Source organism: Antechinus flavipes, chromosome 2, assembly GCF_016432865.1.
Source record: "Antechinus flavipes isolate AdamAnt ecotype Samford, QLD, Australia chromosome 2, AdamAnt_v2, whole genome shotgun sequence".
NCBI lineage: Eukaryota > Metazoa > Chordata > Mammalia > Dasyuromorphia > Dasyuridae > Antechinus > Antechinus flavipes.
Window position 1 is genome coordinate 361,557,466 of NC_067399.1, and position 288,358 is coordinate 361,845,823.

General features: G+C 33.9%; 4 protein-coding genes and 1 long non-coding RNA gene across 8 annotated transcripts; 1 reads left to right on the plus strand and 4 right to left on the minus strand.

Annotated features, from left to right (window-relative positions):
* Positions 1 to 19,235: 19,235 nt before the first annotated feature.
* On the minus strand, positions 19,236 to 75,912 carry DDX46 (DEAD-box helicase 46). The gene is given in 25 exon segments (XM_051978174.1): positions 19,236 to 21,159; positions 21,985 to 22,058; positions 24,756 to 24,900; positions 25,396 to 25,614; positions 26,492 to 26,665; positions 31,048 to 31,197; positions 31,553 to 31,690; positions 32,512 to 32,705; positions 35,568 to 35,730; positions 37,241 to 37,405; positions 41,608 to 41,690; positions 43,441 to 43,519; positions 44,929 to 45,050; positions 45,989 to 46,164; positions 46,591 to 46,711; positions 47,403 to 47,568; positions 49,531 to 49,644; positions 56,590 to 56,741; positions 59,059 to 59,224; positions 59,977 to 60,073; positions 61,390 to 61,530; positions 65,095 to 65,283; positions 75,500 to 75,563; positions 75,566 to 75,713; positions 75,715 to 75,912. Coding segments are annotated over 25 exon segments (3,486 nt in total). The 3' UTR covers positions 19,236 to 21,111.
* A 26,340-nt stretch (positions 75,913 to 102,252) lies between these two features.
* On the minus strand, positions 102,253 to 118,248 carry CAMLG (calcium modulating ligand). Its single transcript, XM_051978185.1, has 4 exons — positions 117,933 to 118,248; positions 115,189 to 115,646; positions 113,370 to 113,435; positions 102,253 to 102,867 (listed from the first exon to the last, which is right to left on the minus strand). Exons 1-4 carry the CDS (start codon positions 118,108 to 118,110, stop codon positions 102,676 to 102,678), a joined length of 894 nt encoding a protein of 297 aa, XP_051834145.1. The 5' UTR covers positions 118,111 to 118,248; the 3' UTR covers positions 102,253 to 102,675.
* Positions 118,249 to 120,400: 2,152 nt separating this feature from the next.
* Positions 120,401 to 213,134, minus strand: SEC24A (SEC24 homolog A, COPII coat complex component). Of its 4 annotated transcripts, XM_051978175.1 has the most exons (25): positions 212,925 to 213,126; positions 189,848 to 190,002; positions 188,521 to 189,160; positions 181,341 to 181,841; positions 167,932 to 168,096; positions 166,163 to 166,237; positions 161,833 to 161,993; positions 161,312 to 161,484; positions 159,002 to 159,104; positions 158,529 to 158,655; positions 157,183 to 157,292; positions 151,332 to 151,444; positions 149,397 to 149,515; positions 147,831 to 147,886; positions 146,006 to 146,212; positions 143,667 to 143,787; positions 142,601 to 142,759; positions 142,076 to 142,249; positions 138,190 to 138,300; positions 137,466 to 137,641; positions 136,067 to 136,204; positions 132,924 to 133,028; positions 132,690 to 132,782; positions 129,587 to 129,690; positions 126,264 to 128,972 (listed from the first exon to the last, which is right to left on the minus strand). In XM_051978175.1, exons 3-25 carry the CDS (start codon positions 188,600 to 188,602, stop codon positions 128,858 to 128,860), a joined length of 3,288 nt encoding a protein of 1,095 aa, XP_051834135.1. In that variant the 5' UTR covers positions 188,603 to 189,160; positions 189,848 to 190,002; positions 212,925 to 213,126; the 3' UTR covers positions 126,264 to 128,857. The 4 variants fall into 4 exon arrangements, with proteins under 4 accessions (XP_051834138.1, XP_051834135.1, XP_051834136.1 ...); XM_051978178.1 differs by lacking the exons at positions 126,264 to 128,972; positions 129,587 to 129,690 and adding an exon at positions 120,401 to 121,580 and having other exon boundaries at positions 212,925 to 213,134; XM_051978176.1 differs by lacking the exon at positions 166,163 to 166,237 and having other exon boundaries at positions 212,925 to 213,129.
* A 1,657-nt stretch (positions 213,135 to 214,791) lies between these two features.
* On the plus strand, positions 214,792 to 242,122 carry SAR1B (secretion associated Ras related GTPase 1B). The gene is made up of 7 exons (XM_051978186.1): positions 214,792 to 214,889; positions 230,433 to 230,508; positions 233,005 to 233,124; positions 235,553 to 235,618; positions 237,803 to 237,906; positions 238,917 to 239,048; positions 241,476 to 242,122. Exons 2-7 carry the CDS (start codon positions 230,451 to 230,453, stop codon positions 241,590 to 241,592), a joined length of 597 nt encoding a protein of 198 aa, XP_051834146.1. The 5' UTR covers positions 214,792 to 214,889; positions 230,433 to 230,450; the 3' UTR covers positions 241,593 to 242,122.
* Positions 242,123 to 264,048: 21,926 nt separating this feature from the next.
* Positions 264,049 to 267,506, minus strand: LOC127549820 (uncharacterized). Its single transcript, XR_007950726.1, has 3 exons — positions 267,379 to 267,506; positions 264,849 to 264,923; positions 264,049 to 264,295 (listed from the first exon to the last, which is right to left on the minus strand). It is a non-coding gene; the product is annotated as an uncharacterized LOC127549820 (long non-coding RNA).
* Between the last annotated feature and the right edge of the window lie 20,852 nt (positions 267,507 to 288,358).

Below are 288,358 nucleotides of genomic sequence, written 5' to 3' on the forward strand. Positions count from 1 at the left end.
TTTGCTCATATGCTATCAAGGGGTAATTATTCTGAGCCGAAGCATCTGCATACTGACCTTTACCTGCTAGTTGTCAAAGATGATTTGTATATTAACTCCAGCTTGCCTATTTCGTTGTGGTTGTATTCTACATAGTTCACTATACTCTGAAAGCCACAAGTTTTGTCCAGGTCCTAAATATGTCCTTGCTATATAGACTTCCAATCACTAGTGGTTAAAATTTCATAAGCCAAATTCTCTAATATCATTTTAACATAAGACGATGTAGCCCCATAGAAAGTGCAACCCTTTTTCAAATGCTTGATAATTTCCAGATCAAAAGGAGTGTATCTTCTCCTTTCTTGACCTGAAGAGTCAAACTCTTCAGTAACAGGATACGTATTTATTTTTAAATCAGATATATCCTGTTCTTTTTTAGCTTTAACTAGTGCTTTTTGTAATCTTGTCATAGGCTGCTTCATAGATGGTTCTGATTGTGTCACTGCCCCTCCCCCTCCTCCTTCTCCCTCCACTCATGAAAGGTTAATTGAGGAGGGAGGGTCATGAGGTAGGGAATGTCCTAAAGGCTCCGGCTGTGAAGCACCACACTCCTTAATTTCATCAGAATTGTACTTAACTCCATTCTTGTCTAATTCTTCATCCTTTTCACCTAGTTTTTCAGTATCTTCCCCCTCCTGCACTTTCTTCTTTTTCCTTATTCTAATACTTCTATATAATTTCTTAAAGCCAATTGTATTGTTATATGTATAGAGTGTTTCTTTAGGGATTGAATCAGGGCCATTATCATTGTAGTATTCACATAGTTGCTCTCCTACTAATTTCCACTCCTCTGGATCTAATTTTTTTTCTTTTGAGAACCAAGGAGATGTGTATTGTAATGTTTCTAAAAGTTCAATGATCTGCTCCCAAGTTACTATAAAACCTTGGTTTTTTCAGTTTAACTAAGCTTTCGATACATTTTCTTTGAAGTGGAAAAGGCTCCTTTCTAAACAGACAAATGTTTCTGAAACACTACTTTAGTCCTTAACAAAGTTTCCTTTTTGTCTGTTTTTGTACTCACCCTAATTTCTGGGTCACAGATGTAGGTCCTTAGTCCCACGTTCAGACGCCAAAATGTAATGTTCTTGTTCATTTTCTGGAAGTCTTGAGACCAGCCTTCTTTTCAATTCAATAATCACCACAAGAATACCCAAGTGTTAAAAGTCCAAATCCTTTATTATCTCCTTCATGTCTAGTTACCTTGTCTAAAATCCAGCTAGCTTTCTTAGAGGCCTTCTGGAGTCTTGGTTTCAGTGGAGAAGCTAAAGAGGAGAGCCTGGCCACAACAGTGGTGTGAAATGGGATAAATGACTCTCTCTGAGTCCAAGGGCTTGTTCTTCAGCCTCCAGCCACCACAAAGGTGGACAATGGAATGAATCTATCTCTCAATCCCTTGGTTCCCCAGGAGAAACACCAAGAGCCTGACTGAAGATGGAATGAATCTCCTCCAGTCCTTGATGGCTGTTATATACTCTATTATAATTACATTATCATAGGTGTAAATCTTGTGGAACTATATTGATTACTAAGTACATGTACTAAACTAGAGAACTATTAAGCCATGCTAAACTAAACAACCATTGTCTTTATCAATTCCACTGACTTAACACCTTGTAAGAATCCTTGTTTCAGAGTTCGGGGCCCATAGCAGGACTTACTCAGCATAGTAAGAAAGCTTGAAGCACTTGCCCTAAGACAGTCAGGGAGAAGTCCTGTCACCCTGCAGAATAAACTCAGGACAATCTCCTCTGTGCCCTAAAAGCAGACCTCAACCTTTACAAATGAGCAAAAAAAGCAAAAAGAGCTCTAAGCATACAGAACTACTATGAGACAGGGAAGACCAGAACACAAACCCAAAAAAAGACAGCAAATGCAAAATGCCTACAGATGAAGCCTCAAAGGAATATGAACTGGTCTTCAGTTCAAAAGACTCTCTCAGAAGAGTTTTAAAAGGATCTTAAAATATAGAAGAAAAATGAGAAAAGAAATAAGAACAATTTGGGAGAGTTATGAAAATTTTGAGGGAAAAGGCAACACCTTAGAAAAGAAAGCACGTAAATTGGCTGAAGTAAACAACTCCTTAAAGAATAAATTTGATGAAATGGAAAAAAAAAAAAAAACTGAAGAAAATAAATTCTTAAATAATAGAATCGATGAAATGGAAAAAAAATCCACTAAACAAAACAACTCCTTTAAAAGTACAATTGGCCAAATGCAAAAAAAGAGGTAAAAAAGCTAACTGAAGAAAATAATTCACTAAAAATTAGAATTAAATAAATGGAAGTGAATGACTCAATGAAAAATTCAAAATCACTCAAACAAAATTTTTTTAAATTAAAAAATAGATGAAAATGTAAAATGACTTATGGGAAAAACAATCAACCTGGAAAATAGATCCAGGAGAGAGAATCTAAGCATTATTGGATTAATAGAAAACCATGATGAAAAAAAGGAGCCTAAACATCATCTTTCAAGAAATCATCAAGGAAAACTGCCCTGATTTTTTAGAACCAGAAGATAAAATTATCATTGAAAGAATGCACTGATCATCTTCTGGGAAAAACCCCAAAAAGAAAACTCCAAAGAATATTGTAGCTGAATTCCAGAATTATCAGATCAAGAGAAAATACTGCAAGCAGCCAGAAAGAAACAATTCAAATATGGAGAAACCACAATCAGGATTACCCAAGACCTAGCAGCTTCCATATTAAAGAATAAAATATTATAAAATATTATATTTTGGAAGGCAAAAAGAGCTTGGATTACAAACAAGAATCATCTCTTCAGCAACATTAAGCATTATCTTTCAGGGGAAAAGATGGACATTCACTGAAATAGGAGATTTTCAAGATATTCAATCATTTTTGATGAAAAGACTAGACCTAAGCAGAAAATCTGATCTCCAATTACAATTACTTAAGAGAAGCATAATAAGGCTGATTTCAGAAAGGCCTGAAGAGACTTACATGAACTATTGCTAAGTGAAGTGATCAAACTGAGAAACCATTGTACACAGCAATAAGATTATGCGATGATTAACTATGATGGTCTTAGCTCTTTTCAACAATGATGTCATTAAAGATAATTTCACTAAATTTCTGATGGAAAGAGCCATCCACATACAGAGAGAGAACAATGGAGAACTGAATATGAATCAAAGCATAATATTTTGTTGTTGCTTTTCCTTGGTTGGTTGGGTTTTTTTCACCTTTTGGTCTGATATTTTCTTGTGCAGCATGACAAATATGGAAATATGTTTGGAAGAATTGCATATGTTTAATCAATAATCGACTGCTTGTCGTTTATGGGAAGGAGTGGCGGGGGAAGGAAAGAGGGAAAAAAATTTGGAACACAAGTTTTTGCAGGAGTGAATGCTGAAAACTATCTTTGCATATATTTGAAAAAAAAAAAAGCTAAAAAAAAACAAGAAAAAAGAAAAATAATTTAAACTGCTGGGAAAACTGGAAATAAGTCTGGCATTACTTAAGAATAGATATATGATCTTCATATGAAATATCATGCCATAAAAAGTCAGGAGACAAAAAGATTATGTCTCTCCCACAATCACGGAGAGGAAATATATTCTTTACCAAATAAAGGATAGAGGCAATTACAAAAGATAAAATAACTATTTTTGATTATGTGAAAATTAAAATATTCTATACAAATAAAATTTATATATAGAATAAGAAGGCAAGTAATAAGACAGAAAATATATTTGTATCAAATTTCTAAGACAAGGGTTTAATATTCAATTACCAACATCTTACACCTTATATCAAGATAAAGTCAAAACAGGTAGGTACATAAATAGTTATAAATTAGGAGAGCAAGTTTTACCTGTCAGATCTATGGAGAAGGGAAAAATTTATGACCAAATAGGAGACAGAACATTATAAAATGCAAGATGGATAATTTGATTACATTAACTTAAAAAGATTTTGTACTAATAAAGCCAATGCAATCAAGATAAAGAAAACAAAAACTTGGAAGACAATTTTTGCAGGGGTTCTGATAAAGACCTTATTTCTCAAATATATAGAGAACTAATTCAAATCTATAAGTAATTCCCCAATTGATAAAAGATCAAAGGATATGAACAATTTTCAAATGAAGAAATTAAAGCCACTTATAATCATATGAAAAACGTTCTACGAGAAACGCAAATTAAAACAATTCTGAGGTATCCCTTCACACCTCTCAGATAGGATGATCAGATGACAGGATGACAGCAAAAGATAATAATAAATGTAGGAGGGGATGTGGTGAAACAGGAATTAATGCATTGTTGGTGGAATTGTAAACTGATGCAGCCATTCTAGAGAACAATTTGGAACTATGCCCAAAAGGTTATCAAACTGTATATATCCTTTGATCCAACAGTGTCACTACTGAGTCTGTATCCCAGAGATTATAAAACAGAGAAAAGGACCCCATATGCAAAAATGTTGATAGTAGCCCTTTTTGTATTGGCAAGGAATTGAGCAGATAGATGCCCATCAATTGGGGAATGGATGAATAAATTGTGGTATATGATTGATAGAGCAACATACTGTTGTTCTCTAGGAAATGATGAACAGGCTGATTTCTGAAATGTCTGCAAAGATTTAAATGAACTGATACTAAATGAAGTGAACAGAACCAGAAAACATTGTACACAGTAACATCAAGATTATATGATTAACTACGCTAGACTTAACTCTTCTCAGAAATTAAATGATCCAAGACAATTTCAATAGACGTGGGATAGAAAATGCCATCTGTATCTAGAGAGAAAATTACAGAGACTGAATGTAAATCAAAGCATACTATTTTCATGCCCATTAATTGAGCATGGTATGTGAATAGAATAGTATTGTTCTGTGGGAAATGATGAGCAGAATACTCTCAGAAAAAAACCTGGAAAGTCCCCCAGGAACACAAAGTGAAATGTACTATATACAAAGTAATAGCAATGTTCTGGGATGATCTGCTGTAAATGACCAAATACATCAAAATATTCATAGCAGGATTTTTTGTAATAGCAAAGAAATGGAAACAAAGTAGATGACATTACTTGGGGAATGACCAAAAAAAATTGGTATATATATATAATAAAATATTATGTTTAAGAAATTCGAAAAACAATGAATACAGAGGAACATAGAAAGATTTACATAATTGCATGCAGAATAAAGTAAGCAGAGCGAAGAAAACAATTTAGCGTAGTTAATCATATAATCTTGATGTTACTGTGTACAATGTTTTCTGGTTCTGTTCACTTCATTTAGTATCAGTTCATTTAAATCTTTGCAGACATTTCAGAAATAGCAGTCATAATTTATACAATGATTCATGACTACTATGAATGACTTATGATGAAAAATGCTTTCCATACACAGAGAAGGAATGATTGTATCTGAATACAGATTGAAGCATTCTCTGTCTCTCTCCCTCCCTCCCTCCCTGTTCCTGTCCCTGTCCCCTTCTTTCTATCCCCCCTCTCTCTTTCTCTCTCTGTCTTTCAACTTCATTTTTCTTGAGGATTTTTTTTTAGGATGGAAGAGTTATATTTTCTTTCACAAACATGAATTATGGAATGTTTTGCATAACTTCACAAGTAGTTTCTTAATGGAGGCTGAGGGTGGGGATAAGGAAGAGAATCTGGAACTCAAAAGTTTTAAAAACAAATATTAAAATATTGTTTTAAATGTAGCTAGGGAAAATATTAAATAATTATTTTAAAAAGCATACTATTCTCACTTTTCTTTTTTGTTTGTTTTTTCTTTCTCATGGTTTTTCCTTTTTGTTCATATTTTTATTTCACAACATGACTAATATGGAAATGTTTAAAATGATTGTATACATATAACATATCAAATTGCTTGCCTTCGTAGTAGAAAAAAGGTGGGGACACGGAGAAAAAATATGGAAGCCAAAATTTTACAAAAATTAATATTGCAAACTATATTTACATGTAATTGGAAAAATAATTTTGAAAAGTAAAACCAAAAAAGAAAGGAAAATTGTATAACAACCATATGAAAGAATGCTTCATGTGAAATTTATTTGACCATTCTGGAAGTATATATGTTGAAAGGACTCTTAAACTATGCATACCTTTTGATCCAATAATAGCACTTTGGGTCTATACACCAAAGAGAGTAAAGAAAAGAATTACTTGTACAAAAATAATTATAGCAGCTATTTTTATGGTGGCAAAGAATTAGAAACTGAGAGGATGCCCAACAACTGGGGAATGACTGAACAAGTAGTATATTATTGTGATGGAATACTGTTGTACTATAAGAAATGACAAAAGGGAGACAGTTTCAGAAAAACCTGGGAAGAATTAGATGAACTAATAACACACACACTGTGTATTTTAATATAGCTCACTACCATATTTCTTTCTTTCTCAATGGGTGGATGAGGGGAAAAGGGAAAGAATTCTGAACTGAAAATAAAAATAATTTTAAAAGAATATTCCAAGTCATTAATAACAAGAAATGTAAATAACCCTATACTTTCATCTTATATATGCAAATTGGCAAATATGGTAATAGTGTTGTAGAGGCTCTAAGAAGAAAGGCATACTAGTGCACTGTTTAGCGATGCACTAAAATTTTGGTTGCTCCAAAATGGTTTAACTGTTTTTGAAAGGAATTCAGAATTATAAATACAATGTCCATTCTATTTGACACAGAAATTCTAGCATTAGGCTTATATCTCAAGAAAATCACTGACAAGAACCTGCCAAATACATCAAAATATTCATAGCAGGATTTTTTGTAATAGCAAAGAAATGGAAACAAAGTAGATGACATTACTTGGGGAATGACCAAAAAAAATTGGTATATATATATAATAAAATATTATGTTTAAGAAATTCGAAAAACAATGAATACAGAGGAACATAGAAAGATTTACATAATTGCATGCAGAATAAAGTAAGCAGAGCGAAGAAAACAATCCACATGCAAATGGAAAGAATCATAAAACATTCAAAAGTGAATGTTGAAAAAATACAAGGAGTAAAAACATAGTCCCAAAGGAGAAAAATAATAAATTAATCCCATTCCTACTCCAGTGGATTTGATATATATTTATTAAATAATTTGCATATATTTTCAGATCAACTATGCACAGATCCAATCATTCTGGAGAGCAATTTGGAACTATGTGCAAAACATTATCAAACTATGCATACTCTTTGACCCAGTAATGTTTCTATTAGGCCTATGTCCCAAAGAGATCTTAAAGGAAGGAAAGGGACCCACATGTGCAAAAATGTTTGTGGCAGCTCTTTTCGTAGTAGCAAGAAACAGGAAACTTGAGTGGATGCCCATCAGTTGGAGAATGGCTGAATAAGTTATGGTATATTAACATTATGGAATATTATTGTTCTATAAGAAATGATCAGGAGAATGATTTTAGAAAGACCTGTAGAGACTTACATGAACTGATGCTGAGTAAAATAAGCAGAACCAGGAAATCATTGTACATGACAACATCTATATTATACAACAATCAATTCTGATGAACGTGACTCTTTCCAACAATGAGATGATTGATGCCAGTTCCAATGATGTTGTGATGAAGAGAGTCATCTATAACCAGAGAGAGGACTGTGGGAACTGAATGTGGATCACAACAAAATATTCTCATTCTTTTTTGTTGTTGTTCACTTGCATTTTGTTTTCCTACTAATTTACTTTCTTTTTTTGATTTGATTTCTCTTGTGCAGTAAGAGAATTGCATAAATATATTTATACGTATTGGATTTAACATATATTTTAACATGTTTAACATATATTGAATTGTTTGCCATCTAGGGAAGAGGATGAAGGAGGAGAAAATCTGAAATACAAGGCTATGCAAGGGTCAATGTTGTCAAATTATCTGTGCATAATGTTTTGAAAATAAAAAGCTTAAAAAAACAATAATTTAAAAACTGAGATACCCTAAAGTTCAATTATTTGTCTAGGGTCTCACAAATTTTATCAGAGGTAGAATTGAATCCAAGTCTTCCTAAGTCCAAGTCAAAGCTTTTTCTGCACCTGAGGCTTAGAAGTCTATGGCATGTTTAAAAAACTTACATTTTCATGTTACTTATGCTGATTTTTTTGTGCGCAGCCATCCCATTGCTGGCCTGTTTCCCACAATCTTTCCCCATCTTTCTCCCTCCTCACTATCATTGTACCTGAATCCCTCCTCATGACATAGTCTACTTGACCTCCTTTTCCAGAACTGGTTGTATTTTCACTAATTTCTTCTGATTCACTGAGTGATATGGGCGAGGTCTGAAAACTTCTTGCTCTCATTGCCGTGCTCCGCTTCTTTTACTATCATTCAGTAACCTCTGTTCCTTTGAAGTCACTCAAGCCATATCTGGGCATCTACGTGGCAAAATGGAGGGTGCCAGGCTGGGAATCAGGAAAACTCAGGAAGATGTCCTCAGGCACTTACTATGTGACCCTGGTCAAGTCATTTAATCCTGTTTGCCTCAGTTTCTTCATCTTTAAAATGACTTGGGAGAAGGAAATGGCAAACCACTCCAGTATCTTTGTAAAGAAAACCCCAAATGGGGTCACAAGAAATCAATCAGGGTTGAACAATAATTCATATCTAGCACCGAATCAAATTTCTTGTAGCTTTTGTATGCCAATCTCCAGGACACTCTCCAATTTTTCCTCAATGAGTTCATTGCCTAGCTCAGTTGATTTTTTCTCCTCCCTATCTCTTGCCTTCAGATTAGGAGACTTGAATGACTCAAAATAGCCTAACTTCTCAGTTCCTCAGCTTACTCATTTCATTATCCACTCATTATTTCATATTTCATTAGCATTTCTCTGTCTCATTTCAGCTATAAAAATATATATGCCATCATTTACAAACTTCCATATTCATAATCTCTAAAGTTTCCTTATCTGATCATAATTTGTTGTCCTCATGCTTCTCCCTTTGCCTTTCAACATTACATCCTGTTCTTTGTTCTCACCATGACTGCCAATCTTTTGACAATTCTTCCCCTTTCTCTCCCAAATTCCTTCCCAGGCCATCATTCCTGCACTGATTAATCTTCTCCTTTTTCCATCTTGACCCATTTGTGAACCAGTTCAACTCTACAGTTTTCTTCTCTCAGCTTTCTTGTGTTCTCATTCTATTTGTAGTTTTGCCTTACCAAACATCAATCTTTGATTACACTCATTATCTATTGCCTTCACTTCTACTCATATGCTGCTGAAAAAAGCTGGAGAAAATCAGGAAACTGTGACTAGATATATTACAAATTTAAATTACACAATCTTAACTAGGCTTTCATTGCAGCAACAAACTCCTTTTATACCTCTTTAGATGACTATCTTAGTCACCCCAGTGACTTTGCCAAACCTTTTCATCCCTCTTCACATCTCCCATGGACTCTTCCTTCCCTCTGAGTTGGGAACTTTGCTTCATATTTTCCTGAATAAATAGAGGTCACTCAACAAGTGTTCCTTCTTCTCCGCTTCAATATCATTTAGATACCTTTTGCCCCCATCACCTCCTTCAACACTGTCTCAGGTAAAAAGGTGACCCTTCTTGCCAAAGTTAACCCCTCTGCCAATACGTGATCCCATTCCATCCTGTCTTCTCTTGGTATTTGTCCCTTCTATCATTCTCACTCTCATTTATCTTCAGCCTCTCCCAGTCTATTGAATACTTCCCTTCTGCTTATAAATATGTCCATGTTATATCTTTAAAAACACTCACTTGATCATTCACCCTCATTTGCTATCATCCCAAATTTTTCTTCCCTTTTGTGGCTAAACTCTTTGAGAAGTCTGTTTATAATCACTGCCTCTACTTTTCCTCAGTTCTCTTAATTTTCTACTATTTGGCTTTTTACCTAATTATTCAACTGCAAGTTTTTGTTTTTGTTTTGTTTTGTTTTTCAAAGTTATCAGACCTTAATTGCCAAATCTAATGGCCTTTTCGTTCTTTTTACTTAACCTTCTAAACTTTTCAGCAAACTATGGACCATATTGCACTGTGATTGACATCTCCAGACCAAATTAATCTTGCATAAGTTCGGGTCTGTTCATGTCACCCTTTATTCAATAAACTCCAAAGGCTATTAGCTCCAATCAAATATAAAATCTCATTTGACTTTTAACTCTTTATAACTTAGACCCCTCCTATGTTTCCAGTCTTCTTATATCTTACTCCCCCATCAGTATACTCTGATCTAGTGATACTGGCCTGCTCACTGCTCCTCACACACAAGACACTCTTACCTCCTAACTTTTTTTTGCATTTGCATTGATTCATCTTCCAAGCCTGGTTCTCCCCTCCTTCATCTAACTCCCTGAATTTTTGGGGGTCCCAACTAAAATTTCTTCTTCTATAAGTTTTTCTGAATACTCCTTAATGCTGGTGTCTTCCTGCTGTTGATTATCTCCAAATAATCCCACTTATCTTTTGCAAGTTACTTAAATGTTGTCTCCCCTATTAGACAATGACCTTCTTAAGAGCAGGCACTGTCTTTTACCTTTTTAAAATATTCTCAGTACTTAGCACAATGCCTGGAACATGGTAAGTACTTATTAATTTACTGTTTCATTGATATATTGATATAAATGTCAAAATTAATTGTTTGGGAATATTTTCTCTGCTTAACAATTCAAATTTTTAAGGTATTTTATGATTTAATCCTATATAAATTTGGAAATAATGAGGCATTATAAGCTGTCAGAATAAAATCAGGATTCCTATAACTTGTACAACATCAACCCTTCAACCTGCATGTCACTAAGGCTAGTGTCTTGAGCAAGAATCATGGCAAAATGAAGGTAATGTTGGGCACATAAGTAGCCTGTGGAAAGAGGTAGGAAAATTATTCTCCTGCAATCTTTCATGAGAAGGAACTTTAAAGAGGGTACTGATAACTTGTGCTGAGTTCAGAAGCACTAGTTCTCACACTGGTCCCAGATGGCTACAAAACATCCTTGGTATTTGAGCATCAAAATCACGCTTTCTCATAACAGCTAATATGGTCTGAAGATGCCAACTTCATATAATTTACCATACTCCAAAGAATAGTTTGGTTTTTGTTGTTTTTGCCAGGCCCCTTTAGAAGTATACAGATTCTGGCCCTAACATAAAGTCCAAAGCTAGAAATAAGCTATAATGAATAAGCCAAAAAAAAGAATTACAGTTTAAGAAATTATATTATAGTAATAGGAATGTTCAAGACACAAACATAGGAGTCTGATTGCAAATTACAAAACTGCAAAACAAAATAAAGCTTAGGCACAAATTCAATTAGAATTCCTGGAATAAAGCTAGAGTTGGGGGAAAAAAAGAAGGAATTAGAAATGTTTTTAATCAATAAAATTAAAGTGCTAGAGGAAAAAAATGGGAAAGAAATATTATGTCAAAAAAAAAAGTGGAAAATTAATTAACAGCTTGGTATGAGAGATATAAAATCTTGCCCAAGAAACCAACTTCCTGATAATTAGAATGGAACAAACAAAAGCCAAAGACTCCATGAAGACAAGAAATATTAAAGTTGAAAGATTGGAAAAAATGCAAAGTATAAAAACAATTAACAAAATTTTGGGGGGTTTTGCTTGGTTTGGTTTGGTTTTTGCAAGGAAATTTGGGTCAAGTGACTTGCCCAAGGTCACACAGTTAGTAAACTATAGATATCGAGGCCGCATTTGAACTCAGATCCTCTTTACTTCAGGGTGAGTGCTCTCACTGTGCCATTTAGCTGCCCCAACAATGTTAATTGTTAATTAATTTTTAAAAATGTGAAAACAACATTAACAATAAAAAACAGATCAAGAAGAAAAAAAATTAAGAACTGTATGGCTCTAAAAAACACGTCTCTCCCCAAAAAAGGACATTTTCAAAAAATCACAAAATAAATGGCTAGATCTCTGAAAATCAGAGGGTAAAGTGGCAACAGAAAGAATCCACTGATCAGCTCCTGAAGGAAATCTCAAAATGAAAACTCTTAGGAAAATGAGAGCCAAAATCCATACTTTCTAAATCAAAGAAAAAATACAGCAAGCAGTCAGAAAAAATTCAAGTACCAAGGAGTCAAAGTCAGGGTCATACACAATACAACAGCAGCTATTATGTTAAGAAGCAAAGAGCTCAGAACACATTATTCCAGCAGGCAAAGAATATAAACTTGTAACCACTTACCCAGAGAAACATTGAAAGGGAAAAAAAAAAACAATTTTTAATGAAAGAGAGAACTCCCAAGCATTCCTGATGAAAAGAGCAAAGCTTTATAACACTTTTAAACTTTGAACTTCAAATACAGAGAAATATAAAAAGGTAAGCACAATCATAAGTGACTAAATTAGGATAAATTGCTTACATTCTAATATGCGAAGATGTATGTGTTCTTTCTGAACCCTCTCATCATCAGGAGTCATAGAGGGGAGTCCAATTAGAGAAGGTCTGGAAGTGTTGTTACATCTTGATCTTAGAAAAAGAATGGAAAAACAAGATAGAAGAATACACAGAGGAAAGGAAGATTAAGGTTAAGAAAGATTATCTCAGATAATAAGGATGTTCAGGTTTTATATATTATATATAACATATTGTACATATTATATATAATTATATGTATATAACTATATGTCATATTATATATATATATATGTATAAATATACACATGAGGAAGGGTAGAGGAAGCACATGACATATAAACTTCATTCTCATCTGAACTATTCAAAGGAAGAAAGAATACCCACTATACTCACAGATTTGGCTACAGAAATACATTTTAGACGAATATTGGAAGGGGATATGGGAAAACTGGGATATTAATACATTGTTGGTGGAGTTGTGAACTGACTCAACCATTCTGGAAAGCAATTTGGAACTATGCCCAAAGGGCTATCAAACTGTGCATACTCTTTGATCCAATAGTCTACTGGGTTTATACCCCAAAGAGATCATAAAGGAGTGAAAGGGAACCATATGTGCAAAATATTTGTGGCAGCCCTTTTTGTAGTGGCAAGAAACTGTAAAGTGAATGGATGCCCATCAATTGGAGAATGGCTGAATAAGTTATGGTATATGAATGTTATAGAATATTATTGTTCTATAAGAAACAACCAGCAGGATGATTTCAGAGAGGCCTGGAGAGACTTACATGAATTGATGCTAAGTGAAATGAGCAGAACTAGGAGATCATTGTACACAGCAACAGCAAGATTATACAATGATCAATTTTTTTTTCTTCTTTTTTTTAATAACTTTTTATTGACAATACAATGATCAATTCTAACAGACATAGCTCTTGCCAACACTGAGGTGATTCAGATCAGTTCCAATGGACTTGTGATGAAGAGAACCATCTGTACTCAGAGAGAGGACAGTGGGAACTGAATTGGACCACAACATAGTATTTTCACTCTTTTTGTTGTGGTTTGCTTGCATTTTATTCTTTCTCTTTTTCTTCCTTTTTGATCGAATTCTTCCTTTGATCTAATATTCTTGTGTGGAAATTTGATTAAGTTTTCTTACGACATGATATTTGTCTAAATATGTAAAGAGGAATTGCACATGTTTTAACATAATGGATCACTTGCTGACTGGGGGAGAGAATGGGGAGAAGGGAGGGAAAAAATTAGAACACAGGGTTTTGTAGGGGTGAATGTCGAAAATTATTCATGTACATATTTTGAAAATAAAGAACTATAATTTTAAAAAATTAAATAAAAATAAAATTTAAAAAATAAATACTCAACAGTAAAGTAAAAGAGGAGATGGAAGAAAAGAGAATTAGAAGGGTATATTAAGGGAGAAATTAATCCTAAGGAAAACAAAACCCAACTAATATATACAAAAATATTTTTAGCTTTTTGAGAAAGCAAAGAATGAGAATTGAGAAAGGGCTGAATAAATTATGGTATGTAAATATGATGGGATTGTGCAGTAAGAAATGATGAAGAATGTGATTTCAGAGAAACTTGGGAGAAATGTGCATCAACTAATGAATAAAACCAGAAGAAAAATTTAGACAATGACCGTTGTAAAAACAAACAACCTTGAACAACTTAGAAATTCTGATCAGTATAATGACTAACCAAAAACATGAAGTACAGAATAAGAAATATGTGCTACTTACCCTATATCAGATTGCTTGCTGTCTTAGGAAGGGGGAAGGTAAGGAATAGATGGAAAACGATTTGGAACATTAAAGTCTCACAAAAATGAATGTTGACAATTATCTTGACAAGTACTTGGAAAAATAAAATACTATTGAGAAAAAATAATATATGTATATGATTATATGTGGATTACAAAGTATATATTCCATATTTATGTATTTTTTCTTTTAAATATAGCCAATCGTAGTTCTGAAAACCTACTTACAATGGGAATGGGTTCTATAGGCAACATTACATATATACCACGAAGGGTAAAGCATCCTCCAAATTTATATAGAAATTTAAGAGGGAAGGGATGGGTGGTTGGGAAAGCAAAAGGGGAGGGAAGAAGACAAGGGAGGAATCTTTGGGTGGGGGGGGGAGGTTAAGTAATAGTAAGGCAAATTAAAGAGCAGAATTTAATTAAAGAGGCAGCAGGGAAAGGAAAGATGTGTGTGTGTGTATGGGGGGTGGTATATGTGGGTGTGAGTATGTGTGTGTATATATATATATATACACACACACACACACATAAAAATACCCTTTGTAGCTTGCTCAGGCATGGGGTGGGGAAGAATAAAGAAGGGGAAAAAAGAATTAAATAAGGTGTGCAGCAGAAAATCAAAGAACAATTTTCAAGGAAGTAAAGAAAAAATGGACACTCATGAATATAATTTCTTCTATTAATATACAAACTTTCTCGATCTGGTAATTTATGTATTTTGAATCTTTCCTGATGTTCTGCTGGGCATGTGACAATGTTCTCTTTTGTTTTGCTTCTTTTTATTTGTTAGTTTTTCTTTTTTTCCTTATTATTTTTTAAATAAAATAAAAAGTTAAAAAAAAACAGACATGACCAAAGCAGAAATCTGTTTTGCTTCATTATACATTTTTGTAAAAGGAATTTTTTCTTTCATTCTCAGTTGGATGAGATAGACTACAGGAAAAGAATTTCCATTTTTACTAAATTGAAAACAAAAAAAAGATGTCAATAAAAAATTTTTTAATTTAAAAAAAGTAGCTTTTACATGTGAATGCCTTCCTTTAAAATCTATAAAAACTGAAAAATTACAATAATTTTAAATTGTCAAGTTATCATTTTCACATACATTTTCAATGTTTAATTATGGGAAGAGGACAGGAAATACATAAAGGTTAATTAGTATTAGGGACAATTAATAAAATTTTTCATGACTATCAATTTATGTGAAAACTATTAAGGGCACAAACATGATGTGGCAATAATAACTGTAAGGACTTCCAGGCAAATGGCCAAACATTTCATTTTTGTCTAATATTTGTAAAGAAGATTCCTTGCTTAATATATATATATATATATATATATATATATATATATATATATATATATATATATATTTTTTTTTTTTGGCTGAGGCCAAGGTCACACAGCTAGGAAGTGTTAAAGTGTCTGAGGCCAGATTTGTACTCAGGTCTTCCTGATTTCAGGGCTGGTGCTGCGCCACCTAGCTGGCACCCCCTCCCTTTTTTTAAGGTAACAGAATTAAATCAGGTTTTTTCAGATGCTTAACTTTGAGAACAATTAACTACTTTAAGCCGATACCGTATCTGGAAACAATCCAGCTCAAAAAAAAATGATAAATAATCAAAAATAAATTCCTGTAGAGTAGCTAGTCCATTTGCTTTTAGCATATTTTCACAAACATATTTCAATTAAAATTTCAGAGACAAAAGAATAAACCAGAAAAGAAACATTTGGGACATTCTAATAGGTGAATTTGTGTTTGTATTCCTTTCTAAGATAAGTTTTTAGTCTCTAGCGGTACAATGGACAATATGTTGGACCTACTCAGTGCAGCAAATGAAAGAAGAAATGACTGAGGAAATAGATTTGAGTTTCTGGGCACATTGATTTATTAAGGCCAGGGGTTCTCAAAGTGTGGTGCAGTGAATCCTGGAGGGTCTCTGAAATCCTTTCAGAGAGTCTATAAATTCAAAATTAGTTTTTTTTTTCTATTTATGATAAATATCTATTATGTAACCCATATAAGCAAAACCTCTTTGGACATATTCTCAATAGTTGTTAATACCGTAAAGATACTGAGAAGTAGAGTTTGCGAACTAAGAGTTAGTAAGCAATCTATGTCAATTGCCTAATTATTTGGGACTGGACTCCCCTCAACTTTGGCACTGGACTCCACAGATTTTTATGTATTTAAAAACATAATTGAGATATATAATTCTGAAAAATTGCATCAATCTTCAGATCTGACCAGGTCTCTGCTCAGCACAATCTAGATCCTTAGTTAAGGCTCTCCAAGCAACAAGTAGAGGTGGCCCAGCTTTCCAGTCATGCAGGGCTAAGTTCAAACAATACAAGTTTTTCCCACAATTCCCACAATTGAATAGTTTTCTTACAAGACAGAAATTGAACTAAACCTATATTTGAATAAAAAGAGAACTGAATTAACTCCAGAACTGAGTCACAAGATGGAGTCAAGGTAAATTCACTCAATTGTACTACATCTTGCTGTTCTAATTCCCTCATCAGGAAGACCAGAGTTCAAATGCAGTTAGAGGCTCTAGCTGTATAACTCTTGGTAAATCATTTAACCTGTCTGCCTCAGTTTTCTCACCAGCAAAATAAGGATACTAAGAGCACCCTTCTCACAAGTCATAAAGTTATGTCATAAGTTTCTGTCATAAAGAAAATGAAACATTTGTAAAGTGCTTTATAAACTATCACAATATAAATGCTAACTAATATTATAAGAAACAGTTTTAATAGATTCTTAGGGACTTGTAAAAAGGGAAGATACTAAATCACAATTTAGAACATTATATCCAAGGTTTCATTAGGGCAAAAAAATTTTTTTAATTAAAAATAAAAAATTTAAAAAATCTCTCTTATAATGTTCTATATTCATCCCTGATAATATAGTACTGACATTATTTTTATAAATGTAAGCAAAGATTTCAGTCACTAATATTAAATGTTACACGCACTAGAAAAAGTAGATCTGAATTCTTAAACAAAATTTAAAAACCAAGCATTAAAATTTTTATCTTAGTCAGCAGTGACACTAAGATTCAGCATTTGAAGAAGTAGAATATTGACCTTAGAATGGCTATTGTTGAATTATGTTCTTTAGGAGTGCACTAAGAGATAGACATTTTATTATACAGCTTTTACTCAAGTCTCCATCACAAATTACTAACTTAAAACATCCAGATTTAAAGGGTCTACTCATAGTTTTGGCTCATGTTAAGCATTCGTTTAAGGTAGAACATTTGAGTGCTTAATATCTATCTCTCCTGGAAAAATATCACCAATATAATAAATTAAATTCTTTTGGTTATATATCTAAGAACTTATAAAACTAATGATCTATCAACATTTCCCCACAACATGGCTGTTTTTCTTCCCTATTGTGTTTTAAATTAGTTTTCCCTAAAAGGGGACAAAAATGGGGCCAGACTTCACTGGCCTCTGCTTTCCTGACCTACAAAGTGGGATAGGCTGTTGTTGCTTCTTCCCTCCTGTGACATGTATTAAATTTTTCCTTTAAAAGGAGACAAAGCTGTCCAACCTAGTTTCCTTGGTACCAAAAGACATACAAATTCCTAGTCACATGAGAAGGGGTCCTTCTGACTACATGAATTTCTGAAGACCTCACAAGTCACCATGTCCTTCACCACATACTATCTGGATAACCAAATATGTGGGAGAGAGGGGTCTTGGTGAACTTCACTAGAGTATCAAAGGGATCCTTGATGCAAAGAAAGGACTACATTAAATTCTCTGAAATGAGCTTGGTAACTTCTGCATTATACTGCATATTTCAAATCTGATACTGAAGGCTTTCTAGAAGATTAAGGAAATTTAAACCTAAAAATTACTATGCATATCACCTTACATAGACCTGTGATATGCCAGGAGTCAAGACACAAACCCTAAGGGTTATCAATTGAGGGCTAGCTGTTCCCTATTCTATTTTTCCTTCTATGTAAGAGCACTTTAACACAAAAAATGAACTGTATCATATCAGACATATTATATCGGTACTTTTTTACTATCTTCCAAAGACTGGTTGCAACACACCTTGATATCACTGACATGAAGCTACTGAATATAAAAAGGATTTTGGTAAATAATCTGCCTATGTCCAATAAAACAGAATGACCTCATTATGTAGGAATAAAATCTTTTATAGCATTTTTCTGTGTTCAGACTCAATCAGAGGATCTCCTAGCTAAAAGGGATCTGAGATCATTAGTTCCAAGCTATACCTAAAAAAGTATACCCTCTACAATATTCTTAATAAATAGTCAAGCAGATTTGGTTGGAAAATTATCAATAAGGTCCAGGAACCCTATCCCCTTCAAAGGTAGTCCATTCCATTTTGATTATCTTATTGTTAGTATGATTTTCTACCATTAAACCTATTCCTGGCAACTTCCATTAGTTCTCTGGGGCCAAATCTCTGCTTTATTTAACAGCCCTCCAAATACTCAAAGATCTTGTCTCCTTCCCCAACCCACCCAAGCTGATTATACTCAATTTCTTAACCACTTTCTATATGATATGAACTCAAAGTTTTTGACCAACTTGGCAATCCTCTTCTTAATGCCCTTCCAATTTATCCAAGTCCTTCTTAATTGGAACAGAATGCTCCAGATGTGATCTAACCAGGAAGAGGAAGGAGAATGGGAAATACCAATACCCTAGTCTTAGTATGACTAAATTAATGTAGTCTAAATTCTATTAGCTCATTATTTTGGCTGCCATATACTGCTGTCTCATATTGAGCTTGAAATATACTAAACCTCTTCCCTCTCTCTTCCCTCCAATTCTTTTTCAGTGTATTTTCTTCATCTCTTACTTGTAAAGGTGGATTTTTGAACTGCCTGGTTAAATTCCAAGAGGCCTAAGATACCCATGAAGATGAAGGGACATACTGTACTTCAGGTGACATTTTGCTGGAAAGTTTTTCCAAAAGACAGGATTACTTTTCTCATTTGTCTAAATGAATAAAAGTTATGAAAGCAAAATATGATGGAAAATTTATGAACAAAGACAATTTAAAGAAAAATGCACATTTATTTTATTATTTTATTTTTGGAGGAATTTAGAAAACATTTGAACAAATATTGATATAGCACATAAAAAAAAGTTAAAGTCTGTACATCATCCAAATCTTAAAAATCCAACCATGCCAGTGTGACACTAGGAACAATGGGCTAACATAGTTTGCTTTCTGAAGAAAATAATATTTCTAGCATGGCTTCTCTTGATAAGTAGCATGACACACCTGACCAGAGTTCTTAAAATGATTTTATTTTTAAAAAAAAGTCTCAACCCCAAAGTGGACTGACTGATGCTGGTTGAAAGCAGCACCAATTGTCAAGTGTGTAGGATGGAAATATACTGTCAAAAGGAAGCATAAACCATCACAGATTGAAAAAAGTAAGTAAATAAATAATCTTAAGAGAAAGAATTTAAAAGATGGCTGAAATTAGAAATTATCTGTTTTGCCTGTGTATTGTTGTACAAATAAATATGGTACTTTAATCTGCCACCAGGAAAACAATGGACAAGGTGGAATCAGAAACATATTCATTTCTAGGTGACAACTTTTCAGATAAAAATGCTACGCTGAAATAGTAATGGTTTGATATCCTCTGACACTTAAAGCTATTTAACATACTGTTAAGAAACTGAGTTTATACTATTTACAGTATATTATTTTGTAAACTGTCCTTCACTCAAGTAAAGAGGATTTCTTGTCTCTTAATTAATAAAAATCTTCTACCAAAGCATTCAAATCCTGGAAATCTCTCTCCATTCAGACAGTGTCTTAATTTGAAAGACTTGTACTAAGTACAGATAGGCCCCTGGGTGATCAAATTTCACAGCCTAAACCAGAAGAACACCATGGAAGCTCCAGATCCAGGAATTTATGTCATCTGAGGGCTAAAAAACAAATAAATTTATGACTAACCCAAGAATAAGTAATTTGTTTCTCCGAAGAGAGGCCAAGCTTTAAGATGAATGCTAGGACATAATTTTGCTCCATAATTTTAAAGAAAAACAGTATATATTTTAATAAGGGCAATCTAATACTGGGGTGCTGGAATATATCAAATGTAGAGATATATAATCAAACTATTAAAGAGTTAGAAAAAATCTTACTCTTTACAGATTTGGTTATAAATATCAATTGTCTATAGGGATTAAAAATTTTTAATTCAGAAATTAAAGGGCAATCTAAAATCAAACATTAAAATCCTGTCACACACAGAGGAAAAAACTATTAGACTACACATTTTTAATTTGTACAAAAAACACAAAGTAGTTCAAACTATTATCCATTTACTATGATAAAAGTTAAGATAAAGACTCTGAACACATACTCTAAATATTTGAGGATAACAACCTCATTTCTAGTTCATATTCTTTGATGTATGGCAATTAGACTCATGCCAAGAAAAGCAAAAACAAGCCAATAAAAGAGAATGTTACCCTTTGTTTTGGAAATAAATCAATATTTCATTGTAAATTAGCATGTGAATTGCTCCAAAAAACAAAGTTAAAAGTATATTTTACTAATTTCCAATGAAATGTTCAAATCTTTTCTTATGTACTAAAAGTTGGAGTCTGTCAGGATTAAAGTCTACTTAATCCATATTTCCATACTTATAAGTACATAAATATTATTCTAAAGGAAATCATACTCTGAAAACAAGTTTGTTTTAGGTCCAAACATCTTAGGAGAGTGGACAAAGTTTTTTGGGGTTTTTTTTTTTAAGCAAATACTGGTTTTTCTTGTATAAAAAAATCAGCAAGACAAAATTTTTTTAAAAATCTTAATTTACAATATACTGTAAACTTCAAAGACAACAGAAGCCACAAAGTTTCACACACCAGCAACGGGTAAAGATGTTTTCTCCAGATCTTTATAAAACTTTATATCTTCCTTTATTTGTTGGTTGATATGAATTTTGCTGTAATTAAAAGAATTGTCAAGGTCAGAGATAGCAAAAAATACACCCAAACTGAATACCTTCCTCTATATAAATTTAACATCAAAAATGTACAATATAAACTTCCAATCAATTAGATTAAATTAATTTTTTCATCTTTACCATTTGATATTTCTTCTAAATAATTTAACTATGAGTGGATATTAGCAATCTTCCAAAAGCCTGTCATTTATCTGTATGTCACTCAACTAATTTATTCATTCACTAGTGATTTCTACATATATAATTAATAGACATGCTAAAATGTTGATATAAATTTAAAATAAGACAAGGAAGCGATCTGGATCTCTAATTTTTCATTGGTAAATAGAATTTCCAGATGAAGAAATTTCATACAGGTCAGCATCTTCTCTGAAACTTAACAGTCTTAGAGAATTGCCTAAAACACTAAGAAATTAAGTGACTTATCTAAGCTTATACAGTTTAGAGGTAGGATTTGAACCCAGGAACTCTGGCTATTCATTATGGCGAAATACTGCTTTGTTCTCTTAAGAAGAGGATTTTTTTTATTGCCAGATGCTGAAAAATCTAACTTAAGATCTTATGTTAAGATCATTTCCTCCTGTAACATTTTGTATACTTTCTTCCATTAACTTTGTGTAAGTGAATAGCACTTTTTTCTGTCCCACAGAATGTTATATAAGAGATACTTAAATTGAAAAGTCCAAAAACACATTTTTTTTTTTAAAAAAGCAAATCAATTTTTCAAAACAATGTCGATCATACTGTTGCACTGCTTTTTCTAAAACCAATTTAATACAAAACACCCAAAATACTTTTACTTACCAGTCTGATTAATTCTTCTTTTATAAGCCTAGTAATTTCTGCCTTTGCTTTCTGCACAGCCAATTCATTGGCACCTAGGAAGATAAGTGGCTCACTTATTAGTAGACTCACACATAATTTTTATAAATACATACTGTCAATTTCAGGTACTGTACATTAAGTATCAAGGAAATTTTTAATATTTGCCTAAAAAACTTTTTAAAAGTTTTAAATTATGCCTTTAAAATATTATTGCTGAGATGACATTTTGTAACAAATTAAAGCTGTTTTGGATTTCACTAAATGCAAGGAGAACAACAAAGAATGACAATGCAGGACAAAAGGAACAATCTACAGTTGTGAAGACTCCAATTGTAGGATACTTTTCTATCTTTTACACAGACATTTCATCAAGACAATAAAGTCATACTCAATGAAAATGACTGCATACAAGCAAAATATTAGCCATCTTTCAACAGCATATTATTTATCTGTATGTCACTTAAGTACTCAGTGCTCAGCAGTTTTTTAGATTATGTAATTTGCAGACATGTATAGATGTTAATGTACAATTTTCCTGTAGAAAGGAAAACCAGGCCAACCCCTAGTAAATAAGCCTAAAGTCTATGAGATCAGAAAAAGAGGCCACATTACAAAAAAACATTAGTGAAGACTTGAGAATAACATTAAGATTATAAACCTATGAGAGTAAAAGAAATAAAGTACTTTTGACAGAAATAAGGAAGTTTCGACAAGGAATAAGACTCCATGAGACAACAAGAGACATTTGGACAAAGCAAGAGACTGAAAGAATGTAAAAAAACCGATGCACCTATTTAATTTTTGGAAAACAGATCAAAAAGAGATAACTGAAGAATCAGTGAACTCCCTGAAAATCATGATCAAAGAAAAATCTTAAATAATCTTCTTCAAGAAATTCTATCCAAATCTATTAAAATCAGAAGGCAATGTAAAAGTAGAAATTACATATTGATCACCTTCTGATCACCTAAGAAACCCAAATTGAAAACAGCAATATTACAGCCAAAATCCAGCATTGCTAATCAAAAAGAAACTATTGTAATTATCCAAAAAGAAAGTGGTTTAAGTATCCTTCAAGATCATATAAAACTATAGTACAGCTACAGTAAAGAAAAAAAGTCCCGAATACCATATTCTATTAAAAAAAAAATAAATGTTTACAATTAAGAATAACTTGCCCTGCAAGATTGAGTAAAATTCTATAGGAGAAATAATGGACAGAAACTTTGAAAGAACACACAGGTTTTTGGCTGGCACCATCATTTTCAGTGTCTTGACAAAAAGACTAATACAAAAGGAAAGAGGAGAGGTATAGAGACTTTATGTTCTCCACGTCCTTTTGCAATCATGGTGTGGTTCCTTAGGGAAGAGAGGAAATGAACAAGCATTTATTAAGTATCTACTGTGCACCAGTCATTGTCCTAGCTGTTAAGAAATATTTTATTTTATCTGTACAACAAGCCAATATGGTATCCCCATTTTTATAACTGAAAAAACTGAGACAGAAAACACCAGGATCACAAAGATATTAAGTGTCTGAGGATGGATCTGAACTCAAATCTTCTTAACCCAGTGCTCTATCCATTGTGCCTTCTATCTATACATATATACTAAACTACAAAGGGTAATACTGTAGATATCAAGGGAAGGGACAAGTTCAGCAATTAATAGCACATTAATGTTACCATGGCAAAATTTGAAGGGTCAATGTTATTAAGCACACTATAAGCATTGTTGCAAACAAAAAAGAGCAAGATTTTAGACAAGAGAATCAATGTGTGTACTAAACATATTAAGTACTCACAGAGCTGATTTGTGAAGTGTAAAAAAAAAAAAAGGGAAGAAAGCCAAATGAAAAGGTATTTCAGTTCAACTGAAGCATCAATCTACTCTACACAAAGAAGCACATTTTGTGAGAATTAATGATTGTAGGAACTAGTTAGTGGCTTTAGTTCTATATAATGTTTATCAATTTTTTGTTCCTTAATTCCCCTATAGATAGAAAACTGCCTCAGTCACAGATAATACAGCATATGTATTGTGAAAAACATTTTAATCTATTAGGTCCACATTTTAATTTGACAGTACTGTAGTACCACTGGAAAAGCCACAGTTCTTTTTGTAGCTAGCAAAATCTAGATTCAGTGAAATTGACATTTGTCTACATGACAACAACCTGCTTCTATGAAAAAAATGATTAAATATAGATAATGGAGATAATTGTTCTAAAAGGAACTTCTACAAATAAAATTCAAGATATAAAAACAAAATTAACTTTTTAGAAAGAAATTCATATTTTAATTTTCAGATTTTTTTTCTCCCTAATATGTCAAATTAGTAGAATACTCACAAGAAAACATATTCCCCAAATGTATTAGATTCTATATCCCTAGAGAAAACTGGCTGCCCCATTTGAACTATCAATTGTTTAGCTCTGTGAACTGTTTCTCAATTGGAAGAACAATACTGATCTGTTTTTATGGTTGTATTTTGTCAGTATTAGAAATAAGGGTCTTAAAGACAGATCCTACTATTTGGTACTTTCAATAGCTTTTAAACAAAAGATTTAAATCCTTCAAATATACCCAAGTTTCTCATTTTCAGATGAAGGAGAAAAAAAGATTTCTTATGGCAAAGAGAAAAAAGGACCCCATGATTCCCTAATTTCCAAATCTTCAGTGTATCTGCTATCAACAATTTTACTTGAATGATCAAACTCAAGATAGTTTAATAATTTCTCAAGTACATACTTTCAATTGCCAAGTAAATTTTTCGCTCTCCTTCCTTGGGTTCTTTGCCAGGAGGAAAATATGTTCCTCTTATTGTAATAGCAGCTTCAGAATATTCACTGATCCTTTGCAGAGCTTCCTTAGAGGTAACTTTCCACCTTGCAGTCTATGGAAAAAAATGGGATAATAGATATTTTATACTAGGAAAAAAGATCAGGAACATGATAAGCAACTATCAAATAACATAAAAGACTAGTTTGTTATAGCACATATGAGAGTCAAAATTAAATAGATTATGTTCACGAGCACTACAGTCTACATACATAAAGCATGTTCATTATAACATTTCTATTATTCTCACTTTCTAATTTTTTAGAAATTATCAGAAAGGGAATTTGAAAATATACAATTTTACTAAAGGTGTTTTTTTTCCTGAATAACAAGCATCAGAAGGATAAATATACATAGTCACCTGAAATGTTCAACTGGCAGTAATTTTAACTGCTAGATCCAATAGTTTTTACTACTATCAAGACAGTTGTGAAAATAAAGATTCAACAAACTTTTTTACTGGAGAAATCTTGACAATTGGACTAAGAAGGACTCAGGTAAAAGACACTCATGACATTCACTAAGTTGGGATAAAAAATATACTGCTTACCTGTGGGAAGTCATTGATCTCTAATTCTTCCTCATATCTCTTAAAAGATTCATTTTGTCCACCATCCTGTCTCTCTTCCTCTTGTTTCTCTATAGGCACATAATTAAGCTTGGCATTGATCTTTTCCGCAAGTTGTTCAGCAATGGTTTTTGCAGATACAGTAGGGGCCAAAATAGTCCCCCCTCTTAGGATTGCATTGGTAGCCTGTTGCATTACATCCTGTAATTAAAGAAGGGCTACAATCAAATCACGGACTAATGTAGGAATTGGACCGCGGATTGACCTCATCAAAATTTCTTTTTTGATGACCTAATGAATTTGTTCAAAGCCCCAAATGTTTCCTCCCCTACCAAACTAAGTACACATCCTAAGTACAAGTGAGCATGCTATAAATGTGACAACTACAGAGAAACACACATTTTGTTTCAAATCACCTCAGAGAAATTCAAAACCAAAATACCACTGAGGCTTCTAAATAGAAATATTACTGATACAAGTGATTTTTAACTTCCTTATCTGCCATGTTAGATTGTTTGCCCTGACCCTTCCTAAATTATTTATATATGGAGTAGATTCTATTTACTGGTGCTCAGAATTTCATTTAAGTTAGAATATTTGTACCACCACAACCCCTGACCAACCAACCCAATCAATAATAATTTTACAGTAACTGACTTGACTTACCTGTAGTCTTCAGAATATTGGAGAAACTAACAAATCACTCTTTGGGAATGCTACTAAAGTTCACATACTTAATGAAAAAATTATTAACATAATAAAGACTATTAAACATTATTATAAAGTCACCCATGAAAAACATGCCATATGCAATGTTATTCAGAAACATTTCTCTGGATGTTTGTGTTACCAATCAGTATATTCCTTACATAAGCCATAATCCATTACAGATATGACAAGTTAGGCACTCCAGTTTAAATATTATTATATAAGTAATTTCATTGGAAAAAAAAGTCAAACTCCCTACAAATTAAGTAACAGTTATAATAACTAGTTATTAAAATATAGCATATAATTAAGCATTTTTTAAATAGTTTAGAAAGTAAGAAGCTGAGGCACTGAACAAACCACTTAATACCTGAGCCTCGGCTCCTAAATTCTTCTGGGCATTGATTCTCAGAGCCAACCTCTTTGCAATTTCTAGTTTTTCTGCATTTCCAGCAGTTGGAGCAGGAATGCTGGAAGTTCCAGGAGCTGCCATGTCTTTAACTCTTTTCTTTGAATTAAACATGCTTTCAATCTGTTCATCAATCTAAAGCAAAAAGAAAGCAAAATTATGAAATCACTTCATCTAATAATAACTGGGATTTATTTGGGTCTTTAAGATTTTCAATTGTATACATTATTTCATTTGAGGCTCAAGTGAAGTAAAACATAATTATCTCCATTTTTCGTAATGGGAAACAGGGGCCGAGAGATGTTAAATGACTTATCTATGGTCACGTAGATTAAAAACGCTAGAATATACTTCTTTTTCCTTTCAGTTTTGTTTCTTTATTAATTTGACAATTAATAATAACTACATATGACATCATGATTCTTATTCTCTTTCTTTAAATCCTCTCTTTTAGCATTTTTTTTTACACCAAGAGTACTGACTCTTCAGGTGAAGTAATTGTTTGTTTGGTTTTTCAAATTCAAAATTAAATGAAATGCTAAATTTCAGTTAGAGGTTAGTGAAAATAAATATGTAATTAGTTCTTCTTTGCAGAGTGAGAGTGTCTATAGACCCAAGGTTAAGAATCCTTAATATAACATTTTCTTTCCCAAAAGGGAAAATAATGAAAGTTATTTAACAAAAAAGATCTAACTTATTTTAGTTATTTTATTACCTTTATAATGTTTATTTATATGTTACTAAAACCTAGCAGATAACAAAATATGAGCCTAATCAAAGTATTTATGTGCTATGACTATTTGCCATATTTGATTTTTAAAGAATCAGTCCCCTCTAATAGGTAAGAATAGAGGGCAAAAGAGTTGCTTACTTCACATGAACAATTTAAGGAAATGCTTCTTAGAATTTCAGATTAAATACCTATGGCTCATCATGCTACCAAGACATAGGGAAAACAAAGCAGCCTGATATTCTTACTGAAGAATTCAATAATTTGTGGTACACAGGAAGAATTGAGTACACACATAAACAGTAAAGAAAATTAAGTTTATCTGAAGACATACATTACAATATTTGTCTACCTTATCCCTTATACCATAGACTTAATAAGTGAACATTCAGTTTTTGTATGAAGGTGCCCACTGAGTGTAAATCTATCACTTTCTGAGGCATTATGTCTAATATGTGCACTTCTAGTCATCAGAATTTTTTTTTAGTTAGACAAGCCCTGAATTTATTTCTTTAAAACTTGTAACTATTACTATGGGCTTTGCCTTATGGATTCAAGTTGAAATCCACTTTCAGATGACAGACTTCTAATACTTGAAAACAACTCTTTTAATAATATAATCCCTCTTCTCAAAAAGTTTACAATTTAATAGGGATATTAAGAGCCATACAAAACAATATAAAATGCTAATTATATAGAAAGTGATTGAATTCATGAGTGTAACATGAGCTCAGAAAAGATGAGGAACTAATCACTTCCAAGGAGTGAAATCACAATAGGTTCCATTAAGGAGGTGTGGCATTGAAGCTTTACTTTTGAAAATGAGAAAAATGTATATATGTACATATATGTAAATTTTTAATGCTTCCATTATTATAAATAATTTATTTAGATCTTCTTTTCTCTCAATATTTGGTGAATATTATATTAAAATACACAAATATAATGTGCTAAATTGTCTGATGCTAAATTGAATTACTATAATCAAATACAATAAAAATTGTTGGCTTTTTAATGTCTGTAAAAAAAAAAAAGAAAAAAAAAAGAAAATTAAGTTGAGAGAAAATAGAAAGAATGATAGAGAATCAAATGCAAAAGGAAAGTTAAGAGCAGAGCTGCTTACTGTCAATATCTACCTCCAAATAAAGCCTGTAAACTCTTAAAATCCTGGATTATCAAGAATATCCAATAAATATATAAATACCAATAAATATATAGTGAAAGTTTTCTTAAGCCAAACTCTTTTTCACATAAAAGATACATTATATTTTAAATATAATTAACAATTAATAATAATAGCTAAGATTTACAAAGCCCCATATAAAAATTCTCATTTTCACAATCCACCTGACAAGTGAAACTGAGGCCCAGAAGTTGTGCTGCAGCTAGTATCAAAGCCAGAATTTGAGATCAGACCTTCCCAACTCCAACTCCAGTATGCCAATTAGCTGCCTCTTGACTGAAGAAAGTTAAGGGAATAAGGAAAAAAACAAAAACTGGTTTTCCATTCAATCTACCATGTATGCTAAAAGTCTTGGGTCCTACTGAATATCCATCATCTCTATATCACTCTCACCTTTCCCAAAATCTGCTTGTCTGGCATAATCTCTTTACTTAAAAAAAAAAAAAAGATATGTAATGATTTCAAGGCTATTATAATTTACTTTTATAAAATAACCTCTTTCTTTTAAAGAACATACATATATTTGATTTGGGGGAGGTGGAAGAAATGCTACACTAAGGAATCTCAAGAGCTATCCAAATAATATTTAATGAATGAATCCTCTTTTTACACCCCAAAATTTTCTAGATGTGGCAAAGGGAAAATATTTTCTATCTATTAAGATCCATATATTAAAAAAACTTTGATTCAAGATTTTAAAAATGAATGAGGTTAATTTTAAAAAACATGTATTTAATAAATCAGTTCCAAATCAAGTTAGTTCACAGGAAAACTTCAGAGAGTAAGGGACTTCAAGAGATCATCTAATTCAACTGCTCCATTTCACAAATAAGGAAATAGATTCCAGAAAGGTTTAAGTGGACTGCTGAAGATAGAAGAGAACTCAGCTCCACCAAAAAAAGAAGAGGTTTTGTTTTTGCCTTTGTGTCCCAGCCTTGTTTAACACACAATGGTAAGTTCATTTTTCAAAATTTCCATTGGTTTTAAGATGTTTTTTAACAATATTGTATTTGACATGAGTACAGTCTAGTGGCAACTATTAGATTGACAATTAGAAGATTTTAGGTAAATCATTTTCTCTTTGAGATTATGTCATCATCTGTAAAAGGGGGTGGTGCAGAAAATACCTCTCATTGAAGAGTTAGTCCTACAACTTGTAAATGAGATGGTTTCTTCGGAAGAACCTAAACTAGAAAATCTAGAAATTTTTCTTTGCATCCCAGAGCTAGTGGAAAAACTAAAAGACTATATACATATATTTCAGCTTTTAAAGATAAACAAAAAGAAAAGAAGTAATATGTTGTCACAAACTAGAAAATCTAGAAATTTTTCTTTGCATCCCAGAGCTAGTGGAAAAACTAAAAGACTATATACATATATTTCAGCTTTTAAAGATAAACAAAAAGAAAAGAAGTAATATGTTGTCACAAGACATTGAGGGTATACAAAAAAAATCTCAAAGGATCATCTGAAGAAATTTAAAAAGTAGGTATGTATGCCTTTCCAGGGTTAATTCTTAGAGCTATATTGAAGTGTTAAAGGTGGGGCAGAATAGGAATGAGACATAGAAGGTATAGGTTTCTGAGTTTGGAATCAAGAAGATCTAAGTTCAAATCTAGCCTAAGACACTTTGAAGTGTGTGACTCTGTTTGCCTCAAATAAAATGAGGATACCTCCCAGAATTGTTATGAGGATCAAATGAAATAATACCTTAACAGTTTTAGCATACTGCCTGGCACATTTGTATAGTAGGCACTTCTTTTGCCCCCTCTTGCTCATTATGTCTGTTACTCATTTCTTATCCTATTTATGTGTTCATAAATAACAGAACATAAACCTGAGTAACCACCAGATGGATCCCCAGCTTTAGAAATGGAGTATAGCTGCTTCTATGACTCGTGTCTTCAAGGTAGTGTAAGAACAAAATACAAATGCTTCTAAGTGCTAAGACTAAAGTATGTATCTTTTTATAACTATAAACAAAATACTGCCTTTCACAATTGTTAAATATCAATTGTCAAATATGTGAGATTTGTTGGGATCTGCTTTTTAATTTGATTATATCCCAGAAAAGACCATGTCCCTGATTGTTGTTTGTTGTTGTTTTTTATTCTTCTATTCCTGAAGAGGACTAATGACATCACAAGAGTTACATCTTGACTTAGATATGAGTTAGGCAGAGGGGCTCAAGGTTGTCAGCTTCACTACCTCTGCCAGTGTCATAAAAGTTGAGCGATAAGACAAAGTCAAGAAAACTGAAGCTGGAACTATTTGCCTTTTGTCCTTCATAGTTTTCATTTTTTATTCTTGAAATATAGCTCTGAAGACAGGCTTTTAAAAAAAGTTGTGTTTTAAATGGAGCTATTTGATTTTACTTTTAAATCCAAATCATACTGGTTTTCATGGTATTTACATTAATAACCCAAACCCAAGCCTCTGCAGCTTATTGTTTAGGCTTTGACATCCCTAACAAGAATGGGACAAGACATCAATAAGCCTAAAGATGTACTCCTACAGTAATTAAGTATCAAATAATATGAAGAAATAGCCTTTGGTAAAGTTTAACTTTTTGATGAAAACGAAGTTAAGAATGAAAACGCTTACATCAACTGCAGTATCTTCATCATCTGAATCTTGTAGACCGAGTGCTGCTTTTTGTAATTTCTTCCTCTCATTGGCCAAAGCCTGTTCTGTTTCATCAAATTTGAAGCCTTTACCAGAAAAGCCACTACTTTTTTTAATTATCTTTCCTTCCTACCAGAAAAAAGGAAAAAAAGAACACATATCATTTTATGACAATCTTTTAATGTGTACTAATGGAACTACTTCCCAACATATAATTTGTGTGTGTATGTATGTATGTAATATAATAGTTTGATAAAGACAGATTAATATAGAGACAAGCCATTTCAATAATCAAGAAAAATTCTTAAAAATCTTCAGATTTTCTCCTAAAACTGACATCATTCTCTTATGAAAATCTTTAACACATAGATGGAATTGTAAATAACAAAGCAGAAAAATCTCAAAATAGACTAACAATTTGAGCAAAGTTAATTTGATGTGAGTGTATGCATGAGCACACGCGTGCATAAGGAGTTTTACTTACAGCTTTCTGTTGATCTTTGAAATCACTCCAAAGTTTTTCCAGATCAGGAGGAACTGCAGTCCCTGACAACTCCAAAGCCTTAATTATATCACCTGCATATCTTGCTTGGTCTTCTGTGATAAAAGTATATGCATATCCCTTGCAAATTAAAAAAAAAAAAAACATAATGCAATGCAAACCCTAAAAGAATCATTTTACCACTTTGATTTGTATTAAAACAGTCAAAATCTTAAAAAAAGAATATTTAAGAGGAACTTTCTAAATTTGATGTTTTAGAACAAAACTTAACATCACAGCAGATTGTGGATCACTGTTATTTTAAAAACTCTGGATTCTTAAACCCTAAGTTAAATTTTAACAAAGGAGAAACCTTTGTGAAATTCTCAATGATGAAGAAATAAAGATAAAATTCACTAGCCATTTTGCTCCAACCAACATGGAACTCCTACTCAAAATGTCAAATATCCTTCACAGAATCAAGGCATTATCTCCTTTTATCATAAAGAGATAATAAAATATTAATGTTGAGCAAAATATCAGCTCAGGCTAAAGACGATTACTGATGATGTTGCACTGTAATACTGCTAAAGCTACTGAACCAAACCTTTAAATATCATCATTTATATTAAAATAGCAAGCACTATTTAGAGTATCAACTGAATAACACCACTAAGACTTTATTAAATCCAAATTTAGTGTTTACATATTAAATTGTGTGATGGAGTAAAGAATAGTCTCTCAAATACTCTTGAATGAACTTACCTAGATCAGAGAAAGCTTTCACACTTTTGTATACATATAAAAGTTCTTCAAAAATCCTAATTAATACCACATAAGCCCTATATACAGAATTTTTCAAAGTAGGTCTGAGCTCCTTTGCTCACCTCTATTTCAATTTTTTTTTAAATGCAAGAAAAATATTTTACAGAAAAATGGCAAAATAATGCAACTTCTTTTACTTTGTTGCCTGCTCTTCCAGTTCTGCCTGCTCTGTGGACATAATCCTCATAATGGTTAGGGCAGCTATAATTCACTACGAGGATTAGATGTTTCACATCAAGTCCTCGTGCAGCAACAGAAGTGGCCACCAGAAGTTTACATGTCCCATTCTTAAAGTCGTTAATGATGCTATCTCTGTCATATTGATCAATGCCTGCAAACAAACCACACAAAAATATGAAACCATTTAAGATTAAATACCACATTTCAGACTAATAGAATAACAACGAATCAAGGTTAGATATAAAGAACAAATTCAATTTACATTGGCAACTCTCCCAATTCATCAAATATACACAGGAAATAGAAGACTGTGAAATAAAATACAGAGTAAAGTTTCTCTCTGTCTTCTTCAAAATCAGTCTTTAGCTTCCTTTTTGAAAGGACTGTAAAAAAATCCTTTCCATCAATTTAAAATTATGTAACAAAAGTAAAAGTGCATGTTTTCTTTAACAAATTTTCAATGTTATTCTGAATTTGAAAAACACCAAATAAATACATATTTCCACAAAAAAAAAAACAGAAAAAAGAAGGCTATATATGAAACTGCAAATCTTTTTCATTAATGACTTGTCCAGTATCACAAAGTTAGAAAATTTCTATGGCTAATTCAAAGCCAGGTGTTCCTGACTCTAAATTACCCAAATCACATTACTCATTAATTCTTTTTTTTTTTTTTCTTTCTGAGGCAATTGGGGACATAGCTAGGAAGTGTCAAAGTGTCTGAGATCAGATTTGAACTCAGATCCTCCTGAATCCAGGGCTGGTGCTCTATCCACTGCGCCATCTAGCTGCCCTTACTCATTAATTCTTAATACTAAAGGACTTGTCAGGGTTTACCTCCAAACATCTTTCTGTCCTTTTCTTTACATTTTAAAATGTTTTATAGATGGGTTTCTTCTTCTTTCATTCTTTCTGATAACTATCACTCTCTATTTTTAATGTATCCCTTCCTCAAAATAAAAAATCCTTTTATAACAAATAATCAATGTCCCATAAAACAAATACACACATCAGCAATGTCCATCAGGCATGTCTTATGCTACATTTCTCGAACATTGGCCTCTTGCATGCTCAAGTAGTGCTTGGTCAGTGGACTGATCAGAGTTCTAAATTAGAAGTTTTTCTTTGCAATATTAAAGCCACTGTATAAACTGGGCCCCCAAATTTGCTCACTTCACTCTGTATTAATTTGTACAGATTTCCCTAAACCTTTCCCTTTAATCATTTCTTAGTGTCATAATATTACATTATATTGTTATAACACAAAAGCCAATATTCAATTGGAGATATAAATCATATTAGAGAGATGAACTTCCATAGGAATGGAAAGTCCTAAGGGCAGAGCAGATGATAAAAGTACAGTGGTCATCACTCTCACTGAAGGATTATAGTTGGTGATTCCTATGTCAGTTAAGTGATGTTAAAAAAATAATAATAATGTGAAATCTGAGCCAAGGCATGGCTTTGAAAGGGGAAGAGGGCCCCTCTTAAAAGAATGCCCAGTAGGAAACTCTCTGGTGAGCCTGAAAAAAGGAATCCCCAAGAAGGGCCCAGATGAACTGGATAATTTTGGGATAATTAAAAAGGATGAATGTGATTACTAAGGATTTTCAAAGATTTTGAAACAGTGGCCATCAGAAAAAGTATCACAAGTACAGAGAAGGCAAAAGTTCCAATTTTTAGATAAGAAAAAAGCCTAAAAACAATAGGCCAGTGAGCCTGGATTTCATGCCTGGCAAAATTCTCAAATGTATTTTTAAAGGGGTGGTTAATGAACAGATGTTCAATAAGAAAGGAAATTGTTGAAGTCAGATTTAGCATGACTTCATCAAGTTTAATAAGCTAGACCGTACTAACATTATTTTTGGCAGGTTAAACTTGTTGCTTAGTGAATTGCTAAAGATATAAATTATCTAGATTTTAGTAAACCATTTATTTGATAAAATCTCTCATGATATTCTGTTGGAAAAATGAATTGATAAAGCCATGAAATAGTCATTAATGGTTTGGCGTCAACTTAGATGGTCTCTGATATAGGATCTAAGTGATTTATATATAGTCACACTGTTTTTTAATATTTTTATTAATGATTTAGCTAATTTATGCTTTTTCTATGTTTTTTGCTTGAGGATGGGAAGAAGAGAGGAAGGGAAGGGAAAGAAGTTGATAGTTTGTTTTTGGTTGTCTTTTCTTTCTTTTCATATATTTAAATATTTATAAGGGTTGATGGAAGTGAAATAAACTTCTTTCTAAAATAAATGTGTCTATGTTATGTACAATGTTGGAAGGAGCTAGTTTGAAATATATATAAATATATATATTCTATACTTTTATGTTAAATTTGAATGTTAAAAAATATTAAGTTGGGATAGTTAGATGGCACAGTACTTAAGAGCACTGGCCCTTAATTCAGAATACTTGAGTTCAAATTAGACCTCAGACACTTAACACTTCTAAGTTGTGTGACCCTGGACAAGTCACTTAACCCCAGTTGCTTCCCTTTTCCCTTCCAAAAAAATATCAAGTCTAGAAAAATATGTTGTAGAATGATGTCATCATGACAGACACAATTTAAATATCACTCAACTATGACATCTAAATAATAATCAAAAACTGTCATAAAATTCTATAAGCCAATGACAACTATAAAGATTTAAGGAAAATTAAACTGATAATTGAAGACATTTTACAAAATGATGTAAACCTTACTTAAAGACTTATGTGTGGAAGGAAACACCCAATAATTTTAACAATTTTACAGCCAGATTATGTAAATTTAAACCAACATAAAATTTAAGATATAAAATTAAAATAATAGACAAAAAATGGCTTAGAACACGTAACTTTGTTAAGTATTAAAAATCTCACCTAAGGATAAGTATTTCTTACTACATGAAATATATAACAAATTAGTTTCAAACCTCTTCCAGTTATAAAAACTAAGAAATGGAAAATAAGTAATTTAAAGGCATTAACTAAATTCACTGCAAATAAATCTATACATATACATTACCTCCATGAAGAGACATGCAAGGATAAGATGCTCTCATTAAGTCCTTCAAAAGACCATCAGCATGCTCTTGTTTATCTACAAATATGATAACAGATCCTGACTCCTGGTAATGGCCCAGAAGCTCAAGTAACTTCAGAAACTTGTTTTCTTCTTCAATTACAATCTAAAAACACCAGGAAGTCAATAACATAAATTCTATTATTATCTTTAGACCAATCCCCATTCACATCATGTGACAAAACATGATTTCAGTACTTATTAAGTCAAAAAGAAAAAGATTACTGAATTTTTTAGACACCCTGAAAAATCATTGACTGTTCCTTCTCCTCATTTTCCCCATATCACTATGTGACTAGATATCACAACATAAACAGATAGTGGCTCCAGATCAGTATACACGTAATAAGTTTTGTTATTTCTGATTTTCCACCCATACATTCATGATGTGGGAGGAAAGAGAAGAACAAAAAATGGGCAGTCATAGACACTCAATTGCATGTAATCCCTTTTTAGGCTTGTCTGTTCTGTCCCCTTCTTTTTTGCCTTCGCTTTTAATTCAGACCCAGAATGATTTTCACCTCTTCTGTAAAGCATTCCCTGACCTTACCCTGGATCCAAAGTATTAACATTCTTTCTCTCCTCGAGTCATACAGTATATATTTATTTATATACATCTTCTCTCAGGAAACAGATTTAAAGCTAGAGACACTAAGGAAGTGTTCTAATAAAATCCCCACAACTTTTAGAGACGAGGCAAGTGAAGTCCAGAAAAGTGATTGTATTCATTAGTTATTTTCCCAATAACGTTTCAGCTCCTTGAATGCATTAACTATTTTATTTTGTTTTTACATCCTTAGTACCTAGAAGAGTGCTTTGCTCTTAGAAGGTACTTAATTTTTTGCTGAACTAAATTTCATTGAATGGAAAAAAATTTTTTTTTAGCTTTCAGATGTTCAAAGTTCAATGGTTTTCACAATAAAAAAGCTGAATTAATCAATTCCCTGTCTAACTTTTGGAAGTAATTAACTTCTCATAGCACAGCCTTTGGAAAATGAAACATAAAAGTTGATACAGTTAATGTGTTAGCTGGTTTTACTGAAATACTTATTTTATAAGTAACGAAATCTTATAGATTGAGAGAGATTACCATCACAAAATGATGGTAAATATCAGAACTAGGAATCAAGTCAGGTTCTCTGACTCTGAAGATGATGCTTTTTTCCATTATATTACCTACAAAAGTGTTGGGATAAGGAATGGGAATGGTGATAAACAATGTCTGATTCCTCCCCCTTATCAACAACCCCACCTCCACCCCCTCCTCAGCTAAGAAGGCGGCAGCTGTGAAGGTCAGCCCCTTGTTGATTAAAGTATTCTTCTAAAGCAGAAGTCCTCAAACTTTTTAAATAGGGGGCCAGCTCACTGTCCCTCACACTGTTGGAGGGCCGGACTATAGTAAAAACAAAAACTTTGTTTTGTGGGCCTTTAAATAAAGAAACTTCATAGATCTGGGTGAAGGGGATAAACGTCCTAAGCTGCTGCATCTGGCCTGCGGGCTGTAGTTTGAGGATCCTTGTTCTAAAGGAATGAATTCCATTGCTTAGCTATAAGGTCTGATTCAATAATGAAAATTTAGCTATGAAGAATTACATTTCACAAAGAGTTCTACTTACCACCTGTTGTTCAACATCAGAGCAAACCACGCTTCTGCCTCCAACCTGTACTTCAATGGGTTTACTCAGGATCCGACGGGCCAAAGCCTCCATTGCTCTAGGGAAAGTGGCAGAAAACATAACAGTTTGCCGATCGGGTCGGACATTATCCACGATGCGCATGACCTGTTGGAAATACAGCAAACAAACAGTCATGACAAGTCTTTTTCCAAAACTTCCCTGGAGAAAATAACACTGTAACTAAGAACAACACTAAAATTAGCCTCTTTTGTTTATCACAAGGTAATTATAGGCAACATCTATATGGTACATGGAAATTTACAAAATGCTTTAAATACATTTCAGTTAATTCACAGAGTAGCTCTATGAGAAGATCTAGAGGTTTTTCTTCATTTTATAAGTGAAAACTAGGGCACTGATAGGTTAAATGACTTGTCTGAGGTCACAAAATAACTGTCACAAAAAATTAGGCCCAAGAACCCTTAACAGTAGCAGCTCCTCTTGAGCTACTAGTCCTGGTAGCCCAGTCCTCATTTCTACCAATGGGAGTAGGGGTCAGTCATCCCCAAATGTCAACTAGCCATTTGTGATGGCCATCACAAAGAAGGCAGGCAAGCTAACCTAGCTAAAGCAACAAAGAATGCTAAAGAGACAGGAAGCAGCAAGCATCAGATCATATCCCCTTGACTACTATTTCCCATCAGATCTTGATAGAAATAGGTCAAGATAGGCATACAAGAGTCATGGAAGAGCAAGGCTAACAGCACAATGTCACCCACATCCTAGGAGGCACCCCTCACCTACCCCAATCCATCCCCATCCCCTGGAATGTAGTCTGGCAACTAATTGCTCCTCTAACTGCTACACCCAGAGCCACTTAATACCCAGAATAAGAAAGTTCTTACCACCAAATATCTTGGCACTGTCTAATGAATCTATATCAAAAACTATTATTTTATCAGTGGAAATGATATTAAAGAAGGAATTTTAAAATCTGCTTTGTTACTACTTGGTACTGGCTAAAAAATGAGAGTGGTAGATCAATGAAATAGGTTAGGTACACAAGATATCTTCTGTTTATTAAATCAATAAACTTATCTTCTGGGATAAGATCTCACTATTGAACAAAAAGTGCTTGGGAAAACTAGAAAACAGCAAGACATAAGATAAGCATAGACTAACATCTCATACCCTATGCAATGATAAAGTTGAAATGAGTTCATGATTAAGACATACAGAATGATACCATAAGCAAAATAGGAGAGTAAGGGATATTTTACCTATTCAATCTTTGGAGAAAGAATGTATGACCAAACAAAAAATAGAGAACATTAAGAAATGTAAAATGCATAATTTTGATTACATCATATTGAAAGATTTTTCACAAACAAAACCAATGCAACCAAGATTAGAAGGGAAGCAGAAAGTCAGGAAACAATTTTTACATCTAATGTCTATTCTAGCTCAATATATCCTCAATCATTCTTCCTTTTAATAACAACTATTAAGCTTGGTCCTAAATAATAGCAGTTAGTATTTATAAAATGTAAAAAATAATCTCTTCACTTAATAATCTCTGTCAGATAAGTGGTAAGGATTAAAAGAGAAAGTACATGAAAGAGCTCTGTAAACTATAAAAAGCTTTACAAATTGAAGGTATTATTGTCACTTTAATGGATCCCATGTTTTCTAAACTTGTGTGATTCTTGCTCATGCCTTTTTAACCTCCAACAATGGATTTACGCAGTACACTGGTACTTTTAAAATCTTCAAGGTATAAATATACTAGATGATATGTCCATTTGTTTTTCCCTTTAAGAGTTATTTTCTAATTGTAATCTATATATAAATTTTATCCGTAAAAAGACACACATATACATATGTGTGACTCTGGGCAAGTCACTTAATCCCAGTTGTCTCAGCCAAAATAGAAGGCGAATACGCATGCCGCGTGCACATTTGCGCGCAAGCGCACACATACACAGTTTTTGGTAAGCTACTATATACATAATTCCCTCCCCCCAAAACAATTCCTATTCTAATTCAATTTATTCCCTAAACATTTATAATGCTACCTTTTCACAATTCTTTGCCAGTGTTGTATAAGGCATGGTTATAAAGTATCAAGACTGATATTCATATGTGACTCAGAGAATTAATCTCATCTAAAATGTATAACAACTGGGTCAAATTTGTAAAAAAAAAAAAAAAAAGTCATTCTCTAATTGACAAATGATCAAAGTATATGAACAATTTTCAGATGAAAAAATTAAAGCCATTCATAGTCATATGAAAAATCACTATTGATTAGAGAAATGAAAATTAAAACTACTCTGAGGTACCAACCTATACCTCTCAAACAGGCTAAGATGATAACAAAAGATAATGAGAAATTATTGTTGGTGGAGTTGTGATCTGATGCAGCTATTTTGGAGAACAATATGGAACTACATCCAAAGGGTTATCAAAGTTTACATCTCTTTGAACCAGCAGTACCACTACTAGGTCTGTATCCCAAAGAGATCATAAAAGAAAGCAAAAGACACACATGTACAAAAATGTTTATAGCAGTTCTTTTTGTGGTGACAAAGAATTGGAAACTGAGTGGATGTCCATCAATTTAAGAGTAGCTAAAAAAATTATGGTATCTAATTGTGATGGAACAATATACTATTGTTTTATAAGCACACTGACTTCAGAAAGGCCTGGAAAGACTGATACTAAGTGAAGGAAGCAGAATCAGGAGAACACTACACATCAACAGCAATATTATGTAATGATCAACTATGAAAGACTTAGATCTTTTCAGCAATACAGTGATCTAAGACAATTCTAATAGATTTGGGTAGGAAAATGCTATCCATATTCAGAGAGAAAACTATGGAGACTGACTGTAGATCAAAGCATACTATTTTCACCTTTTTTGTTTGTTTGCTTGTTTTTTCTTTCTCATGGTTTTCACTTTTGTTCTAATTTTTCTTTCACAACCTAATATGATGTACATGTATAACCTTTTTCAAATTACTTGCTCTCTTAGGGAAAGGAGAGGTGAAGGAGGGATGGAAAAAAGCTTACAAAAATGAATGTTTGATGATTCAGCAGTTATTACTAGGCTTATATCCCAAAGAGATACTGAAGAAGGGAAAGGGACCTATATGTGCAAAAATGTTTGTGACAGCCCTTTTTGTAGTGACTAGAAACTGGAAATTGAATGGATGCCTATCAATTGGAGAATGGCTGAATAAATTGTGATATATGAATGTTATGGAATATTATTGTTCTGTAAGAAATGACTAGAAGGATGATTTCAGAGAAGCCTGGAGAGACTTAAATGAACTGAGGTTAAGTGAAATGAGCAGAACCAGGAGATCATTATATACCTCAACAACAATACTGTATAATAATCAATTCTGATGGACGTGGCTCTCTTCAACAATGAGATGATCCAAACCAATTCCAACTGTTCAGTAATGAAGAGAATCAGCTACACCCAGAGAGAGAACTATGGGAAATGAGTTTGGACCACAACATAGCATTTCCACTCCTTCTATTATTGTTTACTTGCATTTTTGTTTTCTTTCTCAGGTTTTTTTTCTTTCTAAATCCAGTCTTTCTTGTGCAGCAAGATAACTGTATAAATATATATACATGTATTGTATTTAACATATATTTTGAATATTTAACATGTATTGGACTACCTGCCATCTAGGGGAGGGAGTGGAGGGGAAAAGTTGGAACAGAGGTTTTGCAAGGGTTAATGTTGAAAAATTACCCATGCATATGTTTTGTAAATAAAAAGCTGTAATATAAAAAAATAAAAAAAAAATGAATGTTTGAAACCTGTTTTTACATGTATTTGAAAAAATAAAATACTATTGAGAAAAAAAGGAAATTATATTTTTAAAATATACCTATTGAGGAATAGCTTTTAACATTATTGATTTATTTTAATTCACTATATAGCTTTTACTAGTGTATGTTATATGAAAATGGAATATTACTACTCAATAAGAAATGAGAATTCATTTAAAAATTCATTTAAAAGATTTGAATGAATTAACAGAAAGTAAAATGAAATTCTATATAATGAATATCATGAAATAATGAAAAACTCACTAAAGGAAAGCCAACATGAATAAATGATGGTCCCAGAAATTAAATAATGAAAGCATAGATCCTTTATATAGCACTGAAATAGAGAACTATTAAAGCAGAATATTCTATACATTATCAGGTGCGATCATTAGAACACATTTTTGCTTCATTGTTTTTTCTTTGTTACAAAGGAGTGTGTAATCTAAGAAGATTCCCACATGATTATGATGTAGAAACAAAATGTTTTTGAAAGAAATAAATTCAATTTTTACCTGTGGCTCAAAACCCATGTCAAACATTCTATCTGCTTCATCAAGAACTACATATGTTACTCTTCGAAGGTTTGTCACCCTACCTATAATAAGAAGAAAAATAAAAACAGGAACTAAAAATCAATTGTAAGTCATTTTTTAAGTACCAAGGATTTTTAAAAACTGTAAGGGAACTAAACTAACTAATTTAAACAGAGGGGGATAGGTAAATATTTTTTAAACAGTGAATTAGATTTCAATCTTAATTGTCTTAATCTAATGGCAAATATATTCTGGCAATGGGTATATGAGGCCCTTTATTTTTTCAAACTCTTCTCTTGCATACCATCATAGGGCCTGAAGAACCTGTAAAACTCAGAAAACAGCCCTCTCCAAAACACATCATAAAACTAAGACTGAGATGAAGCATCGAGCCACATCAGCCATTATCTGACAGCATCACCTAGGAAAAAACATATTAGAGATTACAGCGTATGTGTGGAAGGCAAGGTTCCAGTGCTAACTGATCCAGTCTCAGTAAATCTCCCTTCAAAATAGCTATAATCTATGATTATATATCTAGAAATATCTGATAGGCATAAGAGATTATTAATATCATCCAACATGAAACATACTGCTGTACATATAAGCTAATTTTCTGTATGAGGATCCAATTTAAATTTTGCCACTGTGGTTCAAATAAGATCAATAGCTTTCATTACCAATGAAAATTGAACAGAACAGAGCACAGAATTAATAAACACTTCTAAGAAGGTTAACTTTAAATCAGCTGGCTTTTAAAGGCAAATTCAAGAACTATTAAAGGAAAAATAAACCCGGAAGATTTCAAAAGGAAAAAGGTCAAATTCAAAGTGTATGAAACAATGAAGCATTAATCAAACTTTTCATATATTATACTTTGCAGACATGATTATCTAGCATCTTTTGATAACGATTTCCTGAATTCATGTAACAGTAATAGCTACAATTCTAAAAGAAAAAAAAAGCACAACTGCAAGCAGTCCTTAAATTATTTTGCTTTGTTTAAATACTATGTTGTAAACTCTTGAAAGTATTTTTCCTTACACGTTAAAACAAAGAAGTGATTTCTAAAAACTACCCATGTTACAATTTTATATTCAAAGCCCAGGTAGTTTGGCGAAATTTGGGAACAGCATTAAAGTACCTACCTTTGGATGATTAAAGTCTTGGAAGCCCAGTTCTATAAATCTTGAAGGGCCTTTTTCCACAGAAGTTAAATAATGTCAAAAGTTTAGTAATAGTTTTGATTTGGAAAAATTCAATAAAACATTAAGATTTGTCTAAAAACATGCAATATTTATAAAAATCAAAATTTCTTGAAGCTGCAATATCTTGATTTAATTCTTAATACCAATAAGTGAATAAGGAAAAAAATTTCAAATTTCTCAAATTTACCAAAAAGAGTAATTTTTAAAACAAAATAATAAATTTAGAATAAAATTAAGTTGATATATTTTAATGTTAAGGATTATCAGACATAAGTTTTAAAAAAAAACCCTAAAGTGCTTAAATTATTGCAGAAACCTCAAATTAAACTCAAATAGATACACTCAAATGTAAATATATGCATTCAAATTAAAATTGTTATAATCCCTTCATGATATAAGTAATATGTCTTAGATTTTAGTTTTTGGAGGCCATTCTACAGTAAAACGTCAAATATAAAATTCAAGATATTACAGCTTTAAGAGGTGAATTCCAGAAAACTATTCATTACTATTTTTTCTTGAATATGCTTTTACTTAAGCAAAAAAAAGGTATAATCCCGTAACAAAAAAAAAAAAAAACAAGAAAAAAAAGTCTCTTACTCACCACTATTAGCTGCTAACATATCAATCATTCGACCAGGTGTACAAACAATAATTTCAGCACCTCTTTTCAATTCAGCAATCTAATAAGAAGGACAATATATTTACAAACTAACACTCAACATCGGTCACTTTCCTAAGCACAATTCATACAGACTTGAAAATATGTCACTTGGTCTTTCTGTAAAATAAATTATTAAAGGCAATAGCTCAAAGCTGATAAGCATCACCCAAAGCCTCTAAAGTATAACCTAGCAAAATCCAACTTAATCTGGCAGCATCGCATACAAATGTCCCAATAGGTATAAGGTCAAAATGGTAAAGAAAATGAAGAATTTGTTTTAGTATTACTTTCATTTCCCACTGATCTTCAAATGCACAAAAGAAATGTAACATAGAGCAATATCAATTTAAGTGATTATTCAAATGAATTTTAAAAGAATCTTTCAAGTGTTAAAAACATGTTTTATCAAGTTAAATGACATTTATATATATATATGTATGTGTGTGTGTATATATATATATGTAGAATATACTAGAGATAAAGATTCGTTTAAATAATGCTTTCTTTGGAATATTTTAAAATTAGCATTTATTTCATTTATTTATCTTTTCTGAAACTATAACTATCTTTTCTGAAAAGCAGTATAGCATCCAAGAAAGAGCCCTGAATTTAGTTCCATCTCAAAAGAGCACTGAATTTAGTTCCAGCTGAGTCACTTACTGATCAAGTAATTTCAGAAATTTCAGTTTATTGCTCTGAGCTTGAGTATCTATCTGACCTATTTCACAGAGCTTTTATAAGAATCAGCAAGATAGGGTGTTGTCAAAACTACCTGAAAACTGTCAAGCATAATAGAATCATAAGGGACAAGTTTTCTCATTATTGACATTCTTATGCAACTTCAGGAGCCATCAATCAAGCACTAAATAAAATAGTGTTATCTCTGAGATGGCAACATTACCAATCTCCTTTACTGAAAAACTTGATTACAGATGGGAAAAGAATATCTGTTGTATATGTCTCTTTCTCCTAGCCACATACACATGCAACAATTTCATTTACTTTAGAATTATTTTAAATCCAAGCATTTCTAACCTTCAAAAAGAAATTTCCAAACTACAACTATATGTTTTAACTCAAGATGATCTGAGGTAGCATTGATAATAATTTTAAATAAAGATCATATACAAAATATAGCGTGGGGCTAATACTCCATAAATCACTTCTCAGTTCCTTCTTTGACCAAGTCTCCTCAAGGTACTGAAAAGGATTTCTTGTATCCATAGGTGAGATGTGACTTCAAAACACTTCAGATGGGTGGAGAGGCAATTACCTAGACAAGAGTTATGTTGGGTTATCACCCTTAATCCATTTCTTTTTGTTTTTGTTTTTGCATCTTTAGAGAAAGAATTCGAAAAGGCTAGAGAAACCTTATTTAATGTTTTCAGGTAAATTTTTAAAAAAATTTTAAATATGCTTTCACAATACCTGTTCACTGATTCCTGTCCCTCCATAGACACATACAACTCTAAGGCCCAATGTCTTGGAAAACTTCTTACATTCTTTAGTAATTTGTAAAGCCAGCTCTCTAGTTGGAGTCATGATGACAGCTGAAAAGATAAATATATTACAAGTCTAACCACCAAAATTTTAAAGAAATGTTATTCTTTTAAAGAGTAAATATAAATCTTAGCAATGAAGTTCAGATAACTTATGGTCTAAATTTTAATGTTTTGATTTATTTTATGCAGCTTTAAAAGCTAAATTTAAAAAGATTTACACTAACAGAGGCTATGTAAAGGATGATATAAAATTTAACTGCACTTTTAGTAGCAGGCTACTTGAAAGATAAATGAGGGGGAAAATTCCTCAGTCAACCTATGCAAAGTTTTGTTCGAATTGAAAGTAAATGTCTCAAGTATAAATCAGAACAAAAGAAAATTAAGTCACTCACTGTGAAGCCAGAATTCACAAAGCTGTTTCAGGAGACAATCTTCAAGGGATTATAAAAAAAGAAGAACTACATATTCCTCTCTGTTTCCAAGAGAGGAAGTGTGCAATTTTCCAAAACTTTACTGGAGTTTAAAAAAGAAATCTCTGACAAAATGAACCAAAAACCCTGTGTCTGAGGACCTGATGATAAGAATCTGGCACTAAATGCTTCCCAGGCTAAAATATAAGGGAAACTAAATTTCCCTCTTATGTTTTGCGTCGAGTTTATAGATCCATGGATACTGGCCAAGAACAATTCTCAACATAAATAAACAGATAGATGCACAAGGAGGCTACCTGCCGAGTCAGAGTTTAAAAACTGAGCTGTGCCAGGAGAGAGGTTGTTTTTGTACTTCTGAGATGTCACTCCAGAGCTCGGAAGATTCTCACTCCACCTGCTGGTAAGGGGAAATCAGCCCCAAAGTGCCAAATTGATACAGGGAATGTATACAAAAACATTTTTATTGTCACACTTATGAATATTACAGCTTATCAGGTCTTATGTGGTTAATACTCAACACAACCTAGAAAAACTTTAAAGAAAAGGAATCTATACCTATGGGACCTTCTCCTTCCTCTAAAGCCCTTTGATCCATGATGTGTCTAAACATGGGCAAAAGAAAAGCAATCGTCTTTCCACTTCCTGTTTTGGCAATGCCAATCAAATCTCTTCCAGACATGATAGCTGGTATGGCTTGGGCCTGGATTGGTGTAGGCTTTTCATAACAATGTCTTGAAAAGAAAAACAAGAAAAAAAATGTTAAGAAAAACAATCTTTTAAATGTGGAAATATGTTTAGAAAAACTGCACAGGTTTAACTTATACTGGATAACTTGCTATATAAAAGAGGGCAGAAGGTGGGAAGGGTTGGAGAAAAATAGGGAACAAAAGATTTTGCAAGGGTGAATGTTGAAAACTATCTTTGTATTTTGAAAAATAAAAACCTATTCTTAAAAAAAAAAAAGAATATTTTTACATACTGCTAAAAATTCCACATTCAACTTTTCGAACACGTTTTTGGGGGGGAGGGGGGGAGGAACTACTCTATTAAGAAACACATTGCCAAATATCTGAAAATGTGGATTAATGACTTTGATAATCATTATGTAGACTAATTTGATAATCAAAAGAGGACTAATGATTATATAACCCACTTACTTCTTGAGGGAATTTAATATCTTCATTGAAATTCCACACTGGACCCAAGTTTTTATTGGTTTAGGGCAACCTTTTCCTTTGACTGTAATCCCCTCCATTTCCAACCGAAATATATTCACCTCTGTAAAACATAATCTAAGATTAAAGGTTGTAAAGTATTTTCTATGTAAATAGAAATGTTTTGATAGTTTTTAATTAGAATCAGTGATATTCTGAATCTTTACTTTGATTTGACTCATTATTTGACTTAATTCTGTGATTATTCGAAACAATAGAGAAAAACATATGGGTTAGTAAAAAAGGGAGTCACTACTCATGATCAGGTAAATCCAATTTATAAAGATAATAGTTAGCTTATAATATTTACAAAGATAATAGTTAGGTTGTACTATTTATTTTAATGCATATACTTTAACATATTTAACATGTATTAGACTACCTGCCATCTAGGGGAGGGAGTGAAGGAGGGAAAAATTTGGAATAGAAGGTTTTGCAAAGGTTAATGTTAAAAGATTACCCATGCATATGGGTATTTGTAAATAAAAAAATATAATAATAATAAATAAATATAAAAATGTTTATGTTAATGCCTGAAACTGATACTTAAACAAAGTCTATCTGAGAGCTCTCAACGTCCACCAACATCACAAAAGTAACACCAGTTTTCCCATTAACTTTATTAAGCGAAGACAAGGAAAATGCGAGAGAAACACTTTATTTGGCATGGGGGAAGTCTCTTGCTTCTTTCAAGATAGCCTCTATTCTTTGGACAATATTAAAATATCCCCAAGACTAAAAATATATTAATTTACCATCTTGAGACATTTTTGCCAGCTCTGGAACTTCAACATAAAAGTTTTTTCTGTATGGTTCATATTCAATTTTGCCATGATCAACTGGTTCTAGGAGCTTCCTTTGTTTGGTCTGATAACCTGTGAGAGCTGTCTGAAGATCAACTTCTTCTTCTTCTGATGAATACTACAGATTAGAAAATTATAAAATGACTCATTTGAAAAGGATGGTTCTTCAATAAACTGGGAAAACATTTTTACAACCAAAGTTTCTGATAAAGGCCTCATTTCTCTAATTTATAAGAAATCAAACCATTCTCCAATTGATAAATAGTCAAAGGATATGAACAGACAATTCTCAGACGAAGAAATTGAAACTATTTATAGACATATGAAAATATGCTCTAAATCATTATTAATTAGAGAAATGCAAATTAAGACAACTCTGAGATACCACTACACACCTGTCAGATTGGCTAGAGTGACAGGGAAAGATAATGTGGAATGTTGGAGGTGATGTGGGAAAACAGGGACACTGATACATTGTTGGTGAAATTGTGAACACATCCAGCCATTCTGGAGAGCAATTTGGAACTACGCTCAAAAAGGTATCAAACTGTGAATACCCTTTGATCCAGCAGTGTTTCTACTGGGTTTATACCCCAAAGAGATACTAAAGAAAGGAAAGGGACCTGTATGTGCCAAAATGTTTGTGGCAGCCCTGTTTGTAGTGGCTAGAAGCTGGAAAATGAATGGATGCCCATCAATTGGAGAATGGTTGAGTAAATTGTGGTATATGAATGTTATGGAATATTATTGTTCTGTAAGGAAGACTGGTGAGACTTACATGAACTGATGCTAAGTGAAATGAGCAGAACCAGGAGATCATTATATACCTCAACAATGATACTGTTTGAGGATGTATTCTGATGGAAGGGATCTCTTCAATAAAGAGAGCTAATTCGGTTTCAATTGATCAAGGATGGACAGAAGCAGCTACACCCAAAGAAAGAATACTGGAAATGAATATAAACTGCTTGCATTTTTGTTTTTCTTCCCAGGTTATTTCTACCTTCTGAATCCAATTCTCTCTGTGCAACAAGAAAACTGTTCGGTTCTGCACACATATATTGTATCTATTACTGTAATCTATTCAACATGTAAAGGACTGCTTGCCATCTGGGGGAAGGGGTGGAGGAAGGGAGGGGAAAAATCAGAAATGAGTGCAAGGGATAATGTTGTAAAAAATTACCCTGGCATGGGCTCTATCAATAAAAAGTTATTTAAAAAAAAAAAGAAAAGAAAAAAGAAAAGGATGGTTCTTCCCCAAATTTTAACTCATTAGAAACAAATTATCCTTGTGTTGCCTCCTCTTGTAAACTCTTACTTGGCTTTTATGACAATCATAACATTGTAGACCTTTTAAGATTTTCCAAAAGGGAACTGTTTTGACTAAAATTTTCAGTGAAGTCTGGCAAAGCATTATTTTACTGTAATAGAGGAAATAGTCTTAAAACTAATCTTAAAATATTTAACTGTGGATTCTAAGATAGAACTGTGTCATCATTTAGTGTTTTCTGCCTAGAGAAGCAAAAAAGTAGGTGGAGTCTTTTTTGGATACTTTATTTTCTATTCCTGCTCTGCTGCAAAATCACACAATTAAAATAAGATTTAAGTTTTATCAAGTAAACCATGGTCCACATGTTCAATTAAACCATTAGTTTTTCTTATTCGTTCTTACATAAAATTTTGGAACAACCAATAATAGTAAAAACAACTGACATTCACTATTTTTTCTTTTTTCCTGAGGTAATTGGGATTAAGTGACTTGCCTAGGGTCATACAGCTAGGCAGTGTTATATCTGAGGCCAGATTTGAATTTAGGTGCTCCTGACTTCAGGCCTGGTGTTCTATTCACTGCGCCACTTAACTGCCCCACTTTGTTTTTTTCTAAAATGGTCTACAAATTTAGCCAACAAATTTGCTAACCTACTTATCACTGAATAATGGAGAATAAGATGGAAGAACTATCTTTTCTAATTTTATTTTACTGAATTGATAATGCTTCTATAAAAGCCTATCCATGAATACTTTCTGATGAAAGGTCATGAACCCAGTAAGCCTTCAATCAACATGAATGATGAAGTACCTCCATTGCATCCTGGTCATTTTCCATGAGTTCTCCTTTCTTCTTTTCAGATTCCACAGTAGCCTTTTTAGTTGTCACAACAGTGACAACTTTTGTAACAGTTGGTCCTGATTTCTGAAACAGAAGACATAAAATTTCCCATAAAACTAAAAACTTTCAGCAGACTATCTCACAATAGTTTTAAATATCAGACTTAGCTTAGCTTTTATGGCAAGTTAATGATAAATCAGACAATAAGAATATGCATTTTTTTTTACCGGTTTGGTATTATTATACAACATATTATTATTAAAAAAAAAAAAGCTTAATTTTGCCTTTACTAAAAATACAAATATATTTAATTTAAAAGTTTAAAAACTTTTAAATTCTATATTTGCACAACTGATCAGTATTATGGCACTTTTGATAAGAGAAAACAATTAACATACTACCTAACTTTTCTAAAGTCATAAAAGTAACTAGCAGTAGAGTTCATAACAGAACCAAAATCTCAGATTAAGAATCATTTTTAAAAATCAAACAATTAAGAATGTGTATTTTTTTACTGGTTTGTACAATGGATTATTATACAACATAGTATTATTAAAAAAAAAAAAAAGCTTAATGTTGCCTTTACTAAAAGTACAAATATATTTAATTTAAAAGTAAAAAACTTTTAAATTCTATATTTGCACAATTGATCAGTATTATGGCACTTTTGATGAGAGAAAACAATTAAAATACTACCTAACTTTTCTAAAGTCATAAAAGTAACTAGTAGTAGAGTTCATAACAGAACCAAAATCACAGATAAAGAATCATTTTTAAATTTTTTTTAAATGTAAATTATCATAACCTTGAAAATTATAAATTCCAAACCCATACCTGCTCAAACAAAAATTAGAACCAAAAAAGATTGTTCAAGAGTACAAATTTCTATTATAGTTTTTTAAAATTACTTATTAAATTTCAATAAGGAAATTAAATCATTTTATTTCCAGATCCCTTTCTGAACTTTGGTTCTATATATTTTCCCAGATTTTGTTACTATTGTTTTCATGGTATAGTTGCTGCATATATAATTTTCATTATAGTTATTCATACTACAGCATTTCAGTGTCTTCCTATTTTTCTTTGTATTCTTCCATTTCTTACAATATAACATTCCATTTCACTCAAATGCTACAATGAGTTTAGTTATTCATTTTTCAATTATTCATTATATGTGTTATACTGAGGGGAGGCAGACAGGGAAGGGGTTCGTTCACTCATCATATTGAGTATAAGCCAATAATCATTATATCACTAGGGAACCATTATTTGTTGTAAGATTAAATCCATCACACTGAACTAGAGAATTATTTAACACCATGCTAAATTAGATAAGCACTGTCTTATCAATTCCACTGAGTTAACACCTTGTTGTTGTAAGAATCCTTGCCTCCTAAGTATATTTCTCCAGAGTTCTGGCCCATTACAAAACATATTTCTGTCTTTGTGAAATTCTTTTTAGATCACAGGAACCTTAATAGTCTCTGGCCTAAACAAATTTATCCTTAAATGGCCATTGAAGTTTTTTAAAAGAATCAGTCTTTGCTACAAAGCTGACCTAGAAATGAAATTCAAGAAATCTATTTTGTCTTTTGTCTTATATCATTTCTTAATTTTGTGTAAAAATCACAGATTTCTGTGCTTTGAAATTTTTTTTCCAGATAGCTTGTAAATTCTTATCATTCTCATTTAGTCTTGAAACTGGGTAATTGTGTATCTGAATAAGGTGAATTTGATGTTCACCTCCTATTAAATTTACCATTTGAAATACATCATATTTTTTCAACATTTCTAGCAAAGTTCTATACAATTTATAATCAATAAACACTAGTTGAATCCAAATATGTACTTGGCACTATGATATTCTGAAATACAATAGTCTGACTGCTTTCCATCATCAGTTTTCAGGGAAACTAAAAAACTTTCTCTTCTTGCTCTGCCTTCAAATACAATTAACCTCTGCTTATATTTATTACAATTCTTTTTCAAAGTATGCAATTACCTGACTTTTCTGATTTCTTTATAATTTTGTCCTCCAGAAAAATTATTTTTTCTAGAGTTTGTATTTTTTTTTATGCTTAGAAAATTTTCATTCCCCAGTGACTACTCTCACTTCCCCAAACAATTTTTCCTCATAACAAAGTAGTAAAAGTTAAGCAAAAATCAATATACTCATCATAGCTGACAATACTTGTCTAGTTCCATATCTCTGAGAAGAAAAGCAAAATATATTTTATTTAGTCCTCTGAAATCAAAATTTGTCACTCTATTGATCATAATAATGATATCTTTAAATGTTGTTTTCCTTTGTGTTGTTGGGGTCATTAAAAAGTTTTCTTAGTTCTGTCTCAAGACCTTCATAAGCATCTCTCCAAATTTCTCTAAATTGTCCATTTTTCTCATCTCTTGCAGTGCAATACTATTTCATTACATGACTATGCCATTCTTAGGCAAAAAATGAATCATGATTCTATTTACATAGTTTTCTTTCCGTGCTGTGGATCCCTTTAGAAGGCTATGAAGTCTTCAAACCTGTTCCTTCTCAAAATGTTTTTCAATGCATAAAATAAACTACAAAGGGTTTCAAAGGAAACGAATTATTTAAAAAAAAAAAAAAAAGAAAGAAAGAAAGAAAGAAAAAGTTCACACACCTCGGGTTAAGAATCCCTGGTTTAGTTTTTTACTATAACATAAAATATTACTAATATAAAAAATAGAAGTGATTTTTGACTATATAAGAATTTCTCCTCTGTCTTGGACCTCATTGGTATTATTGGGCCAAGTATTGATAGTTGGTGACTTTCCTAGTAGTCTCTAAAGTGTCTTCCAGACCATTCCCATTAAGATCAGGAGTGAAACAAGGTTGCCCACTATCACCATTACTATTTAAAATATTGTATTTGAAATGCTACCTTTGACAATAAGAGTTGAGAAAGAGATTAAAGGAATTAGAGTAGGTAATAAGGAAACCAAATTATCACTCTTTGCTGATGGTATACTTGGAGAACCCCAGAGATTCTACTAAAAAGCTATTAGAAATAATCCATACCTTTAGCAAAGTTGCAGGATTCAAAATAAACCCACATAAGTCATCAGCATTCTTATATATCACTAACAAAATTCAATACTTCCATTCAAAATAACTAACGATAGTATAAAATATTTAGGAATCTATTTGCCAAGGGAAAATCAGGAACCACATGAGCAAAACTACAAAACATTTTTCACACAAATAAAGTCAGATCTAACCAATTGGAAAAATATCAAATGCTCTTGGATAGGGTGAGCAAATATAATAAAGATGACAATACTATCTAAACTAATCTATTTCTTTAGCGCTATATCAATCAGACTCCCAAAAAACCATTTTAATGACCTAGAAAAAATAACAACAAAGTTCATATGGAAAAACAAAAAGTCAAGAATTTCAAGGGAATTAATTTTTAAAAAAATCAAATGAAGGAAGCCTAGCTGTACCAGATCTAAAATTATATTATAAAGCAACGGTTATCAAAACTACTTGGTATTGACGAAGAAATAGACTAGTTGATCAGTGGAATAGGTTAGGTTCAAAGGACAAAACAGTCAATTACTTTAATAATCTAGTGTTTGACAAATCCAAAGACCCCAGATTTTGGGATAAAAACTCACTGTTTGACAAAAATTGCTGCGAAAATTGGAAATTTGTATGGCAGAAACTAGGCATTGACCCACACTTAACACAGTACACCAAGATAAGGTCAAAATGGATTCATGACCTAGGCATAAAGAATGAGATTATAAATAAATTAGAAGAACATAGGATAGTTTACCTCTCAGACCTGTGGGGGAGGAAGGAATTTATGACCAAAGAAGAACTAGAGGTCATTATTGATCACAAAATAGAAAATTTTGATTACATCAAATTGAAAAGCTTTTGTACAAACAAAACTAAAGCAGACAAGATTAGAAGGGATGCAATAAACTGGGAAAACAATTTCACAGTCAAAAGTTCTGATAAAGGCCTCATTTCCAAAATATATAGAAAATTTACTCTAATTTATAAGAAATCAAGCCATTCTCCAATTGATAAATGGTCAAAGGATATGAATCAGACAATTCTCAGATGAAGAAATTGAAACGATTTCTAGCCATATGAAAAAGTGCTCCAAGTCATTATTAATCAGAGAAATGCAAATTAAGACCTGAGATACCACTACACACCTGTCAGACTGGCTAGATGGGAAAGATAATGTGGAATGTTGGAGGGAATGTGGGAAAACTAGGACACCGATACATTATTGGTGGAACTGTGAATACATCCAGTCTTTCTAGAGAACGATTTGGAATTATGCTCAAAAAGTTATTAAACTGTGCATATCCTTTGATTCAGCAGTGTTAATACTGGGCTTATATCCCAAAGAGAGTTTAAAGAAGGGAAAGGGACTTGTATGTGGCAGCCCACTTTGTAGTGGCCAGAAACTGGAAACAGAGTAGATGTCCATTAACTGGAGAATGGCTGAATAAATTGTGGTATATGAATATTATGGAATATTATTGCTCTGTAAGAAATGACCAGCAGGATGATTTCAGATAGGCCTGGAGTGACTTACATGAACTGATGTTGAGTGAAATGAGCAAGACCAGGAGATCATTATATACTTCAACAACAATACTATATGATCAATTCTGATGGACATGGCGCTCTTCAACAATGAGATGAACCAAATCAGTTCCAATACAGCAGTAATGAATTGAACCAGCTACACCCAGCAAAAGAACTCTGGAAGATGACTATGAACCACTACACAGAATTCCCAATCCCTCTATTTTTGTCCGCCTGCATTTTTTTATTTCCTTCACAGGCTAATCGTACACTATTTCAAAGTCCAATTCTTTTTGTACAGCAAAATAACTATATGGACATGTATACATATATTGCATTTGACGTATACTTTAACATATTTAACATTTAACATGTAATGGTCAACCTGACATCTGGGGGAGGAGGTGGAGGAAAGAAGGGGAAAAGTTGGAACAAAAGGTTTTGCAACTGTCAATGCTGAAAAATTACCCATGCATATATCTTGTAAATTAAAAGCTATATAATTTAAAAAATTTTAAAAATAAAAAATAAAGTGTCTTCCAAAATAATTGGACCAATTCATAATTTGATCCATAGTGTACTTTTCCTTCCAAGATTACTCAAACAGTGATCAAGTTTTTATCTTATCATAAAACATAAATCTGGTATTTATGGTACAAACCCAGGGTTCTGGATAATTCTTTCATATGGTTATTAATATTTTGCACTTTTGGGGAAAACTGCCCATTCTTATCCTTTGATCTATTATCTATTGGGACTAGTTTTTGGAATTATATTCACTGCTAAGTGAGGCAGAAGATGTGAGGTCAAGTACTGACTCTGACACATACTGGCTGTAAGACAACTAAATTACTTAAATTTCTCATTGTTCTCTAGGCAACTCTTTAAGAATCTAAAGTTTCAGAGAAGATGCAAACTTGCCATGGTTGAGTAAATTAACTTAGGCGCTCACCACATATGTAAAAAGCATAGTTCCCATCCCTATCCCATATAAGCTCCCTTATTTTGTGAAAAATACCCCTTTCTAAATTGGACTTTAATATTTCAGGTAGATGTCCTTTTGGAATCTGAGGTATATTTGACACTGGGCAAAACCTATTTTCCTTCATTTTACTAATTCTTTTTTGAAAAAAATAAATTTATTTTTTTCATCCCTTCCTCTTTCCCATCACTCTCCCTGAAATAAGCAATCCAAAATAGATCATATGCAATTAACTAAAATTTTCTATATTATTCACTTTGCACAAGGAGACTAAAACATTAAAAAAAAAAAAAGAAAGAAAGAAAAATGGTAGGCTTTAGTCAGTATTCAAACATCTTACTAGTATTTCTTAATTATAGTCTTCATCTACCTTTTTCTCCAAGAAGTTTCTGTTGCTGGGTTTATTGTTCACTAGACTAATATATGAACTTTGTTTATCTAGTTTAATCCACGGATTAACTTTCTACTTTGAAACAATACCAAATAGTATTGTTGATGATTACTGATTCATATAAAATAGTTTGAAATCTAGTAATTATTTCTATTTTCCATGGAATTAATTATAAAATGCTTCAGTTTTGCCATTTACTTTTCCTTTTTGGTTGCATTAAGTTCCTTCTTCATTTTTATTTTTGCTTAATTTCATTTTGTCCTTCAATTTCTTTTTTTCTTTTTTTTTTCTTTTGCTGAGAAATTGGGGTTAAGTGACTTGCCCAGGGTCACAGAGCCAGGAAGTGTTAAGTATTTGAGACCAGACTTGAACTCAGGACTTCAGGGCTGGTGCTTTATCCACTGCATCATTTAGCTGCCCCTCTTCCTTCAATTTCTTAACAGTATACATCATTCATGTTCCAAGGAAATTCTGGTTTCATTACTAGTATTCTTGTTCATATTGGCTAAACATATTTTTCTTCTTTTTCAGTGTCTCCAGTTTTCTTAAATTCATAATATTTTTTCATTGTCATAAAATTTCTATTTCTATGTTTGCCAATTTCTTTGAGCATTTATACCTTTAAAATAAGTTCTTTTGAAAACTTTATTTCCTTTAGTTGTTTCTAAAGAAGGTATTGAGTTCCCAATCCCTCTTTTTTTGTCCACCTGCATTTTTGATTTCCTTCACAGGGTAATTATACACTATTTCAAAGTCTGATTCTTTTTGTACAGCAAAATAACTGTTTGGACATGTATACATATATGTATTGGTCAACCTGCCATCTGGGGGAAGGGGTGAGGGGAAGGAGGGGAAAAGTTGGAATAAAAGGTTTTGCAATTGTCAACGCTGGAAAAAATACACATGCATATATCTTGTAAATAAAAACCTATAATATATTTTTTTAAAACAAAGTATTGAGAAACTAGATTTTTTTTGCAGTCAGTCTTCCATCTTCTTGGAAGTCTCTCTACATATAAAAAATTTATTTAAAATGACCAAACAATAAGCAATGAAAATGATAAAATTTACCTTCTCACTTCCACCACCACCTTTAACACTTCTCATATTAAATTTCTTGACCTCCTCTTTTACTTCCTCCATATATGCATCTAATGGATCTAATTCTTCATCTTCGATTTCATTTCCTTCCTTTTCACCTTCTGCAGTCTCTTCCTCATCATCTAAATCACAAGAGAATATACACATACAGATTTGTATTTTTCCCCTTCATTTGATTCAGACCTGAATGACATGACAAAGGTGATAAAATTAAAAGAGATAAGCGAGTTAGTGGGAAACAGGGAAGAAAAAAAATTTGAGTTTTATCTACTTTACAATGATTCAATGAGGAACAAATATGTCAACTTTTCATACCTTACGTATTTTGAAAATGTCATCAATTATGATTATGTTCATTAAGCAATATGAAATATGGCAATAGTATACAAATGAGAGAAATAACAGTGAAAGATAATTCATAGCACAAGGCAAAGAAACCTTGAGAATGGACAAGGGAAAAATACCTAGTTATGGATGGGTAGGAAAAAGAGTTACTAAAAGCAAGAAAGAAGTCATAAAAAGTGAAAAAGAATCATGATATGTGAGATAGCATCAAAAAGATCATAATAGGAAGAACACTCATAAACAAATAACCTGAATCAAATCAGAGCTGTTTATTGCTTAGCACAAGTGTTTAGCCTTTAGGAGATGTTTAGTAAATGTGTATTACTCTATTTATGTCATTATCATCATTGTTGTTCAAAAGGTATAAGGAAAAAGAACTGGATGGCAAAGCAATTAAAGTAGCAGCTTTCCCAACACTAATAACTGGATTACATACCACTGATAATTACCCTACATACAACTAAATTGTAATACCACTAAAAATTACTCTACATGCAACTTTTGGCACAGGTTATTCTTAAACTTGATCTTTCTCCTTGACCTGTGTAACCTTAGATAAGTCACATAATCTTTATCTGGGTTTCAGTTTTTTCATTTGTAAAATGAGGCAATTGGCAATACCTCTAAAGACCTTTCTAGTTCTATATCTATGACCCTTTTAAAACTCTCCAAAGTTACCAACAGTCTCTTAAACTGCTAAATCTGATGGCTTTTCATCAATTATTCTTCTTGATCTCTGCAACATGTGAATTATTGATCATATTCTCTGCAGAATACTGTTTCTTCTCTGGATTTTTGTTACAATTTTTGTTACAATGTTTTCTTTTGATTCTCTTCCCTTATTTGACAATTTCTTAATCTTCTCCTGAAGGCAGTTACATGGCTCAAGGTTTTGTCAAAGGTCCTCTTTCCACTCCCTTGCCTTCCCCATTTGGTTCAGGCAATTAGATATCATCAGCTGTTATGGTTTAATTATCATTTCTATGTAAACAACTCCCAGATCCATCTATTTAGTCTGTCTCTTCTTTGAGCTCTAGGCCGCATCATCAAATGCTTATTGTACATTCTGAACTATATGTTCCATAGGCATCTCAAAAGTAACATGTTTAAAACAGAACTTATTGTGTTCTTATGCTTATTTTATCTACAATCTAAAAGATGGATTTAACACAAAATCAATCAGTACTATCCTGGCTTTATTTTTCTTCCTTCTCAAGCTTAAGATTACTCTTAAATCCCTTGCCTCCTTGTTCTGTCATCATTCATGACTAGCCAAATTGCAACCTAATAGCGGCCTCCTCTGTTCCTATTCATATTGTGCTGACTGGGTCCAATACAAACACAACTTTTGTATGAATCCTGATGATATTTCTGTTAATAGCATTAACCTTTCTTCTATTCATACTGGTCTAAAACTTAGGTCACCCTTGATTCATCAATTCACTTGCTAACCTTCATCCTACATGTCCAATCAATTATCAAGTCTTATTCCTTTTTTCTCCACAATATTGCTTATATTCATTCTCCCCCAATCTTCACCCTCCCACTCCTCACCCCTAGTTCCAAGATGGTCAGCATTCAAATTCACAACATCATCATTTTGAGATGGAACTACGGCAACAGCCAATGTTAACTTGTCTTTCTACCTCAAGCCCTTTCCAATTACATAGGTTTATCCAACCTTATTTACACAGTGCTCCCCTTCATCATGCACTCTACTATCGAGACACTCTGGTCTTCCTGCTGTTCCTCACATAACACATTCTTATTTTCCTCATCCATATCTTTGCAAAGGTAGTACTTTAGAATGCAATCTTAGAATCTCTCACTTCTTTCAAGACTCCACTCAAACACTAGCCTCTATGTGAGGCTTTCTGATTTCCTCTGGCTGCTAGTACTTCCTTCCACAACCCAAAATAATCTTATTTTATATATATTTCCCTCAATAAAATGTAAGCTACTTAAAGACAGGGACTTTCATTTTTGTCTTGGTGTCAGATGCTTAGCATGATGCTTAGTACAAAGCAGGATCAATAAATGTTTTATTGATTTGATTCACAAACTAGCTGTTAAGCCAACAAATTAAGAATATACCATCATCATCTTCAAGACTCCATTTTTTCCCTTGTTTCATCTCTTCTATTTCTTTTTTCAGCTCTCCTATATTTTCCATTGCTTTTTTACGCTGTTCTTCCCTCCATTTTTCCACTCTCTCTTTCCGTTTTCTCATTTCCTCTTCCAACTTATTCTGATCAAAGTTCTAAAATAGAAAAGAATTGATAATTATGCTTCATGTGACATATACCAAAGGAGTTCACAACATAAGAAAAATACTGACACATATTGATATCTACAAGCAAACTGAGTATACACCAGGAGCATATCCATACTTAATTAAATTACTTTTTAAAAAAAGTCTTTTCCACTAAGACAGCTGACTTTTAAGTTCAAAGAAATTTACCAGAGCAGTTTCACCTAAATTCAGATTTGAATCATACTCTATGAAGCATGAATTCTTCTCATATTGCTTCTACAAAAATCTCTATTTTCCACCACAAAGCTGTGAGTAAACTGCCATTATCCATATGAATGAAAATGAAGTTTCTATACATGTCCTCTATCTAACAACAAAATTAACTCTTGGTACTAGAGTTTCCTACATCAGATAAGTAGTCATACTTCTGAAAGAAAGAAGCATATCACCCAATAAAGTACTTTGCAAAACATAAAAGAGCATTGAACTGAAATGAAAAGACCCAGATTTCAAACTTAGCTATCCCATTTACTATCTTCATGGTCCTAGACAAGTCACTTAGACATTCTCAGACTTAGGACCAAATTACTCTTAAGGTCCTTCTAGCTCTATAGCTGTGATCTTTGTGACACTCAATGAAAAGCTTTAATTCTAAATTTCTGAACTTCTTTGTTTAGGAGTAAAAAACAAATTCTATTTTATTTTATCATTCTAGAAGCAATTTAATAACATTTTTGTTTATAAGTTAGTATACTTACACTAACATCTTTTTCCTTTTCCTCTTCCTTGTCATCTTTTTCTTTTTTCTTGTCTTTGGAAACATCTATACCATCTGTTTTCTCTTTAGACCTTGACCTGAAGAAACAGTCATGTTAATCTGAAACCAACTGTACACTTTTGAAGCCATTAAGATGAAAATGTTTTCACATGTTTACATATCAAATTTCCAATAATTTAAAGATTAAAACCAAAATCTCTGTAATCTTCTTTTCAGAAATGAATGTCTATTGTCTACCAAATTAATACTGTAGGCAAAAAGAATTAAAAGTGATGAATCCATATATATCTTTTATATAATTAAAGAGTTTACAATCTATCATAAAGAAATTAACATCAACCAACCTTACAAATAAAAATAAAAGATATAAAAATGTAATTTTAAAAGTAATATCAACTAGAGTCCATGCTTATGTCCACATAAGATAGGCTACTTTTATTCTATGCTGCTTTGACAACAAGACTTTGTTCATTCAGATTAGTTTTAATCTATTAATGTAGCATTCCAGTTATCAAGGGCATAAAAAAGCTGGCCCATTACACAGTCAATGACTCTCATATTTGATGAATATCCTATTGCTGCAATCACACTTATTTAACCCCAAAACACACTGACTAAATATATTTCTATATAGAGATAAGGGATGCTGCAACTATGTGATAATGCTTTATATCCTGAGTATTCTTCCATGCTAATACTAAATAAATCTCCTTTTTGTTAAGTGTTGGAGAAGTATCATCTCATTTTAAATCAAAGCCAGTTTTTGGTTGTTGGTTCAATCACTTTGTATAACAAGAAGGAACTATCCAGTAAGTGTCATCAAAGTATTCACACTCTGTAACTCTGCAATTCCAGTACTTGGTTTAAACTCTACTGACATGGAGGAAAAAGAACTTATAGAAAAATATTCTCAGTAGTGCAATTTAGCAAAAAGCCAAAAACTAGGTACACAATGATTAAGAAAACAGCTGAAAAATTAGAGTATATGAACAAAAAATTAGCTAACAACAAATATTAAGAATTCAAAGAAATATAGGAAGACATAAGATGGAAGTATTAAAAAAATATATGCACAATGAATGTAATTATGTAAATAAATGTGACAAAATTCATATTACATAATACACAAGATAACTTCATATATGCATAGTTTATTTTAATAACTAGCAAATAAAAAAGGAGGATGTGATTACATATATGATTATTTTCAATCACTTTTTTATTTTTAAAATAAATTTTTAAAGCAGAGAAGCTGTTTCTTTTGTTCTTATTTGTGTTTTTAATATTAATATTTTTCTGATATAAAGCAAACAAGTGTTATTAATAGGAGATAGATTTTTAAAGGGATGAGAAAAATGACCCTGTTTCTAATGATGTTGAATACTACTATTACCTATTCTCTGCTTTCTTGTTTTTGCCAGGACTAGATGATCGTGATCTCCTTCCTCGGCTTCTGCTTCTCGATCGTCTCCTGTCTCGACTTCGAGATCGTCTCCGCTCTCTGCTTCTCTCTCTTTCTCTGCTTCTTGATCTTCTAAGAAAGGGAAAAAGCATCAATTTAGTATAATGTCTTTGAAATCTTTAATTACTCTTTTTCATCTTTTAAATGATTAAGAAAAGACTTTAGCAAATTGGAGAGAGAGCCAGCCTTGAAACAAGAACAGCAGTCTGGGTTAAAGGATTGTCTCTGATTAAATTGTGACCTTCTTAAGAGCAGGAACTGTCTTTTGGCTTTGTTTGTATGTCCAGCTCTCCAGCATAGTGTCTGGCATCAAGGAGACACTTAATAAATACTTACTTTTTGACATGTTTGCATGCAGTCTCCCCTGTCAGAGTATCAGCTCCTTGAAAGCAAAGACTGATTTGGGGTTTTTTGCCTTTGTATCCTTGGAACTTCATACAGTGGTTGGCAGACAGTAAGTAATTAATAAAAGCGTACTGAGTGAATGTTGTTATGGATATACCAGAGCTGTGTGACCTCGAGCATGTTCCTTAATCTCTCGGTACTCTAAACAAAATCTTTTAATACTAGGTTATTAAGAAACCTCCATTAGTTGAAGGAATTTATTCACCTGGAAATTCCCCACACCAATGAAATCACAGGTCCAGTCCTTTTCCCTTCCCTTTAATGAATATCAGTGAACATCATGAGTAAAAAATGAATTTGAATGATAATAACTAAACAACAAGGAGCAAGTGAAAAAAGCCAACTCATTATTACCTCTTTTAATCAACTAGTCAAGAAAAAATCATCATACTCCTTCTTTCCTAATAACAGTCAAGAAGTATCTATAAAAATAGCTCACACTTTTTATTATGCTTATTCCAGTGCTAATGATAAGATGAATCAAGGAAGCAATTCTATGGCAAATTGATTATAAGCATTGTCAATAACAGAGAAGAAAATAATTAATAGATTTTTGGAAAGTAGAGGAAGAGAAGGAACAATATGACTTAGAATATTAAACTGGCTTCAGATATGCAGGTTATATTGATCCTTTTGGGGAAGGAAATGTTGAAAGGCCTAGAAACAGATATGCAGAGCAAAGATATAAAAGTATATGCTTAGCACATTGATATAATGATTAGCCAGAAAAATTGTTATTAATAACAGATTTTATTCCAGCAAAATGAGACTGTTAAAGTACCAAATATTAATGCCATAGTAGCTGTCAGCATTTGATGAAAATGATCATTGATAAAATGTTTGCAGCAGTTCTTTTTGTGGTAGTGAGGAATTGAAAATTGAGAGGATGCCTATTAAATGGCTGAATAAGTTAAGACATATGAATGCAATGAAATATTATTGTTCTGTAAGACATAAGCAAAGGGGCAGCTGATTGATGTAGTAGATAGAGCACCAGCCCTGAAGTCAGGAGGACCTGAGTTCAAATTTGGCCTCAAACACTTAACACTTCCTGGCTGTGTATCACTTAGCCCAAATTGCCTCGGCCAAAAAAAAAAGAAATGATGAGCAAGATAATTTCAGAAAAGCCTGGAAAGACTTATGGAAAGACTTATGAATTGATGCTGAATACAGTGAGCAAAATCTGAAGAACATCAAACACAGTAACAGCAAGATTATGTGATGATGAACTATGACAGACTTAGCTCTTCTCAGCAATACAGTGATCCAAGACAATTCTAATTGACTTGGGATGGAAATTGCCATCCACACTCAGAGAAAGAACTATAGAGACTGAATGTAGATCAAAACATACTATTTTTGTTTGTTTGCTTTTTCTTTCTCATGGTTTTTCGCTTTTGTTCAGATTTTTCTTTCACAACATGATTAATATGGAAATATGCTTAAAATGAATATATATGTATAACCTATATCAGATTGCTTAATTTTGGGGGGAAGGGAGAAGGAGGGAGGGAGAAAAAATTTAGAACTCAAAATCTTACAAAAATGAATGTTGAAAACTATCTTTACATGTAATTGAAAAAATAAAATACTATTGAGAAAGAAAATTGATGAAGTTAAAGAAAAGAAAAAGAATGATTTTTGATAGACAGCTAACATGGGGGCTAGTAGGCAGTACAGTAAAAAAAGAACACAGGGTAGAGCACAAGGCTTGGAGTAAGGAAGATCTGAGTTCAAATTTGATCTCAAACATTTAATAGTTGTGTAACCCTAGGCAAGTCATTTAACTTGCTTGCCTTAGCTTCTTTATCTATAGAATAACAGTAGCACTTACCAATTGTTGTGAAAATCAAATGAGATAAGAATTTTAAGTGCTCAATAGAGTGCTTGGCACTTAGTAAGCATTATATATATGTGAGCTCTTAGCTATTATTAATTATATTAATTATTATAATTAAATATATAATTATCTATAAGACTTTAATATCTAATTGGATCAGATGCTATACCAATTAGAAAATGAAGTATAGAGTAATCTCTCCTTTCAAGATAAGGAAGTAGCCAGTAAACTGGAACAACAAAACCAAACTATTCATATTTTCCTTGTTCCAGGATGGCCCTTCTATTATAACAAAGAAAAAGAGCATCAATTAAATCTAAACAACACCAAGTTACTGAGAAAGACCTTCACTGTTAGGCTCTTACAATGTAGATTTACAATACACTGAGTAAATGTTCTTTGAACTGAATTGAATACAATCATATGGGTAAATGGAAAGGGAGTGGGGCCTGAATTCAATCAAAAAGCATCTATTAAGTATCTTCCAAATATAAACTCACACACCTGACAATGGGAATATAAAGATTTAAAAAAAACAGTCTAAGCACCTAAGGATATTAGACTACAACAGAGAGATTAGTCAGGTACATAGATAAGAATGATAAAAGCTAGAATATATAGAAACAAAGTGCTGTGAGAAATTCTGACAATGGACAAAATACTTGTAGCTAGTAAGGGGCTAGATAGCTTCTCTTAGAACATAGTTCTCTTCACTATCTTTACACAAATAATGCTTATTATTGCCTCCCACTTCATATATTCATCAAATCTGACTTCTTATAGGACCAGTTGCAAATTCCCTATTTTTTATGAGTCCTTCCCAATAGGGAAACTCTTCCTACTCTATATTCCCAAGGTTCTTTCTGTCTCCATTAGTCATTTAAAAATTTAGCATTATTGTATTTTACAAAAAGTCCTCAGTATTGTGGGACTGATGATAAATCCCTTCCTTTAAGTTGCATATCCCATTATCTATAAATAAGATGGAAATGTAGGAAATAAAGAAGGGTTAGGGAGAACAGTCAATTATAACAGTAATAAATCGATGTTCCACCTCATCAATCAATTGTGAATGACTCAATAAGACTTAAATTTCTAAGGTTTTCTTATCTAAAAATAGGACTAACTAACCCTAAAGAATCCCCAAATAATGGAATACATAGTTAGATTTTGAGCTGGTTCTTTCCTGCCTTAGGCCCATGAGACCTAGGTTCAGATTTTAACACTGAACAAGTTACTAAACCTCTCCTTATTCTAGACAACTCCATTAAGTATCCTGTTAAGTTGTAGAGAAGTTAGACATCTACCTTGGTAGAGGAAGTTGGTCCAATTTTTATCACCAAGGAATAAATTTTAGTTCATCACATCTTATATGAAATATCATCACTTACCTCAGGCGTTTTCTGTCTCGAGAGCGAGATCTTCTTTTATCCCTACTTCGAGATCTTTCTCGCCTTCTATCTCGGTCTCTGCTTCTTGAGCGTCTATCATCTCCACGTTTAGTTCTTTTATCAGATGGAGAACGACTCCTAGATCGGCTTCCAGATCGACCCCGAGATGCTGATCGCTTCCTGTAGTGCCTACAGTTTTAACAATGCAAACTGATTACATTTACTAAAACTAAAGCATATAATTAAATCATTAAGAAGACTACTTTGGGGGGAGGGGAGTATGAATTTCAAAAGAAATGGGGACAGGAGAATGAACATGTTAGGAATTGCTTACCATGTAAATATGCATAATCAATAGAGAAAAATACTATTTGGGGAGAGAAGCAATCTAATAGAATTTCTACAACCTGGTCAGTTTCTGAAAGTACTAAATTAAAAGCAATTGGTAATAATCCATATAACTTTATAAGTAGATTACAATTTTTTTCTGCTTTTGTTTGCATATGTCAAATTTGGGGCTTCTTTAGATTTAAGTTTATGATAAAAATTATTTTTATGAAAACAAAATAAAACCACTTCACATTTATCCTATGTTTTAAGATTTACAAAGTGCTTTTCCCTCAATGCTTCTGTGAGATATCATTTCTATTTTACAAATCAGGAACAGAAGACAGTGAAGTGAGAAAATTTAAAAATCAAAATTATTATTGTCCTTTAAAGTGTAAAAGGCAATATAGCTTTGTGGAGATGGTGTGCCTTAGAGACAAGATCTGTCTCTAAGGCATACTTGCTATAAGACTAAGTTACATGATCAGCAGGGTGATTTCAGATAGGACTGGAGAGACTTACATGAATTGATGCTAAGTGAAGTGAATTGAACCTAGAGAATATTGTACACAGCAAAACAAGATTATATGATGATAAACTGTGATAGACATGGCTGTTTTCAGTGATGAGGTGATGGGCCAATTTCAATAATTGACTTGTAATAGAGAGAGCTATCTGCATCCACAAAGAGGACCATGAGGACTGAATGTGGATCACAACATAGTATATTCATCTTTTTTTTGTTGCTTATTTGCATTTTGTTTGCTTTCTCATTTTTTCCCTTTTTTATCTTATTTTTCTTGTGCAGCATGATAAATGTGGAAATAGTTTAGAAGAATTACACATAGTTAAATTATATTGAATTACTCTCTGGGGAGGAAGGAAAGAGGGGAGGAGGTGGGAAGGGAGGGAAAAAAATTTTGAACAGAAGGTTTTGCAAGGGTAAATGTTAAAAACTATCTTTGTATGTATTTTGAAAAATAAAAGGTTATCATTATAAAATTAAATAAATAAGTGCAAAATACTAAGTTACAACCTAGTACTTTTAAGACTCAATTATAGAATTAATGATCTGCATTCTGTGTTGAAGTTTCCACAGTTACCTATACTGATGAAATCACAGGTCCAAAGCTTTTTTTTTGCTGAGGAAATTGGGGTTAAGTAATTTGCCCAAGATCACATAGCCAGGAAGTGTTTAAGTGTCTGAGGCCAGATTTGAACTCAGGTACTCCTGACTTCAGGGCTAGTGCTCTACCCACTACTCTACTACACCAACTAGCTGCCTCTGAAAAAAAAAATTAAAGATTTTTATAAAGGACAAATATGTAGAAGATAGAGAGAAGTTCAGATAAGACATAAAACGGCATGAGATAATGAAATATACAATGGAAAGAATTTATGCTTTAAAAAAAAAAAAGTAACTAACAATTCTAAGGTACCACTACACACCTCTCAGATTGGCTAAGATGACAAGAAAAGATAATGATAAATGTTGGATGGGACGTAGGAAAACTGGCATACTAAAGTGGAGTTATGAACTGATTCAACCATTCTGGAGAACAATTTAGAACTATGCCCAAAAGGGCTATCAAATTGTGCATACCCTTTGATCTAGCAGTGTCTCTACTGGGCCTATAGCCCAAAGAGATCATAAAGGAGGGAAAGGTACCCACATGTGCAAAAATGTTTGTAGCTACCCTTTTTGTAGTGGCAAGAAACTGGAAACTGAGTGAATGTCATCAGTGGAGGAATGGCTAATAAGTTAAGGTTTACGAATGTTAAGGAATATTATTGTTCTATAAGAAATGATCAGTAGTAATGAACAGAACCAGTTATACCCAGTGAAAGAACATTGGGAAATGAGGGTGGATCACAACATGACATTTCCACTCTTTCTGTTACAGTTTTGCTTGCATTTTTTCCTTCTCAGATTATTTTTACCTTCTTTCTAAATCCAATTTTTCTTGTACAGCAAGATAACTGTAGAAATATGTATACATATATTGTATTTAACATATACTTTAACATCCATGGGACATCTAATATCACAGAATATCTAATATCTAGGGGAGGGGGTGGAGGGAAGGATGGAAAAAGTTGAAACACAAGTTTTTGCAAGGGTCAATGTTGAAAAATTACCCAAGTATATGTTTTGTCAATTTATTAATCGACTATAATTAAAAAAAAAAAAAGATCAACAAGATGATTTCAGAAAGGCCCAGAGAGATTTACATGAACTGATGCTAAGTGAAGTGAGCAGAACCAAGAGAATATTGTATACAGCAACAAGATTATGTGATGATCTACTCTGATGCACTTAGCTCTTTTCACAATGAGGTGATTCAGGCGAATTCCAATACAGACTCATGATGGAGAGAACCATCTGAATCCAGAAACAGGACTGTAGGGACTGAATGTGGATCACAACATAGTGTTTCCATCTTTTTTGTTGTTTGTGTGCTTTTTATTTTGTCACTTTTTTTTTCCTTTTTGATCTGATTTTTCTTATGCTGTATGATATATGTGGGAATAGTATAGAAGAATTGCACTTTTTTACATATATTGGATTACTTACAGTCTAGAGGAGGGGGTGGAGGAAAAAGAGGGAGAAAAATCTAGAATTCAAGGTTTTGCAAGGATGAATATTGAAAACTATCTTCGCAAATATTTTGAAAATAGAAAGTTGCTATTTTTAAAAATTTTAACAAAGGGGGAAAAAGAAAACTATCTTTGCACTTATTTGGGAAAAGTGAAAAGTTATTTAAGAATAAAATAAATAAAACACTTGCTATATATGGCAGACACCATACTAAGTGACATGAAAAATAATAGTCCCTATTCTTAAGGAGTTTACATTCTAACAAGGAAAATAACATGTAAATAGACTCATATGAGACACATAGAACAGATAAATAGTAACATTAGAGGAAAAGGCTCTGGCAGTTCAACTAAGAGAACAAAAAAAAAACTTCCTATAAAGTCCTAAAAGGCAGTCAGGAATTCTAAGAGGCTAAAATTGGCAAAAAAAAAAAAAAAAGAGCATCCCTGGCCTGGAGGACAGTCTGGTTGGCAACAGAAAGGTCAACACTAAACAGAAAAGCAAATCAACTTTGAAAATAACATGCTGATTTATATATTTAAAAAGAAAATCAAGCAGAATTTAAATATTTAGTTTTGCATAGAAACCTCTTTTTATGTATGACTTTCTACACTGAAATGCTCATATTCATTTTAGAGTTTGTCAAATTCAGAATAAAAAAAAGAGATAGCTTTCACTTGAATGGCAGAGTAGGCAGATTAAAGAGTTTAAAATATAGCTGGCTCACATCCACTCTGCAATATATTCATCTGTAGTGTGATATTCCTCCTTAGAGCAATGGTGTTTATCATTTTTTTTATCATATACCAACATTATAAAATGTTAGTACTATAAAAATGTCAGTAAAAGCAATACAAACCAATCTACTCCTCCTGTTCACCTCTAGGCCCAGCTGACTATCTCCTGAGCTGACAAAGGTACAAACTAATATTGAATGATCTCTACAAATGATACAAACAGATGCATGTTAAAATCTCAGCAACAGATATTCTTAATCCATCTACTCTTTCCTGATTAGATGGATAGGCTAAATTTATCTAAGTACAGATCTCTTCCAAAAGGTCATATTTTCTATAATGTAGATGTAATCAATACAATATCAACTGCAAATCAACAACATCTAAAGTTCCTCACTAACTAAAGGAAATCCTTTTTCAACCTAGACTCTCCACTAGATCTTTTTTGCCACAGTAGCTAATTCTTTAGGTGATCACACATCTCCTAACTTCCTACATTCTTATTATCAGTGCTGTTGAATCTTCTGAAGAATCTTGAATGAGTTTTACATGGCTGGGAAACACCCTGTTATAAAAGAATCTATAAGGTTATTATGTGTGTATGTGTGCATGTGTACGTGTGTGTAGTAATCAATAAATAAGTACAATAGGATTTCATATTCTTTACATTTTTTAGTTAAATGTAAAATGGTAAAGATATGGCCCACACTAATACCAATTGTGAAAATTCAATAAAACCCTCATTATAAATATTCTCAATTTGTATATAGATAATTCTCATGAAGATTTTGTATAGAATAATAGAGCACAGTCATCTAGGCCAGTAGTTACTGATATTCTCAGTCATTTTTTTATATTAATATCTGAGACATTTTCCATTCATTTGGCATCTTCTCCTTCATGTACTCTGTACATCAGTCCCTTAACAGTCTTTCAATTGTATCACCTATCATAGATCTCTTCTGTATGTTTTTTATCTAACAAAGTGCTTTCTCCAGCTTTGTTAAGGACCTGTTCAACATCTAAAAAAGCTTATCTGAGAGTATAATGGTTCATATGTAATGGTTCTACTATTTTTAATGGAAAAAATGTTTATTAAAATGGTTTTTGCAGTCAATAACTTTAATATTCTAGTGTTTGACAAACCCAAAGACCCCAGCTTTTGGGATAAGAACTCATTGTTTGACAAAAATTGCTGGGAAAACTGGAAATTAGTATGGCAGAAACTAGACATTGACCCACACTTAACACCATACACCAAGATAAGATCAAAATGGATTCATGACCTAGGCATAAAGAATGAGATTATAAATAAATTAGAAGAACACAGGATAGTTTACCTCTCAGACCTGTGGGGGAGGAAGGAATTTATGACTAAAGAAGAACTAGAGGTCATTACTGATTACAAAATAGAAATTTTTGATTATATCAAACTGAAAAGTTTTTGTACAAACAAAACAAATGCAGACAAGGTTAGAAGGGAAGCAATAAACTGGGAAAATATTTTACAGTCAAAGGTTCTGATAAAGGACTCATTTCCAAAATATAAAGAGAATTGACTAATTTTTAAGAAATCAAGTCATTCTCCAATTGATAAATGGTCAAAGGATATGAACAGACAATTCTCAGATGAAAAAATTGAAACTATTTCTAGCCATATGAAAAGATGCTCCAAGTCATTATTAATCAGAGAAATGCAAATTAAGACAACTCTGAGATATCACTACACACTTATCAGACTGGCTAGAATGACAGGTAAAGATAATGCGGAATGTTGGAGGGGATGTGGGAAAACAGGGACACTAATACATTGTTGGTGGAATTGTGAATACATCCAGCCATTCTGGAGAGCGATTTGGAACTATGCTCAAAAGTTATTAAACTGTGCATACCCTTTGATTCAGCAGTGTTAGTACTGGGCTTATACCCCAAAGAGATACTAAAGAAGGGAAAGGGACCTGTATGTGCAAAAATGTTAGTGGTAGCTCTTTTTGTAGTGGCTAGAAACTGGAAATTGAATGGATGCCCATCAATTGGAGAATGGCTGGATAAATTGTGGTATATGAATGCTATGGAATATTATTATTCTAAAAGAAATGACCAGCAAGATGACTTCAGAAAGGCCTGGAGAGACTTACATGAACTGATGCTGAGTGAAATGAGCAGGACTAGGAGGTCAACAACAATACTGTATGATAATCAATTCTGATGGACATGGCCCTCTTCAACAATGAGATGAACCAAATCAGTTCCATTTGTTCAATAATGAAGAGAATCAGCTACACCCAGAGAAAGAACTCTGGGAAATGAGTGTGAACCACAACTAGCATTTCCAATTCCTCTGGTTTTGTCTGCCTATATTTTTTGATTTCCTTCACAGGCTAATTTTACCTTATTTCTAAGTCTGATTTTTCTTGTGCAGCAAAATAACTGTATGGATATGTATACATATATTATATTTAAAATACACTTTAACATATTTAACATGTATTGGTCTACCTGCCATTTGGGGAAGAGGGGGAGGGGAAGGAGGCGAAAAGTTGGAATAGAAGGTTTTGCAAGGGTCAATACTGAAAAATTACCCATGAATATATCTTGTAAATAAAAAGCTATAATAATAAAAATAATAAAATTAAATTAAAAAAAAAAAAGAAGTGAAGCTGAGGCGTGAATTCCAAAAATGAAGGTCTAAAAGATACAAAGACAAATGATAAAGTGCTAGGAATGAAGAACAGAAAAAAAGTTGGCTAGACTAAAGAGCATGAAGACCTATGCATAATGAATCTAGAAAGACAAGCTGGAGACTCAGGTTATGGAGGGTTTTTAAGGAAATGGGAAACAGCATGATCAAATCCACACTCAAAGAAAATCATTTTGGCAGTTGTATGGAGGATGAATTGGAACAGGGAGAAAAATGAGATAAGGATACCAATTAGGAAGACGCTGTAATCGTCCAGAAAAAATGTGATGTGTACCGAAGCTAAGGAAATAGCTATATGAGTAGACATAAAGATTCATATAAAAGAGAAAGGTTCATATACAAGATACATTATGGCAACTGAATGGATACACAGGACAAGGAAGAATTAGGAGATGAAGACAATGTCAATTTTCAAGGAAAAGAACATTTTATTATAGATAGCTATGCAATTTGACAAATAATTGACTAATATTTTTTAAAATGTGATCATAAGATCTATATAAATTCTACTATGTGGCTAATACAGAGATTCAACATCAACTACATACAATTGAAGATCATCCTGTCTATCTGATACCAAACTAATAATCAGATCCAATATCTCCCAATGAAATTCATACACTTAAAAATCAATACACTTTTAAAGAGATTTGTTTAAGACTTTGTCTAAACAGTATTAATACTGTCTCTGAGATCTCATAATAAAATGGGGATGATAATATTTCTAATACAGAGTCATTTTAAGGCTACAAACTTCAAAGTACTATATAAATCTTCATTACAATAACTAGGAGAAAAAACCTCAGAAGTGTTTGGAAAGTTTGTTTTTTAATAGATATAAAAAAGCATTTCTTCCTCATTTTTGGCAGAGGTGGGGGACTATGGGTAGAGAACACTTGCCATATTCATTCCATATGTTGGTTAATTCCAATGAATTCCTTCCAATTCTCTTCTTTATTATCTGTTATATGGGACGACTCTTTGAAAAGATGAGAAGGATGAGTCAAGCAAACATTGAGAAATGTAGCTGATATAAAGCCAAAAGATATCCATAAAAATTTATTTTTTAAAAAGTTACTTTTCCTTATTCTTCTCTGCCCACCACTCACCAGTCTTATGGGGTAGGATGTAATTTTCATTCATAGTAATTTCACTGATCATTTACTATATACATGGAAAGCATTCTATGAACCAATCAGCATTTATTAAGCAATTATTACAATCTAAGCATTACAGTAGGTAGTGGAGATATAAACAGAAAAATGAAATGCCTCAACCCCAAAAAGCTTACATGGGTAGAAAATGAAAGGGAAGTAACAACATGGACACATATAAATACAAAATAGAAGTATTTCCAAGGGAAATCTGAAAATGTTTCACGTGGAAGGTGACACCTGAGCTGTGCTTTGAAGAAAGCTAGGGATCTACAAGGTAAAAGGGAGGTGATGTGTTCTAGATTAGGAGGGCCACTTGTGAACAGAAATAAGAAATAAAATGCATTATACAGAGAAAAGCTAGTACACTATTTTGACTATAATGAACAGATGGCAGTAAAGTCATAAAATAATTCTGAAAAGGCGAAAGGAAGACTTGTTCACAGATTTAAAAATAAGATTGATGACTTTTTTTTATCCTAGAAGCAACAGGAAACCACTGACAATTTCTGAGTATGGGGATAACTAGGTCAAATCATGTTTCAGTAATTTTAGTTTGTCAGCTGTAGGGAGTATATATTTAATATTGTATTAAAATGCTAGCTTTGGCAATAAGAGTTGAGAAAGAGATTAAAGGAATAAGAATAGGCAATGAGAAAACCAAATTATCACTCTTTGCTGATGATATGATGGTGTATACTTAGAGAACCCCAGAGATTCTACAAAAAAAAAAAAGTTATTAGCTATAGGGAGTATAGAAAGAGAAGCTGAAAATATGAAATTTTATTTGGAGCTAACTGCAATAGAGGTGAAAAGAACCTAAATTAGAATAGAGATTATGTGAGTGGAGAGAATGGATCAGCCCAAGAGATGTTATAAAAGTAGGAATCATAAATTTGGCAAATGACTGGATTCTGAGATTAAAGGAAGAATCAAGGGTGACCTAGATGGCAAACCTAGGTCATTGATAGTATGATGATGCCATTTATAGAAATAGGAAAGTTTCAAAGAGGAACTCTAATGAGTTTCATTCTGGACATGTTCAATTTGAGGTGATATCCAAGCAGCATGGACATGCATAGAACATGGTCTTGGTAAGTTTGGACATCCTGACAGAACCCTCTCTATGCCTATACAAATATTTTTTTTAATATTTTGATTGGTATGGCATTGAATAAGTAAATTAATTTAAATAGAATGATCATTTCCATTTTTATTATGTTGGCTCGGCCTACCCATTAGCAATGGATATTTTTTCCAATTGTTTGACTTTAATATAAAATTGTTTTGTAATTGTGTTCACTTAGCTCCTGACTTTGTCTAAACAGGTAGACTCCCAAGTATTTTATATTGTCTACATTTATTTTATATGGAATTTGGGGTACATTTTCAATGACCATTTTCTTTTCCAAAACATCTGGTCTATGGCAAGCAGAGATGCCAATATTTCTTTTTTGCTTTATTTACAGGAAATGTGATTAAGTTAAACATCCAACTGCTGTCATCAGTTAATCTCAGATGACTAATAGGGCATATAATATGCACATTATTGTATATAATAGTATATATATTAGTGTAATAATGTGTTTTTCCAATTTTGTTAACTGATTATTCTTTCTATTCTAATTGTCCTATTTTACATCATAAATAATGTTATAAGTCACTTCAAATCTACCAAAGTAAGGGGGGAGAGGGGAAGGGCATTTATCTAAAATGCATAAGGCAGTCACCAACTTTTTTAGTTTATATCTCCTTTTTCTCTAAGACAGAGTAGTGAATATGTATTTAGCTAACAATAAAGCCAGATAAGAGTAGGAATCTTTACTAATCATAAAATCAACTAAATCAACTAAATAATCCCCAGAGTCCCTAGTTATACAAGTCCTTTCTATTTCTGCTAGAATATAAGCAAAACTACCTTTATTGTTAGAACCAATCATAATCTACAGTTTTTGAAAGAATCTAATAGTTCTGATCTAATCACATTTCTTTTCCCCCAGAAAGCAGTAAGGCTGGGAGTAAGGGAAAAAAAAGGGAGAAAATACCGGAAAACTAATGCTGAATAAAGCCTGCCCCATCAAACACCTCTGGTTCAGATGGCAGCACATTCTTTTGGATTGTAAAACTTGTATTTGATTTTCACTGCTGTATCCATAGTACCTTGAACATCTTTAACAAATATTTCCTTGAATCTTGAGTCTTGAGTCTTTAATAAGTATCATACTATAATCAAGACCCCTACAAAGGAAAACAATGATGAAGAAAAGATTCGTGCACCCAAGAAGCAGTCTAGTGAGGAAAAGAAAAGTATGCATACAAATACATAAAGCAACCTAAGTGCTACAGAGTCCAGTTCAGGAAATTATTCCCTTGTAAATGAAGTAGATGGAGTAGGCTTTTCTACTTAATAAACTTAAGGAACAGTCGTAAGAACAGAAGTTGGAGCTGCAAAGATGAAAACAATCTGGGCCCTATGTACATTACGTAGAGAGGGCAAGGCCTCTCTATGAATTTATCATGATCCAAGGTAAAATGAGAAAGGTGGGTGGGAGGCCAAAGGCATAAAAGCGAGAAGGGCTGCGGTGGTTTTCTGGAGCAGAGGATTCAAGGCGCTGGGGCCCTGAGGTTCCTACAACTTTCTGCAGTTCTACAACTAAGGGCCACAAGGATCGCCCGGGCCCTGTGGATCAGGACCTGGAAACGGGCATTGGCCGCGGGCAGGTACCCCGTCTTTCGGAATTGCAAGGACCCATCTTGGCTGGGGGCAAAGCGGCCCCGCGGCCGCCCCGGACACGGGCTTCACAGTGCCCCCATAACCCTCACGCCACCGCCTTCAATTTCTCCTCAAAGACGCCTCCAGGAGACCGCCCCAGATCCTCCAACTCACCGTGATTCCCGGCCCATGGCGCCGCGTCGAGGAGAAGCAGGCGTGTGGGCCACGGCGTTGCTTTATCCGCGCTGCGGGACCGCACCAACACAGATACGAGACAGGGTGCTAGGCAGAAGTAGCAGCCATTATAACGCGGGCCAACGATGACCGGAAGTACCAGCAGCTGGAGTTGGAGCTCACCGGGAGTGACGACCGCGGGAGAGAGTCCCCTCGCAACTGCACTTCTGCCCTCTACCTTCCGGAGGCCTCCCTAACACTCTGCGCCGAACTTGTGGGAGTGGCTGTTGGATCTTTGCAAAAAGCAGTATCTTAGGTTCATTTTTTTCATCAGAAACATACTCGCTGTTGAAAGATAATGGATAAATAAACAGAACGAGATACATATTTTTGGACATTGTCAATATGGACATTTGTTTTGATTGACTTGGCTTATTTGTTTCTTTTTCATTTTTAGGGGAGTGATGAGAGTGGGAGGAAAATGAAAGAGAAATCAACGTTTGATAACTGAAAAAAAAAAAGGAAATAAAACTCAATAAATGAACTTACTAATTAACGTTCTGTGTAATCATAGGCATCATTTCTCAATGGCCAAAGCAACCAAATTCCACTTTTTTTCTCCAGAGAAGAAAGGCTAAAAACGCAACAACAAAAAAAATTGCCACTTACATCAGTGAAGGGAATTCCCAGAGATTTCCTATGCTGAGAATTTGCAGGTCTTGAACTTGTTATTAATAATTTAATAGCAATAATAAGTAATTCATATTTCATCATGCCTTGAACTTCCCAAAGTGCTTTCTTCACAAAAGCTCGGTGAAATAGTGTGAGAAAAATTTCAGCTACATTTTAGAGATTTAGAAACCGAAAGATTGTGCCTAAGAGGAACTGTGAAAGTGTGTCTTACACTTTGCCATTTCCCTCAACAATTTCTAATCACTGAGCAGGAGATAATAGAATCTTGATAAATGTATGCTGCATTGTCTTTTTATGTCTTTGTCACCTTTCCTACCTTCCCTTAGAGCAGGTAGAGATAGCTTAAACATTGCAACTCTTCCTGCCCTCATATAGACAGAGAGTTACTGAATTAATAACAAGTTGAATATGTTACAGTTGTGCCATTGCCAAAGGTCTTTGAAAGTTCTTGGAAATGAGAGATGCTAAAAGACTACAGAGAGGAAAATGTCCTGATTTTCAGAAATGGGAAGAATAAAGTCTGCAAATTCTATGCTTTGACTTCATTCCTGGCAAAATTCTAGAACATGATCATATACACCAGTTCTTTCACTACATGATCATGTACTTCAATTGGGCCCTATATCATCAGTTGCCAAATCTTATAGAGCCAATATATTCATTTTTCAACTTAAACCACAATCACCTTTCACTTTGACCACATCAGTAGTCAGGTTGATCTTCCTGCCTCAAGTCTCTTCCTTCTCAAATTTATCTGCCACACAGCTTCAGGGATATTCCTAAATTATGGTCTAATCATGTCACTTACTTTAAAAGTTGCAATGCATCCTTAGTAATTTTAGGATAAAATACGTAGATCTAGTTTTTGGTCTTTAAATCACTTTATAATTTCCCTCTAGGTTTTCTTATTGCTTATTACTTATATCTCTTCTCACACTCCATTTTTTAGCCATAATGATCTTCTCTCTGCACATCTTCTACAATATTCTATCTCTCTTCTCTGTGCCTTTGCATAATCTTTTTTTTTTTTTTTTGAGTGCAGGAAGAATTTTATTGTTGTGCCTCAAGGATCCATTTTTTTCCCCTCTAGTATCAAATATAAAATCATCTCTTTGACTTTTTTTTTAATAACTTTTTATTGATAGAACCCATGCCAGGGTAATTTTTTACAGCATTATCTCTTGCATTCACTTCTGTTCCGATTTTTCCCCTCCCTCCCTCCACCCCTTCCTCCAGATGGCAAGTAGTCCTTTACATGTTGAATGGATTACAGTATATCCTAGACACAATATATGTGTGCAGAACCGAACAGTTTTCTTGTTGCACAGGGAGAATTGAATTCAGAAGGTATAAATAACCCGGAAGAAAAACAAAAATGCAAGAAGTTTATATTCATTCCCCAGTGTTCTTTCTCTGGGTGTAGCTGCTTCTGTCCATCTTTGATCAATTAAAGCTCTCTTTATCGAAGAGATCCACTTCCATCAGAATACATCCTCAAACAGTATCGTTGTTGAGGTATATAATGATCTCCTGGTTCTGCTCATTTCACTTAGCATCAGTTCATGTAAGTCTCACCAGTCCTCTCTGTATTCATCCTGCTGGTCATTCCTGAAGAACAATAATATTCCATAACATTCATATACCACAATTTACTCAACCATTCTCCAATTGATGGACATCATTTCATTTTCCAGCTTCTAGCCACTACAAACAGGGCTGCCACAAACATTTTGGCACATACAGATCCCTTTCCTTTCTTTAGTATCTCTTTGGGGTATAAGTCTAGTAGAAACACTGCTGGATCAAAGGGTATGCACAGTTTGATAACTTTTTGAGCATAGTTCCAAATTGCTCATCCAGAATGGATGTGTTCACAATTCCACCAACAATGTATCAGTGTCCCTGTTTTCCCACATTCCCTCCAACATTCCCCATTATCTTTCCCTGTCATTCTAGCCAATCTGACAGGTGTGTAGTGGTATCTCAGAGTTGTCTTAATTTGCATTTCTCTGATTAATAATGATTTGGAGCATATTTTCATATGTCTATAAATAGTTTCAATTTCTTCGTCTGAAAATTGTCTGTTCATATCCTTTGACCATTTATCAATTGGAGAATGGTTTGATTTCTTATAAATTAGAGTCAATTCTCTATATATTTTGGAAATGAGGCCTTTATCAGAACCTTTGATTGTAAAAATGTTTTCCCAGTTTATTGTTTCCCTTCTAATCTTGTCTGCATTTGTTTTGTTTGTACAAAAACTTTTCAATTTGATATAATCAAAATTTTCTATGTTGTGGTCAATAGTGATCTCTAGTTCTTCTTTGGTCATAAATTCCTCCCTCTTCCACAGGTCTGCGAGGTAAACTATCCTATGCTCTTCCAATTAATTTATAATCTTATTCTTTATGCCTAGGTCATGAACCCATTTTGACCTTATCTTGGTGTACCGTGTTAAGTGTGGGTCAATTGCTAGTTTCTACCATACTGATTTCCAATTTTCCCAGCAATTTTTGTCAAATAATGCATTCTTATCCCAGAAACTGGTATCTTTGGGTTTGTCAAACACTATATTATTAAAGTTATTGGCTGTTTTGTCCTTTGAACCTAACCTATTCCATTGATCAACTAGTCTATTTCTTAGCCAATACCAGATGGTTTTAGTAACTGCTGCTTTATAATATCATTTTAGATCTGGTACAGCAAGGCCACCTTCATTTGATTTTTTTTTTTATTAATTCCCTTGAAATTCTTGACCTTTTGTTTTTCCATATGAACTTTGTTGTTATTTTTTCTAATTCATCAAAGTAGTTTTTTGGGAGTCTGATTGGTATAGCACTAAATAGATTAATTTAGGTAGTATTGTCATCTTTATTATATTTGCTCGCCCCAATCCAAGAGCATTTAATATTTTTCCAGTTGGTTAGATCAGACTTAATTTGTGTGGAAAGTGTTTTGTAGTTTTGCTCATAAAGTTTCTGATTTTCCCTTGGCAGATAGATTCCTAAATATTTTATACAATCAGTTGTTACTTTAAATGGAATTTCTTTTTGTAACTCTAACTGTTGGGTTTTGTTAGTGATATATAAGAATGCTGATGACCTATGTGGGTTTATTTTATATCCTGCAACTTTGCTGAAGATGTATATTGTTTCTAATAACTTTTTGGTAGAATCTCTGGGGTTCTCTAAGTATACCATCATATCATCAGCAAAGAGTGATAATTTGGTTTCCTCATTGCCTATTCTTATTCCTTTAATCTCTTTCTCAACTCTTATTGCCAAAGCTAGCATTTCTAATACAATGTTAAATAGTAACGGTGATAGTGGGCAACCTTGTTTTACTCCTGATCTTATTGGGAATGGTTACAGTTTGTCCCCGTTACATATGATGCTTACTGCTGGTTTTAAATAGATGCTCCTGATTATTTTAAGGAAAAGTCCATTTATTCCTATACTCTCAAGAGTTTATAATAGGAATGGATGTTGGATTTTATCAAATGCTTTTTCTGCATCTATTGAGATGATCATATGGTTTTTGTTAATGTGATTATTAATATGGCCAATTATATTGATAGTTTTCCTAATATTGAACCAGCCCTGCATTCCTGGTATAAATCCTACTTGGTTATAGTGTATTATCCTGGGGATGATTTTCTGTAGTCTTTTTGCTAATATCTTATTTAAGATTTTAGCATCAATATTCATTAGGGAGATTGGTCTATAATTTTCTTTCTCTGTTTTCAACCTACCTGGTTTAGGTATCAGTACCATGTCTGTGTCATAAAAGGAGTTTGGTAGGACTCCTTCATTCCCTATTTTTTCAAATAGTTTATAAAGCATTGGAGCTAATTGTTCTTTGAATGTTTGGTAGAATTCACATGTAAATCCATGTGGTCCCGGGGATTTTTTTTTAGGGAGTTGATTAATAGCTTGTTCTATTTCTTTTTCTGAAATGGGACTATTTAAGCAATTTACTTCCTCCTCTGATAATCTGGGAAGCCTATTTTTTTGGAGGTAGTCATCCATTTCACTTAGGTTATCAAATTTATTGGCATAAAGTTGGGCAAAGTAACCCCTTATTATTTCTTTAATTGCCTTTGCATAATCTTAATCGTATATCCTCAAAGCACTTCCTCATCTCAGCCTGAAGTGTCAGATGCTACATGAGAGTTTATCAGTCTTCCTAACTACCAGTGTCTTCCCTCTAGCACTTTGCATTTGATTGTATATTTTTGTATTTGTGTGTATAAATGGAGGATTGGCAATATCCAGACTGAAGATGGAGACACTCATGTGGGAGAAGTCAGGGACTTGCATCTGGGAGAAGATGTACTAGCTGGCTTACTTCATGAATGGCCATTTCCATTGGCTGTCACTCACTACAACTTCTAATCTACCTGACTGAAGCACTGTTACTCTTTCCAGAAATATCCAGGGATTAAGTACTCAGTCACACATACAGGAGGAGCACTATGCAGTAAAATGACAGAGAAGGGACCTTTCTTTTCCCATTATGCCCTATGATCCCAAGAAATAGACTTGAGGGTTTTGATCTTATTTCTTTTGTCCTTTCCTAGGTGCAGAAAATGAAGTCCTATTTGACTCAGGAAAAGGAGTCCTGGGTATCTTGGCATCCAAGATTCCATTAGCCCTATGGAGAAACTCTGAGAAACCAGACTCCAAGGAGAGGAGTACAAGGAGATTGCTCTGCATTTGAAACTAGGTGCTATGTAAAAACTGAACTAAATTATAAACCTAATTCTACTTCCCTTTCTAAAGGCAGAGATGGTATAAGAAGAAAGATTATGTCCCATCCATTCCCCCTGAGAGAAATGTTTGCATGTCTGTTCTTGTTTTATATTCCTTTGATGTGACACCAGATGAACCTAAGCACCAAAAATTTAGGTTCAGTTATGTGAAAAATTCACGTTGGCCATTCTCTGACAAAAGGTAGATTTATTTAGGAGAATAGGTTACAGATAAAATAAAGGGATATAACCAGATACCAGAAATGGTAAATATGAAATAACAGTTAAGAAAGCATAGAAAGGGGTTTTAATAATTAATGATGGAAAAAACAAGAACTCGACCTATACCAGAAAATTTTGTGACATCATAGGGTACAAAGTTGGTTACTAGGGCACAGAAGCAGAGATTAGTCTGTTTACCCATTACTAGGGGCCCACTTAGACAATTGGGTAGCATTTGTAGGGATCCATTCATCCCAACATCTTTATAAGAACTAAAGGTCAAAAAGACTACTAAGGAGTCTCTGTTAACTCTCCTTAATTTGTAACCTTGCCAGTTTTCTTGAAATCATCAGGGTAAGCAAGGTAGTCAGCCCTGAGAAATAAGCCTGTTTAGAATGTATAGGTACATGTTAAACAAAATCTTTTATATATGTAAGTCCTGGTAAACTTTAAAAAATAATGTTATCTAGTCCTTAGCTGCAGTTAGTAGAATTTGCTATTAGAGACAAAATCCCAAAGACATGTGAGCACTGCCACAGAAGCTCTCATATATTTGGACAGGTACTGGCTATTCAGTATGTAGATGATATCTTGATCTGTAGCCCAATCCAAGAGGCTTCTCTGGCTGCTACCATAAAAAAACCTTAACTTGCTGTCCCTTTTCCTAAGGTGTATGAAGTTTCTTTGCCTAAGGCCCACATTGCCTATCAGTCTGTTGAGTATTTGGACCATGAATTACCACCTCCCATCCTCTCACAGTGTAGAAGAAGCAGACAATCTTATCACTCTCTGAACCTGCCTCAAAGAAACAGCTATGTACTTTCCTGGGCATGGCTGAATTTTGTAAACTTCTCAAAGAAACTTGGTGTCTTTGGGGTGACCCTCCTGCCTTAGAGCAGAGACAGCCATAGGTCTTCTAATTGAGGAAGTGTTGGAATCTTTACAAATTGTTAAGTCATTAGAGTTGATAGAGACAATAATTATCTAATTTAGCATGGTTCAGTATGATTAATCTAATCCTATAAGGAGATGTTATGGGCCAGAAGAAACTAGGTACTAAGTAGAACTAATTGATACAATGCTTGTGTTTACACCTTTACTCATTGGAATTCACAAGTATGGGAGATTCACAAAGTTAATTGTGTAACTTTGTGAATTCACACCTCCCTTGAAGCTCTTAGGGCCAGAGAGCACTATGGGAGAAAACCCATAATCCCTCTCTCTTGCATCCCACAATCCCTTTCTCTTGAAGGAGCATAAATAGAGCTTCAATAGGCCAGTCAAGAGAGTTCAGCTGAATTGCCTTGGAGAGGAGCACTCTGGGCCAGACACAGAGCACTTTGGGAGAGCCAGAAGTCCTCTCTCAGAGGCAAGAAAGATTCATTACAACTTTACCTTGGTGCTGGCTGGAGGCAGAGGCAGAAGCAAAGGACAAAGCTACAAGAGCTCTTTGGAGGCAAGACAGATTCAACTTGGTGCTGGCTGGAGGCTGAAGGAAAGCAAAGGACAAAGCTGCAAGAGCTCTTAGAACCAAGGAGAGAGAGAGGCCGCTAAGAAAAGCTAACCGACAAAGGATATGAACAGACAATTCTCAGATGAAGAAATTGAAACTATTTATAGACATATGAAAATATGCTTCAAATCATTATTAATCAGAGAAATGCAAATTAAGACAACTCTGAGATACCACTACACACCTGTCAGATTGGCTAGAATGACAGGGAAAGATAATGCAGAATGTTGGAGGGGATGTGGGAAAACAGGGACACTGATACATTGTTGGTGGAATTGTGAATACATCCAGCCATTCTGGAGAGCAATTTGGAACTATGCTCAAAAAGTTATCAAACTGTGCATACCCTTTGATCCAGCAGTGTTTTTACTGGGCTTATATCCCAAAGAGATACTAAAGAAAGGAAAGGGACCTGTATGTGCCAAAATGTTTGTAGCAGCCCTGTTTGTAGTGGCTAGAAGCTGGAAAATGAATGGATGCCCATCAATTGGAGAATGGTTGAGTAAATTGTGGTATATGAATGTTATGGAATATTATTGTTCTGTAAGAAATGACCAGCAGGATGAATACAGAGAGGACTGGTGAGACTTACATGAACTGATGCTAAGTGAAATGAGCAGAACCAGGAGATCATTATGTACCTCAACAATGATACTGTTTGAGTATGTATTCTAATGGAAGTGGATCTCTTCGATAAAGAGAACTAATTCAGTTTCAATTGATCTAGAATGGACAGAAGCAGTTACATCCAAAGAAAGAATATAAACTGCTTGCATTTTTGTTTTTCTTCCCAGGTTATTTATATCTTCTGAATCCAATTCTCCCTGTGCAACAAGAGAACTGTTTGGTTCTGCACACATATATTGTATCTAGGATATACTGTAACCTATTCAACATGTAAAGGACTGCTTGCCATCTGGGGGAGGGGGTGGAGAGAGGGAAGGGGAAAAATCAGAACAGAAGTGAGTGCAAGGGATAATGCTGTAAAAAATTACCCTGGCATGGGTTCTATCAATAAAAAGTTATTTAAAAAAAAAAAAAAAGCTAACGGGGCTATATTGGGGACAATAAAAGATCTGAACTTTTATCACCTGGCTGCATTTTGGGTGATTATTACTCTTAACTGATATTAAGACTACCTCCAGAAAACTGCCCCGAGAAACCTGCTTTCTCCTAGAGAGAACCACCATTATTTTATTTTAAAAGAAGAAAATCACCACAAGGAAGCCTCTAAGCTCACCCTAGGTTAAGCATTGGAAGTTCTAACTCTCCACAAGGTTCAGCGCATTTTTGCCCTCACCAGACCTTTAGAATTGGGGAAAGGAATGAGAATGAACATCTATACTGACTTCAAATATGCCTTTCATGTTTTGCATGCTCATGGGGGTATATGGAAAGAAAGGGGACTTTTGACATCCAAAAAAAAAAAAAATCTCCCAATAAGTATACAGGGGAAATTCTACAAATATTGCAAGCTGTCCTTGGACCTAGAAAGGTTTCTGTTATACTTTATAAAGGACAACAGAAGGGGCATTCACTTCAAGCTAAGGGAAACAGGCTTATATATTCAGTTGCCCAAGCTATTTGCCTGTTTTATCCTGACTATGGCACCTTTCATTGCCCAACTCCCCAACTCCTACATTCCCTCATATACCTCTCAGGAACAAAAGGGGGGGAGGGAAGAAACACCCTTTCTCCTTCAGGTGGTTTCAAACACCTTCAAGCCAACTTCTACTCCCAGAGACCAAAATTTCTTTTTGACTTATATCACACTACTCGCTTGGGGAGAAAAAGTGTTTTCCAATCCCTTGTGAAATCTATTTTCACTAGTCACAAGCTAGGAAAACAATTAAACAGGTCTGTCAGGCCTGCCCAGTTTGTGTCCAAGTAAATCATGAAAAGACTATTAAACCACACATTCTGAAGCCCATCCAGAGGAGGGGTACATACTTAGGGGAGGACTAGCAGATAGAGTTTACACATATGCCCCCTTTCAGGGGCTTCAAACTGCTTTTGTTTTTTGTCTGACACCTTTACTAACTGGATGAAAGTCTTCCCTTGTAAAACTGAAAAGGCTCAGAGATTTTTCTAAAGATCAAATCCATTTAAGTTTAATTATAATCTCCACTCTGCATAGCATCCTCTCTACCCAGTTAAGCCAAAAAGGCTTAATACCTTTTAAACATTAAACTATACATGCTTGCATCCTAGGCTACCTGAGTACTTCTTTCACTGTGTACAATGCCATTGTCCTACTCATTGACCCTACTCCTTTGAGGAGACAAAAGCAGGGATTTGGGGGAAATGTTCTTTAGTATTTATCTTAGGAAAGACATGAGACATTCATGATAGCCTCATCTCCCCCAACCACCATTCATCCCCACCTCCAGCCTTCCTCTGGGTGGGGTTCCTGGTTATTGTCCCTAGTAACCCCATACTAATTCCACTTTAGTTTAATTCTCTCTTTTGTTGGTCATTTTTGACTTCTACATTTGTGAGAGTTGTTCTTCCAGATGCCAAACCATGAACTTCTAACTACTTGTCTACTCTGAATATCACCTACTACCTGATTCTGACACTCAGCACCTCCTGGACCCTGCCACCGCCAGGTGTCTTCCCTCATCAGTCTGGACCCTACTAGGCAGGGCCAGCTCTACACCCCTTATCAGCCTGAAGCAGTTTTAGAAGATGAGATCTTAGTCCCTTTGTCCCAAATTAATTTGGGTCTGGATTGCTTGAGGTAATAATGATGAGATACAGCTTCTGGGGAAAATGTGGCACTAGCCCTGAGCCACCAGGCCTTGGGAATGATCCACAAACAATGCAGACTATTAGATACATAGTGTGGATTAAAATTATCCCACTGAGGCAGAGCTCTGAATTAATGTCACTTTATTAAAGAGTCCACGGTTCTTGAAATGGACCTCAGATGTTACTTATTATATGAGATGCCTTCTCCTTCCAGGGCCCTATTTTTATAGGATTAGATGTCAGCAGGGTTACAAATTGGGTGAAGTAAAGAACATTCCCACATAAGATGGAAAGGCTTCTCCTTAGACTGGGCAGGAGAAATGATACAAGGTAACACAGTCAGTGACCTAAGTAGTCATAAGATGGTTAGCTACTTCTATTGGACAAAGGATTGGTCCAAAGTACAAAAATATTTTGGGGGATTTTCCACGTAATTGTCTTCTTCTTCTGCCAAAGTGGATTTTGTCACCATGACAAGAAAAAACAAGGGTAGAAAGTCTTTTGTTAGCTTCCTATAGTTAAGCAAGTGAATTTAGAATCTTCAGCTCCTAGTTCTGGGACCTTATATGCAGAACTTTGATATAATGCTCTCAAATTGACTAATACTGACTGGAATTGGGGTAGAAGTCCAAATAATTATTTCTCACAATCTTCAATCTTTTTTGTCTCTCTGTAGCCTTTGGCAGTCACCCTTTTCTTTATATTTTCTCCTTTCTGTATATTAATGACATTTTATTCTCTTGATTTTCTTCCTGTCTGACTGATCTCTCTCAGTCTCTTTTGTTGGATCTTCCTCCAGGTCATGCCCCTTAACTATGGGTATCCCCCAAGTATCTGTCCTGGACACTCTTCTTTTTAGTGTTTATACTTTGATGTCATGGACTCTTAGAACCTATGACCTCAGAATAATTTTTTAAAAATCATAATGTAAGGAAATGATAATTTCAGTTAGAAACCAATAAAAATAAAAGGATATATGTTTTTCCTATTAAGGTTTACAGACTCCCTGAAATTTCTCCACAGATCCATGGTTCTTATATTAAGAACTCATGTTCTTATGAATTCAATTATCATTTCTATTATGGTTCTCAAATCTATTTATCCAAAATCTTCATTCACTTTCCTGACTTGAATTTCATATCATCAACTCCCTGAATGTCTTGTAAACTGATCAAAGTCAACTTGTTAAAAACAGAACTCTTTATCTTTTCCTCAAAAATCAATTTTGAATTCCTTAAGTACAATCATTCTCTCCTGCCTTCCCTTCACTATCATATACATACATAATCTACAATTCAATGGCAATAACCTTGCTGCTCCTTGCATATAATACCCCATTTCCCTGATTCTGGGCCTTTTCACCAGTTATCTTTAATGTGATAGGGCCAACATTTCCCTAATACCAACATAGTTTTTTCCCTCTCCACAACTAGGGAGGGTTTTCCAAAAAGAAAACAAATGTGTACCCTGGACTTAATTGGTTTATGTGATTGGCCTCAGTTTCTCTGATATAACTTTCTTTGTATTCCTTGCTTCTTCCTCCTTGGCCTAGGATAAAGCTGTTCTTAGCATCTGATTAGCCTAGGTTTACCTAAAATAGTTTCCTTATCTTCTAAGAGTATAAAAAATTCCAGCCATCTGAAGCCTAGGTCCTAAGGACATGGTAAAGATCTAAAGTCCATTAGAGTAATTTAACCTTGTCTTGCTAATCAAATGTGTTTCCCTATGGACATAAATCAGGGGCTTTGCCCAGAGAAGGTAAGTTAAGTCCAGCCATATCCTTGTTGAATTTCTTTACTGTGTAAGGACAAAGGAAAGCTCCATTTGTTGAATGTTCAATGACTAACAAATGCTCTATTTTGTACCAATATAATATCTGAATTAAGAAAATACTAGAATTAGAGATAGATCTAAAAAGTTCTCCTTCCTTATCTCTGCCTCCCCACTTCCCTGGCTTTCTTCATAGCTCAAGTTCAAATTTCATCTTCAAGAAATCTTTCCTGGTTCCCCTCCAATTACTAGTGTCTTCCTTCTGAGATTAATTCCCACTTAATACTGCATATATCTTATAAATTCCACAATGGCATATTTGCATAGGCTCTTGATAATGGATGTTGCTCTAGTTCTTTTCCAATCACCAATGAATGTTTTTAGCAATGATGTCAGAATCCTTCAATGAGAACAAAAAATGGCATCGAGGTCAGCTATTGCACTAACAGTAAATTATTTAACTTGAAAAAGCCAAGATTAAAGTGGAAGGAGATAAAGAGATCATAAAAAAGGGAAAAAGACCCACATATGCAAAAGTGTTTGTAGCTGCCCTTTTTGTAGTGGCAAGAAACTGGAAACTGAAAGAATGTCATCAGTGGGGGAATGGCTAATAAGTTAGGGTTTATGAATGTTATGGAATATTATTGTTCTATAAGAAATGATCAGCAGGATGATTTCAGAAAGGCCCAGAGAGATTTTCATGAATTGATGCTAAGTGAAGTGAGTAGTACCAAGAGAACATTGTATATACAGCAACAAGATTATGTGATGATCAACTCTGATGGACATGGCTCTTTTTTTTTTTTTTTTTTTTGAGGTGATTCAGGCCAATTCCAATAGACTTGTGATGGAGAGAAGCATCTGGATCCAGAAACAAGACTGTGGGGACTGAAAGTAGATCACAATATAGTATTTCCATCTTTTTGTTGTTTGCTTGTATTTTGTTTTCTTTCTCATTTTTTTTCTGATTTGATTTTACTTGTGCAGTATGATAAATGTGGAAACATATATAGAAGAACTGCACATTTTAAGCTATATTGATTACTTACTGTCTTGGGGTAGGAGGGAAGAGAAGGAGAAAAATTTGGAACACAAGATTTTGCAATGGTGAATGTTGAAAATTATCTTTGAATGTGTTTTGTAAAGAGCTATTGTTTTGTTTTGTTTTTAAAGTGGAAGGAGAACTGGTACATGACATTTTGTTTACAAATGAGTATGGATTCTCTGCTGCTTATACTAACTTTGACCTGAAAATGAAAACCAAGAAAATAGAGGTTCTTTACCAGCCAGAACTTGTACCATCCATATGTGGAACCATTAGTTACAGCACATTGAGAGATTTTCAATGCTTGGCAGTATATTTTCTAGGAATGTACACATTGCCAGAGCTAGCTCAGTGTTTGAGAAGCTCTGAAGGAAAATAGAGAAGACTGCCTACAAAACTACAATACTATAGTACTTCGTTGTTATATGCCTGTGAAACTTGATAGTAAATGAGATGAGGTGAGATCTTTTAAGACATTTGTGAAACTCAAGTAAGGCTTCATCTATTTCAAAGTTTGAGTAGGCCTGAAGGACTTTAAGCATTAAGTCAAGGGCATACTTAAGTTCCCTCCCTGCTATTCTCTAAGGGTATACTTAAGTCCCATTGTTATCCTCCTATGACATCAGTGTCTTCCTGTTTTGGTCAAATATGGGCAACTATTTATTTATTGGTCAAGTTCAATTTCTTGGGTAGTTCCCACATTTAGAATGTAAGATCCTCAGCCAATAAGGATGAGGGTCAGTGGTGGGAGGGGATATTTCTGTTAGGGATTAAAAGTGTTGACCCTGTCCTGTGCTTCCTCCCTTCTATTATCTGCTCCATGAGTGGGACGCCCTATTCTCGGGAGAACATATAATAAACTTTGCTTTGCTTCTAGAGATCTCTAGCTTTTTTTTTTTTTATTAAATGGTGCCTGAACCACACAATAGTATATCTGCATCATGCCAGGAAATGGAATCATTCCTATTTGAATTATTTTAGGAAGATTCTGAAGATCACCTGGTAAGATAAGGTACCAGACAACAAAGTCCCTTTTCTCTTTTTTTTTTTTTTTTTTTTTGGTCTTTAAAAGTGTTTGTCCATTTTTTAAAATTATAGCTGTTTATTTACAAGCTATATGCATGGGTAATTTTTCAGCATTAACAATTGCAAAACCTTTTGTGCCAACTTTTCCCCTCCTTCCTGCCACCCCAAATGGTAGGTTGACCAATACATGTTAAATATGTTAGAGTGTAAGTTAAATACAATATATGTATACATGTCCATACAGTTATTATGCTCTACAAAAAAAAAAAAATTGGACTTAGAAATAATGTACAATTAGCCTGTGAAGGAAATAAAAAATGCAGGTGGACAAAAATAGAGGGATTGGAAATTCTATGTAATGGTAATGAGGTCCTTTCTCAAGCTGAACTGCCAAGTATTTAAACTCCATTGCAGAGAGTACATCTCCGATGAGCTGGCCACATTGTTCAAATGTCAAATGTAAATTTACCTAAAAGACTATTTTACAGACAATTCACATAAAGCAAGTGTTCACATGAAGGTCAGAAGAAACAATACAAGTATATTCTCAAGATCTCTCTGAAGAACTTTGAAACTGTTTGTGAGTCATAGAAGACATTGATACTTGTCCATCATAGTATGTCCACATCAAAAAAGGTTCTGTCTTCCATGAACAATGTAGAATTGCAGTAGCTCAAAATAGAAAATGCACAAATTTAGAGACATCTTCACTCCAAATGCTCACATAGACTATTTGTGTCAGACTTGTGATAGAGCCATTACAGTTTGTATTGGTTTGATCAGCCACAATTGGACAAAAATATGTATACCTTGACTTCTAAGGTGATGTTATTTAGATCTTCCTTGAACACAAAAGACAAAACCAATCAATCAATCAGATAAATGGACACAGTTGTTTCCATGTTGTCTCTCCAATTTGAAATGAATCCTTTGAAGAAAGGGACTATGGAGGGGTTTTTTTTCCTTTCTTTGTACCTCCAGAGTTTAACACAAAACTTGGAACATAATAAGCTCCCGACTTCAGGCTCTTTTGCTCTTATTATCAGATACAAATTTGTTATCCTAGAATGAATAAATGTGCTCAAAACTGTGCAAATAGCACAAAAGGGAGAATAGAAGAAGCATATTTAACACCTCATTTTTAGTAAAACTGAAAATAATAAGAATTTAAGAAAGGGTCTTTCTGATAGGAAAAGATAACAATAAATGCTGAAGGAGATAAGGGAAAACTGGGACACTAATACATTGTTGATGGATTTGTGAACTAATCTGGAAAGCAATTTGGAACTATGCCCAAAGGGTTATCAAACTGTGCATACCCTTTGACCCAGCAGTGGCTCTACTGGGTCTGTATCCCAAAGAGATTACAAAAAAGGGAAAAGGACCCACATGTGCAAAAATATTTGTAGCAGTCCTTTTTGTAGTGGCAAGGTGTAGAGAGCCAGAAGTCTGGAGAATTATACTTGAAACAAGGGGTGAAGTCAGTGGAATTGATAAGATAATGGTTCTCTAGTATACATATACTTAGTGCTTAGCATGGTGATATAATGGTTCTCTAGTTCACACATACTCAGTATATTGTAATGATGTAATTTTAATAGGATATTTAAAGTGGGGACAAAGTCACACTGAGGAAGCAGGGGGGATTGGGTGGGAGGGGGGAAGAGTGGTTGAGACTGTCAGACTGTCAGACTGCCAGACTGCTAGACTGCTGGATCAGACTATGACATGAAATAGACTGTGTAAGAGACAATAAAGACTTTAGACCCTATTTTTGTCCATTTTTGTGGTGTCTATCCTGCTGAGACCAAGGTCCTTCCAGAGGACCTCCAGAAAGCTAGCCTGAACATTACAGCAAGGAACTGGAAATTGAGTGGATGCCCATCAGTTGGGGAATGGTTGAATAAATTATAGTATATAAATGTAATAGAATATTCTATAAGAAATGAACAGCAGAATGATTTCAGAAAGGCTTGGACAGATTTACATGAACTGATGCTAAGTAAAGTGAGTAGAAACAAAAGAACATTGTTCACAGCAACGAGAACACTCTGTGATGACCAATTCTGATGGACTTGGCTCTTTTCAACAGTAAGATGATTCAGGCCAGTTCCAACAGACTTGTGATGGAGAGAGCTATCTGCATCCAAAGAAAGGACTATGGGGATTGAATGTGGTTCACAATATAGTATTTTAACCTTTTTGTTGTTTGCTTGCTTGATTTTTTTTCTCTCATTCATTTCCTTTTGGATCTGATTTTTCTTGTGCAACATGATAAAGATAGAAATATGTTTAGAGAAATTGTACATGTTTAAGCTATAATGGATTACTTGCTGTCTAGGGGAAGGAGAAGGAAGGAGGGAGGGAGGAAAATAGAACACAAAGTTTTGCAAGGATGAATGTTGAAAACTATCTTTGCATATATTTTGAAAAATAAAAAGTTATTATATAAAAGAAAGGATCTTTCTTAGAGAAATGTATTTTGATTGATAACCTAAACTTAATTCTTCTCTTATATTGTCTTCCCACATACCAGAAGTGTTTAATGCTAAGATTCTCCTTTCTTCATTAAGAAAAGATTAAAATATAAATGGAATAAAATTATTTCTGGCAGACTTAAGTTCAATTCAGTCAAGTTCAGTATTAGTTAAAACTGGCTAAAATTTTTTTTCTTCCACACAACCTCACCCCTGCAATAGAACTATTTGTTAAAGATAACACCAATAATGTGAACATAAACCTCAAGAAAATGAAAGAGCTGACACTTCTAAATATAGTATGATCTCTTTGTCAGTAGTTTGAGCAGGTTTAATCATGTCAGGCCACCCTATGTAGATAATCCAGGATGAGAGAGACATATGAAGATAAAATGGAGACTTGAGATACAAATACCAAATAATAAGCTATCTCAATATTTTTTAAGGCAAAAGGTGATAAGGGCCTTATTGTTAGTGAAATTCAATAACGGTAACCTAGGGCACAGTTTCTCCAAGCAAGATAACAGTTTATTAGCAGGGCATAAATCTTTTAACAAAGCAGATTAAATGGCTACCTCTGTTAGACCAAAAGACCCTGAAGAAGAGACAGCTTCTTCTTGTAAGCATTATAAACAAAAAAAACAAAATGGTGTAGGTGAGGAAATGATACAATTGATTATTTGTTGGCAGCATGATAGGGATGAGGAAAACATCATTGGTTACCTTATGAAAAGTTGGCTAGCTCACTCATATGGGTCTAACATTCTGTTTTAGAGGATTGCTGGATTTCTTTATGGGATTCATCTTCATCTGGAAGCTAGTCCGTACCTGATCTAAAATTATATTATAAAGCAGCAGTCACCAAAACCATTTGGTATTGGCTAAGAAATAGATTAGTTGATCAGTGGAAAAGGTTAGGTTCACAAGACAGAATAGTCAACTATAGCAATCTAGTGTTTGACAAACCCAAAGATTCTAACTTTTGGGATAAGATTTCATTATTTGATAAAAACTGCTGGGATAACTGGAAATTAGTATGGCAGAAATTAGGCAAGGACCCACACAACACCATATACCAAGATAAGATCAAAATGGGTCCATGATCTAGGCATAAAGAACGAGATTATAAATAAATTAGAGGAACATAGGATAGTTTATCTCTCAGACTTGTGGAGGAGAAAGAAATTTGTGACCAAAGATGAACTAGAGACCATTACTGATCACAAAATAGAAAATTTTGATTATATCAAATTAAAAAGCCTTTGTACAAACAGAACGAATGCAAACAAGATTAGTAGGGAAGCAACAAACTGGGAAAACATCTTTACAATTAAAGGTTCTGATAAAGGCCTCATTTCCAAAATATATAGAGAACTGACTCAAATTTATAAAAAATCAAGCCATTCTTCAATTGATAAATGGTCAAAGGATATGAACAGACAATTTTCAGATGATGAAATTGAAACTATTACCACTCACATGAAAGAGTGTTCCAAATCACTATTGATCAGAGAAATGCAAATTAAGACAACTCTGAGATATCACTACACACCTGTCAGGTTGGCTAAGATGACAGTAAAAAATAATGATGAATGTTGGAAGGGATGCGGGAAAACGGGGACACTGATGCATTGTTGGTGGAGTTGTGAACGAATCCAACCATTCTGGAGAGCAATCTGGAATTATGCCCAAAAAGTTATCAAACTGTGCATACCCTTTGATCCAGCAGTGTTTCTATTGGGCTTATACCCCAAAGAGATACTAAAAAAGGGAAAGGGACCTGTATGTGCCAAAATGTTTGTAGCAGCCCTGTTTGTAGGGCTAGAAACTGGAAAATGAATGGATGCCCATCAATTGGAGAATGGCTGGGTAAATTGTGGTATATGGATGTTATGGAATATTATTGCTCTGTAAGGAATGACCAGCAGGTTGAATACAGAGAGGCTTGGAGAGACCTACATGGACTGATGCTAAGTGAGATAAGCAGAACCAGGAGATCATTATACACTTCGACAACAATATTGTATGAGCATGTATTCTGATGGAAGTGGATTTCTATGACAAAGAGACCTAACTAAGTTTCAATGGATAAATGATGGACAAAAACAGCTACACCCAAAGAAGGAACACTGGGAAACGAATGTGAACTATTTGCATTTTTGATTTTCTTCCCGAGTTATTTTTACCTTCTGAATCCAATTCTCCCTGTGCAACAGGAGAACTGTTCGGTTCTGCAAGTATGCATTGTATTTAGGATATACTGCAACATATTTAACATATATAGGACTGCTTGCCATCTTGAGGGGGGTGAGTGGAGGGAGGGAGGGGAAAAAACGAAACATAAGCGACTGCAAGGGATAATGTTGTAAAAAATTACCCTGGCATGGATTCTGTCAATACAAAGTTATTATTAAATAAAATAAAATTAAAATTAAAAAAAAAAATCTGGAAGCTAGTGATAGTGCACCAGGAACAACAATCTTTTTAAATTCTTGAAGTGAGGTAAGGCCTCTTTTTAATTGGTAAGAATGGGCAAAGGTGGCTAGTATATCTTGTAGGGATGTATCAGATCAGTTAATGAATCTTAAAAGATTGCACAAAGATGTCACAGAATTTTTTCAATGCTGAAGTTACGAGAGATAACAAGTTCCTTTGACATAAAGTGGTTTGCATGTGGTTCTGAGACAACAATTCCATCAGAATTATAATGTTCCTTGAAAGCACTGAACATCTAAACTTGAGAGTATTCTTTGATTAAAAGTGATTACCAGGGAAAACAAAATTTTTGCATCTAAATTGAGGAAAACTAAACATTGGAATTCATGACCTTCTTCACTCAGAGACAGAAGAGGTCCCATGTTGTTATGTAAAATACAGAATATAATCACCTAAAGAGTGGAAGCAAATATAAAATATCAAATCAATATTTGATTTTTCTCAGCCGAAACTAAATTGATGGCAATATGAATGGAGAACAGAAGATATAGTTATAGAAATAGCAAAAGACAAGATTTGGCAATCTTTTAGATGTATGATCCTTTGATTGCCAGAATAAAATTTAATAAGGAAATGTAAAATCTCACACTTGGATTCAATAATTCAATCTCAGAAAAATGAGATGGAAAAGATGTGGGGACAGATAGCAATTTGTCTGTAGAAGTGATAGGGACATAAGTGGATTTTTTAATAAGCGTCAACAGTATAATATAATAGTTACAAAAACTGTGATTTTGGACTATTTTGAAAGTTATTATATTCCGCCCTGGCCAGATCACATCTGGAGAATTATATTTAGATCTGTGTCATAGTTTAGGAGAAACATTGGTAAGCTAGAAAGCAGAGAGCAACCACAATTAAGGGTCTGGGAACCAAGACATATGAGGTTTAAGAACCTGGGGAAACTTAGCCAAGAAAATCAAAGATTCAGGGGAGAAAGTTATATATGTTCATAAGCAACCTTAATAATATGTTGGATGAACATGGACTAACCAAATACTTGTGACATAGTAAGATTTCATTATGAAACAATTCTTCCTTTAGCTAGATATAGAGAGGGGAAAAACCCTCCTTTCCAAGCAATTGAAATTTCTTTTTAAAATATTTTTATCAACCAAAAAGGAACCAATTTAACACTTTAATTTCCTTAATTTTTTTTTATTCTGAACTTAACACCAAATAAAATATTCATTTGCACAGTAATACAAAGGGGAATTTTATGTGAAACTGAATCTTTATTGTGTAAAGCAGTGGTGTGAAACTCAAATGGAAACAGAAGCCACTAACTCACACAGAAGATCTAAGCAGATCAGACATTTCGTTTTAAAATGTAATATATATTTTATTGTATATTTATCTACTTTAAAAAATTATTTGCTAATTATATTTTAATCTGATTCAGGTCACACTTGGAGCTGTTGCCATTATGGACTCTATGTTTGACTTCTCTGATATAGAATTTGTTTTTTTTCTTTTGAGGACTTATTTAGCATAAATTAAAAAGCTTTTCTATTATTTCTTGTTTTTCCTTCTCTCTTTTCATTTTTGTTCTTTTGTGATCCTCTCCCCCACCCAGTTAAAAAGGAAATCAAAGCCCTTGTAACAAATATGGAAAGTAAAATACATCCCTTCATTAATAATGTAAAAAAGTGTATGTCTCATTTGTATCTTGAATCCATCATCTTTCTATCAGAAAATAGGTAGCATATTTCATCTTTAGTACTTTGAAATTGTGAATGAACATTAAGTCATTGTTCTTAAATTTTACAAAGTTGTCCGTTACTTTGTTGCTGTTAATGTATACACTGATTCTGTTCACTAGACCTAACATAAGTACCTTTAAATCTCCCCAAATTTCTCTGAAATTTTTTCATAATTTCTTATAGTCCAATAATATTCCATTATAATCTTCTATCATAATATGTGTATAATATATACATTTAATCCATTCCCTAATGGGTACACCCTTTGCCATGACTAAAAAACCCAACAACCCAGCTATAATACATTAATTTCTATAGAAAGTATATTTTATACTTTTCCTTTTTCTTTGATCTCCTTGGAGTCTTCTATAAGCAGCATAGTTGGGTCAAAGGATACGATTTTAATGACTGAGGTATTGTTCCAAATTGCTTTTCAGAATGGTTACTTTAATTCATAGTTACACTATCAATATTCCTGTTTTGTCTCGGCCCCTCCAATATCTGTCATTTTTCATTTGTCATTTTCACCAATTTGATGAGTTACAAGATTAGAGTTCTTTTATTTTGCATTTTAGTATTAATGGTTAGAAACATTTTAAAATTTGTTGAAAGCTTGAATCTTTTCCTTTGAAAACTCATATTTTTTGGTCATTAAGAATAGTTTTTGTTCTCATAAATTTGAATACCATTCTTATGTATCTATATATCTATTTTCAAATATTTAAAGGGTTGTCATGTGCTATTTTTTCATTCGCCATCATTCTTATATAAGATCTTGGAAATGTTTGCGCATAATTTTTCCCTCAGTTCTTTTCTGATCTTAGCTTCATTGATTTTGTTTTTGAAAAAAAAAAAAAATTTAGGGACAGCTAGATGACACAGTGAGTACTAGCCCAGAAGTCAGGAGGATCTAAATGCAAATCTGGCCTCAGGTACTTAACACTTACTAGCTGTGTGATTCTGGGCTAATCACTTAATTCCAATTGCTTCAACAACAACAAAAAACTTTTTGTAATCAAAATTGTCCATTTTGTCTTCTGTAAGCCTCTATCCCTTATTTGGAAGAGTAATGGACTATTCTTCTGTTCATAGATCTGAAAGGTAACTTCTTAGCTTCTCTAATTTGTGACTTTTTTATTATCTAAATCTTATATCCAGTTGGCATTGCTTTGGCATGCATTATAAGTTGTTGCTCTAAACCTAATTTTTGCCAAACTGTTTTCTAATTTTTCCCATCAGTGTTCATTGAAAAATAAGTCTTTCTCCAGTAGCTTGGGTTTGGGTGGTCAAATAATAGACATCTGGAGTAAGGAAGACTTGACTTCAAAGCCAGCCTAGATTGTAATTGTGTGATACTGGGAAAATCGTTTAACCTCAGTTTGTGGATTTCCTCATCTGTCAATTAAGGATAATGATAGCACCTATCTCCCAAGGTTGCTGTGAGGATAAAACAAGATTATAAATATGATTTTTCAAACCTTAAAGAACATTAGCTGCTATGGTGCCGAGGTTCATTTTCTTTAATATAAATTTCATTTTTCCATAAAGTAACCTATTTTTAAACTAATAGGAAATGTTTTTGATGATTACTGCTCTGTAGTATAGTTTTAAGATCTGGTATTGCCAGGAAATCTTTTCTCATTTTTTTCCATTATTTCCATTGAGATTTTTTTACTTTTTGTTCCTTTAGATAAATCTCAATGTTTTGTATTAAATTGAAATAATACTTTAAAGACAAAACAGTCAATAACCTTAATACTCTAGGGTTTGACAAACCCAAAGACCCCAGCTTTTGGGATAAGAACTCACTGTTTGACAAAAATTGCTGGGAAAATTGAAAACTAGTATGGTAGAAAGTAGGCATTGACCCATACTTAACACTGTACAACAAGATAAAGTCAAAATGGGTTCATGACCTAGGCATAAAGAATGAGATTATAAATAAATTAGAGGAACACAAGATAGTTTACCTCTCAGACCTGTGGAAGAGGAAGGAATTTATGACCAAAGAAGAACTAGAGATCATTACTGATCACAAAATAGAAAATTTTGATTATATCAAATTGAAAAGTTTTTGTACAAACAAAACTAATGCAGACAAGATTAGAAGGGAAGCAATAAACTGGGAAAACATTTTTACAGTCAAAGGTTCTGATAAAGGCTTCATTTCCAAAATATAGAGAGAATTGACTCTAATTTATAAGAAATCAAGCCATTCTCAATTGATGAATGGTCAAAGGATATGAACAGACAATTCTCAGATGAAGAAATTGAAACTATTTATAGCCATATGAAAAGATTCTCGAAGTCATTATTAATCAGAGAAATGCAAATTAAGACAACTCTGAGATACTACTACACACCTGTCAGACTGGCTAGAATGATAGGGAAAGATAATGCGGAATGTTGGAGGGGATGTGGGAAAACAGGGACACTAATACATTGTTGGTGGAATTGTGAATACATCCAGCCATTCTGGAGAGCAATTTGGAACTATGCTCAAAAAGTTATCAAACTGTGCATACCCTTTGATTCAGCAGTGTTATTACTGGGCTTATATCCCAAAGAGATCTTAAAGAAGGGAAAGGGACCTGTATGTGCAGCAACGTTTGTGGCAGCCCTGTTTGTAGTGGCCAGAAACTGGAAATTGAGTGGATGCCCATCAATTGGAGAATGGCTGAATAAATTGTGGTATATGAATATTATTGTTCAGTAAGAAATGACCAGCAGGAAGATTTCAGAAAGGCCTGGAGAGACTTACACAAACTGATGCTGAGTGAAATGAGCAGAACCAGAAGATTATATACTTCAACAATACTATATGATGATCAATTCTGATGGACCTGGCCATCTTCAGCAATGAGATGAACCAAATCAGTTCTAATGGAGCAGTAATGAACTGAACCAGCTACACCCAGCGAAAGAACTCTGGGAGACAACTAAGAACCATTACATTGAATTCCCAATCCCTATATTTTTGTCTGCCTGCATTTTTGATTTCCTTCACAGGCTAATTGTACAATATTTCAGAGTCTGATTCTTTTTGTACAGCAAAATAATGGTTTGGATATGTACACTTATTTTGTATTTAATTTGTACTTTTAATATATTTAACATGTATTGGTCATCCTGCCATCTAGGGAGAGGGTAGGGAAGAGGAGGAGAAAAATTGGAACAAAAGGTTTGGCAATTGTCAATGTTGTAAAATTACCCATGCATATAACTTATAAATAAAAAAGCTATTAAAATTTAAAAAAGAAATATTACTTTAACATTTTGATTGGTATTATAGTAGAATAAGTTAGTTTAGTCAATATAATTTTCATTATTGATTTGGACTATGCATGAATGAACATTTTCTATCCAGTTCTGTATTTCGGTAAAATTTTTATGTTTATTCATATAGTTTCCATGTCTAGGTAGGTAGACTTCCAAATAATTTATACATTCTATGAATTTTCTTTTTATTGATAATATTCAGAAATTCTTATGATTTACATGGATTTATTTTGATTTTTTTTTTTTTTTTTTGCTGAAGCAATTGGGGTTAAGTGACTTGCCCAAGGTCACACAGCTAGGTAGTGTTAAGTAACTGAGATCAAACTTGAACTCCGGTTCTCCTGACTTCAGAACTGGTGCTCTATTCCACTGCGCCACCTTGCTGCCCCGGATTTATTTTATGTAATGCATTTTCCTTTTTATTTGACCTAAGTTTCTCTAAATATTTCATCTGCAAAAAGTAGTAATTGTTGTTTTTCCTATTTGTATCCCTTCAACTTTTTTCTTTTTAATATAGGTAGCATTTCTATATTTCCATATCAAATAATAGTGAGAATGAATATCCTTGCTTTATTCCAGTTTTTAACAGAAAGGCCTCCAGTTTTTCTCTATCACTTTTCTCTTAGTTTTAGATACATTTTTTTAAATTCAATTTTATTTTCACAACGATTCACTCCTGCCAATACCTCCCTCAACCAATATCAATGAGGCAAGAAAAATAAAACATTTGTACAAACATATACAGTCAAGCAAAACAAATTTCTTGTAATGGCCATATTTTTTTAAAAATTGAATTCACCACCTCTCTCATCTGTGTATAGCATCCATTTCCCTTAAGTCACTGGTTTTTACTGGAATATAGACAGACAGAACTTTCTAATTTCCTTCATTTCGTCAAGAGTTTTCTAGAATTGTAGTTATTGTACTGATTCAAATTCTTAAGTGTTTCAAAGATGTCTTTATATTTTTGTTAATGTATAACTTTTGATTCTGCTTCCTTTATTCTGCAACAATCCATATGAATTTTGATATGTTGCCCTGAAACCATTCTTGTCATACAACATTTAAGGAAAGCACCATTTATTTCTTAACAGAAATTAATGCTGAATTTTATCAAAAGTTTTTTCTGCATTTATTAACATAATCATGTGCTTTCTGTTCTTGTTATGTCTAGTTTTCCCAATATGCTATTTTGGCCTCTTTGCAAGTTTTTTTTCAAATTTTTACTTCAATATTCAGTAGGAATATGGTCTTTTTTCCCCCCTCTTCCTCTATTAGGTATCCAGACCATATTTCTATCACCGAAAAAATTAGGTAGAAGCCTATTCCAATGTTTATTTACTGGAATTATTCTTTAAATATGATATAATTTGCTTAAGTGGTTCAAGGATTTTTATTTTGGACTTTTTATGGCTTGTTCAACTTTATTTTTCTGAGATATGCTTCTCAAATACTGTTCTAGTAATTTATATTTTGTCTATATCCCTTGTTAGTTGTTATTAGCCTATAAGTTCAAGTTTTTTTTTTTTTTATCATTTTATTTATTGGTAATTTACCTTTTTTCATTTTTGACACTGGTTTTTATCCTTTTTCAAAATCAAATTAGCTATGGTTTATCTATTTTGTTTCTCCCCCTCAAAAAAAGAGCCTTACTTTTCTTTAGTCAGTGGTTTTGTCTGTTTCCTTTCAATCTTGTTAATTTCTTCTTTTATTTTCATAATTTCTATTTTCTGGGTCTGATGTCTAAAAGTTTTGTTTTCAATTCATTGACCTTTAATTCTTTTGATAATGAATATGTTTAGAGATATAACTTTATCAGGTAAGACTGGTACATCCCATAAATTTTGATATACTCGCTGTCCCTTTCTTTGATGAAATTATCATTTCTGTTTTGTTCTTTGACTCACCAATTCTTTAGAATTTAATTATGTTTAGTTTCTATTCAATTCTTCATCTTTTTTTTAACGTCCATTCCTTGAATATAATTTTTACTGTATGATTGATTGAGACATGGGCAGTCATTGTTGTGATCTCTGTGTGGTTTTTAAAGTGGTGAAGTGGGAGAATGACAGAGAAAACCAGAAATGAGATCCAAAGAGAAGAGTTATATATATTTTGACTGGGTTCCAAGAAAGGGGACCTTCCCATAATTGCCTCCATGAAAGAAGGAAGCCAAGTGGCCCAAAGTGGGGCAATGGTTGAAAGTAGTAACAGAATGACATGGAATTCCTGGCAAAGTTGAGAGCTGCAGAGATTGGAGCTGGTTTCCTGGCAAAGCTGAGAGCTGCAGAGATTGGAGCTGGTTTCAGATGAGCAAGGTTGGGGTTTTGAGACAATGCCGAGTTCTTAGATCCAAGTTTCCTGATGAGAAGTTCCTCAACAAAGTGAAATTCTTGAACTCAGCAAGAACTGGAGCAAAGGAGCAGCAAAGGATAGAAAATAGAGATGTTTCTATCGCTTCATTAACTCTATTTAGGGCATGTGAAGCAAGATAAAATTGGACAAGGAAAAAAAATTCTGAATTTGATTAAAAGAACTATTGAATTAATGAATATTTCTAATACAGAAAGCCCCATAAAAATCTCTAAGAAAATATAATTAGCAGCAATTCTTTCATATTTTACACTGCTTAAATGAGGAAATTTATCGTCAATTAAAATATATAAACTTTTCTCTGCTTTTGTGATATAGATCTAAACCAGTAAGTTATCAAAAAGAAATCATTTTCTTGTTCAGATGAAAGAAAGTAAGAATAATATGAGACCAAATCAACAAGATTTAATGAAAGTTGATTTAGAATGCCATATCAAAATTCCAATTAAGCAGCAGAAACACAACAGATAACTTCCCAAGCCTCCTCCAATTTTATTTAAACAAATGGATTCCTTTATTTGAAAACATTAGAGATATGACTAAAATACTAAAGTGTTTTCAATGAGGAAAAATGAGGAAATTGGCTAATGTTTGATTATTTCATTCAATTATTGGATGTTACATTATATATAAGGAGGTTAGAAAACACAGTCAATTTAATTTTATGTATAAGATGGACTCATTTATTTTAAGAGAAGGAAAAACAAATGCTGAAAGCAATTCTTAGAGATGGCTAAGATAATGTTTAACAGTTCTGCAAAGAGCACAAAGACCTTAGTCATGTTATCATAGGCCAAAAAAGAATGAATACAACCTGAGGGGAATGTAGGCAAGGGCAACAGATATACCTTCTAATTGAATAAGACAAATAAATGAATGACACTTGTACTCTATTCTTTATATCAGGACTAGGACAACCACAAAACTAAAACTTTTGACCTGGAGACCCTGCCATTCCATTCATAATCCAGTAGTTTTACAACTTCTATCAAGTAATAACACTATAAAAGTATAAACCGGTTTCTTTCCCTTAGACTAGTAGAGAACAGAAAATTAGCTTTTATGGGTTCTATAGCTTTCATGGAACTTCAGAGCCCCAAAAGACAAGCAGTTCATGGCAGAAGATGAAAGTGAAAAAGTAGACACAAAGGTCTGTGAAAACATCTCCCATTTTGCTATAGGTATCCATGGAACGACTGATTACTTCAGCTGGGATTCCAGACAATAAAAGTGCAGCAGTTAGTACTGTCGTCTTCACCTTCTTTTCACTCTAAACAAAGAGAAAAAGCAGGGATAAATAAATTCAAGCACAACTTTTATCAAATGACATTTAGGTCCTGTGAAAAGTTTTAGTTGTAGCAATTTTTTTTTTTGGAATGACTACACAAACTGTGAGCTTAATTTTAAAGTATTAATGGACAGAAAATCATATCAACAAATGTTCACTGAATACCTGTTACATGCAAGGTAAATATGTGTCAAGTATTGTTGTGGTTATTTATATAGTCCTTGATATATATATTGCCATGTGAGCCTCATGGTAGTATTTTTGAAGTACATTCCTCTATGTATATGTGTATTTTCCTCTTTGTATTCTATATTCCAGCCAAATTGATTTAATTCCTGTTGCCTGGAATATCCTCCTTGTCTTTGAAAAGGCAATGTTCTTTATGCTTACAATGAACCCGCTCATTTCTCCCTTTTAAACTTCTTAGTTTCACTTAAAGATCAGTTCAAATAGAACTTCCCCAAAGAAGACTTTCCTGAGTATTCTGGTTGTTATTGCTGCTCTCCTCCTAGTCAACAATCATGTATATAAGCTTTCTGATTACATGTGTATCCTTCTAGTTGAAGTAAGCTTCTCAACATTAAAGACTGTTTTTATCTATTATATTTATATCCCTAATACCTATTTTAGCACAATAGATGCTTAATAAATGATTGCTGAACAACACTGCATTGGTACTGTAATTAGTGTCACTTACAGATGATTAACTTAATATGGCTGAACTGTCTAATCTCACAACTAGAAAGCGACAGAATTAACAGAACTTTAGTGACTGCAATTGTTATGAACTGAAGGAAGAATAAAAGATTACTGAAATTTCAAATCTGTCTGAATGGGAGAATTTACCTTTAGGAAAACAAAGGATGTTGACAGGAATTTTGGGAGGAACGAGGCCCTTAGTCCTGTGTAATCCCTTTCAACTTCTGCAGTAATGGAGGCAAAGTGACAAGGAAAGATGCTAAAAATTATTTTGAATCATCTATGGACATTTTTAGCTACTGGGATGCTAAATGTGAGGTTATTATTCAATGGCCTGTAATTGAGAATATTGCTGAAGGACCCAAAGCATTAAATGAAACCATTAGAAAAAAGTTGAACCTAAATGAAAAAAGGATAGGTTCACAGGGACTCATTCTGTGAAAAAAAAAAAGAAAGAAAGTGGGAAAGTTGATTTTATTATACTTATTTATATATATATATATATTTATATATGTATTATAAAGCAATAAGAAACTATCTCATGGGACATTTGCTTATTTCATATTGCAGTGCTCATGAACTTGCAAAAATACTACCATCAAAATAGCTGCACTTTATTCACCAACATTTATAAGGAAAATGAAGTAAGAAAAAAATTTCTAGGAACATCTGATCCCTTCAAATATTATACCAACAAACACTTTGATATTCCATTATTTCAAAAGACAAAAATGAATGAGAATGATGATGAATATATTGGAAAGCATTGATCAACAAGAAGTGAGATGTCAAAGGCTTTGTTTTTTCCCCAAGAAAACAACTAGTAACATTATGAACATAGTAAAGCCATCAGATAACATTGCAAAAATGAAATTTGTTTTAACAGGCAGGAAAAGATTCATTATTGATCACAGTTTGTATATGGTCCAACCTGATTAAAAATAAAGATCAGTGATTTTTCTTGTGTAGCATGATAAATGTGGAAGTGTGTATAGAGGAATTGCACATGTTTAACAAGTATTGGACTATTTGCTGTCTGGGGGATGGAAAGGGAGGAAGAAAGGGAGAGAGGTTTGGAGCACAGGGTTACAGGGTGGATGTTGAGGACTATTTTTGCATGTGTTTTGAAAATAAAAAGCTATTATTAAAAAAATACCAAAAAACCCACCCCCAAAATAAAGATCAAAATTAATAAAACACTAGATAACTCATAATGAGAAGAAAATAAGAATGCATTGGAAACAATTCAATCTTAAACTATTTGACAGCAAAATGGGTACTAAAAAACAAAATATATTAAGAGTGTAAGAGATATAGATCAATTCTTATAAAAAGAAAATCAAAAAAGCCTAAAAAAGCAAGTTAGCTAACATTTGCCTCAATTGACAAATAATGTGAGGTAGTGGCTAGAGGCTTCTATGAGTTTCTTTATAAAATCTTATCAAGAATAATGACAATTAATAGTGGTAAAGTTTCAAAAAGCAGGGAGAAGCAGTTTAAGCTAAAAACAGTTTAAAGAAAGCTTGGTAAGTCATTTTTCAAATATAGAGAAAACTGAGTCAAATCTATAAGAATAAAGTAATTTCCCAACTGAAAAATGGTCAAAGGATATGAATAGGCAGGTCTCAATAATGATATGAAAAATATGTTCTAAATCATTTTTAACTAGAGAAATACAAATGAAAACAACTCAGAAAAGGAAAATGACAAATGTTAGAGAAAGTATGGGAAAATTAAAACGCTATTGCATTGTGGGTGTAGCTGTGAAGCAATCCAACCATTCTGGGGAGCAGTTTGAGCTATGCCCAAAGGGTAATCAAATTGTACATACTTTTTGATCTAGCAATACCACTACTAGGTCTCAAAGAGATAAAAAAAAGGGGGAAAGGATCTACATGTATAAAAATATTCATAGAAGCTCTTTTTTGTGATGGCAAAGAATTGGAAATTGAGGGACTACCCATCATTTGGGGAATAGTTGAATAAGTTGTGGTATATGAATTCTGTGATAAAATCCTATTTTACTGTATGGATATGTATACATATATTGTATTCAACATATACCTTAACATATATAACATGTACTGGTCTACCTGCTACCTGGGAGAGGGTGGGAAGGGAAGGAGGGGAAAAATTGGAATAAAAGGTTTTGCAATTGTCAATGCTAAAAAATAAAAAATAAAAAATATTTCTAAAATAAAATACTATTTGTGCTATAAAAAATGATAAACAGGCAGATTTTAGAAAAATCTGTAAATACCTACATGAACTGATATTGAATGAAGTGAACAGAACTTGGAGAACAGTGTATACAGAAAGAGCAACTCTATATAATGATCCACTACGATATTTAACACTTTTCAGCAATACAATCTAAGACAATTCCAAAAGACTCATGTGAGAAAATACTATTCACACCCAGAGAAAATTTGAATGCAGATGGCAGCATGTTTGTTTCACCTTCCCCCCCCCCCCCCTTTTCTTTTTTGTTCGGATTCTTCTTTCATAACATGACTAATGAAGAAATATGTTTAACATAACTGTATATGTATAACATCTCAAACTGCTGACTTGAGGAGAGGGGAAGAATAAAAATATGGAAAATCTTATAAAAAATAACTGTTGAAAACTATCTTTACATATGAATAAAAAAATTAAGATATCATTTGCAAAAAAGAAAGTTTGGCAAGACATCCAAATAATTTTGAGGGCATTTAAAAATTAATGTTAAAGATTAACAAAATAAAGAAAATGAAAAATTTTCTATTGAATTTTTTCACTACCAAGATCACCACACTTGAATTAATTATCCCAGATCTATTTACAGCAGCAGAAGAAATAGAACTCAAGAATAAGGACAGGGAAAGAAGCTAGAAAGGACCAAATATATACAGATTGAGAGCCTTATTAGAGGAAATAAAATTTTAAGAGATCATAGACTCCTGAGAAAGAAAAATTGGAGGAAAAAATTGTGTATTTTATTTTAAAAAGTGACAGAAAGAACAAATGCCTACCTTTTACACAAAAACTTAATGAGTTTCACTTATACTGTTGCTGTTGTTTTGTCCTTCATCTTCCAAGAGGACCATGTCCTTCAGAGAAGTGAGGCCAAAATATGTAAATGAACTGCATTTAAGTGAGGGAGGACTGGGCAAGGTCATCTGCCTCACTTTCTCCTCCAGAGCCATCTGAGTCCAGTGGCCAGATAAAGATCAGGACAATTAGAATTGGCTGTATATGTGCATAAGGAGCTGTCTTTGATAAAGGGTAATAGAAAGTTTTTTTTTTTTTTTTTTAACAGAATTCTACATCAGATCTATCTTCTCCAATTGACAAAGATAAAAACAGATAAACTTTCACAGTTTATTTTAAAAAGAAGAAAATCCTGATTTAAAGGCTCTTCTAACAAAGTGTCTCTCATATACTTACATCATTCAAAATTCCTTGAATGCTATAATAGAAGTAGCCTTTTTCAATAATCCTCTTATAATATATATCAGGCAACACATAAAACATGCTTTGCCCAAAGGAGTTTGCCAAATTCCAAAGAAAAATTAATGAGGGATTCCCTCTGAAGAGTAAACCTCTTCCAGATGCTCCTTCTTGCAGAAAATATTGTAGTGATTGCATTGAGCCCCATAACAGCATAGAACTAATGTTTATATGTTTGCTTAAAATATTTACAAAGCATATATATATAAAATCTCATTTGATCCTTCCAACTTATGATACAGAAATTATAATTATTCATATTTTACAGATGAGAAAATGGAAGTTGAGAGAGGCTAAGTAATTTATTTAGAGCTACAGAGTTAATAAGTATCTAAGGCAGTATTTGAACTCAAATCTTCTTGATTCCAAATGTACTACCCTATCCAAACATTTGAATGGTTACGACTAGACTGGCTGTGTCTATACAAATGATAGGTAGGCAGCTCAATTGCTCTGACTAGTATATTCATAAAATTAGGAGAAAGGAAGGAAGACTTCCATTATTACAAGAGGACATGAACAAGACTCACACGGGACAGACAAATCTATATTGTTAAAGGAAATATTCAAAACAATAAGATCACAAATTCATTTGAGTAATCTGAATAGGTTAAGTTGGGTTATAAGACATGTGAATTGAGAACTAACCTAAGTGAAAATGTTCAAGAATGAAAAAGCTAGAATATTAGGGCTAAAGATAGAGATGTAACCAGCCCATGTAGGTGATATCTGAGATGATGAGAAATAGTGGCTAAATTTCCAAGTGAACAATATAGAAAGAACTGAAAGTCTAGAACTGAATTTTGGGGAAGACTTTCAAAAATGAAAGAGAATGCAAAGGAATTATTAGAAACAGAAAAAATGGAAGCTTCAAAGATTCAGAGTAGCTGCTCAATGTGAATAGAATAATAATAGCAGAAAAGAGAAAAGCATGAAAAATTATAGAAAACTGAAAACAATAAGTAAAAAGATGAGAGCTCCTATCTATCCTTGATGAAGCCAAGATAAAAGATATCTCAGAATATGAAGCAAAGAATGCATTTGCTTAACCTACTTTTAGTGATTACATAAAGATTGTGGAGAATGAAAGAGATGGAATAAGAATGTGAAAGGCAAATATTCTAATTTTCAAAAGGAAAAAAAAAACACAATATAGATTAGCATGTTTGTCATTGAGTCATAGCAAAATTCTAGAATGTATAAAAGGGATAGTTAATGTATAGAAAAGCAAGTCCTAATCACATAGGACCAATTCCTTCATCTAGAATACAGTGTTCTAACAAGAACAGAAAAACAGTGGACAACTGAATACTATGCTTCTCTAAATGAAGTTTAATATAATATTAGCTATTGGTCAAGTCAGGAGGTTCTGGAAGATAGCTGGAACTCCTCCAAAATTTGGAGACAACTGTTGGACTTGAGTCAGGAAGATTTGACTTCAAATCCTCTTTCAGATGCTAATTATCCATGTTATTTTAATAGTCAATTTATCAAGTTAGAGGGCAGCTAGGTGGCAGCTAAGTGCTGAAGTCAGAAGGATTGGAGTTGAAGTCCAATCTCAGACACTTAACACTTCCTGATTGTATGCCCCTGGACAAGTCATTTAACTCCAATTGCCTGGGGGGGGGGGATGGGGAGAGGAAATCAAGTTAGATTAACCTCATTTCCTGCTTTGATGAAAGACTATTATTAATACTATGTTGGAAGGCCTGGAAGATTAGAACAACATATTAAATACAATTTATCCAGATTTTAGCTCAGTACTTGACAAAAGTCTCTAAGACTTGTCCACAAGCTAGAGATATGGAGTAGATTAGGACTTCTTAAACTTTTTTCATTTATGACTTCTGTTTACCTGAGAAATTTCTACATGACCCCAGATATATATAGCTATATAAAAAAGGTACACAAATCAAACATTTACTGATAATAAATCACAAAGAAATTTATTTTAAAACAGGTATACATATAATTTTACTATATATTAAAGACAAACCCAAATGTGCATACCAGTGAGATGGATACACTTATTTTTACATAAAGAATTAAATCTTGATGGATTATTTGATATTTTTTACTGCTGCCAAACTTTTTTTGCAACCTTCACATTCAGTTACATGACCCTATCTGGGGTCACAGGCCACAATTTAAGAAGCTTTGGACTAGATGACAGATAAATATGGAAATTGTATATAGTTGGATGACCAAGTGCAAAATATAGTAATTAATAGATTGATATCAACTTTGATAACAAGTTGATAATAATCAACTTGGAAAATCTTAACTTAGTGCTACAGGATTATGTGTGGCCCAATGTTGTTAGCCATTTTTAAATCAATGATTTGGGGGGGAGAAGAAAAGGGGAGGGAAGTAAATAAGCTGGATGACAATGTCAGGATCTAAAAAGATATTGACAGGAAAAAACATGGAACTGAATTAAAAGAAGTGTAATTTAATTGGGATAAATTAATGGAGGTTTAAAAAAACAACAACATACTAAGTAGAGGAACAGAGAGATAGGGCTCATAGTTCACTTGAAAAACATCTGATTTTTAGGGAATAAGAAATTCAATATGAATTAAAAGTATGACACAGTAGACAAAAAGTTAATATACTCTTAGCCTTCATTAAGAGAATCACAGTATCCAATTGTGTTCTCTGTTCTTCCAACATAGTCAAACTACACTTAAAGTTGTTTGATTCTAGGTGCCACATTTTAGGGAAAGTGATAAGATGGAGAATGATCAGAGGAAAGTAGCCAAGCAGGATGGTGTAGGGCACTGAAATTATGCCATGTAAGAACGGTCTGAAATGAAGATGAGGGGACAAAATAACCAGCTTCAAATATCTGAAGGGTTTTCATGGGGAAGAAGAAATAAGATGGTTTGAAAAAGTCATCAAAAAAGTCTGAATGATGTGTGGCCCTGGACAAGTCACTTAACCCCAATTGCCTCGGGGAAAAAAAAGTGTGAATGAAAAATTAGCTAGATATATGATAGAGGGAATTCTTACTGAGAACTGCTAAAACTAGCTGACCATTGAAAATCCTTCTAAGTTTCTTTGAAGAGAACAAGGAGCATAAAAGTTAAGGAATGAAACAGCTTCAAGAAGGCAGTTAACAATGTCAAGTGATTTAGAAGGCTGAAAATTTTCTTTTTTTGTTTAAACATTTGTTTCTTCAGTGGTAATCTTCACTTCATCTTTGTAGAAAATTCATTATACTATTTTTTCTATTTTAGGATTTATCTACCTATTTTAATGGGATATAGTTAGTGCTAAAGAAAATCAGATTAACAGACATTTGAGCTCTAAAACTGTGTTTTTATAATAATTAAAGAAAAAGATATTGCCTCCCATTCCCCTGTGCTCCAAATCACAATTTATTTAATGCTCATGAATTACTATGGATCTAGATGGACTTGATTTAGCCATCAGTAAAAAAAAAAAAAAAAATTATAGTAAAGATTCTCTCTGTATACACATGTACATGACACACACTGACACACACACACACACACACACACACGACAATTATAATTGATCTAAGCAGATGACTCAAAGAGAGTAGCAAATTTCAGTGAGAAATTGAAAACTAAATAATGTTGTAAATTTTTCTTGCTTTCTTCCCCTCCCCAACCCCCTAGGTTGATTGGGCTTAAGTGACTTACCCAAGGTCACACAGCTAAGAAGTGTTAAGTGTCTGAGACCAGACTTGAACTCAGGTCCTCCTGACTTCAGGGCTGGTGCTCTATCCACTGTGCCACCTAGCTGCTCCAAACTTTTCTTTTTTAAAGATGCTATGAGAATGAACAAGTAACATTTTAACCTGTTACCATTATTCATTCTTACAATGTAAACACTGTGTTTTCCAAATTCTGAAAAATGAGTTCATAAAAGTGAAAAGCTTCAAAGTAAAAGGACAAACTATAATCAATTTAGATAGGTCTATCCCAGACCAGAAATAATAGATAATTGTTGCCAGTTACTATCTAATCTGTTAATAGTTCTTCAAAATTCTATTTTTAAAAATTGCTTATGAAACTACTTTTTTTTACCTTCTATATTTATAAATATGAAATAAAATTTCACATACAATCTTAAGCAGATTAGAACCAAACAAATCAGTAGGGAACAAGAAATGCCTTTGCTGGGTATAGCCCTTTAAATATCTGAAGTTCTATTTTAACCTTAGTTTTCTATTTTTATATCGTTAATAATTAATTTGCATAAAATTCTGGTTCTGCCAATCTTCGTTTATGTCATTTCCTATAAAGACTTAGTCATCTAATCTAATCCTTACATTTTAGAGAGGAGTAAATGGACATATAAAAAGGTTAAATACCTTGCCCAAGTTTACTCTGACAGCAGAGCTGAGACTGAAATTTATTATCATTTTTCAATGACAATGTTATACCATTACAAATAGATACATCAAATGAATGTTTCTGTACAGGTACGAATATTTTTCTAGAAATTAAATCTTGTATTTAAAAAAAAATCTCATCAATGTAGTAGTATATTAAACCTGTTATCTTGACCAATATTAGATTTTTTTATTTTTATTTTTGCTGTTTATTTTTTACTATACATCCAATCTCAGACACTATGGATCTAGATGGACTTGATTTAGCCATCAGTAAAAAAAAATTATAGTAAAGATTTTCTCTGTATACACATGTACATGACATACACACACACACATACACACAATTGTTCATTATTATGCAAAATATTTATCTTTTTTAAAACACTTTTGATAATATTCCTGATTAAAGTATTGTCAAAAAAAAAAAAAAAGCTGGTCATATGGTAAAATCAGGGAAAGCTAAAAAAACAACATATATTAAAGGCTCTTAACTTAGCATCTGTGGATTTGCAGTTTTAAGAATATATTTTGATAACTGCATTTCATCACAATTGGTTTCCATTATAATTTTATATATTTTATTTGTTTAAAGTTACTTCTCTCCTTCTTGTTGTTTCTATCAGTATCTGTGTGGTTTTTCTGCTTTTTGTTTTGTTTTGTTTTTTGAGGGAGAGGGGAGAGGAGACAAGAAGATGTGAAGAGCCCAGATCCCTATGAAACTCATTTAGCTATCTTGACTTGAAAGTTCAAACTATTATTTTGTTTCAAATCTTTTTGGAAAAACAGAAGGAATGCAGTTTTGCATTAAAGAGAAACAATCCAGATAGCTAAGCAAGAAATAGCAATGAATTCAAAACAAAGGCTCTATTAAATAAGCATGTTCTTCCAATCTTTCTGAAAAAAGAAGCCTCACCAAGTTTTCAAACACTTTATTCTCTTCTTCTTTTTCCTAATTGACATTAATCTTATGCTTTTGTTTTCTGTTCATTTCAAGGAGAGGGAAACACAAAGCAGTTCACAGAGCCAAAAAACACCCTTGACTATGTCTTATTGTTACTATTTATTAGACATCACAATGAAAATGTTTTAAAAGCTTTCAAATTTTAATTGATGGCTTTTATATCACCTTTTAATTTGCAAATATATCCACCCATATTCTCAGAGAGTAATCCTTGTAAAAAACAAGAAGGATAAAAATGCAGCAAAATCAATCAATCAACACAATGGCTGTGTCATACAGTAAATTTAATCTTTTACATATACAATGGCTGTGTCATACGGTAAATTTAATCTTTTACAATCAAAGTCACCCAAAAAGGAAGCATATTGTTTTCTTTTCTTCTTTCATTCAATCCTTATATAAAAATTCATTTTTGAATTAATTGTAGTCATTGAGTATCAGTGCCTGATTCACTAAGTATCAACTTACCTACAGAATTTTAGTTCCCTGAACAAAAGGATCATTTCCTTTTTTTTGTCTTTGTATCCCTTGTGCCTAGTTCAGTGTTTAACATGAAGCATGTGTTTAATAAATGCCAGTTGAATTCAATTACTGATCCTATGGAACATGATTCATTTCCAGGATTCTTAAACATTTTTGTATTGTGGATCTCTTTTAACAGTCTGGTAAAGTCTACAGAACTATTCTCAAAATGTTTTTAAATGTGCTTTCCCACCCACCCCCCCAAAAAAAAATACACACACACACACACACACACACACACACAGGCTTACAAAGGAAACCAATTATGTTAAAATAGTTAGGAATTTGTTTTTTAAAAATTCATTGACCCTAGCTTAAGACCCCCAATGTAGACCACATTGTGTCATTAACTTTCTAAAATTATTTAAGCACATCTCTGAATATTCATCCACAAAAACTGAATTAGAAGACTTATATACATTTTAAATGTATAACTAAACTTACCTTTGGGAAGTACTTAGATAATCCCATGAATGCAAGTTGCAAAGTAAGAAATGGAGCAAATATGGACTATAAAGACAAAAGAGAAAATTAGTTGCTAATGTATAAATTATTCATTTAGTCAAAATACCAACTTAAATATTCAACGTAAAAGCCCAGTAAAATATTTAATTTTAGGTTGTTTTAGAGAATATTGATCCCACAGAAACAAAATGAAGAAAAAGAATTTTATTCATAAAAATTGTTGCAAATTTTCTAAGTCAACATTTGGACAAATGCCAATTTCTTTTATTGGACTGTCACTTCCAGTAAAATGGGTCTTCCTTCAAGAGATGACTTAAAAGTTATGTGAAGATACATATATAAGTATTCTGATGAATAAGTGTGTGTATATGTTGTGTATGTATTTATGTATGTATACACACATGTATGTATACACAACATGTATATGTTGTGAACTAGTGAGGTGCGAAGTAAGGGAAGGAGCTATAAACACATAAAATGTATTTACAAGACAAGTGCTGAAATACATTTTATGTAGTTACCTGGAAGTCTTTTTTCCCCAAAAATATAAAAATCTCAATCAGAATTTATATACCCCAAAAGTCCTAGTTCTATAAACAGGAAAGTTCAACATGTCTTCACTCAGATTTCTGACGTAATTTTAGCAAAATTGGTTATCAGATTTTCTAGCCCATAGTAGATTAGAATTAGATGAGGTTAAAATATTATAAAAATAATTTTAAAATAAAGATATTAGAACTTTAAAAATACAAGAGGAACCTTACAGGTTTAATTTAATGATTAATAGTCCTACATAATGCAATAGCTTTTGAAGTTACTAAATTACAAACATACAAAAATGGACAGTGAGTATAAGTTCAATGTTTACAATTTAAGTAACACCACTGTCATTCTTTACTAAAAAAACTGACTGAAAAGGACCTAAAGTGGAAAATTCACATTTAAAGGCAGATCAAATACAGAAATTATGTTCATATATACAGTTCTTAACGAAAACAATGAATTATCAAGAAAAAAATTATTTTTGAAATATTTAAGATAAAATGTTCCATAAAAATCTTTTTTAGAAGTTATAATGCTTAAAAGTAATACTCAGTTATCTGCAAAATTAATTTGAAAAATCTTGTTTTCCAATGATTCCTGATGCAATTTAAAGAAAGTCATACAGAAGATATGACCTTACATAGATACTGAAGTTTTGAAAATAAATGTACCATACCAGTTTTAGAAAAGCTATATTCTTTCTCATTAAAAGTATAAAAATATTTTTTATTCAATTTTTGAAAATATATTTTTATTTGTGATATTTATGACAATCAGACTGTTTTCTAAGTGAATACATATCTCAAGTACAGGGAAAGTTAAGTAAGAAACAGTATTATTTCTTAGCTTCTCTGCATATGCTCTTTCACTGTAAAATAAAATTACTATAGTAGATTTTATTATCCAGCATTCTGCCAATTTAAACCCTTGAATAATAGAAACTTGGACTTTACTTCAAAGATAACTGATAGCTAGCCATAGTAAGTTATGCTCAGAATAGTATTGTTTCACTACATTTGAATTATTTGAAAAATAGTATTTATATATTGTATACATGATCTCTATTAGGAAGAAGACCATACATTAACTTTTGAATAACAGAACTTATTTCCCATTAAAAAAAACCACAAGGTTGGCAATACTAATCCACTAATGTTAGTAAACAATTCTGAAAAGGACTTTATTTTAGACCTTTAGACAAGGTATTTAGACAAATACCTTGTAATTGTAAAATATCTTAGTGTTCTTTTCTTACCAAATATTTGCATACAAAAGCCCGAACTCCAAGGGCAAGAAGAGCACATCCCACCAATCTGAAAATTCGAAAAGTATCAAATTCTTCCCCTGTACTTCCATTCTCTTGACTAGGTTTCTCACTAATTAATTGTTTTCTTAACTTCATTGCTTCATCAAATCTGGAAAGATACTGGTCTAAGCCATGCTGGGAGCTTCTCTGGACAGTTTCAGTAGTAAGATCTCTTTTTCGATGACGAAGTTCAAGGTTACCATCATTACTACTCTCAGGTGGATTGATTAAAGAGTCCTTTTTATCTACCAGTTGGGTTCCCTTGATCTCCGTAGTACCACTTTGGTGGTCCACTGTTCCTGTGCTAGTTGAATCACCTAGTACCACTCGCTTTGAAACTGAAGGAACAGCGAGGGAGTTCAGCTTATCAATGTCACGCTGCTTTGATTCTGTGTTTACTTCTTCTTCTGAGGAGGAAAAAAAAAAAAGCATGCATACTATGTGATAGTAAACAGAGTACATATTAACATATAAAGAATTTACCACAAAGACAAGTAGCCATAAATATATTAAAAATATGGTTCTGAATCCAATTTATGAAGACTTTGAGAAAACAACAACAAAACATCTTCAGATGCACACTTGTGAAAGATTAAAACTAAACAAGACAGAAAATAAATTCTGTCAGAGGATGAAATATGAGCTTCATGGAGCCAGCGTTCTTTTTAATCTAAAATTTAAAATGTTAATTGAATATAGATTTCAAAGTACAGAATGTGGCTAACAAACAATACTGGCTTATATAATCTTTCTACTGCAGAATCTGACATATTCTCAAAGATTTGAAAATGTTATTCTTTCTAAAAAGATTTGAAAAGATAGCTAGGATTTGCCAAGTAAAAACGGACAAAATCAAATAGTAGTAGTAGTGCAAAACAGAAAAATGCACTAGAAAAAGTAAGTGAAGAAGTATTTTTACCACTAGGCAAAAGAAAATTTTTATTCCTAACATTTGAAGTTTATAAAATATGCCATCTCATTCGTTGTTTTAGGCATTATCTTTGTTTTGGATACAATCCAACGGAAGCACAGAAACATTAATAGATACTAACTCATGATTCTATCATACATCTTAACTGATTATAAATCCAAGGTTCTTTCCACTATATCCCATCTGTATAATGATCTAGCCTGCTAGTCTACTAATATCACTTTGGGTTGAAATGTACTTTAACATTCTTATATTTTCCCAATTTCCAGGCATAAATGTATACATGCATATTTGCATATAAATACAGACCTATATATATTACTTTAAACAACTAGGTGGCACAGTAGATAGGCCTTGTCTCAGGAAGACCAGAGTTCAAATCTGAACCTTAGACATTTACAAGTTGTGTGACCCTAGGCAAATCATTTAACCTAGTTTGCCTCAGTTTCCTCATCTATAAAGTGAGTTGGAGAAGGAAATGGCAAACCACTTCAGAATCTTTGCAAGAAAACCCTAACTGGGGTCACAAAGAGTTGGACACAAATCTGTTATCAATTTAGAAGTGAGGATAAAAAACCATTTAATTCAATTCAATTGGAAGTACAAACTGGGAAAAGGTATAGACTAAAAGTAGTATTAAAATTCGATTTGTAAATTATTAACCTGCAAGATACTAAAGGGCAAAGACTTCTTTAAATTTGCGCCTTGTCAGAGGTCTACGACTGTGCACTAAACATAGTAGTAGGCATTTAACTTTTATTTAAAATCAAAGTTACCGCTCATAGTTATTCCACATAGAAAAATTTCTCTAAATGTAACCTCTTTAGTCAAAAAATGATTCTTTCGCTAAGTGTCATTGTAACATACCTTACAAGATTTGTACCATTCACATTAACAACTCTAACTCAGTAAAGCTGGTTTACTGGAATATCTAGAGCTGAAAAAGCAAAATAAACGACAGGTTTTGTTCTCCGCTGCCTGACAGAGCCAAAAAATGGGATGAGAAAGACACAAAAGCAAAAAGTTATCACCTAAAAATAATCGATTCTACCAATGCCAATACAGATCTCAGATAGTCAGACATAAGAGAACAGTTAAGAGCCAGCCCTCCCTCCTCCTCAATCCCATCATTCCTGTCCCTGATTCAGCAGGACTAGAGGTTAACAATCTTGTGGGTAATAAGTGCAAAGCACAAGCTTCTTTAAAGTGCAGATGAGAAAGTAAGACAGGAAAAAAAAAAGTAGGAGAGGGAGAAGGGTCAGAATTAGGAAAAGGCAAATAAATGAGTGCACAGTGGGAAGAGTCTACACGATTAAGTAGTCTGTCCAGCGGAAGGAGCTCAAGAGGGAAAATGCATTTTGGGCTATCCAGAAGAGCAGTCTGGTTGAGGCTGGCAAAGCACCAGTCTGTTTTCTAGGGGTAAAGGAGACCTTCAGATCTCAAAGGTGAGCAGAAATGGAGGAAAACTTTCATTTAGGTCGCGCGCCTCTGGGCTCAGCTGACAAGTGGAGGACTGGGGTCCCTCCGCTAGAAGGCTGAGACAGGAGCGGCAAGGCCAGAGGCTAGGCCCTCGGGGTTCCCACACACTGGGCCGGGCACAGCAGGAGGCGGGTCCGCGGCTACGCTAACCAGGAGGGGAGGGCGTCCCGAGTCCCTGCAAGAAACTAGGTGCCGCATGGGATAATATAGGGAGTGTAGGGATACCTCCTCCCACGGGCTCTCCCCAATGGGGGAGCCTAGCTAGGGGGTCCCGGCTCCTCACCCGTAGCGCTCCCGCTCCTGTGGAAGCCCATGATCCGGTTGATTCGCTGCTCCGAGTTCAGCAGAAGCTTTCTACGCCTCAGCTCTGCCCGGCGCTGGGAAGCAGACAAGCTCCCGCTTTCCGAGGGCCCGGGAGGTCCGGGGCCATCATCCCCGGTAGCGACGGTCAACGGCTCCATCCCGGCCTGAGGCGGAACCACCCAGAGCTGTAGCAGCGATCCGCTGGTCACCGCTCACACAATGAGCCCACTCCCCCGGGATCGCGCATGTCCCTAACCTCGCGCACACCCCGGGGAGCGAGGGAACGCACTGTCCCGCCCCTCCCCACCTCAATCTTGCGCGCAAGCGCACTCTCTCTAACGCCTTTCGTGGGAGGAGGCGCGAGGTCGCCCCTCCCCCCGTTTTCAGACCATGTTATCCGATGCCACCTTTACGCAATTGTTAACTCTGTCCTCTACGCAGCAATTTTCATTAATTTGGAGCCAGGAGATAGGTTGTTACTCCGGCCTGGAGCGGAAAAGATGTGCCTAGAGCTGCTGAACAGTCTGGTTCGGTCACTTAGGCTGAAATGGAAGGACCTGAGCTGGAGCTGGGCTAATCAAGATTAGCGGGAGACTTCAGGCCTACCTCTTCTAGGGAGCCCTTAGGAAAATCCCAGTGAGGAGAAGGAGAAGGGCACATGCTGCTTCTCACCTGGGACGAATTACATTCTGCTACCCTATCCCTGAAGATTTCTTTCTTTTTTTAATTTTTTTTGCTGAGGCAATTGGGGTTAAGTGACTTGCCCAGGGTCACATAGCCAGGAAGTGTTAAGTGTCTGAGATCATATTTGAATTCAGGTCCTCCTGACTAGAGTGGCTCTATCCACTGCACTACCTAGCTGCCCCTGGAAGATTTATTTCATAGGAAACAGTAAACCTGTCCCAGTTTTTAAAAATCCAATTTTAATAAGACATTATTTACACCCCTATCCATCAGTATTTCAATCTTTATGAACTCAAGAAGTAAAACTGTTAACCTGAAGCAAAGGCCTAAGTTAGGTGCATCCTATTATAATCTTTATTGGTACAATGAAACTGCTTAGGCCTAAGAGATTTCAGTTTTGTGGTTTTTGTCTTTTTTAAAGATTGTTCAACTTTATTGATTTAGGTAAAGTAATTTGAGAAAGAAATGAGAAAGCCCCAGCATTATGATATGAGCAATTACAGAGTTTGTCTAGGGCAAAATTGCTGTCTTATAAGAAATATCTTCTGAGGGGCAGTTAGATGGCACAGTGTATAGACACAGAGGTCCTCAAACTTTTAAAATAGGGGGCCAGTTCACTGTTCCTCAGACTGTTGGAGGGCCAGACTATAGTAAAAACAAAAACTTTGTTTTGTGAGCCTTTAAATAAACTTCATAGCCCTGGGTGAGAGGGATAATCGTCCTCAGCTGCCACAGCTGGCCATAGTTTGAGGACCATCGGCCCTAAAGTCAGGAGGACCTGAGTTCAAAATCCACCTCAGACATTTAATATTTACTAGCTGTGTGACCCTAGGCAATTCACTTAACTCTAATTGCCTCAAACAAAACAAAACAAAACAAAAAAAAAGGTCTTCTGAGTTTGAGTTAAATTAGCCACCTTGTGCCTGAGATCCTGGATTTATTTCAATTATATCTAGTTATTATTTGTCAGTGATAATTTAATGATAAGGAAGTATCAAAAAACAAACAAACAAACAAACATCATTTTACACATGAATTCCTCTGCAGGATGGAGTAACTGCAAGTAAGAATCCTAGATTGTCTTTCCAGTCACACAGGCTTGAAACCTAGTTATAGGATTCTATCTTCCAATGTAACTTTATGCCCCTTCTTTCCTCTTGACACTGCTACAACTCTGGTGCAGACCCCATCAGCTTACACCTGAACAGTGGCCTTATTGGTTAGCTTCCCTGCCTAAAGTCTCTCTCACACTTCACTTCATATTCTACTCAAGCAAAGTGATCTTCATAAAGCACAAGTCAGATTGTCTCACTGTATTCCATAAACCCCAGTGGTTCATTGCCTTTCAAATCAAATATGAAATCTTAAGATACAAAAGAAAGAAATTTGTTCTCAGTGACTCCATAAATGGAATGTGGGGGACTGGTTTCCAAAAAACTTAATATGACAATTCTGTTAAAATACAGTATGGACTTTTATGTGTATCAAGATTGGCTATTTCAATTTCAAGAATAGTTCAGTTTTAAGTTTAGTTGTGAAGTATTCTCAGCTTTCCAAAATTGAACACAACAAATGAATTGCTTTATAATACCAAAAAATTCTTCAGTAGTTGCATCAAGCATAGAAACTTAAACTTTATTTAATCTTTTTTAATGTCATATACAAATTTGACAGATCAGAAACATGCAAAAACAGAATTTTGTTTTCATAATAAAACTTTATCAAAAGTTTTAATTTGGTTTATCTGTTATATTTCAGCATTATGTTTAATAAGATAGCACTCACAACTTAATACATTTCTTTTATAAAATCCATAATATTTAGAACTAGAAGGATTTTGGATATTATCTGATCCAACACATTTTACATAAGAGGAAACTGAAGCCCAATGAAATAATAAATTACTCCATATCACAAAGTTAAATACATGGTATAACCATGACTCAAAGCTAGGTGTGCTCCAAAGTCATGGTCTTTTCATAACCCCATACTACCTTCTTTTTTTTCCCCCTAGTTTTTAATTGATGTCTTTTGTTTCCTAAGAGGCAGTTAAGTGAAGCAATGGATATAGTGCAGATCCTGGAGTCAGTCAGTAAGACCCATCTTTTTGAATTCAAATGTGACCTCAAAAAAAAAAATCTGGCCTCAGACACACACTAGTTGTGTGAGCCTGCAAGTCACTTAATCCTGTTTACCTCAGTTTCCTCATCTCTAATATGAGCTGGAGAAGAAATGGCAAATTGCTTCAGTATCTTTGCCAAGAAAATCCCAAATGGATCATGAAGAATTGGACACAACAGAAAAGCTATTGAACTTTGTTTTTTATTGTAGTGGGCCAGAACTCTGGAGATAACCTCCTTTTTGGGGTTCTTACCTCCCTGAGAAGTCAAGGAGGGCATGACCACCTATGTTCTAAGACAAAAGAAAGTGGGGGATATAATGGGCCAGGTGGTGTTAACTCAGTGGAATTGATAAGACAATAGTTATCTAGTTTAGCATGTGAGTTCTCTAGTTCAGTATGATTGATTTACTCTTCCAACAAATGATTCCCTAGTGATATGATGATTGGTTTATACTAAGTATATTGTAATGATGTTTTCTCTCCTTGTTTCAAGTACATTACTCCAGAATTCTGGCCCATTACATCTCTGCTTTCTTTTGTTTTAGAACATCCATTTAGTGTTTTTACCTCCCTTCCTGAGACATCAGGGAGAGCATTTTCACACCACCACCACCACCCCCTTTCTGAGAAGTCAGGGAGGGTGGGAATCACCTTTTTTTTTTTGTATTTTCACCCCCCTTTCTGAGAAGTCAGGGTGTGATCACCTTCTTTTTTGGTATTTTCTCCCCCCTTTCTGAGAAGTCAGGAAGGGTGTGATCACCTCCTTTAGGGGGTTCTCTCCTCCTTTTCTGAGAAGTCATGAAGGGCGTGATCACTTATGTTCTAAAACAAAAGAAAGTGGGAGATGTAAAGGGCAGGAACTCTGTATGATTGATTTAATCCTACAACAAGGTGTTAACTCAGTGGAATCGATAAGACGATGGTATCTAGTTTAGTATGTGATTCTCTAGCTCAGTATGATTGATTTAATTGTAAAACAAGGTGTTAACTCAGTAGAATTAAGATAATGATTCTCTAGTACTTAGTATATTTCCACAAGATTGACATCTATGATGATACAATAGAGTATATAAGAGCTAGGAGATCTGGGAGGAAGACAGAATCGAAGATAAAAACCCTGGTGGCTATCCTATCTCCTTTGCCTGAGGCTGGACTAGCTTTCTGGGGGACCTTCGAAAAAGAGCCTTGGTCTCAGTGCAGAAGTTCTCTAGTTCAATACGATTGAGGTGTTAGTGGAATTAAGATAATGATTTTCTAGTTTACATGTATTTAGTACTTAATATACTTCTATAAGATTGACACCTATTCTACAAGATTGACACCTACAATGATGTAATTATAATAGAGGATATAACAGCCAATAAGAACTGGACAAAAGACATTCCATCTTTGATCAGGCTCCTGGTAGCTTTCCTTCTTTCTTTACTGAAACCAAGTCCCGCCTGAAGGCCCTCCAGAAAACTAGCCAGGCCCCAAGTGGAGTGTAATGGGCTGAAGCTTGAGTTGATGCACTGAGGTCCCAAGCATGTGAGGCTAAATAGTAATTGGACCATACTCTATTAATATATATGCTTGGAGAAAGAATGGCCCCCGCCCACTCTTTGTGCAAGTCCTGATGTGTTGTATAGGAAATGACGTTTTTGGTGGGTGGAGGCAAGGGAATGGAAAGGGAAGCAGGAGAGACTGCTGGCTGGCGTCTTGACACAGCTGCTCCATTGCCTTTGCGACGGCCCTTCAGCTCAGATCTCCCTCTGCTAGCTGGTTTCCTGTTGCAGCTACCTATATTGCTATCGCAATCTTTCTTGCCCATATTGCTATCACAATCCTTTTTCACCTCTTCATTTCAGTAAAGATTGAAGATTTTTCCCTTAACCTGAATTCCTGACTCTGGCTGATTTTTAAATATGCGGTCATCATAGTGGAGAAAGATTGTGAAGTAGATAATAAAGAATTTGGACGTTATCTCTGGCTATTCTCATAATTACTGAAATGAAGGCTGGTCCCAAGACCTCCAGAAAGCTAACCAGAACATTACATTAAGTGACTTGCTCAGAGTCACACAGCTAGTATGTGTTAAGTGTTTGAGGCCCATTTGAATTCAAGTTTTCCTGACTTCAGAGTTGGTGCTTTAATCCAGAGTGTCAACTGGCTGCCCCTGACCATTTTTAATGAATAACACATCTCAAAAGGTTTATCTTTTTTTGTTAGGTGTATCTTTTTTTTTTTTTTTGTTAAGATCATCAAGAAGTTTAAAATGGATAGTTTTCTAGTAATTAGACTAATTCACACACACCCACACACTCACACACACCATCATACATAGTATTACCTGTGCTTTTAATCTGACATTCCAGCTACCAGCAAATGTTAGAAAAGGCATGAGGGGATCTTCAGAGCTACAGAAACAATTGTTGCCATATTGACAAAAGTTAAAATAATTGGTTTGTCTATGGGACCTTCTCATTTCTCAGGGTAATGCTGCCCGTGTTTGTTACAAGCCATTGCCAGTTCACTAAATGAATACTATTTGTAGTACACTGTGTACTTCAAGCATGCCTTTGCTTTAAATGTCCTGCTTTTGCTAAAATTACCTCCCCAATATAAAAACTTGAGTTGCTAATTATCTCCTCTCTTTAGAAAATCTTTGTCATAGTAAAGAATACTCTCAGAATGGCATTTGCAGTTTCAAAATTGATTAAAAAAACCCAACATATTGGTGAAATATTTGAATGGACATATATAACTGGTATCTTTTTATCCACTTGGCAGAGTTGTGCTGGCCTTTGCCCTAAATCAAGAATAAGGGGTTGATGGGTCATAAGATTTTTCTCTCATATAATCACAGACAAGCTATATAACCAAGCAGCAAAGGGGCATTTTGCATTAGAAATGGCAATCTGTTCTTAATCTTTTCCAGTTTGAATCTCATTTCTAAATTTTGCAAACTTCATTTATACTAGTGTTTTCCAGAGGGAGGCAAAGCTAACAGCCTAATAAATATATGTGTCTTTATACTTTAGTATAGTAGGTTTCTGTAAATTGCATGTATACTATCTGTAGCCCATACATGACATACGTTTACACGGTGGCTTAATTTTGAAAGTAACTTCTTGATACTAATCATGTGAAATACTCCAATTATTTTCATTGATTCTTACAGATGAAATTGAGGTGTAAGGTTAGATGATATGTGTAACAGGCTCTCATAAGTTACTATTACCAGTCTCCCTTGATTCCTAGGCCCTCAGAGTACTTTGGCCACTGACCTTTGCAGTGTCAACTAATTTTACCAACTTGCCTCCTCTGAGGCCTTCAGAGGCTTCTGGCCATTTCTTGAATCATAGTTTAATAAATGATAGCATGCTCAAGAACAGCCAGCCACGTGCAAACTTAAAGCCTTTATTATACCTACTCACATAATGCCCTGACTTGTTAACTCCCTAGTGAACACCTGGTCTGAAGACCCACGTGTTCACTATTAACCTCCTTATCTCTCTTGGCTATCCATCCACCCGGCTCAGCTACCCCAGGATAAAGAGAGTGAATTGCGACCTGCAGTGGGTCGCAGAGGGTCTGTGAGGTCACACACACACAGCCAATCAGAGAGAGAGTTTTTTCCCGTTAAGAAGCTATCTCGATAGGTACAGGATCTCACCCAAGGGGCAGTCCTATACCCACAGAGATTACTTCCAGGCCACTCAACTCTCCTGTTGCACTATGGCCGCCCATTTAAAGGACGCTTACAAATATGTACATGGTTCCAAATCTAGTTCAGAAATAGAATTCAAACACAGGTTTTCCTGGATCCAAGTTTGGCTCCTTTCTTACGTCTTCAATGTTTGCAGTTAAGCAGTCCAAAACAATTCCACATATCCTATATAACTTACTGCTCTAAGAAGTAAATAAGAAGCTCTAAGAAGCTGGTCATCTGAATTCATGTTTCTTATGAAGAAAAGCACTTTCTCAGTATTTTGATTATTAGCATGTTTCTAAATATCATGTGGAAATTATCACATACACAAAAGGTCCATACTTTTTTTCTGGAATTTCTCCAGCTTTCTAAAGCAGTAGTTCTTTTTTAAGGTCTAGTAATTCCTAGTCCAGAGTCCCGGGATTCAGGAATCTATATTCATACAAAGTATGCTGTTAAAAATAATTTAAAAATCTTTTAGTTTTAACAGAATATGAAGCATGGGTAACTTGGTATAGCGAACACCTTAGAGTTAGGAAGATCTGGATTAAAGTCAAGCCTCTTAAACACATATATTCTCTATGAATTATAAACTCAGTGACCCAGACAACTAGACTTTTTTGCCAATTATTTGCAAGTCTACATTAGTGCAAAGAACTCACGCACTGTACACTGCTAGCCTCCTACTCCAATGCAGTCATAGACATGGACCCTTCTTCTCTGCCCGGCCAAAATTAGTATGGTTAAATATAGTAGAGAACAAATAGATTTTGCAGACCACACCACATATATGCATTTAAAAAATTTTTTTTTTAATTTTAAAAATTTCTGAGCTTAAACACCAAGTAAAATGAGCATTTCTGTATTCATATGCATTACATATGAATTAGTATTTTTCAAGTATGCTGTAATTAAAATACAAATTCACTTAAAAAGATTATTGAATTCATTAGTACTCAATCTGACTTCATGAGGTCCTTTAAATTTGATATCAAAAAGGGTCCAGCTTTAAAAACCTTGAGAACCATCAGATTATTCATAATTAAACTTTGCCTCAAAAATAAAAAAGATAACTATATGAGAACTGAGGTCTTAGGTTTCTAAGCTACCTACTCCAAATCTGGGTTTTAAAAACTTATATTTTAAAAATTCTACAATGAACCATAAATTATGGTATAATGGAAGAGAATTACTTTTAGAGTAAAAAAGTGTTTATTTGTCTCAATCTGCTATTTCGTTATAATTTATGAGGAAATTTCCTCTACCAATAGCTACTTAGCAATATATACTCTTAGAGATAGTCTCGGGCACTCAGAACTTGAGTGACTTCTTGTTGGGCACACTCCAATACAAGTCTGAGTGTATACATGTGTATGTATGTATAGGGATGGGGAAAGGAGGAAAAGGGAGAGTGGGGAAAAAGAAAAGCACCATCTTGAGAGGGATACATCTATTCCATAAGTTCTCTTTACAAAGAGTAGATGTATGGATAGAAAAATTAATACATTTAAGGGAAAAAACAAAGCCATGCTATCATACTTCTCACAATCTATTTTTAATGCACTTTAGTAAACAATTTTTATTTGCTCATTTCTGAGGTAGCTTACTGTTGCTGAAATAAAATGCAAACACTCATTTGCACTCAAGTATCAAAAGGAAGTTGTCTAACTCCTAAACCTAAATGTAAGTTTCAAGGATCCTTCAGTTTTATTGTTTCCCATGAACATATTATTATAGAACACACTGCAACATAACTCAGATTGGTTTCTTATTACAAGATGGTGCTTTTATCAGTCCAAATGATTGGTCATCTGTTATAACCTCTTTCAATTAATTTTATTAAGTAGCCAAATTGATGTTAGTACAGATAAATAAGAATTTGCATGTGTTACAAATGATTTATCTTTTTACAGTGAAAATTACAAATTATAAAAAAAATGGACAAGTAAATCTTGGCTCAATGTTTCAAAGAGGCAAGATTTAACATATTACACTGAAGAACAATACACATTTGGATTTGAGAATAAGAATTTAATGTTACAATATTATACACTACTTTACAAAATTTACTATAAGGATTACATTGTAACATGGAACAAAAACAAAATCACATTTGATGGTCCCCTAGATAATAGCTGTTATGCATCTTTGATTATTGTTAAATGAATAAAATAAATTTTATTCTAATTATTGCAGAACAGTCTATTAGACTCATTATATTAAATTAAAAATAATGAAAATATATGCAAATTAAGATTACTGCTTTTGACTGAATACTATTTAGTCAAACTTATAAATTATTTTAAAAATCCCAGAAACTAGAAAAATAGAGTGCATTTGCTGTGGTAGGGATGTCACTGCTCAGGAATAGGTAACAAACTTAGTCTTGTTTATTACCTTTTGCAGTTGTAAAGCTATAGAAAATGCAAGCATTTCTAACAGTTTACAACTGTGTTGAAAAATATGGCATTGTGTAAATATCGGTCTGTTTTACAACATTAAAATGTAATAGATAAGCTAGGTCATGTGTCCACTATTGGAAATAAAATTAAAATGGAAAATTTCATATTTCAAAAAATAATTACAGGTTGAGCAATTAAGAACCATTCCCATTGTAGGGATGTTTGAGGTACAAGGATTTTTCTCCCTAGAAGGATGTAACCCTGGAAGCTTCTTCTTTAACTCCTTAAAGGGTTTCAAAAATCAAAATAATGTGCAATTCTTATTTTTTTAAGAATTTTAATTTTTTTGAGAAATGTCAATGCATGATAAGATGAAATGAGTTTTAAGAGGAAAAAAAAAACCCGTTATAATTTGAAAGCTACTACACACCAAATGAATAAAACCATAAATCATCCATTGCTAACAATTTTCACAAAGCTTCCAGTACAATGGACTTGAATACTGAGAACAGAGTCTGACACTGTTTAGGGGATAGTGTAGTTCTCTTTAGAAATAATATGAATTCATTTAATTTTTCTCATCTAACTCAAAACAGCAGCTCTATTCTCAGATAAAAGCTATTTTTTCTTTATATCAAGGCAATTCAGTTAAATTTAAGTACAACTCATGCTGATATAACTCTTTACTATTAATTTGTTAATCAAACGTAGGCCAACATTGTAAACACATTTATATTCCATTAAAATAAAAAGTTTCTGCTGGGTATTAGTAAAAGAAAATATCCATTTACTAAGTGAGTTGTTACTCCCAAGGAAATTTGAATTTGTGAAAAATCACTGAGCCAATCTTTAAATTAGTATTTATCACTGCATTGTAATTATATAGATGTATGTTAACGAGTAAACAAAATGCCTTGAATAGTTTTGGCTTTAACATTTCCTTTGCTGAACCCATTATTTCCGAAACAAGAAACCAGGTCTAAAAAAATATGCACTGAATCATTATCCACAAATAAAATTATTTGTGTATTATTTTCAATTTTATCATTTATACTACCCAAAAGTAACTAAGTTTCTGGTGCTTTTAAAACAATATTAAACATTTGATTTCCTTCATTCATCCACATCTCATCAAAAGAATATATTTGTTATAGGCCAGAAAGTGGATGAAATTTTAAGAGAGACCAGAAACATAGCAAACAAATCTCACAAAGAATCCGAAGCATTAATATGCAGGCTTTACTCCTTCCCCTTATTAGGGGGAAAAAAAAGAGTATTTATGCCTACCAAACTCAGATCATTTTCAATGCTGAACAAGGCTGAATAAAGGATCCAGTCTCACTGTAGCCAATCAGATACACACTTAATTCTTGCTGCATCAGGGTTTTGTCCTTCAAATATAAAGAACACTGATGGATTAGATTTAAAAGCTTGAATATACTACTTCATATTTCCCTCTTGAACTAAAAAAAAAGTTAACATTACCTCTATTTAACATGATAACCTTTTTTTTTTTCCTTTAAAAAAAGTACAAACAAAGGTTTTCAAAAATCCATTTACTTGTAAATGAATTAAACTTATTTTTTAAAAGATCTTGTCAGTGGATGTAACTTCCCTGAAACACTTAGTCAGCAAAAATAAAAAAATAACATAAATTTTGAGCAACAAAGAAGTCTTTATTTTACAAAATGTACTTTGCCTCAATATTATTTTTTAACTTATTTCAGTCTACAACCACTCAAACATAATTGGCAGCAAATAAAAAGGTGCCCAAATATATTTAGATATATTTTGATTTGAAAAATACAGTATCTTTAGATGCATGTTTGATTTTCTTTTGTGGTCCAATATAGTATGTTGAAATCACAGTGAAAATATCTTAACCATCACACTGGGCCACAAAATTAATAGAAGTTTTTTAAAAGAGGGCATTACAATTACAAGCTTAAGTGTTCTCAACTCTAGTAATTTCCTTTGGGAAAAGATGATCCATATTCTTCGTTTGTTCATTTATTCACTTGCTGTTGTACATGCAGGAGAAACTCATAATATGATAAGGCAGATTCTGTTCTGTCTTCTACCATGTATTGAAGGAAAGTTGCTTTCAAAGGACTCTCATCCCTGATGAATAAAATGAAAAATGTTTACGATTTCATTTAATAAACAGCAGCAATAATAATATAAACAATAGCAACAATTATAAATAAGCCTTTAATTCAGCATAAACCATTGAAATACCATTATTAAACTTGATGTACAATTATCTCAAGGTGTTTTCCATGTGTAACAACTCCACTAATGAAAACTCCATGACTTGAAGAAACAGATGTTGTCAGCAAAAATTAAAGTGTCAAGTATTCAAACATTAAAGGAGTTCTAATATTTGTACTATTAATAACTAGTATTATTTATTCTAATATTATCTATTCTGTATATACATCAGTTGAGTCTCTTCTATTGAAATACAATGTCCTAGCAAGCAGGGATTGTTTCATTCACTTAATAACATTTTCAGAATCTAACATTTACTAGATACTTAATAAATATTTGTTAGCTGATTGATGTAACAACTATAATATTTATCTTCCATAGGATTTTCTTTTTCCTTGTCTTGTTTTAAACCGTACTTTTGCAACAATCTATTACAGTAACACCTATGACTTAAAATTCAAGCCCTTATAAGGTTCAATTTCCATGCATAAAAAATAAAAAGGAATAAAATAAATCCAGCTTACCTTATTATGTAAAGTACTGGAAAAAATGGCCTATGTTCTCTAAGCCACGAGATAAAACCTCCTATTCTGGCAGATTCTGCTGTATCAAGATCTGGAAGGTATGTCTTTTGAACAAAGATCAAGCAATCAATTGCTAAACTCCTACTATGTTCAAGTCACTGTACTAAACCTTAGGCATAGAAAATCAATTCCTGCTCAAGGAACTCTTCAGTTAGTAGAAAATACAATATATAAATGAATTTTTTTTTAAATTTGATTTTTATTATAGCTTTTTATATACAAAACATATGCATGGGTAATTTTTCAACATTGACCCTTGCCAAATCTTCTGTTCCAACTTTTCCCCCCTTCCTCCCCATCCCCTCCCCGAGATGGCAGGTAGTCATATGGTAAATACAATATATGTATACATATTTATACAGTTATCTTGTTGTACAGGAAAGATCAGATTTAGAAAGAAGGTAAAAATAACCTGAGAAGAAAAAAAACAAAAATGCAAGCAAACAATAACAGAAAGAGTGAAAATGTTATGTTGTGGTCCATATTCCTTTCCCAGTCTTTCTCTAGGTGAGAAATCTGTTCATTACAGATCTATTGGAACTGACTTGGATCCTCTCATTGTTGAAGACAGCCACGTAAATGACTTAAACCCCCCCCCCCCCCACACACACACACAAACACAAACACACACACACACAAACACACAGAAAAATTGAAGACAAAGAAAGGAAAATATTAGCTTTAAGGATGATTGAGAAAGGCTTCATGTAAAAAGAAGAATTTTAGCTGAGATTTGAAGGAAGTCAAAAAAATTAAGAGGTAAAGATGAGAAAGGAAAGAATTCTGGGCATGGGGACAGACAGTGAAAATGAATGGAGTAAGAAGATAAGAGTATTTTGTTTGAGGATAAGCAAGGAAGTCAGTATTACTTGATTGGAAATTTTGTATGCCCATGTGTACATGTACTTATGTATGTGAAGAACACTGAAAACATAGGAGGAAGGGGAAAGTTAAAAAGAACTTTGAATACCTAACAGAGAATTTTATATTTGACCCTAGATGTGACTGATAGGAAGCCACTAGATTTTATTGAGTAAGGTGTAATATAGTTAGACTCTCACTTTAGGAAGACCAATTTGACATTCTAATACAGATGGATTGGAGTTGGAAAGATATCAAGACCTGGAGAACAATTGAAAGGCTATTTTAATGATATAGATGTCAGGTGATGTGCACCAGAGTACAAAGAAGGAAGCTTATAGAGATAAATGTTCCTAAAGTAAAGATAAGACTTTGGTGATTAATTGGATATGGAGGAGTAAAAGAGAGTGATTAGTTGAGGATGTTACCTAGGTTGTAAGCTTGGGTGACTGAAGATAATGGTATTCTTAACAGTAACAAATATCTTCAAGATACTTTTTGTGAATATTCACATATATAAACTTATTTTTTTATTTCAATTAACTCATTTTTGATCTATTAAATCTAGAGTTTAGTATTTCAGTAATTTCAATAAATCTCAGTAAAATTCAGTAATTTCTTCAAAATGCTATAATAGAACCATTCTCAATTACTTAGTGTTATTTTAATATACACAGTATCTTCAGTAGTTTTTCCAGAGAGTGGAAATGTTACAACTTTTCTAGATGACTGTTATTTTTCCTTTATTTTCAAAGAGTACCAATGATATCTCGGGTTGACTTATGAGTGAACTGGGCAATGGCCCAGGATGCACTGAATAAGTTTGGTCTCTTCAATATCTGATCAAGTTCTAAGGATTCTACAGTTCCTTGCTTTAGCTACCTTCATGGCCATTGGAACAAATTGTTCCTATCTACCCATTCTGCCAGGGACAGTCTTTATACATGACTTATTATCAGTAAATGTTTGATTTGTATGCATATTTTACATATCTATATACCTAGGGTAACAAAAATTTTTTAGCCACAAAGAGGTTGTAAGAAACCATGTTCTAATCCACTGACAGATTTAAGGCCTTCTGGTTATCTTCAACCTGGTTTAGCCCAATTGACATCACTACTTATCAGGATGTGGCTGCTGTGTATGCTACACTGTGTATGCTACAGCATTTTGGGGCCATAGTGAAAGCTGGGTGAATGAGGTGGACACCAAAGGTAGTTAAACACCCCTGGAAAGGATTGGTAAGTCCTTGCATCAGAGGGGATAGTCCTACTGAATGCCCCATATACCCCTAATGACATAGTATATTATTTAATACCCAATAAAAGAGTATAGGTGAAATCATACAGGTTCTCCAGAGATATTTACAGATTCTATAGCATCTACCACAATTAAAACAAATTAAATTATACTACCCTTCCTCCAATATTCTCTAAAGTTTCAGTTGTATAATTGCTTCAAATCTGGTCATTAATTTTGGGGTAATAATTTACTTGTGACAATTACCGAACTACCGAACTTCTTTCCCTCAAATAGCAAGTAAAAAAAACACTGAAAGAGGTAATAGTAAACGACTCCTCTAGCAATTCTCCACACACAAAAGGAATTTCAATATATAATCTCACTCGGTATCATTGCAGCAGGTTCTGTTTCTATAATAACTAGATACACCTCTTTTTGCTAGTTGCCCCAAATCTTATACTGTTCCACATGTACCTTTATTTTAAATATATAAGAAATAGTTACAAGTCAGTTAAATGAAATGATTTAAAGAATATATTTACATTTAAATTTTGATCAACTTGTACTGCTGAAATCATTTCTAATCGAAATAAACATTTAATTCTAAAAGAGAAACATGATTCTTTTCTGATTAAAAAAAAAAAAAGACAGATGTGGAAAAATTTTTAATTGTTCTTTAGGTGATACTTTTGTTTAAGTGCTAAACACCTGCGGTAGATGTTAAAGAAGATTCAAAGTTTGATGACATCATATCCTGACTTAATGGAGCTTACACTCTAGGAAAGAGATAAGGAACATACTCAAATAACTCAGGTACAAAATATTACATCATAATGCATGAGAGGTTTCTTCAGGTTTGAGTGGTAAAAGGTCGTTATGACTAGAATGGTCTGAAGTGGGACTCGATAAAGGCTTCTTGAAGAAAAAGAGACATTCTTACCATATATAGTGGTAGAGATGCATAGTTTGGAACTCCAAGAACCTGACTGAGAAAATTTTGTCCACAATTTTTTCCAACCCACAGCATCATTACCTGGTAATTAGGAAGAAAATTCATTTGGTATACTAAAATATTGAATCTGTTCATTTAAATATTCACCATTTTAAGTGACTAAAATGTATGATAGTATGACTATTCTATTCACTAAGAACATGGACAAATCAGACTACTCACAGTGCCTGCATCCATAAGAAAAGCTCCATCTCTGCTCAACTTTTCTACAGACAACTGCAGAATAGACGGCTGAGGTATAGTTTTATCATTGATGTTGAGGGCTCCCTAAAAGGTTAAAAGAAAACAAAACAAAACCCAGCAGTCAGTAGGAAAAAATTCTAGATCAATTGCTCAAAAAACATTTTATTAAGCACCTATTATGCGGCACAGGCTATGCTAGGTCCCAGGGTTATAATGACAAAAATTAAATATTCCTGACTCCAAGGAGCAAGAGACCATCCATACACACACACACACACACACACACACACACACACACACACACACACACAGTAAATTTTGGGGCTGAAAGGTAATATTAGCTATGAGTATGTACGTATGTGGAAAGTGGTAGTGCTTTAAAAAAGTTTTACACTGAGCAAGAGATTTTAAGAAGAAACCAGTACATTAGTCCAGTATGATAATTACTATAAAAATGTAGCAATAGGAGATAGAGATACATGTGATATGTAAACATTAATCAATAAAAGTTGGTTTTTATTTTATTTGCAGAGGTCTATGGGTATAGACACTACATATAATGCCAGATTTTGATTATTGTGTTTTGCTGCTTGTGTTTTTGTGGCTGTTTTAGTTTTTTTTTGTTTTTTGTTTTTTTTTTTAATTCAAGATAGTGATGGCTTATGGGCAAAGGATGTTAGAAAAGTAATATTTTTAGAAATAAAGGGGCAACTAGATGGTGCAATGGATAGAGCACTATCCAGGTCAGAAGGACCTGAATTCAAATATGACCTCAGACACTTAACACTTACTAGCTGTGTGATCCTGGACAATTTAATCTCAATTGCTCTGCCAAAATTAAATAAATGAATGAATGAATGAATAAAGGTGATGTGATAAGTTCCAAATTAGTATAAAAGGTTACAACAATAAGCAAATCAGAGGAATCAGAAAACATCATTTCCCATAATGGATACCCCAAAAATGCATGATCAGACATAGACAGATCATATAATGGAAGTGGACAGATTTCACTATAAAACTGAAAATAGACAAAACAAATTCAGATAAACTTACAGGGGAAATAGCTAAATGGGGAAAAAAAATCTTGGCAGCAAGTATCTCTGATAAAAGTGTTATCCAGAATAAAAAAGGCGCTAATTCAAGTATTTAAGAATAACAAGCATTCCCCCATAAATAAAAGATAAGAACAAATTCTTCTTAAAGGAAGAAATAAGTAATCAACTTATAAGAATAAGTAATTCTTTAAATAACTACTAATAATAGAAATACAAATTAAAACAACTCTTGTTCTTGACAAAAAAGCAAAACTGTTGGAAGGAACGTGAGAAAACAGGTGCAATTATAAATTATAAAGCAATTAGGAAATATGCAAAATTAGTTATTAAACTGTACATATCCTTTTAACCCAGTGAACAACATTTGGCATATAACCATAAGAAATTAAAGAAAGAGGGAAAAGATCCACATGTTCAAAAATGTATCTGTTGTTTGTTGAAGCAAAAAACTGGAAAAAAAAAAGCCATTAGGAATTGGCTGAATAAATTATAGTACATAAATATAAAGCAATATTATTGTGCTCAAAATGAAAGTTATGTAAAAATGAAAAAATACCAATAAAAGTTTCAAATTTTTTAAAAATCTACTATTCATGTCTTGCTTCTCTTTTCTAATAATTTCAAGATTAAGTTAAAAATTAATGTTTTACTGTATATACCCTTTGATTCAGCAGTGTTACTTCTGGGCTTATATCCCAAAGAAATACTAAAGAAGGGAAAGGGACCTGTATGTGCCAAAATGTTTGTGGCAGCCCTGTTTGTAGTGGCTAGAAACTGGAAATTGAATGGATGCCCATCAATTGGAGAATGGCTGGGTAAATTGTGGTATATGAATGTTATGGAATATTATTGTTCTGTAAGTAATGACCAGCAGGATGAATACAGAGAGGCTTGGAGAGACTTAACTGAACTGATGCTAAGTGAAATGAGCAGAACCAGGCGATCATTATACACCTCAACAACGATACTGTATGAGGATGTATTCTGATGGAAGTGGATTTCTTTGACAGAGACCTAACTCCATTTCAATTGCTAAATGATGGACAGAAGCAGCTACACCCAAAGAAAGAACACTGGGAAATGAATGTAAACTATTTGCATTTTTGTTTTTCTTCCTGGGTTATTTTTACTTTCTGAATTCAATTCTCCCTGTGCAACAAGAGAACTGTTCGGTTCTGCAAACATATATTGTATCTAGGATATACTGCAACATATTTAACATACATAGGACTGCTTGCCATCTAGGGGAGAGGGTGGAGGGAAGGAGGGGAAAAATCGGAACAGAAGCGAGTGCAAGGGATAATGTTGTAAAAAAATTACCCTGGCATGGGTTCTGTCAATAAAAAGTTATTATTAAAAAAAAATAATTAATGTTTTATATTGTAACATTCAATTAGCAAAACTAGAAGTGATTGCTTTTCATTCATCTTTAAATTATTCAATTTAAGGACAAAGTTGTAGATATATGGCTTAAAGATACTAGTATTACAAAACAACAAAGGAAAAAAAAATTTTAAATATCAAAAATGAAACATGTTTATTAAAAAAGTTTATAATAAATGTCAGTGTCTCTCCAATTAAATAAAATCTAATGCTATTTCAAATGTCAAACTCTTCTTCCTTTAATTACATGGAAAGGAAAAAATTTCATTAAAAATATTGGTATCAGGCTTGGCAATATCTTTGAAAACACTAATAACATTTATCACAGATATTCCTATTTTCTCTAAGGGAAATTAATGCCATAGAACTGGAATAAGTTTTTAATTCATGGACACTACTAAAACAATCTCCCATGCAAATGAAATAATTAATAATTAATGCACATTTCTTTCAATTCAATTGATTTTAGGGGAAATTCTTAAATGACAACTATAATTTGATATTTTACTTAAATGAACCCAAATCAAAATTTGAGTTTTCAGAATTCTTTAAAGCTAAAGTCCTAAGTTTAAAATTAAGTTCAAAATTAAAAAAGGAATGAAACCTTAATTTTTTTCTTTTATGGATTCATTATTAAGACTTATGAATACATGAACTAGAGTAATTCATGGGCATTCTTACCTCATCTGAGAGATTGTCAACTCTGTACAGATTGGGATGAGTCATGAGCATGAGGTAAACCAGTGGCTGATTTTTCACTTGACACATAGCAAAAACACGTTCATCTAGATGAGCAATAGTCCCAGTTTGGAATGATTTCTGTAAACAAATATATCAAATCCCCCCATGCCAAAAAAATAAAAATTACTCACATTTGTTAAATATAGATGGAAAATATATTTTTCAATTTTTAAATATTGAAAAATAAGAACTGGCCATTTTTTAAAAAATTTATTTTAATGTGCTTTATCAGTAATTCAAATCTGATCTTATTAGTGGTCACAGTGCTATAACTACAAAAAATTACATTACAAGTTTTACTTGTCTCCATTTCCTAATCCGTAAAATATCTATTATATATACACCATTTTAACTGATTCACTATGAAGATATAATAAAATTAGGAATTCCACAGTTGTTGATAGAACAGAGGAAAACATGAAAATGAGGGACGAAAACAGGAAATTTAAGTTATAGGTGGTAGAACTAAATTATGGTTGTGAATAGGAAATGGCCAATTCAATCATAGAATGCATATATAACACATATACAAGAATTTGTATTCACATGTAAATGACATTCATACAAATGTCAGGAGATCTTAGGATGTGCTTATGGGGGTTCTTTAGGGCAGCAAGGAGGAAACATCAAGAATTTCAAAAAATAAACCTAAAATATTAAGTGTAAGGATGTGAGAAGATGACTCTTTCACTGATAACAGGCAAACTAAAAAGAATAATGATTTGAGGCAAAGTAAAGTTGATGAGCATAGACTGGTCCATATTCAGCTCTAGATGATGGCAAATCATGCCAAAGAAAAAGAATTAGTTTGGGAAGTTGCATAAGTAGGAGCACATGGATTCTCACAAAAGATGAAAGATTAATTCGTATGAGTAGCACAAACACAAATACATAAAGAAAGGAAAATTCAAAAATGGATGCAGGAAAAAGTGTATACATAAAGGTCTGAAAGGTAAGGGGAGAAGGGAGGAGCAAAAAAGGAAGCATAGAGTATTGTCATAGAATTCTATGATACATAGTATCATAGAAGATTAAAAAAATAAGGTGCCTAGAATTAAATGGCAGAAATGGGAAAAGTTGTTAACAACAGCAAAATACTAAAGTTAAAGATATATATGAAAAAAAGAAGAATCTACATTGGTTAGACTTTATGGTCTAAACTAATTGGTTGAAGCTAGTAGATGGGACAATGAAAAAATCAAGCTGAATACAAGCATAGAAGTGACAAGTAAATTGTGGTCTGAGGAGTAACACAATATCAAAGATAAGAAGATAAAATCACTGTTACGAAACATATATTAGGTATTTGTCCCCTTTAAAATTTCTATTTCACTCTTACCTGTTTAAGAAGAGCTAATACAAAAAGTGGGAAGAGACGTAAAGAAAAGGGAACCAAGAGACCAGGCTGCTGACTACTTAGAACTGAAGTTCGGTAAGCAGACAGAGAATCTATTACGGCATTCACTAGGGCATCACGAGCATCACTCAGACTTGCTGAAATGGATCTGTCAACAGCTGGGGAAAAAAAAAGGACAAGGAAAGAAAGATTATAATAGTCAATGTTAGGGGGAGATCATTAAGAAATTAAGGTGGGATTTTTTTAATGAAAATTTCAATCAGTATGTGAATGTGAATAGTATGTGAACTTCTTTACCAGGTTGCACAGAAAAAAAACATTTTTAAAAGCAATAAAAGTACTTAATGTAATATTGATAGAATTCCAATTAGAGAAAGCAAATTGTGCAGTCTTCCGAGGGAAGAAAAGAAAGATTAAAAAAAAATTACACTATGGAGGCGGGGAAAAACAGGATCAATATCTGGATCACTACCCTGATTTTCTACTGTTAAATAAATTATGGAGCTTTATTAAAAAAAAAAAAAGGTTTCATATCAACAAATTTATGGAGGGAGCTGTTAAAAGTGTTTCAAAACTTCTTGAGTAATTTATGGGAGGTAATATGCTCTGGTAATACAAAAGAAAGCCTTTGTATTCTTAAAAAATAACCACTTGGAGGGTTTGTCCAATGGTACCACTAGAAAATTATTATAGTAGATTATCTTACCCATATTGGCCAATAAACCTGTAATTGCTTGAACATCAGCTCCAAGGTAGACTTCATTCAGTGTTGAAACTACTGGTAAACACATAGTATGTACACGAATCCTCCTTTCACCTTTGGGAAAGAAATACAAGTAAAGGTATGAGCAACTTAGAAATAAGATCTGAGAATGAAAATAATTCTTGTGATCAGAATGAGAGCTCATCCTGAAGTATATGAACCCTGAAAAGTATATTGAATCCTGAAATTCAGTATATATAAGAAAATTAAGGACTTGACTTTTTTCTAAATTATAGTTTATGCTGTTTATCCACTAAGGATGGGTAAGCTGATATCTGAACATTTTATAGTGTTTTTGGTAGTTTCAAGGCTCAATGTAATTACAACATCACAAACGATTTTATTTAGATAAATTCACCAAAAGACTTGTATTTTGATATCATTTGGGACATTTTCAACAATCATGATAAATTCTAAAAAATTATGTCTCTTTTTTTCATTCCTTGCTTGTTGATATTCAGCAAATTAATAAAAGAAAGTTATTTTTATGGTAATATCAGTAATGTAATCTTACATAATTTTGAAGTTATGTGTGTGGGATATTTGAATCCTACAAGATTTAGCAGTGGCAACAGTAAAAGACTGCAAATTTTGGCACACTACATGTTGAGAGAGAGCAAAAGAACTGGGGTTGCACCTGGAAATATCACACCCAGAAAAGTTAATCATAATCCTGAATGAAAAAAAAAAGAAAGAAATAATGAACTGCTAAACTTTCAAGATTTTGCTGCAAAAAAACAAACTAAATAGAAAATCTGACATACAAGATTCAAGAGAAAGATAGTTTAACATCAAAGATTTAATTAGAAGGGACTCAATAAAGACAAACTTTATTTTTTATATGAAGAAATATAAACCGCATGTCTAAGACTATCATTGGTAACTGGGTAGTTCAAAAGACTGGAGTATGATATAATTCTAAAAATCAAACTGTATGAAAAAGTAAAAATAGCAATTATCTCATATAAATGACACACAAGAGGAAAAAATGATGCAAAAATTAGACAGGGGAGGAGGGCTGGTAGCTCTGGAACCCTACTCTCACTTGAACTCAGAAGACTTTTATACATATATCTGGAAGAATATAAAAGCCTTCTAAGTTCCAAACAAAATACAAGGGTAATGGAATGGGGAAAGAGGAGAAAATGAGGGAGGCATTTTTAGAGGGAACCTTACTAATATCAGGTGAGGTTAAAGGTTAAAGAATAAATACATTTGAAAGGAAATAAAATAGCTTTTGAATTTATAAAGAAATAAGAGGATGGAGGAATAGGATAAGAGATAGAGTACAAAATAGTATGTAGGTTAATGGGAATGAGACAAATTGTGTATATTAATAGGAATGTGATAGAAAGGAACAATATAAGGAAGGCTAAAGAAAAATTCAGACAGAAACAAGAGGATAAGGGGGAAAAGATGGGCAGAGAAGAGAGATACTTGCGGGAGAGGGGGGTAGAGTAAATAACAGGAGAGTAAAGTATCAGTATCTATAATCTTTAGATGCAAATTTTTCATTAGATCTCTCCTCCTTTTCCTTTCTCCAATATGGATAAACTCTTTTCATTTTACTGAGACAAATTAAGACTTTCTCTTTTTTCACTCAAAAAGTTCCTGAATCTATATATGCCCCATCTCATCCTCCTCATCTCCTACAAAGAAATAATTTTCCTTTTGCTCAAATCTAGCCCTTTCATTTGTTTTCTTTCATAACTTTTATTCTTCCTTTGTGCTCAGAATTTTTCTACCTAATAAGAACCCTTAAAAAAAGAACCCTTAATTCTGCTTTTGCTAATCATGTTCCTTTCTCATTTTCCTTTTTATTGTCTAACTTTTGAAGAACTATTTAAGCATTCCTCTAATTTTTCTACTACTTAATAACACAAAGAAATACTTTTTTCACCATCTAATTTTTGCTCTCTATTTGATTCCTATCCAAATTATTAAAATTGTTGTCTCCAAGCTCAACTTTTCTTAATCTTCATCATCCTAGACTTTTCAGCATGTACACATTTTTGATTTCTTCCTTTCTTGCTCACACTGTAACCTTGGCTTCTCTCACAGTATATATCTTCTGGTTTCCTTATCTCGCTGACATATTAGATCTTTTTCTATTCATTCCTTAAATGTGACCATATCATAAGGTCCAGTCTTTTTGTCTCCTACTCTTATTATACAGTTGCTATTAGAAACTATTACCTCTATGATGCCAAAAGAGTTCCAATTTCATCTAAGGCTATCTGTGATACTGGGGAAGCCACTAAACCTTCCTGGCCCCAAGTTTCCACATGTTTTAAGGAAAAGAGTGAATTATACAATCTTTAATGACTCTCCCAGCTCTAGATCCACTTTCTCTAGATCCACTTTCCTATGATCCTTGACCTCCTTCTTAATGTTGATTCCTGTATTTCATATTACCTGTTAAGCAATTTCATTTGGATATTGCATTGTAACCTCAAAATCAACATATTTAAAAATTGAACTCATCAGCTTTTTCTCAAAATAAGTTCTTTCACCAAATGGTACTACTGTATTCTTTAAGATATATACTCAGTGTTATTGTTTTCATACATATGCTAAGGCTTAATTTCTTCCAAATGGATTTTGTAATTAACTTCAACTAGCTCTATAATATATCACTTTCATAGTTTACTGATATAACATTAGACCTGTAAATTAGTTTAAATAACATATTAGTATAGCATGAGTAAATAATGTTCCTATAGCAAAGTCATTCTTTATTTCCTTAAAAGGATGGAATTCTTAACTTTTCTGTCATGGATCCCTTTGGCACTCTGATAAAATACATAGGATCACAAAGCAAACTGAAGTTTAGTGAAGATAAAAATGTAACTTTCCCCATCTAAATTCCCTTTCCCCTGATTTCTATCCATGGACGCCTAGTTAAAAAGTACTAGTTTAAAGAATTTTTTTTTTAATTGTGTCTATACAAATCTTGAGTATGCTTTGCTAGCTTGATTCCCAAATATTTTATGGTTATATGGTTATTTTACTTCTTTCTGAATTCTGTTATCATCATAAAAATGTTACTGATCTTTATGAATTTATTTTTTTATTATATCATGCAATTTCAAAAGCTAAAGGCTAAAATAAAATTTTTTGAGGTTCCTCTCTCATTCACACATTTTGTCAGTTATCAGATCTTGCAATTCTTCCATTATACTTTATCTAGAATTTGTCTTTTCCTTTATTTTCCTACTATTACTATTTTTTCATGTTCATCATCTTATGTTTGAATTGTCAAAATTTCCAGATTCTTCCTTATTCTATGTTGTCAATATGGCTCCATAATTTGAATGTTTCCCTAATAATTGTAATAAAATACAAATTCCCTGAACATGTCATTAAAGGAATTATAGAGTCTGATACCAGCTTATTTTCTAACATCTCTATCTACTTAACTCAATATCATTTAATTCTCCATTAACTGGAATGTAGCTGTCCTCAAAATAATTTTTCTCAGTCTTTGTTCAGATTCTACTTCTTCCATAAAAAAGGGTGTGTGTGTGTGTGTGAGAAAGGGCATACTTGCCTTAATTCTTACAATTTTCTTTAGGCTTTTATAGTGTCTAGTTAATGTCTACCCTAGGACTATTTGAAAGTAAGGTTAATTCAGAAATAAGAAATTAAAATTTTTCAAAGGAGGTTTTCACCTGATTTTTACCCTTCCCATTTTATGCTACATGTCTCAAGTGTTATGGAAATAAATCTAAAAATGTTAATTCTGGCAAAAGCAGAGTTTAAATAAAATTCAATTAACAAAGTTTGGGGTATAATTTTCAGAGTTCCATAGCTCTTCCAGGTTGCTCACCTTTGCTAGAAGTATATAGGAGTGCTGACTGAAAAGAAACTACTTGAATGTCAGTAAGATTTTCTTCCACTGACATTTGTACTGCATATCCAGCATCTGGATTAACATTGGGCAAGGACAGCAAATCTGTTGATCGTACAAAGAAATTTCCATGGAAGGTATGTATAGAAAGACCTAGGGGAAAACAATTTTTCTTAATTTTAGTATAATTATCATTAGAATCATTTCCACACTGTTATATGACTATTTAAATTTTAATCCATAACAAAATTGGGATGCAAAAATGATTAAAAAATGATTAGGCTGTTTCTAAAAGATTTTAGAAAGATGTTTCTGAAAGATAATCTGATATATTATCAAAAGCAAAGAAGGATATAAACTAAGAGCTCTAATAAGAATCTACAATTAAAATCAACAACTAAAGGAAAATTAAATATGACCAGTATGCACTATAAGTACACACACACACACACACACACACACACACACACACAGTCTTTTCCAAGTGAAATATTATTTCCTGACCTTTGGTACACCTTATCCTCATAACAGCCTCAAAACCAATTTTCCTGGTTAGGTATCGTTTCAATTCCTTTTGTAACTTCTCTACTTGGACTGGGTTATGCTGATGATGATAAGATGGGTAGTAATAGACACTACCTGCTGAGTATCTCGAAATACAGCCTGAAATGCATAATACACAATCTTTATAAATTTGTAGAATGTAAGGTTACTAATACTGCAACTATTTGCATCACAAAATGTTTTAATCTATGGCTACTCCAGTTTCTCATGATACCATTTAATAAGAATTTTCTTCCGTGCCTTTAAATTGTAAACTAGTTATTTCTTTCCCTTACATTATTACACAAGTAAAATAAGGAAACAAGAAAAATAAAATCTGATGCAGTATAAATTCTTATGTTATGTGTATGTTTCTTTTCATTATATTTCATGGAGATTACACATAATCTCTATTTTTTAAATTATTATTATAGCTTTTTATTTACAAAACATATATATGGGTAATTTTTCAACACTGACCCTTGCAAAACCTTCTGTTCAGACTTTTCCCCTCCTTCCCCCCATCCCCTCTCCCCTAGATGGCAGGTAGTCCAATACAAGTTAAATATGTTAAAGTATATGTTAAATCCAATATACGTCTATATATTTAAACAGTATCTTGCTGCACAAGAAAAATTGGATCTAGAAAGAAAGAAAAAACCTGAGAATTGAAACAAAAATATAAGCAAACAATAATAGAAAGAGCAGAAAAGCTATGGTCCACACTCATTTCCCATAGTCCCCTTTCTGGGTGTAGCTGATTCTCTTCATTACTGAGCAATTAGAACTGGTTTGAACCATTTCATTGTTGAAGAGAGCCACATCCATCAGAATTGATTATCATGTAATTTGTTGTTGCCGTGTATAATGATCTTCTGGTTCTGCTCATTTCACTTAGCATCAATTCATTCAAGTTTCTCCAGGCCTCTCTGAAATCATCCTGTTGGCCATTTCATACAGAACAATAAAAACACATAATCTCTATTATTAAAATCTACAACCACTTAAATAATTTAAAAAACTTTACCTAATGAAGCCAAGTCAGAATACTGCCCACTGAGAAGAAACAAATCAACTGCTACTTGTTGACCAGAACAATCCAAGGCTAACTTCTTATAGAAGTCAGTAGATGGTGTAAGATGTATTTCCTGTAATATATTATACAATAATTATTATATCATTCTAAATAAAAACAATTATTGTTCCAGATAATCTCCCCCAAAATAATTTTAAGACTGTTACTCTAAAAAACAAATTTGCTTTCAGAAAAATAAATTACACTGGTAATAAATAATAGTTCTATACATGTCATTTTTAAGTTTTGCAAAATGTTTTGCATTATTATCCCCATATTACAATGGAAAAAACTGAAGTTTAAAGCAATTGAGGCTATAGCGTACTAGTAACTGTATAAGGAAAAAATCCAAACACAAGCCTGATTAGCAATATAAGATTTCAAACTGTATTACAAAGCTATAATTGTAAAAATAATTTGACAGTGGAGAAGAAAAAGAGAAGCTGAACAATGGAACAATTTGGAAATACAATGGAGTATAAGCACAGAAATGTAATATGTGGTAAGTCCAAAGATTGCAATTATTAGGGAAGAACTCATTATTTGACATACTCAAAAAAAGATCAGAAACTAGAAAATAGTGTAGCAGAAACTAGGTATAATCAATATCTCACAATATGAAAAGCTTGTACCCAAAACTGGCAAAAAATGATTTAAATAAAAATATAATATTCTAACATCATATTCCAACATCATATTCTAATAATAGAGATCTATGGATAGGGGAAGAGTTTATGACCAAACAATAGATAAAAGGATTTCCAGGAGATAAAATGGCTTTTTGATTACATAAAATTAAAAAGGTTTTGCATGACCAAAATTAATGCAGCTAAATTTAGACAGCAGGAGATTGGGGGGAAAACCTTTGCACTAAATTTCTCTGATAAAGGTCTCATTTCTAAAATATACTAGGGATTGCATCAAATTTACCATAAGGGTCATTCCCTAATTGTCAAATGATCAAATGAATGGTCAGTTTCCAGAGGATCTAAGCTGTCAACAGCTATATTTTTTTTAAAAATTACTAATAATCAAGAGAAATACAAATTAAGACAATCTGAGGTACCCACCTCACACTCATATTGGATGATAATGACAACAAAAAATTTAAAAGAAAAAGAAAAATGCTAGAGGAACTGTGGGAAAACAGATACACTAATACAATGTTGGTGAAATGTGAACCATTTTGAAAAGAACTTTAGAATTAATTATGCCCAAAAAGCTATTAAACTTCCTTTCGATTCAAGAGATCTCACTATTAGATCTACACCTCAAAGAGATCAAGGGAAGAAAAGGAACTGATATACAAAAATATTTATAGCAATTCTTTTTATAGTAACAAAGAAGTGAAAATTGAAGGGATGCCCATTAATTGGGGAATGGCTCAATAAGTAATGAAATACGAATTTAACAGAGTACTATGTACTATGTACTATGATGAAAAGAATGATTTCAGGAAAAAAAAACAAACCAACCCCGTAGACTTGTATGGAATGACGCAGAGGGAAGTGAACAGAACAAGAATAAAAATGTACACAATTAACAGCAACTTTGAAAAACTTAGTAACTGATCCATACAATGACCCACAAACAATTCCAAAGGATCCCTCATGAAACATGCTATCCACCTCCAGAAAGAGAACTGATGGATTCAGAATGCAGAATGAAGCACATTTTCTTCTACTTTTATTTATTTTTCCCAGGAGGAAAGAGAACATGGCTAATGTGGGCATAAAACCCATATTTATAATGGGTTTTATTTTTCTTGTCTTTATGACAAGGCAGAAAGAAGAGAGAATTTGGAAATGAAAATAAAATTTAAAATAATTTGAAAAGTAAAACTGAGTTTCTTTCTCTTTTGTTATGCTCTCTCCAAATGATTCAGCATGTAAGCAAAATAACCTTTTCACAATGCATTCAAATTAAATACACAGTAGTAAACATATCTAGAATCTAAGGTTTGGCTTGTCTCTGTTTAATTCACCAGATCTTACCTCTTCCTCTGCAAGCACCTGAATCATCCTCAGGGTGCCTCACTTTTGGGGCAGGATCTCTGCTCTATAACTTACTGGAAGCTTAATGAAGTAGGAAGGGAAGATTAGGTAAAGATAGGGTTGAATAAATCCTAAGATTTGTAAAGGGAATACAATAAGCATATCCAAATCCAAAGAAACAATTTACAATCCCTCCAACAAATGAATAGGGGGAAAAATAAGTCCCACATGGAAAGGTATCATGCATGAGCACAAATATGACACTTTTTGAAAACCAAGAACTGATATTTTCCTAACCTTAGCAGATGACCTTTGGTTAGGCTCATCTCGGGATTTTAATGCTCCAACTCCAATTGATGGAAGCTGTGTTTGGAAAACAGAGATCCGGCCACCAGTAGGAGACATCAACTTATAGGCACTCTGAAGCGCAGGTCCCAGAGCACTCTGTGTTTCCAAAGATTTGGTAAACATTTGTGGCAAAGTTTTCAATAAGTCTTGAATAAGCTGAGGGAAATGATGAACACAATGAAATTTCACTTTTAAAAAAATTCACTAGTTAATAAAATAGGCAAGACATTCACTGAAGATACCAGGAGAATTTACAAAAGGAATATCAAATAATGAGCTTGTCTTAAGACAAGTGAGCTATCTTAAGTCAGTTAAGATTACAAAACTGTCAAGCAATACAGATTACAATTAAAGTCTTAAATTTTTCCAAATACAAAAGATCCACTAAGATTATTTTTGTCAAGAAAAAAGTCTAGTACAATAGATATATAATAGATAAAACCAATGGATTTAATTACTATCTTTGTTCTGATGATTCGCAAGTCTACCTTTTCTATCCCAACCTCTCTGCTGACTTCTGATCTCAAATCACCAGCTACCTTTCACACATCTCAGATTGTATATCCAGAAGACATCTTAAATACATGTCCAAAATGGAACTCTTTGAACCCTGTGAACTCTTCCCACTTTTTTTCCTTATTATCATTATTATAATCATATATTATCAAGGGTAAAGAACATCCTCTTAGTCCCTATGGGAAGATTAAAGATATTAATTTGTTTTTCTTTTTTATTCTTTGGTGAGGCAATTGGGGTTAAGTGACTTGCTCAAAATCACACAGCTTGTAAACATCAAGGATCTGAAGTCAGATTTGAATTCAGGTCAGCCTGATTCCAAAGCCAGTGCTCTAACCACTGTGCCATTTGACTGGTCCTTACATAGTAAATTTGAAAGCTATTTTTAAAAGTTCAAGTTCAGTTGCATAAGTGATGGAGCAAAATTATGATGATAATAATAGTATGTTTTAAAGTTTTACAATGAAATTTATGTTATTTTATTCAGTCTTCAAAACATCACTGTGAAGTAGACGTTAGCAGTATACTCATTTTACAGATGAGGAAATTGGAGAGAAACAGGTTAAGTGACTTGCCAAGGGCAACACATCTAGAAAGAGTGTGAGGCTAGATTTAAACTCAGGTCTTCCCGACTTCAAATTTGTTCTGACTCTCTCTCTGGTACGCTAATATGATACATTGTTCACATCTCATTACAAACTCATTTTTGTCAATAACTGACAGCATAGATTTGCTAGGTAGAATGTTATCCTTATAGCATATCCATATATGCATGTACAGACTAGACAACAAAACTAAAACTAAAAAGAAAAAACTATTAAAAATTATGCCACATTAATTTCCAATCTAGCCAATAATAGTTTCTCCTGAACTGACTCTTAAGTTATTCTACAAATCAGAAAACCAATGTGCAACGAAAGAGCCATGGCTGGGATGCTTCTTAAAATGGCCCGTTACCTTAATTCAAATCCTCACATGGCTGATGAAGCAGGCTGGTATATTCTATTCACTTATTAGGCAAGATTTTTATATGCCATCCTAAAAGGAACTACTTTGTTATCCAATAGTTCTACTCTATCAACCTAAATACAAGTGCAACATATGATAAATTTTAAATATTAAACACTTTACTATAAAAGTTTCATGTTAAAATGTTAGAAATGTTAAAGGCAATATTTTATTATCCCTTCATTTTAAATTTCTTAATGCTTTAAAATGTTATCATAAATATGCATACTGACATTATATTTATTCTTACCTCTTTATTTTCATTTAAATTTACAAGTAAATTTTCTGGCATTGGTATGAAGACATCTGAAAATACAAAAGTTTATTTTTTTAAATTAGTAAGCTACATAAAAATGCTAAATTGACCTAAAAACTCCAAGGAGGCAACATTTCTGCACTTGTGAAAAATATGACAACACTGAGTTTACATAAGGATTAAGCTGTTAACAAGTTCCTATTCTAATAATAATAATAAAGCCCTGAAATTGAACTACTTTTGAAACAGCTAAACAGGATTATGATTTTCTTTCTATTTGCCAAAAACTCACTACGGATTCACATAAACAACTAAGGAAGTAATATGGAATGGAATGCTACCTCAGCTTTGCCTTCTCCTATAAGGCAATCATAGGCACGTTCTTGGCACATACAAAATGCAAATGTGAAATAACCAGAAACATGTCACTGCACTTTAGTTGTGTATTTCCCCAACAGCTGTATAATTCAAAAAGTAATCAAATATCTCAAAATTCATCACAGTTTCTAAAAATTGTATTGCTCAACATAACAAACCACAGGCTATGGTCCAAGAGCAAAAAAGTAAATCATACCACATGTATTACTTTAGATTAAACTAAAAAATAAAGCTTTGAAATAAAAAGCTGTTTTTTTTTTTTAAATATAGCACTTTAGCTTTGAATATTTAAACTTAAAAGCATTAAACATTTAGTAAAGTGGATCTTTAAAAGGCATTTCACATAAGCAGTATCTTTCACACTACTTTTAAGTTGCCTTAATCTCTAGCTCTACCTTTCAGAAATAGAATCATAACTTCTCTACATTTTTTATTTTGTTGAGAGCTGAAATATGTCTATATGTTCTTAGAGCTTGAAGGGACCTTAGAGAACTTTTAAGCAAACTCTCTCATTTTACAGATATGGAAATTGAAATCCTTACAAATTTTATTTTTATTAATGAGATCATGTTTTTTATCTTGAAAAGATGACAACAAAAATTAAACAGTGAATATCAATTATGAAAGTGCTTATAATTTACACTGTTAAATTTTCACCTTTTCAATAGTGTCTCACTATGGATATATTTTAATTATGATACTAATGGATTGAGACTTGACTGTTAATTACTAATTCATCAGAAAGGGTTAGGCATGATATAATAGAAAAAGACTGGTATTATGAGAGCTGGATCCTACTCTCAGGTCTATCAAAGTCACTGTGCTCTCTTAGTTACACAAATTTTCACTTGTCAGCAGTTCAACTTCTTAGTAAAACAAGTAAAATCAAGTCAAGAATGAGCAAATAAAAGCTGTGATGCCAAGGTGTATTTCATGAATACTATACTGACTAATTCAGAATATCTTTCCTAGGACAGGAGGCATGGATCACTTGCTGACTCCCATTAAGCATTTGTCAAACAGAGGAAGCTGGACAAAAGGATCATCAAGAAGCCTTCCAGCATAATAATACGATTTACATACAAAGTTTAACATTTGATTCTCAACACAATAACCTGTGTAACTGATTAATATTTTTAAAAAGTTTAATATCCATTTTAACCTTTAAATTCATAAATATACCTTCAATATCTGATATTATTAGCATCTGAGGCTGAGAGAGACCTTCTTGAAGACTGTAGAAGTGGATTGTACTGTCAAATGTTATAAAGCCAATTTTTGTTCGAGTGTTACCAGGAAGCCTAAAAAGAAGTTCATAAGGTTAATTTTGCACTCACATTGTTCAATGATATGAGAGTAAATACCTGCTATGAATTTCAAAAATTCTTGGCAGGCAATTTTGTATTTTAGATCTGGAATCAGAACATATTTATTTCAGTCCTGACCTTTGACACTTTGACACTTACTTGTCCACAATCCTTAGCAAATCACAAACTTTAAATGCGGGTAAAAATATTTATACTCTTTACCTCACAAAGTTTTAGGAGGAATGATTTGTAAATTACAAAGCCTTAAAATAAAAAAAAATTTAGAAGCTATAAAATAATTTTATGATTATGGGCAAGTCAATTAATCTCTAAATTCACTTAATACAATTACTTAACGCTATAAATTTTAGATGAACTGATCTATATTGGTAGGAGTTCCATACTGGAAGCTACTTATATTAATGGAATTACAGCTCAACTCCAAAACAATCTTCACTCCGCCAATAAAAAACATAAATGTGGAGTATTATTATAAATATGTAACAGATGCAATGATGGAGATAAAGTGTAATTATAATGGAAGACAATAATGTAACTAGCAACATATTTTAAGTCCTATATTCAACTTGTTGGCCAGAATTTTTAAAACTTGCAAACATACCTTTTTCAAAATAGCAAGTATATTATAGCTACATAAAGAATAATACTGCACACTAAAAATTGTTCCAAATAATTTGTTGTTGTTCCATCATTTCAGTCATATCTGATTCATTTGTTTGAGACCTCATTTGGGGTTTTCTTGCACAAGATATTAATCTGCCAGTTCTTTCTCTACCCTTTTTTTATAGATGAGGAAACTTAGGCAAATAGGACTAAGGACTTGGCCAGAGTCACAGCTAGTAAGTGTCTGAGGCTGGATTTGAACTCAGGAAGTTTTCCTGAATCTTCCTGACTCCAGGCTCAGAATTTCATCCACTTCATTTTAGGTGGCCCATTCCAAATAATATACATTCAACTAATGACAGTATTTTGAAAATTTCAAATATGTTCTTTTTTAGTTGCATATGTTAAAAAAAAGTTCACAGAATGTTATCCTTCAAAAGTAGAAATTTTTGTTAGCTTAACAAATGTCTAAGATCCATTCATAGAAACCAAAAACCATTTTAATAAATTTCCTGTACTAATTAGACAGAAAAATGTTTCTGTGCATGTGTGTACAAGTATAAAACTCCTAAGGAATGTGTTTATAAATAAATAAATAAACTCCAAAGGAATGATATAATGCATTAACTAAACATAACTATCTTTATGTGTCAAAAATGTCTATGACACAGTTGCAATAAACATTGAATATTATAAATAAAAGTGATACTGAAAAGAACAACCAGTTGTTCTTGCTTTCGAATAACTAAGCAGGCAATCCTCAGGAGATTTATACCATACTTCTAATGTTCCTCATTCACAAATAATGCCAATGGTTGTTTCTGTTACCACTTCTCTCTTCTTCACGGGATCATTTTGCTCTCTTGTTCTACCACATAATTCAATTATATTACTGTATAATAATCTTTATGGTGTGGCTTAGGAACCTAACCAATATTAGAAACACTTTTTCAACAAGGAAAATATCTCTGCATTTCAGACAAATAGGTGTCATTTAGTTTCTTTGAACTTCTATTCCCTCATCTATAAAATGAGGGAATTAGACCAGATGGCCTCTATTGTCCCTTCCAGCTCTAAGTCCTCTGATCTTGTGACATCAATGAACTTTTAGAACCCAACTAATAAGTTGAGGGATCAACACATTTAGCTTCAGGTTTGAGATAAAATTCTATAGGGAAAAACTTACGAATCTAGATTGTCCAGCAAACTCTGGCAAACCAAGTTCAAATAGCCAGTTACAACTGCATTGTGAGACACATCAAACACAAAGAGGTACACAGGAGGTTGAGGTGGACGTAACTAAAGAAAGGAAAAGAATGGTTTTATTAAAACATATTCTCATTTCTAGAGAAAATAAGCTTACTATTTCATTCATAACTTTATTTAAACCTTATACAGAGACTTTTTTTAAACAGTGACCATAGATTATTTAATGTCATAAAAAAAAAAAAAACACCATGAAAATAAAAATTCGTGTGTCTACACTTAGCCTTGCACAGTTAAATATATTTCAGCTATAGGTCTATAAAATTTACATGATCTTGCAACTTAGATCCTCTAGATTCCAGAATTAGTGCTCTCCCTCTATCCACTGTGCCACTAAGTTGCCCCTAAGAAACCATTCACATGGGAGGTAAAGGACTGCCCACCGTGGCATACCTGTGTCAAAGAAGACTCTGAGCTCTATAAGCAAAGCAGAAACACAACAGCTCAAAAGGAATGTGAGAAGTGCAAATTTATAGAATTCGCCTCAAATGTTCACATGGAATATGTGTGCCCAACCTGGTTGTATTGATTTGATCAGCCACACAGTAATTTGTAATGATGTCATTTTGACATCTTTGAGAACAAATTACAACAACCAATGGAACTTCTTAATTCAATTATATTATAGCACTATACACTCTTGAAGCTTTATTAATAAGGAATAGACACGAAACCTTCAAACAATTTAATATCATTTAACGATTAAGTGAGAAAAACAAGGGGCTGTAATTTCTTACTGTTATGCCAGAGACCATGTCCTTGGAATCAAAGAGCTAAAGAAGAATGTAATCGCCTGCACATAAATTCTGAAGCTATAACCTTGTCATAAATAAACTATTCATCCCAAATTCCTGAGACAAGATAATGTGAGTCCCAGGAAATTGGCCCTATCAGCCCAGGTGCGAGATAGCTTCCAGGCTCCAGGATGTCTGCTACACATTTGGTATAACACCCCCTACCTTACAACCCCCCATTCAGAAATGTATATAACTGGACTCTCTTCACTCATTAAACTGAGACTTTGTTTCACCCCAACTGGTCTCCCTCCTCATTTCTAACCCCATTACGTTTCAGGCATAGCCTTACAGACAAATTCCAGTCTTGGGACCCGCACTTTGATGGCCCGCTGGACGGGTCAATTGGCGCCCAACATGGGGCCCCGAGACTGGACATTTGCCCGGCAGATTAAGAAGAGGTAAGAAGAAGCTCGTCCGGCCGGACCCCTAAGAAGTCACTCTACCGCAGAGAGCCCCGCACACTCGCTCCACAGAGAGCCCCGCAACTGAAAGGTGAGTGAATCATCTGCCGCATTCATGGGAACTAGAAAGAGGAGTAAAAATTCCCCCTCGGGGATCTTTGAGATCCCCCCCCCCCTGTCAAGTCTATCTACCCCCCGCTTCCCAAAGTAGGGACTCCCCCCACAGAGAGCAATCTCGCATACCCCGTCTTCCCCGCCCCCCAACCTAAACTCCCTGTAAAAACTCAGAATGCCCTTAGTGCCTCAGAAAGCGAGGCTGCAGGGTATATTCCACCTCCTTACACCTTGCCCTTTCTTACTGCCCCGATAATTAATTACCCAAAGCGGTGAGACCCTTGAAGAATATTATGTGTTATATGTTTGTTTAATGTTGTAACTGTGTAGTCTGTGTGATGTGTGTTCTATGTTCTGTGTGATTTGTCTGTTTTATTGGTTGGAAAAATTTTTAAGAACATCGTTGCAACTATGCTTACTAAAACGGAGCTCCATGTCTGTCTGTGTGTGTCTGTGTTAAAAGTTAGCAAACTTGTAAGAGATAAGGATTCAGCCTCTGTGTGCAGGCTTAGCAAATATCTAGAAGCTTGAAAAATCCTTCTCTCTCCCTCTCTCTGTCTCTGGCTGACTGCAGCAGCCTGTGAGACAAAGGGAGAAAAGGGAGAGAAAGGAAGAAAAGGAAATGAAAAAATAGATTGATAGGGATTTGGAATTTCGGAAAGTTAAAATACAGCCCCTAACCTGTTTTTGCTGATTTAAAAGCTTTGTCAAGTTTAAGAACAATGATTAAGAAATTTGGGAATTGGTTGTTTGAAAATTTGCTTGTGATTTTAAAACTTTTAACCTGTTGTACTAATTTGTAAGTAAGGAAAAGCCTACTAGAGTAAAGAGCAATAAAATTCAAGCTTACTCTGGCCTGGGCAATAAAAGCTCTGGAGATAAGATGCTAATAGCTGTTAGTAGGAATGTGGTAAAAAAAAAAAAAAAAAAAACACTTTTAAAAACAGCTGTATTAGTTTGATTCAGTTTGTTACCTTCTGAAATATATTGAGTTATTTGTTAACATAAGTTATACTTTAAAACCAGCTCTGCTGTACATGTGTGGGTTTGGATTATTCACTATAGTATGAATCTTACAGGTTTTTGAAGGGAAAAGTAAAGAGGAATGCAGGTGATTTAGGAAAGATTGATTAGTAGGGGCAATTAGAGGTTTGCATGATTTAAGGAAGGTGAAAATCTTTTGAGAGTAGGTAAAGAGATGGGGGAGGGAGCCACCCACTCCCACTGCCTTCTGCTACTTTACCAAAGGAGCATCTGATAGGAAAGTTCTTTAAGGAGATTGTTCAAATATGTAGCCAGGGAGAAAGAGAAAGTTGGAAATGGATAGATTTGGGAAGAAACCTGATATTGGGAAACTGATGGGTTAAATCTTGAAAAGAATCCCCATTAGGAAATTTGAATGGGGAACCTGAGGGAAGTTTTTTTTTTTCCCCAGGGGGCAGGAGTGGGGGAAGGGTGGCCATGTGGAATCCTCTCCTCTCCTCACCCCCCTGAGTATGTTCCTGCCGCGTTTTTTTTTTCTTATCTGATTACAGCCAGTTCAGCAAACTGATTTTTAAGGACATACTTTTAAGTTAATTGATTGAATATTTGTTTCTTGATACATAAATATTTTCTTGGTTGAGGAATATGGTCATAAATGTGATCCACACTTTGGTCCGAGTATTTCTAAAAGTTTAATTGCTATGTTAAAAAAAACCTTCTTGAATTCTTTTATGTGGAATTGGGTCTTTTGTATAAGTTTAAATTGATTGTATTGGGTCATCCTGAGGTTATTTAAAGGGCCTCTGAACATAATAGTTTTTTCTTTGTCCTTTTGAAAATGTTTCTGTATGGACAATATGCAATTTGGGATTATTTTTCTATGTATTGGGTATTTTAAAAGCAAAATGATTTGTATGTATAATGTTCACTCATGTAACATCTACCCAGATATGATAATTGTTCTAAGTTGTGACCTTACTGAGACAAAATTTCTTTCCTACCCAGATATGATAATTGTTCTAAGTTGTGAACTTACTGAGACGAAATTTCTTTCTGTTATTACTACAAGGTTATGATAAATAATTGTTTAAGAGTTATCAGAAATTTGATTAATGACATCTATTATTGGAGGTAAAAGTTTTTGGCTTAGAGTTAATTAGCTAATGCTGTTTGGGAGTTTTAAAGCTCCACCCTCTGACAGTTACTGGGACAATTGATTGATAAGCTGTTAGAACTCAACTGCTTATGTTATGTTATAGTTATGTTCTTGCATTTTTCCTTCTGTAACTGATCTCTCTGATCAGAGCAATGGTCAATAGAACTGTTAATGCAATTCAATTATGTTATGCCTTTCTATTTTCAGTCTGGTCATATGTAATCATTGTATCCTAAATGCTTGGGCAACTGAGTATTTCGCTTGGTCATCTGTCTGTTACTGGATATTTGTGTTTTATTTCTTTAAGGTTTCTACATAAGAGGACAATTAATAATGGTCTGTAAGACTGCACCCATTTGCTTGGCCTGTAAAGCAAACTCATTTCTTCACATAGGGAACAATTCACTTTGGCCTCCTCATATTTTGCAGCAGTCTGGTGAACTGAGTCTTTCTATCTGAGACTGATCTAATCTTTATTTGCTAGATTTGTGTTTTTGCTCTAGATTTTGGTCAAATTACAGATATTGGCTTGCTTCTGGAACCTGGATCAGCTTTGATCAGCTTTGATTGTCACCACGGCACACACCCACTCTGCATGGAATGAGAGCCTCCTATCACTTCACAGCCTGAAGCAGCAGTTTGTACATGAGACCATGGACTGGACCCTGCATTGAGTGTACTTTGGACTGATATAAGAGACTTTGGGAATGGTTGATGACTGACTGTTAAACCTTGCCTGGATCATCTATTACTGTGTGCTTAAGATTTGGGATGGGATTTGTTAAAACTGTGTAATTATTGCTGTTATGTTTGAGGGATTTTTAGGAAATGCTACTGTACTAGTCTGTTATGTATAGGGATTTTGATTCACTCTTGGGATTTATATGGGCAATGGTCATTCGATAATTCCTTTCCATGAGAAAAAAAAAAGGGGGAAGGAAGAGATAGAACATTGGGGAACCTGGTATATATTTTTTCAAAATACCTGAAAGAATGGGAACGCCCAGCTTCTATTCACTTTGCCTTAAGCACTTTTGCCCCACCCCCTATCTCACTAGTTCAGATTGAATTTGGATGCTTTAGTCTTAGAATCCCTTATTTTGTTAAAACCTCAACATCAACGAGCCCATCAGAGGCTCACTGAGATTTAATGACCAGTTGCTAGAAGAGCCTTGGTACCGACGGGTCAGGTCTAGGCTATGCCCCCCCTTTCAGCAGGCAGTGGTCTAGCCAATGACGGGATTAGTGTGACCCCGGGTGGTGGATGCTTTGAGGTTGACTTATTATTTTTTAATTTTGGAGCCATGGCAGTAAGACCACGCAAGTGCCATGACGGGCAACCTCGAGAGGTCAGGCCACCCACTTAAGACAGGGTTCGGCATGGCGTACCCCCGAGTTGGTATGGCTGACCCCGATGACCTAAGACAGCACTTGGTGGCATGCATCCTCCTTTACAATGATTGGCGATACTAAGACATTGTAACATTGGTTGTGTATCAACGCTCGCTCCCCACAACCGGAGGCCGGTCACATAGCCTAAGACAGGCCTCCCACCCGTGCATAAATAAAAAAAAAAAGGGGGACATGCCAGAGACCATGTCCTTGAGGGACATGCCAGAGACCATGTCCTTGGAATCAAAGAGCTAAAGAAGAATGTAATCGCCTGCACATAAATTCTGAAGCTATAACCTTGTCATAAATAAACTATTCATCCCAAATTCCTGAGACAAGATAATGTGAGTCCCAGGAAATTGGCCCTATCAGCCCAGGTGCGAGATAGCTTCCAGGCTCCAGGATGTCTGCTACACATTTGGTGTAACACCCCCTACCTTACAACCCCCCATTCAGAAATGTATATAACTGGACTCTCTTCACTCATTAAACTGAGACTTTGTTTCACCCCAACTGGTCTCCCTCCTCATTTCTAACCCCATTACATTTCAGGCATAGCCTTACAGACAAATTCCAGTCTCGGGACCCGCACTTTGATGGCCCGGTGGACGGGTCACTGTTAGGCAATCACTAACTGTTTTAGTTAAGCAATTCCATCAACACTTGAAATATAAAAAGGGATTCTAAAAGCTCCAGAGTCATAATTCAATGAGGTAATAACTTAAAATGCTATCAAGTCACTAAAGTACCATAAAACAACAAGAAAAATTGTAGGTCACTCCTGCAGCCCACATAGTGAGATGACCTAAATTAATTAGACAAGGACTAGATAAACTAAATAATATTATTATAAATATGAATTAGCACTGTTATTCAAAACCCAATAACACAATTATAGTAATTAAATTAGGAAAAATAAAAACTTACCATATATTCTGAAGGAGCCATAAACTCAATAGTAGCATTTTGAACTTCAGGTCTTCTAAGAGGATCTCCATATACTCTGGTTATAGGATTGTACATAAATTCTTCAGGAACTGCATGTTATGATAAAATTTTAAATCAACACCTAATCTCATTGGATCTAATGTTAATTTAAATTTAGAATTTTAAAAATCCAATAGATTTAATGATTCTCTATATGCAAATGATTTTATTTATATATCTAGATCTATTCTCTCTTGAGTTCGTCCTACATCACTAATCGTCTACTGTGCATTTTCAACTGAATGAACCATAGGTATCCCAAACTCAGCATGTTCAAAAGTAGAACTCATAATTGTTCTCCTAAAACTCTTCCTTTTTTCCTATCCTCCCTATTTCTGTTAAGGTTTATCACTATCTTTCTTATTACCATCTTCAAAACTTCAATCATCAATTCTTCTCTCTCCTGTATATCCTATAATTATTGGATTAGTCAACAAGTTGAACAGATCCTGTTTCCAAAACATTTAACCTTTTTTCTTCATTTTCTTCATTCCAGTGGCAACCAACTTTATTCATCATCTCTCACAAAAACTAATGGAATTGCCTTCCAAATGGTTTCTTGTACTTTTCAATCCAACTTCTATAAAGTTGTCAAATGGATATTGACAAAGCATAGATCCATATAATGTCTTTGTTAAAGAAGCTCTATCCCTTTGATTGGCATTTAAAGCACTATACAATCTCTCTTTCCTTTCTAGGCCTATTGTACATCAATTCAATACTAACCAAAAATTCTTTATATTAATATTGAGTAACAGAATGCTTTTATTACACTTTCAGCATTTTCCTTCTACTCAATAAATCAAAGGTAATGGAATATCAACTAGAACTAGAGGGGGATGTACAGCAAATTTATATTATCTATTTCTTTGGGTTCTACATTATTAATATATGCAGCACATTAAAAAGTTTTGCATGTGAATTTTCCTTTTTATAAGTCTGAATATTTACTGTTTATATTTTTTTTTAAATCCCTGAAAACATTTTTAGTATCTTAACTGCTAAAAAGTTCTAAAAAGTTAATTAATTTTCCAAATGAATATTAAGAATTTTTTGTATAGATTCAACTGTAATTGGTTAATTTAAAAATGTTTTTCAAATGAATCAAAATTATAGGAAAAACTGCAGCAAAACTATGAGAAAATTATCTCTCAGTTTCTCTGAACTACTCAGTAGTTCTTACTACTAAGTAAGAACTTTTTTTACTTACTAAGTAAAAAAGTACAAGGATGGTTCCTGGGAAAACAAAACAAAACATGTAAGAACTACCATTCCAAAAGCCATACCATCATTGACTCTATAGCACAAGTTGCACTTCCACCTCCTTTGGTCAAGAAAGCTAACAAAAGGATTGATGTATGTCCTGCAGGAACGACATCTCACAATTGTACTGGAGGTAACCACAGGCAATTGCTGGAAAACAAAAACAAAGTCATTTTTTAAAAAAGGACAAGAATTCCAGGGCAAGGAATCAGAAATTGAACTGATGCCCAGCAATTGGGAAATGTCTAAATAAACAAATTGTGGTATGTGATTACGATGCAATATTATTTCCTATGGGAAATGATGAACAGAATGCTCTCCAAAAAAAGGAAAAAGTCCTTTCTGAACTCAAACAAAGTGAAATGTACTGTGTACAAATAGCAATGTTGTGGAATGATCAGCTATCAATGACTTTTCTACTTTCAGAAATACCATGATGCTTAATTAATTAATTTTGCTCAACATACAGCCAGTCACCTTGAAAAGTTTAACATACCAATAAATCCTTGAAAGGATGTAGTAGTAGTCCTAAAGGAAGTTTGGCTTTGTTCAATAAGGTCTGAGTCTGAGGAATATTAGTTAAAGTACATCGAAACAACCTGTGTGAAAATAAAATGACACATAGTTGATTTAAATATTTCCAAGAAAATATAATTAAATGTTAACATAAAACATTTCTTTTTTCTTTAAATGACAACTGAATGACATCAAGCAGTTTCTCTCCAATTTCACTAAATCAACTCTTTAGTTGAATTCCCTTCTAGGAAGAAGGCAGTTTATACTCACATGGACTTGCTTCTTGACTTAAAAAACAAAAAACAAAAACAAAAAAAAAACTGTATCTTGCCCAGAAACAGCTTCATTGATTCTATATATTTTTAAATATCTCTTATGTATATAGTTAGGCAAAGAGGAAGGAAGGACATACACAGGGAATTGCTGGAATGGGAAGTTTCTGCTGATTTGCATTTTATCTGGTAATTAGTCTTGGAGAAGTGCCAGGGAGAATAAAGAAGCTAATTTGCCTATGGTCACAACCACAAGAGAATACGGATATTAATTTGCCTGTGGTCATAATAGATAAAAGAGAATCAAGAGATGAACACAGGTCTTCTTTCTTCACCTTTTATTATTATTTACTTTTGATGCTTTTATTTTTTAATCCTAACAGCATATGTCATTCTTCAGTTACATAATTTTTTTTTGGCTAGGCAATTGGGGTTAAGTGTCTTATATAGAGTCACATAGCTAAGGTGTGTTTGAGGTCACATTTGAACTAAAGTCCTTCTGACTTCAGGGCTGGTGCTCTATTCACTGCGTCATCTAGCTGCCCCTAACTTACATAATTATAGATTATATTTTAATTATAAGTAATTTAAATCCAGGTGTGCCACTTATGAAATTTAAAGCAGTCAATAAGCCTCTTTAAATCCCAATATCCTAATTGTACAGTGGGGATAATACTATTTCTATTATGTGCATACAGTTTTATTGTAAAAACAGGTGAGATAATGCACTTAAAATATTTGAATTATAAAGCACCACATAAATATATATTAATATTGTTTAATAGATATTTCACAAAAGATCTACTCTGATAATTCATCATGGATGAATAGTAAATAAAACAATGGATTTGGTGACAAGAAACCTGAATTTGAATCTTGCCTGAGATACTTATTAGTGAATTGACCCTAGACAAGTAATTTAACCTATCTCAGCTTCGAGCTGCTCCTTTCAAAAAGGGGATAATAAGATATTATCCCCTTTTAAATAATAAAATATTATCCCCCTTTTTAAAAAGGGGATAATGAAAGCATTAATTTCCCAGGTTTTTTGTGAAGATCAAATGAGATAACAAAAGTAAAGTGCTTTATTAGGTACTGTGGTGAGGACTCAGTGAAAGTTGGCCATGGCAACTCATAAAACCATTTAGAGCATGAGGCAGAGGAGCAAAGGATCATCACATACTGATGAAAATATAAATATCTTCAAACTAAAGCATATCATACTCCAATTGTTAGATATATATCTATATGTGTTTGTTTTATATGTGTGTGTGTGTATAAATATCTGAAAAACTCAAGTTATCTGATTTCTACAAGACAGAATTAAACATGGTATAAAATTTTTAATAATAACTAAAATTTATATAGTATTTACTATGTGCCAGGCACTGTGCTAAATATTTTATTTGAGCTACCACAATTGCCAGTTAGTACCTAATGTATAGTTTAACGTTCCCTTCAGTGAAGTAATTTTTTTTTAAAAGACAGGATCTCTCCATCTCAGATTAAAAATATAGGGGGTCCACTCATAGACTCAATCCCAATATTGATCAGCATAGGAATTCTGACGGTCTGTTTCTGGTCTAAGCTGTCCCTTTTTAGACAACTTGGTAATCCTCAATTTCTGGGGACACTTGAACACTTGATCATCGCAGCTCATTGCAACTCAGAATTCTTGAGTTCAAGTGATATGGCAGCCTCAGAGCCTTCCCAGTAGGTGGCATTAAATGGTATATCATAATTATTAATATCAATACTAGCTGCAACAGGGGAGGTTTGACATGCTCTTAGGTGAATTGATATTATAAATATAAATATAAAATAGCAACTTATTTTCCATCTTTACTAGGTTAGTTTCATTACTGAAGGAAACATATAACAAAATGTATCTTTCTTAATAATCAAAAACCATTTTAAAGAAAGCTAGCCTTATAATGCTATATATAAAACATCTGAGAAACCAGCTCTGGTGTTTACTGTAAGCCACATTTCATAAGAAATATTGTTAAAAGTCTTACTCTGGATTACAGTTAAGTTTCTGTATGTCTTCATGCAAATTTGGGACAGGAGCCTTCAAGGAGGCTGTTGGAAGCATATTTCTTTCTTGAAGCAGATTGATAACTCGTAGTCCTTCCGAATGTAGACTTAACCCACCCATGCTTGTGGTTAAATGATTAGCACCTAAGGGAGACTAAAAATATGCTTCAGAATAAGTCAGTTTCATTAAATCTTCAGTTTAAGGTAAAAAATAGATACAATGCAATGTTGAAGGATTTGGCTATTTAATTAATAGAATTTGTTAATTCTAACAAATAAAACTGATATTTTTTCCCATGGCAATATTTTTTAGCTCAGGAAAAAACAAAAAAAAAATGAACAACATATAATTCAATGTAATATTGATATTATATATAACAATAAATCACATGACTCTAACCAATTAAGCAAAAATAAAATATCAAGTTATCCTGAAATTTGCCCAAGTAAAAATTCTTTAAATATGATAAAAGAAATGGGGAAAGGAGGAAAAAACATTTACCTGTGAAAATGGCTGCAGCCCACTAGTGTATTGCAAGGTTGTGGATGGCCTTTCTGACATATTAGGGGGAGATATATTTTGATAACCAGGTGGTAAGGAGGGATATGAATAGCCAACATTTCGACTCATTTTGGGATTTTGGTTGGTAAGTTGTGATGATGCTAAAAGAAAAAAAATTTTTGAGTTGAAAAATGTTTTAGAAATCTTTTATTAAATAAATCAAACAAGCCTTATTTTCATCAAAATCATAATATAACTAAGATAAACGTATTCCTCTCCCATTCTCTAATCCACCTACTATCGCTACTCATCTCCATTTAACTTTTCACCTCTCTAGGTTTAAGGAAGTAGGGCAGGACTTTCAGTGGTACTGAAATATAGTGAAGGATAAATTCAATACTGCTACTTTCCCATTCCTGTTCTATCTTCTCACCTTCCTGAGAAGTTGATTCCATCTCTGTGATGTCTAAGACAAACTGAATCTACTTTGTCTCTAAAGGGAAACAACAGGAATTTTAATTTCCGCATTTCCTAAAGTTGTTAACATAAAGATATCTGGAAAACTTCAAAGGGTAGTATGCTCACTTTGTTATTTTTTACATTTTGATTTATTTTTATTACATTTGAAGTTTTAAATTGTCTCCTTACCTTCTTTCCTCCCTGTACTAAAGGATACCATTTCACATTTGTAAAACATTTTATTATTATACTCATTTCTACTTCTCAGTTCTTTTTCTGGAAGTGGATAGCATCTTCCTTCACAGGTTCTTTGCAGTTGATGAGTATTTTATAATACTCAGTAATTTACAATTATTCTCTGAACAATATTGCTATTACTGCAGACAATATACTCATAATTTTGCTTATTTCACTCATCATTTGATCTAAATTCCTTCCATGTTTTTTACTAAAATCAACCTGCTCATCATTTCTTATAGCACAGTAGTATTCCATCACAATCATATACCACAACTTATTCCCCAACTAATAGACATCCCCTCAATTTCCAGTTCTATGGCCTCACAAAGTTCTTTTTCTTTTTCCCTAATCACCTTGGAAAACAGACCTTAATAGTAATATTGCTGGGGTCATAACAGTTATGACAGTTTCCTAATTCTTTGATCATAATTCCAGATTGCTTTTCAAAATGGTTAGATCAGTTCATAGTTCTACCAGTATGTTCACTTAAGAACAGAAACATGAAAAGAAATCAATTTATTCTGGGGGGAGAAAAACCAAAGCAACAGTGTAAAGAAAAGCAAGTGTCTTAATTCCCAGATTTCATGGTCAAAAAAGAAGGGGGACAGGATACAAAATAAACCCACATAAGTCATCAGCATATCACTAACAAAACCCAACAGTTAGAGTTACAAAGAGAAATTCCATTTAAGGTAACTATTGATTGTATAAAATATTTAGGAATCTATCTGCCAAGGGAAAATCAGAAACTTTATGAGCAAAACTACAAAACACTTTCCACACAAATTAAGTCTGATCTAACCAACTAGAAAAATATTAAATGCTCTTGGATTGGGCGAGCAAATATAATAAAGATGACAATACTACCTAAACTAATCTACTTATTTAGCGTTATACCAATCAGACTCCCAAAATACTATTTTGATGACCTAGAAAAAATAACAACAAAGTTCATATGGAAAAACAAAAGGTCAAGAATTTCAAGGGAATTAATGAAAAAAAAAATCAAATGAAGGGGCCTAGCTGTACCAGATGTAAAATTATATTATAAAGCAGCATTATAAAGCATTACTAAAACCATCTGGTATTGGCTAAGAAATAGACTATTTGATCAATGTAATAGGTTAGGTTCAAAGGACAAAACAGCTAATAACTTTAATAATCTAGTGTTTGACAAACCCAAAGACCCCAGTTTCTGAGATAAGAATGCATTATTTGACAAAAATTTCTGGGAAAATTGGAAATTAGTATGGCAGAAACTAGGCATTGACTCACACTTAACACCATACACCAAGATAAGGTCAAAATGGGTTCATGACCTAGGCATAAAGAATGAGATTATAAATAAACTGGAAGAGCATAAGATAGTTTACCTCTCAGACCTGTGGAAGAGGGAGGAGTTTATGACCAAAGAAGAACTAGAGATCACTATTGATCACAAAATAGAAAATTTTGATTATATCAAATTGAAAAGTTTTTGTACAAACAAAACAAATGCAGACAAGATTAGAAGGGAAACAATAAACTGGGAAAATATCTTCGCAGTCAAAGGTTCTGATAAAGACCTCATTTACAAAATATATAGAGAACTGACTCTAATTTATAAGAAATCAAGCCATTCTCCAATTGATAAATGGTCAAAGAATATAAACAGACAATTCTCAGACAAAGAAATTAAAACTACTTATAGCCATATAAAAATATACTCCAAATCATTATTAATCAGAGAAATGCAAATTAAGACAACTCTGAGATACCACTACACACCTGTCAGATTGGCTAGAATGACAGGGAAAGATAATACGGAATGTTGGAGGGGATGTGGGAAAACTGGGACACTCATACATTGTTGGTGGAATTGTGAACACATCCAGCCATTCTGGAGAGCAATTTGGAACTATGCTCAAAAAGTTATCAAACTGCGCATACCCTTTGATCCAGCAGTGTTTCTACTGGGCTTATACCCCAAAGAGATACTAAATAAGGGAAAGGGACCTGTATGTGCCAAAATGTTTGTGGCAGCCCTGTTTGTAGTGCCTAGAAGCTGGAAAATAAATGGATGTCCATCAATTGGAGAATGGTTGAGTAAATTGTGGTATATGAACGTTATGGATTATTGTTCTGTAAGAAATGACCAGCAGGATGAATACAGAGAAGACTGGCGAGACTTACATGAACTGATGCTAAGGAAATGAGCAGAACCAGGAGATCATTATATACCTCAACAATGATACTGTTTGAGGATGTATTCTGATGAAAGTGGATCTCTTCAATAAAGAGAGCTAATTCAGTTTCAATTGATGAAGGATGGACAGAAGCAACCCAAAGAAAGAACATGGGGAAATTAATATAAACTGCTTGCATTTTTGTTTTTCTTCCTGAGTTATTTATATCTTCTGAATCCAATTCTCCCTGTGCAACAAGAGAACTGTTTGGTTCTGCATACATATATTGTATCTAGGATATATTGTAACCTATTTAACATGTAAAGGACTACTTGCCATCTGAGGGAGAGAGTGGAGGGAGTGAGGGGAAAAATCGGAACAGAAGTGAATTCAAGGGATAATGCTGTAAAAAATTACCCTGGCATGGGTTCTGCAAATAAAAAGTTATTTAAAAAAAAAAATTACATTTCTCTTAAAAAAAAAAAAGGGAAGGGGGAGTCAATCCAAACTATGAACTATCCTTAGGAGAATTTACCTCCTTCCCTCCTACCCTCCTATTGCTCCTTCTGTTTACTTCTTCCTCCATTTCCAAAGTTTCAGTTTCCTGAACAATTGGAGTTCAAGCCACAGACCAAAGAATTACCAATTCTAGCTTAGGAACAAAAGAAGAATATTTGTTCTTACTTTCATAAAAGCAAGGAAAAAAATTAGTTCCCTCTGACTTTGAAGGATACACAGACACAGACACACAGACACACAGACACACAGACACACAGACACACAGACACACACACACACACCCTTTCTTGGGAATCTCTAGAATATTTTTAAAGGGGTCCTAAATTGAAATTTTAAATAAATTCCTCCCATTAGAACTTCATTTTTTAAAGCATTTTAATATAGTTCTATATTCCAAGTGTATTATAGATTAAATAGGCTTTTCTTAGACTAGTCTAAGAACCACCAACCACCATTTATAACATTATTTCTATGAAAAAAATGAATGAGTAAAAAACCACTTATTAAGCATTTACACATGCAAAGCACTGGAGATACAAGTATAAAAGCAAAGACCATTTTGCCCTCATAGAACTTACATTCTTTTATTTTAAAAATTTTTTTATTTAGTATTTTATTTTCCTGAGTCACATGTAAAAACAATTTTTAACATTCATTTTTAAAATGTTGAGTTCCTCTCATTTCTTCTTTACTGAGAAGGCAAGTATATGTATAGTCACGGAAAACATTTCGGAGCTTACATTCAATAGGGGAGACAATACATATAGGGACGTATGGATCAGGAAAGGACACAGGCTTTCAGCTCAATATACTCAATATACTCAAAATGGTTATGGCTAGTTGGAGACAATTTGTACAAATTGTACATTCAACTGATTTTCACACAATTTACTAAGTTTTCATTCAAGACAAGTTTTTATAGTAGGCAAACTTAAATAGAACCTTACCCATGAAGCCACCTCCTTCAATTGCATCATAACTGTTCTCAACCACAGAACCATTACTGGCAGTTGACATATCACCTAGGAAAAAAATTCACTGAAATCACTGAGGCTCAAAATCAAGAATGACTTTTCACAGTTTTTCCAAGATTTGAACTATCAACTAAAATATAAGAATGAAATAGTTTTGGTAAAAGAATTATGTCATAGATTATATAACCTTATCATCTACTAAAATATGAAATTTTAACATCATTACAGATAAAAGAACTGAACATATAGCAAATATATTAAGAAACTGATGTAATTTATATACTGGAGTTCTGACATTATGTAGCTAATTCTTCATTGAAAGAAAATTAAGTTCTCTGAAAGCAGAATTCAGTTTGCTCAGAATATATACTGGTCTAATTCTTAGGCTCTTAAAGAACTACACCAACAACTCTCAAAGAGTTTCAAGAAAATGTGTCATCAAAATTAATAAATAATATTTGATGAAGAAAACAAAATAATAAAAAGATGAACCTAAATAAGTTACTGAAATTCAAGGTACAAAAAACTGAGAGATCATCCCTTTCAGAACTACAAAACACTGAGTACAACTCCCTCATTTTACAAATTATGGAAACAGGCAAAGAAAAGTTAAAATTAACTGCAGTTAGGTTTTATTGAAATTTTTTCTCTCTTTTCTTTTTGGAAATACAAATGAAATAAAAAAGACTGCATTAGTAAAAATAAAAACAATAATACAGTAATACCCTAAAAAGTCGTCTTGAGTCACTGCAACATGGAAGTGGCTATAAACTTAGGCTGTAAAACATACATGGTCTTAGTATGGATTTGTTTTGCCTGATCATGCTTATTTGTTAAAAGGGTTTATTTCTTTTTTTTGATGAGGGTTAGAGGGAAAGGTTACAATCATAAGGTAGCAATGAGGCTGCCAAAAGAAAAAATTAAAAAAGAGTCAATAAACATTTTTTAAAGTGTGCAGAGAACAAAAGGAAATCCAGAAGTAACAATAGCTAAGTAGGGTAAATTTTTTATTTATATATTTTTATTAAAGCTTTTTATTTTTCAAAACATAGATAGATAGATAATTCTGTAACATTAGCCCTTGCATAACCTGGTGTTCCAGTGTCCCTCCCCCTTCTCCCACCCCACTCCTCTAGATGGCAAGTCCAATATATGTTAAACATCTTGCTGTACAAGAAAAATCAAATCAAACCAGAAAAGAAAATGATGAAGAAAATAAAATGCAAGCAAATAACAAGAAAAAGAGTGAGAATGCTATGCTGTGAACCACACTCAGTTCCTACAGTCTTTTCTCTGGGTGTAGATGGCTTTTTTGATTACAAGACCATTAGAACTGGTTCGAATCATCTCATTGTTGGAGAGCGCCATGTATATTAGAATTGACCATCATGTAATAATGCTGTTGCCATGTACAATGATCTCCTAGTTTTGCTCATTTTAAGCAGGGTAACTTTGAAAGCAATGTATTTCCCTCCAGTAATTCTAGACAAGTTGCATTAATAGTTGAAATAGTAGAAAATGTATTAATAAACTGTCAATTAAAAAAATTGAAATAAATTCATCCTTATAAATGAGAAAATGTGAGAGAACACTGTCAATTAAAGAAGTCTAAAAAAGCATAAATTTCTATTATTAGTCCATAAAAATTTCACAAACTTGTTAACTATAAGATTAAAGTACTAGAAAGATACTTCAGGACTTGATTTTTTTTTTTTAAATTATTTCTGTTTTGACTTGCTTACCTTCTTGGTTCACAGTGGAGATAACCTGTGGTTGGGGTGGAACACTGTTTGATATTTTTCTCTGTGGATCCAAAGGTGGGCCTCCAGATGGAGGGGGTCCAATTGGAGCTCGAGTTGGTTGGAAAATTGTAGGTAAAGGCTGATTTGTTGGTGGAGATATAGAACCTATGGAAATACAGTGTTTTTTTTTTCATACCACTTGTAAAAAAAATTACAAATCAAAAGGAATATTTTTCTTTTATGAAATCTGAAACTATTTTTTCTCTCCAAATTTCAAGTAGTAACAAATTTACAGGAATATAATTCTCTACATTGAAGATCAACTTGATCACTATTCTTGAAAATTTTATTACACTCTTAAGCATTTGAAGTATGTCCTATCTTACAATTCAGAATGAAATATAGGTAGTCAGTATAGTCAATTTTTATGTACCTATGTAGTTTAATCTATTTTCAGTTATAATGAACAATTCTCTGAACTTTATCAAGACTCTGCTTAATATTTATGGTAGAAATCAACATTGAACTGATATTTTGCTAATGGAGAAAAAAGCTTATCAAACTATTTCAATTCAGTTTAGAGTCAACAACATTCTATGTAAAACTTCTAAGATGTAATATTGTTTTATTTAATAAAAAATGTTTTTCTTATAAACTAAAACAGACCTGTGAATTTGCATATTTTAATTTGTCATTTTCCCTTAGTCATTAAAGGAAGTTAACTTATGATATAGAGCATATTTAAATGGTTTTATTCTAGTCTATAATTCTCTAATAATTTGAAAAAAAAGTTTTCTACACCTTAAGAAAGACTGAATACAGATAAAATATATATGAATCTTCTTTCATTGTCACTGGGGACAAGATGAAGAGATTTAAATTAAATCGATTTAAAGATGCTTATGTAAACAGATTCAAAGAGATCCACTTCATGGTTTAACATAAATACATGTTATGTTAAAAAGAGATCCAAAGATCCAATTCATAGATCAACAAACATCTAGATGAAGATTTTCATTACTATCTCTCTCATGGGTTTTGCCCCTGTCCATTGTTTTTACAAATGATTTGCATGAAGGTATACTTTATCAAATATGAGGATGACATAAAGCAGAGTATAATAGCTAACAGTTTGGAAAACGGGATTGATATCCAAATATGATAAATTAAATAAAATCTTAAGCTTGGGTTCAAATCAATTGCGTAAGTACTGAATTAGAGAGCTATAATTGGCATATTGTCATATGCCTGTAAAGTTATAGGAAGGAAGATGGGTAGGGAAGTGAGGAAGTAGTAATAGTAATAGTGACTACTCTTTCCCTCCCCCCCTACCATTGCTGGGGGAAAAAAAGGAAAGAGTTTAAATAAGATTTTTTAAAATACAAAAAGGAAGCAGAAAGAAGTTCAGAAACATAAACGGTATGGCTTGGGAACTACAATGTTAATTTTATTAAAAGTTGTGGTTTTTTTTTAATTAAATCATATGTAGGAGATTTGTGATTTCATATACAGCATTCTTTTTCTATTCTTTATATATGGAAATTATCATTTTATAAAATTCATAAAAAATAAAAATTTTAATAAAATGGAAAAGAAAAAAACCAAGGCCTTTTAGAAGAATCTATGTTGAATAATCAACATGACATGAGAACCCAAGGAATCACATTATGTTTTGCCTAGTCAAAGTATACAGAGTATGCATCATATTTTAGGAAGGACTAATAATTAGTATATCTAGAGTTACCAAGACAGTGAGATATCAGAAAGGAGCACTCTAAAAAGCCGAAGGTATTTAGCCTGGAGAACTGCAGAAATGGAGAATATAATAACTGACTAAACATTTAAATGGTTGTCATATGAAAGAAGGATTTAATTTTTTCCTTTGGTCTCAACATATAAGCACAACATGTACATGATTAGAGCTGTTCAAAAATTAAAAGGGCTACCAGAGAAGATAGCTAAGATCTTCAAGTGGAAGCTGAAGGTCAAACTACTGAAAAGGATGGATTCTAGTTCAGGTACAAATTACTACTTCTGCAATTACTTTCACCTTTGAGATTTTATGGTTTTATGAAATTGGTATCAATATTTCACTAACTTGTGATCTGTGTCAAAGTTGCACTCTTCTTTTATTTTAAGAGTAAATAGCAATTGGTAAAGTGAAAAATGGGACTTAAGAACCAAGATCTGGAGAGCAAATTAGGGGTACAATCTAAACTAAATTCAGTAATATAACCTGAGAGGAGAGAAAATAAAAGAAATAGAACTATTTTGTTTCCTCAGCGTTCAAAGTTGATAAGAGAAACATGGCTTTAGTTTGTACTGGTCATAGAAGCAAAGGTAGATTTAGGTGATATTATAGATGAATGTAAATTCCTGATCATTTTTTAAGCTGAGTCAATCTGAATTGAATAATAAGTCAGAGACAGTTCATTTGCAATTCAACTTGCAATATATACTGTGCATATTTACATTTTCACATGTGGTAGAAAACAGATTGTGTGCCCTAAACAATTGAGCAATTATTGTATTAAAATCATGATGTAGAAAAAGGTCTATTAAAGACTATGGAAGCCATCTTGTGGCTTGCTTACATAGAGAAATAACAATAAAATTCAATCAAAAAGTCCAAAACAAAAAACCCCAATATTTTAGTTCCAGGCGAGATATTCTGTGGCAGCTTTGTGACCTCAGGAAAATCACTTTTCTCCTTTGTAAAATAAAGGTAGAAAATGAGAATGTATGATTTTAAGATTCTCTTTTATGATCAGTTACTCTGATATAAAGAATCTTCTTAAAAACAAAACTAAGAAAATAATGCACCCTTCAACTCCTTCTCTAACAAGTCATTAGGAGATGTATAGAGGGAGAGCAATTATATTATTCATTATTTAGCAACCTGGATGGCTCAAATAGATTTGACTTTTTTCCCTATCATTGACAATCAATAGTTTATCTAGTATATGTAGATCAGAAATCTTTTCTAATTCATAATGTCTGTATAATTAAATTCAAAAATTCTATGTAAGAAATAATAAGAGTAAATTATTAGAATAAGGTAACCAAAGTATTCATATTAAAAATCTTTCAGTATGTCTATTTAACTCTAGGAAATACTCAGAAACTACAAGAGATTAATACAAAACATTATTTCATTATTGAAAATGAAATAGCTACTACTAAAAAGATTAATCGGTCTTATTATCAAAAGCTAGGCCAGACAAAGCTTACTTTCATTTAGTTCTTTTATCTGTTAAGAGCACCTACATTGTTATCTTTGGCAATACAAATAAAAAGAACAAAAGGGCAAGTTCCATAACCAACTCAGCAAAGATTCCTTGAACAATAACTTGAGATGCACCTGATTGATCATAAAAATGAAAAAACTTACCCACTTAATATAGAGGACACACACTAATTAACATCCAGCATAGTAGAAAATGCCCTAGTTTTTATTCAAAAGATCTCCTTTCAAACTTGGTTCTGTCATTTTCTACATTTGTGACTTTGGGCAAATCATTTAAATTTTCTGGTCCTCAGTTTCATCTGTAAAAATGAGAGCTAAATTTCTAAGCTCCTTTTGAACTCTAAATTCCTATAATCTATTTATAGCAATGGCAGAATTCTAATACATTTTTAATGTAATGTGATAATTTTTTTCAACGTCCATGTTGAAAAACCAAGATATAGGACATTCACAACTTAAATTTTGTCTACTGATAGTAACTTGACTCATTATGGGGTGGAAGTGACCTTGAATGCACAAGAGTGATGACAGTTAATACTAATTAGGAAAGGCTTCAAGTAGAGGCATGATAAAAAAATTTACATGTATCATGGACTAGACTTGCTAAATTTCAAGAGGATAGGCTAATCAACGGGCAGATAGGATGATTAATTTTATTAGTCAAAAAAATTTCTCAAAAGCTAGATAGAAGTGGCAAAAAGACTCAAATTTGTACTGCTGAGACTACCCACACCTATTTCTGAATATCTGATTCAGTAGCTTAAGTTTAGAAAAAGAATATTCTATATCTTCTAGTTTTAAAGACCAGAAGTTCATAGAGTAACATAAAAAGTACACCACAGAGGGCAATGTTGAAAAAGGGGAGTTCAAAGAAAAATGGGAACAGAAAGAGTATATAACAAATTTTTTCAGTGAAACCAATTAAGTGTCTTAGGAATATTAGTAATATGGAGGGAAAAAAGAACTTTTAAAAAAGGATATTTTTTAAGTATATGAAACATATTCCAAAAGGAATCTCTTTATTATATTTGCTTGCCCAATCCAAGAGCATTTAATATTTTTCCAGTTGGTTAGATCAGACTTAATTTGTGTGGAAAGTGTTTTGTAGTTTTGCTCATAAAGTTTCTGATTTTCCCTTGGCAGATAAGATTCCTAAATATTTTATACAATCAGTAGTTACTTTAAATGGAATTTTCCAAAAGGAATCTCATAAAAATTTTTAAATGGAGTAACTTAACAGAGCTGATCCATCTATTCCTGGTAATCACCCTCACCTATCTCTCCTCCTTTTACTGCTAAGCTCCTTGGGAAGACTCAACTTTGCCAAATGATTTCTGACCAGAGGGAAAAGGACTCATGTGCAAAAATGTTTATAGTTCTTTTTGTAATGGCAAGGAACTGAAAATTGAGTGGATGCCCAACAATTGGAGAATGGCTGAATAAGTTTTGTCACATGAATGTAATGGAGTATTATTGTTCTATAAAAAATGATGAGCAGGCTGATTTCAGAAAAGCCTGGAAAGACTTACATGAATTGATGCTGAGTGAAGTGAGCAGAACCAGAACATTATACACAGTAACAGAAGATTATGCGATGATCAACTGTGATAGATTTAGCTCTTCTCAGCAACAGAATTGGGATAGAAAATGCCATCCACATCCAGAGAAAAAAGAATGAAGCCTGAATGTGGATTGAAGTATATAGCATTTTTACTTTTTAATTTTTGGTTGTCTACTTTTTGTCTTTTTTTCCCCTTTTGGTCTGATTTTTCTTGTATAACAAATATGGAAATACATTTAGGATTGTTGTACATGTGTAACCTATGTCAGGTTGCTTGCTGTCTTGGGGGGTGGGGAGGGAGGCAAAATCTGGAACACAATCCTATTGAAATCAATTTCGAAAACTATCTTTATATATATTTATATGTATAACATGTATATTATATGTATTTATATGTATATGTATATATATTAAAAATAGCATTCTATTGGAAAGAAAAAATTAGAAAATACACATGTATATTCATATATGGTAGTTTGGCAATCACTAAATAAATGCAAACTTTTAACAAAAACAAAACAAAAAAAGAGAATGATTTCTGACCTCATCATTCAACTGAAACAGATCTTTACAAAGTTACCAATGATCTCTGAATTGCCGATTCTGATAGCTTTTTCTCAGTCTTCATTTCTTGACCTCTTTGGAGCCTCTGATACCATTTGATAAACCCTTGTCTTCTTTAGATACTCTCCTCTTTACATTTTGTTACACTGCTCCTTTACTAGTTTTCTTTCTCCCTGTGATTATTCTTTCTCAGGTTCCTTTGCTGGATCTATGTGCTGGCCACACCTGCTAACTATGTATTTCCCCAGATCTTTACCCCAGACCTTCTTCTATACTAATTCACTAATTGATCTCATCACTAATTAGTCTAATCAACTCTAATGAATTCATCGATCACATCTATGCAGATGATACTCAGATCTGTTTGAAATCTCCTAACCTCTTTCCTGATCTCCAACTGTCACAAGCAGATATCTCAAAGATATGTTAAAACACAACACATCCAAACATCTTGTCCCCCCCCAAGCCTTCCTCTAACTTCTTATACCTGTAAATGAATATCAGTTATCATAATTCAGATGCCTTCCACATCTCATTTTCTTTCATCTGTATAACCAATTAATATTAGCAAAAACAAAAAAGCAATCGTTTTTATCTTTGTTACATCTCTAATATATGTTTCTCCCCTAAAACTGCTCACCATCAATGCAACTCCTCATTACCTCATAACTAGACTACTGAAATAGTCTTTTCATTGGTCTTCCTGCCTCAAATCTCTCTCCACTTCAATATGTCCCCTAGACTCAAAACATCTGTTCCTTCCTTATTCATAGATCTGAATGTGAAAATTCTCTCCCTTCTCCCCCCCAATTTGACAAGTTTCAATAGTTCCTTTTAAATTCTAAGATCAAATGTAAAATACTGTTTGGCTTTTAAAATCTTTCATAACCTAATTTCTTTTAACCTTTCCAGTCATACATTCTACACTTCCCCACATACTTCGATATCCAATGATACAAGCTTCCTGTTGCTCCTCAAAGACACTCCATCTCCCAACTTCATGTATTTTACTGGCTGATCTGTGGAACTTTCCTCTTCTTTATCTCCTCCTCCTGCCTTGACTTCTTGCAAGTCTCACCTAAAATTGTATCTTCTGCAAGAAGCTTTTCTTTATTCTTTTTAATTTTAGCATCTTCCCTCTGAGATCAAAGACAATTTATTATATGCATACACACAGACATATATATATATTATTTGTACGTAGTTGTTTGCATGTTGTCTCATTTCATTTGCCTCTGAGATGTTTGGGAGCAGTTTTGTTTTGGTTTTTTCTTAGTATCCCCAATACTTCACATAGTGCCTGATACATAGTTGGCATTTAATAAATATCTGAGGACAGATTTAGCAATTCCTCCAGCTCCCTTCTTTTACTGCTTAAGTATATTCATTGGGCTTACAAATGAATCAGAATGTATTATTCTGAATCACAGAATTTTAGAAAAAGATCAAAACATTTTAGAAAAAGATCTTGGAGGGTCATTTAGGCAGCTAGTTAGTGAGAGGCTAGGACTGGAATGAGGAAACCTAAATTCAAATCCAGCTTTAGCTACTTAAAAGCTATGTGATGTGTGGCACTGAGCAAGTTACTTAATCTCTGTTTGCCTCAGATTCAATTGTAAAATGGGGATAATAGTACCTACCTCACACGGTTATTTCTAAAAAGCATTTAGAACAGTTCTTGATATGGTATCGTAGGAAATATAAGTGCTTATTCCTTCCTTCCATCCTGTCCAACCCATCAGGTAATTAAATTATTATTAGTAGTAGTGAAAAATCAAAGAGGAACAAAACAAGTAGGATAAAAGTAGTCCATGGGAGATTTCTGATACTTGACAGCAGCTAGCCTCTGGAAATCAAGAATTTTAAAACTATAATTTAGAGGTCCATTTTGACACATTATTTAGATATAGATAGAGATATGGATACTTGTCACACATCATTACTGATAATTCAAATGAAATTTAAGACAAATTCCTTTATTCCTGACTCAATTTGTAATTACAATTAAATTAATTTAGCTTAAAATACTTTTCAGAATACAATTACTAATGAACACTAATTATTTAAACTACAAGAAACTACTTTTTTAAAAAAAGAAACTGTCAAAGTCAGCAACTGATGAAAAGTTTTTTGAATTTAATTTCATCCCAGAACAAATTTACTTGACTTGTTGAAGACAGCCTAATAAAAGGTTGATTTTGTTTCTGAAAATATATTAAGCTAAAGAAGAAAAATATTCTTAAAAATGATTGTCAATGAAAGCAATCCATACAATTTCAGTGGTACTTCTATTAGCATGTCATTTCCATTTTAAACCAGTGCGTTAAAATATCAACACTAGCATGCTTTTTAAAAAACCAACCCTCAGTTGCCTTATGCAGTGATATGAACATATACTAATAGGTCCTATAACACAATACAAAGTGAAAAGTTCAAAGTTCATTTGAAGAATACCATATAATAAATGTTTTTGGGCCACAACAACAAATGAAAATCACTATCACATATTAGTCGTCGTTTTGACTTATCTCTATGGAAGAAGTATCCATGACAATAAAGTCAGAGGTCTCCGACAATGGAAATTTTAGTAATAACAGAAACTTTAAAATACCATGAGGCTACACATCTAAATATTGCATGTAGAAGTTTCTGAGAAATGGCTATCATGTGATTTAGCAGTATGAAATGAAGAGAAAGGAACCATTACTTCAATGTTTGAAATATTTGATAGGAGAGAGTCTATGAACTTTGTTTTTCTAAAAAAATTTTTTTTCACTAACTGTATTTCTTTATACTCATGTTCCTTTATAACCTTTAGTATCATATTATATTATTTTATGCATTTAAAAACATTCTGGAAAAGGGTCTATAAATTTCACCACGCTCCAAAGGATCCCAAAATCCACTGAAATAGTTAACCCCATGTATAGTCCAATGTCCCTCCAAGAACAAAAAATATAACCTCTTTGATTTAATAACCTTTAAGAGTTAGTATAGGTAAAAAAAATTGCATCATTCTGTTATCAAATTGAGTCTCTCCAAAACTTACTAAGATTGATCATCAGACAAAAGTTGAACAATCTGCCACTATGCCCTTACTAAAAACATTTCCAGCTCTACCAGATCTTTTCTGAATGGTCTTCAAGAGTCCAGAGACTCCTGTCATGACAGCAAGGTATCAGAGGAAGAATTATTAAAGATAACACAATTCAATAAATTAAAACTTTTTAGTTTTTTTTCATTTTTTAATGAAAACCAGGTATCTTAAACTTTTTCCACTTGTGACCCCTCCTTGACCAAGAAATTTTTATGCGATTCCAAATACACATATATAAAATAGGCATACAAGCCAAACGTTTACTGATAACATATCACAATTTCACAACTTCCACATTTAGTTATACAACCCCATATGGGTTTAAAGTCCACAGTTTAAGAAGTTTTGTTTTATAAGAAAAATTCTGCTCTTACCAATAATTAAACTTACAATTATTTTTCCATCCAATCTATTACTTTAAACAAAATATTTGGTCTACCTAGACATAGTATTTTCATCAATTTTCAGAAGCTGAGGATAAAGCAACGGCACTAAAAAAATAAAACTAGCACAGAACAAAAAAAAAGTATTGTTCTTGTATACAGAAAATAATGATGGTGCTCCATTAGAACTTTGCTCTAATAGAAGAGAGGAACTAGGCACTTATTGTAGCTTTTTAAAATAATGAAATAAAAAGACATGAATTTCTATTTGTATGAGAAGTGGAGTGCAAAAAATCATTAATCCTTTCAACTTAACTACCCCAAACTAATTTTGTTTGAACATGCTAATAATTTATTTTCTCAAGGCAGACCAGTACATGATGAAGAGTTGAAAGGCATTTGAAATGTAACAGACTGATTTATCATTGGTATTTTTAAGATACAATGTTTCAAGACTAAAATGAGGCTAACAATTGTAAATAGCCCATGTTTGCCCCCTCCAGCAGAAATCACTCATGCTAATGCTCATTTCAAAGTAACATTAATGTATTAGAGCTGCACAATTCCTCCTTCCTTTAACACTTTTCAGAAAACACTTGAGAAACTGTCCCTTAGCTGTCAGCCATCAGACAAGGGTTACAGGCAGGAAGGCACTGCTCTGCTTGCCTGTTCTCGTGTTTAGATAAGAATAGTGGAAGCATAGTTAACAAGTCCTTTCTCCCACATTCAAAATGGATCCTCACTTAGGAAGACATAGAGTAAGAATTTGGGTGTCCAAGAACAAGAATTTTGTGGAAATCAAATATCATGAGGAAAAAACCTCATTTTAGAGAAGATAATATTTTAAATTCCAACAACCATTTAAAGAACTATTTTATTCACTTCATCTTTCCCCTGTTCTTACATATGTTAGTGTGAATGTAAATTTTACCTACTATTCATTTATAACTGCTGAGCATCTACAAAGTGTCAATACAACAAATTTTTTTCCCATTGTTATTTTAGGTCTGTTCCCATTCAAACTATCCATTATAATCTGTATTAAATAACATTCGCCTGCTTATAAAGTTTTAATAACTTACCTGTTTCCTACTGGAATTGCTCCCCAAAACAATAAACATCCTTCACAGTCTTGCCCTAATTTACCTTTCAGCTATATCTTCCATTACTTTTCATTATATATTCTAAACAAACTGGATTACTGTTGTCCTTTTTAAACACAATTCAATGCTTCTTACCTTCATAAATTCTACTCATATTGTTTTCCCTCTCTGGAATGTTTGGCAAAAATGCCAAATCTTCTATGAAGATTTTAATGCTATGCCTAAATAGAAGTAATACCTGCCTCCCCTGAGCTGCACAGTTAATTTTTAATTATCTTAATGCAAAAAACACAAATAGCCACCCTTAAGGGTGAAATGTAAATGGCTTCTCTCTTAAAATATTATAAGCTCCATGAGATGATAATTCTATATCTTATACATCTTTTATTTCTGATGTAACATAGTGGATAACATACAATAAGTGCTAAGTATATGTTTCTTCATGAATTCCATCTTTCTTATTTCCAAAATATAACACAGCAGGGCAATTAGTTATTGCAGGGCATGGAAGTCAGGAAGAAGGTTCAGATTCTATTTTTGACACTCACTGGCTATTAAACCTAGGATAACTCATTTAACTTCTTTGAGTCTCAATTTCAAATAATAAGTTCTCAAATAATGTAGGCCCTCTGTTAGAGGGCTATCACTATGAGATTCAAACCTATAGCAGTTTTTTAAGTGGTAGCTATTATTTTTCTGAAACATGAAGAAAGCTTCAAGTGGGAACAAAATATAAAAGGATGAAAAGATCTACTTCAACACATTCAGCCCCCAAATAAAAGGGAAAATGAGGTGATCTTAGATAAAATTCAGGAAATAAATGTTAGTAACTGAAATCCTTTGTCTAAAGTTATTAGAAATAATCCACAACTTTAGCAAAGTTGCAGGATACAAAATAAACCCACATAAATCATCAGCATTCTTATATATCACTAACAAAATCCAACAGTCAGAGTTACAAAGAGAAATTACATTTAAAGTAACTACTGATAGTATAAAATATTTAGGAATCTATCTGCCAAGGGAAAATCAGAAACTTTATGAGCAAAACTACAAAACACTTTCCACACAAATTAAGTCTGATCTAACCAATTGGAAAAATATTAAATGTTTTTGGATCGGGTGAGCAAATATAATAAAGATGACACTACTTAAATTAATCTATTTGTTTCGTGCTATACCAATCAGACTCCCAAAAAACAATTTTAATGATATAGAAAAAATAACAACAAAATTCATATGGAAAAACAAAAGGTCAAGAATTTCAAGGGAATTAATGAAAAAAAAATCAAATGAAGGTGGCTTAGCTGTACCAGATCTAAAATTATATGATAGAGCAACAGTTACCAAAACCATTTGGTATTGGCTAAGGAATAGATTAGTTGATCAGTGGAATAGGTTGGGTTCAAAGGACATAACAGTCAATAACTATAGCAACCTAGTGGTTTGACAAACCCAAAGACGCCAGCTTTTGAGATAAGAACTTACTGTTTGACAAAAATTGCTGGGAAAATTGGAAACTAGTATGGCAGAAACTAGGCATCGACCCACATTTAACACCATACACCAAGATAAGGTCAAAATGGGTTCATGACTTAGGCATAAAGAATGAAATTATAAATAAATAAACAAACAAATAAACCAACAAATAAATAAATAAATTAGAGGAACACAGGATAGTTTACCTCTCAGACCTGTGGAAGGGGAAAGAATTTATGACCAAAGAAGAACTAGAGATCATTACTGATCACAAAATAGAAAATTTTGATTATATCAAATTGAAAAGTTTTTGTACAAACAAAACTAATGCAGACAAGATTAGAAGGGAAGCAATAAACTGGGAAAATATTTTACAGTCAAAGGTTCTGATAAAGGACTCATTTCCAAAATATAGAGAATTGACTCTAGTTTATAAGAAATCAAGTCATTCTCCAATTGATAAATGGTCAAAGGATATGAACAGACAATTCTCAGACAAAGAAATTGAAACTATTTATAGACATATGAAAAGATGCTCCAAGTCATTATTAATCAGAGAAATGCAAATTAAGACAACTCTGAGATATCACTACATACTTATCAGACTGGCTAGAATGACAGGGAAAGATAATGCGGAATGATGGAGGGGATGTGGGAAAACAGGGACACTCATACATTGTTGGTGGAATTGTGAATACATCCAACCATTCTGGAGAGCAATTTGAAACATTGCTCAAAAAGTTATCAAACTGTGCATGCCCTTTGATCCAGCAGTGTTACTACTGGGCTTATATCCCAAAAAAATCATAAAGAAGGGAAAGGGATCTGAATGTGCACGAATGTTTGTGGCAGCCCTCTTTGTAGTGGCCAGAAACTGGAAACTGAATGGATGCCCATCAATTGGAAAATGGCTGAATAAATTGTGGTATATGAATATTATGGAATATTATTGTTCAGTAAGAAATGACCAACAGGAGGATTTCAAAACGGCCTGGAGAGACTTACACAAACTGATGCTGAGTGAAATGAGCAGGGCCAGGAGATCATTATATACTTCAACAACAATACTATATGATGATCAATTCTGATGGACCTGGCCATCCTCAGCAATGAAATGAACCAAAAATCAGTTCCAATGGAGCACTAATGAACTGAACCAGCTATGCCCAGCGAAAGAACTCTGGGAGATGACTAAGAACCATTACACTGAATTTCCAATCCCTATATTTTTGCACACCTGCATTTCTGAGTTCCTTCGCAGGCTAATTGTACAATATTTCACAGTCTGATTCTTTTTGTACAGCAAAATAACGGTTTGGTCATGTATACTTATTGTGTATCTAATTTATATTTTAATATATTTAACATCTACTGGTCATCCTACTATCTTGGGGAGGAGGTGGGGGGAAGGAGGGGAAAAATTGGAACAAGAGGTTTGGTAATTGTCAATGCTGTAAAGTTACCCATACATATGACCTGTAAATAAAAAGCTATTAAAATTAAAAAAAAAAAAAAAAAAAAGAAATCCTTTGTCTAACTCACTGCCTTAAAGACAAAATAAAACAAAACAAAAAAGAAAAAACTAGGCATTGTTCTCAATGTCCTTGAAATGATAAAAATGAAGGGAAAAGGCAAAAGAAAATGCCAACTTCACCAAAAATTCAAAATTAGGCCTATTCTAGCAAAAGCATTTTAAGGATATGTTAAAATCAGAAAAACAATATGGATTAAAAATACCCTAGAGAGAAAAAAGGTATTGCAATTAACTGTTTAGTAGAATTTTCTCAATTACTTGATGTAAATTGGTCCTTCAGGTAATTTTTTGACTATCACTCACTAATATGAAAAACAATTATGTACAATTTTTTGCAAATTTTTTTAAGAATAAGAATTTGACTTTTCTCTCTAGGTTATTTTTAATCCTAAGAATAATAGTTTCACTTTTAAAAAGCCCAAATGCTTCTATAAGAACTACCTGTTTTCATGTAGTTGTTTTGAAGTGAAGGAGCTCCAAGAGAAGTACACTGATTATTTCTTGACAGATTTGTATTTCCTGATAAAGATGGTTGAGTTGATACAGGAACAAAATGATTTATTTTTGATCCTACTTGTGGGTGACCATAATGCCAGTTTGAAGATAATGAGGGGTTAGGTCCATAAAGAAAGCTATCAGAAGATGCTGGTATAGCACCTGGGGTTTGAGATGAAGGCGGTGATGACATTCGGGAAAGAGGGATAGTATTCTGCAAAGGTGTCACTGGATTAGGTTCCAAGGGAAGTCTACTGAGAGTCTGCCCAGGTCTCTGATAACTATTTAATGAAGAAACAGCCTGAGAATCACCATAATTAGATAGTCCGGAGGCTGGATTCAAAGGAGTCTTTGTTGGTATCTGATGAGGATAAGATTCTGGAAACGGAGAACTGTATCCTTGGCTCACCAAAACTTGTGAATGCATCAATGTGTTTTGCACAGGACCTTCAAATAAGAAAAAAAGAAAAAAAATCAAATGTACATTTTTGTAAAAAAAAGATAGTTTTCATGTTTTAATAAAGCTTTTTTATAAAAATGAAAGAAACAAACTTCAATATAATAAAATAATTTTAATATCCCCAAAATCTCAACACTTATAAACTGAATATTATGAAAATTTGTAAAGGGTTTTTTTTAAAATTTTAAATAAACATATTTATGTCAGTTTGGATATAGGCCTTGAAACTGCTTCTCTGAAAATATATTCCCAATAATGAAGATATTTCATTTATCCATCTACAACTATGTTTTACAGTTCAAGAATTGAAGAAAAGATAATTTCAGATAACAGCTTTTTAGTCTCTAATTGGAAGGAAATTACAAAAGGCAAAAATATACTACCTCTTAGTTACATAGTTATCGAACTCAAATTTAAATGCAATGAGATATTTTGATTATGAAACATTATTTGGGCTGCTCACAAGATTTTTTTTTTGCTTATTTCTGGTTGGGCACATTATCTAAATAGAAGTGACTCCTGAATTGCCCAGAAGAGGAATAGTCATAAAATTCATGCACTAATACATATCATTCTCACAAAAAAAAAGGACAGCTAATCATCAACACCCCAAAGTACTTTACACACATGTCTAATATTTGGCTCTTAAACCCACAGTAAATTAGAAGTAAGTCAGCAAGGGAAAAGGAAATGGTATTTATATAGCACTAAAAGGAGAAACTATGAAGTACAAAATGACTTATCGTAAGGGACTAAAACAAGAAAAATATAACCAGCTTTAAATTTTCTTTGAAAATCTGGAATGCTGGGCTAATCTGTTTTTCCTCTATTCTTTAAACATTTTTTGATATAGGAATGGAATTTATACTTTATTGGGATAGGATTTTTTTTCCTCATATACTATATCCCAAATACTCTATAGCTAAGAAGCAGACAGGTAGTACCCGCTGTGGCCAGTTATAAACACAGACTAATATCAATTTAAATCTGGTCTCAGATACTTGTGTGATCCTGAGCAAGTCACTTAACTTTTGCCTCAGTTTCTTCAGCTATATATAATCATTATAGCACCTACCTTGGAGTTGATGTGATAATCAAATGAGAATTTTTAAGCACTTTATAAAACCTAAAGTACTCAAAAATGCTAGTTATTGCTACATTTAAATCATATAGTCATTCATTCATATTCTACAGTAATCTTTCTGTGCATGAGTGGCAACTTCAGTTCTATATCTTCACTTCAAATAAAAAGGATTAAGTTTTAATAACAATTTTAATGATAAAATTATATTCTAGGAACTAGTGACAGATCCATGAAGTACAAAAATAGAAAGTAAATATTGTAGAAAGGAAAATTAAAGAATGTCAATAAAATAGGAAGATGAGTAAGAAAGAAGGGATGATGGTTTCTGAATAAAAGTTGTAATTTAAGGATAAATAATTTTTGGCATTTTTGAAAATAAGGATGATTGTGCCATTTATATGAGACATTAACCTATTTAGCACAATGCAAGGGTCAACTTTTATTCATTTCATGTGTTGGTCCTAATTACTTCCAACTCTTAAAAGAGATGATAGAAGTTCCATAGAATGATATAAATAAGCACTCTACATTTTAACACAAGCAAATATATTTAGACCATAAAGAGTAGCAGCTTTATTGTTGAGAAAACCCTTTGAATGACCAAAAAAAAAAAAAAAAAAAAGGGAAAAAAGAATACAACAAATTAGTGAGAATTAAGATCGAAATCAAATAAAAAAATTATGCAGGCTAAGTTGATCAAGATTTAAATAATCAACTCATAATATCTTCAGTTATACAAAAAAGGATCTCATATTAATAGAAGAGCCGTCCTAACAACCCTCATTAACTTGTTCAAATGTTCAACAGAGTAGCAGTGATGTCATTCAATAGTGTTTAATTCTAACAGGTCAAAAAGAAATTAAGAAATCTTATAATTGGAATTTAGAAGGTATATATGCATGTAGCTGTTTACTCAAATAAAACCTTTCTAGATAACTTATGGATAATCTCTGTTATTTCAAAACAATATAGGTTGTTTTTTTAAAAGTAGGGAAGACTAGTACAGTAGAAAGGACAATGTCCCAGTAGAAAGGACAGTGTCCTGGGAGTCCTATGTCTCATGTCTGATCCACTGGGCACCTCAGCTTTCTCCACCTTCAAAGTATCTGCACCATTTGCTCACTATAAAGATACACAGACAGACAAACAGACACACAGAAACACACACACATTCTTAGAAATATGGAGTTTTTACTAATTCTTGGCTTGGCTAGTAAATGCTTAAGATTTAGAAGTGAACAAAACTGATGTCAAAGTAAAACCGATCCATTTTTTCCTTATCTAAAAAAAGACCTTTTCTGCAGTATGGTTAGAAACCTTCACTCACAAAAGAAACTATTGTTTTCACTGTCACGTGAGAGAGTTAGGCACTAAAATGATCCTATATATTTCAATTATAATCTCATGAAAGCTTATACTTCCATTCCACTCTAACATCATCTAAAAAATTATTTTGAAATAATTATGGTTATAGTTTTGTAATTTTAGAGTTTAAAAATGTTCTAAGAGACTTTTGATTTTTATATCATTGCAATTATAGATTATAAGGCAACAACAAGTTTTTCTATGTGAACTGAAGTCTATCATTCTTGAACCTTAAGATACTAAGTGCCTTTAAATTATTTCAACTTCACTTATGGAAGTTATTAAAAAGCCTGGAGATAAACTCAATTTATATAATCTTTGTTTCCCCCTTAATTTAAAGGAATGAACATATTGTTCAGTTTAGCTCAAGATGCTATTGGCATTCTTTCACTTATTCTTGCTTTGCCTACCCTCTACCCTTGCATACAAAAGGACCATTTGTTTCTGGGGTAAATGTCATAGTATTATTTACAATGTATAAACAAATTGTATAATTATAAAAAAATATATTACAATTATACATTATTACAAATTATGACAAAATTACAGCTATAAGTGAATTCTTCAAATACCATCTTATATTAAAATACTGAATTCCCTTTTAATTTAATATAGAGGTAATGCAAAGTCCAAAAGTAGCATACTAAATCTATTGAATTTTTTCCAAACAATGTATTAAACAGTTCAAATACCAATCAATGATCAACTGGTAAATTAGAAAGGAACTATCAGTTGGCTTCCTCTCAAGTACACAATTTGGCAAGTCACATTTGAAGTCAATTTTGGCAATCCTAAAAATAAGCTATAAAAGTACAAGACATTCCCATTGCAAACGATAAACCTGTTAAACTCATATTACCACATATATACTTCAAGCAGTAGGGTCCCGGAGTTGACTGTAATTATTCTCCAAACTTGATATTACCAACTACCCCAAATTAACAAGGCCCTTTAACATGTCTCAACCTTTTTCCTTTGTCCAAAAGTTAGGCAGTAATGTCTGTAGAGGATTCTTTAGTTAGAATTCTTATCTTCCTTTGATGTTGATTTTCATAGCAACTAGTGTGCCCTTAACAATATTTTCTTAAGTTTCTAAGATTAATTTGCTTAATCTATCAGCAAGTACTAAGAACTCCCTAAGTTCTAGGCATTATGCTCTGGGTATACAAGTACAAAGAATAAAACACTAGTAGGGGAACAAGTTTACTTCCCAATTTAATGGCCAATAAGTATAAATAAAAATGGGATAAATATAAAGTGAAAAAATAAAAAAACAAATAAAGCTGTAAAATACAAGTTAGTTTGGAAGGGAGAGTATTAGCAGTTGTGAGGTCAGGATAAGGAAATGCTTTAAGTACTAAAGTGATTTCAGGGTCTGCAAAAGATGGTGGTGCTGAAGTATATTCCAGGTATAGGAGATGGTAACTCCAAACTCCAAAGGCCATCTCCAAGTTGAAGAAGAGTCAGAAGTCCAAATGGGACTGATCTAGGAGAGGAGAAGGGAGAATAATGTCCAATGAAGCTCTATAGACTGAAGCCAGGTTATGTAAGATTTGAAAGCTAAGCAGAAATGAATGTGAACTATTTGATTTTTGATTTTCTTCCTGAGTTATTTTTACCTTCTGAATCCAATTCTCCCTGTGCAGCGGGAGAACTGTTCGGTTCTGCAAATATGTATTGTATCTAGGATATACTTGCAACATATTTAACATATATAGGACTGCTTGCCATCTTGGGGGGGGGGGGGGGGGGGAAAACGAAACATAAGTGATTGCAAGGAATAATGCTATGTAAAAATTATCCTGGCATGGATTCTGTCAATACAAAGTTATTATTAAATAAAATTAAATTTAAAAAAAAAAAAAAAAAGACTGGCTATGTAATGAGGGGTGGAGATTCACTTAATGGAGAATGGGGAGGGGCTTGTGCTTCAGAATAGGAAATAAAATACTGTCTTTGGAGTTTCATTCTTGCAAAAATGTAAAATAAATCTTTCTTACATTCAAAAAAAAAAAAAAAAGAAAGCTAAGCAGAGAGATTTCTACTTGATCCAAGAAATAATAAGAAGCCAGTGGAATTGACTGATTATAAGAGTCTCTTATGGACAGTTCTGCACTTAAGAAAAAAATTTTTGCATCAAAGTGCAGGATGGTAAGAGGAGTGACTTATAGCAGGTTGACCAATTAGCATCTGTTGCAATAATCTAGGTAAGGGGTAATACAAAAAAAGCTTTAACTATGGTGATATGTGAATTAGAAAGGAAGTCAGATATAAAAGATATTATGAAGATAAAAATGCCAAGATTTGGCATAGTCAATATAAAATTACCATTCTTCCAATCATCCAGGTTCATAAACCTTGTATTATTTTGGACTTACCTCTCCCTAATTCCACATCAGAAGAGGATGGATGGTTAACAGTGTCAAATAGAGGAAATAGATTCAGTTTTACAACAGAGAAAAGACCTTCAGATATGGTAATTAAGAAAACATCGGTAACTTTAAAAGCAATTCAGAAAGTAAGCTCCAGGACCTCTAGGAACTTTCATTTTTGTCTCAGTATCTCACAGTGCTCTAAAACATAAGAGCATAAAATTACTAAGGATTAGATTCAAAGTGTGAAACCCTTTAAATCTCTCAAAGCCCCAGGCAATTACGACAAGTTGCACATCTTCTTGGATAAAATTTCCATAATTGAAGTTCAATATACAAATGAAATAACTGGAACCATAGATATCTCCTCCTCTACTAAGAAACAAGCATAACCTAGCAGAATGCCTTAGAGATAGGAGGCACTTACATATTTATTTTAACTGAACTGAAAAAATCCACAACTGAAGTTTATTCACTAGACAAATTGAAGCCTTTCTTGACCAGTTTCTTCTTCCAAAACGATCTCAAAAGTTTCTTCCATATTATTGTTCTGTAAGGAATGACCAGCAGGATGAATACAGAGGGGACTGGCAAGACTTACATGAACTGATGTTAAGTGAAATGAGCAGAACCAGGAGATCATTATATACCTCAACAACAATACTGTTTGAGGATGTATTCTGATGGAAGTGGATCTCTTCGATAGAGAGCTAATTCAGTTTCAATTGATCAAGGATGGACAGAAGCAGCTACACTCAAAGAAAGAACACTGGGAAATGAATATTAACTGCTCGCATTTTTGTTTTTCTTCCCAGGTTATTTATACCTTCTGAATCCAATTCTCCCTGTGCAACAAGAGAACTGTTCGGTTCTGCACACATATATTGTATCTAGGATATACTGTAACCTATTTAACATGTAAAGGACTACTTGCCATCTGAGGGAGAGGGTGGAGGGAGGGAGGAGAAAAATCGGAACAGATGTGAGTACAAGGGATAATGCTGTAAAAAATTAGCCTGGCATGGGTTCTGTCAATAAAAAGTTATTTAAAAAAAAAAAAAAACTGTTCTTGCACCTTGAAATATAACACTTAGGATGAAAAAAAAAAGGTTTCTTCCAAGAGTTAATCCAATAATGCTATTAATTCTAGTCAAGTCTTTAAAAGAAGTATAAACACGATTTGCCTCGACTATTTATTACCCAATGAGTTTCTTAAAGAAAAGCTACAAGAGATCGGTAAGCAAATTTTTCATTCCACCTAAATTTGCAATTATCTGAGGAAAGCGCTAACTAGGGGTAGGGGTGGGAATCAGAGATAGCTTCTCAGAGTTGGAGTCCCCGGAAGTAAAGCTTAGAAGATAATGATTCTGAGACTCGCCCCAAGATAGGACACATTTCAGACTCAGATGGGAATTGGGGTGGGAGTAGAGAGGCGGTGCTTTTGGGAATAAAAGGGTTCGTTAGAAGCGATGTCTGCCCCGAGACTATAGCTAGTAGCTTTTTGGGGTACCATACTGGAGAAACATTCTTCGAATCCCAGGGTCTCATACTTAGGCGCTTGGTGGCCCGGGGTAAAGTTCTCAGAACCTCAGTTCATTTTAAAATTGCGGCTCTGAAATCCCTCAGGGCCCAAATCTCTGCTCAGTCCAAGACTTTTCAGTGTCAGTCGCCCGCCCGGGAGAGGATCTTTCCTCAGGCGGGTCCGAGATATTCAGGGACAATCCGCAGGAGCGCCCAGCTGCGGGCGCAACCCTGAGCCCGGCCCGAGGGCACAAGCGGAAGGAGGCAGTCCCATCCCGGGCCGTGAATTCTCCGCTCTCCCCATGCTAGGGCCAAAGCACTCACCATTGCTGTAGGGCGTCCCCTCAGCGGAGACTGCCCCATTCTGCGCCGGAGAACTGGCGCCGAGCCTCCCAGGCTGGGCCATGGCGGCCGCGCGAGCTGCTCCAGCGGGGCCGGGTCGAGCCGTCTCGGAGGACCCGGAGATGAAAGTCCGCGAGCGGACAAGCGGGCGGGCGGTGGCAGCGCCTTCAGTCTCTCGTCCTGCGAACCGCAGCCTCCCGGCTCCGGAGCCAGCTCTGCCGGAGAGGGAAACGGGATTGGGGGATTGGGAAAGGACCAGAGGGGAGGGAAAAGCACAGAAAAGTAGAAGAAGAGGAGGCGGGGAAGAGGACCTGGGATAAGGGAGGCCCTCGCCGGAAGTGTCTGTCAACCGCCTGGCCGCGCAGGCGCACGACGTACACGTGGCACTTCCTCTTAGTGGGCTGGGACTCAAGTAGGAGGTGGTTCCTGGGTCTTCTTCACCTGCCTTGACTGCCTCCCTTCTGCGTCACGCGTGGATTCGAAGGCGGAGTAAGAGAGGACTCTGCTCGCCACGTCACGGAGTCGAGTCCTTTGCCAGCTCATCCAATAGTGCTGGGGACGGAGTTTTTTTTGCACTCAATCTCTGTGTGGGTCACTTCTTTTTCCAGTTAGGATCCTAGATCTGGAATTGGAAAGGGCACCCCTCAGCCATCCAGTCCGACCCTATTTTATTAAAGTGAGGGAGAAACTGAGACCCATGCTAGTTTGCTTACATTTCTGGCACTTTGAACGGTTGGTACTGGAAGGAGCCCAGCCACTTTAATATGCCCAACAGTCTACACACACACACACACACACACACACACACACACACACACACACTTTAAAGTTCATTTTACTTTGAATGATCGTAGATAAATCATTCTGGTTTTGTGTCTCGTGTCTTCATATACATAAGACTGAAGAATTTGAAAATGTTTTGTTTTGGCATCGTTGTGTGAATAACATTTCAGAAAAAGATTTTACATTTTGTTTCTAAGCCTACTATAGTCATGTTTGACTACTTGGGATGACTTCTGGGTTACCATAGGCGTTAAAGACGTTGAGACCACTCTTTCAGTCCAACGGATGTTTCTGCTACGAATCCCAGATAAATAACTTGGGTGAGGTTAAGAGCTAAGGGAGCCTGCTTTTAATCAAAGGTCATCTATTCTTATACTCATTGTGTCCATTGTGTCTATAACTCCACCTCTCCTGGACAATTTTTGCTATTGGTTCACAAAATTTTTAAAGCACCCAATATACATTATTAATCAGAATAGGGCAGTTACTTGAACATTCTTGTCATTTCCCTTCTTTATAAACTGACCTTTTACTATCCAGTGGCCACTGCTAAGTTTTCCTTATTTTCTGGCACATCGAATGCAGCACTTTTTAGATTTTAAATTGCTCAGCTAGAATTCCATCACCTTCACGTGGCCAGAAGTAGGTCCCAAAGCATACAATGTTTTATAAGAAACACATCTGAAGCAGGCACAAAGTAAAGGATAATCTATTATGCTTCAGTGAAGTAAAAAGAAAAAAATCAGAGATGGAAATCATATCTCAGACAAAACAAGAGCAAAAATAAACCTAATTAAAACTGATAAGCCAGGAAATTACATTTTGCTAAAAAGTACCAAACATAATGAGGTTACTTCAATACTAAATCTATGTGTACCAAGTGCACCTCAGCTTGTCCCTTTTAAATCTAACCAAAAAATTACAAGAAAGAAGTTAAGGAAATGAATAGAATTTTAGAAAAGTTAAATGTGATAGATTTATGGAGAAAACTGAATAGGAATAGAAAGGAATATAACTTTTTCTGAGCAGTACATGGATCCTTCACAAAAACTGACCATATATTAGGGTAGAAAACCTCACAACTAAATTTTAAAAAACAGTATTTAATGCATATTTTAAAAATTACATTCAATAAAGATCTGGAAATGTAGATTAAAATTAATTGGAAACTAAGTAATTCTAAAGAATGAAGGTCAAAGGATAAATCAGAAACAACAATTTCATTAAAGAGAATGACAACAATGAAACAATAGTAGTACTTGGAAATTTTATCTTATACCTTATATCAATAAAATGGAGAAAGAATAGATCAATAAATTGGATATGCAACTAAAAAAAATTAAAAATCTCTAGTTAAACACCAAATTGGAAATCCTGAAAAGTAAAAGCAAGATTAATAAAATTGAAAGTAAGAAAATCATTAAAGAAACAAATAAAACTAGAAACTGATTTTTTTTTTTTTGGAGGGGAAAGCAACAATAAAATTATGTTTAACTTGGTTAAAAAATTTTTTTAAATCCAAAATTACCTGTATTAAAAATTAAAAGAGTGACTTCATCATCAATGAAGATGAAATTAAAGCAATTAATAGCTATTTTGTAGTCCTATTTCTTCTTTTTCAGAAATTTTAGTTGTGTTTGTGCCCAAGCTGTGTTTTCACTTGTGTTTTTGTTCATAGATGTTTTGGAATCATTATCTTCTTCTAGGTTTGTGTCTTGAACATTCCTGTCACTAAAATGGCTTTTTCCCTTCCCCCCCCCAACCCCCTATCTCCCCAATTCTTTCTATTTCAGATTTTATGTTAGGGCTGGAGAGAAGATCTGGGCTGATCCTAATTGCTTTTGGGGGGAGTATTTGAGTGTAGCGACCTGCAAGCTTTCAGTGTTCTCAGGGTGATCTGATGCAGGATAAAGTTGATTACTTCCCCTTGGTTTACACATTCCTGACTTAGGTTTGGGTCTGAGCCAGAGTAGATTTCTGTTAGAAGCCACTTAGCCACTAATTAGTCAGCTGGAAAACTTTGCTGGGAGTAACAGAATCATAATTTACTTTGTTCTGAGATTCCTCCAGTTATATTGCAGGCTGTTCTAGCAGTTAAAACTGAGAACATTCTAAGCTTCTGAGATTTGAGCTAAATTGCTACTGCTTTCCTAAACTTGCTCCTTCCTCTCAATACCAGCCTAGAAATCATGATTCCTTTCTTTGGAATACCATTCCTGGGTACAAATCCCCTTCTTATTCAGCCCAATATTTGTCACTTCGAACTGGGTGGTGGAAGACAAATCTGCCACTTGACATGCTTGTGCACCCTTCAGGTTTAGATCTTTCTGGGTTGGTTCAAGGATCTCTTTTTGCCCCAGTATACAGTTTTCCTACCTTAGAGTGTTAACAGACCTTAGAGTGGCCAGTTATCCCCTGGGCCCTGAGATTTCTCTGTCTGATTCTTAGTTCTGGAAAAGTGACTCATTGTGACTTTTTCTTGAATTTCCCAATCCAGATTCAATCTGATATGTTTTCTAGATCTGTTTGAAGGAAGGTGTTATTTGTTTGTTTGCTTGTTTTGGGGGAGTTGTGGAATGTGTTCTCCTGACTGATTAGTTAATAATATTTGGTATCTTTTTACTTTGCCATAATTTTTCTAATCTTCCTCATTTTGGATACTACTAATGTAATAATATCTAAACTTTAATTCCAAGTACTCTATATAGCTAGCAGAGGGTGAAGATATGATTTTCAAATCTTTTTGCACAATAAGGCCAAAGGTAAAAAAAAATCTCATAGATAAAACTACACAAAGGAATCACAGACAACAGAATAAGTAGCTACATTTTTATTTAAATGATGAATTTGTACTTTAAGTTCAATTTGTTTGTTTCACTTTGGCCTCTTATCTGCCAAAAAATCTACTGTCTTAGAAAAGAAGTTTAAGATTTTTTCATGAGAAACTGAAACTGATATTTAATAATGAACAACTGACTAGTCTGTTACTGAGCTGCTACTTAAGGACAACATGTGACTCATGAAATTATGTTGAAAGATAGATAAATTTGCTAATAATTTCTCAATTCTATTCTGTCTGTTCAAAAGCACCATTTTTAGACTGTGTATATGGATTTCCTCTAAATTTTAATTTTTCTTTATTGTGAGAAGTTATGAAAAACTCAAGCAAAAGCAAATTTGAAAAAAAGTGTTTTTCATAATATAGTTGTAATGGGTGTATAATATATATCCTTTGTATATGGCAAGATAGATGTACCATCTGAGATCTTCAAGGTAAAATTTCCAACTTTTCAGAGAATGGGCTGTCAAAGGATGAAGAATGATCCAGTGCTATTGTGACCAGGCAATCTTTTCTTCACTCAGTCATTTCTGTTTTCCAGCTAGAATTATTTCTATCACAATCAAATATTTTTAGTCTAAAAATTACCAGCTATTAAAGGGGGGAAAAAGCATTTTTCTCATCACTCTCATAGGATCATACTTAACTTGTTATCTCCACCAAAAGGCTGGCTACACAAAAGACCTATCTTGAGTAGCTAGTAAATCTCTTTATCAAAGTAATCAGTAAGCAAATTTGGGGAAGTTACACAAATTAGAATAGAACAAAAATAAACAAAAGCAAATGAGTTTTGGGGAGAGAGAAAACCTCAACTCAAATAATCTGAGAAGGGGGGTTGAGGGAGTTCTATCTAATGGAAATCAAGACGACATGATAGGAGCTGGCTTCTCCACATTTCTATGGCCCTTGGGATATTCCCAGTCTGTGATTAAGAGGTTCTTTCTTGCATCTCTCCAATGCCTTCCCTGAATTTCTGTCCTTTATACACAGGCACATAAGCATTATCAGTTTAGCAAACTTTCAATAAATCAGGGGTCACATCCCCTTCTGCATCAGCAAAATCACAGAGTAATCCTTCAGGAAAACTATCCCAGGCTTGAGTAAATAAGGGGGTTGTATTCTAAAGGTCTCAGTTAATATTTTCCAAGCACCTACCATTATATATTTAGTAAACACTCCATAAATTTGTATGATTGAATTAAAAATTCTCCACATGTAGTTGATACTTCAGAATTTTATCCAGTTCATCAGTGTGGAGACCAGAGAGACCCAGACATTTCCATAGTGAGTAACAGACAAAATAGAGTCAGTGAGGTACTTTGAAATTAGACTTTTTCATCTTCTCTTGGAAACAGAAGGAAAATAAGGAAATGGTGTTGCCCCTAGCTGTGTGTACTGGTACACAAGATTGGATCATTGACTTTTCATGAAGCAGACAAGAATTGATAGTATTGTGTCTGTGGTGGCTATTAGTATTAATGCTGCTATAACTTGACACTAAGGTGGATAGAGACTGAGACTGCTGTGATCAGCAGGGTTCTAGATTTTGGAAGAAATGGAGATTGAAATCACATAGAGGATCTTAATTCTGACAGTTAATTCTTATGACTCCCTTTGAGTTGGTGAGCTGGAGAGTGAGCCCAGTTTCTAGCACTGGTCTTTCTCTGGATTTCTTCCTTACAAACTGTTCATGATCCTGACATGAGGACCTGAATACAATATTCTACTTTTTTTATTTCTTTCCAGAATCACAAGTTTGAATGGTTCAATAATCCTGCCATCTGTCAAAGAGCAGGAAGGGAATAAACATTTAAAAAGTGTCTACTATATATAATTCATTGTGCTAAGTACTTTATAAATATTATTTCATTTGTTCCTCTCAATAACCCAGACAGGTTGGTGATACTATTATGCTTATTTTATAGATGAGGAAACTAAAACAAATAAAGGTTAAATGACTTGCCCAGAATCATGTAACTAGTAAATATTTAGAGCTATATCTGAATTTAGATTTTAACTTCTAGTCCAACATGCTACCCACTGTGCCACCTAGCAGCTTAAGGGAAATTTACAAGGTTGGCTTGAGGCAAATAGTTCTATATGTTGCTGATATGTAGCAATATATATATATATGTTGGGATATAGATGTGAAGAAAGTCATGACCAGAGAAGGAAAGCTTAAAAAGACAGAATGGGGGCTCATGAATTGGGTATAAATTTAGTATTTTAGACCCAGCTTTATAGTATACCAAGTATATTCCCAGTATACCAAAATAAGGTAGAAATGGCTTCATGATCTAGACATAAAGAATGATATTATAAACAAATTAGAAGAACATAGGATAATTTACCTCTCAGATCTGTGGAAGAGGAAGGAATTTATGACCAAAGTAGAACTAGACATCATTATTGATCACAAAATAGATAATTATATCTATTATATTAAGTTAAAAAGTTTTTGTACAAACAAAACTAATTCAGACAAGATTAGAAGGCAAGCAATAAGCTGGGGAAATATTTTTTACATCCAAAGATTCTGATAAAGGCCTTATTTCTAAAATTATAGAGAATTGATTCAAATTTATAATATTGACTCAAATATAATAATTTATATCCAATTGATAAATGGTCAAAGAATATGAACAATTTTCAGATGAAGAAATTGAAACTATTTGTAGTCACATGAAAAGGTGCTCCAAATCACTATTGGTCAGAGAAGTGCAAATTAAAACAATTCTGAGATATCACACACCTCTCAGATTGGCTAAGATGACAAGAAATGATAATGACCAATGTTGGAGGGGATGTAGGAAAATTGGATACTAATACATTATTAGTGGACCTGTGAATGGATCTAACCATTCTAGAGAGCAATTTGGAACTATGCTCAAAAAGTTATGAAACTGTGCATACCCTTTGACCCAGCAGTGTTTTTACTGGTCTTATATCCCAAGGAGATTTTAAAAAAGGGAAAGGAACCCACATGTGCAAAAATGTTTCTTAAAGCCCTTTTTGTAGTGGCAAGAAACTGGAAACTGAATGCATGCCTATCAATTGGAGAATGGCTGAATAAGTTATGGCATATGAATATTATTGTTCTGTAAGAAATGACCAGTAGGATGAGTTCAGAGAGGCTTGGAGAGACTTACATGAATTGATGCTAAGTGAAATGAGCAGAACTCAGCAGATCATTATACACATGGCAACAACAGACCATCAATTCTGATGGACGTGGCTCTCTTCAACAATGAAATGATTCAAACCAATTCCACTTGTATAGTGATGAAGAGAGCCATCTACACCCAGAGAGAGAACTATGGGAACTGAGTGTGGACCACAACATAGCATTCTCGTTCTCTCTGTTATTTGTTTGCATTTTGTTTTTTTCTCAGTTTTTCTTTTTCTTCCTTCTTGATCTGATTTTTCTTGTGCAGCAAGATAACTGTATAAATATATATATGCGTATATTGGATTTAACATATATTTTAACATATATTAGACTACCTGCCAATTAGGAAAGGGAGTGGGGGAAAGGAGGGGAAAAAAGGTTTTACAAGGATCAATGATGAAAAAATTACCCATGCATATGTTTTGTAAATAAAAAGTTTTCTAAGAAAAAATTTAGTATTTTAAGTAATATTCCATGTTTTGCCATCAATTAATTTTAGGTCTATTCAGCACTGTCTCTTGAAACCATGAATCAGCAGATTAAGAAACAATAATTTCTGGCTAAAAGTTCCTAGTGGTGAGTGGGCATATTAACAATCTTTTAGAAAGGCTAGTAGTATGTGCCAGAGACTGATAGGACCACAAGACTGGTGGCTTAGGTGTATTATCACTTTTTAGACACTCTTATTTTGTACTCGGCAGAGAACTAATGAAGTGTTATATTGCCTTTCTTCAGGCTTAAGGAATTTAACCAAAAAAAAGTGTGACCCAAAGCCATGGGTGAGGCTGTAACAAAGGACAACAAAAGGTCATTTTACATACAGTGACCTATTTAAAAATAGGTTGTGTTTGGAATTCAAAACATATTTTCCTACTGCCTAAAGTTCAGATTTCACTTCTCCCTCATGTTTTTCTAATACTCTTGATAGGAGAGAACCTTTGCAAAAGGTTCTAGCTCTCATTGATGAGGTATCCTTAGTTAGAGAGATGGATCTCCTGTCCCTTCCTTCCACTTAAACATTAACATTTGATGTAACTTTTACAAAGTAATAAATACTTCAAAAGTGTAAACAAAAATATACATTTACTCCACTCAGTAATGGAGAGGGATAATACACTCCTCCCCACCTTTACTACCTCAGTCTCTGGAGAGGGCACTAGGTTCATAGCTTAGCTCAGTTTCTATAAAGCACAGTTCTAAGTTCCAAGTCCAAATTCAGGCTTGAGTCCAAGGTACCTTGGCTTCTCTAGGTTTCCCTGATAAACTGGATGGCTGCAATAATTTACTTGCCTTACTGGCTCCAAAGTCTCTATGGCTTTAAGTGAGGTTCACTACAGCACCTGAAACTCGGAAGGATAAACAAAACAAAATGGAAACAAACACCTCCAGGCCCATTTCTCCCTGAGAACACAAGGGAAGAAAGTCCTTCTATTCTTACCCATTCAGTTCATGTTGCCCATGGTGTAGATAACTGAAGATGATCCTCTGGAAACATTAGGAAAGTGAATTCAGGAAAAAGAGTGAACCAGAATAGAATCCTCCACCTAGTACTAGAAGACACAGAATATTTCCATGTTAAGGGGTCTAGGAATTCCTAGGCAAGCCCTTTCATGGTGCCTCCATATTAGGGGATGTGAGAATGTTCCCAAGGCCTCTTGTCCATAAATCCCAAAAAATATCTGAAAAAGGCTCTAGAAAGATCAATGATTAAAGCAAAGAAATCAAAAGTAAGCTCCTCCAATCAGGCTAAAACTGCCTTAAAAGTTGGCCAAAAATGGATGGAAAATGGTAGCTACAAATACAACTTCACAAAAATGAGCTGTAAGTCAGCAAAATATCATGAATGATAGCTAGAAATTCTCCATTTCAACTTTTTTTAGCATCCCCCTAACTACTCTCATCACAACAATAGGGATCCCCTCTCTGTACCATTTAGAGTACTTACCATATAATGGTCATGGGTGCCATATTGCATGTGTACATATATATGTACTGTATAGTCAGTCCTTCCCTTACTTCTACCATAAAAGACACAAGGGTCATTACAATCCAACAGAACCAGCTTACATTGATTGTGTTAAACTAACTGTCTAACATACTAAGTTTGAGATAGTAATAAAACTGATGGACATCCTACATAACAAAAATGAATTTGCTTAATAGCTAGGATGGTTTGCTTTTCTTAAGGCAGACTAGTGCCACTACCCACTTTTTTTTTTTTTAACTCCTCCCAGGCAATTGGAATTAACTGACTTGTCCAGGGTTACACAGTTAATAAGTGTTTGCTGTCTGAGGCTGGATTTAAACCCAGGTCCTCCTGATTTCAAGGTCAGTACTCTATCCACTGTACAATCTAGCTGCCTCATCCCCTTACCTCCACTTCTTGAGGACTCATCATATTAACGCCAAACTTAGTACTGACAACCAATTGACTTAATCTAGTACAACTTCTGATAGAATCTAACACCCTTTCAGCTGCCTCCACCTAGTACTAGAAGACAGAATATTTCCATGTTAAGAGATCTGGGAATTCCCAGGCAAGCCCTTTCCTGGTGCCTCCATATAAGGGGATCTGAGAATGTTTCCAGGGCCTCTTGTCTATAAATCCCAGAAAATATCTGGGATTCCTGAGTGCAAACGATTTAGTAATATCAGCCTCCCAATAACAGGTATTACAGGTTAAATTATTATTTATTATAGGTTAAGTTTATTAAAGGAAAAAGAAGTGAGGTTTCAAAAGAAAAAGGATTCTCAGGGAGAATATGGGTGCCCCTGATCAGAATGTTTGAGAATGGAAGAAGGAGGGAAGTGTGATAGTACCAGTGTTTTTTGAAACATCTTCCTTGGACTACAGCTTCTTGTTTTAGTTTCCTTGCCTAAGGATATTAAAAAATATATATCTGCCACATGTAATCTGTACCTTTGAGATTTGTTATATACTTGAGAATCTGCAAGTTACCACACTCTTTTGGTCAACCCAGTTTCCAGATGGAAGTAAGAGACCTGCCTCAAGAGAAATTACTTCTATATTCTTGTTGCATATTCTTGCTGTATGAGGGCAAAGTAAACTTCTCCTTTGTTAAATGTTTAGTGATTTATTTCCAAGTGCTTCATTTCATCTCAACACCAAACCAAAACTAAAGCATTAAACCTGCATCTCCAACAGAAAGTTAAAAGATGCAATTAGAAACTAACATAAGATTTGCTGATTTTTCTGAAGAGAAAGGAACTGTTTTTTCTAAAGAGAAAGAAGCCGTTTGTCTTCTAAAGAATGCTATAATGGAGTCACAGAAGCTGTCAGGTAAGAGACCATCCAGTAAAGATTAGAGAAAGATTTGAAAATTATTAATACTAATTCCTAGCTCAGTGGTACTGAGATAAACAATAATGGCATATTATTTGTCAGTCTGATCACAGCAACACAGAGGCTTATCTTCCCAGGGCATGTATCCAAAATATAACAAAGAGCCTCCTAGGACTTATCAAAATGAATGACAACTACCTATTGTGGAGGACATGTGAGCATGAATGATATTGCCAGAAAGACTATAAAAAGTATTCCCTATGTTTACAAGATTTTGGACAAAGAGCAACACACAGACCACAAAAATAGAAATTATGGTTTTCTCACTGTTACTCTTTGAGGGCAAGAGATACAGAAAAGAAAGATTAATTTAGAAAGTTAAATATCTAGTTAATAAAATGATAGTTGAGAATGGGCTTTGAACTTTTGAACAATGGATTAAAATATAAGAATGATGGAGCACACCTAATTTATACCTAACTATAGATGTATACTCCCTACCCTCACCATGACCTATGGCCTCATTAGTCTACATATTGCAAAATAATATTAGGACACTACTTTAGTCTGAAGTCCGTGGTCCAATGTAAACAAGAAAGCTTATCAGTTTTTAACACAGAAACCTACATTGAAATCTTTTAAAACTATCTTTATCAAAGGCCTAAATAGTTGCTAAAGGGAGCAGCCTGGTCAGCCCAGGAAATATTAGTTTCTGTAATCAATTGACTAAGAGCAGGAGTTGTTTTTTTTTTTTTTTTAATATTAATTCAGTTAATAGAAGTATCTCTTGACAGATTAAAAAAAAAACAAAAAAAACAGAATCCTTCAAAGGAATGGTTAAAAAGGGATTGAAAAAATTTGGGAAAAATGATTCTTCAGGATTAAAAACAAATGTTAAGCCACCATTGTGACAAGTCAGAGCTGTATATTAAACTTTGTTTTCCCCTGTGAGCTTGATTATGAAGTTTGTCTTTGTTCTTGAAATCTATAAATTATCACTCAAACATGGATAGCTTAGAGAGATTTTTCTTTTTTTAATTAATTTTTTATGTTTAATATTTTTATTTTCCCCAGTTACATGTAAATATATTTTTATATTTGTTTTTAAAATTGAGTTCCAGATTCTCACCCTTCCTTTCCATTGAGAATGCACATGTGAAATGCACATGTAAAACATTTCCATAAAAGTCATGTTGCAAAAGAAAACATAGATCTTCCCCCTAATTTCTCCAAAAAGCCTCAAGAAAAAAAAAAAGTATTGAGACACAATTAGTTCTTTTCTCTAGGTATGGATAGCATTTTAAATTATAAGTCCTGAATAATCTTGGATCATTATATTGATGAGAATAGTAAAGTCATTCACAGCTGATCATCTCACAAGTTTGCTATATACTATATACTATGTACTATGTACACAATACATTTCATTTTGCTTTAGCTCATGGAGTTCTTTTCAGGTTTTTCTGATAGTATCTTGTTTATCATTTCTTATGGAACAATAACATTCCATCATAATCACAATACAGTTTGTTTATTCAGCCATTCCTTACTGATGGATACCCCTTCAATTTCTAATTCTTTGCCCTGAGAAAAGAACTGACATAAATAATTTTGGATATATAGGTTCTTTTCCTTTTTTTTTTTTTTTTGAATCTCTTTTGGATTCATGCTTAGTAGTGGTATTGTTAGGTCAAAGGATATGCATCATTTTATAGTCCTTTGGTCATAATAGTTCATATCTTTCCATCATTTATCAGTTGGAGAATGGCTCTAATTTTTAAAAAATAAATTTGTCTTAATTCCTATTACATTTGAGAAATAAGGCCTTTATCAGAGAAACTTGCTTCAAAATTCTTTTTTATTCTCTTTTCTTTCACCCTGTCCCTGCTCAAAAGTGTTTTGCTTCTAACCAGCCCTGCCCCCTATATGTCCTCTCTTCTATCACACTCCCCCTCCCCCCCACCCTTATACCCCTTTTCCTTCCTAATTTCCTACAAGGTAAAATGATTTCTAAGCCCATATTGAGTATGTATGTTAATTCCTTAGAGAGAATTTTCAAAAGCAGAATGAATTTCTGTTCCTTTGTATTTTATCCCTAAACAAAGATGCTTAAAATTATTTAATCACTAAACTGGCAGATTTGTACCCAAAATACATGGTGCTGAATTTTTCTTTCTTATAACAAAGACTACTAAAAATGTATCTGTGACTTGTGTAACTAATCAAAAAGGCTTTAAATTAAAAAGGATGGGAGGAAAAGAAGTTCCCAAGAGACAAAATCCAAAAAAGGAGATAGCAGTCAAACTCTTGGCCTCAAAGGTTTAGGCAACAAGAGAGAAGGGCTTAAGGTTTCCAAAGCAAGGAAACAAAGTTGACCTCGTATATATTACTGAGACTTGATGGGGATAAAATCAATAGCTTGATGGGCCTATGGCTCTGGATGGAAATACCTTATACAAAAGAAACAATATAAATAAAAGGGGAACAGATGGTTGAACATAGTTTATTAATATGACTCAGGGTTTAAGCCTAATGTATTTGTGCAAGACTTTTATTGGTGGAGGGAGATGCTCTTTGTATAATATAATTCTGGGCTGATATTCCTTCTCTGAAAAGAGTAAAGGAGGTCTGCTTTGGAACTCTAAACTCCTCTTCTATTTTAATAAAGAATCAAAGGCCCCTTGGGAAGGATTGGCAATATTCCAGAGATAACTGTTCACATTGCCCTGCCAGCTGCATTTAGACAAATCCATATGGATACATGAGGCAGTTAGGTAGCTCAGTATACTAGACTTGGAGTCAGGAAGATCTGAGTTCAAAACTCAGACCTCAGACACTTAATGGGAAGAGTAAGTTACCCTGTGTGACCCTCTCTGTATTAAAACTGGAAAAAGAAATGTCACTCCAGTATCTTTGCCAAGAAAACCCCATATGGTCGGGTCACAAAGAGGCAAGATAGAACAACAACAAAAACACTTGAATACATATTTTACATAGGCAACATACATACCCTATGTAAAGTAGACATATTTGTCAAACCAATAAAAACTAGTCTGACTAATGGCCCCAACTCTCTGGGATGACAGTGTACCAAGGTTACTAAACCAAAAGACTGGGCATTAATCTCTTTCCCCTTTTCAGCTTCTTTTTAGATTGGCATGATTAAGGTTAGGCTTCCTACTTCCCTCATTTCTTCTTAGGCAATTTGGAAAATACCTTCACTCTGATGAGGTCTTCAATGTTAGGTGTGGTTAGCCCTGAGGCAGGGAGGGAGAAAGCTCTGATTGAGATGAGTTTAGATCCATGGTCCTACCCTCTGGGCGGTTGTACAGTCCGAAATCCAATTTATATTAAACCTTTGAGACCCACCCTCTGTAGAGGTTTCAAGCATTTCATTTTACCATACCCCATTGGAAATCTCAGTCATATCCCTGAGATTAAATTTTCCCTTTAAAATCTACTTATGTGCCATCCCATGGCTGCTGCTTTCCTTTGGGTCAGTCTAGCATGGCATTCTTCCTCATGGTGTCTTTCCTTTTCCCCTTTTCTCATGCCATGTGGTATCTCACCTAACTCGTCTATGCTTCCCAACCCTACTTCTCCTTATAGATAACTCTTTTAGAGTGTTGTACCTTTCAACACTCTAAACTTTAGCCTGCCAGCTAAGGGCATTCCTCAATCTCATGAGGTGTTCCCTTTCTACTGGGTAAATATGAGTTCCACTGAGGAACTTGTCTTTCATATGTTCTCCCACACTATTTCATATTTACCATTTCTAATCTCTATTGTATCTCCTCACTTTGTAACCTCTTCCCTAAATAAATCTACTTTTTGCCAAAGAGAATGGCCATTGTGAATTCTTCACATGACCGAATCCCAACTTTTGGTGCCTACAATCATCTGATGTCTACACCACCCACATCATTTTGGTCCTCAAACCACATACATCAACTCTGCTGATTCTAGAAATAACAAGATGTTTTCCCATCGTATTATACTAAGTCATTGTCTGAAATGGTTAACCTGGGAAGAGCTTGGATTTTTCAAGTGGATTGTAAATTCACTCTCCATCCCTCCTAATGGAAGGGACTAATATCAGTAAATGGTAGAGAGAAAGAAAGGAGGGAAAGAAGCAGGGAGGGACTCAGATTGAATGTAAATAGCAATCATTTCTGCGTTGGCTAGAAACTCTGAGGGTCTTCCCCTTCTAGATTCATCCAATCATTTATTAATTTATTCAGTTTTTTTTTCTGGACTAAGTAAAAGAGATTCTTTGCTTAAATTGCTACATAGCCTGAATCACTCAATGGGTGCAGCCTCAGTCAAACTGAAACCTGTTGAAGATCTTAACTTAAAAAGGCCAATACTCTCATTTCATCCAGGACCATCTCTAATCGTTTTGGTCTGTATCTTGCCACTAAACCCAAATGGCTCTGGAAGAGAAAGTGAAGCAGGTGACCTTGCACAGCCCTCCCTTACTTAAATCCATTTCATTTGGATGTCATGGCATTACCTCCCTGATGTCATGGGCCTCTTCAAGAACAAAAGACAAACAACAATAACATGAGCGTGGAGCTTGAAAAGTCTCTGTTAGTAGCTATGTCCATATCCCCTTTTGAATAGCAATAAAATTTGTTAATTTGTTGCTTTCACCTGAACTATATCACTCATAAGCAAAAATCTAGGAATCAAAAGGAAGAATTATAGCAGAAAATATTTGGCTGAAGTTCAATAAATGGAGAAACAAAAATAATTTTGTTTCTGAATTATACCAGATCACCTAGATAGAAAAAGAAAATTGATAAAGAAATTGGAAAACATCTCAAACTTTTTACAAAGGCATAATTATAGGAGTCATATAGAACTTCAGTTATCCAGATATCTGCTGGAGTTCTTTCTGTTAAAAGTAGAAGAGCTAACTTTTTGACTTATTTTGGTGAAAATATCATATCTCATAAAAAGATGGAGGAGACAATGAGATTAGACTCTCATTATGGATCTGTTTCTCATTTAAGAGGAAAGAAAGTTAGAAATGATGGGAACCCTGTGGGAACTGGAAGTGACCTCTCTCTGAAAGTATGTGATAGAAGAGAGGCAATCAATTGTAGGCAGTCTGACATGCACCCTACATTGGGGAATGCAGATTTCTAATGTTTCCAAAGAAAATAGAGAAGGTCTAACTGTTCTATAGGGGAAATCAGCTCAGAAGGAATGAAAAAGGTCCAAGAATGAACTAAATAGATGATTATCTATTATTATGTTCATCTATTCATTATAGATGAATATCTAGAAATAAAAATCGTGATTACAAATAGCCAATTTTTTATAAGTGATTTGGATAAAGACATATTGGCATGCTTATTGGATTTTTAGATGATAACAAAGCTTAGAAAGATAGCCAACATGCTGCACAACTGTGGAAGTATCCCAAAAGCTTATGACAGGTGAGATGATTGGACCTAATTTAAGAAGATAAAATGCTCAGATACAAATATCAACTTCACAAGTAAAATATGGAGGAACTATGGTTAGAGAATAGTTTGTCTGAAAAAAGATCTCTAGGTTCTAGTTTTGCAAGTTCAATTTCAATTATTAGTGTGATGTGGCAACCAAAAATGTTTATATCTTAGGCTACATTAAGAGAGGCATTAACTCCCAGGAAGAGGGAGTTGACAGTACCTATGTACCCTGCCCTAGTCAGACATTCACTAGAATGTTGTGTTCATTTCTGAGAAACATAGTATAAGAAGGACACTGATAAGATAGTGTCCAGAGGAGGACAACTAGGATAACAAAGGACCTTTAGTCCATGACATAATGAGGATCAGTTAATTTTAAAAACTACGTATGTGTGTATGTATATATATATGTATGTATGTATCTTTAATTTACATAGTATTATAAGATTTGCAAAACACTTTACAAAGATTATCTCATTTTATGCTGACAAGTCTATGAGGAAGATGATTTTATTATCTTCTTTTTATAGATGAGGAAACTGAGACAAACAGGTTAAATAATTTGCTCAGGATCACATAGTTATTAAATGTCTGAGGTAGGATTTGAATATAGGGTTTCTTGACTTTTCCTCCAGTCCTCTATCCACCATGCCACCTAATTGACTTTGTTGAAATAATTGAAGAAAACTGACTTGGAGACAAGAAGACTGGCAGCAGACTTGATAGCTGCCTTCAAATATATGAATGATTGTCAAGCAAAAGAGAGATTTTTGTTCTGTTGCGCTACAGATGTAGATGCGCTACATCTAAGGAGAGATGGGCTGAAAATGCAAAGAAGCAAATTTAAGCCTGAAGTCAGGAAAAGCTTCCTACTAATAATAGGAATCTCAAACTAGACACTAGAATGGGCTGCCTCTAAGGTGATATATTCTTCTTCTTGGAGATCTTCAAGCAGATTCCTTTGGAATTTGCACTAGATGGCCGCTAATCTCCCTTCCAGTCTTCAAATTCTGTGAATTCAAATTCTTATGATTCTTTGATTAAAGCATTAGAATGATTGAAAGAAACTAAAGCTAAAGTTGTCCATTAACTAGTTCCAGTCTCTCAGAGCATTTGTTATGAATGTGATTCAACAGAGTGAATACTGGTCCAGAAAAAGAAAAAAGCTCTTGACAGCTGGTATTATCTCATGAATCTTTGAGAACTAAAGAAGTTTCAAGGATTGGTTTTCTATTCTTGGAAATTTGTGAGGAATTATGCTATAATTGCTAAATCATTCATTGATACCTCCAATCCACCCCTACCCCTTCCCTTGCCTTTATAAGTACGTTTTAGAAAGATCTAAAACTAGAAGAGTTAAAAAGGCAAAATGACCTGACATCTTTGCAGGTCATTCAGACAAGAAGTAAAAACAAATTTTTAGAGTTTGGCCAATTACCTCATCTACTCAGTGTTGGCTTTTGCAATTCCAAATAAGACCTTTGTGCTATATACTGATAGTGAGATCCAGCTTGGAAGGCTTAAGGCCTGTAGTAAGAAAGTGATAAACACAAGAAATCTATTGCATTTGATAGTAAAAGATATATTTTCATTGAGATTTGTAATCCTGTATACAAAGTGGAAGTTGCATAGTTTAGTGATGAAAAGGGCTTAAAAAGTATTTTTTTATGTAAAGGGAAAAATTTATATTCCTTGTTAAATCATATAAAATATTGCCACGGTTATAGAACATTGATATCCCCAGAAAGTAGGAAGGTAACTTTGTTTTAATAAAAACAGCTTATATGTAGAAAGAAGGAATTTTCAGAAGGAATTTGGACAATTTTAGTCATAAAATGAAGTGTTACAAAATATAAAGACAAAGAACCTGGAACACATTATCTATCAGACTTATGGATAAAGAATTTATGAATAAATAAGAAACAAAGCATTGTGAGATGTAAAATGTATCATTTTGATTATATTAAATTAAAAAAGGTTTTATACAAATGAAATCAATGTAAGCAAGATTAGAAGAAAAGTGAAAAATTTGGAAAAATAATTAGTTTCTCAGATAAAAGTTTCCAATCTCAAATTTGTCATTTGTCAAATTTATAAGAATATAAATCATTCCCCAATTGATAAGAAGTCAAGAGATACAAACAAGCAGGTTTTCTTTTTTTTTTTTTTTATAATTTTAAAATCTAGTAACTAATTTTTATATTTTAAAATCTATTTTAATTACTAAGTACATATAGCTATAATTCAAGTCTCCCTCAAATGTGAATCCCATTAAAGTTCTTCTGGTTTTTAAAAAAATAATAATAGCTTTTTATTTTTCAAAATCCATGCAAAAATAGCTTTCAACATTCACCCTTGCAAAACCTTACGTTTCAAATTTTTCTTCCTCCCTCCCCACCTTCTCCCTTTCCTAGGCAAGCAATCCAATATAGGTTAAACATGTGCAATTCTTCTAAAAAACCATATTTCCATACTTATCATGCTGCAATAAAAAATCAGATCAAAAGGGAAAAAAATGAGAAAGAAAAACACAAGTAAGCAAATAAGAACAACAACAAAAAAGGTGAAGATACTATGTTGTGATCTACATTCTGTCCTCATAGTCCCCTCTCTGGATGAAGATGGCTCTCTCCATCACAAGACTATTGTAATTGGCCAAAATCAAAACTATATATAAAAATGCTCTAAATCATAATTGATTAGAGAAATGCAAATTAAAATAATTTTAAGATATCATCTCATATCTATCAGATTGGTTAAAATGAAAGAATGGGAAAATGACAAATGTGGGGGGAATGTAGAAAAATTGAGGTGCTAATACATTGTGGGTATTACTGTGAACTGTGCCAACCATTTTGGAGAGCAATCTGGAATTATGCCCAAAGAGTTATAAAACTGTGTAGATACCCTTGAACCCAGCAATACCACTATTAAGTCTGTTTATCATGGTGATCAGGAACGAAGAAAAGAATCTTTCTATTCTAAAATATTTATGGCAATTCCCTTTGCGGTGGCAAAAAAAAAAAAAAAAAAAAAGAAATTGAAGGGATATTCATCAAATGGGGAATAGCTAAAAAAGATGATTCGGTTGGAAGTTTATTTTTACTATAAGAGATAATGAGCGGGTTAATTTTAAAAATACATGGACTTAAATGAAATAATGAAAGTGGAATGAGTAGAACCAAGAGATAGCTATATATAGTAATAGTAATATTGAACAATTGGAAACAACTAAATTATTCTGATTATAAATATTTAAATTTAGTACAAAGGACCTATGGAAGAATATGCTATCTGTGTTCAGAGAAAGAACTGATAAATAGAAATATGAATAGTATGGTTTACATATATTTATAAATCTTTATTGCAGGATAGAGAGGGAAGGAGGAAGGAGACAGTTTGGAACTTAAAATGTAATAGATAAATTAAATTTAGAAAAAAAATAAAAGATTCAAATTTCTTTCTTGTGTGGGAACAATTTAATGTTATAAAAAGATAGAGTATAAAGAAGTAGTTTCAAAAATACAAAGAAATATTGAATTATATTGAAACCTTCAGAGATATAAACATTATGGTTACCTCAGCTCATTTGCCTCTGTTCGGATTAAAGAGAATAAAACTTAAAAAATGAGAAATAACATAAACACTTTGAAACTAAGATGATTTAAGACTTAATGATTTGATAAGGAAAATTTGGAGGAATTATGACTTTTTGTGAATGACGAATCACTGTGAATCAGGAGCTTCTCATTTAAATCACCGAAAAGAAGAATTGGGTACAGGAACCATAGGACATTTGAAGACCCAGGAAGAATGCTGAAAAAAGTTGGACCAATTCAAAGATGTCAGCTGACAGAAAACTTCAACTGACTGATTCCTGATTGGTGGAGAAAGAAGCGACTTCATTGGATACGATTGTCGGGGATAGCTATTGCCCTTCAAAGTCATCTAGAATTGATGAGAGGTGAAGCTTCTTATAAGGGCCTGTTATGTTAGTTTAAAAAAATCAATTTGAATTGTGTTATGAGATTCACCCTGATTGGTTAAAACAACATCTAGGTTAGTGAATAACTGTCTCAGCAGATCTCTTTAACTCAGATATTGCCAGTTTCATGATTTTTGACATATAGAGAGTTGCTATTAATATTAAGAGCTAAGACTTTCTAACACCCACTTAAGAGGGATGGTAAATTGGAAGAGCTTGTAAATGCTATATTTGAGTAGGGAAAACTATTTCCCCATCTGAAGAATGGTGAGGATGAGCAGTGATCAGAGAAAGTTTTATATGGTGCAGATGTTCCTGAAAAGACCGATAACATTGATGTCTGCTCTCCAGAGTTGTAAGTTATCTTTAGCACATGACTTCCCCCCCTTCCCTTTCCCCTTATGTATTTCCTGTCAAGTTCTTTTGTATGGGTTTCTTCTCACCATGTATATTGAGGTTATTGTTCTAAGAGTGCGATTTGGGTTTATGTGTGTATTGTGATGTATTTTATTATACATCTATCTGTATATATACAAATACATATATATATATTTATACATTACTGTACATTAGTTATCTGTAGTTAATATATTAGTATCTATAATATTTCTTTGGCCTATCATTAAGTAAATGGTGGTCTTTAAGATCTGAAAGTGTCCTAATTGTGAGGGCTAGTTGAATAGATAAAAATTGCATTATGTTAGAGTATTAGAGTTTATAGTTTTCCCAATAGTGATCTGACCCAGAAATTTATATCTGAATTTCTGGTATAATTCCAACCTTATCAAACTACAATTTAAAGAAATATTGTAGCAGATGTGTGAATATTTTATTCAACATTTTATCAATAATATTTAGGGATATTGATTGATGATTTTCTTTTCTTTTTTTGTCTCTTCCTGCTTTAGATATCAGGACCATATTTGTATCATAGAAGGAATTTGGTCAGATTCCTTCTTTTCTTACATTTTGCAAAAAGTTCTTGTAATATTGGAGTTATTCAAGAGTTTGATAGAATTCACTCAAGAAATCTAGTTCTGTGGCTTTTTTCTTTGGAACTTCATTTATATCTTACTCAATTTATTGTTCTGAAATTATAATTTTGATTCTCTATATTTTTGTTCTGTTATTCTGGGTGTTTTGTATTTTTTTTTAAGTATTGATCCATTCTATCTAAGATATCCATTTGTTAGTATACAACTAGGTAAAATAAAGTCTGAGATTTTTCTTATTCAACTTCACTTGCTATGAATTCTCCATTTTTTTTTTTTGATGCTGACATATTTTTTAAAAAAGAAACTTCTCTTTAAAAAAAAATCAGATCATCCTACAATTTAATTAGCCCCCCCCAAAAAAAAATAACCTCCTAGAAGTTACCAATTCAGTGGTATTTTTACTTTCAATTTTCTTTTTTGATTTTCCAAATGTGGGGCAGCTAGGTGGCACAGTGGATACACCATTAGCTCTGAAGTCAGGAGGACCTGAGTTCAAATGTGACCTTAGACACTTAACACTTCCTAGCTACGTGACCCTGGGCAAGTCACTTGACTCAATTGCTTCAGAAAAAAAAAAAAATCTGATTTTCCAAATATTTGTTTTGATGTTAAGGTGGAGTTTTTGATGTACTGTTTTTTGTTGGTTTTTTGTTTTGTTTTGTTTTTTGGTTGCATGTTGAAGAAAATATTATTTATATAAATATTCCTCTAAGAACTATCTAGGCCCCATCCCAAATTTTGTTATGTCATATCACCCTTGTAATTTTCTTTAGTGAAGTTACTTATTATTCCTATGATTTGTTCTTTGATCTATCAAATTTTTAGGAAAAATTTTGTAGTGTCCAATTAATTTAGACAATGAATCATTTTGGATGACTCAAGAAAAGTCATGATGAAATATGCTGTGAACTTCCTGGTATTCGGAATATAGATTGAGGCTTTTTTTTTTTTTTGCACATGTTAATGCAGGAATTTGTTTACTTGACCTGTCCAGACCTACTTACTGGAATATTTTGATACCTGAATCCTGATCATGGGTGAAGAGTGAAGGTGGTCAAAAAGGAGTCCATTTGTTCAAAATTCCCTGAGCCTCATATACCATAATACTCTTACATAACTATAGCATACTATGCAGGCATTAATTATATACAGTGCATGTGGGACCACATAAACAACTTGCTATTTCTATATAGATGTTTCCTGGTCATTTAGTATAAATTTGCTGGTTATAATGAATTACAACTCTGCTTTAATTACAACTCTAGAACAATGTGTAATTTTAAAAAATATATTATTTATTTATTTTGCCAAGTTAATTGGGATTAAGTGACTTGCTCAGGGTCATATAACTAGGAAGAGGTCAGATCCTCCTGACTTCAGGACTGGTACTCTATCCACTGCGCCATCTAGCTGTCCCTACAATGTCTAATTCTTAACTTTTTCCTTCGGAAACAAAGATTGATTCGTTCAAGTTCTCTTTGGACTTTAGTTTTGTTTTGTTTTAATAAACATTTCTGGGTTTTTTAAGGGTTTTGATTCGAGAAGATGAGATATTTAAAAAGAAATATCCAAAAAATGCTCAAAAAGCTATAAAAATGTGCATATCCTTTGATCCAGCAATCTCACTATTGGGTCTGTATCTCAAAAAGATTATTAAAAAGGGAAAAAAGACCCACATGTTTAAAAATGTTTGTAGTAACTCTTTTTGTAGTATCAAGGAACTGGAAATTGAGTGGGTACCCATCATTTGGGGATTGGCTGAATAAGTTATGGTATATAAATGTAATGGAATATTATTGTTTGGTAAGAAATGATGAGCAGGCTGATTTCAGAAAAGCCTGGAAAGACTTACATGAACTGATGCTGAGTAAAGTGAACAGAACCAAGAGAATATTGTATACAGTAACAACAAGATTATATGATGATCAAGTGTGATGGACTTAGCTTTTTTCAACAATGTGGTGATTCAAGGCAATTCCAATAGATTTGGAATGGAACGTGGCCATCCACATCCAGATAGACAACTATGGAGACTGAGTGTGGATTGCAGCATGGTATTTTTACTTTTTTGTTGTTGATCATGCTGTTTGTTTGCTTGTGTTTTTCTCTTTCTCATGGTTTTTTCTCTTTTGATTTGATTTTTCTTGTACAACGTGACAAGATGGAAATATATTTAAAAGAATTACACATATTTAACCTAAAAGAAAAAAAAATCCAGATCAGTAGATACTAGTTGAACCAATATAACAGCTATTAATATGCTATGTAACATATATAATATAATATTGTATGTGATGTGATAGTACATAATATATTATATAACATAAAAACAATTATAAAAGTAAAAGATTATCTATTTTAAAAATCCCTAGCTTTTCTCTTTTGTTCTTCAGAAGCTAAAGTTCAGTCTTTTGAATATTCTGAAGAGTTTCTAACAAACTATAGGTGAGGAAAAAAAAAGCATTTGCCCTGTACCAAAATTTTAGGAAAAGTAAGAATATGAATCTGAGAAGTATTATAATTTCTTAAGAACACATTTTATGAAAATTATTTAGCATATATCAAGTTTTAGTCCTATCTTTACTTGTCTGGTCCCCAATTTTTTCATCTATATCTTTCTTTCATATATAAAATGAAAGGATTGAACAAAATATGTAAGGTTCCTTCTAACATTCTGACATTTGTAGTATTAAGTTTTTAGTATGCAATGAGAACTATGCTTCTAAGATCAAGTGAACAGAGAGGCAACATGGGATAGAAGATTGCTTACCTCTGCTAAATATTAATTGTGGGACCATAGGCAAGTCAAGTAACATCTTAGCATCTCAGGTAACTCATTTTAAGAATATATGTTGTAGAAGAGTTGCTCATCTGCATTTGTGAAGGGAATTCCTCCACTGAGAGAAGACTATACCAGTTAAATTTCAGATCTTGTCCAAGTTAAAAAAAAATCCAGAAATATTTCTATGCAAGATATGCTGCATAATGTTACTCTAATTGCTGTGTCCCAAAGATTCTGCTATTTTATAGATGAGATATCTATCTTAATATTAAGTTATTTTCCTTGTATTACCTTGTCTTGCATTTACATTTCCAGAATTATGTAAACAATAAATTTGCATACAACTTTTTCATGATAAATATTTCTGAACAAACGGGACCTTCTTGTGTAAATAATTATTCTCTCTTTTGATTTGCTGTACTTTTTCAGTGGATTTATAAATAGCAAAAACTTGTTCAGCACTGTATAACAACCAAATGAAACTGTGTGTTCTTTGTAAATAAACACTGGAGACAGAGATGAGTATTTTAGCAAAATTTGCTGATGGAAAAAAACAGTGACACTGGTGCTCTTTTTGCTTATTTCTTTTTCATATCTGTTGAATGATGGTTGTGAGTGATGAATTGACATCACCAATTTTAATAAGAAGACCTTCATAGATAGGACAAATATGATTTCTTATCCCAGTCAAAAGAAAATGTAGAGTATTTTAATAATTATAACGAGGCATATTTGAGATGAGTGTGAAAATCTTCTTTCTCTATCTGCACAAACATACTTGAGAAGATTAACATTTAGTTATATCTTTGGCTAAAAGGCATAGGATATTTTGCTGTTCTCATAATGCCTTCCAGAATAAGGAGGACTTTAGACCTGATCTTTCTCTGAAGTGGGTACAGAAAAGAAGGAGGAAAAGAAAAATTAAGAGAAAAAGTAAACAGAACCAAGATTCTGAAATTTAGAGGATGCAGACAGCTTTTATAGGCAGAAACAATGATAAACTATAGAACATCTAGTTAGTAAAAATAGTTAAAACATGAATTTGCCAAAAGATACTTCCCCTTGCCTACCTCTATAGTCATACTTCAGATGAACTCCTCCCCTGATGAATCTTCACTGCTTCCCTGGCAGTTTGCTCACTAGTAGCCTCAAGATATTTCCACCATAAGAACATAGTACTAGGATTTTTCACTGTCTCTTCTGCATCAGTCATATGCTAGAGTCTCTGTTCCATTTTAATCTTGTGTACATAGACAGTCAGCAAGGTCTCTCTTGTCTTCTAGCCATCTTTATTCACTATCTGACCAAGGAGACAGAATTATTAGTTATAACACTGACATGATCAGTTAATTTGATTGTAGCTTACAGTCTCTCCCTGCTTTTGTTGAGGCTTACTAGCTGGTTTATATTGTCCTTATTGTGATTGAATCAGGGGGCAACCATTTCCAGAAAAGTGGCATGGAAGGGGGAAACAACATGAAGTGAGGGAAAGGGGAAGCAAGAAAAGGGAGAAACCATTCTATGTCTAGTGCAGAGTGATAAGGTTAGCTTTTGTAGGCAATGAAGGCAGTATTTTGTTGAGAACCAAGGGATTTGTGCTCAAAGAATATTAAAAATGGAAAGGACTTTAGAAGTCATTTAATCAAACTCCCACATGTTAATGCTTTTTTAAAAAAACTTTTTGTCATTCTGAACTTGACAAACACTAACAAACATAAACATTTTCAGGTTAAAAAAAAATGAAACCATGGATTTCATAAGATTTTTTAAAGTATATATGCTAATCATCATAGTAATTCCAACTCTGAACTCCCCTTTCACCTTTTATGTGTATATTTTTAAAAAATGTTTCATTGACATTCTTTTCTTTTTTCCTTTAATTGGCATCACTATCATTAGCCTTCTTTGTCTCTTTAATCCCTGTCTCTTTCCCCATCCTCTCGTAACAATTTAACATTGTCAAAACACATTGTGTCTGAAAAATGGATGCTTTATTTTGTACCTCTTTTTCAACAATTTTCTGTCAAGAAATGGGAAGCATTCATTTATTCATCATAGGTCCTCTGATTCATGGCTGGTCATTTCATAGCACAGAATTCTCCAATTGTTTTTCTTTTACAATGTTGTCACTTAGCATCAGTTCATGTAAGTCTTGCCAGTCCTCTCTATATTCATCCTGCTGGTCATTCCTTACAGAACAATAATATTCCATAATGTTCATATACCACAATTTACCCAGCCATTCTCCAATTGATGGGCATCCATTCATTTTCCAGCTTCTAGCCACTACAAACAGGGCTGCGACAAACATTTTGGCACATACAGGTCCCTTTCCCTTCTTTAGTATTTCTTTGGGATATAAGCCCAGTAGTAACACTGCTGGATCAAAGGGTATGCACAGTTTGATAACTTTTTGAGCGTAGTTCCAAATTGCTCTCCAGAATGGCTGGATGTGTTCACAATTCCACCAACAATGTATCAGTGTCCCTGTTTTCACACATCCCCTCCAACATATAAAAACGCATCCTAAAGGTACTAGCCCTACCACCACCACCACTACTACCACTATCCCCAAAGCCCTATAGCTAACATTCATATAGCACAAGGAACTTTGCAAATTTTATCACATTTTATTATCCTCATTACAACTCTTTAAGGAACATGTTATTATTATCTCCCTTTTAGACGGAGAAGAAACCGAAGTGAAATGATTTGCCCACATAGTTCTAGCTTTTCAACTACTGTGCCTTCCACTTGAGAGCAGGTTAGGTGAATCTTGCTGGATAGACAGTCATGGGAGGGGTTAGGAGAGAGAGGGCCGGGCACTCGTACTGCCTCGAGATTGGCGGGACGAACCGAGGAGGCGGAACGGATATTGCGGTGGCTCTGGGCTCCAGTCCGGCGGAAGGCAGCGGTTGCAACGCCGGCAAGCCGGAAGGCATTGACGGAGCGGAGGGAGTTGGGGGCGGCCATAACGCTGTGGTTGTTGGTGCCTCTCAGAGACCGAGGCCGGGTATCGTGTTCTCCGCCGTCAGGTGAGGTATCGGGCACTGCCCGTCTGGAGGGTCGTATGTTCGTCAGCTCTGGCTTCCAGGACTCCTGAGGGAGACTGGGGCCGAGGCCTGTCGGGCCAGAGCGGAATAGGACTACCTCGGACCCTGAGCCGCCCAGGGCTCGGGCCATATAGTCCCCGTGTCAGGCCGGCGTCTGTGCGTACGTTAAAGCTGAACGTACTTTTCCGAGCTGCGGACAGAGTATGGACTTGGTTATGCTATGTTGGCGACCCCAAATACCGTTATGAGACATGGTAGAATCCAGCGGGGTTGGGGAGGTGACAGCCCCTCTCTAGGGCGATAGGGAATTATCACGATTAAGGCAAGTCACTTCATTTCTCTGGGCTGCAGTTTTTTGGTATGTAAAAAAACCTGCACGAGTTTGTCTCGCAGCACTTTTGTGGGAGAGCGCTTTTTAAGCATTTCAGCGTTATAGCTGTGTTAATATTTTCTGATATAGGTATAGGGTTTATAGAATGCGTCTTATTTTATTTTATCATTAATAACACGTAAGTTATTTTCTCTTGATTACATTTATTGTACATTAATGTATTGATTACATTATAGTTGCAGAGCCCGAATTTCATATCACCGGATTTATAGAGCAAGAAAGAACCTTAAAGATTGTCTAATCTCTTTATTTAGGGGAAATTAAGGCGCAGAAAGATTAAATGATTTGTTTGAGTTCGCACAGGTTGTTACAGACCTTGATTCACGATTGCAAATTCACTGTTCTCTACTTAACCACTCCTTTTAGTCCAATCTTTTTTTTTTTTTTTTGGTTGTTTTTTAGGTTATTGTGAGGGTTGGGGAGTTGGGTGGGGCAGGTTAGGTATCAATTTTACATACTCAGTACAAAAGTTTTTGTGACCTCCTTGACATATTTAGTTGGAAGGAAACACACTTTTATATAATGTTACAAAAGGTTTTTAAGGCACCAGAGGTTTCTCAAACTGAGCAGTTGGGGAAATTGTTTTGGATTATGTTGGTACACTTTAACCATGACATTTTTTAAAGAAAGGAACCCAATCTGGAATTTTTGGTGTTTTACAAATTGTTAGAAAAATTATTTGAGTTAAGAAATAAGACTTGAAAATTTTTTGGATGGTTCCATAAGCAAGGATTTTATTTCCAACACTTTCCCCACCTGAGGAAAGGCATATTTATTAGGAGAACAAAAAGGTTACTTTACATCAATGAAAAATAATAACATCTCATTGAAAAATTTATAGGGGATAAAGTTGTTTGAAGTTGATTCAGTGTTTTTCTGTGTGTGTATATATATGTATATTTATATATAATATATATAATTCCAGGCTGTATCTGGTAGATCAGTTTTCCCTTAAAAATTAAAGTTCATTTTGTTCTGCATACCTAAATTTTTTAGATGAGATTCACTGATTTTTGTAGTATCTTTGAATTTTTTATTTGGGACTTGAATGATCCTCTGCCTCATTTTAACAAACCCATTTTGCAATTAATAATAATTTTTTTTAATTTTAAATTTTATTTTATTATAGCTTTTTATTTGCAAAATATATGCATGGGTAATCTTTCAACACTGACCCTTGCAAAAATTTCTGTCCAAATTTTTTTCCTCTTCCACTCCCTCCCCTAAATGGCAAGTAGTCCAATATATGTTAAATATCTTAAAATACATTTAAATCCAATATATGTATACATATTTATACAGTTATCTTGCTGCACAAGAAAAAATTGGATTTTGAAAGAAAAAAACCTGAGAAGGAAAACACAATGCAAGCAAACAAAAACAGAAAGAGTGAGAATGCTATGTGATAATAATTTAATATTAATGAAAAGGATCAATCTTTTCAGTTTGGAAAATATATTACTTTCTGGAACTTTATTGTTTAAAAAGATTACATTAGGTATGAAATATGACTTCAAAACTAAGTTTTTGGAAATTGTTATTTGATACAGCAATGTTGTTTTGAATCTTCAGAACTAGAATTTCATTCAAAGTTTCTCCTTTCTTCTGTTCACCTGAATACCTACCAAAATATTTTTAAATTTTTTTCTGTGTAGGAAAAAATCCCATTATTTTAATTATTTTTAGAAATGCTTTTTCTGATTTATATATTTTTAAATATATTTTTCTAATTTTCTAACTAAATTTTTCTAATTTTAGTTGAAAGGCTTTCTGATTTTTTTGGTAACTTTTTCTCCCCACTCAGCATAAATAAGTACTCAGTAACAATAAGAGTGATGATAACTGACATTTTATGTAAGACTTTAAAGTTTTCAAAGGGCTTTATATATGGTATTGCATTTAAGGTGGACACCAACATTGTGAGGTTAGTACTTCATGTATTTATAGATAAGGAAACTGAGATGGAAAGTTCAAATGACTTAGTCATACAGCTAGTATAAGAGTCACACATGAACTGTGATCTCTCCTGACTCCTGACTTAGGAGTCCAGTATTTCATTTGCTTTACCAGTATGGTGCTCTGTAAAAATAGACAGCTTATTTTTTATTAGTACTTATTTTTGTAAGTCACCATTTACATTTCTGGTTTGTTCCTTTTTTTTTTTTTTAACTAATTTATTTAATAAATATTTGTTGGAGCATTTTTTGTACAGCTAGGTATTTGTGGTTGGATACAAAGTTAAATTAAACTAAGACAGGCCTCTTGGATTTTACAAGCTAGTTGTATGAAAAGGAAATTAGTATTGATTACTTTTTTTTTTTGTTTGATTATAGTGTTAAACTCCCTTAGAAAAAGCTACTTTTATACCTAAGCCAAACTACCACAAGTCTAGGTTATCAGTAGATTTACTGAATAGATAGAATAATAAAACTTTATTATTTAGTAGCAGATAATTTAGAATAATTGTTATCTTTGTAGGAATGAAATAATAAGATTATAAAATCTTTTAAAGGCTAATCTCCCTTTTTAGCAGCTGAAGAAAGGAGAATTAGCCAAAAGTTAAGTTCCTCTTTCCCATCTTAGTGAATAAGGTTCCATTTTTCTTCAGCTGGAGGTCAAGTTGAGTGAGGAAATCTTTTGAGGTTGGCCATTGGAAGAGAGTGTGTGTGTGTGTGTGTGTGTGTGTGTGTGTGTGTGTGTGTGTGTGTTGGGGAGGGGGCGTTTAGAAGTGACCGCTAACTATTCACTGTAAGTTTCTCTTTTCTAGTAAGCTTTGTGGTTACAAAAGGGTCTGGTTATCTGTAGGTCAAGGACTTCTGGGGTAATTTCACTTTGACAGTTCCGTATTACTATTGAGTTAAGAAAACCTGGGAGCAGTACATTAGTCAATTGAATTATGTTCAAAACAATATATTCTGTAATATTTTTTATTTATTCCTTTTTTTTAAAGTAAAAATCAGCTTTGAGAGTCACTCCCTTAGAGCACCAACTCTGAGGTCAGGAGAACCTGAGTTCAAATGTGGCCTCAGACACTTAACACTTTCTAGCTGTGTGACCTTGAGCAAGTCACTTAACCCTAATTGCCTCAGCAAAAAAAAGAACCCCTTGTTTTTGACATCCAGTCAGTTTCCAGTTTCTTGCCACTACAAAAAGGGCCACCATAAACATTGTGAGGCAGGTGACTTTGCACAGCCTTCCCTCACTTAAATCCAATTTACCTGCATGTCATGGCATCACCTTCATGGTTCTGTATGAGAACAAAGGACAAACAAGAACATGATAAATCATACCCAGTCTTACATATTAACAGTTAATGGATCAAAGATATTTAAAATTTTTAACTCATCAATTTCCAAACTAATTTGAGCCATGAAATATTTTTAGCTTGAAAAATTGATTTCATTAATGTTCATCTAGAGAAATTTTGGAGCAAAAGAAGATAATAAAATTTTTTGTCCCAAAATTATATGTATGTTTTTCTATATAATTTCATATTTAATGTTTTAAAGGTTCACTCGTAGAAAAATTTTCACTCACCCATATTTTCTCATTTGGAGTAACATGATTCTTTTTTTCTTTCTTTTTAAAAACAATTTAGTAGTTATTTTATTTTTCCAAATACATCCAAAGTTAGTTTTCACATTTTTGTAAATCTGATATCCCAGATTTTTCTCCAGCTCTTATCCCCTCCTCTCCTTCCCAAAACAGAAAGCAATCATAACTTAAACATATGTATTGGAATCTTTACAAACTGTTAAGTCATTAGAGTTGATAGAGACAATAATTATCTAATTTAGCATGGTTCAGTATCCTTGATCTGATCTTACAAAGAGATGTTTGGGGCCAGAACCTGAAACAAAGTACTAAGTAGAACTAATTGATACAATGCTTGTGTTCACACCTTTACTTATTGGAGTTCACATGGTTGAGAGATTTCAGGGTTTAGTATGAGATATCCGAATTCAAAAGCTCTTAGGGCCAGAGAGCACTATGGGAGAAAACCCATAATCCCATTCTCTCAGAAGAGTCATATATATGCCCAGTCAAGAGAGTTCAGCTGAATTAGATTGGAGAAGAGCACCCTGGGAGATTGAGAGCCAGAAGCCCTCTCTCAGAGGCAAGATAGATTCAACTTGGAGCTGAATTGGAGGCTGAAGAAAGCAAAGGACAAAGCTGCAAGAGGTCTTGGAACCAAGCAGAGAGATAGGTCTCAACTAACCGGGCTATTTTGGAAGGAGAAGATAAACATTTGCATTTTTACCAGCTGGCTGCATTTTGGGTGATTATTACTCTTAACCGAAACTAAGACTGCCTCCAGAAAACCTCCCCAAGAAACCTGCTCTCTTCTTTTAAAATATAATATGATGTACAGTTTTATTGCCCTTTGGACATAGTGGAACACCATATTTCAAAGAAATTCCATTTGGGAAATGCTTATGCATTAGATATTTTTCTTTATTCAATAAGCATTGAGCACTTAACTATGCATTATTTTTGGGGACTACAAACATGAAAAAGAAACAATTTTTTATCTCTGAGAAATTTATAATTTAGGTAAAATAAGAAATAACTAAAGCAGTCTATTGTTAGAATCCTAGTGTTAACTCAACTTGAAACAAGGTGATAACTCAAGGGAGATGTTAGAATCCTAGTGGTAACTCAATGAAATTGATATATTGCTTATTGGTTCACCCCTTAGAGCGAATCCTTACAAGGTGATAAATCACTAATATTGATAGAAACAATGCTTGTGTTCATACCTTTAGAGAGTTCATATAATCAATAAGTATTTAAGTACTCATTGGAGTTCACAAGTATGGGAGATTCACAAAGTTAACTTTGTGAATTCACACCTCCCTTAATCCCTGCCTCCAGAAGGAGGAGTCAACCTTTGGGAGATCATATATATATATATATATATATATATATATATATATATATAAGCTCTTAGAGCTTCAAGTTAGTTACTTCAGGACATTGCCAGTGGTCAGAGAGGAGCACTTTGGGAGATACAGAAGCCCACAATCCCACTCTGGGAGGTGGAGTCAGATTCATTCCAACTTTCACCTTGGTGCTGGCTGGAGATATTTAGAAGAAGAGAAGCCAAAGCTGGCAGAGGCAAAAGATTAGTGGCAAGAGCTCTTGAAACCAAGGAGAGAGAAGGCCTCCAGAAAACTAGCCGAGCCCCAAGTGAAGGAGATAAGATTTTGGAAGAGACAATAAAAGACTGTACTTTAATTCCTGGCTTCATTTGGAGTGATTATTGATTTGAATTAATACTAGGGCTACCTCCCCAAGAACCCTGCTCCCAGAGAGAACTATTATATTTTAAAGAAGAACACCACAGTCTATGATGAATGCGATTCCTAACAATGATTAGGAAGATTGTTGCAAATAAGAAGTTGTGGGTAGGGGAGAGACAGAGAGATCGATTGATTATATCAGGTGATCAGAGAAGGCATCATGAAGTAAGCATTTCATTTGGGCCTGGAAGGATAGGTTAAGATTTCAGTAAACAGATGAAAGTACATGGCTTGCTCTAAGCAGAAATGCAAAGGTAGGGAAGAACAAGTTGTATCAAGTAACTTAGTTTGGCTATGGCAGTGTTAGGAATCTCCAGAGGAGTGATGAAAAGTGAAGCTGAAGGGATATATTGGGGCCAGATTATGAAGGAACTTGAATGCCAGACTAAAGGAGTTGAGATTTTGTAGCAGAGAGTTGGAGATGTTTGAGCCAGAGAGGTTGTGATTCTTTCTAGTAATCAGAATCCTGGTGTAGAAAGACTAATCAAGTGACTTCATAAAGAACACAAAGCAGGAAGAATGTGGTAGCAATCTAAGTATTAAATAAGGGTGGGACACTGAGCATATAAATAAAGGGATAGATTTAAAGATACTTCAAAGGAGTAATCTACAGGGTTTAGTTAAGTGATTTAAAGGTAGAGCAAAGAAGAAATAAATCAAATGTAAATAGTTTTGAGCCTTAGTGACTTCAGAATGATCTATAATTATTTTAACAAACATTTACAACAACCTAGGGCATGGATTCATAGATTGAAGTGTTGAAGAATTTTAGAAAGATTAGAAGGAATCTAATCCAGTTCCTTCATTTTACAGATTGGAAAAGTTGAGAATCCAGGATTAAACTATAAATTGAAAGATACTAAAGCCAATCTAAGTTTCTCTTACATAGCTTTCATTATTTACCTTTCATTTGATTTCATAAATGTATTCCTGTTATAAGTATATTTTTCTTATATGTTGAGAAGTAATGATTATGAGAGACCATTATAAGAGGCATGAAATAAGAATCAGAAGACTTATGTTTAAGTGCTGTCTTCTTCACTTGCTTGCTATCTAATAAGTAGTATATCACTTCTCTCCATCTGAAAAAAATGTGCATATACCTGTCACAACAACTCTGAAGGCTCGAATGAGATTATACAAAAGAAGTTTGTATGGTTACTTTACAAATGCAAAGTATTTTTATTGTCATCATCATTTGAAATAAGAATTGAGATGCATTTATGATTAATTCTGATGAATAGAATTATTCAATTTCAGAGGCAGAATGGACCAATCAACAAAAGTATTCCTTACCCCCCAATACTTAAAAAGCAGTCCTTTAAACCTTAGGAGACTTTTGAAGGGAAACTGATTCCAGTTTTGATAATTATAATCGTTAAGATTTTCCTAGATATGATTCTTTGCAACTTTTACCAAACTTAAGTTGAGAAATGAATGCCATTGTTTTTTCTTTATATTTTGAAAATTCAGAAGTTTGGGCTTCCAGTATAATAAAATAGTATATAACTGTGATGACTGCGTTTAGTACCCAGAGTATTTCAAAATCAGCTGGAATCAGCATAAGGGAAAATCCTTGATCTTTATTCTTTGCGGATGGTAAAATTTTCTTTGGGGAATGGAAGTGAGAGCAATCTCAACACAAATCGGGCCAGCAATGTCTCTGGCTCTCACACTACACAGGCCAAATCTTCTAGGCAATCTCCTATACAACCCATCAAACTTGCAAAGAGTGGGGCGGGGCCATTCTTTCTCCAAGCATATATTAATAGAGTTTGTCCAATTGCTAATTAGCCTCAAGTGCTAGGACCTCAGTGCATCTGCTCAGCTTCAGCCCATTACACATAACTTTTTGTGACATTTGTAAATGAAAGTAAAAAGATTTGTGTAAATATATTGTTATGATTACAATTAAACTATGTAATCCCTATTCTGTCCAGATGTCCTGCTAGCACATCAACCAATATGAAGAAAGCTGCACTTTTCTTCTTTCTCTGAAAACCTGCCTGTCAGGATTTATCTATATCTGTTATTGGCACTGTGCCATCATTTTTGTCACCTATCCAGTTTTGTATCCTTAGTGGAAATAATAACAGTGATAGTAGTTATACTACTAAACAGTGAATTACTTAAAACACCTCCCTTAATCCTTGCCTCCAGAAGGAGGAGTCAACCTTTGGGAGATCATATATATATATATAGAAACTCTTAGAGCTTCAAGTTAGTTACTTCAGGACATTGCCAGTGGTCAGAGAGGAGCACTTTGGGAGATACAGAAGCCCACAATCCCACTCTGGGAGGTGGAGTCAGATTCATTCCAACTTTCACCTTGGTGCTGGCTGGAGATATTTAGAAGAAGAGAAGCCAAAGCTGGCAGAGGCAAAAGATTAGTGGCAGGAGCTCTTGAAACCAAGGAGAGAGAAGGCCTCCAGAAAACTAGCCGAGCCCCAAGTGAAGGAGATAAGATTTTGGAAGAGACAATAAAAGACTGTACTTTAATTCCTGGCTTCATTTGGGGTGATTATTGATTTGAATTAATACTAGGGCTACCTCCCCAAGAAACCTGCTCCCAGAGAGAACTATTATATTTTAAAGAAGAACACCACAGTCTATGATGAATGCGATTCCTAACAATGATTAGGAAGATTGTTGCAAATAACAAGTTGTGGGTAGGGGAGAGACAGAGAGATTGATTGATTATATCAGGTGATCAGAGAAGGCATCATGAAGTAAGTATTTCATTGGGCCTGGAAGTATAGGTTAAGATTTCAGTAAACAGATGAAAGTACATGGCTTTGCTCTAAGCAGAAATGCAAAGGTAGGGAAGAACAAGTTGTATCAAGTAACTTAGTTTGGCTATGGCAGTGTTAGGAATCTCCAGAGGAGTGATGAAAAGTGAAGCTGAAGGGATATATTGGGGCCAGATTATGAAGGAACTTGAATGCCAGACTGAAGGAGTTGAGATTTTGTAGCAGAGAGTTGGAGATGTTTGAGCCAGAGAGGTTGTGATTCTTTCTAGTAATCAGAATCCTGGTGTAGAAAGACTAATCAAGTGACTTCATAAAGAACACAAAGCAGGAAGAATGTGGTAGCAATCTAAGTAAGTCACTTATTGTAAATAAAATTCATTGTAATTCTGTCTCTTTCTCTTATTATCCATATAGTTCTGTGTTAGAGAAGGCAACAGAATGTAATGGAAGTACTTTTTGTTATTTTGAGTCCAAATACATGATTGGAGCGTTTTGGAGGAATAGCCAAGATGCCAATGTCACTGGATCATAGAATGAATGGTGTAGTAGGAGAATAGAAGGGAACAAGCATTTGTTTTTTCTTTAATAGTAATTTTATTTCCCCTCCAAATACATATAAAGATAGTTTTCAACATTCACCTTTGCAAAACTTTGTGATCCAAATTTTTTTCTCCTTCCCTGAGACAACATGCAATCTAAGTTATTCGATTCTTCTAAAAATGTTTCATATTCATCATGTTGTGTGTAAAAAAAAAAAAAACCAAAAGGGGAAAAATACCATGAGAAAGGAAAAGAAAAGAAAAAACAAGCAAATAATAAAAAGATGAAAATAGTCTCCTTAGTTCTCTCTTTGAATGTGGATGACACTTTGCATCACAAGTTTATTGGAATTGCCTTGAATCACCTCATTGGGGAACAAGCATTTTGTAAAGTGCCAAGCATTGTTAAGTGCTTTACAAATATTATGTCGTTTGATCCTGGATTTTAAGAAGACTGGAAAGGTAAGAGGTGGCCATGTTGTAACAGGTTTTGATCCTGGAGTTTATTGATTTGAGGGGAGAATGGTGTTTAGGCTTTAGGGAGCTTAATTTGACAATGAAGTGGAGGATAGATGGAGAAACTTGGAATAGGGGGATCAGCTAATAGGATATTGTAGTAGTCCAGGGGTAAGGACCTGTGCGAGAATGGTGGTGGGGAGTTGAAGGTGGGGTATAAATAAGAGATGAGTAAGATCAACAGATCTTGGCAGTAATTTTGTATATAGGGAATGAGAAAGGAGGAATTGAGAATGATACCCTGGTTGCAAGATTGGACCATTGGAAAGAGGGTGGTTCCCTTAACAGCAATATGAAAGTTTGGAAAAGGAAAAGGTTTGGGAAGAAAGACATTGAGTTCATTTTTGGCACGTTTAATTTAAGATACATATACAACATCCAGTTTGAGATGTCTAATAAGTAGATGGAGATGAGACACTTAAGGCCATCAAAGAGGTTAGGGCTGCGTAAGTAGATTTGAGAATCATCTGTAGAGAGACAGTATTTGAGTTCTTGGGATCTAATGAGATCATCAAATGAAACAATCAAGAAGAAAAGAACTCCTAAAACAGAGGCCAGTTTGTAGATATGACTTAGATAAAAATATAGTAAAGGAGACTGCAAAGGAGCAGCTGGACAAAGAAGTGAGGAAGCAAGATAGAGTAGTGTTACTGAAACCTAGAGAAAAAGGATGAGCAGGGGATCAGCAGTATTAAAGGCTGCAAAGAAAAGACTTTTGGATTTAGCAATTAGATCATTAGTAGTTTTGAAAAGAACAGTTTCAGTTGAATAATGAGATCTGTAGTGGAATAGTGTAAGTTAGGGAGATGTAAAAGACTGAGGATTTTTGGAGGGCTTGTCATTTTCATTGTTTACCTATGTTAATGAGATCACAATCTGTTTTGAGTATTGAATTATATGTATTGTTTCTCAACTAGATATCTTTAATGCCAAATCTTTCTTTGACTCTCTAAAATGACAATGTAAATTTATATAATCACATCAGATACCATGTGCCTGAGAGTATTTTCAAAAGCAAAATATTAGAAGTTCATGTTGATCTTTTTCTGAGCTAATGTGAGATCATGTTCTTAAAGATTTCATTACTTAATTTCTTCCTACTTCCTTCTGAAAACAGATACCAGTCAATTATTGTTTACAATTTATAATTTGAACTGTGCTATTTCTAATTTTGTTAATCTATAAATGGAATCCTATCCAAAAATGAATACATTCTAAGTTTTTATACCATGACATTATCTCAATTCATTTCATTTAAACAAATATCTAAGTACAAGATTCTTAAAGCTTTTCTATTTCACAGAGTGGAAATTAACAAAGTACATTGTATGATTCTGAGTGGAAGCTTTTATTGATGGGTGTTTATTGTTGCTTAGAGATGAGATGAAGAATCAGTAAGTATGATTCAGGTTGGACTATGACCCTTTAGTTCTTATTTATTATTTTTCAATTAAGTTCATGTCATATAATAGAGACCTTTGTACCTCAGGAATAAGTTAAGAGTCTTATTGTTTTCTGGGCTTTACTCATTTTAGAAAATAAATTTAGAATTCAGTCAACACTTATGCCTTCTCTTTTTTTTTTTTTTTTTTTATAAATTTTATTTTATTTAATAATAACTTCGCATTGACAGAATCCATGCCAGGATAATTTCTACACGACATTATCCCTTGCAATCACTTATGTTTCATTTTTTCCCCTCCCTCCTCCCCCCCCACCAGGATGGCAAGCAGTCCTATATATGCTAAACATGTTGCAGTATATCCTAGATACAATACATATTTGCAGAACCGAACAGTTCTCTTGTTGCACAGGGAGAATTGGATTCAGAAGGTAAAAATAACTCGGGAAGAAAATCAAAAATGCAAATAGTTCACATTCATTTCCCAGTATTCCTTCTTTGGGTGTAGCTGTTTCTGTCCATCATTTCTCCAATGAAACTCAGTTAAGTCTCTTTGTCAGAGAAATCCACTTCCATCAGAATACATCCTCATACAATATCGTTGTCGAAGTGTATAATGATCTCCTGGTTCTGCTCATCTCACTTAGCATCAGTCCATGTAGGTCTCTCCAAGCCTCTCTGTATTCATTCTGCTGGTCATTCCTTACAGAGCAATAATATTCCATAACATTCATATACCACAATTTACCCAGCCATTCTCCAATTGATGGGCATCCATTCATTTTCCAGTTTCTGGCCACTACAAACAGGGCTGCTACAAACATTTTGGCACATACAGGTCCCCTTCCCTTTTTTAGTATCTCTTTGGGGTATAAGCCCAATAGAAACACTGCTGGATCAAAGGGTATGCACAGTTTGATAACTTTTTGGGCATAATTCCAGATCGCTCTCCAGAATGGCTGGATTCGTTCACAACTCCACCAACAATGCATCAATGTCCCCGTTTTCCCGCATCCCCTCCAACATTCATCATTGTTTTTTCCTGTCATCTTAGCCAATCTGACAGGTGTGTAGTGATATCTCAGAGTTGTCTTAATTTGCATTTCTCTGATCAATAGTGATTTGGAACACTCTTTCATGTGAGTGGTAATAGTTTCAATTTCTTCATCTGAAAATTGTCTGTTCATATCCTTTGACCATTTATCAATTGGAGAATGGCTTGATTTTTTATAAATTTGAGTCAGTTCTCTATATATTTTGGAAATGAGGCCTTTATCAGAACCTTTAATTGTAAAGATGTTTTCCCAGTTTGTTACTTCCCTACTAATCTTGTTTGCATTCGTTCTGTTTGTACAAAGGCTTTTTAATTTGATATAATCAAAATTTTCTATTTTGTGATTGGTAATGGTCTCTAGTTCATCTTTGGTCACAAATTTCTTTCTCCTCCACAAGTCTGAGAGATAAACTATCCTATGTTCCTCTAATTTATTTATAATCTCGTTCTTTATGCCTAGGTCATGGACCCATTTTGATCTTATCTTGGTATGTGGTGTTAAGTGTGGGTCCTTGCCTAATTTCTGCCATACTAATTTCCAGTTATCCCAGCAGTTTTTATCAAAAAATGAAATCTTATCCCAAAATTTAGAATCTTTGGGTTTGTCAAACACTAGATTGCTATAGTTGACTATTCTGTCTTGTGAACCTAACCTTTTCCACTGATCAACTAATCTATTTCTAAGCCAATACCAGATGGTTTTGGTGACTGCTGCTTTATAATATAATTTTAGATCAGGTACAGCTAGACCACCTTCATTTGATTTTTTTTTCATTAATTCCCTTGAGATTCTCGACTTTTTATTGTTCCATATGAATTTTGTTGTTATTTTTTCTAAATCATTAAAATATTTTCTTGGAAGTCTGATTGGTATAGCACTAAATAAATAGATTAGTTTAGGGAGTACTGTCATCTTTATTATATTCGCTCGGCCTATCCAAGAGCACTTAATATTTTTCCAATTATTTAAGTCTGACTTTATTTGTGTGAAAACTTTGTAATTTTGCTCATATAATTCCTGACTTTCCTTTGGTAAGTAGATTCCCAAATATTTTATGCTATCAACAGTTATTTTGAATGGAATTTCTCTTTGTATCTCTTGCTCTTGGATTTTGTTGGTGGTGTATAAGAATGCTGAGGATTTATGGGGATTTATTTTGAACACTTATGCCTTCTCAAAGGAATAAGTCAGAAAAGGGAAATCTTTCCATGCCATTCTAGAAACATGACAGGGCCAAAACTTAACATGAACAACATATTCCTGACATATAGTAGATACTTAATAGATATTTGTTGATTGTCCCTATATATTGTTACTAGTCAGTCTCCCTTCTCTGAAATTTCTCTCTCCCCATCTTAACTTCTTAGAATCTTAGTTTTCCTTCCCACCTCATACCATTTATCTTTTTTGTATCCTACCTATGTACATATCCTAAGTTCTTTAAGGCCAAGGGTTTGTCTTTGTATTGTCCTTATGGTTGTGCACTTCACCTATATAGTCTATAACAAAGTGCCAGGCATCATGTCTGTTCCATAGTAAGTGCTTAATAAATGCATGTTGATTGATTAAAAATAAAGGTTTTAAGAAAAAAGAAAATAGGAGCAGCTAGGTGGCACAGTGAAATCAGGAGGACCTGAATTCAAATCTGATTTCAGACACTTACCACTTCCTAGCTGTGTGACCCTTGGCAAGTCACTTAAACCTAATTGCCTCAGCAAAAAGAAAGAAAAGAAAAAAGTTATACTTTTTTACATCCAGAATATTTTTATTATGTATTTTTAAAACTAGAATGATAGACTTGTGAAATATATTATAAACACATTTATTTATGATTTCTCACATTCTTTTGTGTGTGAAAGAAACTATAAGTGTATATTTGATAACTAATATCAAAATAATGCAAAATAATAATTATATTGTTTGGTGGTTAATATTGGTTATTCTTTACTAGACTCTTAAATTAAACCTAATTTCCTAAGATCAGAGAATTTAACTAACTAGGGCTTTAGATATCATTTAGTCCAATGCTGGCATTTTACTGGTGAGCAAACTTGAGATAGAACAAGAATGTCAAATAACGTGCCAGGTCACACATTTAGTAAGTAATGCAGATATGCCAACAAAATCCTCTTACTCCAAACCTAGTGCTATTCCCACTGCACCATGTTGACCCTGTCAAAACCGAAAAGATTTTTTTTACTTCATAAGATATGAAAATAATCATTCACTTTTGTCAGTGTACATCCACATACACATGTATTTCAAAGATTTGTCATTTCAGGATTTCGTGCCTTCATCCATGTTGACTACATAATTTAGTAGATGATCTTTGGAAGTTAGTGTGGCTGAAAAAAAATCCATTCCCCTATTGCCAAAGTGGTTGTAGACTCACAAATAACCCATACATTTTCTCTCTCTCTCTTTTTTTATTATAGCTTTTTATTTACAAGATGTATGCATAGGTAATTTTTCAGCATTGACAATTGCAAAACCTTTTGTTCCAGCTTTTCTCCTCCTTCACCCCACTCGTTTCCCCAGATGGCAGGTTGACCAATATATGTTAAATATGTTAAAATGTAAGTTAAATACAGTATAAGCATACATGTCCATACAGTTATTTTGCTGTACAAAAAGAATTGGACTTTGACATAGTATACAATTAGCCTGTGAAGGAAATCAAAAATGCAGGCAAACAAAAATAGAGGGATTGGGAATTCTATGTAATGGTTTGTAGTCATCTCCCAGAGTTCTTTTGCTGAGTGTAGCTGGTTCAATTCATTACTGCTCTATTGGAACTGATTTGGTTCATTTCATTGTTGAAGAGGCCATGTCCATCAGAATTGATCATCATATATAGTATTGTTGTTGAAGTATATAATGATCTGTCCTGCTCATTTCACTCAGCATCAGTTCGTGTAAGTCTCTCTAGGCCTCACAAAGCAATTTGTATATATTATTTCATTCAATCCTTTTTTTTTTTTTAATAACTTTTTATTGATAGAACCCATGCCAGTAACCCATACATTCTCAAAACTTTTTCCAGTTTGGAAGAATTTTCCAGAACTTGAATTCTACTGATAAAGAGTTTGAAACTCCCACTTCTATGAAACAATGCGGAACGGGAAAAGTGTGTGTGTGTGTGTGTGTGTGTGTGTGTGTGTGTGTGTATGTGTGTATACATATCCATAGTTCTAATCATATCTATGAATCACATATTTAGTGTAGTCTTATATATGTGATTATCATTCAGTATTTATAGATGCATAATTATTGGAAAATGTTTATAGCTAATTTTATTTTAATTTAGGTTTGCTGTTACTCTTATTTATTTACTCAAATCATATCATACTATAGACTTTGAGGTAGACTGACCCACCTTTGCCCTTAAATGCTCTATAATAAAAGGTATATTTGCAGCAGTGATTTGTAAGTAATTCATTGAGTCACTGTACACTGGTGTACAGGATTATCCTCAAACTAATTTACATGAAATAGTACAATGGTGATCTTGGTGTTTAAAAATACGATATTGATAATACATGCTTTAAAACTCAGCATTTATTTTTCAGACCTTATAACATCTGGATATGTCCTTCATATTCGACTGGATTTATAGTGGTTTCAGCAGTGTACTGCAGTTTTTAGGTAATACTGACTTTTTTTTTTCCCCTTGGTTGCTACTGTTCATTTTTTCTGATCTCTGTTGATAAAAGTTGCAAATACATAAGTGCATGTGGGTCTTTTACAGTGGGTCTTAATTATGAAAATATGAATTGTTGAATAAGGGTTGCTTATTTGTGCTGGTCAGTGACACTTCCTTTTAACTGGCTTCATTTTATGTCTTAAACTGTTCTATTTTTTGCTTAAATTTTGACTTTTCTGTCAAATTTAAATTATTTTGATTCATTAAAAAAAAATCCAAAACAAAATTTAGTGGAGAATTTTCCTATTATTCTTAATTTCAATATTGTAACAATCTGAATCTGAGAATATTCCTATCTCCTTCAGAGGTTCAAATTATATCTTAAACTTGATTTTTATGATTTGTCTTGTAATAAACTAGCAAAATGGAGTGGGATTTAATAAATTGTATTAACATAATTTAAATTTTTTTAACAACAGTTCTCAGAATAATTTTAATCTTCATTGTAAATATTTTCCTTCTTTTACAAACACTGTCTTGGTTAAATGACAAAAATTGAGTTGCTAGGGCTGAGACTGAATTAAAGTGGTAAAATGTAGGAGGAAAAACTTTCAGTTATTATATTTTTATTACTTTGGTGAATGTCTATATTCTGCCACATATAGAAACCTTTTGTCTTTTTTTAGCCTTTTGTCTTATTTTAAACTAAATGTGTGTTACATATGATATAGTGTTACACTATAGATCTGATATCATCCTACGAAGGTAACAACAACAACAAAAATAATTTTTTTTTTATCTTACTGAAAATTTTTTTGTAGAACATAGAATCCCTGAATGTTAAAATTGGAGGGGACCTCAAAGATCAACCCTTTCATTTGACAGAAGATGAAACTGAGACTAGGGACATAAAATATTTTGTTTTAGGTTATGTAGCTAGTACCATACCTGAGAGTTAGAATATAGGTTTTCTGATGTTGAATTGGATGATATCACAAAAAATTGGAAAGTCCTACAGGAGCTCAAACAAAATGAAATGTATGTGTATGTAGTAATAGTAAAATTGTGGGATGATCAGCTGTGAATGACTTTGTTATTCTTAGCAGTACAATGATCCAAGATCAAAGGATTTGTGATGAAAAATGCTATCCGTACCCAGAGAAAGAACTGATTGTGTCTGAATATAGACTGAAGCATACTTTTTTTTTCTGGGAGGGGGGAGGGGACAGGATCTGTTTTCTTTGACTTTTATGGAAATGTCAAGCACAACTTTACATGTGCCTTCTCAATGGGAGTATTTGGGGAGGAAGTGGGAAAATCTGGAACTCAAAAGTTTAAAAACATGTTAAAAATTGTTTTGCATGTAATGGGGAAAATAATATTAAACTACAAAAATGATAGTATATAGATTTTTTGCTTCTGATCATAGGTTCTGTAATTTTAGATCTGGAAGTAAAATGTTACTTAAAGTAGTTGGGCCATCTCTTATATATAAGAATCATCGTCATTAAATGATTATATTTTAAAAATTCTAGGAACTCCTTGAGAATTTCATCATCTATATATATATATATATATATATATATATATATATATATATATATATATATATATTTTTTTTTTACCATTTAATAGTGGTGATAGGAGTGTTAATGGCATTAATGTGAGTGATATTTATATAGTATTTTACTAGAAGACCAAATATTAAAAGAAATATAAAACACAAGATTTAGAGTTGAAAAGGATATCATTTTACAGAGAAGAAATTATTTCAGAAAGGTTAAACAAATCTCTCCCAAGTTCATACAGGTAGTGTGTATTAGATTTGGAATTTAAGTTCAGTTTTTCCCATTCCAAATCCAGTATTCTTATTATAGTTTCTTCTTTCTGTTCAAATCATAGGATCATGGATGTAGAACTGTTGAGGGACCTTAGAAATCATTTAGTTTAATCTATTTAGTTTATAGATAAGAAAACTTAAGTTCAGAGAAATAAAAGTGTGTTTCTTTACATACATAATAAGCATAATAGCTTGAGAATTCAAAGACAGTTCCTCTAACATCAAATTCAGCTGTTTTTTCATTATAACCTCATATGGGCTTCATACTTGTATGACTAGGCAAGATATGTGTAATAATTTTCTTACTGAGCTATTAAGAAGTGAAGTGAGTTTTCAGTAATCGTGTGGCAATTAAATGGCAGTGGTAGAACTCAAATCTAATGCAGAATCTGAAGTGGAAAGAATTCCAGAGTTTCTAGTGCCAGCCACACCTGATCAGAAATAAATACCCTTTGCCCTGTTATTTGCCAACTTGGATGCATTTGCTCTACTGATGCCAAATTCAGGAACAACATGATATTTATTAAACAGAAAAAGAAGTTATTTATTCTAGCTAGTTAAAAACTGTTGATAGCTATAAATGAAAAAAAAGAACAAACTTGTTGTGGATACATCTATGGACTTTTAACAGGTTTTTTCAATTGTGGTTTCTCTTCAGGACTGTACAAGAAATCTGGCAAATTAGTATTTCTTGGATTGGACAATGCTGGAAAAACAACACTACTGCATATGTTAAAAGATGACAGGCTTGGACAACACGTACCTACATTACATCCCAGTAAGTGAAGGTCCTTTACTAACTGGTATTTTAGAAATGATGTGGTTCAGTTCTGATCACACTGTTATAACTTACCCTATTATAAATATGTTAAGTTTACTTATAGGGAGTTTGGTATGATTTTGGTGGAACAGAAGTCCATTCTGTCCGTTAATACCACTTTGCAACTAAGATAATTAATTAAGGGTTTTTCTTTCCTGTATTCTTATGGCTTCTAGTTATTATCTTAGTAGTTATTATCTAGGTATGTAAGTGGACTATTAAGGAGGTGAATTATTGAACTAAACCCATAGAACACAAGAGCTGGGTGGTTGGAGTAATATCCTTACCTGTTAAATCATCATGAATTATTAACCAGTGCTAGTTTTTTCACTGTCACAATGATATTATTTGGTTCAGAAGTGTTTTTAGACAAATAGGTGTTAAATATAATTTTGAGGCAGTATCACATAGTGGATTGAGGGCTGGACTTTGAGTGGGAGAGCTGGGCTTATATTCTGCCTTATATACTCACTTATATATTTATATATGTAACCCCAAGTAAGTCACAACCTCCCTTATTCTCTGTTTTCTTATCAATAAAATGGAGACAATATACATGTTGTCTTACCTAATAGGACTACTCATGAACACATGAAATAATGAATTTAAAATACTTTTTTCCAAATCTTAATTTTCCTTAAATGTAACTGCCAATTATTTTTGTAATGATTTCCTTTTTCTTTCTTTTTTTTTTGGCTGAGGCAGTTGAGGTTGTGTGACTTGCCCAGGGTCATACAGCTAGAAAATGTTAAGTGTCTGAGGTTACATTTGAACTCGGGTCCTCCTGATGTCAGGGCTGGTGCTCTATCCACTGTGCCACCTAGCTGTTCTTTTTGTAATGGAATTTTGAAACATTTTAAAAATAGGTAAATTTACAATGCTGTCTGTTTTGAATGGCTAAATTATTATATTTATATAGTATTTTATACCTTACAAAATAATTTTATATCTTCTAACTCATTCTGATAATAAACTTGTGCCCAAATTAGTAGAGTATTATTTTTTTTCCATTTTATTGATGAAAAACCTAATAACCAGCTAGGTGAGATGACTTCCTGAGGTTATATATAGTTGGTAAGTAGCGGAGCTGTTTGTGACTCATGTCCAGATATGCAGGTAGAAAGACCAAACTCTAGCCCTTTCCTCTAATTTGAAAATCTATCAGTGTACCAACTCGTATTCATAAGACTTTAGAATATAAAGTAATATTAATGATGACATCACTCAAAATAGTATCTAACAAACCTGTGACTAGTAACTTTAGGGAAGGACCATAGATAAGAATGGTACATAGATCAAAGATAAAAATTGTGCTACTCAGTCATTGTGTAATCCCAAGTATATTGCTTAAATCCTTTCAATATGAAACTGGATAAAAGTTCAGCAATACTAATTATCACATCAGTGTAATTATTTGATGTAGTAAATGTTCATACAACCAAGAGTATTATAGAAGATATTTGAGGAAAAACCTAAAATATTGAAGTTAGTTGAATTCTGCTTAATTCCATAATGCTGTCTGTTTATTCCATCTTTTTTGCCAGCTAAGCAAGATTTTCCAAAATTGTCTTTCAGTAGAAGCAAAGAAGAGTTTTTTCATATATGCTGCCCTGCCACTTTACAGCCCAATTTTCACTGTAGTATTGGAAGGAGTTGAGGACATAACAGGAAAATAGCTGATATACTTCAAAGAGTTGAGTCCTTTCTCTCTACAAATTCATTGGGAAATATTAAATCTCTTCAACTTCTACAAGTGTGATAGGGGTTCATGAGAAATTGCAGTAGGTAGGAACACTATATACTATACTGGGATAGGGACAAATATAGTGGAGACTTAATCTTATCTTTTTGCTGGAAAGCAAAGAAAGTTATTAAGTTAAAGTCCACTATAAGCATACACAGCCATTATTTTTTTCCTCAGAATATTTCTTAATGTAGAGATTACAGAGCACATTTGCTACTGGAACAATATTGGTAAGGAATTTTTGAATAAGATCAGTAAAATACTGTTATTTGGAAGATAATTGTGTTGTTAATGATGAACTTTGATGTGAAGCACTATTTGTCTTCCCTATATAAGATAGTCATTATTAGAGAAATGGATGGAAATTAGAAAATTAAAGTGATTTGTAGCAGGAGGAAGAAAATTAGGGAGAAATATACTAACTACACAAATGAACAACTTTCTGTCTATTCTCCATTCCAAATGGAGTCCTGCTTTTGACAAGGTGAAAGGATAAAAACATGGTTAACTAAAAACAAAGTGAATTTTTATTATTTTATTTAGCGCTTAAATATTTAAGATGAATTTCTTTAACCATTAACTAGTGGGTAAGATCATAGATATATGGTATAGTATGATGTTTATAAAATACTTGTTTTTTAGCATCAGAAGAATTGACCATTGCTGGCATGACTTTTACCACTTTTGATCTGGGTGGGCATGCTCAAGGTAAGCCATTATTATCTTCTTATCACTTTGTCTTATTTTTAATGAACAAAAAGAGACCACTCATTTACAATGCAACATGGTTTCTTGTTTCATTCAAGCAAATGAAATAGTCTGGTCTTATAATTCAAAATATATTATCTCTCCCGCCCCTACTAGATCATGTTTTAAAAGCAAAAGTTACCTTCCCAAACATTTCCTTTCTTCAGTTTTTGAGTTTTTGCTGAATTGTTTCTTGATTAGAAATAGCACAAATTGGCTGTATCACAGTTTTGAGTGCTGTGTGTATACTTGTGTATATAGTGTATATTTGTGTATATACTCTTTGTGTAGTTTTTTAATGTAAGTGGTAATAACTGGTAAAATACATCCATTTTAAGTATGTTTTATGAAAGTTGATTTTGTAAAATAAATTATATGAAATCAATTTTTATAGTATTTTGATTAGAAGAGATGTCAGACGTTTCTCTGAGACTTTATTTTTTGCTGAAGCAATTGGAGTTAAGTGACTTTCCTAGAGTCACACAGCTAAGAAGTGTTAAGTGTTTGAGGTCAGATTTGAACTCGGGTCCTCCTGACTTCAGTGCTGGTACTCTATCCACTGTACCATCTACCTGCCCCTTCTCTGAGGCTTTAATAAAATATTTAAGAGATGGCATAAAATGTCAGAAATGACTTTTATTTTGATTGGGAAGGATAACAGGGAGTTTCTCAGGCCTTAATAAAATGTTTAAAAAGTGACATAAGACTAACATAAGAAAAAAATGTAATTTTTGTTTGTTTTGCTAATTTGAAAGCTGAAAATTATTTGAAAAAACTATTCTTGTTTCTCTTTTATTTAAAAAAGGCAGCGAAAACATGACTTTTATGGAAATGTGTTGTATAACTTCATTTTCTTAATGGGTGGGATAAGGGAAAGAATCTGGAACTCAAAGCTTTAAAAACAAATGTAAGAAAATTCTTTTTTTATTTTATTTTTTAAATTACAACTTTTTATTGAAAAAACCCATGCCTGGGTAATTTTTTACAACATTATCCCTTGCACTCACTTCTGTTCCGACTTTTCCCCTCCCTCCCTCTACCCCCTCCCCTATTCTTGATTGTTTCTCTGTGATACACTACTGAGTTCTTGACTTTCTCCTTTTTCTTCATACTTCTTAAGGCCTGTTAACCTCCTCTCTCAGGTGACATTATTATCTACTTGACAAAGAAAATCAAGACCATCTTTTCTGAGCTTCCTCATTTCCCTTGTTCTGTATTTCAAAACTATCTCATTTACTTTTTCTTTATTCTAATATCTAAGAAAGAGGTATCTTTTTTCCTTGACAAGGCCAATCACACTTGTACCCTTGATTTTGTTCTCTCTTCAAAGAGGTAGCTCTTTGTCTCACTCATCCCTTTTACCTCCTCTTCCTTTCTGCTGGTTCCTTCCCTACTACTACTTCTAAACATTTCTAGCTGTTCTCCAGTCTTAAAAAAAATCTAAGCCTTTGTTTGAAAATATCAACCAAAAAGATTTATTGTCATATATCTTTTCCCTTTAGTTGCCAAACTTCTAAAATAATCCCTTATTCTTCTTGTCTCTGCTTTATTTACATTCTCCATTTCAAATGACCTCACCCCCTCCCTTTTTAGTTATGTCTACATATTGTATTTTCTGGTACAATATAAACTTCTTTACATCCAAAGGCTGCTTTGTTTTCATCTCTATTTGGCATCTAGTGCCATTTTAAAGTGCTTAATAAAACTTTATTAAGTTGAATGAAGACTATTTTTTCTTGGTCTCTTCCCATTACTAGCATAAAATTTTTCAGAGATAAGCTGATGAGTGAATATTTTAAATTCTTTAAAGTTTTCTTTTCATGAGTTCAAATTGTTTTCACATGTAGATGGTAAACTATATTTAAATAAATAAATAATAAATAAATAAATAGCTATATTTAAAGAAGCTATTAGCAAAAAATTAGCCCCACTTTATAAGTGGAGAAAATGAGAACGAAACTGAGAAAAATTAAAATAACCAATTTTCATAGTGTTTTATTGCTTAGAACACAAAATCATGTTTATAATTTTTTATAAATAGTAACTAGGTAACGTTTACCCTTAGAGGTATTTTTGTTTGAACTTTTCTACAAACATAATTATAAATTTAGACATCCATGTCTAATTCCTAATTGTTTTCATTAGCTCGAAGAGTGTGGAAAAACTATCTGCCTGCCATAAATGGCATTGTTTTTCTGGTGGACTGTGCAGACCATGACCGACTGTTAGAATCAAAAGAAGAACTTGATGTAAGTTCCTTGTCCAAACATAAAAAATGAGGCAAAGCAAATCATGATTGATGGTTCAGGTGTTAGAGTACATAGTTTTCTGCTACTTTGGGATGAGACCACTTAACAGTTTTTGTGACTGAGGGGCTATTTTTCTGCTAAAGGAGAGATCATTCTTGGTAGTTGACCATGATATTTTTCTATAAATGAACTGTTATATATCATCCTCAAGATTTGAATTTTGGCCATTTCTCCACATGCCTTGTCATTCTTAGAATGAAATCATTTTGTCATTTCTTGAGAAGATGAATAGATTGTGAAGAGGTATTTTGAAAAGGTTATCATTTTCATTACTTTAAATTCCTAAGAGAAAAAAATCAAGGGCAGATGGCCATGGGATTTCAGGGCCTACTTCTTTAATTAGTATAGCAGACTCAGGTAGTTTTAGGAATAGTCTGACTTCATAATGGAACAGGGACGGAAAGAGATGGTTAGGATAGTTTAGGTGCGAGATATTCTATGTGTTTATGCGATTATGATAAGTGTTAATTATTTCTGTCTTGCACATTTTTGCAGAATTATTTTGAGAATCAAATTAACTAAAGACCTTTTCAAACTATTAGTGCAGTATATATGTGTTCATATCAGTTACTTCTATGTAATCTAAGAAAATCACTTCCACTCTCTGTACTTCATTTCCTCCCCTGTAAAATGAAGGGATTAAACTAGTGGGAGTCTTAAATTTCTTTCCATTTCCAACATAATAACTATATATAAGTAGTCTTGGGGAGGTAGAGTAATTTGAAAGGAAACCAGATGAATGAGACAGAAGGAGGGAGTTCAATGAAAAGGCATTGACAACAGGAAATCTTTTCACAGAATCTTTCAGTTAACTAAGATATAGTATGGATCGACAAAATAAAAATGGCTATATTGCCATTTTTGTGTAGGAGCTTGGCCACTTCAGAATGCAAGTAAATTAAACTCTTTATGATACGCTATCACAACATGAATTTCTCTTTTCTTTGCAGTCTCTTATGACAGATGAAACAATAGCTAATGTGCCTATCCTAATTCTTGGAAATAAGATTGACAGACCTGAAGCCATTAGTGAAGAACGGTTACGAGAAATGTTTGGTCTATATGGTCAAACAACAGGAAAGGTAATTTTTTTTTTCATATCAACTTAGATTATTCTGATGCTCTGCTGTATTGTCTTACTATTGTCCAGCTATACAAACACACTCATATGGTTGCTTAACAGTCCCTGTTTTCAAGAACCTTATGTTTTACTGAGTCCAGACTTTTATTCTTATCTTTAGATAATTTTTCTACATTTTACTTTTTGTAAGTAAAATTTGGAATAAATGAAACTTAAACCAAAAAAAAAAAAAAAAAAAAAAAAAAAACCATGAAATCGGGACAGTTGAGCTATGTTCATATAACCTTAATTTTTTTTTTTAAGTATATTTTGAGATGTTTTCAGTATTATCTGTGTATATTACTGGGCTCACTACCATTAAGAAAAATTCAACATTTGGAGAGTACCCCTTTTCCCCTTTTCCCACTGACTTATTAATAAAGTTTCTTTATGTATAAAGCTCCTCCTCAGGGTAAAGCTATATATTTATTTATTTTATTTTTTTTCATACAAATACAGTTTAAAAATATTCAAGAATGTTATATGCTGGGTATTATAGATAAAGATAACATAATATAGCTCCTTAAAAAACTGACTAGTTTAATAAGGGAGATAAAGGCATGTAAGTAATCCTTATATATATTATAGTATTTAAATACATATCAGAGGACAAAAGCACCTGAGAGAGTCAAAAAGGATGAGAGCTTTCCTAAGCCAGGGAGAAGGATGATATTACAGGGAAAAAAGTAGAAAATTGCAAAAACTATCATGGAGTGCCATCAAACTATAATATACTCAAAAATACTGTTATAGCTCTCCATTCTAATGGAAAAGACAGCACATAAAAGGAGGCTCAAAAAGAAGGGGGGCGGTATGTGGGAATGAAAGTACCCAGGAGAGAACATTGTAGAGAAAGGCCATGGAACCTGAGAACAATCTGAAGAGGAATGAAGATATAGGTGGCCCTGGTAGCCTTAAATTGGATATTCTGGAAAGAACCAGTACATTGGAGAGAGAACATTTCCAGTGTGAGAAATCCAGGGATTGAAAGAGTTTTCAGCATGAAGAGGTTTCTTTGGCATTGCAGAAAAAGTCTGAAGACTTTTAGGTATATAAGTAATGTTCCTTTTCCTCTTTCCTTCCTTTCTCCCTTCCTTTCCTCCCTCTCTTCCTCCCTCAGTCCTTTCATTCCTCCTTTCTTCTACCTCTGTCCATATAGGGTATCATACCATTATCTATAGGTATTCTTAAAAGCCTTTTGTTTCCTCTTTTGCACCTCTGAATCCTTCCAAGATATCTTATGACTTACTGACTAGATTTCTTTTTTAATGACCAAGCCTTATATCAAAACCAATCTGATTCTCATTGGCTACCAGTAGGTCCTAGACCAGGCCCCATTTGGTCATTGTTTGGGTTCTGATTGATTCAGATTGAATTCAGATAGCAGTCATTTCTGCTTTTGCCAGAAACCCTGAAAGTCTTCTCATGGATTCATCCATTTATATATTTATGTATTTAGCTTTTTTTTTTTTTTTTTTTTTTTGACTTAAGTGAAATAGGAGATTCTTTGCCGTGATAGTTATCTAGCCTTAATAACTGAATGGGTGCTGCCTCGGTCATACTGAGACCTGTTGAAGGACCTTAGCTTAAAAAGGTCAAGGTTTCCCATTTCATCCAGGGCCATCTCTGGTCATCTTGATCTATATCTTGCCACTAGACCCAGATGGCTCTGGAAGGGAAGGTGAAGCAGGTGACCTTGCACAGCCCTCCCTCACTTAAATCCAATTCACTTGCATGTTATGGCATCATCTTGCTGATGTCGTGGTCCTCTTTGAGAACAAAGGAAAAACAACAATGTAATGTGATTATTAGAAATCACCATTTCTGGTGATTTTATTTGCTATGCTTTTTATTTTATTCTGTTTTGTTTTAAATTAAATTAAAATATTTTTTAAACAAAAAATGCTTTTTCTCCCTTTTACCATCATTTCTTTTTGAAAAAGAAAGACAGAAAAAAAAAATAAAAAAAAAATAAAAAAAAGAAAAAGAAAGACAGAATCCTTATAACAAAATGCAGAGACAAACTGAACAAATTCCTGCATTGGCCACATCCCCAAAAAATGTTTCTCTCTTTACTTTGAGTGCCTCATCTCTCTGGAAGTGCATTTTGGTATAATTTTTTTTTAAATCATAACTTTAATTCTTTATATTTATATATAATTATATTTAATTCTTTATATGGCACTTTGTTCTATCACTATGCTATAGAGCACTTTAATCAAATATTTATTTATTTGAAAGGAATATTATCCACATTTAGAAATGAATGTAAGAAATGATTGATTTTTTAAATTACATTTTTTAATGCGTTAAGAATATTCATTTTGATGTATAGTGCCATTATTTTGTCAAGATTTATTTCAACCTAACGTTTATTTTTTTCTTCTAGGGAAGTGTTTCAATGAAAGAGTTAAATGCCAGGCCTTTAGAAGTCTTCATGTGCAGTGTGCTAAAGAGACAAGGCTATGGTGAAGGTTTTCGTTGGGTGGCACAATACATCGATTAATACCAAGTCCACATCTGTTTGTGTCTGATACTAAGTCTGCTCAGTTATTTGATTACTCAGCATACATAACTTGAATTCAATAGACTTTTGTTGGTTATAAAGGATAAGTTTTTTAGATCATTAATATTATTTCAACTATTGTGAATGTGAGGATTGAAAACTGATTTCAGGCAAGTTTGGATATCACATTGTTAACTTTCTAATTCTATAAAATAATTTATGTTCTTTTACAATTTATAATTTGACATTTGCACCCAGCACCATTTTTGGACATAATGACTTTCCCGTCCAGTATGTTTGAATGCACTTTTTAACAGCTAAAAACTACAGATATGTGAATGGTATTTAATGCTCATCATGTTAAATTTTTTATGTACTTTTTTTGGAACTGATTTTATAAATTTAGACTATATAACCACCTGTCTGTAAGGTACAATTAATAATTAGTTTATTAATTGCATGATGCCTTACAGTTTTTAATAATATTCTTATGCAACGTCATGCAATAAAACAAAATCTAATTTTTGGCATATTTGGTGGGGAAATGTTTCATTTTAATGTGTTTAATGGACATTAGAAGGTTGTTTTTAGCAAACTGATATAAATGTCTTAAGTTCCAATGGGCTTTTGAATTCATCTAGAAGGACTTTTTTGGCAGAATGCTTCTTTATTTTCTTCATCGTGAATTCTTCATATTCTTCAGTATCAAGAGAATCCATTTTCAAATAGTGGAACTCCTAGAAAAACATAACTTTCTTGATTTATCACATGCTCAGTTTTAGTAACTTCTTAGCTCTGTCACAGTTGTTTGATTTTGAAGTACTTTTAGCTGTGTTGGTGCTGATTTGAGGAACATGTCTTATTATTAAAGAAACAAGTCACCAATTTTTATATATGATGGGATGCCCAAGTCAAATTAGAGGCGCAGTTTCCTATGTGCAATTTTACTTTTAGCCTGCTTGTTTGACTCAGTTAAGCAAAGCATCAAGACATTTTACTCAGTGTATTTTTAGCTTCTTGCCTATTCTTCATGCCTTTGAAGGATGATTATTTTTTGCTATGGGAAAAAAGGGCATTTTTCTCATCTTACTCTTGGACTCTTTTGTTGTGTAAGCACACACAAGTTTTCATCTACACATTTAATGTTTGTTATTCTCTAGTTTCTCTACAACCTCTAGTGATAATTACAAATAACATCTTATAAAAACTTGGTAAATTTAGTGAGATCCTTTCCTATTTTCTCATATTTCTTTCATCATTATAGTAAGCCACAGGAGTAAATAGATAATGCTCTGTACTTCAAGAAAAATTTAAAGCATATGACTTTGTTCCTTATTATATAAAGATCTTATTTACCAGAATTTAACTCTAATATAATTGAAATTAAATGTTTTTTTAAAACAAGCCTTTAATGGCTTAATACTGAGAAAAATCTTAATTGTACTAAAGTAGATAATGTGACCTTTATTCCAGATAAACAACCAATTGTGCTGCTAGTGAGATATTTTTACAATTTTAGACTGGGGAGTCCAAACTTTGTGGAATCATTTCTTACCTTGAATTTGGGTTTTAGTCATTCATATCTGCCAAGATTCATATTCAGTTCCTTTCCAAGTAACACTAAAAAGGTTGTTTTCTATATAACTGATAATGCGTCAGTAATAGGCTATATTTCTAATTTGCTAGAACATTATACTAGATATATATCTCGAAGGTGCTAACTGAATCTGAACAAGGCATCAGTGATTAAAATTAACTCCCTTTTGCTGATGGTAGCTCACATACATTGAGGACATATTTCTCTTTTTCTTTGGTTGTTAGCATAGAAGTTAAAAATTGATATTGTAAATAGAAATACAAGTTGTTTCTTAGCATAAAATAGTCTGTTCAAGACTTGGAATTTTATTGTGGAATTGATACTTGGTAGGAAAGAAGTAGACAGGGTTCACTTTATAAAGTATAAGTAATGTCAGCCTTTTGCCTAGTTGGGGGTGGGGGGGGAGTACTGGAAGGGGGATCCTTGTGACTTAAGCCTGTGGAAATGAAGCTGTAGAAAGCACTGGCAGCTGAAATTCCCTCCTCCTCCCAAGAAACTTGTCCGTGAAGCCAAATTCTGCTAGCTGATCCATGAGGCAGCTTTGAGAGGGACCTCCCCCCCCCCCCCAAATAGTTATGTGTGTTTATATTTAGAAGACATACAGCCAAATTAAGGAAAGAAAAAAGAAGAGCATAAGAATGTGTGTGAGTATACATGTGACATTTGAGGATAGATAATAGTGTTGCATATATACAAATTTAATACTTCATATTGTACTGTGATAGTTTAAAATGTGGTTATAACACTCTTGTATCCAAGCAAATTGGATGCAGACTAATCAGGCAACATTCAGAAAATCTAAGCTAATTTTGAAAAGTAAAAAAGTAATATGTATAAAAATTCAAGTCTAAAAGCTTATAAGATGTTTCAGATTGACATTCTTAGCATAGTCTCATGTTTCATTGGCTATCATTAAATTTATATTGGGATTTAGGCTTCCTAGAATAACAGACTCATCTGTTTAATTTTTTAGCTGGAATATATTACAGGGTAGAAATGTAGAAACACAGACATTTCCCAAGGCACATGGAAGAATTTTCCCTTCCATATAATCTTTTATTAGTTTACTTGAAAACCAGTATTGTCTTATGTGTGCCAAAGATTTTTTTTTAAGTATGCTTCCAAACAATACCTATAAATCTGAGTGTAAGGGTTATTTGCACACATGATAAAATAATACCGTTTTAATTATGAACAGAACTTCATATTCCTAGTTTTAAAGTGGCTCATTTGACTGCAAGTTCCATAGGTGAATTTGCAGATGGGTGAAAGGTGACAGTTGTAATAATAACTTTCTTAACTTCTACAAAATGATTTCACTGTTTATATTCAAAATTCAGCATTTTTATGGATTTCAGAATTAACCACCAGTAAGACAGCTAAAAATATAGTGGTTTTGATTAAAGAGTTTTAGGATAAATATTTACATTTTCTGAATTCTTGCTACTTGACACATTATTGGTTATGGCATTTCATTCCTGTTAGTGACAGGAATAAATTGACATGGCAGTATCATCAAAGAAATAGACAAAAAAGTGCATTTGGAAAGTATATTTGAAGGAAAAGAAAAATGTTCACTTCTCACATATTTTTTTCCATTTTTATTAAGAATATACTCATTTTACTAAGAATTTATTTTACTTTTCTTAAATTCTGGAAGTTGAAGATATGTAAAAAGTTACTATGAAATTTTAATGCGACTTCCTGGTGGGGGAAAAAGTCTTAAAGATAAGTATAAGTTGGCAGATAAACAGTAGTTTAAAAAAAAATTAGTGGGACATTAAGAATAACTTGGAATAAATAAAATATGATTTGGTACTATAAATTTGAATTAATGAGGCTTGACTATAAATCCAAGAGATCAGGGAATTTTAAGCCATATACTAAGCTGAATTCTTAAAGCCACGTGTGTGTGCTCAGTTATTTCCATTAATGTCTTCTCTTTAGAGATGCAGATGACTGCTTTTAAATTCTAAGACAGGTTCTTTGAAAAGGTGGCCATGTCATTCCTATAAAGTATTTAAAATTTTGCTGGAAATATTTATATATATATATGTATGTGTATATATATATATATATGTATATATATATATATATACACATACATATATATATATATAAAATCTCCTTCCCTTCATATCTAGCCTTCTGTACCTCTTTCCACCAATTTCCCCTCTATCCAAAAATGTGTTAGAAAATATTACAGTTTACACTAGAATGCAGTGTTAGCTGTATTCATGATGTTTGAGTTCTAGATGTGCCCTTAGCTTCTACTTATTTTTGTCCTCTCATTTTCTAAAATGTGATTGTGCTAACATTTTGTTTAATAGTACCATTTGAAATATCCTATCATATAGTATCTTGAAATTATTTGGGGTTTTGCCCAATCTCTCCAAAACAAAAATAAAACAGAACCAAGGTATTCTTGTATCTCTTTAAAAGAACCACTTATCATATGGGATTCAGGGGAAAAATAAAAAGGGCTTTCAGCTGGTTTTGTCAGAAATTGTTTCTTTTTAGTAAAGGAACGTTTGAGTGGATTTTTTAGGCATGAGTTTAAAATAAAGATTTTTTTTTTTTTGAAATTTGTGGATAAGGGTGAGTAACATTTATATTAACTTTGAATGTAAAAGCCACTTTAGAATGAATTTTAAATCCTGGGATTTCACACCTGGTTATTGTGCTATAATAGTTGCTCAACCAATACGCACCAGGTCTGTATACACATGGCTATTTGTTTTAAAGCTACTAGAAAGTATTTTTATTTAGCAATAGGATATTAACAGACACCTAGAATGGGAAGACAATGATTTGTTAATCACTAACCTCTTTTGCACTTTTGTATACCACTGCTTGCACTAGTATTCAGTGTGGAATTTTTAACACTATCATTTTGGAATGTGAATAAATGTTTTAAACATAATTTATATAAAGAATTTCTGTGTTTACTTTTATGTATTTTGAAAGTGTAGCAAACAGATGGTCGAATGTTTCTGAACTTTGTTGTGTTATTTTGATTATTCTGTTATCTGATTGCACACTATGAATATGAGTGCCAGGAATAGCAAAATAAAACTCTTAACCTAAATAATGAAGAATTTTAATGCAGAGTTCCATTTCTCATTAGATTGTGTCAGTATTCTTTGTTAGATGTGAATGGAAATTCCTTGTACTTAAGCATCAGAAATATGAAGGGATGTCTATTCCTAGCTAATATCTCTTTGATTTAGTCTTTAAATCTGGTACCTCATGATATTTGCTCAAACACAAATTTTTTAGCTTGCTTAAAAAAAACCAAGAGCATATCATGAATGAATCCATTCAGTGTTAAATGACATTTGAAAAAATACGACAACCAGTTGATTTTGTGTATGTCATACAAAACAGGCATTGATTAATTTTTCTGCTTGCTAACTGGATTATTCCTTCAAAATAACCAAACTAATGATAAGTTGATCTTTCTGTCAGGGCTCAAAAAAAGTAGAAAATAAAGAAAAAAGCAGGTGGTTAATACTAGCCTTATGTATTTGCCCACATTTTAAAATCCTTTTTAAGACCTAAATCTTAACACAGATACTCAGGATGGTCTAGTGATGGATCTTTTATCATGGTTTTTGTAATTTAGATTTTTGTTGGAGATCAATGAAATAGATAAACCTAGGGTAGTTAGGCAGTATTGTTAGTTCTCTAAATGTAAAAGTTGCCGGGTTTTTTACTTGTTGTTCTAAAAATAATTATTGAATTGAAACTATGGATTTTTTGTAATGTCCAAGTAATAAGCATATTGAAATCATAAGATCCAGAATTAGATTTATTTAAAATATTTTATCTAGATCAATTAGATATTTGTATCAGTCAAGCCAACTAAAAGTAGTGCAACTATTATAGCTCTGTGAAAAAAATGGGAGTTCTTTGGATGTTATATAGTGAATAAATGAAATGCCTTGCCTTGGAATTTAATTGAGAACATTGTTTGTTAGAGATTTAATAGCTATTATAGACTGTTTTATTAATCCTTTTTGTTCCTCCTGTTGACAGCCCTATTAACTAAATTTTTTGTATTATAATAACTTGGAACTATAAGCAACCTAGCTTTTCATTACAAGTGGAGGTGGTTTTTTCCCCCTTAATTGTATGAAAGATCCTTTTTATTGATAATGTAAAAATTTTGACTAAAAGGATAAATCTTCTATCAGATCCTTCCTATAACATACATTTGTATCAAACATCTGCCAGTCTGACATTATGGGGACAATTTTGGAGGATTGGAAAGAAGTCTTTGTTTTCTGCTTTCTTGTAAAGAAAATAGTGTATTGATTGAAAGGCAGAAACCGCTTAGCTTTTATGGTTATCCATGGTTCACTAACTTTTCTCTTATTCCAAGAGAAATATATAAGTGAAAAGAAATACATTCTTTATACTTCAAAATAGTGGTCATTTGGGATCAGTGATAAGTGTGTTTGTTATGTGTTGGTACAGATTCTGTTAACAATGGCTCCATTTAAAAAACAATGGTTTTTTCCTAGGTTATATATAGGTTATAAGTTAAATATCAGATTGTTTTGACTTCATCAAAGGTGGAAGAATGTTGTTTTTTTCCCTATACATCTGGGCTTAGACACTGCTTTTCTATGATATTTTACATTAAAAAACCAAATGACACAAGAATTAGTTATCAGTATGATTGAGTGGAAAAATTTTGGTTTTCACAATTATAAAATCTAGGAATTGGAAGGGACACCCAATTCCATATTACATAATCCATTCCTGACCAATAATTCCCTTCCTGATAGGTGGTCATCTAGCCTTCCCCAAAAGGTCTGAAAGATAAACTCACTATGTCCCAAAGCAATCCATTACATTTGAGAAAGCTCTAATTGCTAGGGATTTTTCTTTACATGGAAATAACTAATTTTTGCTCATCCCAAACAAAAAAAGTTAAATCTGATTTCTATATTAAAGAAATTTGAAATACTTGACACCTATCATGTATTCCAGTAAGTTCTCTTATTGGATACACATCATTTCTCTCAATTGATCCTTATATAGAATGGTTTCAAAGCTCCTTGCTAATCTGAAAATTTCTGATTGATCAAGGTCCCTTCTAAAGTTTGGCTTCTAGAATTGTATACAATATTCTGGTTGGAGTCTGACTGAAACAAAGTCCAGTAGTAGAATTTCCTCATCTTGCCTCCCAATTTTCTAGATCTGGTGTCTTTTAATAAAATCTAAGATTAATTAATATCTTTGGCAGCTATAATCTGTTCAACTCAACAAGCATTATTAAACATCAAATATGTGCAAGACACTTTAAAAAATATTATTATTATTACTATTATAGCAGCTTTTTGTGGACAAAACATATGCATGGGTAATTTTTCAACATTGACCCTTGCAAACACTTCTGTTCCAACTTTTCCCCTCCTTCCTCTCCTAGATGGCAGGCAGTTCCATACATATTAAACATATTAAAGTATATGTTAAATACAATATATGTGTAATTATTTATACAGTTTTCTTGTTGCACAAGAAAAATCGGATTTAGAAAGATAAAAATAACCTGGCAAGAAAAACAAAAATGCAAGCAAACAACAACAGAAAGAGTGCAAATGCTAGGTTGTGATCCACACTCATTTCTCAGAGTTCTTTCACTGGGTGTAGCTGGTTCTGTTCATCACTAATCAATTGGAACTGAATTGAATCCTCTCATTGCCAAAGATAGCCCTGTCCATCAGAATTGATCCTCATATGGTATTGTTGTTGAAGTGTATAATGATCTCCTGGTCCTGCTCATTTCACTTAGCATCAGTGCATGTAAGTCTCTCCAAGCCTCTCTGTATTCATCCTGTTGGTAATTTTTTTTTTTATAATTATAACTTTTTATTGATAGATAGAACTCATGCCTGGGTAACTTTTTTACAACATTATCCCTTGCACTCACTTCTGTTCCAACTTTCCCCCTCCTTCCCACCATCCCCTCCCCCAGATGGCAAGCAGTCCTATACATGTTAAATATGTCACAATATATCCTAGATACAATATATGTATGCAGAACCGAACAGTTCTCTTATTGCACAGGAAGAATTGGATTCAGAAGGTAAAAATAACCCGGGAAGAAAAACAAAAATGCAAACAGTTTACATTCATGTCCCAGTGTTCTTTGGGTGTAGCTACTTCTGTCCATCATTGATCAATTGAAACTGAGTTACATCTTCTCTTTGTCGAAGAAATCCACTTCTATCAGAATACATCCTTATATAGTATTGTTGATGTATATAATGATCTCCTGGTTCTGCTCATTTCACTTAGCATCAGTGTCTCTCCAAGCCTCTCTGTATTCATCCTGCTGGTCATTTCTTACAGAACAATAATATTCCATAACATTCATATACCACAATTTATTCAGCCATTCTCCAATTGATGGGCATCCATTCAATTTCCAGTTTCTAGCCACTACAAAAAAGGCTACCACAAACATTTTGGCACATACAGGTCCCTTTCCCTCCTTTAATATCTCTTTGGGATATAAGCCCAGTAATAACACTTCTGGATCAAAAGGTATGCACAGTTTGGTAACTTTTTGAGTATGGTTCCAAATTGCTCTCCAGAATGGTTGGATCCATTCACAACTCCACCAACAATGCATCAGTGTCCTAGTTTTCCCACATCCCCTCCAACAATTGTCATTGTCTTTTTCTGTCATCTTAACCAATCTGACAGCTGTGTCGTGGTATCTCAGAGTTGTCCTAATTTGCATTTCTCTGGATCAATAATGATTTGGAACACCTTTTCATATGAGTAGAAATAGTTTCAATTTCATCATCTGAAAATTATCTGTTTATGTCCTTTGGATATGAATTGGAGAATGGCTTGATTTCGTATAGAGTCAATTCTTTATATATTTTGAAAATGAGGCCTTTATTAAAAGAACCTTTAACTGTAAAAATGTTTTCCCAGTTTGTTGCTTCCCTTCTAATCTTGTCTGCATTAGTTTTGTTTGTATAAAAGCTTTTTAACTTGATATAATCAACACTTTCTATTTTGTAATCAATAATGATCTCTAGTTCTTCTTTGGTCACAAATACTTTCCTCCTCCACAAGTCTGAGAGGTAAACTATCCTATATTCCTTTAATTTATTTATGATCTCATTCTTTATGCCTAAATCATAAACCCATTTTGATCTTATCTTGGTGTTGTGTGAGTCAATGCCTAGTCTCTGCCATGCATAAGGAACAAGCAAGAGCTTGAAGTTCATTAAATTACCTGGAACTTGGACACACTGGTATTTGGTTCTCTCTCTCATTTTGTACTGAGGTAGTTGTAGTTGGAGATTTTTTTCCTTTTTTTAAATTTTTGTTTTCTTTTGCTGAGGCAATTGGGATTAAGTAACTTTCCTAGGGTCACACAGCTAGGAAATGTTAAGTGTCTGAGACCAGATAGGCTGGTATTCTATCCACTACATCACCTAGCTGCTCCTTTTCTTTTTGTTTTTTGAACCTCGTTGCATAACTTTAATTTTAATTTTATTAATTCCTTCTTAGTAGGCTAATTGTTCTAGCTCTTTCAAGATTCAAAAGTTTTTTCTTTGTTTCTTTTTTCCCTCAGCATAGCTTAAAGTAGCCACTGTTTTTGTTGTCTTCAAGCATTAGTTATCAGCCTTAGTTCATTTTGAGCAGTAATGCTATTAAAAAATATATATATATATATGTGTGTGTATATATATATATATATATATATATACACTTTTTTGAGACATATTTTGTTTTGACACATCAGAACTTTCCACCCAACATCCAGAAAAGATCTTAAAAGGTACATTCTTCCAAAACAGTCAATTAAGTAAAAGTTACATAATTTCACAATATATATCACTTTTCACTTTTCAGTGTTAACTTTGTTAACAACAGAAAATGTGTGCTTTAAATTGAACAACAGATTTTATAAACATTTCATCTATGTCTTCATTTAAGGGCTGATGAAATGTTTATTGTAGCAGTGTCAAGGAGTATGATAGCAACATCATCTGTATTTGACCTGAATTTTACAATTTACATTGTTTTACTCATTTAAATCATTCCTCACCCTGCATTGTTGCATACAAGTTAGCCATGATCACCTGAATTCATGTTTGCCTTTACTCACAGTGTTTTTGTTGTTTAGTTGTTACATTTGTGTCTGATTCTTTGTGACCTCATTTGGGGTTTTCTTGGCAGAGATACTGGAATGGTTTGCTCTCCATCTCATTTTATAGATGAACTAAGGTAAACATGATTAAGTGACTTGTTCAGGGTTAATACAACAAGTGTCTGGAGCCAGATTTTTAACTTAGAAAGATGAGCCTTCTTGACTTTAGCCCTGGCAGTCTTATCCATGTGCCACTTACAGTGTAATGATATTTAATTCTATACGTATACTACAGTTTGTTTAGTCATACCCAAATCTATGGGCACATAGTTTGTTTTCAGCTTTCTTGCATCACAAATAGTTTTAGTGCCAGAGTTAACCCATGCTCTAATACTTATCCTCTTTTATTTAACCTAACTTCCACTTTCTTCCTTCTTTCCTCCCACTCTCCCTCCTTTTTTTTCTCTCTCCATATATAGACCTAATATGGAAGAACGAAGGAAGAAGAAGCTTCTGTTTCTGGCAGTGTACTTTATCCTATGATGTCCATTATGAATTTCTCTATTTTTTCTGGACTATGGTATGCCATGGCTTAGAATAATATTAATGTTTTAAAAAATGGGTTAAATTTTTTAAATGGGTTAAAATGTTTCTTTAAGAAGTTTTTGGTCATTTAATAACCTGAACTGTATAATTTTTCAAATACAATTCAGCCTTTTCTTTCTTCCTCATATTACTCATTTTTTGGACCTAACTTCTCTGCGTGTCCTAGTACAAATGAGCCAGTTCTTCTGGTTGTCCACATATTTGTAAATCATTCTCTAGAAAAAACAATTTACTTGGTTTTTCCAAGACAAGAAAAACTGTTTTGATTGATTGTGGATCACATCCAGGACTTGATGCAGCCAACACAGCCTCGCCCCAAATAGGAGTTATCTGAAGTACCTCACCATTTATAAGGAATCTCCTTTTTCAATTTAGACTTTGTCTTAAACTTTTCTATTTTATGCATTGCTTTATTGGTAACATTAATAATTAGAGTGGTGTCAAAGAACATCTTTTTTTGTTGTTTCATTGGTTAGAGATAATTTTGATTTGACTATAAAATTCTTTCCCAACTCTGTATGGGAGCCTTTAAAGTGGCATTTTATTCCACGGAATTGAATAAATCCTTTTTTAACATCTAGAAAAGCAGTATTTGAGGGATATGGTCTTAAAGCTTTCACTCTGTTGCTCCTCACTTGATTTGATTACATGCTACTGCCCCATATACAAGACTATCTGATCCCCTTAAAAATCTACAAGAAGACTGACTATCCGTAAGTAAGAGATGTGAGAGGCTGAAGATGGAATAATTCTTTGGAAGCTTAAGTGGCAATCTTAGAATACCAAAGTCAGGTGACTCTTCCAGCCTCAAAATTGAGGTTATTGAATATTACCACAACCTGTTCTGTTGAATGCTAAAGAGTACAAAGAATATGTTCCTCCCCATCAATATCATGAAAGATATTGGCAAAAGAACTTGCTTCTTGATCTGAATTTCCTACTAAATTTGGTTTAGAAGAGAAGAAAATTAGTAGTGCCTGGAGAGCGCATTTAGGGTTTTCAAACTCATTGATAAATAATGGACTAGGTTGTCAGTGTATGTGGGCCAATCTGTAGTTTGCTTCACATCTGTGTTTTGTTTTTCATCAGTACTATTCTAGTATTTATGCAGTGCTCTGTCTACAACTACTGGAAGATGGGGCTGGGAAGGAAGAAGCTCATGGCTCATATTATTTTCTTAGGGGAAGAAATGGGACACCTACATGGAAAGAGAAACTATAACCCAATATCACATGGGAAAACAGCTAAATAAGTGATATAGACAGTACAGTGGGAGGACACAAGTGGCAGAACTGGTTGTACTGCTCAGTTGGTGAAAAAACAAGTAAAATGGAAGTAGCATTTTCCTTATCCCTGCATCTCCCTACATCTCAGCTTTTGTAGCCACAAAGAAGCAGATTGCACATCCCTGATACTGATTGGAAAGTTGCAATTTCTTTTTATTCTACTACTCAAGGAGGCCCAAGCAGCTGGCAGATATGTGAAGCTATTTAGAGAACATATAATTGAGCATTGGCTATATCACAGCAGGCCAGTTTCTATTTTGGTCAAGGTAAACAAGAAGTCAGAAAACATCCTGCATAAAATTCAAGGCCCCTTCTCTGTATCCTACTAAGTCTTATAAGGAACATTCTGGTTTGGTTAAGGTGTCAGATTTCAGTTTGCACTCTGAATGAACAAGTCTCCTCACTTCCTTGATTGCATTGTAGTTAAAAACAAATTTTCAACCCAATAAATAGTTACTAAGAACTTTGGGTGTTGCCAGAGTTAGCTGTGGTTCTTAATCTCAAGGAACTTGAGAGTTGGATCAAGGAGAAAATAATAGCACATGTATACTTAGCACTTTATGGCTTACAAAGGAATTTTGAGCCATGTCTTAAAACAATGCAATATAAAATAGAAGATTGTGTGCTGCAACAAAGCAGGTTCAAACAATTTGGATTTTGTGGTTTATATCAGTAGGAAGAGCATCAGCTTTGGAGATTGTAAAAGTATTTTATTGCCCTTGATGAATTCAGGTTCCCTGAACCAGAATTACATCCTCAGTCAGAACTGGCAAATGTGATTGCCGAGCCAGTTTGTGATATTTGAAAGATTAGGTATAAGATTAGAGAAGGGCTGATTTTTAGAAAAAAAAAAGAACTCAGTGAAAACTATGGGCCAGTGAGGTTGACTAATTCCTAGGAAAAATTGAAAGTGATACATTAAAGAGAGGGGTCATTCCAGACCAACCTTTTATCTTCTTCTTCTTCTTCTTCTCCTTTTCCTTCTCCTTCTTCTCCTTCTCTTCCTTCTCCTCCTTCTCCTCCTCCTCCTCCTCCTCCTCCTTCTCCTTCTCCTTCTCCTTCTCCTTCTCCTCCTCCTTCTCCTTCTCTTTCTCCTTCTCCTCTTCCTCCTCCTCCTCCTTCTCTTTCTCCTTCTCCTCCTCCTCCTCCTCCTCCTCCTTCTCCTCCTTCCTCCTCCTCCTTCTCCTCCTCCTTCTCCTCCTCCTCCTCCTTCTCCTCCTTCCTTCTCCTCCTTCCTTCTCCTCCTTCCTTCTCCTCTTCCTCCTCCTCCTCTTCCTCCTCCTCCTCCTCCTCCTCCTCCTCCTCCTCCTCCTTCTTCTTCTTCTTCTTCTTCATAGCTATTAAGCTAGTAACTAGAGTAAGTAGATCAGGAGAGTACTGTAGTTATAATTTTCTTAGATTTCAGCAAAGCATTTCATAAAGTCGAAGAATTTTAGAGTTGAAAGAAAGCATTTCGCCCAAATCATACATAAAAGGAGTCTCTAATTATACTTGACAAATAATCATATAGTGTCTGCTTAATGAGAGGGAAACAGCCCATTTTACTTTTGGATGACTTAAGTTGGTAGGATATTTTTTCTGACCACTTTTGAATTTCCACTCGTTGTTCCTGGTTCTGTACTTTGAGGCCCAACAGAACAAATCTAATCCCTTCTCCACATGAAAATCCTTTAAAAACGAAAATAGCTATTATATCCTCCCTGAGTATTCAAGTTAAGCCCAATTTCAGCAAATGATCTTCATATGACATACACTTAATCAAGGCCCTTCACTATTTGCACACCTCTGAATGCTCTCCAAATGCTTAACTTACAGTATTGAACTGTACATGCCATTTGACTAGGGCAGAGTCCAGTGGAACTAAAGAGACTGAAATTCAAACGAATGCCCATCAGTTTGGGAATGGTTAAACAAGCTGTGATGTATGATTGTCATGGAATATTATACTATAAAGTAGTAGTTGACTATTGCCAAAATTTTGCCTTTATTAAAATTGCCTTAGCTTTTGTAGCTGTCACAACACACCACTGACTTAGATCAAATCCAAAGTCTTCCCTAGACCTTTTTTTCTTTTCTTTCTTTTTTTTCTTTTCTTTTCGGGTTTTTTTTTTTTTTTTGTTATATCTTTTTATTTACAAAACATATGCATGGGTAATTTTTCATCATTGACCTTGCAAAACCTTCTGTTCCAACTTTTCCCCTCCTTCCCCCACCTCTTCCCCTAAATGCCAGGCAGTTCAATACATGTTAAATACAATATAGGTATACATATTTATACAATCATCTTGCTGCACAAGAAAAATCAAATTTAGAAAGAATGTAAAAATAACCTGAGAAGGAAAATAAAAATGCAAGCAAACAATAACAGTGGAAATGCTATATTTTGGTCCATGCTCACTTCCCAAAGTTCTTTCGCTGGGTGTAGCTGGTTCTCTTCATTACTTAACAATTGGAACTGATTTGGTTCATCTCATTATTGAAAAGAGCCACTGCTATCAGATTTGATCATCATATAGTATTGTTGAAGTGTATAGTGATCTAGTTCTGCTTATTTCACTTAGTATCAGTTCATGTAAGTCCAGCCTTCTCTGAAATCATCCTGCTGGTTATTTCTTAATGAAGAATAATAATTACATTCATATGGTACAATTTATTTATCCATTCTCCAATTGATGGGCATCCATTCAATTTCCAGTTTCTGGCCACTACAATAAGGGCTGCCACAAATATTTTTGTACATGCAGGTCCCTTTCCCTTTTTTAAGATCTCTTTGGTATAAGCCCAGTAGTAACACTGCTAGATCAAAGGATATGCACAGTTTGATAACTTTATGAGTATAGTTCCAAATTGCTCTCCAGAATGGTTGGATCTATCACAATTCCGCCAACAATGTATCAGTGACTCAGTTTTCCCATATCCCCTCCAACATTCATCGTTATCTTTTCTTGTCATCTTAGCCAATCTGACAGGTGTGAAGTGGTATCTCAGAATTGTCTTAATTTGTTTTTCTCTGATCAATAATGATTTGGAGCATCTTTTCATATGAGTAGAAAAAGTTTCAATTCATCTGAAAATTGTTCATATCCTTTGACCATATTATATATTCGAGTCGATTATGTATTTTGGAAGTGAGGCCTTTTTCAAAACTTTTGACTGTAAAAAATGTTTTCCCAGTTTATTGCTTCCCTGACAAGATTAGAAATCTTGTCTGCATTAGTTTTGTTTGTACAAAAACTTTTAAACTTGGTATAATCAAATTTTCTATTTTGTGATTAATAATGTTCTCTAGTTCTTTTTTGTAGACTTTTTTTTTTTTCAAACAAACTACTGACTAGCTATGATGGCTTCATCTAGTACAGATAAGGTTGATTATGTGAACCATTGAATTGTATTTCATATTATTAGAAAATCTAGTGTTATACTCTGTCAAGAACATTTTGGTCAAAGCTTTCAATAGTCATGAAAAAATGCTCTAAATAGCTATTGATTAGAAAAATGCAAATTAAAGCAACTCTGAGGTATTACCTTAGACCTATCAGATTGGATAGTAAAACAAAAAGGAAGATGTTGGATGTTGGAAATGTGGGACACTAATGCTCTGTTGTTGGAGGTGTGAACTGATGCAACTATTCTGGAGAGCAGTTTGGAACTATGGTGAAAGGGCTGTAAAACTCTTCAAGCCCTTTGATCCAGCAATACCACTGCTATATATTCCAAAGACACCCCCCCCAAAAAAAAAAAAAGTGAAAAGGACCTATTTGTACAAAAATACTTATTTTTGTGGTGGCTAAGAATTGGAAGTCAAACAAGTGCCCAACAATTTGGGAATGGCTAAACAAACTGTGGTATATTGATTGTTGTGGAATATTATGCTTATAAGAAATGACAAACAGGATGATTTCAGAAAAGCTTGGAAAGACTTATGTGAATTGATGCATAGTGAAGTGAACAGAACTAGGAAAACATTGCACATAAGTTACAACAAGTTCAGTGAAGAATTGTGAATGACTTAGCTATTCTCAGCAATATGACAATCCAAGACACTCCCAGAGGACTAATGATGAAGCATACTATCTGCCTCCAGAGAAAGAACTAATACTATCTTTTTTTTTCACTTTCATTTTTCCCCTTTTATTTGGGGGGAGTGGGGAGGTCTTGTATAAAATAACATGGAAATGTTTTACATAACACATTTATATAACATCTAATTGCTTATCATCTCAGGGAGGGGAGAAGTGAGGAGGGAAGGAATGAATTGGCAATTCAAAACTTCAAATAGAAATGTTAAAAAAAATTTTTAAAGGAACATTTTGGATCTTAATCCACTGACATTGTTTTCCTTAATATTCCTTTAAAAAGACATTCCATCAATAATAAGCAAGAAGCTCTCAGAAAAACCTGGAAAGTCTTTGATGAACTCCAGCAAAATGAAGTTTACTGTGTACAAAATAATAGCAATGTTCTGGCACGATAAGCTGTGAGTGATTTTGCTGTTCTCAGCAATACAATGATCCATGACTACTCTGAAGAATTATGATGAAAAATCCTATCCATACCCAAAGAAAGAACTGATTGTGTCTGAATGAAGGTTAAAGCATTCTCTTTCTTCCCCACTTCTCCTCCCTTTCCTTTTCTCCCTTCATTTTTCCCTTCTTTTCTCTCTATTTTTTCTTGAAGGATTTTTTTTTTTTTGGTGGGAACAGATCTGTTTTTTTTCACAACATGGATTTTATGGAAATGTTTTAACTTCACATGTGCTTAATCAGGGCTGGGGTTTAAATAAGGAAGAGAATCTGGAACTCAAAGTTTTAAAAAATAAATATAAAAAATTTGTTTTAAATGTAACAGGGGAAAATAAAATATTAAATAATAAATATTAAATAAATTAAAAAAAATAATAAATAATATGATGAATATGATTTTGTGCATTTTCCTTGGCTGCTCCCTATGTTTGAGATGCTTTCCGTACTCATTTTTTTTTCTTTTTTGACTTCTTTCAAAGTTCAATTAAATTCCCATCTTCTGAAGTCTTTTCCATTCTTCTTTTAATCTTAGTACCTTTCCTCTGAGATTATCCCCAATTTATTCTGTATATATAGTCAATTCTCAATTATCTTTTTTTGTAGTTTCAATTCTTTTATTATAGCTTTTTATTTACAAGATATATGTATGGGTAATTTTTCAGCATTGACCTTGCGAAACCTTCTGTTCCAACTTTTCTCCTCCTTCCCACCACCCCCTTTCCCAGATGGCAGGTAGACCAATACATGTTAAATATGTTAAAGTATATGTTAAATACAATATATGTATGCATATCATCCATACAGTTATTTTGCTGCACAATCAGAATTGGATTTTGAAATAATGTAAAATTAACCTGAGAAGGAAATCTCTTGCAAGCAGACAAAAACAGGGATTGGAAATGCTATGTAGTGGTTCATACTCATTTCCCAGAGTTCTTTTGCTGAGTGTAACTGGTTCTATTCTTATTTCTCAACTTTCACAGGTGTGACATTCCTAGAAAGCTGTGACAATAAAGAAAATGTTATTGTTGATACATTAAACCTATGACAAATAGGGGCAGGTTCCCACAATCAAAACTGTAATCTTTCATTAGAGATTGCTGAAAACACACTTCTGCATACATTAATTTTAATTTTGATAAAAATGTACTTTTCATAACCTAGTAACTATGAAATAACCTATAAAATGCAAAAAAATAAAAGTGATAACATGCAAAACATTTTTCTCACTAGTAAATTCCCTAGAATTTTTTGATCTTTTTATGCTAACATATCAATAAAAAAACCCCAAAACATTGATTTCAGACAATATGCATTTTTATAATGCATGTAATTTATAGTATCATAAATACTGTATGGCAAATAAAAAATTTTAAAACTAAAATATTTTTTAATCTTAATCTTAACCTTCCGCTGCATTGGATGGTAATGTGAGGGCATTGTATTGTATACTACTTTACTGTAAATCTGTCTACCTTGGCTGCCCTCTGAAAATCAAGGGAGAGGTTTCTGAGACTTTAGCTACTATATTGTCAGAAGATATCAAAACTGGCAAAGTCTCTATATCACCTTTGACATTCTCTCCTTCATGCCTGGTGGATAGAACTGGAAATTGTGAGGAATGCATCAACTTGAAATAATCCATCTGTGATGTCTGCTCTGTGTACTGTTTGAGATCTTTCAGGATCTCTTTTTCTAATGAGAAGGCAAGAAAAACAAAATTCTCTACCAGTATGTATAGTCATGTAAAACAAATCCCTGGATTAGCCATGTCTAACAAGCAAAAAAAAAAAAAAAAGAAAAAGAAGAAAATATTCTTTAATCTATATTCTGAATCTGTCAGTAGCATGTTTCATTATGAGTCCTTTGGAATTGTAATTGACTATTATATAGTCTGGTGTAACTAAGTCTTTCAAAGTTGAAATTCTTTACAATATTACTGTTATTATATAAATTGTCCAACATGTAAGCAAAAATGATCATCCAACATTACACATGTTAGTTTGGCTTTTTATCTAGTAAAAGGAATCTCCCCAAATGGTATTTTTACCATGTAGTAACAAATGAATTCAGTCACACACAAGGGTTCATTCTAGCACTTAACTAGCTCTATTGTCAGGAATTCATACATCAATGGCACCTTAAATTGTGAGAGGGGCTATAGCTGTCACACTGGAATATTGGTCATACTTTTCAACCCAATGATACCACTGCTGGGACTATGGTTATTATTAACAGGTACACAAAAAAAGCCTATACACACTAAAAAATAAAAATAGGTCAATTATAGTGATTATTAATTACTAACATTTGTGTATCATTGTTTGCTAAGTGATTCACATAGGGTGTTTCATTTCATTTTTACAGCTACCCTGCAAGGGGAGTACTGTTATTAGTCCCATTTTTCAGATGAGAAAACTGAGGCAAAAGGACTTGATCAGAGTCACATAGTCAATATCATAGGCAGAGTTTGAACTCAGCTCTTCCAGATACCAAGACCACTGGTCTGGCTATCCTGCCACCTATCTTCCTTATATGAGAATTCACTGGTCTAGATACATTCAGACTGAGAAAGACGATGACTGAAGTCTGTAGAATTGTAGTAAGGGTGGAGTAGCAGAGATGGATCTTCAGGATAATAAATTTTGTCCTGTGGGTTTTAGTTTACTCATCTTTAAAATAAAGAGTTGAACTACTGGGTATTCCTTTTTGAATGGGATGGTTTAAATGGCTGCTGAGGTCCCATCCAACTCCCAAATTCTATGATTCTGACTGATTTCTAAGGTCCTTTCCAGTTTTAAATTTATGATCGTGTGATTTACATCTGTCTGCTATATGGGAGTATCATTGAGGCAAGGTGGAAGAAATTTTGGACAGGAACCAAGAAGACCTAGGTACTAATAGCAGCTTTTATTACTAGTTCATGGTTTTATCTTGGACAAGCCATTCTTTGTCTCTAGACCTCAGTTTGCCTATATATAAAATGAGGCACAAGTTTTGCCATTTACATACTAACTGTGTAACCTTGACCAAATCAAAGACTCAGTTTCCTGTAAGATCAATAAACATTAAGCAGCTCATATTTGTCAGTCCCTTCCCAGCTCTAACATTCTGTGATTCTCCTACTACTGTACAAAGTGAAAGAATTTTGGGAAACAATACCTTGTATTTGTGAAGAGTTATTCAGAAGAGAAAGAAAAGGGAAGTAGGAAATCAGTACCTAAATTGCTCACTACAAGACTGATACCAAATCATCACATGTTCTGAGTCATCTCTTTGCTTTTGTCATAAGTCTTTCCCTTTGTATTGGTTGCTATCAGGTGTCAATTCAGTTAAAGAATTCTTATTAAATGCTTACTATATGTGCAAGGTACTATGCTTGGTTTTGGGAGTATAAAGATGAAAGATGCTACACATTCCTTGAATTTAAGGAGCTTTTCATCTAATTCTCCTTCATGATAGTGTGATTTTCGCTAATATAACTAATAATGATTTCATTTTGTAGAAATTCTATGTAGAGTATTTATTAAATTTATGCCTAAAAAGTTATAAAACGATGTATACCCTTTCATCCAGTAATAACATGGGAACTGAGAAGATCACTATGTGAAATAGTATAGAAAAAAAAAGAAGAGGGCTTAGGACAGACCTTTGATGAATACTCCTGATTAGCAAAGATTTAGCAAGGGAAATTGAGGAGAGGAATCTGGAGAAAGCAGTGACATGAAAACCTAGAAAGGACACAAAAAGAGCCAAATTGACAGTATCACAGGCATAAGGAGGTCAAGAAGGATGTTCAGTCATTTTTCAGTCAAGTCTGGCTTTTTAATGACCCCATTTGAGATTTACTTGGCATAGATATTGGAATGGTTTGCTACTTCCTTCTCTGGAATATGAGTTTTCCTATTGTCCACCTAGAATGAGGACTGAGAAAAAATAATTAGATTTGGCAATTAAAACATCACTGATGATAACTTTGGAAAGAGTGATTTCAGTTGAATATTGAAGTCAGAATTTAGAATATGGGGGAGTTTAGAAAAAAGAGGAGAGGAAATGGAGGCTTTGATCCTAGACAGTTTTCTCAAGAAGCTTAGCCACTGAAGACAGGAAATATAGGATGATAGCTAGAGAGACAGGGAAGAAATGGACAAATTTATAATAGGGAAACATCCAGCAAGGAAGATAGAGTAGGGAAGATAGAGGGGGCAATCTGCTGAAGAAGATGGTATAGAATGGAATAAAGAGTGCATGTAGATGAATCAGCCTAGGAAGCAAACCTTGTCATATGAAACCCAACTGAAGAAAGGAATAGTGGGATATGGTACCTGCGTGATGTGAGATAAGGAGGAAAAGAGAAGAAGGAGCTCCTAGAAAATTATCTCAGTTTTTTTCAGTGAAATACAAGGAAAGGTTCTTAGCTGAGACAGTAGGGAAATGGGTGCCATGGTAGATTTGAGCATGAATGAAAGAATTTGGAAAACTTTTGTGGGATGGACAATCAATTATGTAACATAAATATGTAGTGGACCCAGTTGGCCTGGTTTTACAGTTTCAAAGGAGAAATCAGAATAAAATAGCATAAGAAATTTGAGAAGGAGGAGAAAATTACTTTCAGCTGGAAGAAAAAGTAAAGGCTCTGGAAAGAGGGACACCTATATTTTGCCTTGAATGAAAAATATATCCACTGGCATAAGTGTAGGCATAAGGGAAGGAATGCATTTAAAACATAGTAGAAACCTTCATGAGTGTATGGAGTGGGGGTAGTGCATTGGGAACAGTGAAGAGTCCAATCTGAGTGGGGCATGGAAGGAATAAAGAATAAAATGAAATAAGACTGGAATAATAGATTGGGCTGGATTAGGGCAGGGAGGCTTGAATGCCAGGTGAAGGAGTTGCTATTTTATCTTATGGGCAGTAGGAAACCCTGAAAGTTTTTGAGTAGAGGACTGACAAAAGACAGACCTGGACACTGGGAAAATTATTCTCATAGCCAGTTAAGAAAGAAGGGGAGAAGCTGGAAAGAGGAAGATGAATTAGAAGGTGTGATGACCGCGTATTTAAAATCAGCCAGAGTCAGGAATTTAGGTTAAGGGAAAAATCTTCAATCTTTATTCTCAGTAGAGGTGAGGGGGGATTGCGATAGCAATATGGGCAAGAAGGATTGTGATAACAATGTGGGCAGCTGTGACAGGAAGCCAGCTAGCAGAGGGAGGTCGGAGCTGAAGGGCCATCGCAATGGCAATGCGAGCAGCTGTGTCAAGATGCCAGCCAGCAGTCTCTCCTTCTGCTTCCCTTTCCACTCCCCTGCCTCCACCCACCAAAAACGTCATTTCCTATACAACACATCAGGACTTGCACAAAGAGTGGGCGGGGGCCATTCTTTCTCCAACATATATATATTAATAGAGTATAGTCCAATTACTATTTAGCCTCACTTGCTTGGGACCTCAGTGCAAAAACTCAAGCTTCAGCCCATTACAAGAAGGTTTTTGTACAATTATAGAATTCAAGATTCAAGTTTCCTCCATGTGTTTTTTAATCAGGAGAAGAGCAAATCCAGTTGCTTCTGCCCAACACCTTTTACTGTCTTTGATGAATTCTTAGGAATATTGAAATGTTATTATTGTGCTTCTAGTTACTGACTCCTTCAAAGAGCCAGATGATGAAGAGACCAGATGACTCAAGTTCAGGGAAATAGAGCATTTTCTAGAATGACACAATTCTTTCACTCAGCAAAAATATTTTTGGAACCCAGATCACTCAAGTTGTTTTTCTAAAGTTGTTTATTTGTAGTTCCTCTTCCTCAAGGATAATTATATATTGTCACCACCAGTACACACCAAAGAACATCAACAACTTCTGCATGGAGATCCCTTTTTAGGAAGAAAGATCAGGTTATGTTAACCTTATTCCTAAAAAGTGATCATTGTTAGTTAATAATAACCAGTCCCTGCTTCCATTCTCTTCCATTGTATACAACACCACATTATCTTCCTTAAAAACCTTTCAGCATATTATCCCCCTACTCAGAAATCTTTCATGGTTCCTTATTGCCATCAGAACAGTTCAAACTCATTATCTCAATATTCAGGTTCCTCTACACTACACTACACAGGTTTCCTCTTGAAAATATAAATGAATGAATGAGTGCAACAGCATCTATTAAGTACTTATTATGTGTACATTACTGTGCAAAGCATTGGGAGTTCAAATACAAAAGTGAGAAAATCTTTGTCTTTAAGGATTTACATTCACCACTTCCCAATATATATGTACTTTCTCTCCTTTCATCTCCCAGGGGGTGGTGGCCAGGAAAGAGTTTTGGTATGAGAAGTCCTTGGGATGACAAGTTGATACATAAACAATTGATATTCCTTTTCCAAAAGCACTCATAATATATATAATGTAATGTAATATAAAATATGACATGATATACAGATTTTGCTGGTGGAATCCCACACTTTAATCATGCAGAGCATGTTCTGCCTGCTATTAACTCACATTGAAGAGACTGGGGACCTAGAGGCAGGAGAGCATGGTGTTCTGATTGCTTCTGATCTCCTTACCTAGCAGAGAAGAGAAACCTTTCAGTGATTGCTAAGGTGGAATTGAGAAAGCTTCCTAATGGTGAAGGCATTTTTCCTTTCTGCCTGGCTGCATTTAGGTTAGTCATCCCATCATCCTTTGGTCCTCCCCACCTGGGATCCATAGATGCCTCATGAATTCAGCTTCTCTTATTTGCCTCTTTGGATAGGTTCTCTCCTGATATTAAGTTAAGAAAAAGATGTTGCCCTAAATGGGTGCAAAGTTGAAGTTAAAAATTATATTGAAGCCTGTAGACATTAGCTATCTGGAACTTTTCTGTGTTCCAAAGAGTTTGACTTCTGGGGTGAGAAATCTTTTGAAAAAGAAATATATTTTACTTCTAAGGCTTTGAGAATAGACAGACTCTCATAATGGGAAGAAAAGTCACTAAAGCTTTTTTTCTTCCTGAGTTTATTTTGAATAAGATATTAGTCCTTCGCCTTTTAAAAAATAGCTATAACAATAACTCTGAATTTTTATCAAAGAGAAAGGTGACAAAGCCTATTCTTCCTATTAAGGGAAAGCAGGTAATACCTTAGCTGAAGCTTCACAATGTTGTGCCCAGAGGAGCCATAACAGGCAGCAACCAAGAGACCAGAAGCCATCCACCTGTAACAGTATGCCATATCCAAATCAGGTATGGGCTACATTTCCATCAGAGACTGCCTTCTACTGTGTGATTAGAGGGGAGCAGTGGATATCCCCAGAAGGATTCTAAATTGCTTGACATGAATTCACCTTGGTCACATATAGCCATTCCCTATATTGTATACTGTTCCACACATGTACTCTGGGCACACATGCTCCCCTGTGTGGCCTCTTTACATGTATGCTTTGCATGTTTCCATTCTTCCCAAGGCTGGTATGGATATTCTGGGGAAAGTATGAAGGAAACACTTTCTTGCTAATTTTCTTACTGTACTATTTCATGAAATATCTTTGTTTTGAATTAATAGTGTTTTTTGGTTGACTAGAAAACTAAACACATTGTTGGGAATTTAGCTATGACAGAGTAGATGTGGACCCATAGAATGTCTTGAACCTTATGTGGAGGGCACATGGGTAAATTGGGAGGGGGAGGCTTCCCCTCCCCCCACAAGTGATTACTTTTATATCCTTTATCAGTAATTATCTGCTGATTGAAAAGTTTGTAGTGGAAAGAATTCTAGATATGAAATCAGAGAACTTAGATTAGGATCTGGACTCTGCCAGAGTAGTCTCAAACAAGACACTTAATCTCTTAATCTTTAGTTTCCTTATTTTTTAAAATAGAAAATAGGTAAAGATGACCAAAAAATAGAAAAAGTGTGTAGTGGAAGCATTGTAGGAAGATAGGCACACAAATATACTATTGATAGGGTTATGAATTGGTCCAGCTGTTCTGGAAAACAATTTTCAATTATGTGAAAAAAGCTATTAAATTATTCTTTGACCTGAAGATTGACTATGAGGCACATAACTTAAGAAGGTGCCTCAAATCTTCATGCTGTACTAAAATAATCACAGTTGTACTTCTTGTGGTAACAAAAAAATTTACACTATAATACACACATATAATATTCACTTAATGTCCTTCTTTCCATTGACATTTACTTAAAATACATTTTGTGTTTAATCGTGATTGTTATATCCCCTCCCCTCCATGTAAACTCCTTGAGAGTAGGAACTCTTCATTTTTCTACACCCCTCTCACAGTACCTGGTACTGTGCCTGGTACATAGGAGATAATAAATGATTATTGATTATCATGTGCTTATATATAATGATAATAAACAACAGATATTTATTGCCTGTACTATTAATATCTTTACTTGATTAATTGAATGATAAATGACTTTTTTCTTCCCTTCTTCTTTATTTCTGTCCCTATCCCCTTAGTTCTCAGAATCCTGTGATTCTAAGAATTAATGGGACTTCAAAGGCTATCTACTCCAATTCATCTGACTTAGAAGCCACCTTCCAACCTATCTAGGCCTGGACATTCAGTCTTCCCTTGGAGACCTCTAGTCAGGGAGAACTCACTAACTCCCAAGGCTGAAGCTTTTCTTTACATGGAGATGCCATTTACCTTCTCTGTTTGGGCTATTCTGTCTAGTTCTGTTTTCTGGAGCCATGTAGAACAATCAAATCCCTCTTCTCCCTGACAGTGCTTCAGCTACTCAAGGATAATCAATTCATCAACTTTTATTAAATGCATACTATGTGCCTGGTACTGTGGCAAGTGCTGCATAACTCTCGTGTTCCCCCTTCAATAGGGTCCCATACCAAAGTGATACTGGGCCTCTCATTGTTTTTCCTTAATTTTTTTTTGGTGGGGAGGCAATTGGGGTTAGGTGACTTTCATGGTTGGTAAGTGTCTAGGCCAGTTTTGAACTCAGGTCCTCTTTACTCCAGGGCGAAGGAACCAAAGCTCTATCTACTGCGTTAGTTAGCTGCCTCTATGCCTCTTCTAATGTAGTTCAAGATCATATTATTTTTCTATTTGTCATATCATGCTGACAGAATCTCTAACTTTTCCTAGACCCAGCTCCCTCAATGCAATCACACAGCTGACCTCCTTATTCTCTTTCCTTCTTGTCTCTCTTCCTCCTTATTAATTGATCTCCTTCCTCTTTCTTTTTTCCTAGTTTTCCTTATTATCTTCCCTTATCTTCCTCTATCTACCCTTGTCCTCTCTTCTTTTCTACCTCTTTTCCGCCTCCTTTTTGCTGTTCTCTCCCTCAATCTCTTCTTTTAAAAAGGAGTCAATAAGGTGTGGCGTCCGGAGCATTGGAGTCAGGAAGACATGATTCAAATTCCTCCTGGCAATGATGTGCTTGGACACATATTGTGACCCATGACTCTGGATAACCACAATCTTTCTGTGCTTTAGTTTCTTTATTGGAAAATGAGGGATTTAGATATTATGTCTGTTAAGGTTCTCTTCCAACTCTATCCCTGAGTTCCCTTACATACAAGGAGGCGGAAGAAGCAAGAAGCCAAGCCCAGGCACGAAGTAAACAATGGTCAGACTTCTTCCCTGATGTCTGAGACGTCCCTTGAATCGTAGGAAAGGGTGACTCACCTCCACTGATAAGGATGCAGGTTTGCTGGGGCTCCCCTCCGGCAGTACCGGATGTAGTACCCTTTGGGATCTGATCCCGCATGTCCTCCAGCTTCCACCAGATGGCACTCCAGGCCAGAGTGTGCATCTGTGCATTTAGATTCCGCCCATATCCTGACAGCTTCCGGGTCAGCCGGGAAGTTTCTGTGTTTGGGAAGTGCGATGTTGGCATTATCTCTGGGTCCTAACTGAACTTGGAGGCAATTGCTCTCCTGACAGCGTCAAGGTCATAGATGCTGCAGGATTGTGGCTAGCTGCTCCCGCCAGCACAGGACTCTATGAGTGTCTATGAGAGAAAAATACCAAGTCTCTGCAAACCCTGGGAAGTGTGACCTGGGGTTGTCTGCAATCAGCCCTCCCTCCCTCCTTTCTACTGGGCTTCTATTAGAAGAAGGTGACAAACCACACTGGACTTGTTTAACATCGTGATCCCCAAACCCTGCCCCTTCCCCCTCTCCAGACATTTCTCAAAGGAAGCCGAGTATTCCCACCCCGCCTCCAATTCCTCAAAGCCAAGTCAAGTTAAATTCACTTTGTGAATAATAATGATGACAAAACATGATACTCTTGGGGCTTTCAGATGTATATCTATTTGCTCATTCATCAAACATTTACTTAGTGCTTAAAATATAAGATCCCTATGCTAGGCATTGGAGGAAATGGATGAGATATAAAGTTTTAATGTAGTACTTGTCTTGGTGGAATCTATAGTCTAATAAGGAGGGGAGGAGTAAAGCACACACACAAATAGTATGTAAAACATTTTAAATACTTTAGAGAGGTGCAAACAAAGTGCTCCACAAAGTCTGAAGGGGAAGGTTAGTTAAGGTGAGGAAAGGGCCGAAGAAACCATGAAGGCTATCTAGAGGTGGTACCACTGAACAGTACTGTCAGGTGGTATTTAGGAGTTCACTAGAAAAAGACAACACATGTATGAAGAATGAATAGTATAGGTCATATTTACGGTATAAAAAGTGATCCAGTTTAGAATAGATAGAAGGAAATAAGATGAAATAAAGCTGGAAAATGTTGTGCCAGATTGTGGAGGGTCTTGAATGCCAAAGGAGTTTAAGCTTTACCAATAGGGCATAGGAAACCACTATAGATTGTTGAGCAGAGCCTTGACATAATTAGAACTATTCCTATCTCCCAAGTTGTTCTGAAAAAAGTGCCTACATTGAAATCTGATACCAGTTTGTATTCTCCTTCGGTTAGGTCGAAGGGTGCTCGGTTAGTTTCTGCTAGTGTAGAAATGTGTCATACTATGGAGAGGGATCATGTTGTGGGATTAGTCATCAGTTTTCTTGGGTGGAAAGTGTTTTTAGGGTGAAGGATCCGTTAATTAGTATGATTAAGATTGTTAACCTTAAAACAGCAATTGAAAGTTATTATGTGTAATATTCTGTCAAGGATTAACCAAATATTTCAACATATAAACATTTATTAAGCATCTACCATGTGTCAGGCACCTTGCTTAATGATGGGGATATAAAGACAAAAAAAAAATGAACTCTACTCTTAAGGAGTTTATATTCTATCATGAGAAACAATATGTACACTTGGGTAAAACACAAAGTAAATAAAAGGTGGTTTTTTTAGGAGGTGGAGAGGAATGGGCAGTAGGAGCTGAGAGGATTAAAAAAATCCTGATGTAAGATAAAATTTGAGCTGAGTTTTGAAAGAAATTGCAAAAAGAAAAGGGTAAAATAGAAATCCTATTATTTGCTTATTATAGGGAGTCTAGGCACGGGGAAGGAGGTTCTGTACTATTTAATGACTATAGGATTGATGTGAGAAAGATTCCTTTCTTTGTGATTCCCAACCCTCCCTAGTTAATATAATTACCCTTTAACTCACAAAGAAAGGAATCTTTCCCACACCAGCATCAGAAAGGGGAGTTGATGTGAAAAATTTTGTGGAGATGGAATTTGAAAATGTGGCAATTGATCAAATTGTCTCTCTCCCTCCTCTCTCCTATCCAAAGATAATCATACCAAGTGCCAAATATGGGAGACAAGATGATTGGTCAGAAGAGCAAGTTTAGGGCAAAAAAAAATAACCATAGCTATTTGTTAATTTTAAGATGCCAGTGAGATATCTGGATATTTGTATCTTGCAGGCAATTGGAGATGTGCAGTTTGTAGTTCAGGAAAGGTCCAGGATTTGGAGATTTTATGTATGTATGTGTGTGTGTGTGTGTGTGTGTGTGTGTGTGTGTGTGTGTTTGTGTGTGTGTGTGTGTAGAGGTAGATCCCAAGGGAACATTCACTTTGAGGGATCAGGGATAGAACAGAGAATTAGTGGACAAAGTAAGTGAATGCTGGTGAGTCAGGTATGAAGAGAATCAGCAAATAGTGGTGTCTTTTTTAGGGGACAGTAGGAGACAAAAGGGAGAATGAAACCTACAATAATACATGGGACATAAAAAGGTTCACATTAGGAACTAGGAATTAGGAAGCTCTGTTAATAGCTGGAAATCATTGCTTTACCTCAACTGGGCTAGACATGGAACAGAATCCAGGAGAAACTGGGAAACCTCCTTAACATGAGGCTCTATTCTTAGTTCTGAGAACAGCTTTAGATACTGAAAATGGAGACCTTTCTCAGCCATAAGATCAAAACTAGAGGGGATCAAATTCTCAATAAAATCTGTATTATCAGCTGAAATGAATTTTTTTTTTCTATCTCAAAGGTGATAGGTAAGAATGTTCTATTGCTTTAATAGAAAAAGAATCTGGGAGAGATGTTTACAGTGAATCAAAGATTTCCCTATTCCAGTTAGCCAAGAACTCCTATCTTTAATATCAATGAGGAACCATAAAGGTCACTGTAGTATAGATTATATACATATATATATATATTTATATGAATTATTGATTATAGATTGAGAGGAGGAACCTTAGAGGTAATGCCATCTAATTCCTCATTTAGCTATAAAACTTGCCCATAGTCATACAGGGCTGGAATTTGAATCTGGGTTCCTCACTCCAGAGCCAGGACTTATTCCAATGTTTAATTTTGCTTTTCTGATCAGTTTCCAGCCTGTTTCTTTCTTTCTTTCTTTCTTTTTTTTTTATTTGAAAATTTTATTTTATTTTAGTCTTTCTAGATTTCATAATTTAGCCAAAAAGTTGAAAATCCAGGACAAACAAGTTACAATTTACTATAAATGTATCAGGAGCAACATCCCTGCAGGCCTGGTCCCCAGAACATAACTACTTCTCTCCTCTGGGTTCTAAGGAGTAAACCTGAGGGGCTGGGGGCTTTCAAGTACTATTGCTCAGGAGACACCTGGCAGAACAATGTTCTGGCTCTTGTAAAAGTGTAGAGGAAAGGCCATGGGGGAGGGGGGCGCAGTCTGAATGAAGAGAAGAGGACATAGGAGACAGGGTATGAAGGTGGGCAGGACCAAGACCTGCAGTAGATGGAATTTGTGGAGTGACTGCCAGTGTCCAGGAATCAAGGAAGGCCCAGCAATGAACAGGTAGGTTTGAAAAGGGGGAGGGACTTTTGGACATATTCAGCTTGAGATATAAGAAACCATGTGACTGGAGATGTCCCCCTGGCTATCTGTGATCCAAGGCAAGAGGAGCAGGGCTGGATCCATAGCTTGGGGTGAGGGGTGAAAATGGACAGAGGTGTTGAAGGGAGCACTAAATCACAGAGCCAGTGAAGACTCTTTACATTTTCTTATCTATACAGACACATCTCCCACCCCTCTTCGGAAGTGCAGGGAGCATTGTGGAGAGTTTGATGTTGTGTACACAGAGCCTCCCAGCTTTCTGTGACGGTCCAACCAATGATTCATCAAAGGGAGGATCTCCCTGTGTGGAAAACTCTCTGGACGACATGAAGATCTTTATCTTTGGGAGCTGCCTGAGTCACTGGCCCAGACTCACACAACTACTAAATGTCACTTGAGATTCTGCAGTGTCTCCATCCAACACTCTGGGCGGGACACAGATCATAAACACTTAATGTTTGTGGCATTGGACTGCTGAAGATGCTTGGCTGAGAGAACCAGTGTGGCCAGTCTGGCTTTGAAAGGCTTCCCTTGGAGCTCTGCAATATGCCTCCCCACGGCCCTTCCGGGGGGACCAAACAGCCTGTTTCTTTTTAAAAAGTTTTCCCAATTCCATACAGAGCCGAGAAGGGGAATAAATTGCTTGCCCAGCACAGTCTTATTAAAACACACACTCCTAAAGCTATTAAATAATATTCTCCTCTTTAGTTCAACCAAACTGATCCTCACAATATCTCATCTTCCATGTTAGTAATGTACCTTCTCTTCATTTCTACTACTTAGAATTTATTTTTTATTTTTTTCCCCTGAGTCATTTGGGGTTAAGTGACTTGCCCAGTGTCACACAGCTAAGAAGTGTTAAGTGTCTGAGACTAGATTTGAACTCAAGTCCTCCTGACTTCAGGGCTGGTGCTCTATCCACTGTGCCACCTAGCTGCCCCTACTATTTAGAATTTAAAACACAGCTCACATTCTGTCTTCTACATGAGGCCTTTCTTGTCTCCCTTATCTCCCCAAATCACCTTGTATTTATTGTGTGTATATATTAATACATACATACATACATATGCCATATAGTTCCCTCTACATAAATATATACATGTATATATTTATGTAGAGGGAGCTAAATGGATAGAGCTCTGGGACTAAAGTCAGGAAGACCTGAATTCAGATTCTACCTCAGACACTTACTACCGTGTTTCCCCGATAATAAGACCTATCCCGAAAATAAGCCCTCCCCTTACTGTGCAAGATTCCTCTAAAATAAGCCCTCCCCCAAAAATAAGCCCTATTGAGATTGCTACTGTAGTGAAGGTGATCCCCTGCGCTACACACTACATTACGGTACCCTCTGTATGCACTGTCTCTCCTCCCCTCCCCACCTCGCCCCGGGTGAAACGCTCTGAGCTGCATCCAATCAGAGCTGCAGCAGTGAGCACGTCATCCTATTCTTCCCCAGTGATTTGCTTGCTGGCGCATTGAGAGCAGTGCCGTGGAGGAGAGCTGAGGCAGGACAACATAAAAACCCAGTATGTAAGTGGGAGCTAGGGGGCATGATGGAGGATAAAAGGGGCATGATGGAGGATAAAAGAAGAACATAGGAGGCATGATGGAGGATAAAAGGGGCATGATGGAGGATAAAAGAAGTACTCAGCCAGCACTCACCGCGCTAAAAAATGAAGAACTTCCTTGCAGAGAGAAGAATAGATCAAGTAATGATTCCTGCAGGAATGACTGCCTATCTCCAGACCCTTGATATTGCAATAAACAAGCCATTCAAGGACCATTTGCGCATGGAAGTCAATGACTACATTGAAAATAGAATGGAAAGAAATCAGCATGGAAACTTTGTGAAGCCCTGTCTGCAAAAAGTCGTGACTTGGGTGAAGAAGTCATGGGATAAAATTACTGACAGCTGTGTCGCCAAGGCACTACGAGCAGGTTACCTGGACAAGACATGTTCATTTAAAGAGAGCTATATTGCTGGACATGACAGATTGGGTCCACTTCTTCTGAAGGAAATAGAGGCGCAAGACATCCAGGATGGAATTCAGGGTATGGACACTTATGACGATGTTGTTGAAGAAGAAGATGACATGATCATTATTGAATAAAGATACTTTTTTTTGTTCACATTTACCTGTTTATTAAAATTGCTGTCAATGTTCATTAAAATAAGCCCTCTCCTGAAAATAAGCCCTCTGGTGTTTTTCTGTCCAAAAAAATAATAAGACAATGTCGTATTATCGGGGAAACACGGTAGTATGTGACTATGAGCAAGTCATTTAATCTCTGGTCTGCCTCAGTTTCTTCAACTGTGAAATGGAATTAATATAGCACCTATTTCTCAGGGTTATTGTAAGGATCAAATGGGATAATCTTTGTCAAGTGCTTAGTATAGCTACAATAGTTGCTTAATTAATCCCTTTTTCCTTCTTTCCTTCCTTTCTTCTTGCCCTGGATTCCTGTTCTGGGCTGTATGGGCCCTCATAAGTCACTCACCAAATTTAAAAAAAATATCTATTGCTTTCCATATCAATTGGCTCTTCAAATTCTTCTGTGAATTTCCTTTAGGTCCCAGCACTGGACTACTTTAGGAGTCTATTCTGCATTTGGGCAGGTCTATTAGGGAGAGCTTTCTTACAAAATGCCTTTTTTACAGTTCTGAGGAGTTCTGTCCTCTGGGACTAAGCAGAATAAACTTAATCTCTCTTCCTCATGACAACCCTTCAAATATCCAAGGACAGTGATGAAAGCTCCTGAATCTTCTCTTGATACCGCTGGGAGAAAGCACACCTTCAATAGCCTATGCTTCAGGAAGAGGGATTTTGGTCAGTACTAGTCTCTGCCATGAGGCCTGGGGCAATCTAAGCATTCCATAGGAAGGCTCATTAGTTATCAAAAGGAAAAGTACTTAGAGAATGATGTAAAGGTCATAAGTAGCATTGATTTGAAGTTGGAAGGGACTTGAGATAATTTAGTCCAACACTTTTATTTTAGGGATGAGGTAACTGAGGCAGTGATTCTCAAAGTATGGTCTGGGGATCCTGGTGGGAGGTGTCACTGAAATCTTTTCAGAGTCTATAAATTTAAAATTATTTTCATTTTAATACTCAGATGTTTTAATTTCTATTATAGTAAATGTAAATAGACACATAAACAAAAATTCTTGAGGATCCTCAGTTTTTGAGAGTATAAAGGGGTCTTGAAATACAAACCATGTGACTGAAGAAATGACAATCATTATCAGATAAATGTCCAAAGAACATGTTCTCAGAGAAAAAAATCCAAGTGACTAAAAACCATGTAAAAAGTAACTCATATTGGTTTGCAACATCTTCCCATCAGGATTCTAGGGGTACCCTTGAAGAGTGCTGGTATTCTTCTAGTGTTATGCACTTGAGGCCCTATCCAAACATTACTATATAGTTAGAGGTATGATCGATGCAATGTCCAGCCACATTTCTAGAATCTAGAGACCTGATGATGAAGCATAGTAGCCAGAAAAATGCAGAATTAGACATACATACATTTGCAGACATAGCCAATTGGGGTATTTATTTTGCTTGTCTGTGCATATTTGTTTAAAGGATTTTGTTTTTTTTTGTTTATTTCAGTTTGGAGATGGGTGGGAGGCAGAGGGGAACTAAGAATAGGATAACTAGAAGAAAGAGGAAATAAAAGAAATCATTAAAGCATATATATATTTTTTAATACACAGAAGAGAATAGAATGAAGTCCAGAAAGAATCAGACAAACTGATCAACTTGGAAAATTGCATGTTGAATATATAGGGTGTCTTAAAAGTTCCAGTGTAATTTTAATCTTAGCAAGCTGTAATAATAGAGATTCACAGTTTTATGTACATTTTTATTTTTCTGTTCTCATAGAGAGAGCTGGGGCATGGGAAATATGCTGAATCAGTTTCTGAATTAATTTAGGATATGATAGAAAAATTATTGATTGGAACTATAAAATTGGTGAATTTAGAACATTCCCACTGTCTGAGATATATTCTGTTTTCTATTCTGTATTTCAGCAGTTCTTAATCTTTTTTTGTGTGTCATGAACCCTTTGGCACTCCAATGAACTCTATGGACTCCTTAGACAAATGTCTTTAAGAGAATAAAATAAAATACATATAATTATAAAGAAAATCAACTAAGTTAAAATAAAGTTATGAAAATATTTTAAAAACAAGTTTAGGGACCTAAGTTAAGAATTCCTGCTCTAAGGCTGATTTCAGAAAAACCTGGAAAGACTTCCATGAGTTTTTGCTGAGTGAAGTAAGCAGAATCAAGAGAACATTATACACAGTTATAGCAAGGTTATGTGATGATCAACTGTGATGGACTTGGCTTTTCTCAGCAATGTGGTGATTCAAGAAAATTCCAATATATTTGGCATGGAAAATGTCATCTGCATCCCGAAAGAGAACTATGGAGACTAAATATGGATAGTATTTTTACCTTTTTGTTTGTTTTCTTCCTTTTGATCTAGTTTTTCATGCACAGCATGACAAATATGGGATTTTTTTTTTAAGAATCCTTGCTCTATTTAATAATTCACAGATAATCAACTTTTCTGTAGTCACATAGTTTATTAATCTACAGGGAAATAAAAATTACAAAGCATTCTTCTGGAGTTTTTAATTTAATTGTTTCCAAATCTTCTCCTGCTTACCTCCTCATTTCTCTGAGATACCTAAAGAATAACACTACATCTGCTATAAGGCTTTCATGTATGAGACCCCTTCCTCTAGAAGAGTATTTTAGAACTAGAAAGCAGGAAACATTTAGGGAGGAGGTTTGAGCTGCAGGAATTTCTTTTTGCTTTTTCATCACCAAGTGAGAGAGATTTTCAGAATCTCCTCTTGGTTCTTGGTCTATTCTTTCCTACTTCATCCTTCATTAGTGGTCAGTCAATCAACAAATATTTATTAGAAACTTGCTATGTCTCAGGCACTGTGCTAAGTCCTGACAACACAAATAAAAGTAAAAAAAAAAAAAAAAAAGACAGTTCCTGTCCTCAAGGAGCTTATATTCTTTAATGAAAAAAAAATAGCCCATGAAATAGTTGAAAAGGGGAGGAAGGAAAGAAGATAGGTTCCTGGGTTAAGACCATGACGGCCAACTCTAGAGCAGTACAGCCTAGTGGGAAATTAAGTGGGAACCTTCCTTAAATGAAGGTCTTAAAAGGATCCATGCAATCAGAGAGAGGAATCCCAGAGGCAGAAAGAACTTCAGAAGTGTGAATTTCAGATGCTGAAGTGAATTTTCAGGATAAAGATATTTTTAGTGCAGCTCTGCCACTGCTCACTTCTGGTCTTCATGGATGGGAAGGCAAGTGCCAGTAGTATAGAGGGCTGCAGATAGTGGGGGAACTCTGGGAAAGGTATACTTGAAGCAAGGATATTTACAGCAGAGTGTATACTCAATGTGATTGATGAGATAATAGTTCTCTAGTTCACATATACTCAGTGTGATGTAATGATGTAATCAGACTCCAGGTATTTAAGGGCTGAGAGGACTGGAAAGGAGAGCTCGAGCTTGATCTCAGAGGAGACAGAAGATGGAGACAAAAACAGAAACCCTCCTGGTGGCTCTCCTGCCTTCATCACTCCTCCACCTAAGACCAAGGCTGGTCCAGAGATCCTCCAGAGAGCAAGTCCAGACATTACACAGTAGTTATATGGGTAGGCCCAGAGCTCCTAGCTTGTCTGCCACAGCTTTCCTTGCCCAGTAGATTGAACATCTGAGAGGAATGCTCTGTGAGAGAGGCTGGGGTCCCAGCACCCAGATTGATTTGGCAAGTTAATTCTTCAGTCAGTTGCTGCTAAATCTCTTGGTAAGTAAATACCCTGGTTTCACTGGACAAAAGCTAATTGCCTCCATTTACGTGTACAATAAGAGAAGAATTCCATTTCAAACATAAAGTACAGGGGCAAGCATTAATCCCTAAGGCCTATGTCCAGCCTCATCATGACTCTGTCCTCTCACCCATCTTCTGCTATTTTCTCAGTTTGTGCAACTTCAACCTGTCAGAGAGCACGACTACTACTCCCACAAGTTCTAGGGAACACTTTGGGCTATACTCCTAACATTATAACTCTTAAACCCCTATTAGTATGCTCATTAATAATGAGTTAGTAGACACAGCTCTTAAACAAAGACATTTACTACTATACTAAAAATAGTAGGAAAAAAAAACACATCTCTCCCTATAAATCTGGGGTGTACATTCCCAAAAATTCATACACTATTTGTCAAAAGACTGGGCTTAAACCTTAAGTACAGTAGTAACTATCTGGCACAAACAGGGAACATGTATTGCCATGTACAAAGCTTTTTCTCTCCCTTTAGGATACTCTCTGAAATTCAACTCTTGATTGCCAGGGTTCTTTGCCTGAGAGCATATGCCTTCAAGCTGCATCTGGCCTTGAATGACTGCATATTTGTCTGGAGAGTGCATCTTTATTTAACAACTAGCTCTTGCCCGAATTTTCTCTAATAAAAGAACTCTAAAACCTTTGAATTGGAGAACTTCTTTTTGAGAGAATTGCTTTGGAGCTATACACTATTACTGGTGAGACAGGACAGAGGGCAGACAAGGAGGGGAAGTCTTTTCTTCCCTCTTAGAGGCAAAAAGTTGACTTTTGATTCTCATATTGCTTTTAAATTGACTGGATCATATCTTTTAAGGGTCAGCCAAGGGTGTGACCAATCATTGTTTGAGTTTCTTATGACTTAGAGAGGTGTTCACATTTCACAAAGTTAATAGAGTTTTAACACCTTGTTAATACATTAATACTTTTCATCATCTGTGACCATCTCAGCTGTATTTGAGGAAGAGATATGGAAATCAAATTCTATTTGAATCCTCAGGGCCTAGGACAATGGGATGTATTGGGATGTTCAGAGAGGACTAGCACCTTTGATGTGAGGATTTACTGAATGCTTTTCAGGTTTGTTCATTCATCTTTGGTGTCTACCTCTTACCCAACTACCATCCATGGTTCCAAGAAGGTGTAGCACTCACTCAGAGTGCCCATACCAGGATAAAACTATCTTTTTTTTTTCATGAAACTTTTAATTTAATTTTATAATAACTTTATATTGACAGAATCCATGCCAGGGTAATTTTTTTTACAACATTATCCCTTGCACTGTTCTGATTTTTCCCCTCCCTCCCTCACCCTCTCCCCTAGATGGCAAGCAGTCCTATATATGTTAGATTTGTTGCAGTATATCCTAGATACAATATATGTTTGCAGAACCAAACAGTTCTCTTGTTGCACAGGGAGAATTGGATTCAGAAGGTAAAAATAATCCGGGAAGAAAAACAAAAATGCAAATAGTTCACATTCGCTTCCCAGTGTTCTTTCTTTGGGTTTAGCTGCTTCTGTCCATCATTTATCAATTGAAATTGAATTAGGTCTCTTTGTCAAAGAAATCCACTTCCATCAGAATTCATCCTCATACAATATTGTTGTTGAAGTGTATAATGATCTCCTGGTTCTGCTCATTTCACTTAGCATCAGTTCATGTAAGTCTCTCCAGTCCTCTCTGTATTCATCCTGCTGGTCATTTCTTACAGAACAATAATATTCCATAACATTCACATACCACAATTTACTTAGCCATTCTCCAATTGGTGGGCATCCATTCAATTTCCAGTTTCTAGCCACTACAAACAGGGCCACCACAAACATTTTGGCACATACAGGTCCCTTTCCCTTTTTTAGTATTTCTTTGGGATATAAGCCCAGAAGTAACACTGCTGGATCAAAGGGTATGCACAGTTTGATAACCTTTAGGGCATAATTCCAAATTGCTCTCCAGAATGGTTGGATTTGTTCACAACTCCACCAACAATGCATCAGTGTCCCAGTTTTCCCGCATCCCCTTCAACATTCATCATTACTTTTTCCTGTCATCTTAGCCAATCTGACAGGTGTGTAGTGATATCTCAGAGTTGTCTTAATTTGCATTTCTCTGATCAATAGTGATTTGTAACACGCTTTCATATGAGTGGTAATAGTTTTAATTTCATCATCTGAAAATTGTTCATATCCTTTGACCATTTATCTTTTTTTTTTATATTTTATTATTATTTTTTATTGAATAATTACTTTATATTGACAGAATCCATGCCAGGGTAATTTTTTTACAACATTATCCCTTGCACTCGTTTCTGTTCCGATTTTTCCCCTTCCTCCCTCCACCCCCTCCCCTAGGTGGCAAGCAGTCCTATATATGTTGGATATGTTGCAGTATATCCTAGATACAATATATGTTTGCAGACCCGAACAGTTTTCTTGTTGCACAGGGAGAATTAGATTCAGAAGGTATAAATAACCCGGGAAGAAAAACAAAAATGCAGATAGTTCACATTCGTTTCCCAGTGTTCTTTCTTTGGGTGTAGCTGCTTCTGTCCGTCATTTATCAATTGAAACTCAGGTCTCTTTGTCAAAGAAATCCACTTCCATCAAAATATGTCCTCATACAATATCGTTGTCGAAGTGTATAATGATCTCCTGGTTCTGCTCATCTCACTTAGCATCAGTCCATGTAGGTCTCTCCAAGCCTCTCTGTATTCATCCTGCTGGTCATTTCTTACAAAACAATAATATTCCATAACATTCATATACCACAATTTACCCAGCCATTCTCCAATTGATGGGCATCCATTCATTTTCCAGTTTCTAGCCACTACAAATAGGGCTGCTACAAACATTTTGGCACATACAGGTCCCTTTCTCTTCTTTAGTATTTCTTTGGGATATAAGCCCAATAGAAACACTGCTGGATCAAAGGGTATGCACAATTTGATAACTTTTTGGGCATAATTCCAGATTGCTCTCCAGAATGGTTGGATTCGTTCACAACTCCACCAACAATGCATTAGTGTCCCAGTTTTCCCGCATCCCCTCCAACATTCATCATTATTTTTTCCTGTCATCTTAGCCAATCTGACAGGTGTGTAGTGGTATCTCAGAGTTGTCTTAATTTGCATTTCTCTGATCAATAATGATTTGGAACACTCTTTCATATGAGTGGTAATAGATTCAATTTCATCCTCTGAAAATTGTCTGTTCATATCCTTTGACCATTTATCAGTTGGAGAATGGCTTGATTTCTTATAAATTTGAGTCAGTTCTCTATATATTTTGGAAATGAGGCCTTTATCAGAACCTTTAACTGTGAAGATGTTTTCCCAGTTTGTTGCTTCCCTCCTAATCTTGTTTGCATTAGTTTTGTTTGTACAAAGGCTTTTGAATTTGATGTAATCAAAATTTTCTATTTTGTGATCAGTAATGGTCTCTAGCTCATCTTTGGTCACAAATTTCTTTCTCCTCCACAAGTCTGAGAGATAAACTATCCTATGTTCCTCTAAATTTATTTATAATCTCATTCTTTATGCCTAGGTCATGGACCCATTTTGATCTTATCTTGGTATATGGTGTTAAGTGTGGGTCCATGCCTAATTTCTGCCATACTAATTTCCAGTTATCCCAGCACTTTTTATCAAATAATGAATTCTTATCCCAAAAGTTAGGATCTTTGGGTTTGTCAAACACTAGATTGCTATAGTTAACTGTTCTATCTTGTGAACCTAACCTATTCCACTGATCAACTAATCTATTTCTTAGCCAATACCAAATGGTTTTGGTGACTGCTGCTTTATAATATAATTTTAGATCAGGTACAGCTAGGCCACTTTCATTTGATTTTTTTTTCATTAATTCCCTTGAGATTCTCGACTTTTTATTGTTTCATATGAATTTTGTTGTTATTTTTTCTAGATCATTAAAATATTTTCTCGGAAGTCTGATTGGTATAGCACTAAATAAATAGATTAGTTTAGGGAGTATTGTCATCTTTATTATATTCACTCGGCCTATCCAAGAGCACTTAATATTTTTCCAATTATTTAAGTCTGACTTTATTTGTGTGGAAAGTTTTTTGTAATTTTGCTCATATAATTCCTGACTTTCCTTTGGTAGATAGATTCCCAAATATTTTAGGCTATCAACAGTTATTTTGAGTGGAATTTCTCTTTGTATCTCTTGCTGTTGGATTTTGTTGGTGATGTATAAAAATGCTGAAGATTTATGGGGATTTATTTTGTATCCTGCTACTTTGCTAAAATTATGAATTATTTCTAATAGCTTTTTAGTAGAATCTCTGGGGTTCCCTAGGTATACCATCATATCATCTGCAAAGAGTGATAGTTTGGTTACCTCATTGCCTACTCTAATTCCTACCTAATTGCCTACTCTTTCTCGACTCTTATTGTAGAGGTTAGTGTTTCTAATACAATATTGAATAATAATGATGATAGTGAGCAACCTTGCTTCACTCCAGATCTTACTGGGAAAGGTTTCAGTTTTTCCCCATTGCATGTGATGCTTACTGACAGTTTTAAATATATGCTCCTGACTATTTTAAGGAAAAGTCCATTTATTCCTATGCTCTCAAGTGTTTTTATTAGGAATGGATGTTGGATTTTATCAAATGCTTTTTCTGCATCTATTGAGATGATCATATGGTTTTTGTTTGTTTGGTTATTGATATAGTCAATTATGCTAATAGTTTTCCTAATATTGAACCAGCCCTGCATTCCTGGTATAAATCCTACTTGGTCATAGTGTATTATCCTGGGGATGATTTTCTGTAGTCTTTTTGCTAATATTTTATTTAAGATTTTAGCATCAATATTCATTAGAGAGATTGGCCTATAATTTTCTTTCTCTGTTTTCAACCTACCTGGTTTAGGTATCAGTACCATGTCTGTGTCATAAAAGGAGTTTGGTAGGACTCCTTCAATCCCTATTTTTTCAAATAGTTTATTTAGCATTGGAGTTAATTGTTCTTTAAATGTTTGATAGAATTCACATGTAAATCCATCTGGTCCTGGGGATTTTTTCTTAGGGAGTTGGTTGATAGTTTGTTCTATTTCTTTTTCTGAGATGGGACTGTTTAGGATATTTACTTCTTCCTCTGTTAGTTTGGGCAAGCTATATTTTTGGAGGTATTCTTCTATTTCATTTAAGTTGTTGAATTTATTGGCATAAAGTTGGGCAAAGTAACTCCTAATTATTGCTCTAATTTCCTCTTCGTTAGTGGCAAGTTCTCCCTTTTCATTTTTAAGACTAACAGTTTGATTTTCCTCTTTCCTTTTTTTAGGGATAAAACTATCTTGGCAGAGGGATCAAATCAGGTTGAGCATAAACAATAAGACTCAAATTCGTAGGTGAGTTAGTGGAGTGTCTAACCCAAACATATGAACACTTACCCTGGGGGAATGTGCAGATGAGAACAATTTGTTTCAATAGCCAGGTGATTAAAGCAGGCTCTGTGGAGTCCTTAGGGTTTAGTCACACACTGAAGTAGCCAAAGTCAACTACTACATCCTGGACCATCACTAGTTGTCTTGACTTTTGTCTTGCTACTAGATTTAAATGACTCTGGAAGAGTGAGGCTGAGAACTTGTTCACCTCTACCTCATTTAAATCCAATTCATACACAAGTCAAAATATTCACTTGTTATTAGTGCTCTTTAAAAAAGAATGAACAACAACCTAGATCAATGTATTTTTCCAAATACATGCAAAGATAGTTTTCAATATTCATCTTTGCAAAACTGTGTTCCAAAAATTTCTCCCTCTTTTCTCCTCTCCTTCCTTCCTCCTCCCCAAGGCAGTAAAAAATCCAATATGGATTAAACATGTATATTTCCTCTAAATATATTTCCATATTTTCATGCTGCACAAAAAAAGATCCAAAGGGAAAAAACATGAGAAAGAAAAAACAAGAAAACAAATACAACAACAACAAAATGCTTTGATCCACATACTCTATAGTTCTCTCTCTGGACATGAATGGTGTTTTCCATCACAAGTCTATTGAAATTACCTTAAACCATATCATTTTAGTAAAAAATTTAATTTGTTACAGTTACAGAAATTTATATACCTACTTAAAACAGCTATAAGTAGTTAGAGGGTTAAATTATCATATGAATTGAAAATCCTTTATTCTAGAGTTTCTTATTTACTGCTTATAGAGATCTCTTTATTTATAGATTAATATTGAAACAATATCAAAAGTTATTGACTTTTGGATATTCTTTTAAAAACTTAACTTTATTTTTATTTTGAATTCAAATGCCAAAAAAAGCATTTCTAAATGTATAGCAGAACAGAATAAAAGGATTGTCTATGAAATTATGAATATCCATTTCATATAGCTTGCTTTAAAACAAAAGCATATAATAAAATTCTATACTTTTTTTTCTCTCCCTTTCTAATATATGTTTTTTAAATAACTTTTTATTGATAGAACCCATGCCAGGGTAATTTTTTATAGCATTATCCCTTGCACTGACTTCTGTTCCAATTTTTCCCTTCCCTCCCTCCATCCCTTCCCCCAGATGCCAAGCAGTCCTTTACATGTTGAATAGGTTACAGTATATCCTAGATACAATATATGTATGCAGAACGAACAGTTTTCTTGTTGCACAGGGAGAATTGGATTCAGAAGGTATAAATAACCCGAGAAGAAAAACAGAAATGCAAGCAGTTTATATTCATTTCCCAGTGTTCTTTCTTTGGGTGTAGCTGCTTCTGTCCATTCTTGATCAATTGAAACTGAATTAACTCTCTTTATTGAAGAGATCCACTTCCATCAAAATACATCCTCAAACAGTATCGTTGTTGAGGTATATAAATGATCTCCTGGTTCTGCTCATTTCACTTAGCATCAGTTCATGTAAGTCTCGCCAGTCTTCTCTGTATTCATCCTGCTGGTCATTCCTTACAGAACAATAATATTCCATAATATTCATATACCACTATTTACTCTACCATTCTCCAACTGATGGTTATCCATTCATTTTCCAGCTTCTAGCCACTACAAACAGGGCTGCCACAAACATTTTGGCACATACAGGTCCCTTTCCCTTCTTTAGTATCTCTTTGGGGTATAAGCCCTGTAGAAACACTGCTGGATCAAAGGGTATGCACACTTTGACAACTTTTTGAGCATAGTTCCAAATTGCTCTCCAGAATGGCTGGATGTGTTCACAATTCCACCAACAATGTATCAGTGTCCCTGTTTTCCCACATCTCCTCCAACATTCCGCATTACCTTTCCCTGTCATTCTAGCCAATCTGACAGGTGTGTAGTGGTATCTCAGAGTTGTCTTAATTTGCATTTCTCTGATTAATAATGATTTGGAGCATATTTTTATATGTCTATAAATAGTTTCAATTTCTTCGTCTGAGAATTGTCTGTTCATATCCTTTGACCATTTATCAACTGGAGAATGGTTTGATTTCTTATAAATTAGAGTCAATTCTCTATATATTTTGGAAATGAGGCCTTTATCAGAACCTTTGAATTCCATACATTTTTTAAAAAGTGTATTCTTGGGGCAGCACAGTGGATAGAGCACCAGCCCTGAAGTCAGGAGGACCTGAGTTCAAATCTGATCTCAGACACTTAACACGTCCTAACTGTGTGACGCTGGGCAAGTCATTTAATCCCAATTGCCTCAACAACAAAAGTGTCTTCTTTATTGGTGCTTCCTTCCCATACATGTTTCTTTTCCTTCTGTGCATTTAAAAATATATTTCAATCCCCTCCCTACATTGCTACCCTTGTCTACCCTCCTCCCCAGTTTTAAAAAAATCTGAAAGCAGGAAAAAAAATGAATCCACAAAGGGGTTGCTTCCAGAAATGTTCCTTCTGCATCTTGTATATACTACCTTTCTGTTCGGAGGTGGGTATTATGCTTCAACAAAGTCATCAGGATTTATGGTTCGCCATTTCTTTGATCAGGGTACTTGCCTTTCAAAGTTGTTTCTCTTTACAATGTTGTTGACCAAGTAGAAATTGTTCTCTTGGATCTGCTCACTTTACTTTGCATTAATTCATACTTCCTAGAGTTATCTGAAATCAACCCTTTTCTCATTTCTTATAGTACAATAATAGCCCAATATATTTACATATCAGAACTTATTCAGCCAAGAACTCACACAGAGTAAGCACTCATAAGGTGATCAGAAAAGGCAATACAAGAACAATCTCAAGGTCTCTTAAGAACTTTAAAATCGATTGTATGATATAGGAGATATTGGCACAAGACCGTCCAGAATGGCATGCCTTCATCAGAGAATGTGCTGTGCTCTATAAGCAAAGCAGAATTGAATTAGTACAAAAGAAATATAAGATGTGCAAAATTAGGGAAATTACCCCAAATGTTAAATTGTATCTGACCTGTGGAAGAGCATTCCGAGCTCTCATTGGTCTGATCAACCAACTGGGAACAGGGTAGCTTGACTTCTAACAGTGATGTCATTTTGGTCCTCTTCGAGAATGAAGGACAACAACCAACCAACTAACCAACCAAACAACCAACCAATTGATAGGCACTTCACTTGTCTCCTTTCTCTGTCCCTCCCTCCTTTTTTCGCTCTCTATTTCTTCCCAAACTTTCTCAAATTTTAAATCCCCCTCAGGAGCAGGATACTTGTTTTGCTTGTGACTATTCCTACTCTGTAGCATCCTTCCACTTAACTCCTTTTATATATCTCAATCCATTTCCTTACAGAGTTTGATACTTTTACGTGTGTGTGTGTGTGTGTGTGTGTGTGTGTGTGTGTGTGTTTTACTGTTCTTTATTTAAGATGAGTGAAGCTCGCTGGATGTCCTCTTAATTTCCTCCATGTTTGTGTACTATTCTTCTCTTGTATTCCAATTAAGAGAAATAGTTTCATTCCATTCATATTTCTTTCTACACAAGTTATTCCTTTTACCTTCTTTTCTCTTTCCCTTCTTCAAATCTTTGGAACAGGATTAATTTATTACTATAGCCTCTGTTTTTCTGAATTAACTTACTGAATACCATTTGAAGAGATTAAAATTCTGAAGATACTCTTGGTTCTCCCTTATTAGAATATTAGCTAGCAGTCCAACATCATATAGTTCCTTTTAATTACTTAAATAATTGTTTCTTTCCAGGCTCCTCTTAATTCTTTTTATTTACATTTTAAATCTCTTAGCTCTGGATTTTTTTTTTAAGTTTTTAAATCAGGAATGCTTGAAATTAAGACTGCTTGTCATCTTGGGGGGGTGGTGGAGGGAGGGAGGGGAAAAAAACGAAACATAAGCGAGTGCAAGGGATAATGTTGTAAAAAATTACCCTAGCATGGATTCTGTCAATACAAAGTTATTATTAAATAAAATAAAATTTAAATTAAAAAAAAAAGGAATGCTTGAAATTATTTGTTCCATTGATGTTATGGTTCAGTAGTTGCAGTTATGTTTTACCTACTCTTTGTGAACTCATTTGGAGTTTTCTTGGCAAAGATCATGGAATTATTTACCATTTCCTTCTCCAGCTCATTTTACAGGTGAAGAACTGAAGTTAAATGACCTGCCCAGGGTCCCACAGCTAGTAATTGTCTAAGGCTGGATTTGAACTTACGTCCTCTTGATTCTAGACCCCATACACAATCCACTGGACTATCTAGCAGCCCTAGTCTCTATTTCACTTAAGGTTTATTTTTCTCCCTTATGATGAGTCATTCTTGGTTCTAAGTTCCTATCTTTTGCCTTTTGGAAAATTGCATTTATGTTACAAGTTACATTTCAAGATCTCTTATAGTAGAAGCTTCCAGGTCATATGTGATTCTGGTTATGGTTCCTTGATTCTTGCACTGCTTTCTTCTGAATGATTGCATTAGTTTTTCTTTGATAGGATAGGTTTGGATTTGAGACATGATATTCCTGGGATTTTTTCTTTTAGGGTTCTTTTCAAGAAGAACTAGTAGATTCTTTCTATTTTTATTTTGTCCTCTTGTTCTAATAAATCTGAATAGTTTTCATTTACAAGCATGGACTTCAGGTCTTTTTTTCCCCTTTAAAATCATAGTTTTTAGGAATCCAATGTTTATAGATTATTTGATATGCAAATATTCTCTTCAGATTTGGTTTTCTTTCTAAAAATGTTTCAAATACCCTTAATTATTGAACATCCATCTTTTTTCATTTATGGTTAAGTTCAGATTTGCCGGACTGATGACCTTAAGCTGTATCTTGAGCTCCATTACTCTCCAAAACACATTCCATTCCCTCCTGAATTTTCTGGTGGAATAGTCTTGTGTTATTTGAATTTCCTTTTCTTTATATTTTAAGGCCTTTCTCTTGGTCATTTATATAATTTATTTTTCTCAATGTTTCTCTATTAAATTTAACCACTATGTGTCTTGAAATTTGTAGCCTCAGTTTTTTTTTTTTTTTTTTTTCTGGAGACAATGTATGGATTCTTTCAAATGGCATTTTATTATCTGGGCTCAGATGTTCTGGGCAGTTTTCTTATGTTATTTTTTGCATTATAGAGTTCAGGTTTTTTTTTTGACCTGTCATATTCCTTTTGTAGTTCTATAAGCCTTATGTTATCTTTACTCCTTCTATCATTGAGATTAATATGTTTTGCTTGTATGGAGGGCATGCTTACCTCTAATTTATTACTTTTTGCTTTTCTTCTAGATTGTTGTTCACTTCCCTGTGTTTGTATTTGAATCAGTTATCCTCTCTTTTTATGCTCTAGTGAAATTTATTACTGTGGATTCAAGTTTTTCTATTCTGCCAATTATTTCTGTTTATAGGTCATAAATTCTGTTTTCACAATTCTTATTTCTTTATTCAAGAAAAAAATGCTGAGGTTCCATGCCCTTTTCAAAACCCATAGGATTTTCGGCCTCATCAGGTGCTGATTTTCTTTTGTTCTATAGTATTTATTCATAGATTCCTGAACTCTTTTGCTAGATCTGAAGGCCATATTGCTGTTATTGCCTTCCCACTTGGCTTGTTTGTCTATGCTCAAAGTCTTTGAGGCTTTTTTTTTGATTGTTGTTGTTCTGAGTCTTTAGCAATTTCAAATTCTTCTGCTCCCTCCCCTATTTATGATTTTCTCCTCTCTGATACAGTTTTGCTGGAGACTAGATCTCAAAATGTCGTAGTCTCTTCTCATGCAGGGCAATTCAGAGTTCACCAGGCTGGGTCTTTGTCCCAAGGGACTTTAAGAATGGATAAAATTGGTCTCAGCTGGATCCTTTTCTTAGGTTTATGATGTCCCTTATGACCCCTCCCTCACACAAGTCCTTCCCTGTTCCCTCTGTTACCCAGTTCTCTTGTCCGGTGCCACAGAATGCTGCTACCCTATCATAGCCTGAGCAAATTTCTGACAATTTGAATTTGGATCTTTGGACTGGGAGGAGGAGGTAGAGAATTGGGTTTTGTTACAAGCACAGACACATACCCTGCCAAGTTCCCTCTGTTCCTCTGCTCTCCTGTAGAATTCTGTGGCAGCTGAGTGATGAATCTTGGTTGTCACAGTTTGAACAAATTT

Bases quoted from the DNA above. Each gene is read 5' to 3' on its own strand.
- CAMLG (XM_051978185.1), bottom strand. From the start codon at position 118,110: ATGGAGCCGTTGACCGTCGCTACCGGGGATGATGGCCCCGGACCTCCC. The intron at 115,647-117,932 runs GTGAGGAGCCGG...TTTCCTCCTCAG, and splicing joins CAGGAGCGGGAGCGCTACGG to AAGAAGAAGTAAACACAGAA. The intron at 102,868-113,369 runs GTAAGTTTAGTT...CTCTTTGTTTAG, and splicing joins TATCTAAGTACTTCCCAAAG to AGTGAAAAGAAGGTGAAGAC.
- SEC24A (XM_051978175.1), bottom strand. From the start codon at position 188,602: ATGGCCCAGCCTGGGAGGCTCGGCGCCAGTTCTCCGGCGCAGAATGGG. The intron at 138,301-142,075 runs GTGAGCAACCTG...TCTTTCCCAAAG, and splicing joins CCTATATACTTCTAGCAAAG to GTGAAAGGAGGATTCGTGTA. The intron at 133,029-136,066 runs GTAAGAATGCCC...TTAACCTTTTAG, and splicing joins TTGACAATCTCTCAGATGAG to GGAGCCCTCAACATCAATGA.
- SAR1B (XM_051978186.1), top strand. From the start codon at position 230,451: ATGTCCTTCATATTCGACTGGATTTATAGTGGTTTCAGCAGTGTACTG. The intron at 230,509-233,004 runs GTAATACTGACT...GTTTCTCTTCAG, and splicing joins CAGTGTACTGCAGTTTTTAG to GACTGTACAAGAAATCTGGC. The intron at 237,907-238,916 runs GTAAGTTCCTTG...TTTTCTTTGCAG, and splicing joins AATCAAAAGAAGAACTTGAT to TCTCTTATGACAGATGAAAC.